Raw genomic sequence first — 288,358 nt, 5'->3', positions numbered from 1 at the left:
GTTTTTAGCTATAGGGTCACTATGAGTCGGAATCAACTCCACGGCCACAAGTTTGCTTTTGGTTTTTGCAAGCTTCCTGCCCAGAGATGTCTGGCTCTACACAGCTATAGGAAGATCCCTGTACAGGATCCTCCAAGGCTACCTCTGCACAGGGTACACTCGGGCCTCTGCTCTGCACACAGAAGTGCTACAGCTCTTCTAGCTTTGCTGGCAAGCTTCCTGCCCCAAAGCACTCAGCTCTTGCTCCATGGGCCAGGCAGGCTTACCACATCCGTTTCTACCATCTTCAGCATTCGCTGTTTCTTCTGGGTCTAGAAGTTTGTCTTAGTTTTCTAGTGCTGCTATAATAGAAATACCACAAATGGATGACTTTAGCAAAGAGAAATTTATTCTCTCACAGCGCAGGAGGCTTAGAAGTCTGAATTCTGGTTGCCAGCTCCAGAGGAAGGTTTTCCTCTCTGTTGGCTCTAGGGGAAGGTCCTTGTCATCAATCTTCCCTGGTCTAGGAGCTTCTCAGTGCAGGAAACACAGGTCCAAAGGGTGCGGTCTGCTCCCGGCTCTTGTTTCTTGGTAGTAGGAGGCCGCCTTGCCTCTCTGCTCACTTTTCTCTTGTATATCTCAAAAGAAATTGACTTAAGACAACCTAATCTCGTAGATAGAGTCCTGCCTCATTAACATAACTGCCACTAATCCCACCTCATTAACATCATAGAGGTAAAATTTACAACATATAGCAAAATCATATCAGATGACAAAATGGTAGACAATCGTAACAATACTGGAAATCATGGCCTAGCCAAATTGACTCATATTTTGGGGGGACACAATTAAATCCATGACAGAGGTTCTTGATCCAAAGGCTATGTTCTGCTCTAGACTCTTCTTCTTGATGGTAGTGAGGTCCCCCTGAACCTCTGGGATTAGCCCTTTTAAGCCTAGCAAGATGGCAAAACTGACTAATTCCCTTGGTAGACAACAGTCACCCTGTTTGCATAGTCATAGTAAAGTGTCCGATCACTGCAAGGGTTTTATACACCTTATTTACATAATCCCCACTGAACCGTAGCCATATTCTTTGCTACAGATTAGATTTTTTCCAAGATTTATGTTGTGCATGGGGTCACTATGAGTTGGAACAGACTCAACGGCACCTAACAACAACAACAACATCAGAATCATGGACTCATAGATAGATGTTCAATTGCTCTGCATTACCAATTCCTTTTATGGACAAACAAAACACCCAAAACAAAACAAAGCAAAACATTGTTTTCTTTCATAATTCTTTACTTTTATAGAACTCTTTTCTTCCTCCCTCCTTCCCTCCCTCCCTCCTTTCCTTCTTCCCTCCTTCCCTCCCTCCCTACCTTCTTTCTTCCTTTCTTGTTTTACTCTTTTATCCTGTCCTTATTTCTCTTGTCTATCTTTCAACTTTTTATTGAGATATGATCATTGTGTCAAGGGTCCCCAAGACTCCCCTCTGCCTCTAGGATTTGCTTAGAAGGACTTGCGGAATTCAGAAAAATCACCGTTATACTACAGATTTTATGACTGTGAAAAGGCAGATCAAAATCAGCAGAGGAAAAAGGTACATGGGGTAAAGTCTAGGAGAAACCAGGCAGAAGCTTCCAGGTGCCCCTCCCAGTGGATTCACATAGGTATGCACTTAATTCTCCCAGTAACAGTGTGGACAGCACATGAGAAGCTCTCTTGATCAGGTAAGCTCACCCAAGCCTTTGTGTCCAGAGATATTTTGAGGTCTGTCATGTATGCATGCATGACCTGTGTGACTGACGTCAGCTACTCAAATGCCAGCCCTTTCCAACCCTCCCCAGCAAAGACAGGTGGTCATCGTAAGTCACACTGTTAGGATAAACTTATCTGGTCAAACTGATACAGTGTGGCCAATGTGTCAGACAAAAAAACAGGCATATATGTTACTGTGCTCAAGACCTTAGCCACTAAAAAAAAAGCACTCTTATGAGGCAGAATATTCCAAGGGCTCAGAGGTCGTCTCACAGAAGCTGGCCAATGGCTAGCCCTGAAAATAGACCTTTCTTTGGCATATGCAAGGTTTTTGAGCAACGCAAGTCTGCTTAGTTAACTCTTTGCTGTCCTACTGTCATAGAGAAAGTTTCATAAAATACAGTAATTGTAAGCAAAGAGCTCAATACATTTTAAAATATTTTACAACTGTGCAATCGCCATCTGGATAAAGATAGAGGTTTATTTTAACCGACCTCAGAAGGTTCCTTTAGATATTCTCCCAGAAGTAAACGTTGCTCTGACCTCGACCACCATTGAGTAGTTTGACCTGTCACGTGAACAGAGTTATGCAGTATGTGCTCTTTTACACCTGACTTCCACTCAGCATAATGTCTGTGATATTCACTTATATTATTGCATATAAATATTAGCAAGTACAACCCAGCAATGTGGAATAGAGAAAATGTATCATACATTATCTTAGAAATTGAGATAATGGCGTTTATTCCAGGAATACAAGGTTGGTTTAACATTAAAATTTTTTTTTTAAGTATTTCACCACATTAGGGATATAAAGGGGAAAAAATCATATGAGTATTTAAATTCATATAAAAAATCATTTGATATACTTAAAAACTCACGATTCAAAAGAAGTTAATTTTAGTTGTTTTATTATTTGGTTTATTACTGTGTAGGTTTCCTTTATATGAATATACTACAATTTATTGACTTATGATCCTGTTTGAAATGTTTGGAATATTTTGAGTGTGAAGCTATTATAAATACAGCTTTTATGAACTTTTGTGTATATTCTTGAATTGACAGCAAAATGTATGTATATGCAGTTATTTCTCTTGAATATGTATCTAAGAGTAAAAATGCTCAGTCGTAGGCTTTGCTTTGACCATAGTAAATACTGCAATATGGATTTATAAAGTGGTTTTACCAAATGGATGCAATCATTCAAACTAAATAAAGTATGTAAAATTTTACAAATAGGCAAAAATTTATAACCCCCTACAAAATCAGTAATAAAAAGACATCTGAATGGTTCACCAAATCATGAAAGTTAAGGAGAATGTGTCTTATTTTTCATATTTAGATCAAAGTTCCATCTCTAATTGATTTTCTATATGGTACAATATAGAGGGTGTCATGGATTGAATTATATCCCCCCAAAAATATGTGTATCAACTTGGTTAGGCCATGATCCCCAGTGTTGTATGGTTGTCCTCCATTTTGTGATTGTAATTTTATGTTGAGAGGATTAGGGTGGGACTGCAACACCACTCTCACTCAGATCACCTCCCTGATCCAAGGTAAAGGGAGTTTCCCTGGGGTGTGGCCTGCACCACCTTTCATCTCTCAAGAGATGAAAGGGAAGCAAGCAGAGACTTGGGGACCTCATACCACCAAGAAAGCAGCACCAGGAGCAGAGCGGGTCCTTTGGACGTGGGGTCCCTGTGCCTGAGAAGCTCCTTGACCAGAGGAAGATTGAAGACGAGGCCCTTTCTCCAGAGCCAACAGAGAGAAAACATTCCCCTGAAGCCAATGCCCTGAATTTGGACTTGTAACCTACTAAGCTGTGAGCGAATAAATTTCTCTTTGTTAAAGCCATCCACTTGTGGTATTTCTGTTATGGCAGCATTAGACGATTAAGACAGGGGACAAAGTGCATTATTCTTTATTTTCATGCAGATATTTAATTGTTGCAGCATCAGCTACAAAGAGACTATCCGTATTTGGCTCTACTTTGGAACTCTCTCTTCTATTTTATTGATCATTTGTCCTGTCTCTAGGACACCAGTCTTTTCTATAAAACTTATTATGGTTTAATAATAAGTCTTGAAATTTAGTTGAAGAACAACTACAATTTTATTCTACCTCTTTAAGATAGTGTTGGGTATTCTAAGGTTTTTGCATTCTAACAGAATTTTTGAATAACATTTCAATTTCCAACACAAAGGGAAAAAGAAAATACCTTCTGGGAATTTGATTGGGGTTGCTTTGAATGTATAGATTGATTTCCGTTTTTTTGTTGTTGTTGTTGTTAGCCGCCATTGAGTCAGTCCCCAATTCATGGTGACCCCATGCACAGGAGAATGAAAGACTGCCCAGTTGTCTCTGTCCCCATGATAGATTTTGAAGTGGACTGCTGTGATTCATAGAGTTTACTTTGTTTGTTTTTTTTAAGTAATTTTTTTTGTGTGTGTGTTTTTGGTGAAAGTTTATGCTGCAAATTAGGTTCACATTTAACAATTTCTATAGAAATTATTCAGTGACATTAGTCACATTTTTCTCATTGTGTCAACATTCTCTTTAATTGTGTTCTGATTGTTCTGGCTTTAGTGCTCTAGTTTTCCTACCCTTTTATGTTTTCTTCTTTGCTTTTGAGTAATTGACTTTTTGGTCTCGTATAGATGTTTTTTTTAAAGGAACACCGTACTCATGGATAATCTTCTTATTTTGTGTGCCAGTCTGTTATTTCCCTAAAAGGTGATCTCAGGGGACAGCTTAGTTTCAAAGTTTAAAGAGTACCTCAGGGTGATAGTCTCAGGAAGTCCTCTAGTCTCAAATGGTCCAGTAAGTGTACTTTTTAAGAATTTGAGTTCTATTCTGTGTTTTTTCCCATTCTATCCAGGTCCATCTATCGTGGCCCTGATCAGAAGAGTTATAGTGGTAGCCCAGCACCACCTAGTTCTTATGGCGACCCATATGGTTTTCATTGGATGATTTGGGGAAGTAGATTGCCAGGTGTTTCTTCCTAGCCTATCTTACCCTAGAAGCTCCACTGAAACCTGTTCAGCATCATAGCAACACACAGGCCTCCAGTGACAGATGGGAGGTGGCTGCGCATGAGGTGCGTTGGCCAGAAATTAAAACTGAGTCTCCCTTATGGAAGGTGAGAATTCTTCCACTGAACCTACAAATATAAATAAAGTTTTTTTTTTTTTTTTAACATATATGGAAACCCTGGTGGCCTAGTGGTTAAGTGCTAAGGCTGATAACCAAGAGGTCGGCAGTTTGAATCTGTCAGGCACTCCTTGGAAACTCTATGGGGCAGTTCTACTCTGTCTTATAGGATCACTATGAGTCAGAATTGACTCAAAGGCAGTGGGTTTTTGGGTTTAATAATATATATAAATATCCATATAAACATATATAACATATTATATACACACACACATATATATACATACATACATACATATGTATATATATAAATATATATATTTAGTTAATAGCATTTGGGCAGAAGTAAGTATGTGCTAGCCTGGTACTAAGGCCTTAAGACACAGCACGTGTTTCTGTTTTCACTCTTGAGCCGCTCTTGTGATGCCTCCATGAGAAGGATGAGAAGAGCTTGCCCCAGACATGCACGGGTCTATGGTGAATGAAAGGGACAGGTAGTTCAAACAGAAATCCAGCATAAAAGCTTTATCCAAGACCAGCTGACCCTCAGCTGAGAGAGACAAATAAATGTTTGCTGGTGGAAGCCACAGAAATTTGGAATTTTTAAGACACCTTTTTTTTTTTTGGCAACGATCAGCAAATATCATGCGTACTTAAAACCAAGGAGAATTGCTTTTAAAGTGCCCAAGAGTTACCGAAGGAAAAGAAAACAAAGGACTCTAACTCACTAAAAAGGCAATTCACAAAAGAAGACTTGCTTGCCAGCTCCTTGAGTGAAAGTACTTTTGTGTCTCTTGCATAAGCCTCAGCAAAGTGTCAGGAACTGAGCAGGTGAGCATAAAGCCTTACTTGTCTCAGAAAGTCATATCAAGCAATGCCACTGGGATGAGGACACCTTAAAATCACAACTTGCCGAAGCAACAAAAAACAGTTGCTGTTGAGTCCATTCCAACTCATGGAGACCCCATGTGTGTCAGAGTAGAACTGTGCATAGAGTTTTCATTGCATGTTTTTTTGGAAGTAGATAGCCAATGGCTTTCTTCTGAGACACCTTGGGTGGATTCTAACTGCCAAGCTTTCCTTTGGCAGCTCAACACTTAACCATTTTCCACCACCCAGGAACTCCAGCAGAAGCAACAACAACAACAAAATTATAGTAACCATTCTTTCAATCAGCCCTTGCCTGTGAACTACAATTGCAAATTCACAAGTCAGCGTGGATTCTCAGCAGAAAGCTGGCTACTTCCTCTCTCTACCGTGGAGCTGCCCTCCAGATCCCTGTCAGTGGCTGTGGCTGTTCACCTGCAGTGACAGGCGTTTGAGAGGAGCAGTAACTAGAAATACTCGCTGCCACCTGGCACTGAATTCCCCCCAGGCTTTTCCTGTGTTGGAAATTTTCTGTAGGTCAGCAGATGTAGCCCTGCTCCTACTCCCAAGAAAGCAGTACTTGATTTCCTGAATGTCATTACCGTGGCAGAAAATCATAAACTGAGGATACACAGGTGTCTATCCTGCCCCCTAATGCAATGCAAAATTCTTCCCTACAGCATATTCTCAAATGCTTTGGCGCTGTCTAATTTTAAATGATTCTGCATTTTTTTTTCTTTTTTTTAGCACCTGGTATGGCACCCATCGATTTAGAGCTTGCAGCTTACTTATTTCTGATGTCTACTGGAGGACTTGATTCTTCCAAGTCTGAAAAAAGCAACTGCTAGTATTCAATGGGGATAGGCTCCCCTTCCTTTAAAAGGCCAGCTTCCTTTAAAAAGAAGAACTACGTATTGAAATAGTAATACATGAAATAATCAAAGGATAAATAAGGTATAGAAACTCTAATTGCAACTAGATTTCTGTCTCCATGACGATGCCATGTTCCAAGCTGTCTTGGAACTGTGGGCACATTCAAGGCCTTCCCTTAAATCCTTCCTGTTGCCCTTTCACCTAACAGATGGTCATAGGACTTTGCTATGTCATTCTCCCGTGATGAATACTTTGTTTCCTTGAAAAAAATAAAAACTGCTTAATTTCCGGGATCTGTTTTAGTTATCAATATATTTCTCACTTGCTTAGGGAAGTGTTGGGAAAATAACAGTCAATGCTGACTTGTGGCTATTGGATAGAAATAGTATAAGATCCAGGCAAATTACGTAAATGCAAGTCTGCTCAAAGTAATTCCAACATCAAAGTGTCCCTGCTTTTCATTTATAGCTCTAGGTTCTGTTGTTGTTGTTGTGTGCCCTTGAGTGGGTACTGACTCATAACAACCGTACAGGACAGAGCAGAACTATGGAAGGAGCCCTGGTGGCATAGTGGATAAACACTCAGCTGCTAACCAGGTTGGTGGTTCGAACCCTGGCTGTCATCTTTACTGGAGCAGACCCCCAGGTCTTTTCTCCTGAGGAACCTCTGGGTGGGTTCAAACGGCAGAGCTTTCAGTGAGCAGCTTAGTGCTTAATCATTGTTCCACCAGGACTACTTCCTCTAGGTTCTGGGGATAGAAAAATGTATCACTTGGCCTTCACCCTTACACTGTTCCCAACGCATCTCACCAAGAAGATGAAAAGTGGTCTGTAACACAGGAGATTATCAACAATTGAATAAAAGGCACTTGTTTTAAGAGATGAAAGTACCAATACGCCTGTGAACAACTAAGAGCAGGGGCTTCCAACCCAAGGACCTGAGGGAATAGTGCTAAGGCCACGATGGGGCAGGGGGTGGGGTTTTATGACTGTGACCATTCACAGGAAGGGTGACAACTAGTACATATGTAAATTAGCATTTATAACAACATGCTTGTCTGGGCGGTGCTTCTTTGCAAGATGATGTTTTTTTGGTTTTGTTTGGGGTTGCATATTTTTTTCTGTGTGGTGTACATTACCCTATCATCAGGGATGCACATACCATCAAGATCTTGAACATATATATTCTTTTTAACTTGTTAATTTAGAATTTTTTTGGAGAGAAGACTCACACATACTTTGAAAGAAGTCTTATCACAAAGTTACAGACATAGTTTATTTTTAAGAAAGTTTTGAAAATATTAGCTAAACAGATTGTGTGTGGACAATGGCATTTCAGTACAGTCATAAGCTTTTGAACTGGCTCCCACTAAACACTCAAGAGTCAGGGTGGTGGGTGCCCTGCTTGTCCCATGGTCCTTAACCACCAGCCTCCATCCATATGTTTGTTTGCCTTCTCCTGTCTGCCTTAGGACACAGTTTATTGTTTCTGCCCAGATCACTTCATCGATGTCTTCTCTACTCAGTCTCTCTGTGTTATAATAATTTGTTAATGTACTATTTTCCTCCATAGATTACAAATTCCTATTCTTCTGTCACTCAGAAAGCAGGTGGTCATCCTGAGCCCACTCTCTGTCCTGTCCCATTTTTATTGTCTTACACCCCTTCCCCCCAGCTTTGGAAACATGGCAGAGTGTTTACTAGTGTGGGAAACATCTGTCCTTCAATATTCCTAGAGATTGGCCCAAGATCTTGCAGTGGAGAAATAAAGAATTCCTTCAAACCAAAATGTGGGCATTTGTTTTCAGGTTAGCTTCATTTCTAAGAGAGGCAGCTACCCACAAACCTAAAACGAAATGATAGAAGGTTTGTTTTGTTTTGCTTTGCTTTGTTTTCTTCAACGGCCTCTGTTAAAGCTTTGAATACACACCATGTACATTTCTCATCAAGAGTTTGAAAAAGTCCATGTTGATGACTTCCAAATTCTAGCTGCTTTGAGTCCCTTTTGCTTTGTTCTTCGTAGTCTGAAATGTCTATCCCTAATGTGCATTGGAAGGAGCTCTGGTTGCTCAGTGGTTAAGCACTTGGCTGCTAACCGAAAGGTGAGTGGTTCGAACACACCAGCCACTCTGCAGGAGAAAGATGTGGCAGTGTTTCCAAAAAGATTACAGCCTTGGAAGCCCTATGAGGCAGCTCTACTCTGTTCTGCAGGGAAGTTATGAGTTGGAATCTACTTACCAGCAATGGGTAAATGTGCACTGGGGCAGAGCCTGGAAGAAATGGAGCAAACACAGCTCAGACCAGCCTGCCACACCATCATTGCCTTTCTGTGAAACTTCGCTAACAAAAATCCGTTAAAAGAGTCCACAAGAAGCAGACTGTACTCATGGACTGCAAGATACATAGAGTGAACTCAAAGATATTTCAAGATGTTCTTTGATTTTAAAATCCTCATAGCTGTGGAGATAGGACAATTGCTTAGGGCAAAATCCATAAACATGGTCATATAAACTATAGGAAAAATTAGCAAAGTGAAATTATAGAGTAAAGGGATGTGGAAAAAGAGATTCATTATGACTGACTTAGCTCACCAGGGAAAATTTTATGAAGGATGTATTCTTCTATCAGGGTCTGTGGCAGCACTGTCCAGCAGAAATATGATACAAACCTCGCATGTAGTTTACACGTGTAATTTTAATTTTTCTAAAGGCCACGTTAAAAATTAATAAGAAACAGACAAGATTAATTTTAATAATACATTTAATTTAACCAAATATATCCAAAATGCAATTTTGACATGTAATTGATTTTTAAAAAAGTGATATTTTACGTTCTTTTTTTCATCCTAAGACTTCCAAGCCCTATTGTGCAATTTATATATATTCAGCATATCTCAATTTAAACTGGCCATATTTATTGTAGCTTGCTGTTGCTGTTAGGTGCCCCTCAGCTGGTTCTGACTCATAGTGACCCTAGGAACAACAAAACAAAACATTATCCAGTCCTACACCATATCATAAATGGGCAGTTTAGATCTATACTAATAAAGAAATAGATTAGGAGTTGGGAGGGGCATAAGGAGAAAAGACAGAAGACATTTTGAATAGTAGAAAGGTGAATATGATACTGAATGGATTCTAAGATAACAATATAGGGGTGCAAAAGGCACACATAAAACATACTACAGTTAGACTTTTGGAAAAGACTATAAACTTTAGAATCTGATAGCTGTAGCTTCAAATATATGAATTAAATTGGTCATCAGTAACAAAGGCCTACAACTCTCAGGAGGCTAAAACAATGTCTATTTCTTGCTCATGTTTCTATCTCAACATGGGTCAAAGATAGAAGTGTGTGTGTGTAGGAGTGGAGGGCTGGTCTCTGTTCCATATCGGAATGAAAGTGATAGAGGCCACAACATCTCAAAAATGACTAGTTGCTGCAAGAAGAGAAAACCAGAGAATCTCTCAATGGAAATTAAAATTGGGGACAGAAGGTAACACATGTCACTTCCACTTGCTCCTCCTAATTGCAAGGATTGAGTAAGTGTGACTATCTCATGTGTTCTGAAACAGAGGACAACCCTGTATGGATTACGCCCGTGAGTCTCTCTCCCTACCAGAGTCTCAAACTTGTTTGTGATTCTAGGTAAGTTCCTCCATGTCATGGATTAAATTATGTGCTCTAAAAATACCTGTCATTTTGACTAGGTCATGAGTCCCAGTATTGTGTGATTATCCACCATTTTGTCATCTGATGTGATTTTCCTTTGTGTTATAAATCCTGTCTCTATGATTTTGATGAGGCAGGACTCAATATGCAAGATTGGATTGTGTATTGAGCCAATCTCTTTTAAGATATAAAAGAAAGAAGCAAGCAGAGGGGTATGAGGGGGGCCTCATACCACCAAGAAAGCAAGACCAGGAGCAGAGCACACCCTTTGGATCCAAGGTTCCTATGAAGAAAAGCTCCTAGACCACAAGAAGATTGATGACAAGGACCTTCTTCCCAAACTGACAGACAGAGAAAAACTTCCTCTGGAGCTGGCACCCTGAATTTGACCTTCTAGCCTATTAGACCATAAGAGAATAAATGCCTGTTTGTTAAAGTCATCTGCTTGTGGTATTTCTGTTATAGCAGCTCTAGATAACTAAAACATTTCATTTTCTTTTCCATAAAAACTAAGAAAACAATTGCCAAGTAGAATAAGTGTAGGCAAAGCACCTGGAATAGCATCTGATACGTAGTACTCAAATAGCTGGTAGCTACCAGTTTTATTCTATAATTCAGAGATTTCTTCAAAAAATAGAAACAAATGGTTCAAAATTAAACTAAAATGATATACTAAATAAGGTTATAAAAAGATTCTGGGTTAGTTTTTCAAAATATCTTCATCAAATCCTCTAAAGCAAATTAATTTTTATATAGAGTTTTAAATAACATGAAAGTTGTCATGGACTTTATACTGCATCTGGAGTACTTGCCACATTCTGCTTAGCTTGCCTGAAATCTCCAACAATAGATTATAAAATCTTCTGGGACAAATATAATGTCTTGTCTGTTATATTGACCTTTAGCTTGTAGAAATATTTCTTGCTTTATTGAATTAAAATACAATTTATACTGGCAATCATAAAATCATGTAATGTACCACCCATATAAAAATGAAGTTTATTGGACACCTTAACCAGGTATATTAGTATGTTTACTTAGAATATTTAGGGAGGCACATCAAACTACTTTGATGCAAATGATGAAAAATCGATAAAGCAAAGCACAGCAGGGTCATAGAGCCCAGCATGCTGACTGAAACTTGTGCTTTGACTAAAAATGCCAGTATAACTTGAAAAAATTGAAATGCAGAGGTCAGAATTAATTACTTCATTCTACTTCTGTAGTGGTCATGAAAATATATTCAGTTTTGTAAAAGATGTGAGAAGCTAGAGAAAGTTCAGATATGAGGTACAAATAAGATAAAAAAAGATTACCATGTCAAGGACTCTCAGAAACTAGGTAGTAGCATCTCCATCTGTCAACCAACCAACCACCCAATCAATAATCAATATTATATAATGTAGTAAAAAGGATTCATTCCTTTGAAATAATGAGCAATTTAGCCTGTGAACGCATTGCCATTGAGTCAATTCTCATTCATAGCGACCCTATAAGACAGAGTAGAACTACCCCATAGAGTTTCCAACTAGCACCTGGTAGATTCAAACTGACAACTTTTTGGTTAGCAGCTGTAGCTCTTAATGACTATACCAGCAGGGTTTCCTAGCCTGTGAAAAAAAAAAACTTTTTTTTTGAAGAGGAGGCTAAATGATTACTTATTAGACATCTACAGGAGAAAAACAGAATAAAAAAGAATGTAGAAGAAATGGTTGTTGATCACCTGTTTTGGAGAAAATTAACAAAATGAAATTATGGAGTAAGGGAATGTGAAAGAATAAAACCACTATTCCTGAAATTCAAAATGCAACTTTGATTTTTCACTCTTAATATAAGTTATTTCCTACCCTGATGATGGTTCTATTGTGGATCCATTTTAGTTAGAGCTTGATCAAATGTTGAGTCCTGGTTTGTGATTTCTTTTGGAGCGTCTTAGTGATTTTATAAGGGTTTACATTTTAAAGATGCTAGGTTATTTAAAAAACAGATTTTGTGGCCGAACTAAGACAAGCAGATGTACACCCAGATATAATTATGAAAATGATTCACAGAATTAAATGGGCCAACATGGTTCAATAGACAGATGCATCAAGCCAACCCTCTGCAGAAAAGACCCAAAAAGCTAAGTAAAAGAGATACAGACATCAACCCTGGAGCCGTAAGCATCAAATGAAAGGGTAAAGAACTACATCAAACACAGAATGGAACTAGAAACTGACAGAGAAGAGAGAATGAGGAGAGATATTGAGTGAAGGTCCCCTGCCAACTAATACAGCACAGAGTCGCCATCTTGGAACACAGCCACCAATGACCCTAGACAGGAAGTATGGAAAGGAAACTTCACGGAGCTCCAACAGGAGACAGAATGGCTGGTAACCAGAGAAGCACACTTTCCCATCCCTCACCCTCATACTTCATATGCCACCTCCACCTCTTCCTTATGGGCCATGCCATGTCACTTGGCTATAAAGCCACTGACCCACTGCTACCATAAGTCCACTGCACTCCCATTTATCAGCTTCTGCCATGTCATTTTTCTGTTTTTCCCTTTCTTTCTTTTCTTTTTCCCTCCCAGTTATCCCTCTATCTCACCTTCAGTCCTTCCTAGTGGGCTGTGTGGAGCCACTTGGCCAGAGAGCCAGCTACCCACTGCCACCCCAAGTCTGTCACACCCCCACCCACCGGCTCGTGCCAGGCCATTTTTTTTCTTTTTCTTTCTCCCTTCCACCTAGCCCTGTATGCCACCTCACCCCTTCCCACAAGCACTGCTGCAGCTGGAGAGACATCAGCTGCTGTTTCCCAAGGACTGCTGTGTCCCTATTCACCAGTTCCCACCACACCATTTAAATTTTTTTTTCATCATTTAAAAATGTTTTCCTTTCTTCCTGTTCTTTCTCCCTCCTTCCCGCACCTAGCTCTGTTCACCACCTCTACCTCTTCCCACCAGACTATGCAGAGCTACCTCGGCTACAGAGTAACTGCTCCACTGTCACCCTGGGTCCACCCCACCCCACCCACCATCTCCTGGCATGCCATTTTTTTCCTCTTTTCTTTTTCTCTCCTGTCTTACTTTTCCTTCTCACTCACACCTAGCCCTGTATGCCACCTCCATACCTTCTCACCAGGCTACTCTGCACTACCTCAGCTAGAAAGTCGCCAGCCCAGGTCCACCATGCCCGCAACCACCAGCTCTCACTGTGCTACCATGTTTTTTCTCTTTATTTTCTTTCACCCTTTCACCTAGCCCTGTAAGTCACCTCCCCTCCCTTCCCACCAGACCCTGGGTGCATCCCACACCCACTCACTGGCCCCTGCTATGCCACCATTTTTTTTCCTTCCTTACTTTTCTTTGTCCTTCTCACCTACCCTTCTAGGCCACACCCTCCCCTCGCTGCCAGCCCCTGATGTGCCACTGCATCTAAAGCATCCCTGGTGCTCAATACTGTTGCCGTACCAGGCCTACACCACCCCTCCCCTCCTGCCACTCAACCAGCTGCTGAATGGTGGGAAGATAGTCAGTACCACTCCCCAGCTAACATCCCTGTATATCTGTGGGGGCTGTGAATGCTCCCACACTGCTGGACCAACATCAGGAGGCATACAGTGCCCTCAACCACCTTACCAAACCCGTGTACAATGAAGTGGCTCATCCTGCCTATTGCTGCCTTGCCCACCCAGACAAGGTGGTGAAAGCTATCTTGTCCACAGATGAGCAAGCAGCAATACATGCCTGGCCCTCTTGCCCTGGTGTATTAAAACAAAACAAAAAAGTTGGGTGAAACAAATGAACATACAATCAATAAACAAAGAAAATAATACCTTAATGGCTTGGAGACAGCAGACAATATCAAAATACATAAAAAAGCAGGACAAGGTGGCTCCAGCAAGTTACCAAAATAAAGAATCAGATGACATTCTGGTAGAAGAAAAGACTGTAAAACTAGCTGATATGGAATTCAAAAGACTAATACTTAGAGCTCTCCAAGAGATTAGGAAAGAGATCAAGGAAAACAGACAAAACCAAGGGAAAAATAGACAAAATCAAAGAAAACACAGGCAAAACCAATGAAAAGATAGCAAAAATGAAGGAAAACACAGACAAAGCAATACAATAATTCAGGAAAATAACATAAGAACAAAAAGTCACAATAAATAAACAGAACTTTCAAATGGAGAGGAAGTCAAGGTGATATCAACTGATATAAGACTGGTTCAAATTTAGAAAGATTAGGGTAAATTTCATGGTAACCACAAAGAAAGTTAACAAACCTACTAAGTAAAATTAAAAAAAAGAAAAACATAAATACTCAGTAAAGGCAAAATTTATAATAACCCCCCCCAAAAAAATCCACAGACAAAAGAAACTCACCACAGTAAAGTAAGAGGAACAAAGAAAATATCAGCAACACACACACACACAAAGAAAAAAGCACAGCAATAAACTCATACCTATCAATAATCACACAGAATGTAAATGGCTTAAATGTACCCGTGAAGAGAAAGAGAGTGGCAGAACAGATTAATACAAACAAACAAAAACATGATCCATCAATATGCTGCCTACAAGAGACACACCTCAGACACAAACATATAAGTATATTAAAAATCAAAGGATGGACAAAATATATCAAGCAAACAGTAACCAAAAAGGAGGAGGAATGGCAATATTAACCTCAGATAAAAAAGACTTTAAGGCAAAATCAACCGTAAAAAACAAAGAAAGACATTATATATCGACTTGAGGTACAATCCACCAAGAAGACATAACTCTAATACTTATCTATGCTCCCAATGACAGTCTTCCAAAATACATAAAACAAACTCTAACAGCACTGAAAAGACAAACAGATCCACAATAATAATAGGAGACTTCAACACACCACTTTCAGGAAAAGACAGAACATCTAGAAAAAAAACTTAGCAAAGATACAGAAGATCTAAAGGCCAAAATCAACCAACTTGACCTCATAGACATATGTAGAAGACTCCACTCAACAGCAGAAAATTATACATTATTTTCAATGCTTGTGGAATATTCTCCAGAATAGACCACATATTAGGCCAAAAAGCAACCCTCTGTAAAATCCAAAACATAGAAACAATACAAAGCATTCTCTTTGATCACACCATAAAAATAGAAATCAATAACAGGAAGAGAAAGGAAAAAAAAATCAAATGCATGGAAACGGAATAACACCTTGCTCGAAAGCAAATGGGTAATTAAAAAAAAAAAAAGAGATTTAAAAAAAATTCTATAATCACATGAGAATGAAAACACATCATACAAAAACCATTGGGACACAGCAAAGGTACTGCTCAGAGGTCAATTTATAGAAATAAATGCACACATCAAAAAGAAGTACAGGTCAAAATTAAAATATTAGTCCTACAACACAAACAAATAGAAAGAGAGGGCCAAAAGAAGCCCACAAGAACCAGAAGAAAGGAGATAAAAGAGATAATAAATAAGATAAATAAATAAATATAATAATAAATTAGAGAACAGAAAAACAATGGAAAGAATCAAGATCAAAAGTTGGCTCTTTGAAAGGTTCAACAAAATAGACAAACTATTGGCCAAACTGACAAAAGAAAAACAGAAGAGGAAGCAACCCAAGTAAAAGTGAGATGTTGGACATTACAACAAACCCAACTGAAATAGAAAGGATCATAACAGGAATACTATGAAAAAATTGTACTCCAACAAATTTGAGAACCTAGGGGTAATGGACAAATTTCTAGAAACACACTAACTACCTAAACTAACACAAACTGAGATAGAAAATCTGAACAGAATCATAACAAGAGAAGAGATTGAAGAGGTAAAAAAAAAAAAAGCTAGCCTGGACAACTTCACTGGAGAATTTTACCAAACATCCAGAGAAGAGCTCACACCAGTGCTACTCAACTACTTCAGAGCATAGAAGAGGAAAGAATACTCCCAATTTTTTTCTATGAAGCCAGCATAACCCTGATTCCAAAGCCAGGAAAAGACACCACAAAAAAAAAGAAAAATAAAAGACCAATATCTCTCATGAACATAGTTGTAAAAATTCTCAACAAAATTCTAGCCAATAGAACTCAGCATCATATTAAAAATAGTAATAATAAAACTCAACCAAATGGGATTCATAATAGTTATGCAAGGATGGTTCAACATTAGAAAATCAGTGTAATCCACCACATAGAACAAAAGAAAAGAATCACATGATCATCTCATTCAATGCAGGAAAGGCATTTGATAAAGTCCAACACCCATTCCTGATTAAAAAAAAAAAAAAAAAAACTCTCAATATAAGAGGAATGGAAGGGAAATTCAACATAATAAATGGCATCTATACAAAACCAACAGCCAACATCATTCTCGATGGAAAGAGGCTGAAAACATGCCCTCTGAGAATGGGAACCAGACAAGGATGCCCTTTATCACTACTCCTATTTAACATTTTGCTGGAAGCCCTAGTTAGAGCAATAAGACAAGAAAATAAAGGGCACTCAAATTGGAAAGGCAGTAGTAAAACAATTCCTATTCAATCCTCTGTGTAATGAACTGCAAAGATTCCACAAGAAATCTACTGGAACTAATAGAAAGATTCAGCAGAGCAGCAGGACACAAAATCAATAAAAAAAAATCATGGATTTGTATACATCAACAAAGAGAATTTCAAAAAAGAAATGAAGAAAACAATAACTTTTATAACAGCTCCTAAAAAGAGAAAATACTTAGGAATAAATCTAACCAGGAACTTAAAAGACCTATAAAAGGAAAACTACAAAACACTATTGCCAGAAACCAAAAAGACACCTAAATAAATGGAAAAACACACAACATACCATGCTCATGGATAGGAAGATTAACACTGTGAAAATGTCAATTCCACCCAAAGCCATCTACAGATATAATTCAATCACTATCCAAATACCAACAGCTTTCTTTAATGAGATGGAAAAATTAATCACCAGCTTTATATGGAAAGAAAAGAGGCCACGGAAAAGCAATCATTACTGAAGAAAAAGAACAAAGTAGGAGACCTCACACTACCTGATTTCTGAACCTACTGTACAGCCATGGTAGTCAAAACAGCCTGGTACTGGTACAAAGACAGACACAAAGACCAATGGAATACAATCGAGAACCCCAACGTAAATCCATCTGCCTATGGTCAGCTGATTTTTGACAAAGATCCAAAGTGTATTAAATGGGGAAGAGACAGTCTTTTTAACAAAGGGCGCTGGCAAAACTGGATGTCCATCTGTAAAAGAATGAAACAGGATCCTTACTTCACACCACACACAAAAACTAATTTAAAAATATATCAAAGACCTAAACATAAAAAGCCTAACATTATAAAGATCATGGAAGAAAAAATAGGAATGATGCTAGGGACCCTAATACATGACATAAGTACAATACAAACCATAACTAACAATGCACAAGCACCAAAATATAAACTAGATAAGTGGGAGCTTCTAAAAATTGAACACACTCATGAAAAGAATTTACCAAAAGAGTAAAAAGAGAACCTATAGTCTGGGACGCCTACGTGCCTGTCAGTTTGTCATACTGTGGGAGAGGATATCCATACGCCTACAAGGAAGACAGAAGAAGAAGAGTTGACTCCTTTGAATTGTGGTGTTGGCGAAGAATATTGAATATACCATGGACTGCCAAAAGAACGAACAAATCTGTCTTGGAAGAAGTGCGGCCAGAAAGCTCCTTAGAAGCAAGGATGGCGAGACTGCGTCTTATATACTTTGGACATGTTGTAAACAGGGATCAGTCCCTGGAGAAGAACATCATGCTTGGCAGAGTACAGGGTCAGCGGAAAAGAGGAAGACCCTCAACGAGGTGGATTGACACAGTGGCTACAACAATGAGCTCAGGCATAACAACGATTGTTTAAGGATGGCACAGGACCGGGCGGTGTTTCTTTCTGTTGTGCATAGGGTCACTATCAGTCGGAACCAACTCGACGGAACCTAACAACAACAACAACACAAGGAAGACCAGTTAATATGATAATTATTCAAATTTATTCACCACCCACTAAGGCCAAAGATGAAGAAATAGAAGATTTTTATCAGCTGCTGCAGTCTGAAATTAACCGAATATGCAATCAGGATGCATTGATAATTACTGGTGATTGGAATGAGAAAGTTGGAAACAAAGAAGAAGAATCGGTAGTTGGAAAATATGGTTTTGGTGATAGAAACAACGCCGGAGATCGAATGATAGAATTTTGCAAGACCAACAAATTCTTCATTCCAAATACCTTTTTTTTTCACCAACATTAACGGCCACTATACGCACAGACCTCGCCAGATAGAACACACAGGAATCAAATTGACTACATCTGTGGAAAGAGATGATGAAAAAGCTCAATATCATCAGTCAGAACAAGGCCAGGGCCAACTGTGGAGCAGATCATCAATTGTTCATATGCAAGTTCAAGCTGAAACTGAAGAAAATCAGAGCAAGTCCATGAGAGCCAAAATATGACCCTGAGTATATCCCACCTGAGTTTCTAAACTCATCTCAAGAATAGATTTGACACAGTGAACACTAATGACCAAAAACCAGTCAAGTTGTGGAATGACATCAAGGACATCATACATGAAGAATGCAAGAGGTTGAAAAGAAAGAAAAGACCAAGATGGATGTCAGAGGAGACTCTGAAACTTGCTCTCCAACATCGAGGACCTGAAGCAAAAGGAAGAAATGATGAGGTGAAAGAACTGAACAGAAGATTTCAAAGGGTCGCTCGAGAAGACAAAGTAAAGTATGATAATGACATGTGCAAACAGCTGGAGATAGAAAACCAAAAGGGAAGAACACACTCAGCGTTTCTCAAGCTGAAAGAACTGAAGAAAAAATTCAAGCTTCAGGTTGCAATAGTGAAGGATTCTATGGGGAGAATATTAAATGACACAGGAAGCATCAAAAGGAGATGCAAGGACTACACAGAGTCATTATACCAGAAAGAATTAGTCTATGTTCGACCATTTCAAGAGGTAGCATATGATCAGGAACCGATGGTACTGAAGGAAGAAGTCCAAGTGCCACTGAAGGCACTGGCAAAAAACAAGTCTCCAGGAATTGACAGAAGATCAGTTGAAAGGTTTCAACAGACAGATGCAGTGCTGGAAGTGATCATTTGTCATGCCAAGAAATATGGAAGACAGCTTCCTGGCCAACTGACAGGAAGAGATCCATATTTATGCCTATTCCCAAGAAAGGTGATCCAACTGAATGAAGAAATTATAGAAAAATATCATTAATATCACATGCAAGCAAAAATTTTGCTGCAGATGATTCAAAACTGGCGCAGCCGTATATCGACAGGGAACTGCCAGAAATTCAGGGCAGATTCAGAAGAGGACCTGGAGTCAGGGATATCATTGCTGATGTCAGATGGATCCTGGCTGAAAGCAGAGAATATCAGAAGGATGTTTACCTGTGTTTTATTGACTATGCAAAGGTATTTGATTATGTGGATCATAACAAATTATGGATAACATTGGGAAGAATGGGAATTCCAGAACCTTTGTTTTCATGAGGAACCTGTACATAGAGCAAGAGGCAGTTGTTCAGCCAGAACAAGGGGATACTGAGTGGTTTAAAGTCAGGAAAGATATGCTTCACTGTTGTATCCTTTCACCATAACTATGCAATCTGTATGCTGAGCAAATAATCTGAGAAGCTGGACTATATGAAGAAGAACGGGGCATCAGGATTGGAGGAAGACTTATTAACAACCTGTGTTATGCAGATGGACACTACATTGCTTACTACATAGAAAAAATTGGAGTTGTCAAGGATTTCATTTTACTTGGATGCACAATCAACACTCATGGAAGCAGCAGTCAAGAAATCAAAAGATGCATTGCGTTGGGTAAATCTGCTGCAAAGGATTTCTTTAAAGTATTGAAAAGCGAAGAAGTCACCTTGAAGACTAAGGTGCGCCTGACCCAAGACATTGTCTTTTCAGTGGCTTCGTATGTATGTGAAAGCTGGACAATGAATAAGGAAGAACAAAGAAGAGTTGATGCCTTTGAATTGTGGTATTGGTGAAGAGTATTGAATATACCATGGACTGCCAAAAGAATGAACAAATCTGTCTTGGATGAAGTGCAACCAGAATGCTCCTTAGAAGCAAGGATGGAGAGGCTGCATCTTACATACTTTGAACATGTTTTCAGGAGGGTTCAGTCCCTGGAGTAGTACATCATGCTTGGTAAAGTACAGAGTCAGTGGAAAAGAGGAAGACCCTCAGAGAGATAGATTGACACAGTGGCTGCAACAATGGGCTCAAGCATAACAACAATTGCTAGGATGGTGCAGAGCCCGGCAGTGTTTCCTTTAGTTGTGCATAGGGTAGGTATGCTGACTCGATGGCACCTAACAACAATAACAGTCTGGGAAAAGTTTTTTTTTTGTGTGTGTGCATGACAGATCCAACAAGGTTTAATCTCTAAAATCTATAGAATATTTCAACACCTCAACAACAAGAAGACAAATAATCCAATTAAAAATGGACAAAAGATATGAACAGATACTTCACCAAAGACGACATGCAGGCAACTAACAGGCACACGAGGAAATGCTCAAGATTATTAGCTATTAGAGAAATGCAAGTCAAAACTACAATGAAATATCCACCATCCTACCCCTGCGTTACTGGCACTAGTCAAAAAAACAAAACAGAAAATAACAAATACTGGAAAGGTTTTTGGGAGATTGGAACTCTTATGCACTGCTGGTGGAATGTAAAATCATAAAACCACTATGGAAAATGATATGGCACCTTCTTAAAAAGCTAGAAATACATACACCAGAAGATCCAGTAATCCTTCTCCTAGAAATATATTCTGGAGAAATAAAAGCCATCACATGAATAGACATATGCACACTTATGTTCATTGCTGCATTATTCACAATAGCAAAAAGATGGATTCAACCTAAGGGTCCACCAACAGATGAATGGATAAACAAATTACGATGCATATACACAATGGAATACTATGCAATGATAAAGAACAATATTGAATCCTCAAAACATCTCACAACATGGATGAATCTGGAGGGCATTATGCTGAGTAAAGTAAGTCCATCACAAAAGGACAAATACTATGTGAGACCACTCTTCTAAAAACTCATTAAATGGTTTACACATAGAAAACAAACAAACAAAAAAATCTTTGATGGTTTCTGAGGAGAGGAGGGGTGGGAAGAGGAAATCACTAACTAGTTATTAGACAAGCGTTAACTTTGGTAAAGGGAAGATGACACTCAATATAGGGGAAGTCAGAACAACTTGACAAAGGCAAAGTCATAGAAGGTTCCTATATACATCCAAACAACTTGAGGGACTAAGTTACTGGGGCTGAGTGTTGAGGACCTTGGTTTCTGGGGACATGTTGGTTAATTGGTATAACACAGGTTATAAAGAAATTGTTCTATATCCTACTTTGGTGAGTAGCACCTGGGGTCTTCAAAGCTTGCGAGTGGCTATCTAAAATACATCTATTGGTCCCATTATGTTTGGAGTAAAGGAGAATGAAGAAAACCAAAGATACAAGAAAATATTAGTCCAAAGGATTAATGGACTACATGAATCATAGCCTCCACCAGCCTGATGCCAGAGGAAACAGATGGTGACCGGCTACCACCACCGACTGCTCTGACAGGGATCGCAATAGAGAGTCCCAGACAAAGCAGGAGAAAAATGTAGAACAAAATTCAAATTCACAAGAAAAGAAGAGAGTTAATGGTCTGTTAACCCTTGAGGAACCCTTGAGACTATGGCTCCCAGATATCTGCTAACTCAGAACTGAAGCCACTGTCAAGGCCCACCTTTCAGCCGAAGATTAGGCAAGCCAATACAACAAGCAATAATACACCTAAGGAATGTGCTTCTTAACTTATTCAAGAATAGGAGATCTAATGGGCAAAGGCAAAGATGAGAAGCCAGGAAGGGACAGGAAAACTGGATGAATGGACACGGAGAACCCAGGGTGGAAGGAGAAAGGGGGAGAGTGCTGACACATCGGGAGAAAAGCAACCAATGTCATAAAACAATTTATGTATAAATTTTTGAATGTGAAATTAATTTGCACTGTAAACTTTCACCTAAAAAAAAAAAATGTTTCACAGACTTGTGACTTCTCATAAAATAATTTCATTCTGGATAAAATATTTACAGTACGATTGCCTGCCATTTCAACTGCAGTTTTTCCGTGTGTGTATATGTGTGTGTGTGTGTATATATATATATGTATATATGTACATGTTGCATTTGCAGGTTCAACAGGTTCACAAAGGCAGGAGCAAATATGAGCTGCTCTCCAGCTACTTCAGTAAGTGCCTGTAGCAGGCAAATAGGATCACTAGTAGTTTTACCTTCAGCTCTGGGTCTCAAATATCTGTGTTCTTCACTTTTGCGATATTTCATTAATCTGCATGAGGCAAATGAAACTAAGGTGCAAGGATTCCAAAGAGCTAGAATAAAGGGGAATGACACAAACTTGCCTCACAGAGTGGATACGGAAAAAGCAGAAGAGTGTCCAGTGGGGTCAAAGTCATGGCAGAGAAGTTAACACCACACTTGAACGTCAACAGCCAAAGAGAAGAGAAGGGAGAATGACAGTGGAGCGGATAGTCAAAGAGTACAGCTATGGGCAGAAGGATATGCAAGGAAGGCATGGCCTGAGGTGAGCAGTCTCCACTGACAGTGCGCCTGTCCGTGTTAAACACTGACAACTTTAGTTTACATGGCACCAATACAGAATTTAGGGTGTAGATTGTTAACATGCTAGGCTAACCAAAAATTTTGAAGTTTACTTCAGAAGAAAGGCCTGGCAATCTACTTCCAAAAAGTCACTCACTGAAAGCCCTAGGGGGTACAGTTCTACTCTGAAACATGTGGCAGTGCCAAGCATCGGAATTGACTAGATAGCATTTCAAAAAAATTTTTTAATAGCAACCCAAAATGCATCCTTTCCAATAGTGGGTATCACAACTTTATTGCTGTTGTTGTTTATTTTTACAGCAAAACATTTCTGTCAAATCAAAGATTATGTCAAATCCCAATGTGGAAGTCCATAAAAATTGGACTATCTGGGTTGAAGTAGTGAGTCCTGGTGGCATAGTGGTTAAAGCACACGGCTGCTAATCAAAAGGTCAGCTGTTCCAACCAACCAGCCACTTTGTGGGAGAAAGATGTGGCAATCTGCTTCTGTGAAGATGTACAGCCTTGGAAACCATATGGGTAGTTCTGCTCTGTCCTATAGAGCTGCTATGAGTAGGAATCGACTAGACAGCAATGGGTTTGGTTTGGGTTTGGTTCGAAGCAGGAATAGTTTATTGATATTCTAACCCAATTCATACTTCTACATTGGGGTGAGTAGTTTATTATTGTTTTATATTTTGGATTATTATTGTTTTACATTTTGATCAAGGAAGAATTAATTATCTCTTTCACAAAAAAACTTGATTTAACTCATGTCAAATCTCTCCTTGATTGGAAATAGCATTAATTCCTCACGTTAACTTGTCTCCAACATTTTATTATTCTTTTTTTTTCCTGATGTACATTCTTCCATAATATCTCCAAAAGTCCCATTGTCATAAAAAACAAACTTAGGTATATTTTGAATAGGAATCCTCTTTCCAAAACTGTTAGTTCTGGGTGAAGAAGGTACTTCGTTTGAAGTTGCCTGCCTCCTGCCACTTCAAATATTAATCACCTTTCAAAAGACGCCCTCCAGGAATGTCATGGAGATGAACAGCTAGATGTAAAGAAAGCTTTCAGTACCCTTGGAATAACTGATAGACCTGATTTTCCTCATAGACTAACGACTCATTACCATTACAGATGTGAATAAATCATGAATTCTCCTTCTCTAGATGAAGGCTATTCCTATGCCTGCAGAGTCCATAATCAACATAGTTTCAGCGTAATATAGGCAAGAGGGAGAAAAAAAAAAAAAACACGCAAAAAATATACTGTTCTTGCTTCAATTAGCAGGATATTTAAAGTGCATGGTTGGAAGAATCTTTTTTTTTTTTTTGGCTTAAAATATCAATGTAATAGTTTCCGTCCTTCCATTTGTTTAGTGAGTTGCAACAGAAACTATTTGCAAAAAAATTATTGTTTATCTTCTGTGGGCTTGCAAAAGAGACATCGTAGTAGCTTCTGGGTGTGTTACAGAAATGTGCAGGAACTATAAAAAATAATTGAAACTTGCAAAGAGATTTTCAGAGTTTTATTCACTGCAGAATATTGCAACTGGGATCTTTGCTCTAACTGCATTTAAAGAAGTGGACACTTTTTCCAGAATTTCTCAAGGTCACCTTCAATTCCAAGGATCATTTGAACCACAAATCAAGGAAAAATAATGAGCTTTTAATGGTTTGTTTAGTCCAGTGGTTCTCTTTTTCTGGCTGCACAGTAGAATCACCTGGGGAGGCTTTAGGACTAGTGCTGCCTAGGCCCCACCAGCAGAGTCTGATTTAAGAAGGCACAGGCATCAGTATTTTTTAGAGCTACCCAGGTGATTCTAAGCATAGCCAGGATGAAGAGCCACCATGCTAGTCAATATCCCAAAAACTTTTACTCATTTCCTGCTAACAAAATTCAACCTAGAGTTGTTCTCATCGTTGTTAGGTCCCCTCGAGTTGGTTCCGACTCGCAGTGACACTATGCGCGATAGAAGGAAATACTGCCTGGTCCTGCACCATGCCTACAATGGTTGTTATGCTTGAGCCCATTGTTGCAGCCATTACGTCAATCCATTTTATCGAGGGCCTTCCTCTTCTTCGCTGACCCTTGTACTTTACCAAGCTTGATGTCCTTCTCCAAGGACTTATCTCCCCTGACAACATGTCCAAAGTATGTAAGACGCAGTCTCACCATCCTAGTTTCTAAGGAGAATTCTGGCTGTACTTCTTCCAAGACAGAATTGGCAGTCCATGGTATATTCAATATTCTTCGCCAACATCACAGTTCAAAAGTGTCAACTCTTCTTCGGTCTTCCTTACCCATTGTCCAGCTTTCACATGCAGATGATGCGATTGAAAATATCATGGCTTGAGTTAGGCGCAACTTAGTCTTCAATGTGACATCTTTGCTTTTCAACACTTTAAAGTGGTCCTTTGCAGCAGATTTGCCCAGTGCAATGCATCTTTTGATTTCTTGACTGCTGCTTCCATGGGTGTTGATTGTGGATCCAAGAAAAATGAAATCTTTGACTACTTCAATCTTTTCTCCATTTATCATGATGTTGCTCACTGGTCCAGTTGTGAGGATTTTTGTTTTCTTTATGTTGAGGTATAATCCATACTGAAGGCTGTGGTCTTTGATCTTCATCAGTAAGTGCTTTAAGTTCTTGTCACTTTCAGCAAGCGAGGTTGTGTCATCTGCATAACGCAGGTTGTTAATGAGTCTTCCTCCAATCTTGATGCCCCGCTCTTCTTTGTATGGTCCAGCTTCTCAGATTATTTGCTCAGCATACGGATTGAATAGGTATGGTGTCATGGATTGAATTTTGTCCCTCAAAAATGTGTGTATCAATTTGGCTGGGCCATGATTCCTGGTATTGTGTGATTTTCCTATATGTTATAAATCCTGCCTCTGTGATGTTAATGAGGGAGGATGGGCGGCAGTGGTGTTAGTGAGGCAGGACTGAACCTACAGGACTGGATTGTGTCTTGAGGCAATCTACTGAGCTATAAAAAATAGAAGCAAGCAGAGACACAGGGATACCTCACAGCACCAAGAAAGCAGCACCAGGAACATAGTGCATCCTTTGGACCCAGGGTCCCTGTACCTGAGAAGCTCCTCCAGCAGGGAAAGATTGATGACAAGGAACCTTTCTGCAGAGCCAACAGAGAGAGAAAGCCTTACCCTGGAGCTCACACCCTGAATTTGGACTTTTAACCTACTTTACTGTGAAGAAATAAATTTCTTTTTGTTAAAGCCATCCACCTGTGATATTCCTGTTATAGCAGCATTAGATAACTAAGACGTATGGTGAAAGGATACAACCCTGACCACAGCTTTCCTTCCTGGGAAGAAGGACCCCTGGAAGTCTACTCATGAAAAGAATTAGCCAGTGAAAATGATCTAGAGTACTTGTAGCCATATTGAGGCTAAATTAACAACAGTCCAAATACACATGAATTTAGTAAGGCTCAGAAAAAAAAGCTTTGGCTTTGTAGAGTGGTGGACCCTTCTTTTTGCCAGTCCCTGTGTCCACCAACCTAGGGTCAGAGGAAGATATTTTTGGACCCAGGGCAGAGTAGGTGGCACCCTTCAATATAATGTTGTAGTTGTTAGGTGCCCATGCTGTTTAATATAATAGAACCAGAAAAAATTAAAAAAGTCTACTTATTCATTTTCTTTACTGCAGATTGACAAATTGAGGAAAATAATGTAATAAAAAATATACCAGGAGTCTTGTCAATTAACTCTTTGTGGTAGCTCCTGCCACCTGGCAGACACTAAGGTTTGGTGATGCCTCAGCTTTTGTTCCAGCTGCTTTCAGGGCCCGTTGTAGGGCTCCCTCTTGTGAAGTAGCCTAGTAAGTTGTGTGGAGTCATTCTATCATATTGGTGAACTTTTTGTGTGAGATTAAAACAGTAATCAGTTTCTTAAATACAATATTTTTTTTTTTTCCTTACCGCAGGGTTTTACTCACCCTGCTTATGCCAGTGTGCCACTGTGCATAGTTTAGAACATCTATATAAACTCATGGAAACCCTGGTGGTATAGTGGTTAAGTGATACGGCTGCTAACCAAGAGGTCAGCAGTTTGAATCCACCAGATGCTCCTTGGAAACTCTGTGGGGCAGCCCTACTCTGTCCTATAGGGTCGCTATGAGTTGGAATCAACTCGATGGCACTGGGTTTGTTTTTTGGTTTTGTTATAGAAACTGATGTTAACTACTTGATATTTAGCTTGTTTTGTAATACTTCAGTCAAATTAATCTTTTGACATAGCAAATTTGGCACCCCTTTAAGGCTGGCACACCTGGTGGCTGCCAGTATAAACCTCCTTTAATATAGTGCTGCCCAACCTTCCTATCTGAAGCCACCACACCCTTCTACTTGCACATTAGAGATTACAAAAAATGCTGATCTGGGTAGAAAATATCTCCCATCAAGACTTACTCCCATCAAGGCATGAGATTTGTCTCATTGACATAGACCTAGTATACTACCTCTAAGTCTTGATATTGCTTTCTTGCTGTTATGTGCCCTCCAGTTGATTCTGACTCATGGCTGCTCTACATGACAGAATAGAACTGCCCTCATAAGTTTTCCTAGGCCGTAATCCTTACTGGAGCTGATTGCCTGGTCTTTTCTTCCGTGGAGCAGCTGGTGGGTTTGAACTGCCAACCTTTTGGTTAGTAGTAAAGTGCTTAACCTTGCACCACAAGGGCTCCTCAATATCCCTTTGTAGCCTCCAATATAATATCTTGGTGTTTTCACTTAACAGTCCAATACCCTTCCATACATCTAAGGCTGAATAACTGAGCCCCTGGCTCCTCACTTATCTCGTACTAACAGTCAACCAGTTGCTGTTAAGTTGGTCCAGACTCATGGCAGCCCCACGTGTATCAGAGCAGAATAGTGCTCCATAGGATTTTCAATGGCTGTTTCTTTTGGAAATAGATTGCCAGGTTTTTCTCCCGAGGTACCTCCTGGTGGATTCAAACTTCCAGTCTTTCAGTTAGACTTAGTGCATTAATCATTTGTACAACCCAGGGGCTCATATTAGTTCAAATAAACAATTCTTCATCTCATTGCCTTAGTCTCTAGTTTAAAAAAAAAAAAAAAAAAGACAAACCTTGTTGCCATAGAATCAATCCTGACTTACGGTGACCTCACGTGTGTCAGAGTAAAACTGTGTTCCCTAGAGTTTTTAATGGCTGACTTTTTCAGAGGTAAATTGCCAGGCCTTTCTTCTGAGGCAATTCTGGATGGACTCAAATGTTCTGGTTAGCAGCTGAGTGTGTTAACCATTTGCACTGTCCAAAGGAACTAGCCTCTAGTTGCTGTTGTTGTTAGGTGCCATCAAGTCAATTTTCAACTCATAATGACCTTATATGACAGAATAGACTATTCCATGGGTTTTCCAGGCTATAATCTTTATGGAAGCAGATCACTAGGTCTTTCTCCCATGGATCCCTATTTTGTGCTTTGTTAATGGATGGACGGATTACCCAGAACCGGTATCAGAGTGTCCACACGCCTCTGCATATTGCCTGCCGCACCAGCTCCTGCTGTTATGGTCCGCACCTGCTCTCCACCTGCCCAAAGGACACCTGAGCTAACAATACCTTTAGGACATTTACTTGAACTTCCAGACGCCTCTTAGCAGAGTTATTTATTTATTTTTTTCCCAATCGCAGCCTACGATTTACTGTCTTTGTTTCTTCCCACAGCAGTTTGTTTTGCTGAGATCCCATCTTAGCTTACCTGCTCCTTTATGAGGAATCTTAAATTCTATAATGTTGATTTTCAGGACCAGTAGTTATCCCTTGTATTTATTTTTTTTCTTTTTTTCACTTATGTTTACAAATCTATGTATTTATTTTGTCTAGTCTCTACTTGCTGTAGCTTGTAAGATGTACCGTATGTGTTGACAACCTGTAATTTTAGAATCTTAAGAAAAATGAAAGTTTCCAAACAAAAGAAAAAGCTTGACAAAGGCTACACCCTGGAGCTCGGAAAGGGTTTAGTCATTATATCTGAGCCTGGGCATTCCAGATGCCCTCCAGCAATTTGGGTTTTTTTCCCCTGTTTAAGCTTAATTGAATTTGCTAAATGTTTTGCTTCCAAATTATAAACTGGATCCAATTATTTAATATTTATGTCTTTGGACTGTGAAAGGAAAATTCAAGGAAAGCAAATAAAAAAATATGCACACTGGTATTTGGACCAGCTTCTTAATTTTGAGAGATACATTGTTTTGATACATTACAAAAATGAATTTGAGCTCACTTGTTCTTACAACAATGTTAAAATAAGAGCTTAGAGAAGATTTTCTATGGAATATTATCCTAATTGTTTATGTGCTTTTGCAACTAATACATAATAACCTTCCCTTAATATAAATCACATATCAAATTAAAAATAAACAGAATTAGCAGTATAAGTTAATAGACTTCAGTAAGGATGATGGTGATACCAACAGTGTAATGACGGCATGCCATCAAGTCTTCACTTTTAATTTGGCTTGTAACAGTTTATTTTATGATAATCTTTCCTCTCTTATTGCTACAGTTTAACATTCCACTATTTCTTCAAAATAATGCCAGAGTATTCAGGTTATAATAATGACAGACTGTGTTACATAAAGTTATGACTTGTAAATATATCTAAATCATAAATCCTTTATACCATGCAAAGGAGCCCTGGTAGTGCAATGGTTAAGTGCTTCGCTGCTAACCTAAAGGTCGGCAGTTCAAACACACCCTGCAGCACCATGGGAAAAAGACTTGCTGATCTGCTTCCATAAAGATTAAAAACCCAACCCACTGCCATTCAGTTGATTCTGACTCCTAGCAGCCCCATAGGGTTTCCAAGGCCATAAATCTCTACGGAATCAGACCATTACATCTTTCTCGGCAGAGCCACTAGTGGTTTTGAACCACCGACCTTTCTAACTGCTGTGCCACCAAGGCTCCTTTCCATAAAGATTACAGCCTAGAAAATAATATGAAGCTGTTCCAACTCTATCACATTGGGTCACTATGAGACAGAATCAACTTGACCGCCCTCAACAACAACATGTCATGCATAATATTACAGTGTCAAAATGATTCCATATAAGGCAAACAACACACACACAAAAATAAATAACAAGTTATGAATAGGGAGGAGGGAAGGTGTGAGTTTTCATTCGTCTCGAAGTGCAGGGAATTCATTTTTAATGTGATATATTGAACATATCCATCGGCTTCCACTGTCTCCTGAAAACTCACTAAAATGATAATAAAAGGTTCATAGATGGCTCAACACTCAAGGCCAAAATGAATAGAAGAGAAGGTGACAACAGATGAGAAATGCCAACCAAATTTGGAAGTTGTATTTAGAGTCCCAGTGGCACACTGGTTAAGAGCTTGCCTGCTAACCAAAAGGTCAGCAGTTCGAATCCACCAGCTGCTCCTTAGAAACCCTACGCGGCAGTTCTGCTCTGTCCTATAGGGTTGCTATGAGTTAGAATCAACTCGAGGGCAATAGGTTATTATTTAAAACATATTATCAATGCAACTAAACTCCGGAGCTGTGGAAAAGCCGAAAACTAAACACCTGCAGGCTGGTGTGGGTCAAGAAGCTGACATGGGATACTTCAGAATACTGGCTTAATGACCAGTACAACTGGCTGAAAGTCTGTATCCACTTGAATGGAGAGCTGACTGCCCTCCCCAAACTCTAAAAATGTGTCGGTTTGCTCTCTGCGGAGGTTGAGCCAGAGGGTATCTGAACGCAAGGACATCAGGGACAGATAAAGTAACTCTGATTCTTAATCAGCTTGACCCCAGTCACTTTCCCACATTCGACTCTTACAAAGCTGACAGAAAGGGTTATATTTTACTGGAAAGAGAAACAAAAAATATATTTCTCTCAAACAGCAAAAATCTGCAGCTACTGAAATTTGGATGTTCACCAACAAAGTGGTTGGGTTTCTCTGCTTGACCTACTATAGTAGGCAGGATAGTGGTCCCTAAAAATGTTCAGGTAGGCCCTGGGTGGCACAAGCAGTTAAGCACTTGGCTACCAACGGAAAGACTAGCAGTTCCAATCCACCCAGAATGGCCTCAGAAGAAAGACCTGGTGCTCTATTTCTCAAAGAGCTTAGGCACTGAAAATCCTATGGAATGCAGTTCAACTCTGAAGCCATGAGTTGGAACTGACTCTGTGGCAACTGTTTTTTTGTTTTTTTTTTTTAATGTGTTCAGGTAATAAGCCCCATATGTTACCTTGCATGGCAGAAGGATGAAGTTAATGACCTTGAGATGGGAAGATTATCCTGGTTCATCCAATGTAAATCACATGGGTTCTTAAAGTAGATAACCTCTCTGGGCTATAGTCAAAGGAAAATGTGACCATGGAAGAATGGTCACAATGATGCAGCGTGAGAAGAACTTGATCCACTGACATTGGCTTTGAAGATGGAAGAAAGAGGTGCAGGCCAAGGAATGTGGGCAGCCTACACAAGCTAAAAAAGGCAAGGCAAGGAATTCTTCCCTAGGGCCACCAGAAGAAAATGTAGCCTGCTGGCAAGTTGATTTTGCCCAGTAAGACCCATGACAGAGTTATAATCTACAAAACAAAAACAAACAAACAAACAAAAAAAACACTTGTTGCTTTGAGTCTGTTGCGACTCATAGTGACCCTATAGGACAGACTAGAATTGCCCCATGGGGTTTCAAGGGAGAGGCTGGTGGATTCATACTGCTGACCTTTTGTTTAGCAGCCGAGCTCTTAACCACTGCACCACTAGGACTCCTATAAATTTGTGTTGTTTAAGCCACTAAATTTGAGGTAATTTGTTATGGCAGCAATATAAAACTAATACATTTTTCTTCCATAAAACTTGTCACTCAACAAGCCCTGCCCATGCCCAGAGCTTTCAGTCTACTCTTAGCTCCTCGTATGACATTTGCATGGAAGTCCTGAATCACCAGCCATTTAAGGAAAATCTCTGACTTCATATAAAAGACAGAGATGAGAATAAGCAGGCAGAGGAAACAGAAACAGCACAAGAAGTAAAGCAAAACAGTCCAAAAAGAACAATAATTAATGCACTCAGGTAGGTAAGAGAAGATTTTGCATCCAAGTCACAAGAATTGAATGCTTAAGCAAAATAAAAGGAGCCAACAAAAGATCTCTTAGAAATTATTAATTGAGAAATACATGTGATAAAGTTGAGGAAATTTTTAGAAGACACAAGAAAGAGATCAAGAAATGAAAAACATTAGGAAAAAAAAAAAAAAACATTTGAGGATTCATCCAGGCTCTCCATATTGCTCCTAGCCATGATCTTACTCTGCAAGAGAAAACAGAGGGGAAGAAATTTTCAAAGAAATATTACATTAACAAAAAAAAGGAGCGTGAATTTCTAGATTAAAAGGGCCTATTAAGGAACCCACACAATGAATGAAAAAAGGACTACACCAAAGAGCACCATCAGAATATTTCCAATAATTGGGAATAAAAATATTTTAAGGATATCCGTGGGGAGAAGGGGAATCTCACACACAAATTCACACATATGGCATTGGATTTCTCAAGAGCAATACTAGAAGCTAGAAGATAAGGGAACACTGCCTTCAAAATTCGGAGGTTATATGATTTCCAAACTAACAGGTTATACTAAACTAAATTTTCAACCATGTTTTTTTTTTTTTTTATCCGAGTAAAATAAAAAAACACTTCGAGGCATACATAATTTTAAATTTTTCCCGTGTTCCCTTTCATAAGAAGCTACTACCAGATGTACTCTATGAAAATGATGGTTGACAATAGAGGCTTCTGGACAGAGCTAGAGAAAAATATAGAACAAAACCCTAACTCACAAAAAAAAAAAAAAAAAAAAAACAGGCTTACTGGCCTGACAGAGACTGGAGAAACTCTGAAAGCATGGCCCCTGGACACCCTTTCAGCTCAGTAATGAAGTCACTCCCAAGGTTCACATTTCAGCCAAATATTGAAAAAAAAAAAAAAAAAGACAGGTCCATAAAACAAAACAAGGCTAAAGGGACGCACCAGTCCAGAGGCAAGGACTAGAAGGCAGGAAGGGACGGGAAAGTTGGTAATAGGGAACCCAAAGTCAAGAAGGGAGAGTGTTGACATGTCGTGAGGTGGCTAATCAATGTCAAAACAATATGGTACTAGCTGTTTAATAAGAAACTAGTTTGTTCCATAGGCCTTTATCTAAAGTACAATAAAAAACCATCATGGGGAGGCCAAAAGACATGCAAGGGTGACAGCTATGTAGCAGACCTAGAAAGAAAATGGTCCAGATAGGAAAAGGCTCTAGAAGGAGTACAAAACAAACAAAACCCATCACAATTGCATTGACTCATAGAAACCCTATAGGACAGAGCAGAACTGCCTCATAGGGTTTCCAAGGAGTGACTGGTGGATTTGATCTGCTGACCTTTTTGGTTAGCAGCCAAGCTCTTAAGCAGTTCACTATAACCAAGAAAATAATGAAAGTGATAGATTATGTGATTTTTTTTAAATGTATTGAAAGGATATTTATACATCCCTCGCAGATATTTATAGTGGCAAAGAAAGAAGGAAGCAAATAATAAATAAGGTAATCAATTAGCTCCAGGGTCAACAAAATAATTGTTTGAAAAGCAAATACAGTCACACTGAATTGCATGACTTAGCTCTGAATAATATTTACATTATGTTAATAATGCAAACGCTATTGCTTTAATAAAAATACTGTGATATAATTATATAGGAAGCACAAGAGGAGGGGGAGAGGGTGTGATCTGGGTACATGTGGGCACACAGGCACACACATGGGCACACATGTTGACGAGCTGGTAGTGGATGGTAGGTTCCAAAATAAAAATCATGTCTTTTATAGTAGGAAATTAGTAGATGACATATTGAAAAATTAAAACATGGCAGAATAAGCCTGCTACTTAGAAATAATGTAACTCAATTTCAGAAATGAAAATAGCCCACCAAATTGAAAACGATTATCACTGAGTCATGAGAAGCAGGCGTAAGGAGTGTTGGACTGTAGCTTGCTTCTCTTTCCTAAGCCTAAGCCTAAGAATATTTGGAAGTACTTACTTTGTAAAACAAACTTTACCTATAAAAAGTGCTCTATGTGAAAGATGAGGTGAAGATAACCATAGAGATTCAGGCTATGACTTTCCATTGAAAAGCCGCTATAATATAGTATACTTTAATATTAAGTAGTTATAACTGAAATCCAAATTTAGCAACCAGAAACAGTTCTGTCTTGTGCACATAAGGTTATGGAATAATCAGATAGATAATATTAAGCCATTCCTTCTCACCTGCCAATGTAATTCACTGAGAGTCTTTGGATAATAAATTAATGTTGACTTTCAGATTTAATGAGTTCGTTACAATAGTCATTAATGTAACACTGAAATTCAGAGTGAAATATTAACTTGATTTAAGTAAGATATCTAAATCATACAATTAACCGACTGTTGCTCCAGAAGTACTCTCAGACAGACTGTGTGTTGTCATCTCCTCCATTGTAACACACCATTTGGATCCAAAGCAAAGTATCGTGCCATGGTTTATTGGCGTAACAGACATGGGGGTTTATTTTAACGTTTTAATATTTTAAAAACTTTGCAAGCAGCATTATCAAGATTGTATTCACGTATTACCTAAGGTGTATCACTACTTTTTTATACACAAACAAGCGAAATACCCCTGTTGCTGTCTAGTCGATTCTAACTCATGGTGACCCAATGTGTTATAGACTAGTACTGATCCATAGGGTTTTCTTGGCTGTAATCGCTATGGAAGCAAATCACCAGACCTTTCTTCCATGGCATCTCTGGCTGAGTTCGAACTGCCAACCTTTAGGTTAGTAACCAAGTGCAAACAGTCTATGTCACCCAGGGACTTTTTTCTATACATGCAGCCTGCTAATTTTGCGTAAGTAAATAGACACGACCCTTCAAGCCTGTATTTCACTGAGAACAGCATCCACAGATACTTCTAAATAAGAACTCCCTGACTACAAGTGTTTTGTCAACACAAACTGTGAGAAGTAACGTCTAAGAGAGGAGTTTAATAGTCACTGACATTCAGCATTCTGTCATGGGATTGCTACATCTGCATCCTGGAGGTTTTTGCAACATGTTTCAAGATTCTTCAGAGTCCATGAGCTGCTCTTTTCAGGTGACTCAAAAGATAATCATTTCTTGTTTAAGCCAGTAGTAGCATTTATGCAAGTACTGCCCCTGAACATTGACATTCACATAGTCTACCTCTAGGTTTGGTCCACAGAGTACTTGTTTCTAATTGTGTTATCCACTTCACAAGCACCAAAAAAAAAAAAAACCTTTGCAGTCAAGTAGATTACAACTCATAGTGACCCTATAGGACAGGGTAGAACTACCCCATAGTGTTTCCAAGGAGAGGATGCTGGATTTGAACTGCCCACCTTCCGGTTAGTGACCAAGCTCTTTAACCAGTGTGCCACCAGGTCTCCCATAAACACTGAAGGGGTTGTAACAAAGTGAGTCCTGAATGAGTTATTCTGCACATGTCTACTATGAGTTTTGTCTTTAGAAGGCACCTATCACCCCTGCCCACTGGCCACAAAGATCTGTTTGATATTTTCCAAAGTCAGCAAAGATTGATTGATTGATTTGTTTTTGTTTCTTTAAAAAGAAAACAGTCAACTAAGAGGCTCACCTTCTAAACCTGCCTTATGCAGGTCAAACATATAAACATGTTCAGGTAATAAGAAAATCAGTTGATTCCATAAAGAATTTTTGTGGTCAGTTAAATTATAGGTAGTACTGCACTCATAGGCACCATGATTGAATAACTTGATTTGTGTACTCCAGAACAGTCAGGTCTCTTCTTCAAGGTACAATCAGCAGGGTTTGAACCCAGATCAGCATGACACCAAATCCTTTAGAGTTATTTATGCCTTCATGTCGCCTTGGGGATGGCTCTGGTTTTAGTGAGGGAGTTTTTGGACATTACCCAGGCTTTCTCATGAGAAGAAATAAGATTAACAAATTCTCTACTGTATAAGTTCCCATCCAAGAGATTTTTTATCTATGCCAGGAAAAAAAAAAAAAAAAAAACCCAAGAAGAAGGAGCAGAAGAGGGAAATGGAAGTACTTTCTTCTACCCGTTGTGCACATAAATTTTTGTTGCCTGCTGCATTTAAAAGTTTATTTAAGAGACTAAAGAAAGGCTTCCTTTCAGTGTTTCAAGACAGCAAAAAAAAGTATAATTGAATGTCATCACTGTAGGTCATCTCTGTGCTGGAAAGATTACAAAGAGAAGGACAGGAAACACCCCCTTTTGAAGCAGTTACCACATAAAAAAAAAAAAAAAAATAGTAACCGTTAAACTTTAAACCTGACTTAAACAAACCTCTCTGTCAACCCCATTTGTGTTGGAAAAATTCCCAAAAAAGGCACTTGGAAAAAAATAAGTCTTTCAAATTTTCTGTATTTCTTAGTGTTCTGAAGTTTACATCTCACTGCTTTGAAAAAAGCAAGCAATTAATTAATAGGGAGATTGGCAAAAAGGACTGATCACTCCCTGATGCTGGCAAGGTCCCAAAACAACATAGAGTAGTTGTGTTAAGAATTACAGCAGGAGGCTGAGAAAATTAAGTTAGCTCAAGCCATTACAAGCTATTATAGCATAAGTGATGTGGGCCAAGTGTAGGATTCCCATTACGGCTGACACATAGGGCTGGGACAATCATGCCCCGCACAACAATGCCTGGCTGAGAGCCTGCGGGTGGGGGTAGAAATCCCCCCACCAGCACACTCAACTTTGTGCTCCAAAGCGAACTGCATCCTCTCAGAGTTTGGCGGGACTTTTGCTTCTTGGTCTCCTCAGAGAGGATGCCTTTTGGCAATGCACGTAAAGGCTCTGTATGTGTTAGCTATGGGTCCTACTCTGTATTCACAGGATCATGAAAATAAATAAGAAGCAGAGAGCGGAGAAAGTGCCAATGTGGCTACAAAGCTTTTGGGAGAAATTAGCAGTGGGGGAAGTTAAGAGGGAGGATCTTGGGAGAGAGATTGACTAGACTGGGAAAGTTTATGTAGGTATGTCACATAAAAAGGGTTTATGACAAAGCTAGGAAGCCTGTGTGGAAGTGCTGGTTCCGCTGTGCTGTCCTGCAGACTGACTGCGCTTCATGCCAGAGCCCAGATCCATTCCTCCTTCCTTGACAGCTATGCTTGCTTTAAACTACAATGTCCGTGACTTGTCTCAGGATTACTGGGCTATTTGACAGTTAAAATCAATTTCTGCAATTATGTCTGTTTTTTTTTTATGTGAAGGCAGGGGTGGTTCAGCAGTAGAATTCTCTCCCTCCATGTGGGAGACCTGGGTTTAATTTCTGATTAATGCTCCTCATGTGAAATCACCACCCATCAGTGCATAGTGGTTGAGAGCTCAGCTGCTAACCAGAAGGTCGGCAGTTCAAATCCAGCCACTCCTTGGAAACCCTATGAGGAAGTTCTACTCTGTCCCATAGGATTGCTATGCATCAGAATCGACTCGATGGCAACGAGTATGATGCTGAACAGGTTTCAGTGGAGCTTCCAGATGAAGGTGAACTAGGAAGAAAGGCCTGGTACTCTGCTTTTAAAAATCAGAATCCCAACAGCCTGATCTCCAACAGATTCTGAAGATGGTGCAGGAACGGGCAGTGTTTAGTTCCATTGTACATGTGGTCACCATGAGTCCAGGGTCAACTCAAAGGCAGCTAACAACAACATAACAGTGTATATGTGTATAAACATACGGGCATGAATGATGCACATCACACAAACATGCATGATGTATGTTCCTGTGTCCTAACTTGGATTTTTCTATATTAAAGTCTCCTTTTCATCTAAGCAGCAGAAGTGACGTTAGAGGAAACCATGCTATATTAATGTCCTTTCGGTGCTTCAGTAACAATTGTCCCTGGACCTAAAATTAACCAAATTGTAGTTTACAGTGGAAAATTATACAGCAAGCCTGCAATATATGGGTGTAGATGTATTGTTAACAAAATGTTCTATTAGAAGCGATTTTTGGAATGACAGATAATTCCCTGAAAATTAGACAGAAAACTTGGTTTATAAAATAAAATATGATATGTATCCTAATAAATATTCTACAATAATCTTCTGTGGGAATTCACAATAGGCAATTGCAATTACAGTAGACAAGAAAAGAACTAATACTTCAGCCAACAATTTAGATTGCTGGCCACATTTGAGTAAAGGTCAAATTTGGAGTCTCATGTAATCTATCAAGTTTATTTTTGTCGTGAATGATGTATTAAAAGAACAGTAAATTCAACATATATGAAGGATCAGGCTGAAGTGTGATTCAGTTCATCAGAAAACATTGCTCAGTCTTTGTAATTCTCTGAATATAGTTTAAATATGATCTTGAGAAGTGTATTTACTTTTTTTTTTGTACTGATTTACCACCTTATTTTAACTGTCAGGAAAACATGTTTACTTTTTTAACATGAGAAAGAAGAGTCTAAATATTCTAGCTATCTAAATTTGTTCTGTGAAAAATAATATGATTGATTTAAGATATCAATCTAGGAATATAAAGAATTGGGGAATTTTCTGGATGAACCAAACACATGTCTAAATATAGGAAATTATAGGCAATCAGGCGTAAGTAGATTCTGCTACAGTCATTCGTGAATGTTAAATGTCAACAGTGATGGATATTTATACAGAAAAGAGAGAAAAGGTGGAACAGTGGCATTATGGATCAAAGTTTTTCAAAATGACATTGATATGTTTTGTCAGAAAGGAGAAATAGTAAAATACTTTAGGAAAGATTAAAAAGTAAAAAAAAAAAAAATAGAAGGAATTTGTACCCCGTTCCACAGGCAACAGCCTGGAGGTCAGCACAGTTATTTATTCATGAGTGAGAATTATTTGTCAAGTATGTAGAGCATTGCTTTCCAACGAGGGTGCCAAGGGACCATGGGTGGCCCTGGAGGGAGTGGACTGTGTCCACAAAGTCAACAGTTGGTTGTTTCAGCTAATCATGTAAAACAGAAATGACTAATTCTTGACAATCCAGTAAACACACTTTCTATTCACAGCTATCCCTTGGGTTGAATCCAATTTGAAGGTGGATACAGTTTCACCTTTTATAATTAAACAAAAGCATTAGTAAATATATAAAATGTGAGGTTATAAATACTGTAGGCGAAAATGGTCAAAAATGCTAGGGGTGAAGTACCATGATGAAACTCATGACCTCAGAGCTCTATGCATAGTTCTTTGATGAAAAAGACAATCTTATTTCTAACAGTATTTACCTGAGCCCAGATCAGCAGAATGAAGGCAAACATGTAAAATGCATTTGACTTTTTGCCTATAGGCCTAAATAGAATTCTGTGACTCTAGGTAAGTTACCTGGTTGCATAGTGGTTAAATGCTACAGCTGCTGAACAAAAAGTCGGCAGTTCAAATCCATCAGGTGCTCCTTAGAAACTCTGTGGGGCAGTTCTACTCTGTCCTACAGTGCCACTGTACATTGGAATTGGCTTGACAGCAACAGGTTTTAGTAAGTGACAGCAGCTCTGATAGAGCTGTGGTTAAGAGCTCTGCTGCTAACAGAAAGGTTGGCGGTTCGAATTCAATAGCCCCACCACAGAAGATAGATGTGGCAGTCTGCTCCTGTAAAGATCACAGCCTTGGAAACCCTAGGGCTATTTTACTCTGTCCTCTGTAGGATCACTGTGAGTTGGAATCGACTCCATGGCAAAAAATTTAGTTTGGATTTTTAAGTAAGTTACACTAAGAAACATATTTAGGTGCCTAAGGATCTTACCATTTCTATCCATAATTCATGATGAATATTTAGTGCTTACTTTAAGCCAGATACTGTTCAACAAACTGTTTTAAAATCAATTAATCCTTACAATCCTATTGGATAAGAAGAAGAATTATATTTTTGCAAATGAAGAAATTCAAATTTAGTGAGTTTCAATTATTTCCCCCAAATTTCTCAGCAAACATGGAATTTAAATGCTGATTTGAGTTAAACAAAAGCCTGTGGTCTTCTATACTCTGGTGTACTACAGAAATAGTGCTAGTACCTTAACTTTTTAAAGATTAATTTAGGAGAAAGACTGCGGGTTGGGATTGGATACTGGTGTACAGCTACTCTAAAAGAAAAATTTTGTACTATGAACATAATAACTAAATTTAGACTTAACAAATTACAGAGTTTTAGAGAAGTATTATGGCTACAAAATTCAGATTCTTATGTTATATTTTGGTCTAAGAAGAAACTATGAGTATTTTTTAAAAAAATATACAAGGATGGCATATGCAATAGTAGAAAATTTCATTTTGTTGTTCTTGTTAGGTGCCATCGAGTCGGCTCTGACTCATAGTGACCCTGTAGGACAAAGTAGAACTTCCCCATAGGGTTTCCAAAGAGTGGCTGGTAGATTTGAACAGCCGACCTTTTGGTTAACATCTGAGCTCTTAACCACTGCTCCACCAGGGCTCCTTGGTACAATACAAAATAGAGTTGGACATTATTGGTCATTTTTATTCAGCTTATTTTGGTTAGAGGGCTTTGCTTCAATGTTGTCTTGTGTGCACTGACTTTAGATCTTCTGAGGCATAATACAGCCCAAGTGTCCTGTAATATTCAATAATAAAGTCATTCCATGCAGCAAAATTCCTTAGAGAAGACAGTGCATTTGCCCAAAAAGAGGACAGTAGTTCACTTGTCATCACATCAGGTAGTCCTTTCAACGGTAAAAGCAGCTATCACCTCTGTAGTTCACATCCCTCTTTGTGGCTCACCATTAAGATGACATCAAAGACCTATACATTATTTCTACATGATTCAGATAAGCCTATCAACTCATCCCATTTCCATTTTGCTCTAATAATAAAAAAAAAAAAAAATTTTTTTTTTTTTTTGAGTCGTATTTCCAGAGTCATCAAGGAAAATGCAAACTGGCTTTCTATGCTTACACAATTCATGGAGAGTACATTGTTGTGGGAGGCAGGCCAACTGAAAACACGAGTCTTTTAAACTCATTCCCACCAAGGCGGTGTCAGAAACAAGTCTTGTTGCAAAGGCAACAATGATAGAATCTCCTATCTTATGATGAGAACGTAGCAGTAACTTAAGGACACAGGTCAGTCCTCCAAATGCTTTGCTTTTGGCTTAAACATATATTATGACAGATTTAGACACCGACAAGATCCACAGGCTAGAAAACCATCATGTACGCGATCAGGTTTCATGGATCTCCAAGAAGCTTTAGAGTCTTTTATAACCAGGCAAAAGAAAGTGCTTCGTTATGTCCATTCTCTGGACCAGTCAGGGTAAGTCATTACGGCTGTGACAAGGACTTCTGAAAGTGAAGCTGCTTAAAGCTCGCAGAGCCTGCTGTGTGATCCATCACAATCAAAGCAGAGATCATCCAGCAACACTTTTAAGGCAAGTGCTGTCTGTCTGTTCGCCTAATATGCTCTTGTTCCTGAGACGTGCCAGGAAGTTTTGCCTGGTATTAAAAGCGGAACACATATTCCTGGCAACAAAATCCCCTGCGACACAAATCAATGGGAAAAGAGCATCCGCTGGTGCTTGGAAGCCTTCTTATTTACACCCATGACGTGGAGAAGAAATCATTTTTTAGCTTTTGAAATGGAGCCCTTCAAAAGTGTAAGTCATTTCTCCCTCAGCATGTATTCACTCTTAAGAGCACTTTGAGACCAGCACCCATGGCTATCACTAAGTGGCATGCCTGCCTCTCGGTGGAAACAGTATAGATTCCTTCTGTGAAAAATCTATTCCCAGGTTTACAATATCCAAAAACGTGTTGGTGGCTGGAAGAGAACGGACTTTATTATACAATGACAATCCTTACACTCTACCGATTCTGAAAGAGAGGCATGGCAGAGAAACAACATACGGATTTACTAGTAAAAACTCTGGCTGGGATGGTTCTAGCTGAGCTGCTGAATTCACGAGATATAACACTATCGATCATAAACAGTGAGCGTCTTATCTGTAAATAAGTTATTCTGTTCCTGTTCACCTGTATTTATCAATCAGTGAAAAGGCAATAAAACAGGGCAAGGAAGCAGATGTCAGTGCAAGAAAAAAAAAATGAGGTTTGAATAGGAAGGTTGAGATTTTAGGTATCGAAAATAAACATATATGTATATATATCTGAGTGTAAATCATGTAGATGCACTTTAGAAATCAATGTGACATTTGGAATACACTAATACAAACTGTAATGAGAAAATGAGTACTCTGAGGCCATGAGGTGGTTCTTTGTGAGGGGATTGAATTCTTTTATCGCACTGGAGCTTATGTCCAAGAAAAGAATCACGTGCTGATTGACCGGGGTTATGAATAGAATCACCCTGTGACTGGATTCCTCGTGTCCCCCATAAAACCAGTTGCTGTGAAGTCGACTTTGACTCATGGTAACTCCATGTGTGTCCGAATAGAACCGGTGTTCCATAGGGTTTTCGAAGTAGGTCAGCAGGCTTTCCTTCTAAGGCACCTCTGTGTGGACCGGAAGCTTCGACCCTTGGTTAGCAACAGATAATATTAGCCATTTGTACTACCCAGGGACTCCTATGTCCTCCATAATACGCTCTTATCTATTGCTTGTCATTTATGGCTAACCTCTGCTTCATGTCATTGGAGAGTTCCTCGCTCCCTTTTCCAACCCGCATTGATGCCCTTTCCCTCATTTTATGATTCATAATGTCTGTATCACAGAATTTAGTGTCTAATTATATATCACAAGGCATTGTATCTTTTTTTATTGTTTCTGTCTCTCCAAATAGATTACCCAGCATCTCAATGGCAGTGGCACAGTAGATGGTCATTGGAAATAGTAGATGTTCAATAAATACATGTTCATGGAATTGATTGACATTACATATTCTTTTAGGATTTGGATGTCTTTACATTCTTACATTTTAAACAAGGATAGCCTTTCCAGTATAACACTTGTGACCTGCTCCCTCTCATTCTAATGGGGTACCTATCATCACTCTCAGGGGGAGGCTCCTTTCCATCTCTTAAGTTTGGGGAGAACTCACTGCCATGTAATCTCCCCAAGGGAAAGGCCTCTGCTCATCCAGACCACAAGAATAGCAGCTGCCTTCTCTTGGGTAGAGTCCCTGGGCGATACAAACAGTTAACTTGTTTAGCTGCTTCCTAAAGGTTTGGAGGTTTAAGTCTACCCAGAGGCACCTCAGAAGAAAAGCCAGGTGATCTACTTCCAAAATATCAGCCATGAAAATCCTGTGGAGCACAGTTCTACTCTGACACACAGTGAGTTGCTGTGAATCAGAACTGGCTCGCAGCAACACGTGGCTTTCTCTTGGGTCCTAATCTTCCCGACAACCCTAAATTAGCACACAGATCTCTAATGAAGATGATTTCTTTCAGAATTCCGGTAAGTATTACAATGCAGGACAGCACTGGAGGTCTGGGAGTTGGAATTTAAACTATTTCATCATCTGTAACACACAAATCCAGGGGCAGGGGTTGGCGGATAAGATAAAATAGGAAAGGCAAGGCTTTACTCTTTGAAAGGTTTGAGGGTTTCTCATATAGCAGTTCCTCCCTTGCAACCCTAACCATTTTCTTAGTTCTTATTGAAGTTCTCCCATAGTTCCCTCTGTCTTTCTAGTTCTTCGTCACGCTGACTTTAGCCCCTCCATCTGTAGCTTCTCCAGAGCTGCTCATAGGATAGTGGAGAGTTTGTCTTGTCTTTCTTTCTGTATTGTAAAACACACTAGGTTTTACCCAGATGATAAAGGCTTTTTCCTCTTTCTGCTGGTCTTCTGCAGGCTCCTAAAAGGAAAGATTAAATTTTGTAAGTTTTGGTCCTACAATGCATAGAAAGCACTTGGAAGTTTGGCTCAAGTTTGGTCTCTTCACCAGAAATGGTTGTGACTAAGTATCTTCTGAATTACAGAAGGAAAACCATACATCACCATCAAGAGTGTGTTAACTTTCAAAAACTTCAGAGGCTACTTCACATGAGGAAAGTACATTCTTTCTTCTATCTTGCATTTGGCCCTTCTTTATTAGAAATAAAAAAAAAAGTATGTATCAATCCCCAAACCAATTTTGAAAACAAAGGAATCCAATATTAATTGAATATTAATTACTTCCATCTGAGCCATCTGAGGAAAATGTTATTATCTTGCCAATGTTTTTCACTAATTCTCAAGTTTCTTTGCTGGTAACAGTACAGAGTCCTGCTCAGTGCCAATATACCATGTTTAATACATCATTCTCCAAGTCAAGATTCCTCAGAGAATTTTTATTTCTCTAAGTAGCATCAGTCTCCTCATCTTGCTTTTCAATAGTGCCCATAAACTGGCTCCCAATTTACATTATCAGAATATTTCTCTCTAAAAACTTGGTAATATATCTCTTCACTTTCCCATGGATACATCGCATTTGTGCCTATTTCTGTGTTTTCACGCTTCTCTTCCTTCTTCATGGAATAATGCTATTCCGTATCTCCACTTAGAAAACCCTGGTGGCATAGTGGTTAAGAGCTCTGGCTGCTAATCAAAAGGTTGACAGTTCAAATCCACCAGGTTTACTCTGTCCTGTAGGGTCTCTATGAGTTGGAATCAACTCGAGGGCAATGAGTTTTTTTTTTTTTTTTTTGATATCTCCGCTTATCTAAAGCTTACTGCTTTTACAAAATCCACTTTATCCCACATCCACCATCAATATTGCAGAGTCTAAGGGGAAAAACCAGCATTTCAAACCCTACTGATCTCTAACTTTTCTAAAAGTGACTAACCTTGGCACCTCCATATATATACTGTTCTGCACTTTTGTTTAAGTATTGCCATTTCCCTTAAAAGTAGGGCTATTTTCTCTTCACTAATGAAGTGCTGGAAACCATGAGGACATAGTGGTTAAGTGCTACAGCTGCTAACCAAAAGGTCAGCAGTTCGAATCCACCAGGCGCTCCTTGAAAAATCTATGGGGCACTTCTATTCTGTCCTATAAGGTCACTATGAGTCAGAATCGACTCATTGGCAGTGGGTTTGGTTTTTTGCATTTTGGTAATGAAAAGTTTTGTTTTACTGAGTTTGTATCACCCCTTGTGTTTAACAGAATACTGAAAGCTCAATACTTGGATATGTTCAAAGCATGCTTAATAATGTAAAGAATCTATGCCTATTTAATTACTTCTTTTTTACTACCCTCCCTCACAAAAAATATATATGCATATATATTCATGCGTGTGTGTGTGTTTATATATACATATACATGTACATGTACATGTACATATACATATTTTGGTGTGTATGTGAATATATATGTGTATACATACATATACATACACTCATAGTTATGTACTTTGTGGAAGGTAGTGTGGCACTTCCTCAAAAAACTAAAAATAGAATTACCATATGACTCAAAAATTCCACTCTTGGGTATATACCAAAAAGACTTGAAAGCAGAGACTCAGATGTTTGTATACTGTTGTTCATTGCAGCACTATTCACAATAGCCAAATGGTGAAAACAAGCTAAATGCCCTTCAACAGACAAACGGATGAGCAAAATGTTGTACATACATACATTGGAATACTACTCAGCCAATAGGAGAAATGAAGACTTCATGCATATTACAATATGGGTGAAGGTTGAAGACATTATGCTCAGTGAAGTAAGTCAATCACAAAAAGACAAATATTGTATGATCTCACTTATGTAAAAAGACAAGAAGAGACAAATGCATAGAAACCAAAGTTCATCAGTGATTACCAGAGGCAGGAGGAAGGGGGAAAGCAGGGGTTATTGCTTATGGAGTACTAAGTTTTGGTTTATGGTGATGGAAAAATTTCATTGATTAAGGGTAGAGTTGCACAACTAATTAATGTAATTGCTGTCAATAAATTGCACACCTGTAAAAAGTGGAGTTGGCAAAAATTGTGTCATAGATATATTTACAACAATGACCACAAAAAAAAAAAAAAAAAATTGTAGCTGCTGAGGCTGCTTATGTACAATCAAATACCTCATGGGATTTGGTTCCTTGGTTTGGATGTTTAGGGTCATGGTTTCATGGGACATCCAGTTAATTGGCTTAATACCTGTTTAGTGCTTCTGCTCTACCTTCTAGTTTGTTGCATAGTGTCTGGGGTCTTAAAACCTTGCAAGCACCCATTCAAGGCACAACAACTGGTCTCTATTCACCTCGAGCAACAGAAGAAGAAGGAGTGTCAGGAATAGGAGAAGAAAATGAAAAGTTTTGTTAATTACCTCTATAAACAACTGTCACATTTTCAATGGGACCAGTAGATCTGAATGATGCTGGCTACCATTACTGAACATTTTATCAAAGATTCTGTACAGACTTTCTCATCAAAAGGGGGGAAATGCAGAAAAGAATTTAAACTTCTTGTGGAATTCAGATTTACTGGAAACATGGAGACTGGATGAACCCTGAAACTATTGCCCTGAGATAATATTTAAAACCTAAACCAAAAATATCTCCTGAAATCTTCTTAAAACCAAACAATGATTTAGCTTAATTAGTAAAGAGTGCCTGTCTTGACCATTATGCTCTTTTAAGGCCTACCTAAACAGGATCCAAGAGTTAATAGCAACTCGAAAGTTTAGATAGGAAACTAGGAGTCAGCGAGCTTATGTTAATGGGGGAGGAACAACTCAGGAAGGAGGGTGAGAACGGTTGCACACCTCAAAGAATGTACTCAAAGTCACTGAAGTATACAGGTAGAAATGTGAATTTGTTTATGATATAGCTATGTATATTCACAACAACAATAAAATAAAATAAATTATGAAAAAGATATAGATTTAATGCAGTCCTTACAACAATGCTGTGAGGTAAGTTCACCTTACAGATAGAGATATTAAAGTTCAGAAAAGTTAAATATCTTGTCAACAGTTGCTCAGCTATCAAATGTCAAAATCAGGATTTGAATCTAGATCAATACAACACCAGTGTTATTCTCCTTCCACTATGAGCGAGCAAGAATGAAAGAGGGAAGATAAGAGGAGAAAGGAGTGAGACAGAGATAGAGAGAGAGATGATAGAGATAGCACACCAGAGTGACAAATCAAGAGAATCTCCATACACTCCTTCATAATCTCTTGCTCCCAGCTGCCAGCTGTTGACCCTATTCTGTGAAAATAGATAAGATTCTAAAACTAGACCATGGCAATGCATTTCAAATCGGTTTACAGAGCCCGCATTCTGATAGTGCTGAGTGAAATCGTTGTTACCTGGTGAGAATCAACTTGTCATGATTAGTTCTGGAGAGCTGGCAAATTCAGATATGTTTTTCCTTACCCTATGTGAAAGAACAAAGAGGCATTTCACATGTGGAATTGGCATGCTGTTGTCCCCCGTGATATATAACCTCATTGGCAGGAATAAGGATGAGAAAAGATGGCTGTCCTCTATGCCTGGCTGGTTTAATGTGGCCAGACTCGATGTTTTATCACCACACAGAGAAGGTATCATCATCTAGGTATATAAGGATCACTCAGGTAAACTTCAGCCCAGTGAAGGCCAAGAGGCATGTGCATTCTATAAATCAATGAGTGAGCTTCTACCAGTCACTTAGCTTCTGCAATATGGTCCTTGGTAAGTTAAAAAAAAAAAAAAAAAAATTAAAAGCAATATACCTACATGAAATGAGACAGTTGACTGATGAAAGTGGCTCTAGTTCCCACCAATAAATTTTATCTTGAATGATTTAATAATGCTTTTTCCTTCCCCTGTGTATTTATTGACAGTTGCAGACAGCCCCTGCTCCTCTTATCATCAAAGCATTGAATATATTAAGAAACCTATCTCAGACCGACAGAGTTTCTAAAGGTTGAAAGAGGTCTATTTAAGAAAAAAAAAAAAAAAAAAATTCTTGAACTTAAGCTTCTGCTGTCAAAGCATTGATAACAAGTGGGAATGCGCCTCACTTGTATTTGCATAAGGACAGTCGTCGCTGTTATTCCAATAAAGAGCTGTGTATTTTAAATGGGAAATAGAGAATCAAGGAAACTGGGAAATAAGAGTCTCTATTCGATATATGTTTGGCTAAAGAATAAACAAACATTTTCTTTGTGTCCAGTGGACCAGCACTTGTTTAAAATTGTTTCTAAAGGGAAATGAAGTTAATAGCTACTTTTGTTTATGTACAAGTGCATTGTGTTTCTGCTCCTTTATATATCCCAAGGCTTCACAGCACTTCTTACAGAAGCACAGCTAAGTAAACAATGAGTAATAGTTAATCGAACATGGAAATTAAAACGAGAAATGAGCTAACAAACCATTCCCCCCTCAGTAAGCACAAGTTGATGTACCCAGTACTACTATTTAGTAGCTGGAAACCTTTTCAGGGGATTCTATTGTTGTCGTTTGTTTGGAGTAATTGTTTTGTAATTCCAATAGTAGTTAGTGGCGGGCATGTTTTCTGAAGACTCAATCTAAAGTGTCTCTACCCTGTTATCCACTACTTAGTAGCTTTTATGGGATTCAATCCTCCTGGATATACCCATTTGTATTCGTCTCTACCAAGGCTCTAAATATATGTATTATTTTGTTTTTGTTTATTTATAATGCATCTGTATCCTTTCTTCTTCTTATCTTGACTTCCCCGGTTTTCAAGGGCATGTCAGATTAGATTGATGAAATAGTGTGCCTACAAATGCTTAGAAATAAAACTTAAAAAAATAATTAAAACATGAATGGTAAAACTTTACAATTAATTTGAAATAATTATCTCAGGGTGAGTCTGGACTTCTGGCAACAAAACCCCCAAAACAAAAAATAAATATACAAGATGAAAACATAGATAAATTTGATTACAACAAAATTAAACATTTGCGCTCAGCAGAAAAAAAAAATATTTGGGGCAAAGATAACAGTGATAGTTTGAAAAGTTATTGTTGCAAGGTCTAATAATGACGAGGTGTTTGTATGTGGAATAAGTAATGAACTACCATATAGCAGCAAGAAAAAGACAGGAACCATGTTAGAAAAATAAGTAAAAGACATGAACATGCAATTCACAGAAGAGGAAACACAAAAAGCTGAAAATAATAAGCATATGGTAGACATGCTTGAACTCATTAAAAATTAAATCACTGAAAATTAAAACAACAATTTCACCTTACATCCATCAGTTTTGGCAAAACCTAGAAAGCTGGATTACTGCAAGTGTTGGTGAGGATGTGGGGGTATGAGAATGTGCACACACTGCTGCTGAGAGTGAACGCAGGTGTACCCATTCTGGAGAACAAATTGTTAATAATTTGTGTAAATAAGTACAACCTACGACCCAGTAATGCCACTACCAGTGGATTATCACCGAGATTTCTAATGGAAACGAACAAGGAAGGGTATTTACTACCACATTTTTATGGGTATGGAGCCCTTGTGGTACAGTGGTTAAGTGTTTGGCTGCTAACCAAAAGGTCCGTAGTTTGAATCCACCAGTCACCCCTTGGAAACGCTAGGGGGCAGTTCTACCCTGTCCGATTGGGTCCCTATGAGTCAGAATCCACTTGTTGGCAACAGGTTTAATCTTTAAGGATGCAAGCAGACTGCCACATCTTTCTCCCGTGGAGCAGCCTGTGAGTTTGAGCCACTGAACTTTTGTTTAGCAGTTGAGCACTTAACTGGGCCACCAGGGCTCCTTTACGTTTTACAAGAACATATAGAAAACTTACCATAGGATTCAGGGAGGAAGAAGCACATCAGTATTAAAGAAAAAAAAAAAAAATCATATAATATGAGCACAGGCCAGAGCTGAGGAGTGTACTCAACTTGAAAACTTCTGCATTAAAATAGAAAAGAAAGGAAGAGAATTTCCAAGAATTCTTGCTGCAGAGTTGAGTTTATACCTGTGAAAACTCCTTTCAGTAACATTTAAGCATTTTCTGGAATCAAACCATTATTTACAAAACGACTTAAAAGAATACGGTGACCACTATGAACTTCTGGCAAAGGGATAGTTTTGACAGTGTTTGGCGTCTTCAGTTTTCATTGTTGAAACTGCGGAGTAACTGCACGCACAGGCCTGGTGCTCTCTATCAACACGGAGGCTTTGTCTGATTGTGACAATAGGTTACAGGTGTTATCATTTTTGCCTTTTTTTTAATCTAAATCTTAGAGATAATTTTCTTCATTTCCTTTAGTCTTCCTTTTACTTTTATAATTCTGTTCAATTCACTCAAATCAGTTCAGAACTAATTTATTATTGTGGTATATTGTTACAGGCGAGTTGAGGATATGGGAAGGAATAAAACACAGCTTTTTTTTTTTTTTTTAAGCAATCTTGCCATTTAAGCCACCAAGGGTTAGTTCATTATACATCTTTTTCTTCCCACAAATTCCAAAACTCACTATAAGATAGATGGTGTCCAGCTACAACCGATGACTGCCCTGACAGGGAACACAACAGAGAACCCCTGAGGGAGCAGGAAAGCAGTGGGATGCAGACCCCAAATTCTCATAAAAAGACCAGACTTAATGGTCTGACTGAGACTAGAAGGACCCCAGTGGTCATGGCCCCCAGACCTTCTGTTGGCCCAGGACAGGAACCATTCCCGAAGCCAACTCTTCAGACATGGATTGGACTGGACAATGAATTGGAGAGGGATGCTGGTGAGGAGTGAGCTTCTTGGATCAGGTGAACACTTGAGACTATGTTGGCATCTCCTGCCTGGAGGGGCGATGAGAGGGTGGAGGGGGTTAGAAGCTGGTGAAATCGACACAAAAGGAGAGAGTGGAGGGAGAGAACGGGCTGTCTCATTAAAAAAAAAAAAAAAGGGAGAGTAATTGGGAGTGTGTAGCAAGGTGTATATGTGTTTTTGTGTGACAGACTGACTTGATTTGTAAACTTTCACTTAAAGCACAATAAAAATTATTTAAAAAAAAAAAGAAATCTGAAAGTTAGATTCCTTTAGTACATGTGCTTCTAACTTTTCTTCTTTCAGCTCTATCCTACAAATTACCATCAGAATATTTATCCTTAAAAACAAATCTGGGTCTTCCCAAATGCGTGCACTTTGAAAGGCTCTTCATTGCTTACAGATAAAAGACCACTCTGACTTCTGAAACTCTTTGCTCTAACGCATATAACCTTTGTCTTTGCTTCCAACCCCACAAAGGGCTCAAATTCAGAATCCTCAGAAAGGAGAAGTGTTCTTCACATCTTCCCTGTTGGTATTTCCTCTATTTTAATTATTCTCTGTCTGATAACTGAATGCCTACAGGTTTAAACTCAAATACTTGAACTTCTTCTTAGAAGGATTTTCTCAGTGAGAAATCATACCTTCTTACATTGTGTGGCCATTGGAATCTATTTATAATTCTGTTTTGTGCTATTTGCATGCATGTGCCTCTATTTTGGATTAGATACCAGTTCTTAAAGGCTGAAGATATGCTTTTATAATTTCTTAGCCATCCTCTTTCCCACGCATAGCTCTTAATCCGTTGCCTTGCATGTCATTAATACTCAATTTGTAGTGGCTGAGTTAAAATGACAGAAGTTTAAATAATGTTATATCATCTTAGCAATTGTTTCTGATCTATAGATTCTAAGTTCCTATTGCTCATACTCATTTATTCTTGAAAATTGATTTATTCAAACCTATTTTTTTTATATATAGATGTCTTCTGTGTGTGAAGTTTATTGGCTACTATGGTGAAAAGAAGGTAGATTTGTGGTACATTTGAAAAGATATTGACCATAATAGCTGTTATAGATCGAATTCTACTCCCTCCTCCCCAAATATGTGTTGAAATCCTCACCCTGTACCTATAAATATCCCATTTGGAAATAGGGCTTTTCTTTTGTTATGTTAATGATGTTATACCAGAATAGGCTGGGTCCTAAACCTAATCCTTTCTGAGTTTCAAAAAAAGCATAATAGACACAGAGGCACACGGTGGGAAGAGAAAGTCAGAAAACAGAGAGAGATGCATACACAAGACCAGGAACACCAAGGACTGCTGGCCACTTGAAACATAAATAGACAAGGAAAGATCTTCCCTGAGTTTGCACTTTCAGCCTGGTGAAAAAATAAATTTCTGTTCTTAAAGCCATCCACTTGTGGTATTTCTGTTATGGCAGCACTATATAACTAAGACCATAGCCATGGGTTTGAGTAAGGAAGGCACTGTGTGTAGGTATCTCCCTCACCAGAGGTAATAGCAACAACACTAGAAGTATCAGCATAGAAGGACCAAACACCCATTGGTCAACATCAGTCCTGAAAAATAGTAACAGATAATATTTATCTAGAGCTTTTTATACATCAGACATGTGTGTTCATAATTAAATCCTACTGAAACCCTATGAATTAGGTTACCATTATAATCATTCTTTCACAGATGACAAAACTAAGACGTAGAAAGTTTAAATAATGTTCCTGTGTCACACACACAATAAGTTTCAGAGCTAGGCTAGGAACCTAGGCAATATTATTTCAGTGACCATTCTCTTAACCTCTACACATATTGGTTCTCATGGTGCAACGCTGTTGTGCTGCTAGGTGCTGTTAAGTCAGTTCCAACTCACAGTGACCCTCTGTACAACAGAACAAAACACTGCCTGGTCCTGCACCATCCTCACAATCACTGCTTGAGCCAGTTGTTGCAGGCACTGTGTCAGTCCATACCACTGAGGGTCTTCCTCTTTTTCAGCATCCCCCTACTTTACCAAGCATGATGCCCTTCTCCAGGGACTGGTCCCTCCTAATAACATGTCCAAATTACATGACATGAGGTCTCTCCATCCTTGCTTCAAAGGAGAATTCTTGCTGTACTTCTTCCAAGGCAGATTTGTTTGTTCTTCTGGCAGTACATGGTATAGCCAATATTCTTCACAAATGACATAATTCAAAGCCATCAGTTCTTCAGTCTTCCTTATTCATTGTTCATCTTGTGCATATATATAAGGCAATTGAAAATACCATGGCTTTGGTCAGGCACACCTTAGTCCTTAAAGCTACATCTTTGTAAAGAGGTCTTTTGCAGCAGATTTGTCCAGTGCAATGCATCTTTTGATTTCTTGACTGCTGCTTCCGTGGGTGTTGATTGTGGATCCAAGTAAAATGAAGTCCTTGAAAACTTCAATCTTTTCTCCATTTATCATGATCTTGTTTATTGGTTCAGTTGTGAAGATTTTTGTTTTCTTTATGTTGAGGTGTAATCCATACTGAAGGATGTGGTTTTTGATCTTCATCATTAAGTGCTTCAAATCCTCTTCACTTTCAGCAAACAAGGTTGTGTCATCTGCATAATGCAGGTCGTTAATGAGTCTTCCTCCAATCCTGATGCTACCTTCTTCCTCATGTAGTCTAGCTCCTCAGATTATTTTCTCAGCCCACAGATTAAATAAATATGGTGAAATGACACAGCCCTGATACATACCTTTCCTGATTTTAAACTGCCCAGTATCCCCTGTTCTGTTTGAACTACTCTCTCTTTATCTATATACAGGTTCTACATGAGCACAATTAAGTGTCCTGGAATTCTCATTCTTTGCAGTGTTATCCATAACTTGTTACGATCCACACAGTCGAATGACTTTGCATAGTCAATAAAACACAGGCAAACATTTTTCTGATACTCTCTACTTTCAGCCAAGATCTATCTGACATCAGCAATGATATCTCTCATTCCATATCCTCTTCTGAATTTGGTTTTAACTTCCGGAAGTTCCCTGTCTACGTACTACTGTAACTGCTTTTGAATGATCTTCTGCAAAATTTTCCTTGTATGTGATATTAATGATATTGTTTGATAATTTCCACATTTGGTTGGATCACTTTTCTCTGGAATGGGCACAAATATGGATCTCTTCCAATTGGTTGGCTGTGTAGCTGTCTTCCAAATTTCTTGACATAGACAAGTGAGTGCCTACAGTGCTGCATCCTTTGTTGTAAGTCAATTGGTATTCCATCAATTCTTGGAGCCTTGTTTTTTGCCAGTGCCTTAAGTGTAGCTTGGACTTTCTATTCAGCACCATCAGTTCCTGATCATATGCTACCTCCTGAAATGGTTGAAAGTCCATCAATTCTTTTTGATATAGTGACTCTGTGTATTCCTTCCATCTTCTCTTGATGCTTCCTGTGTTTTTCAATATTTTCCACATAGAATCTTTCAATACTGCAACTCAAGGGTTGAATTTTTTCTTGAGTTCTTTTCAGCTTGAGAAATGTCAAGCGTGTTCTTCCTTTTTGATTTTCTAACTCCACATGTTTGCACGTCATTATAATACTTTGTCCTCTCCAGCCACCCTGTGAAATCTTCTGTTCAGTTCTTTTACTTCATCATTTCTTCTGTTGGCTTTAGCTACTAGACGTTCAAGAGCAGGTTTCAGAGTCTCTTCTGACATCCATTTTGATCTTTTCTTTCTTTTCTGTCTTTTTAATGATCTCTTGCTTTCTTCATATGTTATGTTCTTGATGTAATCCCACAGCTCTTCTGGTCTCTGGTCATTAGTGTTCAAGCATCAAATCTATTCTTGAGATGTTCTCTACATTCTGGTCCCATTTTGGCTCTCAAGGACTTGCTCTAATTTTTTTCATTTCTACTTGAACTTGCATATGAGCTTTTGTTGGTCTGTTTTGACTGATGATGTTGAACTTCTCCATTGTCTCTTTCCACATATGTAATCAATTTGATTCCCGTGAATTCCGTCTGGCAAGGTCCGTGTGTACAGTTGCCGTTCATCTTGTTGAAAAGGTATTTACAGTGAAGAAAGGGTTGATCTTGCAAAATTATATCGTGTGAATTCTGGCATCGTTTCTATCACCAAAGCCATATTTTCCAACTTCAAGTCTATCTTCTTTGTTTCCAGTGTTCACATTCCAATCACTAGTAATTATCAATGTATCTTGATTGCATATTTGATCAATTTCTAACTGCAGAAGTTGGTAGAAATTTTCAATTTCTTCATTTTTGGCATTAGTGGTTGGTGGATAAATTTGAATAATAGTCATATTAACTGGTCTTCCCTGTCAGTATATGGGTACTATCCTGTTATTGACAGTGTTGTACTTCAGGATAGATCTTGAAATGATCTTTCTGAGAATGAATGAGATGTCATTCATCTTCAATTCATCATTCAATATTATTTCAGTGTCCAGTCTCTTAACTTCTACACATATTGATTCTCATAATGCAGTATTTACTATAAACTTGATTCCCAAGATACAGGTTCAAAGTAATCACATTCTAGTGAGTGCTGTGAGACTCTTTCCCACCCTGAGAATACAGACATTTTTTGCACCCAGAGGGGAGCTGAGGAAGGAAGAGAGAGAGGAAAATGGGGCTATTTTGAAATAGGAAAAAAGCCCTGATTTGAAGGTTGAACTTTTAAAACACTGACTATGGACTCAAAAGAGACTGAGAACGTAAAAGAGAAGATTTAAAAAATTGAAAGGCTGTGGTATTGTTGGGCAACTTTAAGTTCTCCAGTCCCAATGCTGTCTCCCTAAATGGGGATGGAGGTTAATTGAGACAATGGCTCCAGTTATAGAAAACAAAAAACATCAATTTTTTGTACATCCGCTTGGTAGTATACAAAATATAAATCACACCACATTCTCCCTATATGGTAAGAGTAAAGGCACAGGTCACTTTTACTTGGGTAAGATTCTTACTCTACAAAGTTCTACTCTGTAGGAAATATCCAATTTATGCCTGGATTTATACCAAATAAACTTGATTTTAAGCCTTAAACTTCCTACGACTTCAGTACAAGGAGGCTTGAAGTCAAGTTGATTTCATAATCCCTGATCCACTACTCATGCGCACCATCCTCAATTCTCCTCTTGAGTGTTATTCTCTCTCTTTCACTGTTTCCAACATCTATTCATACTCATGATCCAAAAAAGGCAACCCCCATTTCCTCTTTTTCCAGGGTTACTAATATATTTCTTTGAAATATGGCCAGAAATGATAAATTGGTTGCCTACTGGCCAGGTAAGTCTTCTACCAGCATTTCAGAGTGGTGATTTTTTTTTTTTTTTAATTAATTGCCTAGTTAAAAATCTGGATTTTCCTGAAAAATTGATGAGTACAGTTACCATGGAGACCATTCCAATTCATGGCGACCCCATGTGTGTCAGAGTAGGTCTGTGCTCCATATGATTTTCAATGGCTAATTTTTCAGAAGTACATTGCCAGGTCTTTATTTCGAGATACTTGTGGTGAGTGGACTGGAGCCCTGGTGGTGCAGTGGTTCAGACCTATGTCTGCCAACCAAAATGTCATCAGTTCAAATCCACCAGCTGGTCCTTGGAAACCCTATGGGGCAGTTCTACCCTGTTCTATGGGGTCGCCATGAGCCAAAATCAACTTGATGGCAATGGGTGGTGGACTGGAACTTCCGACCTTTTGGCTAGCAGTCAATCACTTTAAAATCTCCCTAAACTGAGTTTACAATCCCTCATAATGACACTGGTTGGAGCAGAGAACTGCTGCTTCCTGTAGTTGGGCTATACAGGCTCAGTCTCCCTAATCATTACCACCAATGTTTCCCAAAACGTTAAACTAACAGGCATGGCCACTTACCATCACACTAGCACTGCTGTCTTCCTAGTGCAAGAAACACATTTTCCTATAGTCATGCCTCTGTCAAAATAAATATATACCAAAAAACCTAAATATTTCAAGAGAAATGGGAAAAAGTACACTTCTTAAAATAAAGTCTATTCCTGCATAGATACACATGCAATCAAATTGAGTCTATGTGGAAAAAATTAAACCCAGTCTGCTTTGTTCATTTAGGCAACTGCCTGCCTCTAAAAGTATTTGAATTTGTGACTTTTGATTTGTACTTTCACAAAAGCCAAAAAGAGAGGTTATTTTCAAGCACCTTTATCTTTAGGACCTGCAAACCCCTACGGCAAAGAAACACAAAGGCTCTCAGAACAGACAGGAAAATACAGAGAGCACAAAACACAGTGAACTCTCACCTTCTGATTCTTCCTCAGCAGGGAAAACAAAGCACAAATTAATATTCTAATAAATTAGCTTGGCACACAGTACCACCTGAGCACAGAATTTTCTGCTCATTTTCTCCACCTATGTGCTTATTTATGAATAATTTACCAAGAAGGCTCCATTAGTAGCTATCTTTCTGTTTTGTAAAGTTTTTAATAAAGTTAGGACATGCAAATTTTTATATTGATCTGTAGGACTTAAATCACCATATGGAAACTTTAGCATCTGAAAGTCAACTTGAAACATGTTTAAGTGAACTGAGATTCTTGGATGAAAGGGACAAATAAATACTGATCTTTCTGACATTAGCAGACACTTAGGTTTCTTTGGTGCTTTTGTAAAATGCGTCTTCTCCTTTTCCTTAATCTCTCTGGAATTCTGCTTGCAATCTGCCACTGACCTGTTTTGCAGTGTCATCTTAATTTACATTTGTTATTGCTGAAGGTGTTCTCCAGGAAGGAGTGATAAATCACACATATATCCTTTAATTTATCATCCTCATTACTCAACATGAATTTACTCACTCAATTTCCAATATATGGAATTTGTACTAATGTTTCTAATTCAGAACTGGCCAAATAGGCCATACTGGCCAAATAAGCCATAAAGCCATAGCATAATTTTATTTCTATGAAACACACATGAATTATCATAGGTACCTATCAGCCTCTTATTTTTTATTTTATTTTATTTTTTGAGGGAAAGTCATACTGCTTTGCATCACGCTTATTTGTAGAAAAGCTGCTTGGAAGGCCATGACACAACAGATAATCTCTTCTTCATCACTGAGGTGTTGTATTTTTGAAATCCTTCCTCAGCCTGTGACTCATCAAGGTACACACTTGAAAAGCAATGCATCATGATTCTGGGAGACTTGCAAAGAACAGACAGCCCTGTCCTACCTAGCCTCATCTTCTCGTTATTATACAGTGCCTAAGTATTCTAACTCATTCATTAGTGTTATGGATTGAATTGTGGCCCCCAAAAATATGTGTTGTAAATCCTAGCGCCTAACCTGTGGTGGAAACCCTGGTGGCATGGTGGTTACATGTTATGGCTGCTAACCAAAGGGTCAGCAGTTTGAATTTGCCAGGTGCTCCTCAGAAACTGTATGGGTCAGTTCTACTCAGTCCTATAGGGTCGCTATGATTTGGAGTTGACTCGATGGCAACAGGTTTGGTTTTTTTGTTTTTTTTAAATACCTGTGGTTATCATCCCACTGAAGAATGGGTTTTTGCTCTTATATTAAGGAGATAATAAGGTGAATTTGAACCCCAAACCTTTTGGTTAGTAGCCCAGAGCTTCACTGTTTACCCAGGGTCACATACAAAACCTGAATTTCCTCCCATTTGGTTTTAATTGAGATCTTTTAGCTCTAATTGTACAGCATTTATAATCAAGAGGTAAATTCAACCTGAAACACTGTATTTACACTGATCAACTGAAGATACGTTTCTTTGCTAATGTAAATTTTGAAATGCTACGCTTTCTTTAGTGTCTATTCCCAAGTGACAGTCACAATTTTGTACCTGTTATATAGGATGGGTGTAGAAGATATAGGATGTGTTATGGCAAGCTCATTATATTTAAGCTGTGTCTATCACTTACTTTAAATGCTAATTAGAAGCAACTAATAAAATTGTTTTCAGCTCTTTTAACCTTTAAATATCAGTGGATTTTAAATAATATTGTTTTTCTAAATTTCTTTAATTATATATCTAGTTGTTTTTCCTAAAACAAGCCAAAGTTTCTATAAACTATGAATGTTTTAATATGCAAAGCACTAATTAGTTTATACTATTTAAAATACAGAACTGTTTTAATAAAGACTGCATCACTACAAAGTATTGCATAAACTTTTTTTTCCTCAAAATGGTGTGAACATGGATAGATATCCTGATGAGCTTACCCATTTTGATGATCTTTGACATAGACTTGTGTACGATAAAGATTTAAATGGTAATGCATGATAAGAAGAATTTCTAGCTCTCAAAAACTGAAGACTCTTTGAATAAGAAATATGAAGGTTGAGAAAATTGTGTCTTTTTTTTTTTTTAAATAATGGCTTTTAATCTACTTCTCTCCAACCATCAGAAGGGCATTGTCGTGGATTAAATCATGTCCTCCAAAAAATGTATGTATCAGTTTGGCTGGGTCATGATTCCCAGTATTGTGTGGTTGTCCTCCATTTTGTGATTGTAATTTTAGGTTAAAGAGGATTACGGTGGGATTGTAACTACACCCTTACCGAGGTCACATCTCTGATACAATGTAAAGGGAGTTTCCTGGGGTGTGGCCTGTACCACCTTTTATCTCTCAAGAGATTGAAAGGAAAAGGAAGCAAGCAGAGAGTTGGGGACCTCATACCACCAGGAAAGCAGTGCCGGGAGCAGAGCGTTTCCTTTGGACCTGAGGTTCCTACGCTGAGATGCTCCTAGACCAAGGGAAGACTGATGACAAGGACCTTCCTCCAGAACCAGCAGAGAGAGAAAGCCTTCCCCTGGAGCCCTGGAGCTGGCACCCTGAATTTGGGCTTGAAGGCTACTAGACTGTGAGACAATAAATTAAATTTGTCTTTGTTAGAGCCATCCACTGTGGTACTTCTATTATAGCAGCACTAGATGACTCAGACAGGCATATCAAAACATTTATACAGAAGCTATTTCCAGCTTTTTACCATGTGTTCTTACACCTAAAATATACAAATGTGATAATCTTGTAAACAAATAAAATTATAGCATTACTGATAATGTGATTTTATATTGTTTAAACTAAACAAATGAGTTGTGATCCACAAAGACATTTGGTAACTATGTATTACATTTACCATAATTTTCTCCAGTTTTCTTCAGTCCTGTTCAAAATCTCCTCCCCACACCAGGTACACACACACACACACACACACACACACACACACTGAGATATCACCAGGAGCTAAAACAACTAAAAAAAAAAAAAACACATTCACACTCTCTTCAAATTATCACAGATACCAATTATCCAAAACCAAGCAAATTTAATCAAAGAAAATCTCCACCCACCGGTAAAATAAAAAAGAACTAAAAAATGACAAAAAAAAGTATGTTTTAAATGATGCAAAGTTTTATGCTAAAATGAATAAATAAAATTAAGTAGTGAAGTAGAAGTGCAACTAGGTAGAAAAGGTGTCATTCAGCCAATATGAACACTTGTTAGACTGTCATGTTCATAATTTTATTATTTTTATGCTGTGATTATCATTTTGTACTGTCATTTTTTTTTTTTTTTTTTTTTTTACTGTCATAGGAATAGAGTTGTATCATGGTTTACAACTAATGAAATTGGCTTTATAATCACCTCCCTGCCTTCTTGAAAGTTGGTGGAGAATTTGCTCTTTTACCTTCTGTCATGGATTGAATTATATTTCCCCAAAACTGTGTATATCAACTGGGTTAGGCTGTGATTCCCAGTATTGTGTAGTTGTCCTCCATTTTGTGATTGCAATTTTATGTTGAAAGGATTAGGGTGGGATTGTAACAACACTCTTACTGAGGTCACCTCCCTGAGCCAATGTAAAGGGAATTTCCCTGGGGTGTGGCCTGCACCACCTTTTATCCCTCAAGAGATAAAAGGAGAGGGAAGCAAGCAGAGAGCTGGGACCTCATACCACCAAGAAAGAAGCACCAGGAGCAGAGCGCTTCCTTTAGACCTGGGGTTCCTGCGCACAGAGAAGCTCCTAGTCTAGGGGAAGATTGATGAGAAAGACCTTCCTCCAGAGCCAACAGAGAGAGAAAGCCTTCCCCTGGAGCCGATACCCTGAATTTGGACTTTTAGCCTACTTTACTGTGAGAAAATAAACTTCTCTTTGTTAAAACCATCCACTTGTGGTATTTCTGTTACAACAGCACTAGATAACTGAGATACCTCCTCTCTCTGCCTCAAACACATATCCATTTCCAAAGTATTCTGAAAACATAGGGATGCTTTTACTTTTTATTTGCACTAATTCTTATTTTTAGTTTAGTTTAAAAAAGATAATCCTTCTGTAAGAGTAGGTAGGAGAGCTGTAGAGATAAAAAAAAGTCTCATTCTTCTGTCTCTGAAATATTAATGCAAACAAGTTTTTTATTGCACTATCTTGGAAAGAAATATTTGGATGTAAAATGTTAAACCAGAAATGATACAGTTTAGCATTTTGATCTTATTCCCCTCATGATGTCATTATTTTTTAGTTTAAGGTTTTAATTATATCTATGTTACATTTTTTTCAAATACTTTCAGATATATCAAAACCCAAGGAAATATACTTGGATACATTATATGTATAAATAAGTATACTTAGCAATTTTGGTTATATTACATATATTAAAGAAATATTGATTAAAATGAAATGTTAGTTTCAGACTCCATGTGAGCAAAAATGGAAATTTGTCACAGCTTTCTATTGTTAAGAGTGAGCAAGTTAAATTGATCTTATGTTAATTAAACCAGATTAGTGTATTATCAGTCTCAACAACAACCAAATTAATTAGGATCTATTAATAAACTATATGTAAAATTTTAGTTTCCATCTGTATGTAATTTTCCCTGGTCTGTTGACATATTCCTGAAAAGCCAGTTTGAGAGTTCCACCTTTCTTGGACTTATATCACTATTTAAAAAGTACACAGGTTTCACTTATATAGTTGCTTTCATTATGCATATTTAGGTACAGGTAGTGCCTGACTTAGGTATTCAAGTTATGACAAACCACACTTACAACCATCTGTGGAACAGCTCATAGATCACAAAGAAGGGGAACTGACAGATCAGGACTTAATGATTTTGAAGAGGAACAAAATGCTGAAGAAGAAAGAAATAATGAGGAAAAGGAAGGAGAGAAGTTGTCAAAAACTTTTACAGAGAAAGGATTAGCCTAAGTTTTTTTCTAAACTGAATCAAGAGCTTCAGTTGCTTGAAAACATGGACCCAACACTCATTGCTTTGCTCAAGTCGGTAGGCAAATTTGGGAAGCAGTGAGATGTTACCGTGAAATAGATGAAGAAAAAAAGAAAAGGACCATACAGACAACTGTCACCAATTTTCTGACTGGCAACGCTATCCCCATTCCCAGGTATAATCCAGACAATACAGAATTTTTCACAATTGGAGTTGTTACCACGACTGACAAAATGCCAACTTTGTACTACTCTTCATCAAAGGAGTAAATTTTTATGGTTTGTGTATTTTTTATGTATGTAAGTATGTATTAAAATATATCTGTAAGTATATATGTAATGTTTTAACTCCCAAAGATAAGAATAAAGTTTATAAAGATACTGATAATAAAAGGCAATAAAATGGAAAAAAAAAAAAAAGAGAGATATTTGACTTACGTCAGAACTGACTTATGACTTAGTCATTGGACCAGAACCCCGTTGTAAATCAGGGAATATCTGTATAGTAAGTATAGGGAAAATAACTGAATTTTTTAAATATTTTGAAGTTAATGGACTGAATGACAGTTATAAGAAAAAAACATATAGTTGCAGCACATGAAGAATTCTTATAAAATATCATCAGAGGCAACAAATTCTGGCTCCATAATAAGTCAGACTCATGGTATTACCAGATTATTGTCCTTACCTTTTTTTTTTTTTTTTTTTTTTTGCTATTTGAATCCACAAGATGTTTATTCCCAGGAAAACAAAGTTCAAATGATCCAAAAATGTCCACGGTTGAAGGAAGCTCAAGGTTATTATATCACTATCTTCTTGCCTATGCATTGACAGCAAACCCACTGCCACCACTCCAGGTGAAACGAAATAACATATCCTCAGGGTCTTATATGTTAGGCATTATGTCATCAATAGACAGTGAAACAATAAATTCTTACTCCTAGTGGCCTCTAAAAATCTTACTTACCCCTCAAAGTACTTGCAAGCTGTTTTGATTTTAATTTGGGGTTTGTTTTATTAATCTATAATTTATTGTTTTAATACTGTTTAATTAATCCTTGTTTTAGCCATCTTTGTAGATTCAAGAATATACAGTAACTATGCTATCATTTAGGAACTGTGTTTACACCTGATTTGGAGAAAGTCATTTGTCCCAGGTACTTCGACATTGTGATTCCTGGGGCAAACTTTAATAGACATGTCAAGCAAGGCTTGATTATAAAACAATCTGCAAGCCATTAGTTGTAGGTATATTAAACCAGTAGCAATCAATCCCAATGCCTGGGTCAACCAAATGAGCTAGAAAGAGTGAATTGCCTGAAACTGTGGATTATTGGAAATCTCACTGATAGGAAACGTCAGAGAAATGAATGCTCATCTTCTCAACATTTACCGGGGAAAAATCTCTCATTCTGATTCATTTTGCTCTTGTTTTGTAAAAGTGAATCAGCTGATTTTCTCCGAAATGCATTAAACCACTTTAGACAAAGTCACTGAAAAATATCAGCCAGTGTGTAATTTTTAAAAGCCAGGCAACTTATTTAACTAAGCGCTTCGCACCGTCCTAAATTAAAATCAAATTTGGGTCTTTCTATTATTTTTTGCCAAAATATTTTATTCATTAAGCCCACTTCTTGGTATCTCTCACTTTTTGCCTCCCAGCAGAACAGACTTTGCTCAGTGCTGCTTGTCCTGGCAACTGTAGTAGACCTGTCTCCATGGTGAATCTGCCGCTGGAGTAATAAAGACTAGTTAGGTCATGGGCTTGCTGACAGTTGGGGACACATGAGCTTGTTGCCCCAGGGTGCAAGGCAGAAGCATCTCTCTCTTCCTACCAGCTTCCATCCTAGCCACTCCAGGAAGACATATGTAACATATTTTTCATGATTCTCAAAAATAACATAAAAAGATAAGGTCATTTTTCTTTTATTTTCACATTCGCAGTCATTTATAAAGTCAATAGAAATATGTATGAAATTTTCAACAACACTTTATTAATATATATAAAGATGATGGGTAGTCAGTTCCTGGGTGTTGGGAACAGTTAAAGAAACTCAACAGCAACGGGTTTGGTTTTTGATTTTATATTGCCACATCAAGCCCCTGGGTAGGGCACACAGTTATCGAACCCTGCTACTAATCAAAAGGCTGGCAATTGAGTCCACCCAGAGACGCCTCTGAAGAGAGAGGCCTGGGGATCTACTTCTGAAAAATCAGTCATTGAAAACCCTGTGGACACACACAGGGTCCCCTGAGTCAGAATGGACTCTTGGAAACTGATATACAGGCAGTCCTTGGGTTACAAATGTCTGACTTATGTACAACCGTGTTGAGAACCAATCTCCGCGAGGTCTATGGGGGGGGGGGGGGAGGGCGGTGCTGACTTGGAAAAAAAAAAAAAAGGGAAGTGGGGCAGGGCCCTTCAAAATTCTCTAGCCTTCTTCCTCTCGATGGCCCCCTCCTGTTGACAAATCCAGAGCTGCAAGGCTCCTCCTATTGGATGTGCGGCCTCGTGTAGGCGGGCCACTCATTTCCCTGCCTGTTGATTGGCCAGGTCTGCAACGCAGCGGAGCAGCGGTCTTTGGGGCGCTGAAGGTAGGGCCACCCCTTTCCGAGCTTCGAGGGGGGCGGGTGCGTGTGAGTTCTCCACTCGCTGCTGCAGCCAGGCTGTTAGCAGCCTGTTGCAGGGGTCCGCCTGCCACCAGCGGCTGCCCAGGGACCCACTGCAGCACCTGTGCACTCGGGAGAAGCGTGGGACGTCTTGGCAGCCCAGGGCCCTAACACTGTACCTGTAGGTAGTGACAGGTCTCAGGCGCTGTGCTCTACAGGTTTTCACAGCACAGCCGGTTAGTGCACCACGCTGGGCACACGGTTGGGTCTCTGAGGCGCCCCCTTACCCAGCTCCGCCCCACCCGGTCCCTCCAGGGCCTCTGTGCTGTGCAGCCTGGGGCCATGGAAGCACCCCTCTGGGCTTCTGTTTCCCCTATCTTATACATGTGGGATTTCACTATTGCATTGGTTATTGGCCTTTTGGCAGCCAGAAGGGGGGAGGCAGTCTTAGATTCCTGAACTCTGTATGTCCATATGGTTCCCCGGGGGCGGGGGGAGACTTCGAACTCGGGTTTACCTGAGTATCCTCTTCCCAAACTTTGGGCCCTGGGCTCACTCTTAGCACGTCTTGAGCAGCACTTTCTCCCTTGCACCCTCTGAGGCAGGGGCCCTATAGTTGGTGTGTGGGGTTGACAGGTCTCCCGAAGAGATGATGGGGTAATGATCCATCGGTCCCCAGCTCCACCATCTTAACCACGCCCCCAATCCTCCTTGCTTCTGCTGCTCAGTAAAAACCTGCTGCCATCAGTGGATTTCGACTCACAGCGACCCTATACATACGACAGAGTAGAACTTCCCCATAGTGTTTCCAAGGAGCAGCTGGAGTATTCAAACTGCCTACCTTTTTCTGGTCAGCAGCCATCGCTCCTAAAGTGCCACCTGGGCTCCACTTCTGCGAGGAAGGTTCAAAACTGAGCAGAAATGCAGCCCCGTGGTACAAGGTAGGTTTGTTAGTGCAGAGTACAAAAAAGTATCTAATTGGTCTCAAAGATTTTACACAACAGAATCTTCTAAGTATTTTGGGTAAGGTTTGTCCAGTAGGTGTCTTTTCAACGGTGGAGAAGTTACATACAATGGTTCCTAATAACTAACAGTGCTACTTTGTGACTCACATCAAAACATTATTATTATTATTATTTCTGCATTATTATGTTTAAGATGTTTTAGTGTGTTGGGAAGTGTTTACTTTTTTATGCATAGAATGGTATACTATGTGCTATATACTAAGACAAACATTAGACTAATCGACGTTAGTTATGAACCATTCCTAATTGTTCTAACTTATGTACAAATACGATTTAAAGACACATTTAGGAACAAAACTTGTTTGTAATCTGAGGAGTGCCTGTATATTTCTATCTCTACATCTATATTTATATCTATATCTACATCTGCTTCTAAATTAGTGCATTTCTCAACAGATATGTACTTTTGAATATTTTTATGACCTCTGGCACTTCAGATAATTCTCCAAAAGCCTGAAAAGTTCAACTTTTCTTTCATGTGCAATTTAATAGGTGTCGCCATCTCAAGGCAGTTACTACGCATCTCCATCTCATGGTAACTTCTTAGCAACACTTATCATGGCATTCAATGAGACAAACCCTGAACAATTATAATAATAATAGTGATAGCAGTAATTTAACCAGTGTCCAAGTTGGAAAACAGATGACATCCTGAAAGGGATGTTTGAAGAGAATTTAATAAAAGAACTGATTGCAAAAGTGCGATCTGGGTTAAAGGAAGCCAACAAGTGATGGAGAAGCACTCTGGAGATAACCACAGTAGGAAAGCCGATAACTACCTCCCTCAGCCTTAAGGGGTTAGGGGAGCGGGGGTTTGCCAGAATCCACCAGAAGTCGAAACTGTGGAAGAGGGGCACCTGACAGGGCACCACAGTTCTCCTTTGCTACCAAAACACAGTCTCTGCCACCACTGTGGGCAGGAACCTAGGGGTATCAATACAGAGACCAATTTCTGTGTCCACATTCCCTTCTCCTGTTGATGCCTTCCACTGGTCAAAGCCAAGTTAAACCCAGATGAGAAGGAAACTGGGTGATAGTGTCCTTAAAGAACAAGACAGAGAACAACAAGTTTCTTCTACAGAGAGCATCTAGCAGGTGTGGTGAGCACTGCCCACCACATTTCGTATAAAAAACTAAATCCACTACCATTGAGTCAATTCCGACTCATAACGACCTGAGAGGACAGAGTAGAACTGCCTCTATAAGGTTTCCAAGGCTGTAAATCTTTATGAAAGCAGGCTGCTACATCTTTCTGCCTCAGAGCAGCTGGTGGGGTCGACCTTTCAGTTAGCAGCCAAGTGCTTAACCACTGCACCGCCAGGGTTCCTTATCTCGTGTATTTAAATATTACAACAATGTTTCATCATGTAGCTGGTGGAAAATTCAGATATCGACTCTAAGAACTCATAGCCAGTGAGTGGTAGAACTGGAATTAAGACTCATATTTGTCTAATTCTAACACTCATACTGCTTTTATTATGCTGTGCCCCACATCTCAAATTCTCCCTTTATAAACAAGCACACATGTATCCTCAGACCTCTCCCATAACGAGCTTACATTAAGAACATATCGAAATGTACTGGGAATTATTGACCACATTGGAACACTCTAGCCCACTCCCTTTCCACCGCCCGTCCTTTAGATTTATGTCAAATGTCAGGTTTCAGCTACTACTTAGAAAAATCTCAGCTCACTCGCCCTAAAAAGCTAAATTGTATGGTCCAAGATTTATGTATGTTTTGCCTGTCCTGTCTCATTGTTTAAAAATAATAGAATTATTATATTACAGGCATTAGTTCTGGGTTCTTCCCTTAGCCTCTAGGTGATTTTCAACTCTTCTCTACTCAAATATCATCTTAATATTTAACACCTGGCCTAGTTCAGCCCATTAGACTGAGAACTGTGTCTTCATCTTTGAAACCAAAGCAAGAAAGCCATTTTTAACTGCTTATATAACTGCTTAAAAAAAAAAAAAAAAGTTTTTTTTTATATATCTGTATTAGCACATAGGTAAAGGAGAATTTAAAACCTGTAGGTAGAGGTTCCTGGGTAGTGCAAACAATTTGCTGCGGACTAGTAACCTAAAGGCTGGCGATTCAAACTTGCCCAGTGGCACCACGGAAGAAAGGTCTGAAGAACTGCCTCCATAAAATTACAACCAAGAATAAGAAAATCCTATGGAGCAGTTTTATTTTGTGACACATGGGGTCACCAAGAGTTGAAATGGACTCAACAGCAACAGATTTGTTTTGTTTTTTGCCTTGGGTACAAATGGAAGACAAACCATGACATAATCAAATGGGGAATTAACATACCAATATTGCGTACTTATTTGTTCTGCAGAAAGAATCTGGAACTAGACGCAAGAAACCTGTACTCTCAAACTAAATATGTGACTAAATTACTAGACAAACTGGCTAATCATTTGATTTTGATGGACCTTTCTTTCCTCTGATGTTAAATTGTCATAATAACATTATAAACTCACGTGGAGTTTTATGAGGATAAAATAAAATTAGAGATGTAAATTGTTTGAAATATAAATGAACAACAATACTTTCAGGAATGATTCCTAAGGATTATTCATCAAATTATTCATTGCCCTATTCCCCTTTTGGACTGTTTATTCTTCTCTTGTCACTATACTTGCCTTATTTTTTTCTGAAGGTGTTGAATACTGAGCATTGAAAAAAAGAGAGAAGCAAAGATAGATGCAGATAGGTATGAGAAAGAGAAAGAAGAGGGATGGAGGGAAGAAGGGAGGGAGGAAGCAAGAGAGGGGTAAAGAAAGAGAGGGAGAAAAGGGTAATGGGAGAGAGAGAGAGTTATTTTTAGTTTCTAGTACATAGTACAAATTTATTACCTAATTTATTTATTATTGAAAATGTATTATTAAATTCAATGAGCAGAGCCCATACATTGTTATTGCTGGAGGCAACCATAAGTCACACTCTGACAGGCTACATGTATTTAATGCAACTATTTATTTTTTATACATGAGAAATGAATAATTTCTTTAGTAATTGCCAAATCGTAAGCTTTCTGAAATGCATGGCATCTTCTCAGGGTAATAATACATTTACCAAAATGTCATATGAATTTATGCATATTTCAAAGCAAATTCAGAGAAAATATGTATAACAGCTTCCTACTTCTTTTCCAGATAATGACATTGAGGGATAGCTTGCATTTTGCTGTATTATTTTTGTACATGTATTAAAAGTTTTAAATATTTTGCATATTTCAATAACATACTCAAACGTAAATCAGAGGCTAAATATATCTAGTTATAAGGCTAATATGCAACAATATAAACATTTTTGTTTTATTTTATTTTGAGAGGGTGGTAGGATAAGTCTATTCCTTTGGTTTCATAATTGCTTAAAAGGTATTTGAAAAAGCCAAGAGATCTTTCTTTAGGTCTCTAGTATAACTGTCTTTTTATGACACTCATCAATTGACACTTGATCAGAAAAATTAGCACTATGTTATCACTAAAAATCAGTAATCTAAAATCAATAGTGAAAAATCATTTTACGTTTTGGAATGCCAGTGTTTCTGGAGTGTAAAGTAAATAATTCAGTTTGAAGGTCCTGTTATTTTTCTCCATCATAACCTGAATTAGGAGGACTGGATGCCATATAATATAGCAAACACTGAGGGAAAAAAATCTGGTGACATAACTCTTTTGTCCTTGGTAATCTTTACTTCCATACTACAAATCCTCAAAATTCCTACCTCAAGGAATAAATCACTATTTCATCATTGGCATTTAGACAAGAGAACAGATTACTGTTTGGAGTAATATATTAAACGTAATCACCACTCGTTTGTCAGTTGGTCATACTGTGGAGGCTTGCATGTTGCTGTGATGCTGGAAGCTATGCCACTGGTATTTCAAAGACCAGCAGGGTTACCTATGGGACATGTTTCAGAGGAGCTTCCAGCCTAAGAGAGACTAGGAAAAGGGACCTGGTGATCTACTTCTAAAAAAAATTGCCAGTGAAAACTTTATGAATAGCAGCAGAACATTGTCTGATATAGTGCCAGAAGATGAGACCTTCAGGTTGGAATGCACTCAAAATATGATGGCAAAAGAGCTGCCTCCACAAAGTAGAGTCGACCTTAATGATGTGGATGGATTAAAGTTTTCAGAACCTTCATTTACAGTTGTGGCATGACTCAAAATGAAAAGAAACAGCTACAAACATCAGTAAGTAACTGGAATGTAAAACGTACAAAGTATGAATCTGGTAAAATTGGAAGTTGTCAAAAATGAAATGGAAATCTTAAAGATAGATATCCTAGGCATTTGTGAAGTAAAAGACCTGAACAGAAGATTTCTAAGAGTGGCTCAAGAAGACAAAATAGACTATTATAATGAAATGTGTAAAGACTTGGAGTTAGAAAGCCAAAAGAGAAAAATATGCTTGGCATTTCTCAAGCTGAAAGAACTGAAGAAAAAATTCAAGTCTTTAGTTGCAATATTGAAAGATTCTATGTTTCCACAAAAGCATGCAACACTGGAAGTGCTCGCCTGTCTATACCAAGAAATTTGGAAGACTGCCACCTAGCCAACCGACTGAAAAAGATCCATATTAGTACCCATTCCAAAGAAAGATGATCCAGCAGAATGTGGAAATTATCAAATAATATCATTAATATCACATGCAAGTAAAATTTTGCTGAAGATAATTAAAAATGGTTGCAGCAGTACATTAACAAGGAACTGCTAGAAATTCAAGCTGGATTCAGAAGAGGAGTTGGAATAAGGGATATCATTGCTGATGTCATATGGATCATTGCTGAAAACAGAGAATACCAGAAAGATGATTACCTGGGTTTTATTGACTATGCAAAGGCATTCAACTGTGTGGATCATAACGAATTACAGATAATGTTGTAAAGAATGAGAATTCCAGCGCACTTAATTGTGCTCATGCAGAGCCTGTACATAGACCAAGAGGCAGTTGTTTGAACAGAATAAAGGTATATTGTGTAGTTTAAAATCAGGGAAGGTGTGCATCAGGGCTGTATCATTTCATCATACTCATTCAATCAATCTGCATGCTGAGCACAAAATCTGAGAAGTTGGATTATATGAAGAACACAGCATTAGGCTTAGAGGAAGGTTCATTAACAACCTACCACATGCAGGTGACACAACTTGGCTTGCTGAAAGCAAAGAGGACTTGAAGCTCTTACTGACGAAGAGCATAGACTAACAACCTTCCTTATGGATTACACCTTGACATAAAAAAAACAAAAATCCTCACAACTGAACCAATAACCAAAATCATGATAAATGAGAAAAGATTGAAATTGTCAAGGAATTCATTTTACTTGGATCCACAGCTTTGTCTCACATACTTTGGACATGTTATCAAGAAGGACCAGTCCCTGGAGAAGTACATCATGCTTGAAAAAGTGTGGGGTCAGTGAAAAAGTGGAAGGTTCTCAATGAGATGGATTGACATAGTGGCTGGAACAATAGGCTCAAACATAGCAATGATTGTGAGGATGGAGCAGGACCAAGCAGTGTTTCTTTCTGTTGTACATAGGGTCGCTATGAGTCAGAACCAACTCGACAGCACCTAATAACAACAATGAACATAAATTTGAAATATCCTAAGAAGAGTACTTTATTTCCAAATTTGAATTTTCAAAAGAAGCTATAAATGTTCTGGCCCTTTTTTCTGAGTCATTTGGAACACTTGGGTGAGCTTCCCTGAACCTCCATCTTCGTATTCATTTTTATGCCTATCAATAGACCAGCATATCACATACTGTAGCTCTGACAATGAATTTAAATAAATTCTAATACATAGAATATTCTCCCCATCTCACTTTCCCCCCTTGTCATAAAATCTTATAGTCCATTGTTAATTTTTTGAAATTTTTAGTGGTTAAGAGTTTGGCTGCTTACCAAAAAGTTGGCAGTTCGAATCCACCAAGCACTCCTTGGAAAGTCTATGGAGCAGTTCTACTCTCCTATAGGGTCACTATGAGTCAGAATCTACTTGACAGCAATTTTTTTTTTTTTTTTTTAGGCATTACAAACTCATTTTCTTAACTATCTCTAAAACCTCTAGAAAGAATAATAATAACAAATGCATAATGGCTTACTTAGGTGGAATGTCAACTAGTCACGAATAAATAATTAAATTTCTTCTATATCCATTGTTTTCTTTACCTGATAAATGTACTATACACAAATGAAGATCTCAAAAATATTCATTGGTGTTTTGCAAATGTAAGATAGTTATTTTTCAGCAATGAGATGGTGGCTCTGTGTACAGGTCACGATAAATTGTTTTTCTAGCAGAAGCATTTGGCATTGGCAATGACTCAGAACTGGCTTTCCAGATCATTTAGTCATTCATTAATTTCATTGTGTATAATTGACACCTACTGTATACACCCACTAGGAGCTGGGGAAACAAACAGCATCTGCCCTTGGATGCATTTATAAACAACCAAGGGAATATACCCCCTTGACTAGAAGAAAAATAAGATATATTTCTGCATTGTAAGAGAGATATAGTAAACAGAGTATGGATAGTAAATACAGTATGGATAGTTAGATGATGAAAATATTAAATCCTACCAGGAAGATCAGAGAAGTCTAGAATTTGAAAAGGCAGAGATGGGGAAGGAGTAAAATACAGGCAGAAAGAAAAGATGTCTTAGGAGAAGAAGTAGAATGAGGAAAGCCAAAAGTTAAAAAGCCTATGGGGAAAGAGTGAAAGAACATAGAGAGGGATATAATTTTAATTTTTATCACTAATTACTTCTAAAAAAAAAAATTTTTTTTTTTTTTTTATGAACAGTGTGATAAACAAGATATGGCTTGAACGTGACCACCTAAAAAAGCTATGAAAGCTTTCCATCCTCCAGAGCTCAGGATGGCATGTTACTTTGTTTTGCATATCTGGAAGGTAAAATCAAGTACAATTCAATTAAACAAGTCTTCATTAGGAACTCACTGTGGGCACACTCTATTAGGGTTACAGAACACATAAGTAAAGGGAACAAGACTAACACAATGATAGCACCCATGCAAAGTTAAAAGAAAAAGAGAGACCAGTCAAGAGAGACTCCGTGATTACCCCTGGTCAAGTCTTCACCATCGCCTAGTCTAAAGAATTGGTAGTTAGTATCGTACACAATATAGTTATACCAATATATTACAGTAAATCCTGCAAAAGCCAGAACCTGAGTAAGGTGGAAACCTGTCAGAGAAGGAAAACTCAAATGTTTTCCACTAATAGAGAACAATAGAGAAGTGGTAAGACTGCACCCTATCAAAGGCAGAAAAAGTGCAAGACCAGCAAGAAAAAAAGGCAGTCTAGTTGAGTTCCAGCTCTCATAGGTCTCACTGTATTTTAGTATAGTAGAAGTACGTAATAAAGAGCCTAGGTGCTGCAGTGGTTAACTGCTCAGCTGCTAAATGAAAGGTTGGCGGTTGGAACTCACCAGCCACTCCACGGGAGAAAGATAGGGCAGTCTGCTTATGTAAAAGTTCCAAACAAAACCCAAACCCACTGCCGTAGGGTCAATTCCAACTCATATAGACAGCTTTGGAAATCCTGTGGGGCAGTTCTACTCTATCCTGTAGGGTAGCTATGAATCATAATGACTGCGTGCCAGTGCATGGTGGTAGTGCCCTGAAACAAGAAGTGCATACACAGTTATATGTGGGTCTAAGTACTTATGCTACTGTTTAACAAACACAGTTACACAGTTTAATTTTATCTCAACTAAAGTTATCTCAACTAAAGCTGTGAATTAACAGAAACTAAGTATTACAAAGGGAACATATCTGAAACAGCTTGGCTCTGTCAGCATTGGCTACTGCAGTGCTGATACTCGGGAGAGTTACCCAGCTAAGTGCTCCTTATTATCTATGTATTTCAAATTTTGCCGTGTAACAGATATACCTAGGACGCTTGCTAAAAATATAACTTCCTTCTCCCTGCCTCAAATTCTGGATTCTCATTCATCATGCCTTAGAGAGAGGAGTCCAAAAGATTCAGAAGTCCAGAGGTCCTGCAGGCCATAGTCTGAGAAACACAGCTTTATAAACTGTTTAGGCAGGCAATCTCCCATTATTGTGAAATGAACTGTCTATTCATCTAGAAAAACATGTGAAATGATTTATAAAAATGATAGCATTGAAATGCTAGCAATATATTTTTTTTTTAATCTGTTACACGTTAATTCTAAAATTACAAAAAGATCCGTCTCGTGTGTCAGTAATGATTGATAGGGAATGGCTATCTGGTGGAAAAAGATTCCTTGGGTGGTATAAATGGTAAATGTGCTCAGCTATAACTGAAGGGTTAGAGGTTGGAATGTACCCAGGGGCACCTCAGAAGAAAGGACTGGAAATCTTCTTTCAAAAGATCAGCCATTGAAAACTTAATAGAGCACAGTTCTACTTGGACACCTATGGGTGTCACCGTGACTCCATGGTAACGTTTTATCTGGAAATAAAAACCTCATGGCTGTTTAGCAGTGGTTGCAAGGGATGGCAGAAGAGGACATGGTGGGCCCAAAGTCCTGTAAGGCTTTCTCTCTAGGGACTTGTTTTGCATTGATTTGTCTGCTTTTAAACTATTTCTTCTCTTGGTTTCTGAGATTTGGCAATCATTTGTTCTTTATTTTCAAATTTTATATTTTCTTACTGTTTTTTTGGTGTTGTTCTTTCACCTTTGCCTAGAAACATGTGTACTCTTCACCAAGTAATACTGCGCTGAGCCTGAACATTCAGGTCCTCCCTGCTGGGGACCTGACATACGTCTTCAGGGCATCTCTCATCATATCCCACTAGCTGCCCTTGAGTCTGCTCTGACTCATGGTGCTGCCACATGCATCACAGTAGAGCTGTTTTCATGGCTGAATTGTCAGAAGGAGATTGTCAAGCCTTTCTTCTGAGGCACCTCTGGGTGGGCCTGAACCTCCAACATTTTGGTTAGCAGCTGAGCATGTTGCACCACCCAAGGACACCACCATATTCAATAGTCCCCTTTTCCCACAGCAACATTTTCTCCTTACTGCCTTCTGATACATCATAGCCATTCCTGTCACTTCTATGCCCCAGTCTACTTTTTCCCCTTTTCTCTCCCTATAATAATTCTAATTCTACCTCAAGACCCAGATCAGTGAGTCTTGTTTCCTCCAGATGGCTTGTACATTATTTAAGTTCAGGACAGTGTAACATGCATCTTACCTCCACTGTGCCAGCACAGTAGCAAGGAAACAAGTTCTCCGTAACTGAAAGGTAAAGTTAAGAAAAAAACTTTTTTTGTGATAATAACAGACTAAAATATGCATTCCGTTGTTGTTTCTTAGTTGAAAATAGCTTATATCAATGCTAGAATATGAATAAAAGTAAGTATCAAAAACTCAGCAAATAAACTCTTCCTCAATGTGAAACACTCCCATGCATCTGTCAGTTTATCATACTATGTGGGCTTGCATGTTGCCGTGATGCTGAAAGCAATGCCACCTGTTTTCAAATACCAGCAGGGTCACCAGTAGTGGACAGATTTCAGCTGAGCTTCCAGACTAAGACTAGGAAAAAGGACCTGGCAGTCTAGTTCTGAAAAGAATTATTCAGTGAAAACCTTATGAATAGCTCAGAACATTGTCAGATATAGTGCCAGAAGATGAGCCCCTCAGGTTTGAAGGCACTCAAAATATGACTGGGGAAGAGCTGCCTCCTCAAAGTAGAGATGAACTTAATGACATGGTTGGAGTCAAGCTTTCGGGACATTCATTTGCTAATGTGGCATGACTGAAAATAAGAGGAAACATTAATAGATGAAAATATCTATTAATAATCAGAACATGGAATGCACTAAGCATGAATCTAGCAAAACTAGAAATTGTCAAAAATGAAACAGAACACATAAACATTGGTATCTTAGGAACTAGTAAGCTAAAATGGAATGGTATTGGCCATTTTGAATCAGACAATTTTATGGTCTACTATGCCAGGAATAACAACTTGAAGAGGAATGCTGTTGCATTCATCATCAAAAAGAACATTTCAAGATCTATCCTGAAGTACTACCTGGTCAGTGATAGGGTCATATCCATATGCCTACAAGGAAGACCAGTTAATACTATTATTCAAATTTACACACCAACCACTAAGGTCCAAGATGAAGTAATTGAATATTTTTGCCAACTTCTGCAGTCTGAAGTTGCTTGAACATGCAATAGGATGCATTGATAATTACTAGTGATTGGAATGCAAAAACTGGAAAAAAAAAGAAGGATCAGTAGTTGGAAAATATGGCTTTGGTGATATAAACTATGCTGGAGATCACGTGATAGAAGTTTGCAAGACCAATGACTTCTTCATTGAAAATATCTTTTTTCAACACTGTAAATGGTGAGTATATACTCGGACCTTGCCAGATGAAATATACAGGAATCAAATTGATTACGTCTGTGGAAAGAGACAATGGAAAAGCTCAATATCATCAGTTAGAACAAGGCAAGGGGCAACTGTGGAACAGAACATCAATTGCTTATATGCAAGTTCAAGTTGAAGTTGAAGAAAATTAGAACAAATCCAGGAGAGCCAAAGTAGGACCTTGATTATATGCCACCTGAATTTAGAGACCATTTCAAGAATAGATTTGTCACATTGAATGCTAATGACCAAAGACCAGATAAGCTGTGGAATTACATCAAGGATATCATATATGAAGAAAGCAAGAATTCATTAAAAAGACAGGAAAGAAAGAAAAGACCAAAATTGATGTCAGAAGAGGCTCTGAATGTTGCTCTTGAACATCGAGTAGCTAAAGCCAAAGAAAGAAATGATGAATTAAAAGAGCTGAACAGTAGATTTCAGATTTCAAAGGGCAGCTAGAGAAGACAAAGTAAAGTATTATAATGACGTATGCAAAGACCTCCTGTTAGAAAAACAAAAGGGAAGAACATGCTCAACATTCCTTAAGCTGAAAGAACTGAAGAAAAAATTCAAGGCTTGAGTCGCAATACTGAAAGATTCTATGGGGAAAATATTAAACGATGCAGGAAGCATCAAAAGAAGATGGAAGGAATACAGAGAGTCACTATACCAAAAAGAACTGGTCTTCGTTCAACCATTTCAGGATGTAGCATAGGATCAGGAATCCATGGTACTTAAGTAAGAGGTCCAAGCTGTACTGAAGACATCCAACTGTGTGGATCATAATAAATTATGGATAACATTGTGAAAAATGGGAATTCCAGAACACTTAATTGTGCTCATGAGGAACCTGTACATAGATCAAGAGGCAATCGTTAGAACAGAAAAAGGCGATGCTGCATGGTTTAAAGAAAGGAAAGGTGTGAGTCAGGGCTGTATCCTTTCACTAAACTTATTCAATGTGTATGCTGAGCAACTAATCTCAGAAGCCAGCCTATGTGAAAAAGGACATCAGGATTGGAGAAAGACTCATTAACAACCCGCATTATGCAGAAGATACAACCTTGCTTGCCGAAAGTGAAGAGAACTTGAAGGGCTTACTGATGAAGATCAAAGACTATAGCCTTCAGTATGGAATACACCTCAACAAAAAGAAAACAAAAACCTCGCAACTGGAACAATGAGCAACATCATGATAAATGGAGAAAAATATTGAAGTTGTCAAGGATTTCATATTACTTGGATCCATAATCAACACCCGTGGAAGCAGCAGTCAAGGAATCAAAGATACATTGCATTGGACAAATCTGTCACAAAGACCTCTTTAAAGTGCTAAAAATCAAAGATGTCACCTTGAAGACTAAGGTGCTCCTGACTCAAGCCACGGTGTTTTCAAACGCCTCATATGCATGCTAAAGCCGGACAAGAAATAAGGAAGACTGAAGAAGAATTGAAGACTTTGAATTATGGTGTTGCTGAAGAATATTGAATATACGATGCACTGACAAAAGAAGGAACAAATCTGTCTTGGAGGAAGTACAGCCAGAATACTCCTTAGATCCAAGGATGGTGAGACTTTGTCTCACATACTTTTGACCTGTTATCAAGAGGGATCAGTCCCTGGAGAAGGATGTCATGTTTGGTAAAGTACAGGGTCATCGAAAGAGCAAGATCCTCAATGAGATGTATTGACACAGTGGCTGCAACAATGGGTTCAAGCATAAAAATGATTGTGAGGATGGCGCAGGACCAGACAGTGTTTCGTTCTGTGTACATAGTGTCACTATGAGTCGGAACTGACTTGATGGCACTTAACAACAACAACAACAATATGAAACAGTATTCAGTTCAGTATTATGTCTATCATAATATGAAATTATCCATTATATATTGCCTATGTGTATGTAGACATATACATTATACGCATACACACATACACATATGCACATGCACACACTACAATAGGCAATATTGGGTAAAAATTTGTATTTTAATAATATCAGCAATGTCATCCCTGCTTTTTCTAAAAACCAAAAAAACAAATCCACTGCCATACAGTTGATTCTGACTTAAAAGAATCCTGTGGGACAGAGTAGAACTGCCCTATAGGGTTTCCAAGGCTGTAAATCTTTATGGAAGCAAACTGCCACATCTTTCTCCTGAAGAGTGGCTGGTGACTTCAAACCTCCAACCTTTCACTACCAGGACTGCACCACCACTGTGCCACCAGGACTCACGTGGTGCTGAATGCTATTATATCTTTCAAGAGGATTAGAAAGAATGAAGAAAAGGAAAAAGAAAGGAGAGCAGGAAGAAGGAAGGAAGGAAGAAAAAAAAAGAAGGGAAGAAAGAAAATTTCTTGAAAGTTAATATTCCCTGGACCCCAAGATTAAATTCAGTACCTAGTTTATTTTAGAAGTTTAGTTGGGTGCCTGTAAAATCTATATGTTGTTTTTCCCTTTGGAGCACTTGCCAAAGAGTAAGAAAGATAAAGCTCTTACAAATATGAATAGTAAAAGCATGTATAACAAAAGAGCAAATAAGAAATTCTTTATTCTTCTGCCCACCTCCAACTTTAAGGACCCATTGGTGAGGACTATTCATTTTAATTTTTTACTTGTCTGTGAGGATGTGATATCCCTTTGCACAGTTCTCACTTTAGAAGCTCTGTCTCACTCTGACAGTTTTACAGTGTTTGTCTTTTCACTGTGTATGTTCACACCTGGTTTTTTTGTATCTCTGTATTTATCATTAAAAGACCTTTGTAATAGTCATTCAAACTTAATGAATCAAGTACTTGTGAAAATATGAATTTCTGAAGCACATTTAAAGAAGGCCAAACTTTGAAAGTCAAGAATGATAAGAAATGAGGATCAACTAAGTGCTACAGTCAATAACCCAGCTCACTCCTCACTGCTTCTGAATTTCAAATTAGAAGTGTTTCACTACACCTGAATTGCTGGAATTACTTGGGCTCAGATAAGTAATTCCAATAGATCAACCTTAGATATAATCTTCTAACTTTAAATTTAGGCTCACTGAAATGTCTACTCTCCTCAAAATATCATTTTACAGTTTGGCAACATTGTCCTTTGAGGATCTAAGGAACTTTAAGATGAGAAACGGATTACTGATGTGACATTGCATGCATAATATGAATTTGACTCATTTCTCAAAATTTTACATGTTTATGTAGTTACAGGGTTAAAATACAATTGAAGAGACTGTTCATTATTCTTATACCACTCTAAAGAGAAATGGTAGAAGCAGTTGTTTAGTGTTATGCTAAGAAACTATTTAGCATAGGTCACAGAATGAAATGATGAAACGTAAGCATTTACTGAGTCATCAAAAGAAAGGGAGAGATGGATCCATGAAGCAAGAGATCAAGGGAATAAAATTCAGGCCGAGGTAAACTCATTACTATCACGATTCCCCTTAAACCAGTATAACAAATGAAGTATCAATCAACTAGAGAGGATTTTATGTAATATCCAACAAGCTCATCTTTTCCACCCTCCAATGACTTGTCAAATTTGCATAAGTAGAAGTCATAATTAATGTAGAAAATAGAGTACATGACCATAGGTTTCCTTAGGGATCATATAATGTCAAAAATAGAGATGTTAGTTAACATTTCTAGACACACATGTAGTACCCTTGGGTAAAATGCAAAAGTGTGCAATGCAATGTAAATAAACATATGCAAGAACAAATCAAACAAAGGTAGGAATAAATGGATAAAAATGATCTGCAATTTTATAAAACCTATTTAGAAGTCTACCTGTATAATATTCAAATAAACAATAATCCTATTGTAAAAATGGTTAAAAATAGGACACTGTTATATGATCTAATTTACAGAGTTCAAATAAACAGCAGGATCTGGTCCTTAAGTAAAGGCTATTCAGTTTATACCTAAGTAAGGTAAAACCAAGGATTTTTCTTTGATGCTCCACAAATTTTTACTCATTCCTGGATCTTTGGGCACCCAGAACCCTTAGATTATACTGCAACCATTTAGCATTCTCATATCTACCCTTTCTCTCCACAGTGTTAAATGTAGCCTCAGTTTATCTTTAGCACATTAACACCCCATATCCTACTTTTCACGACACCATCCCACCTTCAAAATGGGACTCACCTCTTGGTTGTGTTTTTCCATCAAGGGTCTTTTTCTCTGCTAACTCAAGTATGTTTTTCTGAAATTTCATGCAAAGTAATGGTCAGTCATGGTTCACCCCATTTGAAAATATACTTGCATTGTAACATCAGCTAAATGTACATATTAATCTGTGGATTACAGACTATATTTCAGACACATTATTAAGATTTTGTATGCTAAAGTAAGAAAATAATTACTAATTCTACTCAAGGACATTTCAAATAAGAGGTAACATAGAATAAAGTTGAATGGCTTCAAACATCCTGCTTCAAAACTCTGAAATATAAATAATGTACATAGGCAAACCATTTGGGAAATTGCTAATAAAAATCCAAGAACACTGAGCTGATGAGAAAATCCATCTAGACGGTTGTAGTGCTGCTATAATAGAAATACCACAAGTGAATGGCTTTAATGAACAGATATTTATTTCCTCACAGTTTAGGAGGCTAGAAGTAGGAATTCAGGGTACTAGCTCCAGGGGAAGGCTTTCTTTCTGTCTGTTCCAGGGGAAGGTCCTTGTCATCAATCTTCCCCTGGATCTGGGAGTTTCTCAGCACAGAAACCCAGGGGCCTAAAGGATGTGCTTCTAGCTCTTTTTTCATGGTAGTAGAAGGTCCCTCTCTCTGCTCACTTCTCTCTCATTTTATTTCTTATAAGATAAAAGATGATGAAGGCCACACCCTAAGGAAACTCCTCTTATATTGGATCAGGGATGTAACCTGAGTAAGGGTGTTGCACCCGACCTTAACCTCCTGACAACTGTTTGGCTGATCACCTCAGATCACATCATGGGGGATTATTACACCACTACATAACTGCCAAACCACTGAGAAGGATGGCCCAGCCGAGTCGACACATATTTTTAGGGCACACAATTCAATCCATGACAGATGGTTTCAAAAAACCTCTGTTTACAAAATATGAAGTGAGTTTCCTAGGGATTCATTCAATAACTCATCATTTCATCTCTGTAATTCACAAATCTTTCATGAAAGTAACTTTTTTTTTAAAGTTATATTTATGTCTATGGAATTCTTCTCGGTCAATACCTAGTAATGAGTATTATCAGAGATCAGGTTATTTGGAAATTTACAGATTTTTTAAATGAGAAAAATTATCTTCAGAAATATTCTTTCCACAGTTAATCTTTACTTTGATCCCATAAACCCATTTAAAAAAAAAATTACTGTTGAGTCAATTCTGAGTCATAGTAGTCCTACAGGACACAGTAGAACTGCCCCATAGGGTTTCCAAGGAGCGCCTGGTGGATTCGAACTACCATCCTCTTGGTTCGCAGGTGAAGCTCTTAAGCACTATGCCACCAGGGTTGATTCTGTAGCTGTGGTCAAACCCAGCATCACTTAGAGATCTAAGATCTGCAATTCACTGCTACAGAGGTGAACAAATTGCAAAAGGGCAATTTAAAAGCAATGATAAAGCAAACAAAAAAAATGCTAATGAAATGATGTTTTTCCACTGTTAGATAAACCTTTTAAAATTCTTGAAAAATCTTATGGTTGGTTGTTAAATATTTTACTCATCTATGTTTTAGAATAGATGTTATGGTTTTACAGATTATCTTGTATAAGAAGTTTTCTGAACTATAATGAAAGGAGGCTGTTAGTAAGAAATTCAACAGAAATATTTATGAAATAAGAATTACTGGAAGAAGTATAAAAGGATTAGGAAAGAAATATAAAATAACACAGAAGTTTCAGAACATTAGTACGAAGGGGTAGGGCACACTTCTGTGCCTAAATTAAGACTTTTACATTTCTTTTTACTGCACCTTTGTTATATGGAGCCCTCTGATTCCCTAAACCTGTACAGATCTTAAAAACAAATGTCATGGATTGAATTGTGTCTCCCCAAAATATGCGTCAACTTGGTTAGGCTGTGATGCCCAGAATTGTGTGATTGTCTGCTATTTTGTCATCTGATGTGATTTTCCTATCTGTTGTAAATCCTATCTCAAAGATGTTGATAAGGCAGGATTATAGGCAGTTATGTCAATGAAGGAGGACTCAATCTATGAGATTAGTTTGTGTCTTAAACCAATCTCTTTTGAGATGTAGAAGAGGTAAGCAAGCAGAGAGATAGAGGGATTTCATACCACCAAGAAAGCGGCTCCCAGAGCAGAGCGTATCCTTTGGACCTGAGGTCCCTGCATTTGAGAAGCTCCTAGACCAGGGAAAGATTGATGAGAGGGACCTTCCTCCAGAGCTGAGAGAGAGCCTTCCTCTGGAGCTGGCACCCTGAATTTCGACTTCTAGTCTACTAGACTGTGAGAGAAGAAATTTCGCTTTGTTAAAGCCATCCACTTGTATTTCTGTTATAGCAGCACTAGATAAAAACAATTTTCAAAAGGTAATACAATAATCAAAATAGCTTGCTAATAGCTACATAGTTCTATCCAAATAACCAGAAATCCTATATAGAATGGAAATCTGTTGCCGTCAAGTTGATTCCGACTCATAGCGACCCTACAGGACAGAGAATAACCGCCCCATAGAGTTTCCAAGGAGCACCTGGTGGATTCGAACTGCCGACTTTTTGGTTAGCAGTTGTAGCATTTAACCACTATGCAACCAGGTTTCCACATATAAAATGTGAGGTATTTTAAATTCAGTGCTACTTTATATGAACGAAAATGCTTTCTTATTTTTGTTGGTTTGACTAAACATTGCATCATTTTTGTTTATACATAGTACATTTTCATCAGTCAATAAAATCTCATCTTTGATTAAAAAAAAAAAAAGAAATCCAGATGAAAACAGATAACCCTTTTGAGCTTTGTTGGCATAGGATTTGCTTATAAGAAAAAAGCCAGACCCTTTTAAATATTCTTAATAGCAGTAATCTCTTCAGAATTGGTGGTCATCGAATTTATGAAAGTGTATGCCATAAATATCACTAACTGGGAAACACTGTGTATTGAAATTGTTAATATTTAAATCAATAGTAGTAATATAAATGTTTTTATGATTAGAAAGTTTGATTCAAATTGTAGCTCCTGTATGATTCCTAATGAAAATTAAGTGTATAGCCTAACATAGATATATAGTGAATATTTTAAATATACATAGTCTTCAAATGAACATTGTAATTATCCTTTTCATAAGCAGGCAGGAAGGATGAAAGAATATGAGTCATTGCTTTTTTAATTTGTCATTAATAAGCATGCACTTTCTGTCATTTTAATGGAACCATGGAACGTACGATAAAATATCTTCCATTACATTTTGAAGTGGAAGTAAAATCTTCTCATTAGGAAAATCATGTTATAATGACTAGAGAACCACTGGGCGTACGTAACCTGTTGGGAACAAAGGCCATCCTTAATAGACACAAGGTTAGTACATTAATGACATGATGGCTTTTTTTGTCATGGATTTTTCGTTAAAGCCAATGTTGTCACATAAAAAAGGGCATTTCTTCAAGTCCTTCACTAACTTTGAGTATCAGAAGTTCTTGGAATAAAGGATTCCAGAAGGAAATAAGGATGATAATGACTGCATGAGCATCACTGTGTTATGATATAGGCGCCTTGATGGCCCAGTGGTTAAGAGCTTGGCTGCTAACCAAAAAGGTTGGCAGTTCAAATCCACCAGCTGCTCCTTGGAAACCCTATGGGGCAGTTCTACTCTCTCCTACAGGGTCACTATGAGTCAAAATCAACTCAATGGCCATGGGTTGTTTTTTAGTTTAGTTTAAATGTTATGTTATAGCTAAAAGGGATCTGAAGGATATTGTAGGACAATATTTTTCATAACAGACCATTTCCGTCCATGAAGGGACACTGGTATTTTTGAGGAAAGAAAAATTAAAAGTAACATAAAAAAAAAAAATTCTCTTACTTAAAAACATCTTGTTACCTGATACAGTGTCATTAAATATAAAGAAAGGCTCCTAAGCAGTTGCCCTGTTATTTACCATTGTCTCATGCATTTAATTTTTACCTACATCTATACAAATATTTTCTAACTTGTACATTCAGCTTAGAGTTAGCTCTTTTTCTTTCAACCTCACATTTCAAAACTCCTACTTTTCCATTTCTATGACCCTTTGACTTAGTCATCTAGTGCTGTTATAACAGAAATACCAGAAGTGGATGGCTTTAACAAAGAGAAATTTATTTCCTCGCAGTAAAGTAGGCTAAAAGTCCAAACTCAGGGCATCAACTCCAGGGAAAGTCTTTCTCTCTGTTGGACTTCTCATCAATCTTCCCCCAGACTAGGAGCTTCTCTGCACAGGGACCCTGGGTCCAAAGGACATGCTTTGCCCCGGCACAGCTTTCCTGGTGGTATGAGGTCACCTTGTCTCTCTGCTCGATTGATTTTTTTAAATATCTCAAGAGATTGCCTCAAGACACAATCCAATCTTGTAGATTGAGTCTTGCCTCACTAATACAACTGCCGCCCATCCTCCCTCATTAACATCATAGAGGCAGGATTTACAACATATAGGAAAATCACACAATACTGGGAATCGTGGCCTAGCCCAATTGATACACACATTTTTGGGGAGGACATAATTCAATCTATGACACCCTTGCCACCCCATATACAGACTGTCAAAAGCTTTGTTTCTTAATTCCTACCACCTTCAAACTCTGTGTCCTGACATCCCTATTTATGTTACTGCACTGCCGTACTCTCAGTCACTACTGTACAAACCCTGAGCTTCACCTTTCTTTCCCTTGTATCTCCTATAGCCAATCAGTAATTACAGTTTGTTTCTTCCATGGAGTTTTCTCTCACTGTTGTTCCTGTGTTTAAATGTTCATTGCCAAGATCATGATTACTACTGTATTTTTCAACTGTTGGGAGTCCCGCTGATGCAAACGGTCAAGCATTCAATTACTAACTGAAAGGATGATAGTTTGAACCCATCTAGAGTTTCCTCAGAAGAAAGGCCTGGTGGTCTGCTTCCAAAAGGTCATAGCCTTGAAAACCCTATGGAGCAGCCCTACTCTGCATACATGTGATTGCCACGAGCTGTAATCGACTTGACAGCAACCTTTTTTTATAATAGAACTATTACAGTAGTTTTCCAGTGGGCTCTGCTTCTTGTTTCCCGATACCTAATCTGGCATCCTGCAATTCGTCTTGGATAATACTACTACTAGGTAAATAGTCACAACACTCTATTGTCAACAAATTACAGCTCTGGCCCAAAAGTCTCAACTGCCTAGATCTTGAGCCTAGAGACTATAATATTGAATACTTTGAGTGTGTTCAGGATTCTACATGGTCCTTTTTCCTGTTCTCAACAAACACTAACAAGTCTACTCAAATTCTTCCAGTTTGATTTATGACATTCTAAGTCCTTTTTTCCCCTCTCCCTATCAAACCCTCCATATCTTTTAAACTCTCTATTAATCTTCCCATGTCCATTACAAATTACATTGACCATTTTAAATCTACAAATTCTCATTTATCCTTGTAGTGCCCAATTATTTCAATATTCACGTTTACTAACTCAGGTTCAAGAGCTCTGCATTCATGTTTACATTTTTATTTATCGCAATCATCAGCTTAAGATGGGAAGTGTATTTCATTTTTCATTTTATTCCCCATAACATCTAGTAGCATGATTTGGTTATTATAAACATTCAATTATTTATTTTTATTATTTTAACTTTCTGCTTCTAGATTATTAACATTATGAGAAGCTCTAGTTAAGAGAATTGAAATTCTACGAGAAGATATTAAACCAGAGACCCTGGGATGCCTGAATTCTTCCCAACCGATAACTTCTCCCTTTCTATAGAGTACTCCCATGTTTGAATAAAAATACCAATTTATTTATAGCTATAAAAGTGTCTCATATGGAGACCTCTTATAAAAGCCTAAGTTGTAGTATTTCAATGAGGCTTAAGTTATAAGTGAAAACTTCCACTCCCTTTTCCTTCTTCCAGATTTTATTATTTGCACCAGTATATTAAGAAAAAAACAGAATAGAAATCATGCTTCATGAAAGGCTTTCAGCCCATTTACCTTTTTAACTACACAGAACAACAATAGGCAGCCAACAGGGCTCCAAGGGCTTCCAAATCAATATATTTCTCTTATTATATTATTACTGAAAAATATACAAGAGAAAAAAACTGCAAAATAGAGGTACATCCACTAGGAACCACAATGCAATGAATGCCTTTAAAGTAGATCATTCAGATTAGCAACGAATCCCTGAGGTGGTGATGTGCTGTGGTGGGAGAAGACAGTCAGGAGGAGGGAGGCTGAAGAGTTAAGAGGACAATAGTGCATCGCTCCTTCTCAACACATATCTCATCTACACTGTCTTATTTTGTTACGCAGCCTTCGATAAAATAATTCATTGGCTATTGTTAAATAGGACACCAAACCAGTTGCCATTAGGTTGATTCCAACTCATGGCAACCCCAAAACCAATCCAAAACCCGTTGCTGTGGAGCCAATTCTAATTCATAGTGACCCTGAAGGACAGAGTGGAATTGCCCCATAGGGTTTCCAAGGAGTGCCTGTTGGCTTCCAAATGCCACCTTTTGGTTAGTTGCCGTAGCTTTTAACTGCTGTGCCTAGATTATGTAAATTTTATCTGTGTTTTAAATATTAAAATGTATATTTTATTTCAGACTTTTACATTTCTAAGTCAAGGTACCTCCTACATGTAATGTGTTTGCATGATTCTTATTTTTATTTCTAAATGTATGACTTTAAGCTGGCGGTGTACTATAAAATGGTCAATATTTTAGAATTAAGAAAATGCAATATTATTTTCTTGGTGTTGCATGTAGTTAACTTCCAGGCAGTGAAAGAGATAGAAGCTTAATCTGGATCTACATGTAATCTGTGGGAATTTAGATATATAGTTATTGAAAATTATTCTCAGTATTGGATTACCATTCCATTTGGTTAAGTACTCTGCTACTAGCTGAAAGGTTGGTGGTTTGAACCCACCTGGAAGCACATGGGAAGACAGGCCTGGCAATCTGCTTCAGAAAGGTCACAACCTTAAAAACTCTATAGAGCAATTCTACTCTGCACAGGTGGGGCCGCCATGAGTAAGAAACAACTTAACAACAGCTACAAGAACAACCCTTAGAACTACAGTAGATCTTATAAAAATGTATAACACAACTTCATCTCTCAGTTACGTAATGGTCTTTGTCCACATTTGGCTTCCCTTGAAAATGTATAGGGAACATTTTGCCTGCCATGTGGATGAACTAATTAAGGTAGAATATTAGCATCTTTGAATAGTTACGACTCTAAGGACTACTGGAATTAATAACGCAGCAAACGAGTGACTTGTCAGAGGAGGGGAGTAGAAGTAAGTTTTAAGGAGTCAGACTATCAAAGTTGAGAATGTGGAGCATGTGAATGCCCTTGGAGGTTCCTGCAAGAACATTGGTTAAAAATTAGTTTTTAAAAATTTTGTTTTCCCAATTCATGTAAAACCAGGGGCAGAGTCATCATAATTTGGGAAGCTGAAGGAATGTGTTAAAAAATTCTACTGTACCAGTTACCACTATAAAACAGATAATACATTTTAAAGGGAATTTTTAAAAGTGGTTCCTAAAAATGGTAGCTGAAGTTTGAATAAAAAGTGTTTTGAAACACTACAAAATTTCATAGCTTGCAAATAGGGAATTGCCATCAAGAACAAATGATCTCTTCCAACCCTAGAAAAATAAGAAAGGATTGTGTATACAGGCAAGTTCACACTAGGTTAAAATTTTCCATTGTAACTTAGTTGCAAGCCCATTGCTTCCAATCCATTTACCCACAAAAGATTGCCGAATTTAGCAAATAAAATACCTATTATATATAAATAAAATACAGGATGCCAAATTTGACTTTAATTTCATATTTGGGACATAACTCCTTGCCATTGAGTTGATTCCAACTCATGGCAACTACATCTGTTACAGGATAGAAGCGCTCCATTGTATTATCTTAACTGTAGTCTTTATGGAAGCAGATCACCATGACCTTCTTTGTGGCACCACTGGATAGGTTCAAACTGCCAATCTTTAGGTTAGTAGTCAAGCGCAAACTATTCGTACCACCCAGGGACCTATTTAGGACATACTTACATACAAAAAAACTTCATTTGTATGTCCTGTATTTTATCTGGCAATCCTACACGAAGGCCTTTCCTCCTTATAAAACAAAAAAACATATAAAAGACTTTCTTCAAAGTTTCAAGTAGCGCTAAAAGCAAAAAGAAATACACAAATGAGCCAAATTTCTCAGCAACCAGGATGAAAAACTAGCATGTTTAAAGCTTTTCTCATGCTTTCTACTAAAGAACCCAAAACGGCAGAGAAATTTCAACAACTCTAAATCTTCGGGAGGGTTCAGAGCTTTAAGTTGCCTATCTCATGTTAAAAAATTCTTTGAAGTCTCATACTTAAAATATAGAACATTACATCACATATACTGGTTTATGTTAGCATAAAGATAACGCTTTAAATTATTAATACCTGAATAAAACTAATAGCCCTGCCAGAAGCATCGTATTTATTCTGGAGCTTCACGTTCACCCTAGTACACCCACAGGGCCATCTACACCCCAAATAGTGAAGTGTGGTATAATCAGTTTAGTACAGGACTGGAATTCTGCCTAGAATGGCATCACCGTTCACTCAATTTCCCAAGCCAAAAATCTGGGAGCAAATTTTCATTATTCACTTTTCTGTACTTTCCATATTTCTATCCTTATTAAATATCTAAATTTGAGTGTATCAGCCATCTCCTTACATGCCCAGCAACTCATCAGTTCTTGTCTAGATATCTGCAAGAGCCGTTTTTCTTTTTTTCTTTAATGGCCTTCCTTTCTCAGAGCAGTTGAAGGTTTACAGAAACATTATTTACAATACGTAAGAGTTCCCTTTGCCAACCTGTACACTGTTTCCCCTATAATCAATATCTCACGTAAATGTGGTACATATGTTACAATTGATTTTGGTAGGCTATTACTAACTATAGTCCATAGTTTACATTATGGCTCACTGTGTTGTGCAGTCCTATGGGTTTCAGCAAATACATAATACATCCTACGGAAAAGTTTCATTGCACTAAAAATTTGCCCTCTGTACCACCTATTTTTCCCATTCCTCTCATCCCGATGCTCTATCCCAAACTCCTGGTAACTACTGATTTTTTTACTGCCTATAATTTTTTTTACAGTTTTGCTTTTTCCCAGAGCGTCATAAAGTTGGAATTATATAGTATGTAGTTTTTTTCAGAATGGCTGCTTTCACTTAACAACGTGCATTTAGGCCTCTTCCATGTCTTTTTTTTTTTTTAATAATTTTTATTGTACTTTAAGTGAAAGTTTACAAATCAAGTCAGTCTGTCACATATAAGCTTATATACACCTTACTACATACTCCCATTTACACTCCCCCTAATGAGTCAGCCTGCTCCCTCTGTCCAGTCTCTCCTTTCGTGACGATTTTGCCAGTTTCTAACCATCTCTACCCTCCCATCTCCCCTCCAGACAGGAGATGCCAACACAGTATCAAGTGTCCACCTGATCCAAGTAGCTCACTCTTCATCAGCATCTCCCTCCAACCCATTGTCCAGTCCCTTCCATGTATGATGAGTTGTCTTTGGGAACGGTTCCTGTCCTGGGCCAACAGAAGGTTTGGGGACCAAGACCACCGGAATTCTTCTAGTCTCAGTCAGACCATTAAGTCTGGTCTTTTTATGAGAATTTGGGGTCTGCACCCCACTGTTCTCCTGTTCCCTCAGGGGTTCTCTGTTGTGCTCCCTGTCAGGGCAGTCATCGGTTGTGGCCAGGCACCATTTAGTTCTTCTAGTCTCAGGATGATGTAAATCTCTGGTTCATGTGGCCCTTTCTGTCTCTTGGGCTCATAGTTATTGCGTGACCTTGGTGTTCTTCATTCTCCTTTGATCCAGGTGGATTGAGACCAATAGATGCATCTTAGATGGCCGCTTGTTAGCATTTAAGACCCCAGACGCCGCATTTCAAAGTAAAATGCAGAATGTTTTCATAATAGAATTTATTTTGCCAATTGACTTAGAAGTCCCCTTAAGCCATAGTCCCCAACCCCCCGCCCTTGCTCTGCTGACCTTCAAAGCATTCTGCTTATCCGGAAACTTCTTTGCTTTTGGTCCAGTCCAGTTGAGCTGACCTTCCCTGTATTGAGTATTGTCCTTCCCTTCACCTAAAGTAGTTCTTATCTACTAACTAATCAGTAAATAACCCTTTCCCACCCTCCCTCCTTCCCCCCTCAAGTAACCACAAAAGAATGTGTTCTTCTCAGTTTATACTATTTCTCAAGATCTTATAATAGTGGTCTTATACAATTTCTGTCCTTTTTGCATCAGACTAATTTCACTCAGCATAATGCCTTCCAGGTTCCTCTATGTTATGAAATGTTTCACGGATTCATCACTGTTCTTTATCGATGCGTAGTATTCCATTGTGTGAGTATACCATGATTTATTTAACCATTTATCCGTTGATGGACACCTTGGTTGCTTCCAGCTTTTTGCTATTGTAAACAGTGCTGCAATAAACATGGGTGTGCATACATCTGTTCGTGTAAAGGCTCTTATTTCACTAGGGTATATTCCAAGGAGTGGGATTTCTGGGTTGTATGGTAGTTCTATTTCTAACTGTTTAAGAAAACTCCAGAGAGATTTCCAAAGTGGTTGTACCATTTTACATTCCCACCAGCAGTGTATAAGAGTTCCAATCTCTCCGCAGCCTCTCCAACATTTATTATTTTGTGTTTTTTTGGATTAATGCCAGCATTGTTGGAGTGAGATGGAATCTCATCGTAGTTTTAATTTGCATTTCTCTAATTGCTAATGATCGAAAGCATTTTCTCATGTATCTGTTAGCTGCCTGAATATCTTCTTTAGTGAAGTGCGTGTTCATATCCTTTGCCCACTTTTTAATTGGGTTGTTTGTCTTTTTGTGGTTGAGTTTTAACAGAATCATATAGATTTTAGAGATCAGGTGCTGGTCAGAGATGTCATAGCTGAAAATTCTTTCCCAATCTGTAGGTGGTCTTTTTACTCTTTTGGTGAAATCTCTAGGTGAGCATAGGTGTTTGATTTTTAGGAGCTCCCAGTTATCTGGTTTCTCTTCATCATTTTTGGTAATGTTTTGTATTCTGTTTATGCCTTGTATTAGGGCTCCTAGGGTTGTCCCTATTTTTTCTTCCATGATCTTTATCGTTTTAGTCTTTATGTTTAGGTCTTTGATCCACTTGGAGTTAGTTTTTGTGCATGGTGTGAGGTATGGGTCCTGTTTCATTTTTTTGCAAATGGATATCTAGTTATGCCAGCACCATTTGTTAAAAAGGCTATCTTTTCCCCAATTAACTGACACTGGGCCTTTGTCAAATATCAGCTGCTCATATGTGGATGGATTTATATCTGGGTTCTCAATTCTGTTCCATTCATCTATGTGCCTGTTGTTGTACCAGTACCAGGCTGTTTTGACTACTGTGGCTGTATAATAGGTTCTAAAATCTGGTAGAGTGAGGCCTCCAACTTTCTTCTTCTTTTTTCAGTAATGCTTTACTTATCCGGGGCTTCTTTCCCTTCCATATGAAGTTGGTGATTTGTTTCTCCATCACATTAAAAAATGTCATTGGAATTTGGATCGAAGTGCATTGTATGTCTAGATGGCTTTTGGTAGAATAGATATTTTTATTACGTTATGTCTTCCTATCCATGAGCAAGGTATGTTTTTCCACTTAAGTAGGTCCCTTTTAGTTTCTTGCACTAGTACTTTGTAGTTTTCTTTGTGTAAGTCTTTTACATCTTTGGTAAGATTTATTCCTAAGTATTTTATCTTCTTGGGGGCTGCTGTGAAGGATATTGATTTGGTGATTTCCTCTTCGATGTTCTTTTTGTTGATGTAGAGGAGTTCAAGTGATTTTTCGATGTTTATCTTATAACCTGAGATTCTGCCAAACTCTTCTATTAGCTTCAGTAGTTTTCTGGAGGATTCCTTAGGGTTTTCTGTGTATAAGATCATGTCATCTGCAAATAGAGGTAATTTTACTTCTTCCTTCCAATCCAAATGCCCTTTATTTCTTTGTCTGGTCTAATTGCTCTGGCTAGGACCTCTAGCACAATGTTGAATAAGAGCGGTGATAAAGGGCATCCTTGTCGGGCATCCTTGTCTGGTTCCTGTTCTGGAGGGAAATGCTTTCAGGCTTTCTCCATTTATAGTGATGTTGGCTGTTGGCTTTGCATAGATGCCCTATATTATGTTGAGGAATTTTCCTTCAATTCCTATTTTGCTGAGAGTTTTTATCATGAATGGGTGTTGGACTTTGTCAAATGCCTTTGCTGCATCAATTGATAAGATCATGTGGTTTTTGTCTTTTGTTTTATTTATATGGTAGATTACATTAAAGGTTTTTCTAATATTAAACCAACTTTGTTGCATAAAAATTTTTTTTTTTTTTTTGCATAGCTGGTAGAAATCCCACTTGGTTGTGGTGGATTATTTTTTTGATATGTTGTTGAATTCTATTGGCTAGAATTTTGTTGAGGATTTTTGCATCTATGTTCATGAGGGATACAGGTCTGTAATTTTCTTTTTTTGTGGTGTCTTTACCTGGTTTTGGTATCAGGGATATGGTGGCTTCATAGAATGAGTTGGGTAGTATTCCTTCATTTTCTATGCTTTGAAATACCTTTAGTAGTAATGGTGTTAACTCTTTGAAAGTTTGGTAGAACTCTGCAGTGAAGCCGTCCGGGCCAGGGCTTTTTTTTGTTCGGAGTTTTTTGATTACCGTTTCAATTTCTTTTTTTGTTATGGGTCTACTTAGTTGTTCTACTTCTGATTGTGTTAGTTTAGGTAGGTAGTGTTTTTCTAGGAATTCATCCATTTCTTCTAGGTTTGCAAATTTGTTAGAGTACAATTTTTCATAATAATCTGATATGATTCTTTTAATTTCAGTTGGGTCTGTTGTGATGTGGCCCATCTCGTTTCTTATTCGGGTTATTTGTTGCCTTTCCTGTATTTCTTTACTCAGTCTGGCCAATGGTTTATCAATTTTGTTAATTTTTTCAAAGAACCAGCTTTTGGCTTTGTTAATTCTTTCAATTGTTTTTCTGTTCTCTAATTTATTTAGTTCAGCTCTAATTTTTATTATTTGCTTTCTTCTCGTGCCTGATGGATTCTTTTGTTTCTTCCTTTCTATTTGTTCAAGTTGTAGGGACAGTTCTCTGCTTTTGGCTCTTTCTTCTTTTTGTATGTGTGTATTTATTGTTATAAATTGACCTCTGAGCACTGCTTTTGCTGTGTTCCAGAGGTTTAGACAGGAAGTGTTTTCATTCTTGTTGCATTCTATGAATTTCTTTATTCCCTCCTTAACGTCTTCTATAACCCAGTCTTTTTTTTCAGCAGGGTATTGTTCAGTTTCCAAGTATTTGATTTCTTTTCCCTAATTTTTCTGTTATTGATTTCCACTTTTATGGCCTTGTGGTCTGAGAAGATGCTTTGTAATATTTTGATGTTTTGGGTTCTGCAAAGGTTTGCTTTATGACCTACTATGTGGTCTATTCTAGAGAAGGTTCCATGTGTGCTGGAAAAAAAAGTATACTTTGCAGCTGTTGGGTGGAGTGTTCTGTATAAGTCTATGAGGTCAAGTTGGTTGATTGTAGCAATCAGGTCTTCCGTGTCTCTATTGAGCTTCTTACTGGAAGTCCTCTCCTTCTCCGAAAGTGGTGTGTTGAAGTCTCCTACCATAATTGTGGAGGTGTCTATCTCACTTTTCAGTTCTGTTAAAGTTTGTTTTACGTATCTTGCAGCCCTGTCATTGGGTGCATAAATATTTAATATGGTTATATCTTCCTGGTGAATAGTCCCTTTAATCATTATGTAGTGTCCTTCTTTATCCTTTGTGGTGGATTTAACTTTAAAGTCTATTTTGTCAGAAATTAACATTGCTACTCCTGCTCTTTTTTGCTTGTTGTTCACTTGATATATTTTTTTCCATCCTTTGAGTTTTAGTTTGTTTGTGTCTCTAAGTCTAAGGTGTGTCTCCTGTAGGCAGCATATAGACAGGTCGTGTTTCTTTATCCAGCCTGAGACTCTGTCTCTTTATTGGTACATTTAGTCCATTTACATTCAGAATAATTATAGGTAAGTATGTGTTTAGTGCTGTCATTTTGATGCCTTTTTGTGTGTGTCGTTGACAGTTTCATTTTTCCACTTACTTTTCGTGGCTGAGATGTTTTTCTTTGCAAATTGTGTGTTCCTCATTTTCATAGTAGTTGAATTTATGTTTGCTGAGTCATTATGTTTTTCTTGGTTTTTATTTTGAGTTATGGAATTGTTATACCTCTTTGTGATTACCTTAATATTTACCCCTATTTTTCTAAGTAAAAACCTAACTTGTATTGTCCTATATCGCCTTGTTACCAGGCAGTTCTATGCCTCCTCTCTTTAGTCCCTCTTTTTGATTATTGTGATCTTTTACATAATGACTTCAATGATTCCCTGTTTTGAACTTTTTTTTCTTTTTAAAATTAATCTTAATTTGTTTTTGTGATTTCCCTATCTGAGTTGATATCAGGATGTTCTGTTCTGTGACCTTGTGTTGTGTTGGTATCTGATATTATTGATTTTTTGACCAAACATTTTCCTTTAGTATTTCTTGTAGCTTTGGTTTGGTTTTTGCAAATTCTCTAAGCTTGTGTTTATCTGTAAACGTTTTAATTTCACCTTCTTATTTGAGAGAAAATTTTGCTGGATATATGATCCTTGGCTGGCAGTTTTTCTTTTTCAGTGCTCTATATATGTCATCCCATTGCCTTCTTGACTGCGTGGTTTCTGCTGAGTAGTCTGAACTTATTCTTATTGATTCTCCTTTGTAGGAGACCTTTCTTTTATCCCTGTCTGCTTTTAAAATTTTCTCTTTATGTTTGGTTTTGGCAAGTTTGTTGATAATATGTCTTGGTGATTTTCTTTTTGGATCAATCTTACATGGGGTTCAATGAGCATCATGGATAGATATCCTTTTGTCTTTCATGATGTCAGGGAAGTTTCCTGCCAACAGATCCTCAACTGTTCTCTCTGTATTTTCTGTTATCCCTCCCTGTTCTGGACTCCAATCACACGGCAGTTATTCTTCTTGATAGAGTCCCACATGATTCTTAGGGTTTCTTCATTTTTTTAAATTCTTTTATCTGATTTTTCTTCAACCATATTGGTGTTAATTGCTTATCCTCCATCTCCCCCACTCTGCATTCCAATTGCTCGATTCTGCTCCTCTGACTTCCTATTGAGTTGTCTAATTCTGTAATTTTACTGTTAATCTTTTGGATTTCTGATTGCTGTCTCTCTATGGATTCTTGCAGCTTATTAATTTTTCCACTATGTTCTTGAATCATCTTTTTGATTTCTTCAACTGCTTTATCAGTGTGTTCCTTGGCTTTTTCTGTAGATTGCCTCATTTCATTTCTGAGGTCACCCCTGAAGTCTTGAAACATTCTGTAAATTAGTTTTTTATATTTTGCATCTGGCAAGTCCAGGATTGTATCTTCGTTTGGGAAAGATTTTGATTCTTTAGTTTGGGGAGTTGTAGAAGCAATCATGGTCTGCTTCTTTATGTTGCTTAATATCAACTGCTGTCTCCGAGCCATCTACAAGATATTGTAATGGTTTATTTTATATTTGCTCACTGAGTCTTATCTTGTTTTGTTTTCTTTCAATATACGTAGATGGGCTAGTAGATTGCGCTGTCTTGATTGCTGTAGCCTTTGAATCACTTATGTCCTATTACCAGGTGGTTTGGGCTGTTACCAGTTATATAAGCCTAGGAGTCCGTTCATTATTCTTGAGTAGAATCTGATTTTGGGTCACCAAGTGCATGGTGTAGACTGTCACCTATTCACTTAGAGGAGTAGTGGTGATAGTTATGTGCACCAGATTCTAGTAGCAGCAGGGGCTCACACTCTGGGGGGGCAGGATGCTGACAGGCTTCCCTCAATTGCCAGTGAGGTAGGTGTGTCTCTATTCCTAAAGCACTTTGATGGGTGGGCTCTGCAGCTGTACCTTAGGCACCCAATGCATGTACCTCTACAGATTGGTAGGTGTCACTATCCTCAGACCCCTATGGCAGGAGGCTAAGTAGTTTGGGTGGACCTTCAGCCCTCAGTTCCCTGTTGTGGGTCAGTGAGGGCTCTTTTTGAGATATCAAACCTGGGAAACTTGTCTTTCCAATAATCCGATGAAACAATTACAGTCAGATCACTATCAGAATTACCTTTGCATTATAATAGCCACCTTGTTGCCTGTAGGGATGAAAGTCCAGGACTGTGGATCTCATATGCTTGGCTGGAGCTGGTTCTGTATTTTTAGTCCAATTTCGGAAGTCAGGGAAGGATTTTTGGTCCCTGGGTTTTTTGTAGCTGCTTCTCTTAGGCCAGGAGAATGGGTTAGGAAAAGACAAAAACAAAACCACAGAGCACTTCACTCTCTGGCCAAGGAAATTCCAATGTTAATGAAGCTGCCTGGGAAGGGGAGGGGAGTGATCAGATAGATAAAAAAAAAAAAACCGATCAGATAGATAGGAGAGGGTAAAAAAAAAAAAGTAGCACCCAGGAATATAGACAAAGTAACTTATCTTGCTTGGTGATGACTGTTTTATCTGAGAGTCCCAAGGGGTGTGTAGCCTGTGTGCGTTGGCTGGGTCGAGACTGCCGCCGAGGGTCAGACCCACGTCCTGTGCTTGTGCTGTCTCCTCTGCTCCCAATCCAAAGCACAGCTCCAAGGTTCCCTGGCTGGGACGCTACACTCCAGGCTCCAAAACCAGTCACTGTCTACCGGTGACTTCTCCTCCTGTCAGCCGCGTCGCTGTGCTGCCTGCGTGCTCTGACTGGACTTCCCCCGAGGTCACTTCTGGGGGCTAGGGCTGCATCCCGTGTTTGCGCCATCTTAGGATGCCGTGCTCAGCTCCTCTGCACCCAGTCCAAAGCCCAGCGTCAAGGTTTTCTGACTGGGACGCTGGCTCCAGGCTCCGAAAACAGTCACTGCTTCCCCGTGTTGCTCGTTCTCTCGTTAGCCACATCAGTGTGCAGCCTGCTTGCACTGGCTGAGTCTCTGTCACTCAGGTCAACTCTTTAGATCTGTGTTTGATGGTCAGGGTTCGTAGATTGTCATGTATGTGATCAATTCACTTGTTTTTCCAAGTCTTTGTTGCAAGAGGGATCCGAGGTAACTTCTACCTAGTCAGCCTTCTTGCCCCACCTTCCCTCCTTGTCTTTTAATAGCTCGATAGTTTTTTTTTTTTTATAATTGATAGATACTCCACTGTATGGTTGTACCATGGTTTGTTTATCCATTCACTTACTGAAGAACATCTGGGTTGTTTATTGGTTTTTTGGCAACTATGACTAAGGCAGTTATAAACATTCATGTGCAAGTTTTTATGTGGATGTACTTTTTCAACTTATTTGAATAACTACCTAGAAGCGTGACTGTTGGATCATATGGAAGTCTGTGTTTAGCTTTGTAGAAAACTACTAGACTGTCTTCTAAAGTGGCTGTACCATTTTGCATCTCTATCAGTAATGAGTGAGAGTCACTGTTTCTCTACATCCTCGCCAGAATTTGTTTTCAATGTTTTGGGTTTTAGTCATTCTAATAAATGTGAAGTGGTATCGCATCATTGGTTTAATTTGCAATTCCCTAATAGTGCATGATGCTAAGCATCTTTTCATATACTTTTTTTGCCATCTTTATATCTTCTTTGATGAGATGCCTATTCAGATTTTCTGCTCATTTTGCAATAGAGTTGTTTGTTTTCTTACTATTGAGCTCTTCCTATATTTTGAATACAAGTCCTTTATCAGATATGTGTTTTGCAAATATGTTTTCCAAGTCTGTGGCTTGTCTTTTCATGCTCTTAACAAAAACCTCTTAATGATCATTCTCTTTGCAGTCGCTTCCTACTTCAATCAAATCTCCATGGTGCAATGAAGAATATTTTTCTAAACAGAAAATATTACTTAATACTTTAATGACTGTCCTTTCTCTTCGAGATTAAGTTCAAATAGTTTAGCTACCCCTTTGTTGAATAGACAAGACCCTTTGTAACTTTAGTTCCCAGGAGCTGTTTTCCTCACATCTCACTTTCATTTACTTTCACTTGTCTCTCAACCTGTCTTCCCTGCATGAACGCGTTGCTGGATCCCATCAGATTGACTTAAGTTTGCCTCTTCTGTTTCCCCATTGGTCCTTGTAAGTAACCTCTTTTGGTGCTCTTCTCATCTGTTCTGCATTGTGATCATCGCTCAAATGACAGTCACCCCATTATACCCAAAGACCTTGAAAGCAGAATTTGACTCTTATCTCAATTTATACATAGTACAGTGCCTGGATCATTGTAACCACCCAGAAATACATGCTGAATGAAGACATACATGATCAGCTCACATTCTAATTCCAGATCTGGTAATAATTGATTTATCAACTTGGGGGAAACATTCGATGTTTCAGGATCTTTGTTTCTGAACTATAAAATGGGGGAGAGAGGTGAAGGTAGTCCATGAAGTCTTCCTTTCTGTACTATTTTTGGCTACATTTAGATTTGCTCTTCCTATCCTTTTTCTAACACATCAAATTTTTCTGAAAATATAAATTTAATTGAGCATTATATTTATTGTACATTTGCTACCCCTGTGGCAGTTCCAAAACTACAATGGGAAGGTATCAATGACATATCACCTCTCAGGTTGTATAATGATCAGGGACAAGGATCATTTATCAGGCTTCAACTAGACCTTAAATTATGAGGAAAATGAACTGAGAGTCACCTCTGCTGATTTCATTTAAATGAAGTCCTATCCTTGCACAGCAGGCATTTCAGCTCATACTCCCCACTGGCAACTATATCATATTAAAGGACAACTGAATGAGTCATGAATGGTGAAAATAGGGTTACAAATAATAGGATACCTGAAGGCAAAGTATGATGTTCATTATTTTGTTTAGGTAAACAAAAGCAGTTGCATACATTGATTTATTTTAATTTGATAAATATATACATGTATATTTATCACACATTTTCCACACATCAGGGACTATAACCTAAATAGTTTATGTCACAGAATGGATATATGTAGCCACAAAACAGACTATGTCAATGCAACATAGGGCTTATATGACATCTTGCGCTTACTCATCCAGCAGCACTGAACAGAGAAAGGAACTCATGTCATTTACTCCATAGAATATTGCATATTTATAGAGGCCCAACTATGCGTTATATACTAAATATACTAGATATGCTACAAAAAATAGGTTCCATCTCAGATCTTAAGGGTTGACAATCTAGTGTGATCAATGATGTTGTTGTTGTTAATTGCCATTGAGTGAATTCCAACTCAAGGTGACCCTATGTGTGCAGAGTAGAACTGCTCTGTAAGATTTTCAAGGTTGTGAACTTTCTGAAGCAGTTCGCCAGGTCTGTCTCTCAAGGTGCCTTTAGGTGGGTCAAACGTCCAACCTTTCCACTGGTAGTCGAACATTTAACTGTTGGTGCCACCCAGGAACACCAGTGGGATCAAGAAATAGAGCACTAATAATTGTAGATGCTGTGAATGAGTTATATATTCCCACTGTAAAAATGTAAGAACAATATTTTAGAATGACATCTAGTGTTTTAATGATAATATTTGACTGAAGTTTTGTAAGGGTTTTCAAGAATAGGAAAATGGAACAAAAAAGAGAATTCCAAATGCTTTAGAGCCTTTATAGGATCCTGGTCCTTTTGAGAATCTGGTGAAGACCATGAACTTTGCAGAAAAATGCAGAGTGAATAAATAAACACATTTTTGCACTCAATTTCTACTCTGCACTGGGGAAGTAGATATACTCAATGACCTGGTTTAACAGAGTAAGCAGTACTATAACAGAAGCAGGTCTCTGTAGACTTAAATTTTCTGAATGAAATAGAATAAAAACAGTTATGACTGATGCTGACTCCAGAGAACTTGGGGGAATGAGTATATAAGATTGACTTTGGGTTAAACTAATTCATGCTAATTAATGAAATGGGAATAATAGAGTAGTTGCTTTTAAAAAACCAAAAATTACATGTACTTTATTAATTTACAAAAAGAGTAATTATTTTTGTGGGCTCTATGGTTGACCATTGTAACTCTTATGCCACTTTACAAAAAGACTAAAAAAGTGAAATAGGTTAACCTACAATCCCAATTATAAGGGAGTCATATTCCCATAGCAACTCTTATAATAAGCATTGGTATGCTTTAGATGGTGTGATGCTATTCCTTAAATAAATACTCAATGCTAATTAAGGCTGCTTAATAATTCTGAAAAGTCACTTGAAGATGTCTACCTGCCTGCCGCTACCTTTCACTAGAATGTCGAGGCTCAAGTTCTAGATAACACAAAACGTCTTTGTGAATTCTAAGACCATAGATACATTTCGTTGTTAGGTGCAGTCAAGTGGGTAACTACTCATAGCGACCCTATGTACAACAGAACAAAACACTACCCAGTCCTGTGCCATCCTCACAATCATTGTTATGCTTGAGCCCATTGTTGCTATCACTGTGTCAATCCATTTCATTGAGGGTCTTCCTATTTTTTTTTTTTTTTTTTGCTGGCCCTCTACTTTACCAGGCATGATGTCCTTCTCTAGAGCCTGGTTCCTCCTTGATAACACGTCCAAAGTATGTGAAATCCAGTCTTGCCATCCTTGCTTCCAAGGAGTCTTCTGGCTGTTCTTCTTCCAAGACAGGTTTGTTTATTCTTCTGGCAGATAAAACCTATAATTGATTCATTTGAGCTCTGTAGTCAATATCTTCTGGTAGATTATGAGTCCTTTAGAGTATGAACTAAGTCTTATTCATCTGTGTAACTTCAGCCACAGTAGTTATCAAGAAAGTAAGCATTCGACATTGGTTTGGTGAATCAAAACACAATTTAACTTACGTCTTTCCTACCCAAATGTGAGCGTATTATCAGTAGCTATTAAAGATATTTATTCTTCCTTACTAAGTTCTAAATAGATCTACTAGAGATGGAGCCACGCTTATCTCACTTACCATTGAAAACTCAACATTGGTCATGGTGCCTGGTACATTGCAGGTGATCAATAAATAACTGGCTAAATGTGACTATTGAACAATTTAATTCAAAGGAGCATGAAGAATATATAAGAAATACATTACTCCAAGCAAACATTTTATTTTTAAATGCTGTAAATAAGAGGGAGGCTTTTCTCTCAATCCAGAGTTCTACAGCCACTTATTTATCCAGCAGGCTGGGTATAGGGGATACAGGAAAACCATACACAGTCCTTACATAACAGCTATTACAGTGCATCAGGGAAGGAAGAAAACTAACTAAAATATAAACTCTCAGAACTATGAGGGAAGAGAAGTGCAAGGCCATATGCAAACACATAGACCAAGCAAATGTCATAGTCTAGGAATTAAGAAAGGCCATCTAGAGGAACTGATGTACAGAATGAGAACTGAAGGGTCAGTGAATGAAACTGTGAAAGGGGCATGAGAAGAAGGTGGACAGCATTCTGGGAGAATAGTTTTTATGAAGGGCCAGAAGTGAAAAAGAAGAAAATTCCAGAAAATAAGTGAGTATATGGAACCAGTGTTCACTGCCACCCACACACACTGGGCCCTTTCAAGTACAGCATACTCTCCTAATGATCATGAAGATGGAACCGGATCAGGCAACATTTTGTCGTATTATACATAAGGTCACCATGAGTGGAGCCGACTCAATGACAACTAACAATACTTTAGTATCTCTCGTCTTAAAAATAAAACAAAATAAAATTAACAACCACCTCTTGTTGCATATACATGCAATGGGATACTATGCAGCTATAAAGAATGATGACTTCATGAAACATCTTGTAACATGGATGACTCTGGAGGACATTATCCTGGGTGAAATAAATCAAACAAAAAATGACAAATACTTTATGATCCCACTTTTATAAAAAGATAGAAATAGGCAGACATAGAGAAATCAACATTCCTTGGTGTTTACCAGGGATGAAAGGGAAAGAGAAAGAGAATCACTCTTTAGACAGTAAAAAAAAAAAAAAAAAAACCAGTAGATGCTCGTAATTTTTAGTGATGGGAAAGGCAACACTGAATATGGGTGAAGTGTGTACAACTTGACCAAAGTAAATGATGACACTAAGAAGTACACAAGAATAAAGACGTTATTGGAAAATGGTAAGACTGACTGACTAATGACAGACGCTGTCCAGCAAATTCTGACTCAGCGACCCTCTATAACAGAGTAGGACTGCCCCATAGCGTTTCCAAGGAACAGCTGGTGGATTCGAACTGCCAAACTTTTGATTAGCAGCTGAACTTCTAACCACTGCGCCACCAGGGCTCTGTGATAAATGCTATAATATATACAATTTTGCAACAACAACAGTAATAAAAAATATGTGAGTGGTTACATAGGTAAATATGTATGCATGCATGTATATAGGAAGTTATAAGTGTTATATATGTGTGAATGCATAGGTGTATCTATAGGCATATATACATACGTGTTTGTGTTTGCTGCACATATCATAGGAGGTATAGTCACAGATACTTCCCAGACATAACCAACTAACATGCAGGATTGGTCTACTGAGTTTGAAGGCTTAGGATTGCAGACTCATGGGACAACTCGGTCAATTGGCACAATGTAGTCCATAAAAGTTTATGTTCCACATCCTAATTTGGTAAGTAGCTTCTGTGGTCTTAAAAGCTTGCTAGTGACCATGTAAGATACAACTATTGCTGTCTACTTGCCTGAAACAAAAAAGAAAGACGGAAACCCAAGACTCAAAGCAGAAACTAGTCTACAGGATTAATTGCCTACACAAATCACAGCCTCGTCTATCCTGAGACCAGAAGAACTAGATGTTGCCGGCCTACCACTACTGACCATTCTGACCAGGAACACAATAGATGGTCCCAGACAGAATGGTAGAAAATTGCAGAACAAAACTCCAATTCTTAAAAAAAGGCTATGCTTACTGGGTCAGTGAGACTAGAGGAACCCCTGAGACTGTTGTCCTGAGATATCCTTTAAACTTTGAACCAAAACTACTACTGGAGATCATTTTCAGCTGAATTCAGCTAAGTAATAGATTGGCTCATAAACCATAGCACCCATGAGCATTGTACTCCTTGAAATAATACATATATATATATATATACACACACACATATATATATATATGAGATTAATCAGTCAAAATTTACCCTAAAACAAAGATGAGAAGGTTTGGGATGGGGGGCAGAGAAGCTAGATTAATGGAAATGGAACAACTAGAGTGGAAATAATGTGAGAATGTTAGCACAATGTAGAAAATGTAACCAGTGTCACTGAATATATATAAAAAAAAAAATTTTTTTTTGAATATATATAGAAATTGTTAAATGGGAACCTAATCTTCTGTGTAAACTTTTACCAAAAAACACAATAAAATATTTATAAACAAAACAACAAAAAGAAACCCACCTCTTGAGCAACACCCTCCCCCACCTTTCACTCTCAGTTCCTTCTAGTTTTTGCCCAAACGTCACTTTATTAGGGAGGCCCTTCCTGACTTTCTCTCCCTGTCTGTTCTGTTCCTTTTCTTTTCCCACAGCTTTTATCACCAAGTTATCTATTATGCTCGCAATTTTACTACAGTAAAACAAAAGCTCTTTGAAGGCGGAAATGTCTGTCTGTACTGCACTGGACTGGCTGAATGAAGGAATGAATTTAGGGCAAAGAGTGCAGTCCTTTCGTTCTTCTCAACTCTTTCAATCCACAGATCAGCCCTCTAGATGTTGTAAAAATGCAACTTTTTTCAGCTCATTCACTTATTTCAGTTGGCCTGCCTTCTCATTGCATGAAAGATAAAGTCAACATAGCTTGGAATAAAAAAAGACTAAAATCTGGCACCAGGTTCCCCTCTAAATCTTCAGCTCTCTGGCACCAAGGACATAGGCTTTTTTCAGTTCCTTGAATAAATCTTAACTTATTAAAAAAAATATATATATATATATTTTTATTCCCTCCTAATGGCCCCATGACCTGCTCTTGCCTTTTCTAGAGCACTCCTCTTCCCATAGTGGTGAGTTCACTCCTCCAGATAGAGTTAGCTCACACTTCAGAGGTCCACTGAGGATGTACGAAAAGAAGGGCCACAGTTTAGAGCACGTTGGTGGACACAATTATTAGGTGTTTTTAATTTTTTTTCTAAAGAGACTGTGCACTCAAAAGAGCAATGTTTGAGAGTTCCTGATTCTGCACAACATTCCAAATATTTATGTGGATAAACATTTTTTATTATTTACACTTCACTTTCCTGATTACTAAAAGTTTTTCACATGATATAAACTGACTATTCATATCCTTTGACCATTTTAAAATTTTCTTTTTCTTACTGATACTAGGCATTTCTCTTTTCTTGCTATGAGAAATGCCTAGTATCAGTAAGAAGAAGAAAATTTTAAAATGGACAAAGAATATGAATAGTCAGTTTATATCATGTGAAAAACTTCTAGTAATCAGGAAAGTTGGAATCAACTCGACGGCAGTGGGTCACTAGCCATTTAAAATATATTTGAATGTGAATTGATTTGGGCCTTATACTTTGAGAATATCTTTTTCTATTAAGTAGATTCTCTGTGTATTTGGTTTACCTTTTTTAATACAGAAATTTTAATTTAATACATTTAATTTCTTTTCTTTTGGGATATATATATATATATATATGGAAACCCTGGTGGCGTAGTGTTTAAGTGGTTAAGTGCTATGACTGCTAACCTAAAGGTAGGCAGTTCAAATCCACCAGGTACTTCTTGGAAACTCTATGGGGCAGTTCTACTCTGTCCTATAGGGTCGCTATGAGTCGGAATCCACTCGGCGGCAACGGGTATATATATATATATATTTTTTTTAATAGAAGAATAATGCTTTCTATCTGTATTGAGGAATTTGACTTGACTCCATTGTTCGATGTTTGCCTGCTGACAGGCTTTCAAGCCTCACTCCTTCTGCCCCACAACTGAGCAAGCTGTTAAGAAAGCCTAGGTGCTCCCTCCTTTGGTGCTGACAGGAAGTGCAAACCACTCACACCCCAGTATGCAGGCATGGAATCTCACCCCAGCCTTATCCCTTAACAACAATAAAAACCCAGACCAGGCTCCTTTCCTTCCTATCTCAACCTATTTCTTACCTGCTTGAGAAAGCTGCCCTGCTCTCCTCAGGAATCTGTTATGTAAGTAATAATGGTTTTCATGAAGTCCCTGGCTGATACAAATGGCTAACAAGTGGGCTGCTTGCTACCTGACAGTTTGGAGGTTGAAGAACACCTAGAGGTGCCTCAAAAGACAGGCCTGGAGATCTACTTGTGAAAAATCAGCCATTGAAAATCCTGTGGAGCACAATTCTACTCTGACACATATAGGGTCACCACCCCTGAAATGGAATTGACTAGACAGCAACTGGTTAACCCATTTCCTACCATCTTCGTGTATTTGTGGCGTCATCTACAGCTGAACCAGATTTTGTGTGAAGGTCCAGGTACCTCTGCCGGGGACACTAACATTATTTCTGGGTTATGACAGAAATTCTGTTTTATATATTCATTAAGATTTTATAATTTTTTGCTTTGAATCCTTAATTTTTTTCATTTAAATGTCTTATTTTCTACATGAATTACATCGTTGTACCTTCGTATGTTCTTTACCATCGTGTCTTATTTTACTATTGGAGTCCTTTCATATTTTATTATGTTAAACATAGAGAAAAATGTTACTATATTGTTTTATCCTCTCTATAAAATTTGAATTAGCATGGTGACATACGATCATTTGCAAAACAAGATGAATTTCAATCATGTCTTGTGGAGTTTTATATCATGCTTTCAATTCACCAACCCAAAAGGCCCACTGATTGCCACATTCTAATGTAATTAAACTGTGCCCTGTACTATCAGTCAGAGGGAGGGAACCAGACTGACATCAGGAGCAGTTAGCGAGATTCAGTAAAAAGCTCGATGCCTAGAAACTTAAGATGATAGTTCTCATTTGAAGGCTACTGATCCTGGATGTAATTCTTATAATCTTAATGACCCCTAATTCTTTGCAATCTGAGAAAGTTAAAATAAAGGGGAAAAAAATCACAAACACTTAGATGTAGAGAATAGATAAAGAGTGACGGAGGTGCTGACCAAGCTGAACATTTATTTATGATCACCAGTAAAAGACGTATGACTTTGGCTAAGGGGCTATAGTGTTTATCCTATAGAGGAAGAATATTGTTGAAAATTTTTGGTGATGTGAATGCCACAGTCAAGTTTATATTTGAGAAAGTTAATACAGATTTCAATAAACCAGGCAGTGTTTTGCTGTGTTGTACATAGTGTCACTGTGAGTCAAAACCAACTCGACAGCAGCTAACAATGACAACAAATGAAAATGTGGAAATTATTTAGGATTTGATTTTAATAGCATATTTTATCACATTTATCTATCTTCGTCAGTTTACTGTGAACTTCTCAAGACAGAGTCATTGTTCTGTATGTATATATATATGTATAAAACCAAAACCCAGTGCTGTCAAGTTGATTTCGGCTCATAGCGACCTCATAGGACAGAGTAGAAATGCCCCATAGAGTTTCCAAGGAGCACCTGGCAGATTCGAACTGCTGACCTCTATGGTTGGAAGTCATAATACTTAATCACTACGCCACCAGGGTTTCCATATATATATGACCTTAATAAACATAAGACAATTATGTTTATTACAATATAATGTCAAGGTATGGCATTGGCATCAAGATGAGTAAATAGAGCCTGGGAATAGATCTACAAATACAGAGTTAATTGGGTTTTAAGAAAGGTGCAACAGCAATTAATGTAGGAGAGATAACTATTCTTTAAACTGTAGTTGAGTTGAATCAGAGAGAGAAATGAATTGTTTTAGACCCCAATATGTTTAAAAAACGGAATCAAGATTCCATAAGATTCCTGTCTGCCTTGAGCATTGTGTTCTTTTAAAGAACTCTCTGTATGAGACCAAATTGACAAAGGAAACTCTAAAGGTTATATAGAAAGCTTAGGAGACAGTGAATTTATGTGATTAGTGAAGGAATGATTTGGAAAAGAGGGTGAGAATAGTTGTAGAACTTGAAGAATCTAATCAATGTTGCTGAATTATACATGTAGAAATTCTTGAATTTGTGTATGTTTTGCTGCCTATAGTTTCAACAACAAAAAATAAATTATTTAAAAAATAAATAAAATGGTGGAAATCCAACAACTAAACACTGTAAATTTCCAATTTCACGCATTTGCTTCATGTATAACTTTTAATATTAAAATATAAAATTTAATAAAAAGGTATGTTAAATATTTGAACTAGATATAGATTTTTCTATAAAAAAATATAAGGTTTGAATAAGCATTGTGTTCTATTATTAGAACATTAAACCCCCAACAATAAATAATAACATGTTACATGTCCTGATTATAATTCTATAGGTACAGTGAACTACTGGTTCTACTAATAAGACATAAGAAAATTGTTTTTATTAAAATATAATATCAAAGTGTGGCATCGACACAAAGATAATAAATAAAACAATAAACTGGAATAAAGATTCCTGGAAATAGGCCCACAAATATAAAGTCAACAGGATTTTGAGAAAGGTACAAAGACTATTCAATGTAGAAGAAATAGTAGTTTCCACAAATGATGACAGACTATTATTGGATATCCATATGTGAAATATGTACCTTGACCCATACTTTGGAATGAAAGTTATCTCAAAATGGATCATAGACCTAAGGTTAAATTTAAAACTTCAAAATTTCTAGAAGAAAAGAGAAAAAAAAGAACATCTCTGTGATATTACATTGGAAAATATTTTTTAGACACAACACTAAAACCATAACCCATAAAAGAAATACATTAATTAGGCTTCATCAAATAAAGATCTTCTCCTTTTTTAAAAACACTGTTAAAAGAATGATAAGACAAGTCACAGACTGGTAGAAAATATTTACAAATCAATATCTGATAAATGGCTTGTATCCAGAATATATAAAGAGCTCTGAACATTCAAAGAAAGAAAACAAATAATTGAACTAAAAGGACAAATTATTTTAATAAACACTGTACCAGAAAAGATGTTTGGATAAAGTATAAGTGCTTAAAAAGATGCTCAACATCATTTTTAATTAGAAAAATATGAATTAAACCACAAAGAGCTAACACTGTATATGCATTAAAATGTTAAAATGTTAAAATGAAAAATTGCGACCTAACCATTGTTGGTGAGAATCTTGAGGAACTTGAACACTCCACACTGCTGCTAGGAATTTAAAAATGGTACCACCACTTTGGAAAACTTTTTTTTTTTTTTGGAAGTTTCAAAAATGTTAAACATACACTTGTCAGGTGACCCAGCTATTCCCATCTTATTAGGCATTTATTCCAGAGAAATGAAGACATAAATACACAAATATTTAGAGCAGATTTATGTGTAAAGATCCAATTCTGGAAACAGCTCAGATATTCATTAACAGATGAATAGATTTAAAAAAAATAAAAAACAGTTTCTATATCCATGCAATAGAATCCTCCACAGCAATTAAATGGCCTGTTTGTACACACAGGGCATGGATAAAACTCTAATAATTATGCTACAGGAAAGAAGCAATATGATTAAAAACACATAATATATAATGATATTTTTATAAAACTTTAGGAAACTCAAAATAATCATAATGACAGAAAACTGACCAATGTTTTTCTGGAGAAGGCAAAGGAACCATCAAGAAGAGGTGAGAGGGAGGCACAGTGGTTAAGTGCTCAGCGGCTAACTCAAAAATCAGCTGTTCGAACCCACCAGCCTCTGGGAGAAAGATGTGGCTGTCTGCTTCTGTAAAGATTACAGCCTTGGAAACCCTATGGGGCAGTTCCGCTCCACCCTATTGGGTCCCTTTGAGTTGGAATTGACTTGACAGCAATGAGTTGTGTTTTGTTTACTTTTTTCATGTGAAAACTTTTGGGACTGTTGTACATATTCACTATCTTGATTGTAGTATATACATATTTCAGCACTTACCAAATTTTAAACCTTAAAAATGTGAAGTATGTCAATTATACTCAATAAATCTTTTTCTTCTTTTTAAAGGTCTGCACTATAACATGAAAAAAACCAAAATCAAACCCGTTGCCGTGGAGTCAATTTCGAATCATAGTGACCCTATGACATCAAGTAACATTAAAGGTTAACTGATGGGGCGCGGACTATATAAGATGAGCCTGGAGCATCTTGAAGTACTCAAAACCAACCAACAAACAAAAACGAGTGGTGAGAGTACGCCAAAGTGACACAGAGCCAACAGAAAAAGCTCCCAATGGCCTAAGCTGAAATAATTTGGATAAATAATAAATGTAGAAGTATTGGATTATAAAGCCAAATTATAAGATATATATCCATGAGTTCATACTGATATAAATAAATAATTGGGGGAAAAGAGAAAAACTTCCTCTGCAGAAAAATTCAAAACTACTTATGTAGCTTGTCCTCCCTCAAGGAGGTGAAACATAAATCCTTACTCCTTAAATGTGGACTGTACATAGTGACTTCCTTCCAAAGAGTACAGTATGAAAAAGAAGGAAAAGAGTAACTTCACAGTGGAGAAGCCTGACAAACACTACCTTGGCCAGGTGATGGAGATTAACATCAACAATGATAAGTTATGTTGATATTGGGTGCTCTGGATATGATGTGGTGTGAAAAGGCCAGAGCCCTAATTTTTTCCTCTGTGGTCTTGCTTTCAAAATCTTGTAACCTGTGACTAATTATAACTAAAATTATAACTAAAGCATGAGGCAAATATCAGTGGAGGAACTTTTCTCAAAATACCTGACCATTACTCCTCAAAATAGTCAAGGTCATCTAAAAGAAGGTAAGCCTGAGAAATTCTCAAGCCAAGAACCAAAAAACGAAACCCACTGCCATCAAGTAAATTGCGACTCCCATAGCGACCCTATAAAAAAAAAAGCGACCCTATAAAAAAAATTAAAAAAGACCCTATAGGAGACCTAAAATCACATGATGACTAACCGTAACGTGGTGTCTTGAGTGGGATCCTGGAACAAAGGAAAGGACATTGGGTGAAAACTAAGAATGCCATTTTCCCATTCTTGCCTATTCTGTAATATTCCTTGGACTTAGGCTCTAGCAACATTCTTGTCCGCTTCCCACTTTTGCCCTTCTTGAGCATACACTGAATAAAACTTCCTTTTTGCTTTGCTAAACTTTATGATGTTTTTTCCCCTACAACAGATACTGGGTGTGGGGTATATGGGACTCTGTACTACCATCACGAGGTTCTTTTTTAAAACTAAACTTAAATCTAAATCTAAAACAGTTCTAAAATGAAAATTTTATTAAAAAAATAAGTTAACTAAAATACTTAGAAGAAAGGACAGAGCACAAACTTTGTTCTCCATTGCTTCTGCCCCTTATATCTTTCATTTCCCCAACTGCCTAAGGGCTCAAACTGTAACCGAACAAGGGTTCTTGTCCTGTCCTGTTAGCCAGTTGAGAAATAAGACAGATGCCACACCACCAGTTGCAAGGGAAACAGAAAGTGGCCAGGCGCTCCATGTCTGAGTGGGTTGGGGAGATTTTTATTTCCAGTGGCATCTGGGGGTTGGGTTTGGTGCCTGGAACTCTCTGCCCTTAGCCCTCCCGTGTCAGCACTTGGAGGTCTGGATGTTGAATCATACCAGCGATGTTCAGGTCCAAGGACAGACCGAGGACACTGCTCTTCAGATGCTGCGCATGCGCCAGAATCTTGGTTCACTCAGGATTCTGGCACCACACTCAGGCTGTGGTGAGGGCCGCAGCGTGGTCGGGCCAAATGGCAGTTAGAAGCTGTGGCTTGGCGGGCTGCGAGGGGGGCGGGAAACCGCAGCGGAGGAAGGGGAGTCTCGGCGGAGGCTTCAGAGCCAGTGAGTAAGCAAGTAGTTCTCAGTGAAGCATTCATTATAACTATTTTTTGTTTTGTTTTATTTTTTTGATGGCTTCTCTTGAAGAGAAACACAGACACTAAACTTGAATATGGGGGGAAAAAAGTTCAGCAGTAAAAATGTGGATGTTGTTTATCTAATTGTCTTAGAAGGCCCATGGTACAGTGGCTCTAAATCCAAATGCTATAGGTTTGAATCCCAGTCTTGGCGTCAGTGTAACTTTGGCAGAGTGGTTAAGAGCTTGGCTATTAACCAAGAGGTCAGGAGTTCAAACCCCCACCAGCTCCACAGGAGAAAGAGATTACAGCCTTGGAAACACTATGGGGGCAGTTCAACACTTTTCTATAGGGCCCTTATGAGTCAGAATCATCTTAATGGAAACAAATTTAAACATCTGTGGGAACAATAAAAGTATCTACCTCATCGAATGTAAGCTTTAAAAGGCTTAATTTCTGCAAAATATTTACAACTCTATAAAGTTACTCGTTACTACTTCATCCCCTGGCTAATCCATAGTGTGATAAAATTCTAATGCAGCTACAAGTTCTATACTGTTTTTCCTTTTAGCATTTATAATGTTAACCCTCTTTATACAGTTACATCCCAATTATTTTTGCTTGGAAACAAAGTGGGTTGTGTCTGGAGACTGAATTCAAGCTTCATGTTAATTATCTGAAATCCAATTTGTTGTCTACATCCCTTTAGAAATGTGAGCTATGTAGTATGCAATATTCATAATATGGCTAGATACCTCGTATGAGAATAATTTAATTGTCAGCACCGCTCAACCATTGTTTAATGAATTCCTAACAATTTGAAAGTCAAGCTGTTGGAAGGTCATTATTAAATTTCATATTTGCTCTGCAGTTTTCTTCACCATTGCTTCATCTATTTAGGATTATGATAACATTAACTTTTGAATTCCATTAAAAAATGGGGCTTTTTTGCATAATGCAAAATTTAAACTTCGTATCTACTTGGAAAATAGGGGAGATTCATTTTTAGGCAGGCTTCCAATTAAGCCAAAGGATGATGATCACAAAAGTCTGTACAATAAAACATAGATTCATAAAACTAAAGGAATGATTGCTCGCCAATTTACACAGTAGCAAAAATAAAGAATATTATGGTAGACTCAGGAGGAAAAGTCAGGTAACTACAGAAAAAATAACCTTATCTTATAAGTAGCCTAATAAATTGCAATCACTACTGTCTCAAAAAGCAAATTGCATAAAGGCAAGTTTTATTTATAGTATTGATCACGCCACAAAGCATAATGGACTGAGTATTACTATGTAAGTTTGTTGTAATATCTCCGGAAGCACAGGGGAAAAGAGCATGCTTTTAGGTTCATATCAAAATCAAATAATCAGGATAAATTTAGGATAAAAACTGATGAATGCAATGACTGATTAATGCAATAATGCAAAGATAAATAAATAAAGGAAGGAAGAATAGGTATAGAACACATATTCCAAGTTTTCCATATTATAAATTGTGGCTCATATAACATAGTGAATGCAAGCATTTTCTTTTGCATTTGGGCATTTTTAGGATTTCCAAACTGTTCGTAAAATAACCTGTACATAATACTTAACCATGGCTGAGAAAGCTGACCTGGCAGGTTGTCAAATTGACCTGTGTTATATATATGTACACACACCCTCTCAGGGGTTTAATGTGTTCTTCTGGAAAATAAGAAATAAAATGCAAACTCATTCCCAAAATTTTGTGGAGGCATTACTAATGAATGAAACTGCTTAGCATGCTGCAACTATTAAAAAATGTTAAACTGAATGTCAGATATCAGTTGGGTTCCTTCCTGAGTGAACATAATCTGGGATACTTAAGAAAACACATCCATTAAGTGTGAATTTGATGAAGGCTTCAGTAAACTTTTTGTGGCACTGAATGAAGGTTTGTAATTATCAAGAGGATTGGTATTACTTAGTGTTTTCATTTCAAGACTCAGTATAGATTCCCTGCCCTGATATTCAATACCGACTACAGGTAGTCTCTGAATAACAATGGGGTTCCATACCAAGGCCTCCGGTTGTAAATTGGTTCTTACATAAGTCAAATACCACATTTTTTCTTTAGTTTTCATAATTGTTGCTTTTTATTATCAGTATCTTTATAAATCCAACCTTTATTCCTCTTTGGGGGTTGGCAAATTACATATAAACTTACAGATATATTTTAATGCATGCATACATATTACCATAAGATGTACCAAAAAAAAAAAAAAAAAAACCAAGGTCATAAGTGTGGTTCATTGTAACTCAAATGCGCTGTAAGTCAAGACTACCTGAAGTCCTGAACCCTAATTCATTATATAAATATTATCTGTCAAGCAATGAGCAGCAATATACCACAGCGGACAGAGAGTGCACTTTGGAGTCAAAGAGTCACATCTGAATTCTCACTTTAATATAACTCTGAGGGTTTAAAATCACTCAGTGTCTCAGATTTTAACGTCCCATCTATAAATAAGGTGTTCTGATTACTCAGTGTGATAGCTTTTTTGTGTGTGTGTGCATGGTAACCCTTCCTGTATTCTGTACATTATAGATCCCTTCCTCCTGGACTTGGGATGGTCAGGTGACATAAGTGAGGATCATCAACCCACTCCCCTAGTCCAAACCCCCAAGAGCAGTTGCTACCAGTGCTTGAGGTCATAAGTAAATCTGGACCAGGCACAGTCCCTCATCTGTTTTATTCAGACTAGGTGGCACAAACAGTTAAGCTCTTAACTACTAACTGGAAGGTTGGTAGATCAAATACACCCAGAGACACCTCAGAAGAAAGGCCTGACAATTTGCATCTGAAACTTCACGGCCATGAAAATCCTACGGAGCATAGTCCTACTCTGTAACACACAGGATCACCCCGAGTCGCAGTTGACTCATAGTAACTGGTTTTCACTGTTCTTGTTGTTTTATTCGAACTAGAGATCAAGGAGCCCAGCATCCTTTTCTTTTGGTCAGAGGTCTATGAGACAGTGAGCCCAGAGATAGCTACAGACTTGCCACCTTTGGATGAAGCACATTTACAATAGCACAAAACAAAGGTTGCTTCCATCCTTGACCTTCCCATGGCTTCAAAAGGCGTCAAATATGCCCCCTTTTAAAATCAAGCCACTTAGAGATGTGTTAAAACCAAAACCAAATCCATCGCTGTTGAGATGATTCTGACTCATGGCGACCCTGTAGGAACAGCTGGTGGATTCGAACTGCCGATCTTTTGGTTAGAAACTGAGCTCTGAACCACTGTGCCACCAGCCACCAGTAACTAAAGATTTCCACCAATAGTCCTCAGGGGTTGCTTTTGGAAATGACAAAGTGCATGTAATGTATTATATATGAAGAAGATTATTAGTTAAAGCCATTTTTATTATCATGATTTATTTCCTCACTCATTTTACATATAAACAATCTTATTTATAATTTGGATCAGTCTGGGGCTCAGAGGCAAAAGTAAAATTGTTTTTGTTTTTTATAATTCAGCCATGATTCAATACCACAATTAATATGGCTTATATGCCCATCATTACTACTACTATCACTGGCCCATCTATTATTATTACTTTGACTGCTACTACATCAGTCAACATTTGCTGATTAATGGTGTAGTGGTTAAGTGGTATGGGTGCTAACAAAAAGGTTGGCAGTTCAAATCCACTAGGTGCTCCTTGGATATTCTATGGGGCAGTTCTACTCTGTCCTATAGGGCGGCTATGAGTTGGATTTGACTGGTTGGCAGCTGATTTGGTTTTGGGTTTTGGCACTATGGTTAATGGTGTTCCATCTCATTTAATCATCACAGTAATTATTATTACTGTAATTTTACTATTATTCCATTTATTTTGGAGAATAGAACATTAAAGAGGTTAAGGAGCGTAAACTGAATCCATGTCTAAACCTGAGTACCCAATCATTAAGTCATGCTTAGTGACATTCATACAATTCAGACAAAAAGTGGATATTTGCTTGAATGATCCAGAAAATTTCCTTATTTCTCCGGGTCTTGCTGTGAGTATAAATGTACCATGAGTCCAAGTGGCGGGGACACTGAATATCTCAAAATGAAACCAAGAGAAAAATCTCCAAAGCTATACCATGAGTGCCAACCCTGTTTGATCACAATTCTGTGAGATGACAAGCAAATCATACTTCACTGTATTGATTCGACTTTAATACATCTTACAATATATTCATCATTTGGTAGATAATAATTTTTTATTTAGAATTTTTAAAATAAAGAATAGTGATTCAAAGTGTTTCATTGTTTTTTGTGTGTATATTGCTATTGTTGTTTTTACACCCAAAGTCCTGAGAGAATTTGTCACAAGCAATATATTGAATAAATGCATCTGCAAGAAAAAATGGAAGTTGTCATAAACCCAGGTGATATTGGAAAAAATAAAATTATTCTTAAACTGAATGGAAGTGTAGAATATTGCTAAAAAGGGAGATACAATTTCCAAAGAACCAAAAAAAAAAAAAACCTGTTGCCTCCATCCCAACTCATAGTGACCCTGTCAGACAGAGTAGAACTGCCCTATAAAGTATCCAGTGAACGCCTGGTGGATTTGGACTGCCAACTTTTTGGTTAGCAGCCGTAACACTTAACCACTACATCACCAGGGTTTCCAGTTTCCAAAAAAAACCCAGAAAATGCCAAGTTAGTGAGTTGTTCCCTTTATCTATCCTGTATCCAAGCTTTAAAGTTTCTTTACCTGGCCTTAGTCCTACGTTGGTCACATCTTCTGAAACTAAATCTCTTAGTCGTTTCTGGGTCATCTTCGGTGTCCTTTTCTTTATGTTAAGTTACTTAAAAAAAGAAAAATGTTACAAGTATCTTCTGGGAAAACTACATTCTTCTTCCTTTTCAGCTGTCAAAATGATTTAAATTGTGACCTCTCTATCATTGGACAGTGGCCACTTTGCTTCTAAATGATTTTTTTCTTTCTGCTTCTCCTTTGTCTTTGTTCCCTAAATGTGCCTTCTAAAGCAGTACCTTTCAGTTGTTCAAATTGGTCCATTTCTTGAATTATTTTTTCCCTTTCCGAGTCTCATTTAATGTTTCTTTAATGGTTCTTTAGTGTCAGAAGTACTGCAAAAAGGTATGTCTTGCATTTATGTCCTCACTAATGCACGTAATCTTGAATATTTAATAGTAGAATTCTTTGAAAAGGATGCAGTTTTATCTAATTGCAGGCTCATTTTCTTGTCCTTCTTGTTGGATATGCCCTTTAAAATTTCAATTGGTATTTTTTTATCTTAATTTTGCCTTCATATTATAAAAATAACTTAGAGGAAACATCTTATTCTGAATGCCAAGCATAATTTTATTTTCAATAAATAGTAAATATGGATGACAAGAAAAGAGAAACAAAAAACTAACATTTATTGAGTGGCTTTTTTTTCCAGGCACTATGCTAGTTATTACCTCCTTTAACACTTATCACACTTCATGCAGTTTTGAGAATGCTCAGCAAAGGAAAAGGAATAGGATTATTTTTATTTATCAATTTTTTACTTCACTATAAAGCTATAAGCCAAGCTTTTGCAAATTTCTACATGTTAAAGTATTGAAAACCCGTTAAAGAGCTAAATATAAAAAAAAAAATTGTAAAGGATTTATGGCGCAGTGGATCACTTTCATGTAGCCCTCTCATGGTGGACTTATAACTTCCACCAAATGATTGGGTGAGACAGTGTTACTAAGGTCTATAGAACCCTAATGAAGGGATTGATCAGTTTTGCCAGCCCACTGGGCTTAAAATATGCCATCCCAGAGATGGCAAGGGGAGAATCTCGCTGCCACCAAGGAAGAAGAGCCAAGAGCAGAGCCAATCCTTTGGACCTAGGATCCCTGTGCTGAGAAGCTCCTGGAAACTGGAGCCCAAGAGCTGTAACACTGAAGACGGTGAGAAGTGGTGGTAGAGACACAGCATCAGGAGAGACCAGGGGAGAGGGCGAGTTGGATTTCTCAGGCTGGGGAGCAAGAAAGCTGAGTGCCTTCAGGCAGGAGGCTTGCTGGCAGAGTTGGGTGCCTCAGGGCACTTCCTGGAGCTAGGTTTGGTGACACTCAGAGCTAGAGCTGAGCGTCTTCAGACCAAGGCTTACTGGCAGAGTGGGGATGCCTTTGGGCACTTATTGGGAGAGCTAAAGTGCTTTTAACACTTGCCTGAGCTGAGCAGAGGCCAAGAGGCCAGAGAAAGGTGAGTCTGTGGGCACAACTGAGAAGAGGCTATACTGATGGAAGAACTGTACCTAGTATTCCTGAACCTGAGTTGTAACCTGTTACTTCCCTAATAAGCCAGATAACTGTGAGTATGGTCTGTGAGTTCTGTGTGGCTGTTGCAATGAATTATCAAACCCAACAGAGAAGTAGAGAATGCCGTGGGAGGAACAGCTGGTATTAGAATTGCTAAAGATGGCAGAGAGAGGGAGCGTGTCAGACCTCCACCTCATAGGAACCAGCCTTGGGCTGTTGATCTTGATTCTCCTTTCTCCTTGTGAAGTTAGAGGAAGTCAGATGATGCTCCATGCCATTTTTACAGGATTCATTGCCAATAGTATTATATGAAATGAAAATCATTGTTTCCTCATGTAATTTTATTTTTAAATAATTTTATTTGTGATTTTTTTCCCCTAAGTAGGCCAGTCAGGTGGTGAGTTCTGACTAGAAGATATTACCCATGAATCACTAGGCTTAAAGTAGCACTTTATCCCAAATATACCCAGAAAGCATGTGTGTCCCTATTTCTACTATTTTGTCCAGATCCTCCTCAACTATCCACTGGTCAAGTTTTCATTTTTTGTAAAGATCTCGACTTCATAGTCTCCTTCAATCTAGCTGCTTTTTCTTTCCACCCTTACTTAGGCAGTTTCTCTGTAACATCGGTAAGAATATAAATGCAAGATATTTCTAAGTCTAGTTTCTATATATATTTCCAAATACATCTTTAGACTCTTAACACAAAAGACAATACCTTACCCACTGTGCCTGTGATTTATCAAACATCCCTGTTACAAGGAGGCAGGGCTTCTGGGATGGAAATGTCAGGACTTGGCCAAATCCTCTATACCATCGCAAGCAACAATCTGAAAATGAAATTAAGAAAAACAATTTTGTTCACAATAGCACCAAACAGAATAAAACACTTAAGAATGAATTTAACCAAAAGAGTTCAAGACCTATTCTCTGAAAACTACAAAATGTTGCTGAGAGAAATTTAAGAAGATCTAAAATAAATGTGGGGAGATATTCCATGTTCATACATTGGAAGGCTCAATGTTGTTAATATGGCAATTCTCCACAGTTTTATCTAGAGGCCAACATAATCCCTATCAAAATTCCAGCTAGTTTTTTGCGGAAATTGACAAGTTTATCCAAAAATATAAATGAGAATGAAAGAACCAACAATGGCCTTTTTTTTTTTTTTTTTAAGAACGATGGCAAAGCTTACAACAAATCTATAGCAAGTATGAAATTGTGGTATTGGCATAGGATAGATAGATAAATGAAATAGAATTGAGAGTTCAGAAATAAACTCTAACATTTATGTCCAATTGATTTTTGGCAGTGGTGCTAAGTCAGTTCAGTGGGGAAAAGTATAGTTTTTTTTTTTAAGCAAGGTGGTCTAATTTCCATATAGTTGTGTCTCAGGGAATAGGGAGGCCAGAGGAGAGGGAGAAAGACAGGGGAATGGCCTGTTGGTGGAACACTCAGAACACACACAACATTTATCGATTAAGCTTACCATCATAGGTGGGCATAGTTCATACTGCTCCAAAACAATTACAATAGTAGTATCAAAGATCCCTGATCACGAATAACCATAACAGATATAATGAAAAATTGGAAATATTGCAAGAATTAACAAAATGTGATACAGAGACATGAAGTGAGTGCATGCTATTGGAAATATTGTGCCAATAGACTTGTTAGACTCAGGGTGGTCACAAACCTTCAATTTGTAAAAACATGGTATCTGTGAAGTACAAATAAAGTAAAAAACATAATAAAACAAGGTATGCCTGTATAGTAGAAAAGTTTTGTAAAATTATTTTAGGCCAAGTGTTCTTAGATACAAAACCAAAAAATGGTGCATAAAGAAAAATTAATAGATTGAACTTCATAAAAAAAGCAAATCAGACCAAAACAACAACAACAAAATTTGGTGCTTTCAGAAGAAACTTTAATGGAAATAAGCAGACAAGCCACAGACTTGGAGAAAATGTTTGTGAAGCACATATCCGATAAAAGATGTGTAGTCACCATATATATGTATATGCGTATGCACACACATATATATTGCAATTTAATAAGAAGACAAATCTTAAAAAAAGGGCAAAGACTTGAATAGACATTTCTCCAAAGAATGTATGTTGTTGTTGTTGTTAGGTGCCATCAAGTTGATTCTGAATCATAGTGACTCTGAGTATAACAGAATGAAACACTGCCCAGTCCTACACAATCCTCACAATCATTGCAATACTTGAGGCCATCATAACAGCCACCGTGTCAGTCCATCCTGTTGAGGATCTTCCTCTCTTTCACTGACACTTTACCAAGCCTGATGCCCTTTGCCGGGGACTGATCCTTCCTGATAACATGTCCAAAGTACATGAGACAAAGTCGTGCCATCTTCTTCTAAGGAGCATTCTGGCTGTACTTCTTCCAAGACAGATTTGTTCCTTCTTCTGGCAGTCTATGGTACATTGGATATTCTTTGCAAACACCGTAATTCAAAAGCATCTATTCTTCTTTGGTCTTCCTTATTCATTGTCCAGCTTTCACATGTGTATGAGGTAATTGAAATAGCATGACTTGAGTCAGGTACAACTTAGTACTCAAAGTGACATTTGTGCTTTTTAACACTTTAAAGAGGTCTTCTGCAGCAGATTTGCCCAATGCAATATGTCGTTTGATTTCTTGACTGCTGCTTCCATGGATGTTGATTATGGATGCAAGTAAAATAAAATTCTTGACAACTTCAATCTTTTCTCCTCTTATCATGATGTTGCTTATTGGTCCAGTTGTGAGGATTCTTGTTTTCTTTGTGTTGAGGTATAATCCATACTGAAGCCTGTAGTCTTTGATCTTCATCAGTAGGTGCTTCAAGTCCACTTCACTTTCAGCAAGCAAGCTTGTGTCACCTGACATCACAAGTTGTTAATGATTTTTCCTTCAATCCTGATGCTGAGTTTTCCTTCATAAAGTCCGGCTTTTCAGATTATTTGCTCAGCATACAGAATGAATAAATGTGGTGAAAAGACAGAACCCTGAGTACCTATTTCATGATTTTAAACCACGCGGTGTCCCCTTTTTCTGTTCGAACAACTGCCTCTTAGTCTAACTAAGGTTCCTCATGAGCATAGTTAAGTGTTCTGGAATACCCATTCTTTACAATGTTATCCATGATTTGTTATGATCTGCAAAGTCAAATGCCTTGGTATTCTCTGTTTTCAGCCAAGATCCATCTGACATCACCAATGATATCATTCGTTCCACATCCTCTTCTGAATCTGGCTTGAATTTCTGGCAGTATTTTGTCAATGTAGTTGCAACCATTTTTTAATTATCTTTGGCAACATTTTACTTGCATGTGATAGTACTGACGTTGTTAGATAATTTACACATTATGTTGGGTCACATTTCTTTGAAATGGGCACAAATACGAATCTCTTCCACTCTTTCAAATTTCTTGGCAAAATGAATTAATACTTCTAGTGCTCCATCCATTTGTTGAAACATCCCCATTGATATTCCATCAATTCCTAGAGCCTTGTTTTTTGCAAATGCCTTTTTTGCAGCTTGGGATTCTACCTTCAATACCATTGGTTCTCTATGATATGCCATCTCCTGAAATGGTTGAACATTGACCAATTCTTTTTGGTACGTCTCTGTGTATCCCTCCTATCTTTTTTTGATGCTTCCTAAGTCATTCAATTTTTTTTGTCCATAGAATCCTTCAGTATTGCAACTTGAGGCTTGATTTTTTTTTTTTTTTCAGTTCTTTCTGCTTGAGAAATGTTGAGCTTGTTCTTCTCTTTTGGTTTTCTATATCCAGGTCTTTGCACATTTCATTATAATACTTTACTTTCTTTTCTCAAGTTGCCCCTTTGAATCTTCTGTTCGGCTCTTTTACTTCATCATTTCTTCCATTTGCTTTAGCTGCTGTACATTCAAAAGCAAGTTTCAGAGTCTTCTGACATCCAATTTGGTCTTTTCTTTCTTACCTGTCTTTTTAATGACATTTTCCTTTCTTAATGTATAATGTCATCGATGTCATCTCACATCTCCTGTGGTCCTCCAGCATTAATGTTCAATGTATCAAATCTATTCTTGATATTGTCTTTAAATTTAGGTGGGATATACTCAAGGTCGTACTTTGAGTCAGTGGGCCTATTTTAACTTTCTTTTTCTTCAACTTGAACTTGCATATAAGCAATTAATGATCTTTTCCACAGCTGGTTTATGGCCTTTTTTGACTGATGATATTGAGCTTATTCATTGTCTCTTTCCACAGATGCAGTCAATTTGTTTCCTGTGTATTCCATCCAGTGAGTTCCATGTGTATGGTTGCCCTGTTTATGTTGTTGAAGAAAGATATTTGCAATGAAGAAGTTGTTGGTCTTGCAAAATTTGGTCATGTGATCTCTGTTATTATTTCTTTCACTAAGGTATCAAAGGGTATAGAGGAATGGCTAAAAAGCACACAAAAAGATGCTCAACATCAACAGTCATTAGAAAAACACAAATTAAAACCACTTAATGCTCTCTAGAATGCCTTTAATTCAAAAGACAGACAATAAATAGTTTAGGCAAGGATGTGTAGAAAACAGAATCTTTGTATCTTACTTGTTAGAATGCAAAATAGTACAGCCACTTTGACATTTGGACCATTTCTTGAAAAGTTAAATGGAAACATACCTTAAAAGATTTGGACCATTTCTTGAAAAGTTAAATGGAAACATACCTTATGACCTGGCAATTCCACTCGTAGGCATCTGCCCAAAAGATGTTAAAACATAAATTCACACAAAGACATGTACTCAAATGTTTGTAGCAGCTTTTTTCATGTTTGGCAAAAATTCATAACAGTCCAATTCTGGTGAATGAATGAAATTTGGTATATCCATATAGAAGCCTTGGTGGCACAGTGGTTAAGAGCTTGGCTGCTAGCCAAAAGGTTGACAATTTGAATCCACCAGCCACTCCTTGGAAACTCTATGGGGGCAGTTCTATAGGCTCACTATGAGTTGGCATAGACTTAAAGGCAATGGCGTTTATAGCCATATGAGAGAATACTACGCAGACATATAAAGTGACATAATCCTGACTCGTGCTACAAGATGGGTGGGCCTCTAAAACGTTATGCTTGCTGAATGAAGTCAGATGCAAAATATTACATATCCTGTAACTTAATTCATATTACATATAAGAAAAGTCAATTTTTATCAAGACAGAAAGCACATTAGTCTCTATATCTAAGAGGCTGGTTTGGATATGAGGATTGGCTGAAATAGCCACAGAGGGTTCTTTTTTTTTTTTTTGAGTAGGGTGATGAAAATGTTCTAAAACTACATTATTGTTGCACAACTCTACAAATTTACTAACAGTTTGTTCTGGACATCTATTGTTGTTTAGGTGAAAGTTTACAGAGCAAATTAGTTTCCAGTTCAACAATTTATACACAGCTTGTTTCAGGAAGCTGATTTCCAATCCCCGAATACGTTAGCACTCTCTCCCCTTCTTACTTGAGTTCCCCGTGTCCATTTCCTGGCTTTCCTGTCCCTACTGTCCTTCAGAACTTTTCTTTGGGCAAATACTGCTATTTAGGTCTTATATAGTTGATTTTTCTGAGTATACATTCCTCACTGATGTTATTGTTCATTTTATAGGCCTGTCTATTGTATGGCTATAGCGTGATCTCTGGGAGTGATTTCAGTCCCAAGTTGGAAGGATGTCTAAAGGCCATAGTCTTGTGGATTCTACTAGTCTATATCAGACCAGTAAGTTTAGCCTTATTTATGACTTTGAATTTTGTTCTACATTTCTCTTTCACTCTATCCATGACCTGGAAACCCTGGTGGTGTAGTGGTTAAGAGCTATGGCTGCTAACCAAAAGGCTGGCAGTTCAAATCCACCAGGCACTGCTTGGAAACACTATGGGACAGTTCTATTCTGTCCTATAGGGTCACTATAATGCAGAATCGACTGGACGGCAATGTTTTTTTTTTTTTTTTCCATCCACGACCTACTATTGTGATTCCGGTCACAGAAGTTAGTAGTGGTAGCCGGGTACCACCTAGTTCTGATCTCAGGCTAGTGGAGGCTATGGTTCATATGGTCCATTAGCCCTTTGGACTAATTGTTTTCTTGAGCCTTCAGTTTTCTTCAGTCTTCTTTGCTTCGGATGGGAAGAGACCAATTGTTGTAGCTTAGATGTCCACTTGCAAGCTTTTAAGACCCCAGTTGCTATTCACCAAGGTAGGATATAGAAAATTGTCTATATAGATTATAATATGCCAGTTGACCTAAATGTCCCCTGAGATTATGGCCCCTAGCCCTTAAACCCGTATCTCAGTCCCGGGAGCTGTATGTTTATGGCTAAGAAATTTTCATGACTGTGTTCCCTGTGCACACTACATACATAGTGTATTTGCAGCATGTACACATACATAAGTACGTGGGTGTACTTTCATATGCACCTCCCACCCCCGTTCAGTTTACATATCTACCTATGTATCCACTGATACATTATTTTTTCTTACTGCTGTTGTTGAAGGATTGTATATGTATTCATATTTACCCTTGTTGCCTTTTGCTTTTGTGTACCTTTCGGTGTCTTCCTTTACGTTGATTATGTTATACTGACTCCCTCCATATTGTATATTATCTCTCCCTTCACCAAAGTTAGTATGTGTCTCCTATCCAATTATTAGTTTTCCCTCCTCCACCTCCCATCCCTGGTAACCACCAAAGAATGTTTCTGTCTGTGTGAAAACCCTTTATTGGCTTTATATAATAGCAGTCTCATACAATATTTGTCCTTCTGTGATTGACTTATTTCAATCAGCATAATGTCCTCCAGGTTCACCCATGTTGTGCAGGTAGGTTCATGGATTTGTCATTATTCTTTAAGTTGTGTAGTATTCCATTATGTGTATGTACCACAGTTGCTTTATCCATTCATTCATTGATGGACACTTAGGCTGTTTCCATCTTTTTGCTACTGTAAATAATGCTGCAGTGAATGTGAGTGTCCATATGTCTGTTCATGTCACAGTTCTTAATTTCTCTAGGATATACACCTGGGAGTGGGATTACAGGACCTATGGTATTTCTATTCCTAGCTTTTGGAGGGAGTACCATATTGTTTTCCATAGTGGTTTTACCATTTTACATTCCCACCAGCAGTGTATGAGAGTTCCAATTTCCCCACAGCCTCTCCAGCATTTCTTGTATTCTATTTTTATTTTATTTTATTTTTGATCTCTGCCATTATTGCTGATGTAAGAAGATATCTCATTATAATTTTGATTTGTGCCTCTCTTTTTTTTAAGTGTAATGGCTAATGATTGTGAGCATCTCTTCATGTATTTGTTGGTTGCCTGGGTGTCTTCTTTGGTGAAGTTTCTGTTCATGTCCTTTGCCCATTCTTTTAATTGGATTGTCTGTCTTTTGTTTTTGAGTTATTGGAGTTTTCTGTACATTTTAGAGATTAGACCCTTGTCAGATATGTCATAACCAAAATTTTTCCCAGCTTACAGGCTCTCTTCTCACTCTTTTGAAAAAGTCTTTTGATGGAGGCCCCAATCATCTAGTTTATATTTTGCCATATGTACTTTTTAGTTATGTTTGATAGTCTATTTATGCCATAAATTAGGGCTCTTTGGTTTGTCCTTATTTTTTCTTCTATGGTCTTTATGGCTTTAGGTTTTACATTTAGGTATTTGGTCCATCTTAAGTTAGTTTTTTGTGTATGGCATTAGGTATGGATCTTGTTTCATTTTCCAACAAATGGATATCTAGTTTTGACAGTACCATTTGTTAAAGAGACTATTTCTTCCCCGTTTAATAGATTTTGACTCTTTGTCAAAGATTAACTGTCCATAGGTGGATAGATTTATTTCTGTGTTCTCAATTCCATTCCATTCGTCTATGTGTCTATTGTTGTGGCAGTACCCAGCCTTTTGGATTACCATGGCTGTATAGTAGGTTCTAAGATTGGGGAGTATAAGAACAAAGTGAACTTTGTTTTTATTCTTCAGTAATTCTTCATTTATCTGGGGTCTCTTTCCTTTTCATATAAAGTCAGTGATTAGTTTTTCCATCTCATTAAAGAATGTTTTTGGAATTTGGATCAGGATTGGATTATATCTGTAGATAGCTTCGAGTAGTATTGTCATTTTCACAAAGTTAATTCTTCTTATCCGTGAGCACAGTATGTTATTCCATTTATGAAGGTTTCTTTTGGTTTCTTGCAGTGGTGTTCTGTAGTTCTCTCTTATAAGTCTTTTATGTCCCTAAAAAAAAAAAAATTTTTTTTTTTTTCCCTAGTTAGGTTTATTTCAAATTATTTTATCTTTTCTGGGGTATCGCTTTCCCAATTTACTTTTCGGAGTTCTCTTGATTAGTGTAGAGGAATCTGACTGATTTTTGTATGTTATATCTTGTACCCTGCTACTTAGCTAAATCCTTCTATTAGGTCCAATAGCTCTTTTGTAGAGTCCCTGGGATTTTCTCTGTGTAGGCCATGTTATCGGCAAATAGGGATATTTTCACTTCTTCCTTGTCAGTTTAGATGCTTTTATTTCCCTGTTTTGCCTTATTGCTCTAGCTATGACTTCCAGTACAATACTGAAAGGAAACAGTGCTAAAGGGCTTCTGTCTTAGTCATCTAGAGCTGGTACAACAGAAATACCACAAGTCGAGGTTTTTAACAAAGAGGAATTTATTTTTTCACAGTAAAGTAGGCAAGAAGTCCAAATTCAGGGTGTCGGCTCCAGGTTTTCTTTCTTTGTCAGCTCTGGAGGAAGGTCTCTCTCATCAATATTCCCATTGACTAGGAGCTTCTCAGTGCAGGAACCCCAGGTCCAAAGGATGCACTATGCTCTTGGCGCTGCTTTCTTGGTGGTATGAAGTTCTCCATTCTCTGTTCGCTTCCCTTTCCTTTTATCTCTTGTAAGATAAAAGTTGGTGCAGGCCACACCGTAGGGAAACTCCCTTACATTGGTTCAAGGATGCAACCTCAGCAAGGGTGTTACATTTTACCCTAATCCTCCTTAACCTAATCTTGCCTTATTAACCACAGACAGAGATTAGGATTTACAACACATAGGAAAATCACATCAGATGACAAAATGTTGGACAATCACACAATACTGGGAATTGTGGCCTAACCAAGTTGACACATATTTTGGGGAGACAAAGCTCAATCCATAACAGCGTCCTTGTCTAAATCTTATTCTCAAGGAGAATACATTCAGTCTTTCTTCACTGACAATAATGTTGGCTATTGGTTTTGTATATATGCCCTTAATCATGTCTAGGAATTTCCCTTCTATTCCTATTTCGCTGAGAGGTTTTTTCTTTTTTTTCCAGGAATGGGTGTTGAACTTTATCAAATGCTTTTCAGCATGGATTGAGATGATCACGTGATTCTTTTCCTTTGTTTTATTTATGTGGTGAATTACATTGATTGATTTTCTAATGTTAAACCATCCTTGCATAACTGGTATGAACCTCACTTGGTCATGGTGTATTATTTTTTTGATATGCTGTTGAATTCTGTTGGCTTAGATTTTGTTGAGAATTTTGTGTCACTTTTCATGAGGGATATTGGTCTATAATTTTCTTTTTCAGTCGTTCCTTTGCCTGGCTATGGTATCAGGGTTCTGGCTTCATGGAACGAATTTAGGAGTATTCATTTCTTTTCTATGTTCTGGAATAGTTTGAGTAGGTTTGGTGTCGACTCTTCTTTGAATCTTTGGTAGAATTCTCCACTGAAGCTGTCTGGGCTGGGGCTTTTTTTGGGTGGCAGGGGGTTATATGTTCTTAAATTTCTTCTCTTGTTATAGGTCTGTTTAAATTTTCTACTTCAGTTTGTGTTATTTCAGGTAGGTAGTATGTTTCTAGAAATTTGTCCTTTTTTTCTAGGTTTTCTAATTTGTTGGAGTACAGTTTTTCTTAGTATTCTATTGGTTCCGTTGTAATGTCATTCCTTACATTTGTTATTTTCTTTGTTTGCATCTGCTCATTCTTTTTGTCAGTTTGGCAGGTGCTTTGTCTTTTTTTATTGATTCTCTCAAAGAACCTATTTCTGGTCTTGTTGATTCTTTCTATTTTTCTGTTTTCTGTTTCACTTATTTCTGCTCTAATCTTTGTTGGTTCCATTTTCTGGTGACTGTGGGCTTCTTTTGCTGCTCATTTTCTTTTTCTTTGAGTTGTGAAGTTAAGCATTTGATTTTGACCCTTTCTGCATTTTTTTAAATAATTTTTATTGCCCTTTAAGTGAAAGTTTACAAATCAAGTCAGTCTGTCACATATAAGCTTATATACACCTTACTTCATAGTCCCAGTTACTCTCCCCCAATGAGTCAGCCTTCTCCCTTCTTCCGGTCTCTCCTTTCATGAAGATTTTGCCAGTTTCTAACCCTCTCTACCCTCCCATCTCCCCTCCAGACAGGAGATGCCAACACAGTCTCAAGTGTCCACCTGATACAAGTAGCTCACTCTTCATCAGCATCTCCCTCCAACCCATTGTCCAGTCCCTTCCATGTCTGATAAGTTATCTTTGGGAATGGTTCCTGTCCTGGGCCAACAGAAGGTTTGGGGACCATGACTGCTGGGATTCTTCTAGGCTCAGTTAGACCATGCAGTCTGGTCTTTTTATGCAAATTTGGGGTCTGCACCCCACTGTTCTCCTGTTCCCTCAGGGGTTCTCTGTTGTGCTCCCTGTCAGGGCAGTCATCGGTTGTGGTCGGGCACCATCGTGTTCTTCTGGTCTCAGGATGATGTAAGTCTCTAGTTCATGTGGCCCTTTCTGTCACTTGGGCTCATAGATATCCTGTGACCTTGGTGTTCTTCATTCTCCTTTGATCCAGGTGGATTGAGACCAATTGATGCATCTTAGATAGCCGCTTGTTAGCATTTAAGACCCCAGATGCCACATTTCAAAGTGGGATGCAGAATGTTTTTGTAATAGAATTATTTTGCCAATTGACTTAGAAATCCCCTTAAGCCATAGTCCCCAAACCCCTGCCCTTGCTCCGCTGACCTTCGAAGCATTCAGTTTATCCCAGAAACTTCCTTGCTTTTGGTCCAGTCCAGTTGAGCTGACCTTTCCTGTATTGAGTATTGTCCTTCCCTTCATTTTCACCTAAAGTAGCTCTTATCTACTAACTAATCAGTAAATAACCCTCTCCCACCCTCCCTCACTCCCCCCCCATAACCACAAACGAATGTGTTCTTCTCAGTTTATACTATTTCTCAAGATCTTATAATAGTGGTCTTATACAATATTTGTCCTTTTGCCTCTGACTAATTTCACTCAGCATAATGTCTTCCAGGTTCCTCCATGTTATGAAATGTTTCACAGATTCGTCACTGTTCTTTAGCGATGCGTAGTATTCCATTGTGTGAATATACCACAATTTATTTAACCATTCATCCGTTGATGGACACCTTGGTTGCTTCCAGTTTTTGCTACTGTAAACAGAGCTGCAATAAACCTGGGTGTGCATATATCTGTTCGTGTAAAGGCTCTTATTTCTCTAGGGTATATTCCAAGGAGTGGGATTTCTGGGTTGTATGGTAGTTCTATTTCTAACTTTTTAAGAAAGCGCCAGATAGATTTCCAAAGTGGTTGTACCGTTTTACATTCCCACAAGCAGTGTATAAGAGTTCCAATCTCTCTGCAGCCTCTCCAACATTTATTATTTTGTGTTTTTTGGATTAATGCCAGCATTGTTGGAGTGAGATGGAATCTCATCGTAGTTTTAATTTGCATTTCTCTAATGGCTAATGATTGAGAGCATTTTCTCATGTATCTGTTAGCTGCCCAAATATCTTCTTTAGTGAAGTGCGTGTTCATGTCCTTTGCCCAACTTTTGGTTGGGTTGTTTGTCTTTTTTGTGGTTGAGTTTTAACAGAATCATATAGATTTTAGAAATCAGGCACTGGTCGGAGATGTCATAGCTGAAATTTTTTTCCCAATCTGTAGATGGTCTTTTTACTCTTTTGGTGAAGTCTTTAGATGAGCATAGGTGTTTGATTTTTAGGAGCTCCCAGTTGTCTGGTTTCTCTTCGTAATTTTTGGTAAGGTTTTGTATTCTGTTTATGCCTTGTATTAGGGCTCCTAACGTTGTCCCTATTTTTTCTTCCATGATCTTTATTGTTTTAGTCTTTAGGTCTTTGATTCACTAGGAGTTAGTTTTTGTGCATGGTGTGAGGTATGGGTCCTGTTTCACTTTTCTGCAAATGGATATCCAGTTATGCCGGCACCATTTGTTAAAAAGACTATCTTTTCCCCAATTAACTGACACTGGGCCTTTGTCAAATATCAGCTGCTCATATGTGGATGGATTTATATCTGGGTTCTCAATTCTGTTCCGTTGGTCTATGTGCCTGTTGTTGTACCAGTACCAGGCTGTTTTGACTCCTGTGGCTGTATAATAGGTTCTAAAATCTGGTAGAGTGAGGCCTCCAACTTTCTTCTTCTTTTTCAGTAATGCTTTGCTTATCCGGGGCTTCTTTCCCTTCCATATGAAGTTGGTGATTTGTTTCTCCATCACATTAAAAAATGTCATTGGAATTTGGATCAGAAGTGCATTGTGTGTTTAGATGGCTTTGGTAGAATAGACATTTTTACTATGTTCAGTCTTCCTATCCATGAGCAAGGTATGTTTTTCCACTTAAGTAGGTCCTTTTTAGTTTCTTGCACTAGTACTTTGTAGATTTCTTTGTATAGGTCTTTTACATCTTTGGTAAGATTTATTCCTAAGTATTTTATCTTCTTGGGGGCTACTGTGAATGGTATTGATTTGGAGATTTCCTCTTTGATGTTCTTTTTGTTGATGTAGAGGAATCCAAGTGTTTTTTGTGTGTTTATCTTATAACCTGAGACTGTGCCAAACTCTTCTATTAGTTTCAGTAGTTTTCTGGAGGATTCCTTAGGGTTTTCTGTGTATCAGATCATGTCATCTGCAAATAGAGATAATTTTACTTCCTCCTTGCCAATCCGGATGCTCTTTATTTCTTTGTCTGGTCTAATTGCTCTGGCTAGGACCTCTAGCACAATGTTGAATAAGAGCGGTGATAAAGGGCATTCTTGTATGGTTCCCGTTCTCAAGGGAAATGCTCTCAGGTTCTCTCCATTTAGAGTGATATTGGCTGTTGGCTTTGTATAGATGCCCTTTATTGTGTCGAGGAATTTTCCTTCAATTCCTATTTTGCTGAGAGTTTCTATCATGAATGGGTGTTGGACTATGTCAAATGCCTTTTCTGCATCAATTGATAAGATCATGTGGTTTCTGTCTTTTGTTTTATTTATATGGTAGATTACATTATTGGTTTTTCTAATATTAAACCAGCCTTGCATAGCTGGTAGAAATCCCACTTCGTCATGGTGGATTATTTTTTGATATGTTGTTGAATTCTATTGGCTAGAATTTTGTTGAGGATTTTTGCATCTATGTTCATGAGGGATACAGGTCTGTAATTTTCTTTTTTTGTGGTGTCTTTTTTTTTTTTTTTTTTTTTACCTGGTTTCGGTATCAGGGATACGGTGGCTTCATAGAATGAGTTACGTAGTATTCCGTCATTTTCTATGCTTTGAAATACCTTTAGTAGTAGTGGTGTTAACTCTTCTCTGAAAGTTTGGTAGAACTCTGCAGTGAAGCCATCCGGGCCAGGGTTTTTTTTGTTCGGAGTCTTTTGATTACCTTTTCAATCTCTTTTTTTGTTATGGGTCTATTTGGTTGTTCTGCTTCTGATTGTGTTAGTTTAGGTAGGTAGTGTTTTTCTAGGAATTCATCCATTTCTTCTAGGTTTGCAAATTTGTTAGAGTACAATTTTTCATAATAATCTGATATGATTTTTTTAATTTCAGTTGGGTCTGTTGTGATGTGGCCCTCCTCGTTTCTTATTCGGGTTATTTGTTTCCTTTCCTGTATTTCTTTAGTCAATCTGGCCAATGGTTTATCAATTTTTTTAGTTTTTTCAAAGAACCAGCTTTTGGCTTTGTTAATTCTTTCAATTTTTTTTTTTTTGTTCTCTAATTCATTTAGTTCAGCTCTAATTTTTATTATTTGCTTTCTTCTGGTGCCTGATGGATTCTTTTGTTGCTCACTATTTGTTCAAGTTGTAGGGACAGTTCTCTGATTTTGGCTGTTTCTTCTTTATGTATGTCTGCATTTTTTTATATAAATTGACCTCTGAGCACTGCTTTTGCTGTGTCCCAGAAGTTTTGATAGGTAGTGTTTTCATTGTCATTGCATTCTGTGAATTTCTTTATTCCCTCCTTAATGTCTTCTATAACCCAGTCTGTTTTCAGCAGGGTATTGTTTTGTTTCCAAGTATTTGATTTCTTTTCCCTGTTTTTTCTGTTATTGATTTCCACTTTTATGGCCTTGTGGTCTGAGAGGATGCTTTGTAATATTTCGATGTTTTGGATTCTGTAAAGGTTTGTTTTATGACCTAATATTTGGTCTATTCTAGAGAATGTTCCATGTGTGCTAGAAAAAAAAGTATACTTTGCAGCTGTTGGGTGGAGTGTTCTGTATAAGTCTATGAGGTCAAGTTGGTTGATTGTAGTAATTAGGTCTTCCGTGTCTCTATTGAGCTTCTTACCGGATGTCCTGTCCTTCTCTGAAAGTGGTGTGTTGAAGTCTCCTGCTGTAATTGTGGAAGTGTCTATCTCACTTTTCAGTTCTATTAAATTTTGTTTTATGTATCTTGCAGCCCTGTCATTGGGTGCATAAGTATTTAATATGGTTATATCTTCCTAGTCAATTGTCCCTTTAATCATTATATAGTGTCCTTCTTTATCCTTTGTGGTGGATTTAACTTTAAAGTCTATTTTGTCAGAAATTAATATTGCTACTCCTCTTCTTTTTTGCTTGTTGTTTGCTTGATATATTTTTTTGCATCCTTTGAGTTTTAGTTTGTTTGTGTCTCTAAGTCTAAGGTGTGTCTCCTGTAGGCAGCATATAGACGGATCGTCTTTCTTTATCCAGTCTGAGACTCTCTGTCTCTTTATTGGTGCATTTAGTCCATTTACATTCAACGTAATTATAGGTAAGCATGTGTTTAGTGTTGTCATTTTGATGCCTTTTTGTGTGTGTTGTTGACCATTTCATTTTTCCACTTACGTTTTGTTCTGAGACATTTTTCATTGTAAATTGTATGTTCCTCATTTTCATAGTAGTTGAATTTATGTTTGCTGATTCGTTACGTTTTTCTTGGTTTTTATTTTGAGTTATGGAATTGTTATACCTCTTTGTGGTTACCTTAATATTTACCCCTATTTTTCTAAGTAAAAACCTAACTTGTATCGTCCTATATCGCCTTGTTTCCAGGCAGTTCTATGCCTCCTCTATTTAGTGCCTCTTTTTGATTATTGTGATCTTTTACATATTGACTTCAATGATTCCCTGTTTTGAGCATTTTTTTCTTTTTAAAATTAATCTTAATTTGTTTTTGTGATTTCCCTATTTGAGTTGATATCAGGATGTTCTGTTCTTTGACCTTGTGTTGTGCTGGTATCTGATATTATTGATTTTCTGACCAAATAATTTTCTTTAGTATTTCTTGTAGCTTTGGTTTGGTTTTTGCAGATTCTCTAAGCTTGTGTTTATCTGTAAATGTTTTAATTTCACCTTCATATTTGAGAGAGAGTTTTGCTGGATATATGATCCTTGGCTGGCAGTTTTTCTCCTTCATTGCTCTATATATGTCATCCCATTGCCTTCTTGACTGCATGGTTTCTGCTGAGTAGTCTGAACATATTCTTATTGATTCTCCTTTGTAGGAGACCTTTCTTTTCTCCCTGGCTGCTTTTAAAATTTTCTCTTTTTGTTTGGTTTTGGCAAGTTTGGTGATAATATGTCTTGGTGATTTTCTTTTTGGATCAATCTTATATGGGGTCCAATGAGCATCTTGGATAGATATACTTTTGTGTTTCATGATGTCAGGGAAGTTTCCTGCCAACAGATCTTCAACTATTCTCTCTGTATTTTCCGTTATCCCTCCCTACTCTGGGACTTCAGTCACACACAAGTTATTCTTCTTGATAGAGTCCCACATGATTCTTAGGGTTTCTTCATTTTTTTTTTAATTCTTTTATCTGAGTTTTTTTCAGCTATATTGGTGTCAACTCCCTTTTCCTCCAGGTCCCCCACTCTGCATTCCAATTGCTCGAGTCTGCTCCTCTGACTTCCTATTGCGTTGTCTAATTCTGTAATTTTACTGTTAATCTTTTGGATTTCTGAATCCTGTCTTTCTATGGATTCTTGCAGCTTATTTATTTTTCTACTATGTTCTTGAATAATCTTTTTGATTTCTTCAACTGCTTTATCAGTGTGTTCCTTGGCTTTTTCTGTAGATTGCCTTATTTCATTTGTGAGGTCATCCCTGATGTCTTGAAGCATTCTGTAAATTAGTTTTTTATATTCTGCATTTGGCAATTCCAGGATCATATCTTCATTTGGGAAAGATTTTGATTCTTTAGTTTGGGGAGTTGTAGAAGCAATCATGGTCTGCTTCTTTATGTGGTTTGATATCGACTGCTGTCTCTGAGCCATCTAGAAGATATTGTAGTGATTTATTTTATATATGCTCACTGAGTCTTGTTTTGTTTTCTTTCAATATACGTAGATGGGCTACTAGATTGTGCTGTCTTGATTGTTGTAGCCCTTGAGTCACTTATGTCCTATTACCAGCTGGTTTGGCTGTTACCAGATATATAAGCCTAAGAGTCTGTTCACTATTCTTGAGTAGAATCTGATTTTATGTCACCAAGTGCGTGGTGTAGACTGTCACTTATTCACTTAGAGGAGTAGTGATGATAGTTGTGTGCACCAGGTTCTAGTAGCAGCAGGGGGTCACACTCCAGGGGGGTCAGGATTATGACAGGCTTCCCCCCAGTGCCACTGAGGTAGGTGTGTCTCTATTCCTAAAGCACTTTGGTGGTTGGGCTCTTCAGCTGTACTTTAGGCCCCCAATGCAAGTACTTCTACAGATTGGTAGATGTCACCCTCCTTAGACCCCTAAGGCAGGAGGCTAGGTGGTCTGGGGGGAGCTTCAGCCCTCAGTTCCCTGTAGTGGGTCAGTGAGGGCTCTGTTGAATAAGCAGAGATATCAGACCTGGAAAAATTGTCTTTCCAGTAATCTGCTAAAACAATTACAGTCAGATCCCTATCAGAATTGCCTTTGCATTATAATAGCCACCTTGTTGCCTGTAGGGATGAAAGCCCAAGAGTGTGGATCTCATATGCTTGGCTGGAGCTGGTTCTGTAATTTTAGTCCAATTAGGGAAGGATTTTGGTCCCTGGATTTTTTGTAGCTGCTTCTCTCAGGCCAGGAGAATGAGTTAGAAAAGACCAAAAAAAAAAAAAAAAAAAAAACTGCAGAGCACTTCACTCTCTGCCTCAGGAAATTCCAATGTTAATGAAGCCACCTGGGAAGGGAAGGGGAGGTATCAGATAAATAGGAGAGAGTAGCACCCCGGAATATAGACAAAGTTACTTATCTTGTTTGGTGATGATCTGAGATTCCCGAGGGGTGTGTAGCCGATGTGCGTTGTCTGGGTCGAGATTGCCCCCGAGGGTCAGGTCCGTGTCCTGTGCTTGTGCTGTCTCAGATGCCGTGGTCAGTTCCTCTGCTCCCAGTCCAAAGCCCAGCGCCAAGGTTCCCCGGCTGGAACACCGCACTCCAGGCTCCAAAATCAGTCACTGCCTCCCGGTGACTTCTCCTCCTGTCAGCCGCGCCGCTGCGCTGCCTGTGTGCACTGGCTAGGCTTCCCCCGAGGTCACTTCTGGGGGCTAGGGCTGCGTCCCGAGTTTGTGCCGTCTCAGGATGCCGTGCTCAGCTCCCCTGCGCCCAGTCCAAAGCCCGGCGCCAAGGTTTTCTGACTGGGACGCTGGCTCTAGCCTCCGAAAGCAGTCGTTGCTTCCCCGTGGTTGTTCGTTCTCAGTCCCTGTCACTCAGGTCAACTCTTTAGATCTGTGTTTGATGGTCAGGGTTCGTAGATTGTCACCTATGTGATTGATTCACTTGTTTTTCCAAGTGTTTGTTGCAAGAGGGATCCGAGGTTGCTTCTACCTAGTCAGCCATCTTGGCCCCCCGTCCCTTTCTTCATTTTTGACAGTAGCGTTTATTGTTATGAATTCTCTTCTGAGCACTGCTTTTGCTGAGTGCAGCAGGTTTCAGTATGTTGTGTTTTCATTCTCATTTGATTCTAGAAATTTTTTATTTCATTTTTAATTTCTTCTACTACCCAGCGGTCTTTGAACAAAGCGTTATTCCATGTATTTGACTTTTTTTCCCTCTGTTCTTCCTATTACTGATCTCTGCAGCATTGGGTGACGTTCATTGGAGTAGAACGTATACTGTGCTGCTTTGGGTGAAATGTTCTGTATATGTCTATGAGGTCAAGTTGGCTAATTGTGTTTTTTAGACATTCTGTATCTTTGTTTAGTTTTCTATTTGTTCTGTATTTCATCAAAAGTAGTTTGTTAAAGTCACCTAATATTCTTGTGGAACTGTCAATTTCTTTTCAGTGCCATTGGAGTTTGTTTTTTGTATTTTGGAGCTCTGTCATTGGGTGTGTAGATATCTTTTATGGTTATGTCTATGGTTATGGTGGATTGCCTCTTTAATCATTATATGATACTCCTCCTTATCTCTTATCATGGATTTTGATTTAAAGTCTATTTTATCAGAGAGTAATATTGCCATCCTTCCTCTTTTTTGGTTACTGTTTGCATGATATATTTTTTCCATCCTTTGATTTTTAACCCATTTATATCTTTGTGTCTGAAGTGTGTCTCCTGTAGGCAACATATTGGCTGGTCATTTTTTTTTTTTTTTAATTCTTTTATCCATTCTACTGCTCTCTGTCTCTGGTACATTTAAACCATTTACATTCAGTGTGATTACTGATAGGTATGAATTCACTATTGTCATTGTGTTATACTTTTTGTTGTGGTGTTGCACTTTTCTTTGTTGCATTTAATTTTCTGTGCTGAGTTATTTTCCTTTATGTATTTTCTTTTAATTTCCTTTGTTGTTGATTTTGTGTTTACTGAATTTTTATAGCTTTCTTCTTTATTCTGGTGAGTAAGTTTATTAACTTTCTTTGTGGTTACTCTGGCATTTATCTTTATCTTCCTGTTTCAAATAGACTGTTATTCCTTGTTAGCGCCATAACTTCCTCTCCATACAGAAGTTCTACATCTACACCATTTATTCCCCCCACCACCTTTTTTTTTTTTTTTAATTGCCATTGCTTACTGATTGACATCTCTGGTTTTTTGTTTTTGGTTGAGTACTTTTATATTACTTTTGAGATTGCTCTGTCTGGGTTGGCATCTTGGTAGTGCTGTTGTGTGGCTTACTACCAGGTTTATGCTGTAGGTTCTCTATCCAAAGAACTCCCTTTAGTATTTCTTTTAAGGATGATCTGGTTTTTACAAATTCCCTTAATTTCTGGTTATCTGAGAAAGCCCTAATTTTGCAATTGTATTTGAGAGATAATTTTGCAGGGTGTATGATTCTTGGTTGGCAATTCTTTTCTTTCAGGATTTTATATATGTTGTCCCATTGCCTTCTTGCCTGCATGGTTTCTGCCGAGAAATCAGAGCTTACTCTTATTGGAGCCCCTTTGTAGGTGATTTTTTTTTTTTCCCCAATCTGCTCTCAGAATTATCTCTTAACCTTTGAACTTGGGAAGTTAGATTATGATATGTCTTGGTGACTTTCTTTTGGGGTCTATCCTGTATGAAGTTTGTTGAGGTTCTTGAATAGAAATCTGCTCATCTTTCATAATATTGGGGAAGTTTTGTTCCAGCAGCAGATCTTCAAAAATTCACTCTATGCTTTTTTTTTCCTCTTCTTGTTCTGGGATTCTAATCACACATAAATTATTTCTCTTCATAGTGTCCCACATAACTCTTAGACTTTCTTCATTTCTTTTTCATTCTTTTTTTCTCATTGTTCTCAAATAAATTGGTACTAAGAAATTTGTCTTCTATTTTGCTAATTATTTCTTCCGTTATTACAATTCTACTTCTGTGTCCTTCAATTTATTTTTCTGTTTCTGATATTTTATTGTTGATAGTCTGGATTTCTGGTTGCTGTTTTTGTATGATTTCTATTTGTCTTTTTAATTTCTCATTTTATTTTTGCATTGTTTTCCTGAATTCTGCTAGGGTTTTGTCTATGTTTTCGTTGATCTCTTTGAGGACCTATATATAGGCCTTTTCAGTTCCTTATCAGCCTGTTTCATTACCATTTCTTCTTAGGAAAGTTTTCTGCCTCTTTATTTTGGTCACTTAGTTAAGCCATCATCTTTTGTTTTTGTGCTGTCTCTGGGGCATTAAGGTGTCATTTTATTTATTTATGATTTTTTGTTTGGTTTGGTTTTTTTATATCAAAGTGGACATTCTCTCTGGCTGTGGAGGGGTGGGGTGGGTGGCTGGGGGTTGCACAGGTGCTGTCTTCAGTGAAGGAGGGGTAAAGCAGGCTGCCGGGTTGGGTGAGTATAGGCACTGTCTCCAGCTAGGTAGGGGCAGAGTGGGTGGCTAGGGAGTAGGGGAGAGCAAAATAAAAAAAGAAAAGAAATAAAAGGAAATGGAGTTCATCTATTACTCTGCTTTCAGTACCCACCCTACTGGTCAGGTATCACTGCTGGAGGGTCACCCTGCTTCTGGGTTCTGATTTCCTCCCTGCTCTGTGTACACCAGGGTCCCTGAAGCTTTTGTCCTCCTTCCTGTACTTTCCCTCCTTAGCTCCAGTTCATGTCCTGCTCACCTTGCTTCATTCTGGGTATGTCTCTGAAATATCTCTGTCTTCTACTGGGAGTTCAGTGATGTTGTCTTCCTATGCTCCTCACCCAGGGTTGCTGCTGATTTTGATTTAAAATGGCCCCGCTGTGCTGGAGTAGCTGGCAGGACCCTTTTGATCCATATCTCTCCCTGTTTGCTGCTGTCATTCAGTTTCTTTTTCCAGTCAGTGCTTGATTTAATTCTATATCCTTTTATTTGATGCTCAGGGTTCCAGGTTTGTCATCTGTATTTGATACACTTTGCTTCTAGGATCTTTGCTGTAGAGGGAGAGTGTGGTATGTCTACGTAGGTCACCATCTTGAATTAATCTTCAAAAAGTATACACTTTAAATAGATGAATTTTATGGTATATGTATTAGTTTTCTTTGGTGCTACAACAAATCAAAAACTTAGTCTCCTAAAAGAATATAAGTTTATTCTCTTGCAGTTCTCTGGTACAGGTATCACGAAGCTAAAATCAAGGCGACGTTAAATAACTAAGAGCTTTCCAAGATTCTTAGGCTGAATATGCCAGAGCCACCCTTAATGCCTTTTCTTTCCTCAGCCCCTTTGGATAATTCTTCAGCGAGTCCTGACAGCTCTATCTGGAAACACATAATAAAAATGACTGTTTCTCAGCACTTTTACCTGAAATACTCTATTCCAAATTCTTGTTCTGCTCCACTATCTGCTTTAAAGTTCTCTCTGCTTCTGTGCTTGCTCTCTACTACCCTTCTCCAGTCTATTTTTTCATTTAGTAGTCAGAATGATCACTTAAAATCATAATTAATTAGAATGTTTAATAATAGCTAAGATTCACTGAGTCTTTATATACCAGTGCTCTTGTAAATGCTTCACAGGGATTAACTCGTCTTCCTTTCACGATAACCCTATGAAGTGTGTATTATTGTTTTCTCCATTTTTATAGGTTAGAAATTAAAGCAGTGATAGAGAATTTGGATTATCCAAGAGTAGACATCTAGCAAATCCAGTAGCCAGAATTTGAACACAGTTCATTTATTCCAAAGCCCACAATGCTCCTAACCACTACACTATAGAGTGAATTTATTATTTTACAAGAATAATTAAATGTTAAATTCAACTTTGTTGACTTTAAGTTTTGTCAGAGCTACCAAATGTCAAAAAAACTGCCACCATCTCCTGATTCCCTTCTCAAAGTATGTACTTAGAAGACTAAGGAAAGCAAATATGGTATCAGTATCATTAGCCTTACAGAGAGTATTCTGCTTGTTGGGAGAGGTATCAAGTTTCCCAAAGAGATAATGAGAGACTCCAAGATAATCACAGAGGTTGCATGCTAAAAAAAATGACCAGTTGCTGTTGAGTTAACTCTGATTCATGATAACCCAATGTGTGTGAGAGTAGAATTGTGCTCCATAGGATTTTCAATGGCTGATTTTTGGAAGTAGATCACTAGGCCTTTCTTCTGAGGTGCCTCTGGATACACTTGAACCTCCAACCTTTCAGTTAACAGTCAACCGCATTAACTGTTTACACTGCTTAGGAACAACAAAAGATGAGATTGGCCTTATCTTCCCTGGTAGAAAATCTGTTTATGCAATGAGCTTGCTGATCTTTCTCAGAAGGTTAAAAAATAAACAAACTAGGGAGATATTTGGCTAGCAGTCTAGGAGCCAATATTCCTTCTGTTTGGCATGGCAAAAATGTGTCAATTTCCTACTGGTGGCAAGCACAACACAGATGGTACTGAATCTGATCCATCTTGCAGGTCCTCATCTGAAAGGTAATCCCACTTATCAGGAGGACCACAACAACAAGAGACTGACAGCTAGACTGCCAGAATGGGTGGTAAAAATAGGCTGAGAGAAAGTCAAAACTCCCAGGTCAGAGACCTGGGCAGTGGAGAGAACATGTAAGGCCTCCAAAGGACTAACACACACAGCATGCAGGAGCCAGTAGGCCAGTGCCAGCCACGACAGGGCTGATGGTCAGCAGTGCCAGCCAGAAGAGCAGTGAGAATCCAGAAAACTAAACCAAACCAGTTTCCATCAAATTGATTTCCAACTCATGGAGTCCCTGACTGGCATAAATGGTTAAACGCTCAACTACTAACTGAAATGAAGGCCATTTGAACACACCCAGAGTCATCTTTGAAGAAAGACCTGGAGATCTTCTCCAAAAAATCACAGCCTTGAAAACCCCATGGAGTGCAGTTATACTCTGCAACATATGGTGTCACCCAAGAGCTGAGAAGGAGAGGCCTAGAACCCAAGTGCAACATTTTTTTTTTCCGTTGTCTTCCACCACCCTACTCCTAACATTGTTGATAAACTACATCCTGCCATATGGTAGAACTTTGAAACATGGAATCAAAATATGGGACTGGAAGTCTTAAGGTGAGCTGGGCACATTTTAATAAAATGTGAACAGAAAGACATCTCTTAGGAATAAAAACGGGTAGATTTTCCCAGGACAAGTCTTAACATAGTGCCTGATTTTTAAAAATTATGTTTATTTCCTTATGATTTAAGATTTCTTAATTAACTGCTTATAATGGCCTCAAAGACCTAGGAGATCAGATTCCCTCCTGATCACTTCAACCTCATCATTCCTGTTCTCCTCTCAGTATACTCCAGGCAAAAGTAAACTATGTGCAACCTCAGGACCTCTACCCAGACTGTCTACAGGGATTGCTCATATTGATCTTTCATGACTCAAATGTCACATATTCCAATAGGCCTTCTTGAGCATACTATCTAAAAGTTGTCCCACCTTGGACTCAACTATCATATAGCTTTATTAATCACCCTACCCTGACTTATTTTATTCATTGTGTCTCCAATTATAAAACTTTCAAAATCTAAGAACTCTATCATATTTGTTAGGGGCTCTATGCAGGCATCCAAAATGACTCCAGTTAGAAGGTTGGGCTAGAAACTTGAAAAGAAAAGGCTGGGATTAGCCTTTTTCTCCCAGAGGTCATCTTGTTTTAGAAAGACTCCAGTATGGAAACCGTACTTTTTAAGAGCTGTGCCCAGTATCAGCATAATTTTTCCAGGTTCTTATAATCACTGCATAAGAGTCTCATAATTTGGCACTGGGGTCTTGTTGTGGACCTGTACAATCTACTTTTTCCGTCCCAGTTTCCAATTCCATTTCTCTGCGATTTAGCACATGTGATAAATAGAAGACCTACTCCCAGAAAAAGGGAGATGTAATGTTTTTGTTGCTTTTGACTAGGGGTAAATTGTGACTATGTCATTGAAATATTCTGTGACAAAATGCCTGTCCCATTATTGGATACGGCCTGACTGAAAATAACTACTCTTATAGTCATTTTCCCATGTGTTGGAAGTCAAAATTAAGAAAGGTGATTGAAAAAAAAATGTGCACAACAATTCTCAATTAGATCTTATGTGAATGGTCTAATCAATTAATTCCTCCATTCAAGCTATCTACTTTTAGAAATAAGCTGTTTTTATTCTCATTTGAAGAAGAACAAATGTAACTTTTGAAACACCTCCACTGTTTTATTTTATTAAACAAAATGGTGATGAATGTGGCAGGGAGTCTCTTTAAAGATTCACTCCTCACTGCAAGTTCCAGCAAACACTGTAAATGTGACTTAACATTCTGGAGACCACACTGTCTTTCACGGATAGTGGATATACCGAGTTAAACAGCATGAATCTGCTAGAGGCAAGCCATATTTCTATCAAGTAAGAGGACAGAATCAGTATTCTGTCGGCCAAGTGAATACCAGGAAAACAGGCCCTGTTGTGCATATCCAATTCCTGGCAAACATGCTCTTTATAACCTGATCATTTAACACATCTCTATCTAAAAACCAATCATTCTCTTTGAAAACTGAAGAGCCATGCTTAGTCTCCCGATTCTGTTTAGTTAGAAAATTGAATTGATTTAGGTTTTAATTTTCCACTTGTCATTAGGGGTTTAGTACCAAAATCAGAAATGAATAATACTATGGAAGTTGTAACTGTTACAGCATTTGTAATATCCAGTAGGAAGAGTTAACATAAGAATGATAGGCAAATAGTTAATTATTGAAAACAAAATTCGATATAAATATCAAGTCAGGTACCTCTCTTTGAGGCTTTTAGCCATATTTTACTTAATGATACTTAGAGCTGAACATGAAAAGAAATGAAATCATCATGATGGTTTATATTTCATGGTTAGATTTAGAAGCTGTCATCAGAATTATCTTTTCCATCCTTAGTGTCAACTTGGAGAATATTATTATCACTCTATTTATAAATGAGGAAACTAAACTCAGTGTGACTTACCCAAAATCCCATACCTGATGATGATAATAATGAACTCAGGTCATCTTGTCTACTATCAGAAATTATTCCCACTGCATAATAATGGTATTTGTAATTTCTGCATGTTATTTCCAATTATAAATTTAACATAAACATGAATAGATTGAATGGGTTGTAAAGATGAGATGCATAGGATATTAAGTAACATCGTTAGGATAAAACATTTTCTTGTATCTTCCAGGATATGTTTAAACTACCTTAAAAAAAATGCCATTGAGTCAATTCCAACTCACCACAATCACATGCGTTATAGAGAATTGCTCCAAAGAGTTTTCTTGGCTGTAATCTTTATGGAAGCAGATCATTAGGCCTTTGTTCCTTGGTGCCACTGAGTGGATTCAAACTGCCAACCTTTATGTTAGTAGTCAAGGTCAAACTATTTGAGCAAACCAGGGACATAATACAGTTACATAATTCTAATTAGGAACTTTTCTTTTACTGTTTTTCCAAATATTTATCAGTTTCCTAATAGGTACTGGGCATTGAGTGAATGCTGTTGTCATTAGATGCCATCGAGTTCCTTCAGATGCATAGCGACCCTTTGTACAACAGAACAAAACACTGCCAAGATCTGTGCCATCCTCACAATCATTGTTATGCTTGAGTCCATTGTTGTAGTCACTGTGTCAATGCATATAGTTGAGGGTCTTCCTCTTTTTTCAGTGACCCTCTACTTTACCAAGCATGATGTTCTACTCCAGGGACTGATCCCTCCTGATAACATAAACAAAGTATGTGAGACAAAGCCTCATCATCCTTGCTTCTAAGGAGCATTCATTCTGACTGTACTTCTTCCAATACAAATTTGTTCTTCTGGCAGTCCGTGGTATAGTCAATATTCTTCACCAACACCATAATTCAAAGGCATCGATTCTTCGGACTTTCTTATTCATTGTCCAGCTTTCACATGCATATGCTGCAATTGAAAACACCATGGCTTGGGTAGGGTGCACCTTAGTCTTCAAGGAGACATTTTTGCTTTTTAACACTTTAAAGAGATCTTTTGCAGCAGATTTGCCCAGTGCTGCTTCCACAGGTGTTGATTGTGGATTCAAGTAAAATGAAATCTTGACAACTTGAATCTTTTCTCTGTTTATCATGCTATTGCTTATCTGTCCAGTTGTGAGAAAGAGAATTTTTGTTGTCTTTATGTTGAGGTGTAGCCCATACTGAAGGCTGTAGTCTTATCTTCATCAGTAAGTGGTTCAAGTTCTCTTCACTTTCAGCAAGCAAAGTTGTGTCATCTGCATAACGCAGGTTGTTAATGAGTCTTCTGCCAAAGCTGACATCTTGTTCTTCTTCATATAGTCAAGCTTCTGGGATTATCTGCTCAGCATACAGATTGAATAAATGTGGTGAAATGTTACAACACCAACACACACCTTTCCTGACTTTAAACCACAAAGTGTCCCATTGTTCTGTCCGAACAATTGCCTCCTATTGTTCTATGTACAGGCTCCTCATGAGCACAATTAAGTGTTCTGGAGTTCCAATTTTTTGCAATATTATCCATAATTTGTTATGATCCATAGAGTTGGATACCTTTCCATAGTCAATAAAACACAGGTAAAGATCTTTCTGACATTCTCTGCTTTCAGCCATGATCCATCTGACATCAGCAATGATATCCCTTGGTTCACGTCCTTTTCTGAATTCAGCTTGAATTTCTGGCAGTTCTCTGTAGATGTACAGCTGTAGCTGCTGTTGAATGATCATCACCAAAATTTTATGTGTGTTTGATATTAACGATATTGTCAGATAATTTCCACATTAACTAGGTTCACCTTTCTTTGGAATAGGCATAAATATGGATCTCTTCCAGTCGGCTGGCCAGGTAGCTGTCTTCCAAATCTCTTGGCACAGATGAGTGAGCATTTCCAGTGCTGCATCCATTTATTGAAACATGTCAATTGGTATTCAGCCAATTCCTGGAGACTTATTTTTTGCCAGTGCTTTCATTGCAGCTTGGACCTCTTCCTTTAGTGCCTTTAGTTCCTGATCATATGCTCCCTCCTGAAATGTTTGACCGTTGACCAATTCATTTTGGTTTAGTGACTCTGCATCTCTTCCATCTCTTTTGAATGCTTCCTACATTGTTTAATTCCCTGTAGAACCCTTCATTATTGCAACTCCAGGCTTGAATTTTTTCTTTGGTTCTTTCAACTTGGGAAATGATGAGCGTGTTCTTCCCTTTTGGTTTTCTAACACCGGGTCGTTGCCCATGTCATTATAATACTTTACTTTGTCTTCCCTAGCTGCGCTTTGAAATCTTCTGTTAAGCTCTTTTACTTCATTATTTCTTGCTTTAGCTACTCGATGCTCAATAGCAAGTTTCAGAGTCTCTTCTGATATCCATTTTGGTCTTTTCTTCCTTTGCTGTCTTTTTAATGATTTCTTGCTTTCTTCATGTAGGATGTCCTTGATGTCATCCCACAACTTGTCTAGTCTTTGGTCATTAGTGCTCAACATGTCACATCTATTCTTGAGATAGTCTCTAAATTCAGGTGAGATAAACTGAAGGTCATATTTTGGCTCTCATGGGCTTGTTCCAATTTTCTTCAGCTTCAACTTGCACTTGTATATGAGCAGTTGATGGTCTGTTCTCCACATGCCTGTCAGTTTGTCATACTGTGGTGACTTGCACATTGCTGTGATGCTGAAAGGTATGCCGTCAGTAATCAAATACCAGTAGGGTCATCCATGATAGACAGGTCCTGCTGAACTTCCAGACTAAGACAGTCTGTAAGAAGGACATGGCAATCTTCTTCTGAAAAACGTCAGCCAGTGAAAACCTTATGAATAGCAGTGGAACATTGATACAGTGGTGCCCAAGATCAGCCCCTTGTGTTGGGAGTCATTAAAATATCACTAAGGAAGAGATGCTTCCTCAAATTAGAGTAGACCTCAATGATGTGGATGGAGTCAAGCTTTCGGGTCCTTCAATTGCTTATGTGACATGGCTCAAAATGAGAATAAACAGCTGCAAACATCCATTAAAAATAGGAATGTGGAATGTACTCAGTATGAATCTAGGAAAATCGGAAATAATAAAAAATGAAATGGAATGCCTAAACATTGATATCCTGGACATTAGTGAGGTGAAATGGACTGATATTGGCCATTTTCAGTGGGACAATCATATGGTCTACTATGCCGGGAATTGAAGAGGAATAGTGTTTCATTCATCGTCAAAAAAAAAAAAAAAAATTCAAGATTTATCCTGAAGTACAATGCTGCCAGTGATAGGATAATGCCCATAGGCCTACAAGGAAGACCAGTTAAGATGGCTGTTATTCAAATTTATGCACCAACCACTAAGAGCAAAGATGAGGAATTTAAAGACTTTTACCAGCGTCTTCAGTGTGAAACTGATTGAACATTCAATCAGGATGCATTGATAATTACTGGTGATTGGAATGCAAAAGTTGGGAACAAAGAAGAAGGACCAGTAGTGGGAAAATATGGCCTTGGTGATAGAAATGATGCCGGAGATTGCATGGTAGAATTTTGCAAGACCAATGACTCCTTCATTGCAAATGCCTTTATTCAACAATGTGAATGGCAACTATACAGGTAGACCTCGCTGGATGGAGACAGAGATTCAAATCAACTATATCCGTGGAAAGAGATGATGGAAAAGTTGGTAGTGGTTACTAAGATGAAGAAAAGCATTTCTGTTCTCCAGGAACTCATACTGTAATGAAAAGAAAAGCATAACCACTTAGAATTCAATATGATAATTGTCATTATAGTGATAAGCATAGGGAATTATTCATGTGGATGGGCTTGTGATAACCCTCTTGGAAAGTTCAGGGAAAACGCCACTGAATGATGAGATTTCAACAAAGTATGTTAAATTAGGGAGTAAAGTTATGTTTGGAATGCAAGAGAAAGTGGCAAGCAGAAAGAACACTATTTGTGGAAACATGGGTCTATACAGAACCATAAAGTATTAAGGCCTCATAGAAGTATCTTGTCTGGGGAATCCCAAGCCCTTTACAAGAAGCTAACATTTTCCAAGTGCTTTTATTAAAAATGTATTCGTCATTTAAAAATGAACCACTTATAGTTATTTTTTTTATTTAATTAATTTACAAGAAGAGAACTAGTAATGGTAAAGTTCTGCATTCCTTATACTATAATTGGAAATCCTCAAAGACCAACTTAAATTATTAATGCTTAATTATACAGACTATACAGAGTATCATGGAAAAGGAAAGTATATTTAAGTTTCTGACATACTCATTAATTTCACCACTAACATATAATTTTTCCAAGCAGTCTCTATAGGGGTGGCAATATTCAACAATAAAACCATCAAATTATTTAATGTAGTTTTCTGGATTTATGGAAATGACATACTCGTTTAGAACTTCTGACACATGTTAAAATGTTTGTTTACTGTTACTCTTCTTTCTATCTTTGAGAATCTTTCCTAATTTTCATTTCTTTATCAGAATCCATTATCTATCACTGTTAGGTACACACACCCCATACCTCATTATTTTTCTTTGTAATTTCATACATTATCAAGTATGGAAGATTGTGTGACGCCCACCAATGCTACACAGAGACATGAGTCTTAAAGCGTACAGAATTTGTGATTGTCAATTAATTGGTTAGAAATCCAGGTACTAAATCTTCTCTAGGGATCAAGTTCAAAACCAAAGGAATGGATAAGACTTCACGTAAGAAGAGATGTGCCAGAAAAGAGAGAGTTGAACCTGATGTGGGGAGCTGATTTTGGAATGAGATAAATGAATTAATGGACTGCGAAAACGGTAAAGGGTATATTTTGCTGAAATTCTGTAAAATGAATATGAACCACTTTTCCTTTCAGTCTTTAAAATCCAGTGCACCTTCTCTGTGATATTCTGCCATTATTCTCCTTTCTACCCTTACTCCTAGAAACATATTAGAGCTTATTTTCACAAGCAGAAATAGATGAAATCTGGCCTATTGACTGGAGGAATAAAGTTTTATTGGAATAAAATCATGCCTATTAGTTTAATTATTGTCTATGGCTGTTTTTGTGCTACATAGACAGAGTTGAATAATTGTAACAGATATAACATTTGCCCACAAAGCATAAAATATTTACTCTCTGGCATTTAGAGAAAAAGTTTGCCTGCTCTAAAGAACTCATAGATAATTCTGATATAATTTTTTTTATCATTTTCTTTTCATGTGTTCCATATCTATCTGATAAAATTGTTGGACTTATAAGCAGTTGTCACATATTGTACTATTTGGTATTCTTGAACAATGCCAAATAAAGTAGGCTTTATTATAAATATTCAATTTCTAGGAGGTTAAGAATTATAAATTTTCCCTGGGTGGCACAAATGATTAAGCACTCAGCTACTAACCGAGATGTTAGCAGTTCAATTCCACCCAGAGGTGCTTTTGAAGAAAGTCCTGGTAATCTGCTTCCAAAAGGCCACAACCTTGAAAATCCTATGGAGCAGTTCTACCCTGCAACACATAGGGTCACCAGGAATCAGAATCAGCTTGATGGCAACTTCTTCTTCTTCTTTTTTTAGGAGTTATATACATCTTATTCATTGTTGGGTCCACAGTTAAGCACATATAGATATTCAACAAAAAAGTAAGTAAATGAATGTATGGCAGTTATTGATTCCAGGGTTTGGGGGATATGTGAAATACTTTGACTCTAAGGGACATATGCAGATACATTGAGTCAAATCCAGTCACATATGCTGTGCATTAATGTATATAAGGCACAATCAAGTAGTTAGCTCTGAACGTGGAGTCAAGGAATTGGTCATACAGCCAGTAAGTTGTGACCTAATATCTTTGATGATAACTGTATCCACATGAATGGGCATTCACGTATAGTATATTTTCTCTTAACAATAAACATTCTTCAGTATATTTTTCTATTAACATAGTGTTTATTCTTTCAGACAACAATTTCAAGTCTTACCACCAACATAAGACTAATTTAATCTCCAAAAATATACAAACCTGGTCAGGAGGGAACTTAATTGTTAGAAAGTTAGTGCAGGTTAAAAAAAAAAAGTAATTGTTCTTTCATTTTTTATTATCTTACTTTAGTTCATGTCATACTTTTTCTCATGCTGATTTACAGTGTCTGAAAAAGAATTTAAAAAACATTCTGAAGGCTGGGAATGTGGAACGCCGCTGATTTTATACAGGAGAAATCAAATATTTATCTATCTGTTGACTGTTTAAGAGAGTGCTGTCAAAATAAGAGTCAGTCCTGCATTCTAGGAAAGAACTTGGGAATTAGGTCTCTCTGTTTCCTTGACTTTCTGATATTTGAAAAAAAAAAATCACTTTTGTTCTAAAAGTTATAGGCCAAGGTGGGTTCTTTCCTGCTATTGTTTTGTACAGGTCTACAAGGAGATAAGGAGCCCTGATGGAACGATGGCTAAACTCTCTGTGGTTGGAACCCACCTACCTGATCTGTGGGAGAAAAGACCTGCCCCCATAATGATTAAACTCATTGCCATCAATGAGTTCAGGTTCATAGTGGCCCTCTAGGACAGAGTAGAACTGCCCCATAGGGTTTCTAAGGCAGTAAATCTTTAAAGAAACAGACTCCCACTGAGCAGCTGGTGGTTTCAAACCTCTGGCCTTTTAGTTAGCAGCCAAGTGCTTACCACTGCACCACCAGGGCTCTTTCAGTAGTGACCAATGCCTACGAAACCCTATGGGACAGTTCTACTCGGTCATATAAGGTCACTATGAGTTGAAAATTGGGAGGGCACTCAACAACAACAACAAGATAGCACCACAATGCTTCAGTGGGTTGGATAGCAGCCTTGTAGCGAAGCTCCTACCATCCGCACTCCTTTTTCCATCCCCAAGTGCGTTTGGCTTCATTTTATCCCTAAGCAGCTGTTTCAGCATTCTGCTGTCATCCATCCTCCACATGTATCCAGCCCAGTGGAGCTACATTAAATGGAGCAGGGCTTTTCTGCAGGGCGGTTGGCTGCTTTCCAGGACTTCATTATGAGTGAGCCTTCCTTACCACTCATGTTTCATAAGCTCTTGGGTGACACAGTATCAAGTTTTCAAGAAGCTCGATAGAAAGTTGTAGGAAGCCCACGTTTCACTGCCTACACAATGTAGACCTCAAGATTGATTGGTGACATGCTTGTGCCCTGCACAGAGGAAACATGGGTGCAGATTCCCTCGTATTTCAAAATCCTGTACACTAAGATAACTTGGCAAAAGTAATGGAAATGCACCAATTTAGCAGAAGTAAAATACCTCATCACGATCCTGAATAATATTATGTTAAATTATTTTAACACTGAGGGCAGGGGTGGATTATCCATTAGGCATCCTGCTTACTTTGTCTACCAGATCACCTGTAGTGCACAATTTCACATGGGTTTCACCACATTGTTGGCCTGGTGAAACCTATGTGAAATCATTCACTATAGAGTAGTAAGTAAGCACAAGTAAGCCCATGCTAACCTTGCCTAGTGGGTCATTTACCCCTACCAGGGATTGTAAATTTGAAGAGAGCGTTGATAGGAAGGTGCAATGGAGTTGGGAGAGAGAAAGATTCCAGCCATACCTAGAAGCAGAATTTTGATGTGGTGAAAAAAGTGAAATTTTTCACTACATGATCTGGTAAGCAAGGTAAGCACAGTGCTTACCTTGCCTATTGAATAATCCACACCTGTTTGAGGGTTTACTTTCTTTAAGAACGTACGACTATTAGCACTGACTCTCCATGGCAACCAAATTCATACTTCCCAATTCTGTATTATAACAAATGAGAAATATGCATTTTACTAGTACAGTGACTTAATCCTATACAAAAGTTTAAACTCTTCAGCAAATTAGGTAAAAATTTGGCACAATATCAAACCAAACATAAATATATTCTGAATACATTTTCCATTTTTTCCCACAAGTAAAATAAGGATCAAATAAGCAGAAATAGAAGTTTTGAAATACCTTCTTTCTCTAAAATTCAGAAAAAGTAAATAAAGATGCACACATGAAGATTGTCATTTAATTTCATAATCTAGCATTACCAAGTAGTCACCTCATAGGTCGTGTTCTCAATCAAACCAACTCTGTTGCCATCAAGTCGATTCTGGCTTATGGTGACCCTGTAGGACAGAGTAGAACTGCCCCATAGGCTGCCCCAGAGGCTTTCCAAGGCTGTAATCTTTATGGAAGCAGACTGCCACATCTTTCTCCCACAAAGCAGGCTGGTGGGTTCTAACCACTGACCTTTGGGTTAGCATCTGAGCACTTAACCACTGTGTAACCAGGGCAACAGAAATTGAATAACGATGAGTATGAGAAATATTTTGGCATTAGCTACTCTAACGTTCTCACATTTCAAATGGGGAAAATGTTAAACACTGTATTCGATGTCACACATACCCATATCTGGTTTGCAGCAGCCTTGGGGTACAACCCTTCTCATTCTATACTACCTCTGAGGAGATAGAGTCTTTATGTATTCAGAACTGAAAAATCTTCAATTCCACCCCTTATTACTGTACTTTCCCCTAAGAATAAAACAAACAAATGAAAAACAACGTATCTTTTTCTTTCTCCTCACAGTGCAACATTTCTGCCTCCCTTTACATAAACTACAGGAAAGGGCCCATGAATTTTTGTTTCCATAGTGCTTGGCTAGATCACACAGTGAACACTAACATTTGTTGACCGAGCCCCAGAAGTCTCCACCTGGCTTCTTGCTTCCCTTCAAAAGACACACAGAGCAAGTGTAGTAAGGGACCATAGAGTAAAAAGAAAGAAAGAAAAAAAGCACATTACAAGGGGCAAAAAATAAGTAGGTTTTAAATACAGCTCTTTATTAGCCATATGATTCGTAAACACCTGGACAATCATATGGATCATCTAGGAAATCAATCCAGCTCATCTATGAAAGTAGGAATGACAGCACTTATCTCACAGGGCTACTCATTTCATGAAACAATTCATTCGCCTAGTCAACAAGTATTTATCAAGCAAATGTTGTGTTAGGGATTGTTTTAGGTGCAGAGGCTTTATTTCGAAGGGAACAAAACAAGAAAACATTTCTGCTCTCATGGAGCTTTTATTTCGATGGGTAAGTCAGGAAGCAATTATAATAAATATATAAATGACACAGTGTGCTAGGATGCAGTTGCTGTTATGGATAATATAAGAGTAAGGAGAATGGAATGTGTTGAGGAAGAAGGGGTAAGCAGGATAGAGTAGTCAAAGCTGGCCTCAGTGAGAACTTGGCATTCTAAACAAGCAGGAGGTGACAGAGCTAGCCACGTGAATATCTGGAAAATGGTACGTCGCTATGAGTTGGAATCAACTCACAGCAATAGGTTTCAGCAACGGGTAGGAAGAGGCATTTGAGGCCAAGACCTTTTTAAAAGGCAGGAATGTTCCTACCCTACCTAAGGACTAGCAAGGATGCCAGTGTGGTAGGAATGGAGTGACAGGGAGACTACAAGAGAAGCAGAGACACAATGATGGCTAGATCATTAAGAGTCTTTAAGATAATTGTTAAGCCACTGGTTTTGCACTGAGCAAAATAGGAGCTAGAGAAAGGGTTTGATTAGGGAAATAACATGATCTGACTCATGTTTTAAAAGTTTCTCTGTGGTTTCTGTGTAGAAAATAGGGCAAAGAATGAGTGAGTTAGAAGCAGGGAGACAAGTTAGGAGATTACTGAGGTAATTCAGGAGAGGTCTCAAAAATAAGATCAAAGAAAAGGCATTAATGAGAAGGCTTTGACTACACATTTTTTGAAGGTAGAACCCGCAGGATTTCCTAACAGATTGGATGGGAGTGTAAAAGAGAGAAGTGAGTTATGGCACCAAGTGTTTTGGTCTGGCGAAGGAGAAGAGCAGCAGTAATTAGGATCAGATTCTGATAGTGGATCTGGCTGCAGAGGTGGTGAATTTTAGGGGTTCACTTTGTACGTTTGCATTTTGGATGCCTATCAGACAACCAAGAGGAGACGCCAAGCTGGCATTGAATGTAGGATTCTGAAATTCAGAAGAGGGATAGAGGCTGGAGATATCATTTGGAGAGTCATCTGTATACACATGATATTTGAAGCCAGAAAACTAGAAAACAGTACCTAAGGATAGGAATGGAGATTGCAAAGAGAAAAAAAAAAAGAAAACAAGAACTGAGCCTTGGGTTTGACAACATAGGGAAGTTTTGGAACACAGGGAATTTTGGGAAAACAGGAGAAACCATCAAAAGAGAATGAGAGGAAGACTAGTGAGAGAATAGAAACCAACAATATACTGTCCTCTGAGTCAAATGAACAAAGTTTTTCAAGAATGAACTGATCTATCGTGCAAAGACAAGTGATAGATCAAGATAAGAACTGTGAATTGACTATTAAATTTAACAATGTGGAGTTAAATTTTAAATTTAAAAGAGAAATTTAAATGGAATGGCTGAGTCTAAAGCCAGAATGGAGTAGGTTCAAGAGAGAATGGGGGATGAGGAAACAATGAGTGTGAGTCTTTCTAGGAGTTCTACTGTAAAGGAGGGCAGAGAAATGGGATGACATCCAGAGGGGAAATTGTGGTAAAAAGAGATTTTGTTTGTTTGTTTTCAGATAAGAAAACAACAGCATTTTCAGTGTCGATGGGGATAATAAAATGCCAAGCAACAATGTGTGAGGGAAAGAGAAAAATGATCAGAGTGGTGTCCTCAGATAGACAAGAGATGATGAGATATACAATTGGAAAGATTGGCCTTAGGTAGGAGCGTGAGCAGTCATTCTATAAACGCAGAAGAAAAGGCAGAGGGTATGGGGGACAAATAGAATAGATGAGTAGATGCAGTCGTAGGGATTTGTGGACATTCCTTTTTGTTTGTGTCCATTGTGTGAAAAAGTAATCAAGGTCTTCAGCTGAAAGTGAAAATGGGACATGAGAAGTTGAAGTTTGTTGAGAGAAATGTAAAATATAGTGATCTAGTAATATGGAAAGTTAGCAAATTAGTGAAACCAGGGTGATTACTGGGCAACCTAAGTAAGATTAAGGTTTAAGACCATAAACTGTGACCTGAAACAAGGTAGTTGTGGAATTTTCTGTAGCCTTCTCAAGCTTTCCAGGTGTAGGCAAAGAGTATATGAAAAATTTAATTTAACTAAAGTTGGGATTTTGTCAAGTGGCAATGATAAAGCAAGACGGTGGCGAGGGACTGAGAGTATTTGTCAAGAAGTGATTATCATGATTGACCCTGGAATTTAATCTGGATAATAAAAGAAGTGGTTAAGTGCTACTGCTGCTAACCAAAGGGTCGGCAGTTCAGATCCGCCAGGCGCTCCTTGGAAACTCTACTCTGTCCTATAGGGTCGCTATGAGTCGGAATCGACTCTATGGCACCGGGTTTGGTTTGATTGGTTTTAATAAAAGAAGAGAATGAGGGATCGTGAAAATTGATAGGAACAGTGCAGTGCAATTAATTGCTTTTGTGCGTGGCCTTTCTAACCATGGTCTTATAACTCCCACACAGGTGATTGGGCAGGACTTTGTGATCGAATAATTGTGGCCTACCAAGGGGATTGGTCAGTTATGCCTTAAAAGAGAGCCAATTCCAGAGCAGAGAGGAGGAGCCTACCACCACCAAGGAAGGAGAGACCAGCAGGAGAGACCCAGCAGCAGGAGACGACGGAGTGGGCTTTCCGGCTCACAGAGAGAGAAAGCTGAGTGCCTTTGGGCAGAGATTGAGGGCCAAGGAGAGATGTACCCGAGAACATGGTTGGGAAGAGGCTGTTCTGATGGAATAACTATACCTTGAGTGTTCCTGAGCCTGAACTGTAACTGTTACTTCCCTAATAAACCTCATAATTTTAAGTATGGTCTGTGAGTTCTGTGTGGCCACGACAATAAATCAAACCCAGCAGATAACTGTAGCGGAGAACAGACTCTCTAAAAACAATATTAGGCCAATTACTGGACAGTCCCACTAAACCATGACCTTAAACTTTTGAAATTAAAGAACTAATGCCAGGAGGTATTTGGTTGTACCTACATAGTTTCCACAACTATAGTTGCTTTTTGTTTTGGTTGCTGTTGTAAAATTACATGTAACGTAACATTGATATTTTACCCTGTTTCTCGTATACAACTTAGTGATATCAGTTACATTAGTCAAGTTGTGTAATCACTACTCTTAATCCATGCCAATATTCTCATCATTATAAACCAAAACTCTCTCTCCCGCTCCTGCCCAAGGTAACCACTAGTAACTATTGGTCTCTATATATTTACTTATTCTTGTCATTTCATGTAAATGAGGTCTTACAGTATTATTCTGATTGACATATTTCACTTAGTATAATGTTTTTTAGGTTCATTCATGTTGTAATATGTGTCAGAACTTCATTTCTCTTAATGGCTGAGAAGTATTTCATTGTATGTATGTGCCACATTTTGTATATTCATCCGTCTGTTGATGGAAACTTAGATTTTTTTCTACCTTTTGCTCTTATGAATAGTGCTACAATGAACATAGGTGTGCACAGGTCTGTGTCACTGCTTTAATGTCCACAGGTTACATTCCTAGGAGTGGAATTGCTAGATCATGTGGTAGTTCTAGTTTAAATTTTTTGAGGAATTGTCATACTATTTTCCACAGCCGTTTTAATGTGGTAGTTCTAGTTTAAATTTTTTGAGGAATTGTCATACTATTTTCCACAGCCGTTTTAATGTGGTAGTTCTAGTTTAAATTTTTTGAGGAATTGTCATACTATTTTCCACAGCCGTTTTAATATTTTTCATTCCCACCAGCAGTGAATTCCGAACTCCTCACATTCTCTCAAACATTCGTTATTTTCTGTGTTTTTCTTTTTTAATCATTGCCAATTTAGTAGGGGTGAGGTGGTACCCCATTGTAGTTTTGATTTGCACCCCTTTAATGACTAGTAGGACAGCCTGGTGTGTAGTGTTTAAGAGCTACAGCTGCTAACCAAAAGGTCTGCAGTTTGAATCCACCAGGCGCTCCTTGGAAACTCGATGGGGAAGTTTTACTTTGTCCTATAGGGTCGTTATGAGTTGGAATCGACTCGACAGCAACAGGTTTAGTTTTTTTTTTTTTTTTGGTTTGATGGCTAATGATAGTGATCATATTTTCATGTGTTTATTGGTCTCTTGAATGTCTACTTTGATGAAGTGTCTGTTTATGTGCTTTGCCCATTTTTGAATTGGGTTATTTGTCCTTTTTTTGTTAAGCTGTAGAGGTTTTACACATCTTTTGGATGTTAAACCCTTATCAGGTATTTCCCAAAGATTTTTCCCAGTTTGTAGGTTATCTTTTTACTCTTTTAATAAAGTCCTTTGATGAAGATAAATATTTGACTTTCATGAGGTCCCAATGATCTATTTTGTCTTCTGCTGTTTATGTATTAGTTGTTGTATATGATAATTTATCTTAAAAAAAAAAAAAAAGCTAGGTCCCATAGCTTTGCCCCTATATTTCCTCCAAGGAACTTTATAGTTTTAGATTTAACATTTAGGCTCTTGATCCATTTTGAATTAGTTTTTGTGTATGTCTGAAATATGGATCTTGCTTCATTTTTTTCCATGTAGATATCCAATTTTGCCAGCACCATTTGTTGAAGAGACCATTCCTTTCTCACTGGATATACTTAACATCCTTGTCAAAAATCAGTTGACCATGGATGTACAAATCTATTTCTGGGATCTCAGCCCTATTACATTGGTCTATGTATCTAGCATTAAACCAGTACCAGGCTGTTTTGATTTCTGTATCTGTGCAATATTCTTTGAAATTGGGAAGTGTGAAGCTTCCTACTTTGTTATTCATCTTTCAAATTGCTTTGACTATTCAGGATATTTTGTCTTTCCATATGAAGTTGAGAATTAGTTTTTCCATTTCTGTAAAAATTGCCCTTGGAATTTTGATCAGGATTGCCTTGAATCTGTAGATTGCCATGGGTAGTATTACATTTTCACAATATTAAAACTTCCAATCAAGGAGCTGGAAATCTCTTTCATTTATTTATGTCCGTCTTAGTCTCTTGCAGCAGTGTTTCAGAGTTTTCATTGTATAAGTCCTTTGCATCCCTGGTTAGGTTTATTCCTAGGTATTTTATTCTTTCAGCTGCTATTTTAAATGGAATTGTTTTCTTTATTTCCTTTTCAGCTTTCTCTTTGTTGCTGTATAGAAACCTAGCCGATTTTTGTGTGTGTATTGATCTTGTACCCTGCAACATTGCTGAATTCTTCTATTAGTTCTAGCAGCATTTTTGTGGATTCTTGGCATTTTCTCTCTACCAAATCATGTCATCTGCAAATAGAGATAGTTTTGCTTCTTCTTTACCAATGTAGCTACGTTTTGTTTCATTTTCTTTCCTTATTTCTCTGGCTAGATCTTCCAGTAGTATATTGAGTAGAATTGGTTACAGCAGCCATCCTTGTTTCATTCCCTTTTTCAAGCGGAAGGTTTTCTGTCTTTCTCCACTGAATATAAGGTTGGCTGTTGCTTTTTCATTAAAAAAAAAAAAAAAAAAAGATGCCCTTAAACAGGTTGAGGAATTCCCCTTCTATTTCTATCTTGTTGAAAGTTTTTATCACTAAAGAGTGTTGGAGTTTATCAATGCTTTTTCTGTGTTGAATCATCCTTGCATTCCTGCAATAAATTCCACTTGGTCATGGTGTCTAATTTTTTTAATACGTTGTTGGTTTCTGTTTACTAGTATTTTGTTGAGAATTTATTCATCTACATTAATGAGGGATATAGGTGTGTCATTTTCTTTTCTTTTGATGTCTTTTTCTGGCTTTTGCATCAGGACAATGCCGACTTCATGAGTTAGCAATATTCCTTCTTCTTCTATATTTTGCACTAGTTATAGCAGATTGATGCCAGTTCTTCTCTGAACATTTGGTGATATTTCCCAGTGAAGCTGACAGGTCCAAGGTGTTTTGTTGTTGTTATTGTTTGGAGGTTTTAAACTTTGCCGTATTTACACTGTTACTTAGATATTCCTTACAAAAGCAGAACTTGTCCAAACTGATGAATTCTGTGATTTTTGCTTTACTTGATTTTGTTTCACTTGAACATTATTGCAATTCTGTAGGATTTAAAAATGCCATCTCTTTATATTTAATTAATATTCCTCTAATTTTTACTGTGTTTAAACATGTTTTCTTATGGTACCTGATAATTAATTTTCCTCTTCTGCCAAATGATTTTATTTTCTTTATGATATGAGTGTTATATGTGAAGTATTTATTTTAACGTAGAACAATTTACCATTTTTTTCATTTATGGTTAATTTTTTCATACCTAACCAAATGTTATATTCAATGTTATAATTTAATGAAATGTTTAAAGTTTTACCTTTCATACTTATGTATTTAATATACCTGCAATTTATTTTTGTGTATATTATAAGGTAAAGATGATCTTTTTTTTTTTTTTTTTCTCATGGGTAACTGATTTTCTAAGCACTAATTAATAAACAGAAAATCACTTTATTTCTATTCCCTAGGTATGGAGTCCCTGGGTGGTGCACGCAGTTAAGCACTTAACTACTAGCCTTGAGGATGTTGGTTTGAACCCACCCAGAAGCACCTCAGAAGACAAGCCTATACTTCCAAAATGTCACAGACTTGAAAACTCTAGGGAGCAGTTCTACTCTGCACACATGGGTTGCCATGAGTCAAAAATGACTCGATGGACACTAACAACACAACAACAGTACCTGTGTATCTCTCTCAATATCTTTATCAATACCATGACATTATAATTGAAATTGTTTTGTAATGATTAGTTATATGTTAGAGCAAGATTACTTGTTCTTATTCCTTGAGAGTGCCTTAGCTGTTCTTCATCTGTATGTTTCCATAAAAAGTTTACATACCACTTTACAAGTTTCACACACACACAAAAAAAAACTGTTATTGGAATTTTCCCTTAAATTGTCTTAGATACATTTATTAATTTGGGGAATATAAACTTCTTTACATAATGAGCCTTCCTATCCTTGCACATGGCATACCTCTCCACTTATTAACATTTTCTTTTATGTCTTTTTATCGATTTCTGTATTTTTCCATTAATTTCTTGTACCTCTTAATTAGTTACATGCTTTGGTGCAATATTAATTTTTAGGACTTTTAAAAGTAATCTTATTTTTTCTCACTCAGTTTTTTGGGATAGAGAAATACAGTTGACTGTTGATTTATTTTGTAATTGAACATATATTGCTAATTGTAGAAGCTCAAAGGACAAATAATCTACAGATTATAAAATTTTGCGTTCTACTATTCTAATTCTTTGTTTTTTTTCTTATATTGTTTGATGGTAATGTATAACGATATAAAATAATTTTTCATGGTAGACATTGTAGCTTAGTTCTTTTTTTCATTTTTCTTTTTTTATTGTACTTTAGGTGAAGTTTTTTTTTTTTTTTTTTTTAGGTGAAGGTTTACAGAACAAGCTAGTTTCTCATCAGACAGTACACGCATTGTTCTACAATATTGGTTAACAACCCCACAACATGTCAACACTCTCCCTTCTCAACTCTGGGTTCCCTATTACCAGCTTTCCTATTCCCTCCTACCTTCCAGTCCCTGCCCCAGGGCTGGTGCCCGTTTAGTCTTGTTTTGTTCCATGGGCCTGTTCGATCTTTGGCTGAACGGTGAACCTCGGGAGTAACCTCATTATTGAGCTGAAAGGATGTCCAGGGGCCATACTCTCAGGGTTTCTCCAGTCTTTGTCAGGCCAGAGAGTATGGCCTTTCTTTTTGAGTTAGAATTCTGTTCTACATTGTTCTCCAGCTCTGTCCGGGACCATAGTTATTATTTTTAAAGGTGATACTTGTAATGTTTTACCATTAATATGTTTTCATTTTAGGCTTTTTTAGTAGATAGTATATAAGTTTAAGGAAATTACCTTTAATTTTTCATTTGCAAATAATTTTTATTAGAAATTGAATTTCATTGAATGTCTTTTCTGGATATGTTTTAAATTTCTTCTTTAATAATTAATATGATTATTTCCATTAATAGATTTTATAATGTTAAACCAACTTTACATTTCTTGAATAAACTTGGTTAAGCTGAATAATGCCCTTTTTTATTTATGCTTATTATCTATTGCTGAATGTAATATTCCACTGGGTATAGTTTTCCCTTATGTCTTTATTTGTTTTTTGTTAACAAAGTTACAATAATTTTATAAATTGAGTTGGAGAGGGTTCTTTTTTAATCTCTGGAAGCATTCATATAATATGAAGTGATTGTTTCCTTGAGTATTTGTTGAGAAAAATAAAAGAGAAACAGTAATAGACTCTGGGAAGCTTGTTTTCTTTCTGGGAAAAAAAAAATATTTATTCTCATTAATCGTTGTAGGACTGCAGATTTTATGCTAGTAGTGAATTAATTTTAATAATATATATTTTTTGAATTAGTTTGTTTTTTCAGAATTTGTTGAAATAACATTTCATGTTATTTTTAATTCTCTATACTCTTTAATATTTAACAACTTAAATTTAATATTTAATAATTTTAAAGGGTTGCTATGGGTTGGAAATGACTCAGCAGCAATGGGGTTGTTTTTAAATACTCTTTAAAAACTGCTGTGTATGGAGTCATGTGCAGCCTTTCACTTCTAATATATATTATACTTGCACCTGCTTTCTTTTCTCAATCCTCTCTCAGTTATGACAGAGACTAGTTAATGTCCTAACATTTAAAGGGATCAGTTTGAAGCCTTGATGATTCTGTTTTATCTTTGTATTTATTTCATTGTTTTCTAATATTTTGATATTAGTTTTTTAATTCCAATTCATTTGGTGGTTAATCTGCTTTTCCTTTTCTAACATTTCGTTGGGTGGTTATATCATTAATTTTTATCCTTTATTCTTTTCTTCCATTAGCATTTAAAGCTAAACATTTTCTTCTAAATGTCATTTTCACTGCATCCCACATTCCATTATGTAGCACTATCATTACTATTCCATTTTATTTATTTTATATTTTATTAAAATATTTGACCCATGAGTTATCTAAATAACTCATTTTAATATATATATGCATATTTTGGAAACCCTAGTGGCGTAGTGGTTAAGAGCTATGGCTGCTAACCAAAAGGTCAGCAGTTCAAATCCACCAGGCACTCTTTGGAAACCCTATGGGGCAGTTCTACTCTGTCCTACAGAGTCGTTATAAGTCAGAATCCACTCGAAGCAATGGGTTTTTTAATGTATAATTTAATTCACAAATGCAAGAATATTTTTCCCTTTTATTATTTTTTTAAAATAATTTATAGTTTATGTATTGGCCAGGAAGGTATTCTAAATGATACAGATTTATTTAATAATATTGAGAAGTACATTATACCTTAATTTCCTGTCAATATTAATAAATGTTCTGTTAAGAAGTATCATAGTTGCATTAATCTACATAAGTCTAATGAATGAATCTAAAGCCTCTTTGTTCTTAAGCATACTATGAAAATCCATACTATGAAAATTTTACTATGAAAAAGTATATTAAGTAAATACGCTATGTAAAATACCTCCTGCTCTGATGATAGATAGGTAATTATTTCACTGTGGTTAAACCAATTTTTCCTTAATATTTTTGAAGCTATTTAATTAGATACATACATATGATATATTTTCTGTTAAATTGAAAAGTCTACCATATTTTTCTCTAGTGATTATTCTTCTTTTTCACTATATTTTTTATATGTTTTTTAATATGGGTATAGGACACTGGGTGGTGCTACAGCTGCTAACCAAAATGTTGGTAGTTCAGATCCACCAACTGCTCTTTGGAAACCCTATGGGGCATTTCTACTCTGTCTCTAGGAGTCAGAATCAACTTGATGACAACGGACTTTGGGTTTTTAATATGGGTATACATGCTAAAGTTTTTTAACTTTGTACTTTCAAACTCCCTTTTTTTTTTTTTTTTAATACATGATAGAGTTTTTTAACTGTCTTTGTACTTTCAAACTCTCTGTGGTCCTAAGCCTTAGGTTGTTTCTTGTGTTTAGTATACAATAAAATTTGATTTTTATCCACTCTGATAAACTTTGTCTTTTAATCTGAGAGTGCAGTGTGTATAATTTTATTTTGACAACTGGTATATTTGGATTTTTATTCTACCACCTTATTTTAAGCTTCTTATTTGTTCCGTATTTCCTATTCCACTTAGCATAATATATATATATTTTTGGTTATATTTCATCTCATTCTTTTGATTTTTTCTACCAATTTAGAAGTTTACACTGCTTTTTTACTTTTTTATTAATTATTCCCTAAAATTTAAATTAGATTTAACTTAATTCTCAGAGTTAAGCAATGGGAATTTGTTCCTCTAGATAAGTATAGGACTTGAAATACGTATAAACAATCCTTTCTGATTTTTGTGTTATTGCAGTTTGGTAACTTAGCCTTATCTTTTTCTAAACCCAGAAAATAAAATTATTTTAATTTGATACCAAAAATTTTGTTTTCTTACAGTCTATTTTTGCATCTTAGACTTTCATTCTGGAATCAATTTCTTACTCTAAATTATATATTTTTGAAGCTCCTTTAGAGAAGGTCTCTTTTTGATAAATTCAGTTTTTATTTGTCTGAAAATGTCTTCATTATTCCTTCATTTTTGAAAAAAAAATCCTGTCTGTATATAATTCTAGCTTGGTAGCTATTTGCTCTTGGCCCTTAGAACCTATTACCACACTATCTTCTGGCTTCCAATCTATTGTTGAGACACCAGTAGTCAGCAAACTTCCTTTTCTTGATCGTTGGTTTTTTTGTTTGTTTGTTTGTTTCATTGACAGCTTTTCATATATTCCCTTATAGTTTAGGTTTCTAAAGTGTTTAGTAGTTTCATTATAAGGATAGGTGTGCATTTCTCTTTAGTCTGTTTAGTATCTGTCATACTCCTTAATTTGAGGATTTATGATTTTCATCAATTCTGGAAAAACCTTAGACAATATTTCTTGAAATTTAATTTGTCACTCTATTTCTTCCTTCTGAAACATTAACTGGACAAATTTTATCCTCCATATTTCTAAACCATTTTCATAGTCCTCAACTTGTTAATTTGGTGACATTTTCTTCCCCTTATTCTGTCTTCAATTTTTCCTGTTCTTTATTCTTATATATATATATTATTCTTTTATATATATATAATGTTAAATTTGATTTATTGTCAAATTTGTCTGGCTTTTTTTTTTTTTGAATAATTTTTATTGTGCTTTAAGTGAAAGTTTACAAATCAAGTCACTCTCTCACACAAAAACCCATATACACCTTGCTACACACTCCCAATTACACTCCCCCTAATGAGACAACACGCTCTCTCCCTCCACTCTCTGTTTTCGTGTCCATTTCGCCAGCTTCTAAACCCCTCTACCTTCTCATCTCCCCTCCAGGCAGGAGATGCCAACATAGTCTCGAGTGTCCACCTGATTCAAGAAGCTCAGTCCTCACCAGCATCCCTCTCCAACCCATTGTCCAGTCCAATCCATGTCTGGAGAGTTGGCTTTGGGAATGGTTGCTGTCCCGCCAACAGAAGGTCTGGGGGCCATAACCACCAGGGTCCTTCTAGTTCTCAGTCAGACCATTAAGTCTGGTCTTATGAGAATTTGGAGTCTGCATCCCACTGCTCTCCTGCTCCCTCAGGGTTTCTCTGTTGTGTTCCCTGTCAGGGCAGTCATCGGTTCTAGCTGGGCACCACCTAGTTATTCTGGCCTCAGGATGATGTAGTCTCTGGTTCATGTGGCCCTTTCTGTCTCTTGGGCTCGTAATCACCTTGTGTCCTTCGTGTTCTTCATTCTCCTTTGATCCAGGTGGGTTGAGACCAATTAATGCATCTTAGATGGCTACTTGCTAGCGTTTAAGACCCCAGATGCCACTCTTCAAAGTGGGATGCAGAATGTTTTCTTAATAGATTTTATTATGCCAATTGACTTAGATGTCCCCTGAAACCTTGGTCCCCAGACCCCTGCCCCTGCTACGCTGGCCTTCGAAGCATTCAGTTGATTCAGGAAACTTCTTTGCTTTTGGGTTAGTCCAATTGTGCTGACCTCCCCTGTATTGTGTGCTGTCTTTCCTTTCACCTAAAGTAGTTCTCATCTACTATCTAATTAGTGAATGCCCCTGTCTCACCCTCCCTCCCTCCCCCTTCTCGTAACCACGAAAGAATGTTTTCTTCTCAGTTTAAACTATTTCTCAAGTTCCTGTAATAGTGGTCTTATACAATATTTGTCCTTATGCAACTGACTAATTTCATTCAGCATAATGCCTTCCAGGTTCCTCCATGTTATGAAATGTTTCACAGATTCCTCACTGTTCTTTATTGATGTGTAGTATTCCATTGTGTGAAAATACCATAATTTATTTATCCATTCATCCATTGATGGGCTTCTTGGTTGCTTTCTGTTTTTGCTATTGTAAACAGTGCTGCAATAAACATGGGTGTGCATATATCTGTTTGTGTAAAGGCTCTTATTTCTCTAGGATATATTCCAAGGAGTGGGCTTGCTGGATCGTACGGTAGTTCTATTTCTAGCTTTTTAAGGAAGTGCCAAATCGATTTCCAAACTGGTTGTACCATTTGACATTCCCACCACCAGTATAGAAGTGTTCCAATCTCTCCACAGCCTCTCCAGCATTTATTATTTTGTGTTTTTTGGATTAATGCCAGCCTTGTTAGAGTGAGATGAAATCTCATTGTAGTTTTGATCTGCATTTCTCTAACGGCTAACGATCGTGAACATTTCCTCATATATCTGTTAGCTACCTGAATGTCTTCTCCCGTGAAGTGTCTATTCATATCTTTTGCCCATTTTTTAATTAGATTATTTGTCTTTTTGCAAATGAGTTTTTGCAGTATCATGTAGGTTTTAGAGATCAGGCGCTGGTCAGAAACGTCATAGCTACAAACTTTTCCTGAGTCTGTAGGTAGTCTTTTTACTCTTGGTGAAGTCTTTGGATGAGCATAGGTGTTTGATTTTTAGGAGCTCCCAGTTATCTAGTTTTTCTTCTACATTCTTTATAATGTTTTCTATACTGTTTATGCCATGTATTAGGTCTCCTAATGTTGTCCCTATTTTTTCTTCCATGATCTTTATTGTTTTAGATTTTATATTTAGGTCTTTGATCCATTTTGAGTTAGTTTTTGTGCATGGAGTAAGGTATGGGTCTTGTTTCGTTTTTTTGCAGATGGATATCCAGTTATGCGAGCACCATTTGTTAAAAAGGCTGTCTTTTCCCCATTTAACTGTTTTGGGGCCTTTGTCAAATATCAACTGTTCATATGTGGATGGATTTATGTCTGGATTCTCAATTCTGTTCCATTGGTCCAAGTATCTGCTGTTTTACCAGTACCAGGCTGTTTTGACTACTGTGGCGGTATAATAGATTCCCAAATCAGGTAAAGTAAGGTCTCCCACTTTGGTCTTCTTTTTCAGTAATGTCTTACTGGGGCCTCTTTCCCTTCCATACGAAGTTGGTGATTTGTTTCTCCATCTCATTAAAGAATGTCGTTGGGATTTGAATCGGAATTGCGTTAAATGTATAGATCTCTTTCGGCAGAAGAGACATTTTCATAATGTTAAGTCTTCCTATCCACGAGCAAGGTATGTTCTTCCACTTATTTACGTCTCTTTTGGCTTCTTGCTGAAGTGTACTGAAATTTTCTTTGTATAAGTCTTTTAAATCTGTGTTAAGATTTATTCCTACGTGTAAATGGCATTGATTTGGTGATTCCCTCTTCAGTGTTCTTTCTGTTGGTGTAGAGGACTACGACTGATTTTTGTCTTGTATCCTGATACTCTGCTGAACTCTTCTATTAGTTCCAGTAGTTTTCTGGAGGATTCCTTAGGGTTTTCTGTGTATAAGATCATGTCATCTGCAAATAGAGATACTTTTACTTCTTCCTTGTCAATCTGGATGTCCTTTATTTCTTTATCTAGCCTATTTGCTCTGGCTAGGACTTCCAGCACAATGTTGAATAAGAGTGGTGATAAAGGGCATCCTTGTCTGGTTCCCTATATCAATGGGAATGTTTTCAGGATCTCTCCATTTAGGGTGATGTTCGCTGTTGGCTTTGTATAAATGCCCTTCATTATATTGAAGAATTTTCCTTCTATTCCAATTTTGATGAGAGTTTTTATCATGAATGAGTGTTGAGCTTTGTCTAATGCCTTTTCTGCATCAATTGATAAAATCCTGTGATTCTTGTCTTTTGTTTTATTTATGTGGTACATAACATTAATTGTTTTTCTAATGTTGAACCATCCCTGCATACCTGGTATGAATCCCACTTGATCATCGTGAATTATTTTTTTGATATGTTGTTGAATTCTATTGGCTAGAATTTTGTTGAGGATTTTTGCATCTACATTCATGAGGGATATAGGTATATAATTTTCTTTTCTTGTGGTGTCTTTACCTGGTTTTGGTATCAGGGATATGCTGGCTTCATAGAATGAGTTTGGTAGTATCCCATCCTTTTCTATGCTCTGAAATACCTTTAGTAGTAGTGGTGTTAACTCTTCTCTGAAAGTTTGGTAGAACTCTGCAGTGAAGTCATCTGGACCAGGGTTTTTTTTTGTTGTTGTTGTTGGGAGTTTTTTTTTTATTACCTTTTCAATCTCTTCTTTTGTGGTGGGTCTATTTAGTTGTTTTACCTCTGTTTGTGTTAGTTTAGGTATGTAGTGTGTTTCTAGGAATTCATCCATTTCTTCTAGGTTTTCAAATTTGTTTGAGTATGGTTTTTCATAGTAATCTGATATGATTCTTTTAATTTCAGTTGGGTCTGTTGTAATATCGCCCATCTCATTTCTTATTTGGGTTATTTGCTTCCTCTCCTGTTTTTCTTTTGTCAGTTTGGCCAGCGGTTCATCAGTTTCGTTGATTTTTTCAAAAAAACAGCTTTTGATCTTGTTAATTCTTTCAATTGTTTTTCTGTTTTCTATTTCATTTAGTTCAGCTCTAATTTTTATTATTTGTTTTCTTCTGGTGCCTATGGGTTTCTTTTGTTGCTCTCTATTTGTTCAAGTTGTAGGGATAATATTTGATTTTGGCCCTTTCTTCTTTTTGGATGTGTGCATTTATGGATATAAATTGGCCTCTGAGCACTGCTTTTGCTGTGTCCCAAAGGTTCTGATAGGAAGTGTTTTCATTCTCATTGGATTCTATGAATTTCTTTATTCCATCCTTAATGTCTTCTCTAATCCAGTCTTTTTTGAGCAGGGTATTGTTCAGTTTCCAAGTGTTCGATTTCTTTCCCCGTTATTGATTTCCACTTTTATGGCCTTATGGTCAGAGAAGGTGCTTTGGAATATCTCAATGTTTTGGATTCTGCTAAGGCTTGCTTTATGACTTAATATGGGGTCTATTCTAGAGAATGTTCCATGTACACTACAAAAGAAAGTATACTTGGTTGCTGTTGGGTGAAGTGTTCTGTATATGTCTACGAGGTCAGGTTGGTTGATTGTGGCATTTAGATCTTCTGTGTCTTTATTGAACTTCTTTCTGGATATCCTGTCCTTCACTGAAAGTGGTGTGTTGAAGTCTCCTGCTATTATTGTGGAGCTATCTCACTTTTCAGTGCTGATAGGGTTTGTTTTATGTATCTTGCAGTCCTGTCATTGGGTGCACAAATATTTAATATGGTTATATCTTCTTGGTATATTGTCCCCTTAATCATTATATAGTGTCCTTCCTTATCCTTTATGATGGATTTAACTTTAAAGTCTATTTTGTCAGAAGAGAATATTACCACTCCTGCTCTATGTTGATTGTTGTTTGCTTGATATATTTTTTTCCATCCTTTGAGTTTTAGTTTGTTTGTGTCTCTAAGTCTAAGGTGTGTCTCTTGTTGGCAGCGTATAGACGGATCTTGTTTTTTAATCCATTCTGCCACTCTCTGTCTCTTTATTGGTGGATTTAGTCTATTTACATTCAGAGTAATTATGGATAGGTATGAATTTAGTGCTATCATTTTGATGTCTTTTTTTGTGTGTGTTGTTGACAGTTTCTTTTTCCCACTTGATTTTATGTGCTTAGTAGATTTTCTTTATATATTGTCCTTTCCTCATATTTGTTGTTGTTGATTTTGTTTCTGCTAAGTCTGTATTTTTCCCTTCTATTTTATTTTCATGACTAGGATAGTTTGTGGTTACCTTATGATTTACCCCTATTTTTCTAAATTTAAGACTAACTTTTATTCCTTTGTATTGCCATAGCTTCCTCTCCATATGGAAGGTGTATGATTACATTTCTTAGTCCCTCTTTATTATTTTAATATTGTCTTTTATATAATAACATTGCTGTTACCCTGTTTTGGGTTTGTTTTTTTTTTTTATAATCTTGCTTTGCTTTTTGGATTTCCCTGTCTGGGTTGAGTTCTGGTTGCTCTCCCCAGTGTTCTAGTCTTGGGTTGATACCTGATATTATCGATTTTCTAACCAAAGAACTCCTTTTGTTATTTCTTGTAGTTTTGGGTTTGTTTGGTTTTTATGAATTCCCTCAACTTGTGTTTATCTGGAAAGGTCTTAATTTCACCTTCATATTTAAGAGGAGTTTTGATGGATATATGATTCTTGGCAGGCAATTTTTTTCTTTCAATTTTTTAAAATATATCTTCCCATTGCCTTCTTGCATGCATGGTTTCTGCCGAGTAGTCTGAGCTTAGTCTTATTGGCTCTCGTTTGTAGATGACTTTTCATTTATCCCTCGCTGCTCTTATAATTCTCTCTTAATCTTCGGTTTTGGCAAGCTTGATTATAATATGTCTTGTTGACTTTCTTTTAAGATCTATCTTATGTGGAGTTCGATGAGCATCTTGGATAGATATCTTCTCATCTTTCACAATACCAGGGAAGTTTTCTGTCAACAAATCTTGAACAATTTTCTCTGTATTTTCTGTTATCCCTCCCTGTTCTGGTACTCCAATCACTCAGAGGTTATTTCTCTTGATAAAGTCCCACATGATTCTTAAAGTTTCTTCATTTTTTAAAATCCTTTTATCTGATTTTTCTTCAAATATATTAGTGCCAAGTGATTTATCTTCGAGTTCAGAAATTCTAGCTTCTACTTGCTCGATTCTTCTCCTCTGACTTTCTGTTCAGTTGTCTACTCCTGTAATTTTATTGTTAATCTTCTGAATTTCTGATTGCTGTCTGTCCATGAATTTTTCCAGCTTATTTAACTTTTCATTATGTTCCTGAATAATCTTTCTAATTTCTTCATTTGCTTTATCTGTGTGTTCCTTGGCTTGTTCTGCATATTGCCTCATTTCCTCCCTGATGTCTTGAAGGGTTCTGTATATTAAACTTTTGTATTCTGCATCTGGTAATTCCAGGAATGCATTTTCATCTAGAAGATCCCTGGATTCTTTGTTTTGAGAGCCTGTTGAGGTGATCCTGGTCTGTTTCTTTATGTGACTTGATATTGACTGTTGCTTCTGAGCCATCTATAAGTTATTATATTTACTTTATGCTTGCTTACTGTGTCATAGCTGTTTGCTTTGTTTTGTTTTTGTATACCCCTATGGGTTGCTTGAGTGAGCTAGCTTGATTATTTTTACCTTTGGAGCCCTGGTGTCCTGTCCCCAGCTGGCTAGAGCTGTTATCAGGTATATCAGTCTAGAAGTCCATTCAGTTTTCTTGTATGAATTCAGCTCAGGTTTCCAGGTAGCTGTTATCAAGTGTGTGGTACAGGCTCTGTCCTACAGTCTTAGAGGGGCAGGGGTGATTGGTGTATATACCGGTATTTGATTGCACCAGGGGGTCACACTCTGAACAAGGCAGGGGGCTGAGAACTGACGCCCCAAGTGTCTCTGAGGAAAATGCATCTCTGTTCCCTACAGCATGCTGGTGGGTGGGTTCTGCAGAGGAACCATGGGCACCCAAAGTTTTTGGTTGTAAAGACTGGGAGGTACCAGTTATCTTTGGACCTCTGTCACAGGTGGCTGGGTGACCTGAGTGGAGCTACCAGTCCTTAGGTTCCTGATGTGGGTAGGTGAGGACCTTGTTTAATAGGCAAAGCAATGTCAAATGTCAAGCACCCACATCTCCATTGCACAGCTGAAATGGTTGGAGTTTACCAACAAGGGCCTATTCTCCTGAAATAGGCCCACACAGGTCCATGCAGAAGGGAAAGGTGCTCAAGGTCCACGGATGGTTTATGCCTGGACAGGAGCCGCTTCTGTCCTGAGCTCCCCCAGTTAATGAAGCTAGCAAATTGTCTTTTCCCCCCAGTTGCAAATTTTTTCCTTCCCCAAGGCCGGGACGATGGCTCTAGGTGCTTACCAGGGTCTATCTCAGGCCCAGGATTCAGCTGCTGAAGCCGGCTTGGGGATGGAGGGCGCAGTAAAACATACGGAAGTACTTAGCTTTTGCTGAGAATGCCGTTCTCCTCAGGTTCCGGAGGTGTGAGTAGGCTGTGTGGCTGGCTGCTTCTCCCTGAGGAAACTGCGGCCGAACACTAGTACCAGCCCTCCGCCATTGCCACCACTGCTCTGGGAATGGTGCCTGAGGGCTCCCCGTGATCCAGGTCTGGTAACTCCTCTCCAATTCTGAAAGGACTCTTCCTCCCCCTGCCCCTTGGTTCATTGTCTAAGCTTGCATTTGATGCTCAGGGCTTCCAGCTTGTCACAAATACACTCACTTCACTTGCTTTTTGAGGTCTTTGTTGTAAAGAGGGCTCGAGGGAAATGTCTGTCTATTCTGCCATCTTGGCTCCGCCTCCTGTATGGCTATTTTTAGTAGTCACTTCTTCTTTCATCCTATTTTTGTTATTTGTTTTTAAATGTAGAAAAGATAACTTATTTTACATTATGTAAGTGATACTTCTAATATATGAAGCACTTGTAAGTTTGATTATTCTCTTTATTTTTTTCTACCAAACTGTAGGTAGGAAGGCATCCTACTTCCCTGGTGTATTTTGTCATTTTTATAGTAAGCTCATTTTTCAAAAGGAAATAAAACTGTCAAGTTATGTTAATGAATTATAAAATATTGACTTGAGGTTTTACAGGCCATAGAGGTAAAATGAATTAAAGAAAACATGAGGACCAGGTTTAGGCTATGAATATTTACATTTTACTGTTAGACGTTTTTATTAAATGGGAAGGAATTTTTTGAGTAGTCTATTGACCTTATTGCTCAATAATGAAGTCCACTTAGCCTTAAGTAGGTATGACAAATCATATCAGATTATGTAATCTGAAAATACTGGCACATAAAACATGTGATATTTATATATGCAGATATTGTTGTTAGTTGCCTTCCAGTTGGTTTCCACTGATAGTGACCCTGTGCAAAACAGGATGAAACACTGCCCAGTCCTGTTCCATCCACACAATCTTTGCTATGTTTGAGTTCGTGGTTGTAGCCACTGTGTCAAGTCATCTCACTGAGGGTCTTGCTTTTTTAGCTTACTGTCATGATTGAATTTTGTCCCCTAAAAATATGTGTCAACTTGGTCAGGCCTTGATTCTCAGTATTGTATGGTTGTCCTCCATTTTGTCATTTTAATTTTATGTTAAACAGGATCAGGATGGGATTGTTAAAGAGGATTAGGATGGGATTGTAACACCCTTACTAAGGTCACATACCTGATCCCATGTAAAGGGAGTTTCCCTGGAGTGTGCCTGTACCACCTTTTATCTTACAAGAGATAAAAGGAAAGGGAAGAAAACAGAGAGAGGGCGACCTCATACCACAAAGAAAGCAGCACTGGCAACACATCGTGTCATTTGGACCCTGGGCTCCCTGTGCCTGAGAAGCTCCTAGTTGAAGGGAAGATTGATGACAAGGATCTTCCTCCAGAGCTGATAGAGAGAGAAAGCCTTCCCCTGGAGTAGGGTTCAGCAGACCTTCCAGACTAAGACAGGCTATGAAGAAGGACATGGCAGTCTACTCCTGAAAAAACTGGCAAGTGAAAATCTTACAAATAGCAATGGACCATTGTCTGATATGTTGCCAAAAAAAGGAGCTCCTCAGGTTGGAAGGTGTTCAAAATATGATGGGAAAGAGCTGCTTCGTTAAAGTAGAGTCCACCTTAATGGGGTCACACATTTGGGATCTTCATTTGCTGAAGTGGCACGACTCAAAATGAGAAGAAACTGTTGCAAACTTCCATTAATAATTGGAATGTGGAATGTATGAAGTATGAAACTAGGAAAATTAGAAATCATCAAAAATGAAATGGAATGCTTAAACGTTGATATCCTATGCACTAGTGAACTAAAATGGACTGGTATGATCATTTTGAATCAGACGATCATATGGTTTTCTATTCAGGGAATGACAAATTGAAAAGGAATGGCATCACATTCATTGTCAAAAAGGACATTTCAAGATCTACCCTGAATTGCACCTCTGTCAGTGATAGGACAATATCCGTACTCCTACAAGGAAGACCAGCCAATACGATTATTATTCAAATTTACAAACCAACCCCTAATACCAAAGATGAGGAAGTTGAAGATGTTTACCAACTTTTACAGTCTGAAATTGACCAAATATGCAGCCAAGACACATTGACAATTACTGGTGGTTAGAGTACGAAAGTTGGAAACGAAGTAGTATTGATAGTTGGAAAATATGGTGTTGGTTATAGAAATGACTCCAGAGAATTGGGCAAGACCAATGAGTTCTTCACTGCAAATATCTTTTTTCACCACCATAAATGGACCTGTATGGTATACACAGGAATCAAATCAACTACATCTGTGAAAAGAGACAATGGAGAAGCTCAATATCATCAGTCAGAACAAGGCCAGGGGCCCACTGTGGAACAGACCATCAATTGCTTGTATACAAATTCAAGTTGAATTTGAAGAAAATTAGAAGTGCATGAGAGACAAGGTAAAACCTTAAGTATACTGAATTTAGAGACCATCCCAAGAATAAGTTTGATGCATTGAACACTAGTTACCAAAGGCCAGACAAGTTGTAGAATGACATCAAGGATACCATATTTAAAAAAGCAAGAGATCACTAAAAAGACAGGAAAAAAAGAAAAGACCAAACAGGATGTCAGAACAGACTCTTTAACTTGCTCTTGAAAGTAGAGTAGTTAAGGCAGAAGTAAGCAATTATGAAGTAAAACAGCTAAACGGAAGATTTCAAAGGGCAGCTCAAGAAAACAAAGTAAAGTATCAAAATAAAATGTGAAAAGACCTGGAGTTAGGAAACCAAAAGGTAAGAACACACTTGATATTTCTCAAGTTGAAAGAACTAAAGAAAAAATTCATGTCTCAACTTGCAATTTTGAAGGGTTTTATGGGAAAAATATTAAACGATGTAGGAAGCAACAAAAGAAGATGGAAGAAATACACAGAGTCACTGTACCAATAAGAATTGGTTGATGTTCAACCATTTCAGGAGGTATCATATAATCAAGAGCCGATGGTACTGAAGGAAGAAGTCCAAGCTGCACAGAAGGCATTGGCGAAAAACAAGGCTCCAGGAATTGATGTAATACCGATTGAAATGGAATACCGATTGAGGTGCTTTAACAAACAGATGCAGTGCTGAAGGGGCTCACTTATCTATGCCAAGAAATTTGGAAGACAGCTACCTGGTCAACAAACAGGAAGAAATCTGTTATTTGTACCCATTCCAAAGAAAGATGATTGAAAAATATGCTGAAATTATCAAACAGTATCATTAGTATTACATGTAAGTAAAATTTTGCTGAAGATCATTCAAAAACAGTTGCAGTAGTACATCTACATGAAACTGGCAGAATTTCAAGCCAGATTCAGAGAAGGATGTGGAAAGGAGGATATTATTGCTGAAAGCAGAGAATATCAAAAAGATGTTTACTTGCGTTTTACTGACTATGAAAAGGCATTCGACTGTGTAGATCATAACAAATTATGGATAACATTGCAAAGAATAGGAATTCCAGAACACATAATTGTGCTCACAAGAAACCTGTACATAGAACAAGAGGAAGTCATTTGAGTAAAACAAGGGGATAGTGCATGGTTTAATGTCAAGAAAGATGTGTTTCGGTGTTGTATCATTTCGCCATATTTATTCAGTCAGTATGTGAAGAAAATAATCCAAGAAGCTGGACTATATGAAGAAGAACAGTACATCAGGATTGGAGAAAGACTCATTAACAACCTGCGATATCCAGATTACAGAACCTTGCCTGCTGAAAGTTAAAAGGATTTGAAGCACTTAACTGATGAAGATAAAAGACTACAGAATTCACTCTGAATTACAGCACAAATAAAGAAATGAAAATCCTCACAATTGGACAAATAAGCAACGTCATGATAAATGGAGAAAAATTTGAAGTTTTCAAGAATTTCATTTTACTGGATCACAGTCAACACCCATGGAAGCAGCAGTCATGAAATCAAATGACACATTACTTTGGGCAAATCTGCTGCAAAAGACTTCTTTAAAGTGTTGAAAAGAAAATATGTCATTTTAAGGAGTAAGGTGTGCCTTACCCAAGCCACAGTGTTTTCAATTGCCTTTTATGCATGTGAAAGCTAGGCAATGAATTAGGAAGACTGAAGAATTGATGCCTTTGAATTATGCTGTTGGCAAAGATTACTGAATATACTATGACTGCCAGAAGAATGAACAAATCTGTCCTGGAAGAAGTACAGCCAGAATGGTCTTTAGAAGCAAGAATGGGGAGACTGTGTCTCACATACATTAGACATGTTAACTGGAGGGACAAGGCCCTGGAGAAGAACATCATGCTTGATGTAGAGGATCAGTGAAAAATTAGAAAGACCCTCAATGAGATGGAGTGACACCATGGCTACAATGATGGGCTCAAGCATAACAATGATTGTGAGGATCATGCAGGACTGGGCAGTGGTTTGTTCTGTTTTAAGCAGGGTCACTATGAGTCAGGACTGACTAGATGGCACCTAATAACAATAACGTATATATTTCTTATATAAAAACAAAGGTCACTGGGTGGTGTGAAGGGTATGTGCTAGATTATTAACCTAAAGGTTGCCAATTTGAATCCACTTCGTGGTGCTGGGGAAGAAAGTCCTGGTGATCTGCTTCCATAAATATTACAGCTAAGAAAACCGGATGGAGCATTTCTACTCTGTAACACATGGAGTTGCCATGAGTCAGAATCAACTCGACAGCAACAGGTTTGTTTTTATATATAAATAATAATCTAGATAACATATTGGAAGAAAATAAACCATTTACAACAGCAAAACAGAGTAAAATGAACTACCCAACCATAATCCTAACATGCAATGTAGAAGATCTAAATGAAGATCCAATAGGACACTTAAAAAAATACTTGCATAAAAAGGTATATATTGTTCTTGACCGATTATTATCAGAAAGATATCAGTTTTCTACAAGGTAATCATAAATTTATTGTAGCACCAATAAAAAATCTCAAAAGAATTTTTATTTCTAACCAATTAAGTTCACTACAGGATTTATTTGGCATAAAAATCTTGCAAGAATTGCCAGGAAAATCCTACAGAAGAAGGATAATGGGTAGGAACTAGCTCTGTAAGATATTAAAACATTTATATAGCTTCAGAAATTAAAGTAACTAGGTACTTAAGAAATAGAGAAAGACCAGAAATAGACATCCAAGTAAAAATCTAAATTATAATAAATATGACATTACAATTCCAGAAGAAATAATTCTTTCTTGAATAAGTAGAAATGGGAAAATTGCCAACCGTCTAGGGAAAAATACATGTAAATTTAGGATTCTACATCACTCCTTAGAACAAAATAATTTCAGATGAATAAAATAATTAAGCAGAAAAAAATGAAATCATAAAAATTATCATAATAAAATTGGAAAGTACGTCTTCATGATGTTAGAGTGAACAAGTCTTTTCTAAGCATAATGCTACATTAAGAAGTCAAAATAAAATACAGATAATCTGACTACACACAATTTAAAAATTCATGGGTAAAAAGTATGCTTATCCAAATTAAAAGTCAGTGACATAACTAGTAATGGTATCTGTACATTTTAGAGGTAAAAAGTTTATTTCTAAATCTATAGTAAGCAATTACAGATCAATAAAAACGTGAAAGTATTTATTAAAGATGAGCAAAGGACATAAAAAGATATTTCATAGGAAAATAATTTCATACGAAAATACTGTTTAAGCATTTGTTAACTCTAATAGAATTAATTCAAAATGAAAGTATGAGACACCATTTTTCAATTATCAGCATTGCAAAGTGTGAAAGGTTGGATAATACACGTTGCTGACGATGGAGTAGTGGGGGAGAAATGTTCACATTCCATGCTGTGACAATGAAAATTGATAAAAACCTATATGCAAAGAAATCTTTTTTTTTTTTTAAATCTCTGCTGATGTGTTATTGAATGTTTCTCCCTAATGATTCTGCTTCACAAGGTCTGTGTTTCCTAAGAGTAGGCAAGTTTGCACACCTAAACTAGATAACTACCAGCCCTTACAAAGCCAAAGCTATGTGGGCTTATGCTTCTCATAATATAAACTATTTCAGCTCAGTTTTAATATTCAGTGTTGCCCCCACTTGCCTGATCATAAGAACAATTTGGGGAATATGCTCAGTTTTTAAATAGCTTGGAATGTGTTGCTGTTGAGCCAGTTCCAATTCATAGCGACCCTACAGTGATCCTATAGGAGGGAATAGAACTGCCCCACAGTTTCCAAGGAACGGCTGGTGGATTTGAACTGCTGGTCTTTTGGTTAGAAGCCAAGTTTTTAACAACTGCACCACCTATTATTATGACATCGTTTTGCTTCTACAAAATTCTGGTTGAGATTTTTAAAACATAATCATATTTAAGCATTTTTATTGGCTCTCAATTTCATTGACATATCAAGTAGATCTGCAACTAAAAAAGACTGCTGCTTTTATACAAGTTACAACCCCTCCCACCCCCTTCCCCCCACACACTAAAACATTACAAAAGGAAGATCCCCTTCCTCTAGGTTGTGGATTTGAGCCTCTACTCTTCCTTTGGTCAAGTATGTCTTTGCAACATGTTGTTATTAGCTGCCTAGAGTTACTTCTGACTCATGACCATCAAGATGGTTTTGGTTTGATAAACTAGTATATACACATATAATGGATTATTATATCGGCCATTAAAAATGAGATGTATGGGGGTGGGGCTGTGATGGCAGGGTAGTCAGACACTTCTGGTGATCCCTCTTACAACAAAGACCTGAAACAAGTGAAACAATTATATTTATGACAAGCTAGGAGCCCTGAACATCAAAAGCAAAATCAGAAAACGGACTGAGTGGCAGGGGAAGGGAGAGATGGTTCAGAAGCAGAGAGCAGTTGCTGGACCTGAATCACCAGGAACCCTCAGGCACCATTCTTTAGAGTGACTGCGGCAGGCTGGTGGTAGCATTCTGCTGCAGTTTCCTCAGGGAGAAACAGCCAACCACACAGCCTATTCATACCTCCAGAACCAGAGAAGAACAGGGCTCTCGGCAAAAGTTAATTGCTTGCATGTATTTTACTGTGCCCCAGCCTCCAAGCAGGCTTCAGTGGCGGTTGATTTCCCTGGGCCTGAGATTGGTTCTGCTGAGCAAGCTGAGCCATTCTCCTGGCCTTGGAGAAGGAATAAATTCACAAATGGGGAAAATATAATCTGCCAGCTCCACTCAGCTGTGCGGTGGAGAGGTAGTACTTTGATATTTGGCACAGCTTTGCCTATTAAACAGGGTCCTTACTTACTTTTTTTTTTTTTTTACTTACTAGCCTAAGGACTGGTGGCTATACTCAGGTCACCCAGCCACCCATGACAGAGATCCAAGGATAACTGGAAGTTCCCAGCCCTTACAATCAAAAGCATTGGGTGCCCATGGTCCATCTGCAGAACCTACCCACCAGTGTGCTCTAGAGAACTGGGACATGTTTTCCTCACAGATACTCAGGGGATGGTTGTCTGCCCCTGCCTTGCTCACAGTGTGCCCCCCTGCTGCAACCAGATACCTGTACCTACACCAATCATCCCTGCCCCTCTAAGACTGTAGGATGGAGCCTGTACCACACACTAGATGGCCTACTACCTGGACAACCTGAGCTGAATTTATACAAGAAAAGTGAATGGACTCCTAAGCTCTTATACCTGATAACAGCTCTAGCCATCTGTTTCAAAGGCAAAAATAATCAAGCTATGTCACTCAAGCAACCCACTTGGGCATATCAAAACAAAACAAAGCAAGAAGCTAGAATACAGGAAGTAAACATAAAATAAACTAATACAATAACTTTCAGAAGGCTTGGAGACAATAGTCAATATAAAATCACATAAAGAAGCAGATGCTGATCACTTCAACAAGCACTCAAAACAAAGAAACAAGGGATCTTCTGGATGAAGGCAACTTCATGGAATAAACAGATGTAGAATACAAAAGATTAATATACAGAACTCTTCAAGACATCAGGAATGAGATCAAGAAGGAGATCAGGCAATACACAGAACAAGCCAATGAACACACAGATAAAGCAACTGAAGAAATTAAAAAGGTTATTCAAGAACATGATTAAAAATTTAATACTCGACAAGAATCCAAAGAGAGACTGCAATCAGATATTCAGAACATTAACAATACAATTAATTATAGAATTAGACAACTCAATAGAAAGTCAGAGGAGCAGAATTGTGGACATGGAAGGCAGAATTAGTGAGATTGAAGATAAAACACTTGGCACCAATATATTTGAAGAAAAATCAGATAAAAGAATTAAAAAAAATGAAGAAACCTAAGGATCGTGTGGGACTCTATCAAGAGAAATAACCTACAAGTGATTGGAGTACCAGAACAGGGAGGGATAACAGAAAATACAGAGAGAATTGTTGAAGATTTGTTGGCAGAAAACTTCCCTGATATTGTGAAAGTTGAGAATATATCTATCCAAGATCATCAAACTCCACATAAGGTAGATGTTAAAAGAAAGTCACCAAGACATATTATAATCAAACTTGACAAAACCAAAGATAAAGAGAGAATTTTAAGAGCTACTAGGGATAAACGAAAAGTCACCTACAAAGGAGAGTAAGAATAAGCTCAGGCTACTTGACAGAAACCATGCAGGACAGAAGTCAATAGGAAGATGTATATAAAGAATTCAAGGGAAAAAATTGCCAGCCAAGAATCAAATACACAGCAAAACTGTCTCTGAAATATGAAGGCAAAATTAGGGCATTTCAAGATAAACAGAAATTTAGAGAATTCACAAAAACCAACCAAAACTAAAAGAAATACTAAAAAGGAGTTCTCGGGTTAGAAAATCAATAATATCAGATATCAACTCAAGACTAGAACACAGGACAGAGCAACTAGATGTCAGCCCAGATAGGGAAATCACAAAAATAAATCAAGATAAAAAAATGCTCAAAATATGGAAACAGCTATGCATTATGTAAAACAAGACAACATTAAAAAAATAAAGAGGGACTAAGAAATGTAGTCATAGATCTTTTGTATGGAGAGGAAGACAAGGTGATAAAAAGAAATAAAAGTTAGGCTTACACTTAGAAAAATAGTGGTAAATATTAAGGTAACCACAAAGGAGACTAACAATCTTACTCATCAAAATAAAATACAAGAAAAAAATAGAGACTCAGCAGAAACAAAATCAACAACAACAAATAAGATGAAAAGACAATATATAAGATAAACCACTCAGCACAAAAAATTAAGTGGAAAAAATAAACTGTCAGCAACACACAAAAAAAGACATCAAACTGACAGCACTAAACACATACCTATCCAAAATTGCACTGAATGTAAATGGACTAAATGCACCAATAAAGAGACAGAGAGTGGCAGAATGGATTAAAAAACATGATCCGTCTATATGCTGCCAACAAGAGACGTATCTTAGACTTAGAGACAGAAACAAACTAAAACTCAAAGGAATGAAAAAATGTATCAAGCAAACAGCAGTCAAAAAAGAGCAGGAGGGGTGATATTAATTTCTGACAAAATAAACTTTAAAGTTAAATTCACCACAAAGGATAAGGAAAGACACTATATAATGATTAAAGGGACAATATACCAGGAGGGTATAACCATATTAAATTTTATGCACCCAATGAGAGGGCTGCAAGGTACATACCACAAACTCTATCACCATTGAAAAGTGGGATAGACAGCTCCACAATAATAGTAGGAGACTTCAACACACCATTTTGGTGAAGGACAGAACATCCAGAAAGAAGCTCAATAAAGACACAGAAGATCTAAACACTACATTCAACCAACTTGACCTCATAGACATATACAGAATATTCCACTGAACAGCAGCCAAGCATACTTTCTTTTCTAGTGCACACGGAACATTGCCTAGGATAGACCACATATTAGGTCATAAAGCAAGCCTTTTGCAGAATCCAAAACATCAAAATATTACAAAGCATCTTGACTGACCGTAAGGCCATAAAAGTAGAAAACAATAACAGAAAAAGCAGGGAAAAGGAACCAAGCACTTGGAAACTGAACAATACCCTGCTCAAAAATGACTGGATTATAGAAGGCATTAAGGATGGAATAAAGAAATTCATAGAATCCGATGAGAATGAAAACACTTCCTATCAGAACCTTTGGGGCACAGTGAAAACAGTGCTCAGAGGTCAATTTATATCAATAAATGTACACATACAAAAAGAAGAAAGGGTCAAAATCAAAGAATTATCATTACAACTTGAAAAAAAAAAGAGAGCAACAAAAGAAAACTTCAGGCATCAGAAGAAAGCAAATAATAAAAATTAGAGCAGAATAAAATGAAATAGAGAAGAGAAAAACAATTCAAAGAATTAACAAGAACAAAAGTTGGTTCTTTGAAAATATTAACAAAATTGATAAACCATTGGGCAAACTGACAAAAGAAAAACAGGAGAGGAAGCAAATAACCTGAATAAGAAATGATATTGGTAATATCACAACAGACACAAGTGAAATTAAAAGAATCATACTAAATTACTAGGAAAAAGTGTACTCTAAAAAATTTGAAAACCTAGAAGAAATGGAAGAATTCCTAGAAATACACTACCTACCTAAACTAACACAAACAGAGGTAGAACAACTAAATAAACCCATAACAAAAGAAGAGATTGAAAAGGTAATCAAAAAAACACCACCACCAACAACAAAAAAAGCCCTGGCCTGGGCTGGGTTCACTGGAGAGTTCTCCCAACTTTCAGAGAAGAGTTGACACCACTACTACTAAAGGTATTTCAGAGCATGGAAAAGGACAGAATACTCCCAAACTCATTCTATGAAGCCAGCATATCCCTGATACCAAAACCATAAAAAAACACCAAAAAAAAAAGTAAAGAAAAGAAAATTACAGACCTATAACCCCCATGAACTTAGACGCAATAATCCTCAACAAAATTCTAGGCGATAGAACAAAATTCTAGCCAAGAGAATTCAACAACTTATCAAAACAGTAATTCAACATGACCAAGTAGGATTTATACGAGGTATGCAGGTATGGTTCAACATTAGAAAAACAATTAATGTAATCCATCATGTAAATAAAACAAAAGACAAGAACCACATGATCTTATCAATTGTTGCAGAAAATACATTTGAAAAGTTCAACACCCGTTCGTGATAAAAAAAAAACTCTCAGCAAAATAGGAATAGAAGGAAATTCCTCAACATAATAAAGTGCATTTATACAAAGCGTTTAAATGGAGAGAGTCTGAAAGCATTCCCCTTGAGATCAGGAACCAGACAAGGATGCCTTTTCTCACCCTCTTATTGAACATTGTGCTGGAGGTCCAAGCCAGAGCAATTACACTATACAAAGAAACAAATGGCATGCAGATTGGTAAGGAAGAAGTAAAAGTATCTCTATTTGCAGATAACATGATCTTATACACAGAAAACGCTAGAGTATCTTCAAGAAAACTACTGAAACTAATAGAAGAGTTCAGTAGAGGGTCAGGATACAAGATAAACAAGATTCCTCTACACCAACAAAGAGGAAATCACCAAATCAATACCATTTGAAGTAGCCCCCAAGAAGCTAAAATACTTAGGAATAAATCTTACCAGAGATGTAAAAGACCTATACAAAGAAAACTACAAGACACTGCTGCAAGAAACCAAAAGAGACCTATATAAGTGAAAAAACATACCTTGCTCATGGATAGAAAGACAACATTGCAAAAATGTCTATTCTACCAAAAGCGATCTATAGATACAGTACAATTCCAATTCAAATTCCAAAAACATTTTTTAATGAGATGGAGAAACAAATCACCAACTTAATATGGAAGGGAATGAGGCCCCACATAAGTAAAAAACCAAAAACCCAAACCCAGTGCCGAGGAGTCGATTCCGACTCATAGAGAACTTATAGGGCAGAGTAGAACCGCCCCATAGAATTTCCAAGGAGCACCTGGCGGATTCGGACTGCCGACTCTTTGTTTAGCAGCTGTAGCACTTAACCACTACGCCACCAAGGTTCCCGGATAAGTAAATCATTACTGAAAAAGAAGAACAAAGTGGGAGGCCTCACACTGCCTGATTTTAGAACCTATTATATGCCACAGTAGTCAAAACAGCCTGATACAACAACAGATACCCAGACCAATGGAACAGAATTGAGAATCCAGATATGAACCTATCTACTTTTACATATGCGCAAAGCCCCAAAGTCTGTTAAATGGGGAAAAGACAGTTTCTATAACAAATGGTGCTGGCATAACAGGATATCCATCTGAAAAAAAAAGAAAGAAGACCCATACCTCACACCATGCACAAAAACTAACTCAAAGTGGATCAAAGACCTAAATATAAAATCCAAAACAATAAACGTCATGGAAGAAAAAATAGGGAGAACACTAGGAGCCCTAATACATGGCATAAACAGTATACAAAACTTTGCTAAGAATGTACAACCACCAGAAGAGAAATTAGAGCTCCTAAAAATCAAACACCTATGCTCATCCAAAGACTTCACCAAAAGACTAAAAAGATTACCTACAGATTGGGAAAACGTTTTTAGCTATGAAATTTCCGATCGGCCTCTAATCTCTAAAATCCACATGATACTGCAAAAACTCAACTACAAAAAGACAACCCAATTAAAAAATGGGCAAAGGGTATGAACTGGCACTTCACTAAAGAAGACATTCAGGTAGCTAACAGATACATGAGGAAATTCTCAGAATCACTAAACATTAGAAAAATGCTAATCAAAACTACAATGAGATTCCATCTCATTTCAACAAGGCTGGCATTAATCCAAAAAACACAAAGTAAATGTTGGAGAGGTTGTGGACAGACTGGAACACTTCTACGCTGCTGGAAGAGGAAGTCGATTTGGCACTTCCTTAAAAAGCTAGAAATAGAACTACCATAAAAAAAAAAAAAAATGATCCAGCAATCCCACTCCTTGGAATATATCCTAGAGAAATAAGAGCCTTTACACGAACAGATATATGCACACCCATGTTCACTGCAGCACTGTCTACAATAGCAAAAACATGAAAGCAACCACGGTGCCCATTGACGGATGAATGGATAAATAAATTATGGTATATTCACACAATGGAATACTACTCATTAATAAAGAATAATGATGAATCCGAGAAACATTTCATAACATGGAGGAATCTGGAAGGCATTATTGTGAGTGAAATTAGTCAGCTGCAAAAGGACAAATATTGCATGAGACCACTATTATAAGAACTCAAGAAATAGTTTTTAACAGAGAAGAAAATATTCTTTGATGCTTAGGAGAGTGGGGAGGGAGAGAGGGAGAGGGGTATTTACTAATTATAGATAGTAAAAAAAAAATTAATTAGATAGTAGACATGAACTATTTTAAGTGAAGGGAAAGACAACACACAATACATGAGAGGTCAGCACAACTGGACTAAGCCAAAAGCAAAGAAGTTTCCTGAGTAAACTGAGCGCTTTGAATGCCAGCGTAGCAGGGCTGGGGGTTTGGGGACCATGGTTTCAGGGGACATCTAAGTCAATTGGCATAATAAAATCTATTAAGAAAACATTCTGCATCTGACTTTGGAGACTGGCGTCTGGGGTCTTAAACGCTAGCAAGTGGTCATCTAAAATTCATCAATTGGTATCAACCCACCTGGACCAAAGGAGAATGAAGAACACCAGGGGCACAAGGTAATCATGAGCTCAAAAGACAGAAAGGGCCAGATTAACCAGAGACTACATCATCCTGAGACCAGAAGAACTAGATGGTGCCTGGCTACAACCGATGACTGCCCTGACAGGGAACACAACAGAGAACCCCTGAGGAAGCAGGAAAGCAGTGGGATGCAGACCACAGATTCTTGTAGAAAGACCAGACTTGATGGCCTGAGAGGAGAAGGACCCCATAGGTCATGGTCCCCAGACCTTCTGTTAGCCCTAGACAGGAACCATTCCCAAAGCCAACTCTTCAGACAGGGATTGGACTGGACTATTGGATAGAAAATGATATTGGTGAGGAGTGAGTTTCTTGGATCAAGTAGACACATGAGACTATGTGGGCAGCTCCTGTCTGGAGGGGAGATGAGAGGGCAGAAGGGGTCAGAAGCTGACTGAATGGACACAAAAATAGAGTGGAGAGAAAGAGCATGCTGTCTCCTTAGGGGCAGAGCAACTGGGAGTATATAGCAAGGTGTATACAAATTTTCATATGAGAGACTGACGATTTGTAAACTTTCACTTAAAGCACAATAAAAATTAAATTAAAAAATGACACGTATATAAACTGATATCAGTGTCTTCTAAGACACATTATTTATGAAAAAACCAGGTTGCAAATTACGTATCTGCTATGATGTTGTTGTTGCATACCATCATGTCAATTCTGACTCATACTGACCCTATAAAATTGCTATGTATTATGATACCATTTAGGTATTCATAAATATTATCTGCTGGTAATAATGGACATTTCTGTCAAAAGATTGGAGATACTGAGAGAGAGACATCAAAGGGAGACACTTTCTCCATTAACCTTTTATATTATTTTTCACTATGTATGTTTTTCTTATGTCTATTGCCTAGTAATAAAAAAAAAGAAGTACAAGTAAGTGTAGGTTCTTAATGATGGAAAAAGCACTATATAGAAGCAATTGTATTATTTATGCCCTCGGACTTCACTGAGTGGTTTTTAAACCTTGAAGCATGAATGGTATCTCTTTATGAATGAGTTTCATCGAAGAGATTAGTTTCCTGTCATTTCCCTGAAAGTACAGGTAAAATGGTTTGTGCTGAGAGGAACAGAGCATTCTATGTCCATAAATGGTTGTTTTAATTAAAAAATAAATGGAAGCGTTACTACTTTTCCACTTCTATTTATGTCTTCTCAGTAATATGGGCAGAAATTATATTTCATTTATTTGGTGCATATGGATAACATTGTGAAGAATAGAAATTTCAGGACACTTGTGCTTGTGAGAAACCTGTACATAGAACAGTAGGCAGTTGTTTGAAAAGAACAAGGGGATTCTATGGTTTAAAGTCAGGAAAGGTGTGCATCAGTGTTGCATCCTTTCACCATAGTTATTTAATCTGTATGCTGAGCAAATAATTTGAGATGAACTATATGAAGAAGAATGCGGCATCAGGGTTGGAGGAAGACTCATTAACAACCAGCGTTATGCACAGGACAGAACGTTGCTTGCTGAAAGTGAAGAGGACTTGAAGTACTTACTGATGAGAATCAAAGACTACAGCCTTCAGTATGGATTAAATATCAACATATAGAAAACAAAAATCCTCACAACTAGACCTATAGGTAATGTAGTGACAAATGGAGAAAAGATTGAAGTTGTCAAGGAATTCATTTTACTTGGCTCTATAATCAACACCCATGGAAGCAGCAGTCAGGAAATCAAACAACAGATTGCATTGAGCAAATCTGCTGCAAAAGATCTCTTTAAAGTGTTAAAAAGCAAACATGTCAACATGAAGACTAAGTTGCGCCTGACCCCTAGCTATGGTGTTTTCAGTTACCTCATATGCAAGCAAAAGCTAGACAATGAAGAAGAATTGATACCTTTGAATTATGGTATCCTAATTTGAAGAAAATTGAATATACCATTGATTGCCAGAAGAACAAACAAATCTGTCTTGGAAGAAGTACGGCCAGAGTGCTCATTGGCTGTGATGAAGTCGAGACTTCATCCATACTTTGGACACGCTACTTGGAGGTATCAGTCCTTGGAGAAGGACATAATGCTCGGCAGAGTAGAAGGTCTGCAAAAAAGAGGAAGACCCTCAACGAGATGGATTGACACAGTGGCTGCAACAATGGGCTGAAGCATAACAAGGATTGTAAGAATGGCACAGTACCGGCTAGCGTTCCATTTCATTGTACATAGGGTCGCTATGAGTCGGAACTGACTGGATGGCACCTAACAACAACATAAGTTGGAAACAACTCAATGGCATCTAACAACAACAACAGTGCATATGAACTTAGAGATTGTATAAGCCAGTTACTGTTCTAAGAACTTAAGATCCATCAATGAAATAAAACAGGGCTCTATCTGTGACTTGCATCGGGGAGGAGCTATAATCAGCTTTCCCAAATGGTCACATAGAGCTGGTGCCAGAACCATGATGCTCAACATTCTAACCTTGGATGATTACGTGAAGTACTTGGAATGATATCCTTGAAAATGTGGATGCATAATTTATTGGCCAAACACTTGGTGGTGAAAATAGATTGACTGAAAGATAGCATCCAGAAATGTATTTTACCTGACCACATTTGATGCACAATACATGATGTCAATAAGTAGAAGTCAAAACCATTTTTCAAAGTAAAACCTAGTTGTTTCAAATAATTATAATTTATATCTGCATAGGATTTTACAACTTTGGAATATTTTCACATTACTTTTGTTTGACTTTTAAAAGTCAATCAAAGGAAAGACGTATTTCTTGTCCATTTTACAGATGGGCATATGAGTCTCATAAAATCCATTGCCATTGAGTTGATTCTGACTCATGGTGAGCTCACGTTTTACAGAGCAGAACTGCTCCATTGGGTTTCTTGGCTGTAATCTTTACAGAAGCAGATTTCCAGGCCTTTATTCTGTAGTGAGTCTGCTTGGGTTTGAACTGCCAACCTTTAGGTTAGTAGCTGAGTGCAAACTGTTTGTGCCACCCTAGGGCCTATATAAGTCTCATAAAGGTTGTGAATTTTCAAAATTACTTGACTGTTGAGTGGCAGGTCTCGAACTAGTTTTCCAATTTTTTAAATTTTAGTTCAGTTTTGGCAAATACCACTTCTTAGGAAATACAGAAAATGTCTTACAATGGTTTGATACAGGGGAAATTCATAGGGCCATAAACTTTCACTGACAGTGCAAAGATGAGGTACAGCGCTAGTCCATGTTAACACACAGAAGGGCAATTAAAAAAAATAGATATGCACATAATGCTATTGAGAATACCGAAGTCTAAAGATGAAAATATTACATTTACATAACAATAAAAAGATTAGTCTCCCACATTTTCATATGTTCACTCTCTCTGGGAATGGAAGATTGTATAATGTTGGCTTCCATCTCTTTTAATGTTTGTTTATTTGTTTGTTTTTATAGAATCATAACTCTAAGCATCTTAATGAGTAACATAATCTTCACTTAGGATAATCTTTCAAAAACTGTATCAAGTGCACAAAATCACTTATGCTTTCTTGGAGACTGTATCAAAATTGACTTGGTGAATATAACCCACTGCAAACTAGTGAAGTATTTAGAAATGCTTAATCATTAAGTATAAAATCCTCTGAAAAATACTCTTAAAATACAATGGAACTATGACCACGTGTGACTATCATCACAAATCCATTTGCGAATCAGACATCTTGTGTTCCCAACACTATTCCATAGTAGTGACGATGAAAGTATCATCTTGGAAAAGCTGACAAAACAACAACGTGACGTCAGTGTCAGACACATCTGAAGTCACAATCACACTGTCTGAATCCTGTACATCCTCACTGATTGATGACCAAAGTAGGGCCTGAGCTATACAAAACCTGGTGTTTTTTATTATAGTTGTCATACTCTCTGTCCTGATCATTCCTTACATGTATTTCCTGCATTTAGAAACATCATTTAGATGCGCACATTTGGGGTGATTACAAGTAATTCTCTGATTAATCCACACAATGGAGAATGAGCACTCAGTATGCTGTTGCAGAGGAAATTGGTAGTTTGGTGATAGAATTTTTCCCTTCCGTGGAGGAGACCAGAAAATGCACCTCACACTTACCCATCTGTCAGTGGTGGTTTGCCTGTTGCTATGATGCCAAACAGGTTTCAGTGGATCCTCTAGACTAAGGCAGATTAGGAGGAAAGACCTAAGGGTATTAGGCAGCACTTTGTTCCATTGTACGTGGGGTACCATGAGTCAGGGTACACTCAGTGACAGCTAACAACAAAAGCATATTGTTGTAAAGAGACACTTGACCAAAGAAAAATGTGGAGGTCAGATCCATAACCCAGAGGTAGAGGCTCTTCTTTTTGTAACTTATTAGTAAAAGAGGGGTTGCAATTTGTTTAAAAGCAGCAGTATCTTTTAGTTGCAGGTCTCATTGATGTGTTAGTGAAGTTGAGAGCTTAGATGTGGTTGTTTTAAAAATCCCAAGCAGACTTTTGCAGAAGCAAAACAATATCATCAAAAAAAAAAAAAAATCACTTGAAGTTTAGTAAAAATTGAACACATTCCCCAGGTGGTTCTTATGATCAGGCAAGTGAGGGGAACACTAAATATTAAAATCGAGCTGAAATATTAATATTATATTATCTCCTAGAAGCATAGGTGTACACAGTGTTGGCTTTGTAAGGGTGAACAGATGTCCAGTTTAAGTGTGCAAACATGAGTAATCATAGGAAATACACATACTTCATAAACTAGAATTATTATGGAGAAACAGGCAATAACAAACCAACAAAGATTTTAAAAAAGCGTAAGATATGCCTACTGTGCTATTTTTTCCCTAATGGGGAAAAGTAGTAACCTAATAGAGTAATGACATCTGTACCAAAGCCTTCAGTATGTAAATTAAGACTGAGAAATATTGAAGAACTAAGAAGTGTAACGTAAGAAAACATCAATATGATGAATCGATACAGTAGCCACAATAATGGACATAAATATCCCAAGATCATGAAAATGGCACAAGACTGTTTTGTTCTATTGTGCATAAGATCACCACGAGTCAGAGCTAACTCAGTGACAGTTAACAACAACAGAAGATAGAAGATAATAGAGAACATGCTCAAGGAAGTGGATATGATATGATGAAAAGGGCACATTCCTGGAATTCTGGGGAATACGTTAAGGTCTAGTCTCTGCCAATAACAACGTGCCTGGGAGGTCTCTGACTGCCTAGGCTTGGGTGCCTTCACTCTACCAGAGGGGAGATAGATTTGACAACTTTTAAAGATATTTCCAAACCCTAGATATCTATGACTTGATGAAATTGGCAATTATCACAACAGAGGTGACACTACTGGCTGCCTCAAAATGTTAAGAGAGCAGAGTTAAGCAGCCATTATGCCGGAGGAGACAGAATTTGTCTTTCCCTGAATAAGACCCTTCCCTGTATAGCAAAAGCTCATGGGGGAATAAGCTACGTTTACAGTGCATGTAAGTACTTAAGACAGAAATAGCATAGTTTTGAGAGTCAGAGAGGCCTGAGTTCAAATTTGACTGTCCCATTTACCTATTGGTTGGTGAAGGATGAGATATTTAACTTTTCAGAGCCCCAATTTCCTCATGGGTAATAGAGTCCCTCGGTGCTACAATGGTTAACATGCTCGCCTGGTAACCAAACAGTTGGAGATTCAAGTTCCCCGAAAGGTGTCTAAGAAGAAAGGCCTGGAGCTCTATTTCTGAAAAATCAGCCATTGGGAAACCCTATGGAGTACAGCTCTACTCTGACACACGGGGTCACCATGAGTCAGAACTGACTCCACAGCAACTCGTTTGGTTTTTGATTTAAAATGAGTATAACACCTCAGTTTGCAGAGCTTGACTGGGCAGGGTTGACCAACATATGCTTTTCCAGGCTACTCCGTTAGAAAACAAGCTTCTTGAGGGCAAGGGCTAATATAAGAATCGTTGAAGCCCGAACTCACATTACTAAGTAATTGACAAGTTCTAGCTGCTTCGTAAGTGTTATGGTCATTGAATAATCAATTATATAGTTAGTGACAAGTGACCCAAGAATAGACTTGAGTCTGGGCTGCTTTCTAAGAACCACTGATGCAATTAGAATCTTTTCGGGATGGTGTACCAACCATATCGGTCAGCTTCTGCATGATACTTAAAATCATGACAATACTTTGAGGATTACAGGGATCACCTTGATACTAAAGTGAGGTTTAAATTATATTCAGGTGTTCTGTTCAGAGCCAAGGGAAAAGTCTGTTTTAAAGAGATGTCCTTTTTAAAGCACAAGGACAAAAACTTGTGTCTAAGGTACTAACCCTTAGCTATTCTGAAAATTCGACTCTCTCATTTTCTCTTTAGCTGAAGATTCCTAATAAAGAGACTTGTATTTCTACAACACAGAACATTGAATAAAATATAACTGATAAGTAACAAACCTCCCAGAAGTAGAAAATAGACATAATACTCATGAATTTATTAATTATCCTTTTATGCTTAGATAGCCGTTAAGTAAAACACATACAGGCTACTATCCATTGATAGTTGGTCTACTCATATGCGAGTCAAATATGTCATGCATTAACACATTATAAATATGTTAGCCTATTAACGTGCAAATATAAGGTGTACTTAAAGATAAATTGATATAATGTAATTCATCCATTAGTAATAATTCATGAAACATACATTTTGAATATATTGGTGGGATGATTAAATTGAACAGACTTTTTTGTATATAATTTTGTAAATGTGAATTTGTGTTTCAGTTGTTCTACTTATTTCAAGGCAGATGTAATTTGAATACCCTAAAATAAATTTTGTTTCCTAGGATATTGACCAGAAACCCTGGTGGCATAGTGGTTAAGAGCTACAGCTGCTAACCAAGAGGTCAGCAGTTTGAATCCACCAGGTGCTCCTTGGAAACTCTATGGGGCAGTCCTACTCTGTCCTATAGGGTTGCTATGAGTCGGAATCAACTTGACAACAATGGGGTTTAAGGATATTGACACCTTAATTGATTTTAATTGCCTAGAGTTGTTCACACAAATTGTTTAGAAAATAGAAGATTTTTGGCAGACATTGGTTAGGCAAACAATTAATAAATGTATGATTTTTCAACAGTTTTTAAAGATGCTTTATGTTTTAATAATTGAAATTTAGTCATTTCCTCTTTAGGGTTTTACATATAGTATGATAAATTTTACATTTCTTATACCTAGTAAATAATATAATTTCATTTTCCTACATTAGTAATATCTATGTTTTATTTTGAAAATGATATAATTTCCCAGAAAGAAGAAATTAAAAGCTCCAATAATAGCTGGTCTATTAAATCTCTTGTGAAATTCTCATAAATTGCCCCACTCCTTGTATTGAGGAAAGGCTGAGTCAACCTGTCCATATGGACATGAAAACTTATAGCAATGATTACTTCAAGCATAAGAAGATTTGAGGCAGTGCTATGTATGATTTCCAGCAGATATTAACTTTCCAATATATGACTTCCATAATTTTTAACATGATTTACAAATGTGATCTGCCTTTAAATCCTAAATACAATTTTGTGTAGCATTCATCACTTCTTTATCCCAAGCATTAACATTTCAAACAGCAAACTTCTCTGTAATATTATTGATGCAATTAACCATATGAAAGAATAGCATATTACTTTAGTCCATATACAGAAATGAATTTGAGATAAGTCACAGACATAAACATAGAAACATAAAATCTAGAATAAAACAGAGAAACGTATCTTCATGATTTGTGGTCAACCATGGATTTCTTAGGCCAAAACCATAAAATAGTTAATTCTAAATAAAGCAGTGAATTGGCTTTAGCAAAATTAATCACTTCTTCTCATTGAACACACCATTAAGAACATGAATTGGCAAGACACAAATTAAGAGAGTGTTTGCAACCTGAGAAAACAATTGTATCCAAAGTATATAAAGAGCTTCTACAATGCAATAATAAAAAGACAAACCATTTAAAAATAGACAAATGAGTTGAAATTAATTAAGAAAATACATGAATGTTTCATACATGAAAAGATGCTCAACATTATTTGTAATTAGGAAAATGCAAATTAAAATCACAATGAGATGACATTTTTCAACTGCTAGAATAGTTAAAATCAAAAGACTCACAATGCTGATATGTACCATTAAAGCAAGGGGAGCTCTTACGCACTGCAGATGGGAGTGTGAATGACAGGATAACTTGAGAGAACTGTTTGGTATTTTCTTATAATAAATATGCTCCTACCCTACAACCCAATATTTTCATTTGTAGATATTTAACATATGTCCACACACACACACACACAAAAAAAGAATTCATAGACCACAGTTACGGCAACCTTATTCATAACTGTTCTAATCTGGAAATAATCCAAATAGCCATCAATAGTATAACTGATAAATGCATTGTAATATATTGATACAATGGAAGGCCAGCAATAAATTGGAGTGAACTAATAATATGTTCGACAATATGGGTAAATCTCTAAAACATTTTATAGTGTGAAAGAAACAAAGTCCAAAATAATACAATCTTTATGACTCAATTTATATCAAGAACAAGAATAAAAATAAGTAAAACTAATATATAATAATGAAATCAAAAAGCGGTTACTTCTGTGGGAAGCATATTTGAGAGTGGCATAAGAAGACGTTAAATAGTGATACATATTCTGTGTCTTGGTTTTGAGTGACAGTTTCATGGAGATATACAATTGTGAAATCTCGTCGAACTGAACATTAAGGAAATTGTGACCAAGAAACTAATGTGTACAAATATTGGATTTTTCTAATTTAAACAAATTATGCTATTATCCTAAATTAGTATTTGCAGTACAAAAATTTAGTTGCATTCCACCTCAGTGAAATTTTTAGGGGTCCAGTGGTGTGGAGCATGTTGAGTTATTCCTTCTTAAGTGAAGGGTAAATTATTGCATCTGGCCCCTCCCACAACTAAAAAGGAGGCACAATGCCTAGAGGGCCTCTTTGGATTTTGGAGGTAACATATCCCTCATTTGGGTGTGCTACTCCCACCTATGTATCAAGTGACTTGAAAAGCTGCTAGTTATAAATGGGGCCCAGACCAAGAGAAGGCTCTGCAACAGGTTCAGGCTGCTGTATGAGTGGCTCTGTCACTTGGTCCATATGATCTAGCTGATTCAATGTTGCTCAAAGTGTCAGTGGCAGATAGAGATGCTGTTTGGTGTCTTTGGCAGGTCCCTATTGGTGAATCACAGTGCAGACCCTTAGGATTTTAGAACAAAGCCCTGCCATCCTCTGCAGGTAACTACTCTCCTTTTTAGAAACGGCTTTTGGCTCATTACTGGCCCTTAGTAGAGGCTGAATACTTAATCATGGGACAAGTCACCATGTGACCTGAGCTACGCATCATGAACTGGGTGTTGTCTGACCCACAGACTCATAAAGTTGGACATGCACAGCAGCACACAAGTGGTATATATTAAATATGGGCCTGAGCAGGACCTGAAGGCACAAGTAAGTTGCATGTGGATGTGGCATGGCCCAAATGCATGTCATCTCCACTCCTGTCACATTACCTCTCATCTCCCAGTCTGAACCTATATCCTCTTGGGGAGTTCCTTATGATCAGTTGACTGAGGAAGAGAAAACTCATGCCTGATTTATAGATGGTTCTGAGCAATATGCAGGCACCACACGAAAATGTACTGCAGCCCCTTCCTGGGATATCTCTGAAGAACAGTGATGAAGGAAAATCCTCCCAAAGGGCAGAAATTAGAGCAGTGTTCCTGGTTCTCCACTTTGCTTGGAAGGAGAAATGGCCAGGTGTGTGATTGTCTACTGATTCATGGCCTTTGGCCAATAGTTTGGCTGGATGATAAGGGACTTGGAAGGAACATGAGTGAAAAATTGGAAACAAAGAGGTATGGGGAAGAGGAATGTGGATAGACCTCTTCAAATGGACCAACAAAGTGAAAATACTTGTGTCTCGTGTGAATGCTCACCAAAGGACGACCTAAGCAGAGGAAGATTTTAACAATCAAGTGGATAGGATGATGTGTTCTGTGGAAACCAGTCATCCTCTTTCTGTAGCCACTCCCATCATTGCCCAAGGAGCACATGAACAAAATGGCCATAGTGGCAAGGATGGAGGTTACGCATAGGCCCAGCAACATGGACTTCCACTCACCAAGTCTGACTTGGTTACAACCACTGCTGAGTGCCCAATCTGCCAGCAGCAGAGGCCAACGCTGAGTTCAATTCCTCAAGGTGATCAGCCAGCAACCTAGTAACAGGTTAATTACACTTGACCATTTCCATCATGGGAACGGTAGCATTTTGTTTGTAATGGAATAGACACTCTGGATATGGATATGGATATGCCTTCCCTGCACACAATGGTTCTGCCAAAACTACCATCCATGGACATACAGAATGGCTGACCCCCCCATCATGGTATCCCACACAGCATTACTTCAAATCAAAGAACTCACTTCATAGCAAATGAAGTGCAGCAATGGGCCCATGCTCATGGAATCCACTAGTCTTGTCATGTTCCCCATTATCCTGAAGCCGTTGGCTTGATAGAACAATGGAATGGCCTTCTAAAGACATAATTATGGTGCAAGCTAGGTGGCAATACCTTGAAGTGTTGAGGCAATGCTCTCCAAGAGGCTATTAAAGTTCTAAATGGGTGCCAATAGATAGTGCTGTTTCTCTCATATCCAGGATTCATGGGTCCAGGAATCAAGGGGTGGAAATGGGAGTGGCACCACTATTACCCCTAGAGACCTACTCACAAGATTTTGCTTCCTGTCCCTGTGACCCTAAGCTGACAGGTCTAGAGGACTTAGTTCCAAAGGGAAGGATGCTCCCTTCTGGAGACAAATCAGTGATTCCACTGAACTGGAAGTCAAGAATGTCACCTGGCTGCTTTGGTCTCCTTAAGCCTCTGGATCAACAGGCAAACAAGGGAGTTACCATATTGGCTGGTGTGTTTGATCCTGATTACCAAGAGAAAATCAGATTTATATTCCATAAGGAAGGCAAAGAAGAGTATACTTTGGGGCATCTCTTAGTGTACTGCCATGCCCTATAATTAAAGTCAATGGAAAACTACAGCAACCTAATTCCAACATGACTACTAAAGGCCCAAACCCTTCAGGAATGAAGTTTTGGGTCATCCTGCCAAGCAAAGAACCATGACCAGCTGAGGTGCTTGCTGAAGGCAAAGGGAATAAGTATATGTGCATGAACTATTTTTGTTTTCTTCACTTATAAAATACAAGATGTAAATAGGGCTAGTGTGTTTTCAGTTGCGTGTGTGTTAGTTGTATCATGTTAGGTGCAAGTAAACTGTCTTTATTCAGAGATTATGTATGGTTAAAGGAGATAGGTACAGGTGACAAGTTGACAACGGGTGGACTATGATTGTTAAGGTTATGTGTCAGCTTGGCTGGGCCATGATACTCAGTGGTTGGGCAGTTATGATGTAGTATGGCAGTCGTATAATGATGTAATCATTTCTATGATGAGATCTGATATAATGTGATTACCTTCATGGTAGGGTTGGCAGTGAATAGTCAATCAGCTGAAAGGGAGTTTCCTTGGGGTTATGGCTTGCATCCAATATAGGTGGACTTTCTGGCAAGGCTTGGAGGCTTTTGCTCACTCTGGATCCTGCAGCTGGCTCCTGTTCATCTGACTTCTAGTTCTTGGGACTTGAGCTAGCAGCTCACTCACTGATCTTGGGGTTTGTCAGCCTCCAGGGTCTGGATTTGGGGTTCATCATCCCCTGTGGCTACATGAGTTGGGAGAAGCCTTCACCTTGACTTATGGACTTGGGATTTTCCATTGACTACAACCATGTGAGCCATTTCCTTGATATAAATCTCTCTCTCTCGTGCACATGCTCTTTCTCTCTCTGCGTATATATGGAAACCCTGATGTCATAGTGGTTAAAAGCTGTGGCTGTTAACCAAAAGGTCAGCAGTTTAAACCCACCAGGCACTCCTTGGAAATCCTGTGGGGGCAGTTGTATTCTGTTCTAAAGGGTCACTATGAGTTGGAATAGACTCAACGGCAACGGGTTTATATACTTCACTGGTCTTGCTTCTCTAGAGAACCCAGTCTAATTTACATGAAAATGCATTTTTTTCCTTGGAAAATTGAAATAAATCCAGACTGAAACATCACAAACTCTAAATTAGTGAATCTGGCTCAACTTTTAGATGAGAATTAGTAACTAGGAGCAGATTTTCTGTTTTCTACACTTTGCAAAGTAAATAATCAGTTTATTAATTTCCATGTTAGTCAGATTCCTAAATGTCCATTTAATGTGTCTCATTATTTAATTAAAGAAATTCTCAAGTATTTCTTTATTAGTACATGTGCTAATATGTATTGCATCAATTAATATAATCATTACCACAATACAATGCCATGCCAAGTTTTTGGAAAACATGTTTGTCAATAACAAGAGAGAATATTATGAAAGGTTCTTGCCAGCAAGCACCAATGTAGAAATAAAAACTGCAGCTTTTATGACTAACATATACTAGTAATGTGTTTAATTTTTCCTTTGTCAAAATGCTATGTATCTTCTTCTAATACACGTTTTTCTCACACTCTACAGGTCAGAAACATGACTTACAGTATAATTTTGTTTTTCCAACACACACACACACGATTTACTTTTTCTTTGGCCTAATTTGGGTCTCAATAATGTCTTAATTATTGGTGGGAAAATGTCTTTCTTAACTCAGATAATACTATCGAAATGTGACCTTAACTGTCTTCATTCTGCACACCACTCATATTTACTACTTAATAAATATTGATTGAGCCCTGCCCATGACTTCAGGTTGTTGTTGGTACTTTCCATCAAGTCATTTCCAACTCATGTGGACTCTATGTACAACAGAAAGAAACACTGCCTGGTCCTGCACCATCCTCACAATTGTTGTTATGCTTGAGCCCCTTGTTGCAGTCACTTTACTAATCCATCTCATTGTGGGTCTTCCTCTTTTGTTGCTGGACTTTTCCTTTACCAAGCATGATGACTTTCTCCAGGTACTGGTCCTCCTGATAAATGTCCAAAGTACATGAATTCAAGTCTCACCGTGCTTGCTTCTAAGGAGCATTCTGGCTATACTTCTTCCAAAACACATTTGTTCATTCTGGCATTTCGTGGTATATTTAATATTCCTCACCAACACCATAATTCAAAGGCATCAATTCTTCTTCAGTATTCCTTAGTCATTGTCCAGCTTTCACAAGCATATAAGGTAACATACCATGAAAATACCATGGCTTGGGTTAGGCATATCTTAGTCCCCAAAGTGACATCTTTGCTTTTAACACTTTACAGAGGTCTTTTGCCCCAGATTTGCCTGATGCAATACTTTGTTTGATTTCTTGACTGCTGCTTCCATGGGCTTTGATTGTGGATCCAAGTAAAATGAAATCCTTGAAAACAACTTTTTCTTCAGGTTGTTGTTGTTATTGTTAGGTGCCGTCAAGTCAGTCCCTACTCATAGTGACCCTATACACAACAGAATGAAACACTGCCTAGTACTGCACCATCCTCACAATTATTGCTATGCTTGAGCCCATTGTTTCAACCACTGTGTCAATCCATCTCATTGAGCATCTTCCTCTTTTCTGCTAACCCTGTACTTTACCAAGCATGATGTCCTTATCCAGGGACTGATCCCTCCTGACAACATGTCCAAAGTATATAAAACACAGTCTCACCATCCTTGCTTCTAATGAGCATTCTGGTTGTACTTCCTCCAAGACAGATTTGTTTGTTCTTTTGGCAGTCCATAGTATATTCAGTGTTCTTTGCCAACACCACAATTCAAAGGCGTCAGTTCTTCTTCGGTCTTATTCATTGTCCAACTTTCACATGCATACTATGTGATTGAAAATACCATGGCTTGGGTCAGATGCCCCTTAGTCTTCAAGGTGACTTCTTTGCTTTTCGACACTTTAAAGAGGTCCTTTGCAGCACGTTTGCCCAAAGCAATGCATCTTTTGATTTCTCGACTGCTGTTTTTTTGCTTCCTTGGGTGTTGACTGTAAATCCAAGTAAAATGAAATCCTTGAGAACTTCAATCTTTTCTCTGTTTATCATGATGTGGATCATTGGTCCAGTTGTGAGGATTTTTGTTTTCTTTACGTTGAGGTGCAATCTGTACTGAAGGCTGTGGTCTTTGATCTTCATTAGTAAGTGCTTCGAGTCCTCTTCACTTTCAGCAAGTAAGGTTGTATCATTTGCATAAGGCAGGTTGTTAATAAGTCTTCCTCCAATCCTGATGCACATTCTTCTTCGTATAGTCTAGTTTCGTGGATTATTTGCTCAACATACTGATTGAATAGGTATGGTGAAAGGATACAACCCTGACACACAGATTTCCTGACTTTAAACCAATCAGTACCCCCTTGTTCTGTCTGAATAACTGCCTCTTGATCTATGTGTGCAGGTTCCTCAAGAGCACAATTAAGTGTTCTGAAATTCCCATTCTCCCCAATGTTATACATAATTTGTTATGATCCACACAGTTGAATGTCTTTGCATAGTCAATAAAACACAGGTAAACATGTTTCTGGTATTCTCTGCTTTCAGGCGGAATCCATCTGACATCTGCAATAATATCCCTGGTTCCACATCCTCTTGTGAATCCAGCCCTCAATTTCTGGCAGTTCCTTGTCCATGTACTGCTGCAAGGCACTTTTGAATGATCTTCAGCAAAATTATGCTTGTGTATGATATTAATGATATTGTTCGATAATTTCCACATTAAGTTGGATCACCTTTCTTGGGAATAGTCATAAATATGGATCTCTTGCAGTTGGTTGGCCAGGAAGCTGTCTTCCATATTTCTTGGCATAGACGAGCGAGCACTTCCAGCGCTGCATCCATTTTTTGAAACATCTCAATTGATATTCCATAAATTCATTGAGCCTTGTTTTTTCGCAATGCCTTCAGTGCAGTTTGGACTTCTTCAGTACAATCGGTTACTGATTGTATGCTACCTCTTGAAATGGTTGAACGTTGACCAATTATTTTTTGTATAATGAGTCTGTGTATTACTTCCATCTTCTTTTGATGCATCCTGTGTCATTTAACATTTTCCCCATTGAATCCTTCACTATTGCAACTCGAGGCTTGAATTTTTTTTTTTTCCAGTTCTTTCAGCTTGAGAAATGCCAGGAGTGTTCTTTTCCTTTTGGTTTTCTATTTCCAGCTCTTTGCACATGTCATTATAATACTTTACTTTTTCTTCTCGAGCTGCCCTTTAAAATCTTCTGTTCGCTTCTTTTACTTCATCATTTCTTCCTTTTGCTTTAGCTGCTCAGCTTTTGAGAGCAAATTTCAGAGTCTCCTTTGGCATCCATCTTGGTTTTTTCTTTCTTTCCTGTTTTTTCAATGACGTACTGCTTTCTTCATGCATGATGTCCTTGATGACATTCTACAACTAGTCTGGTCTTCGGTCATTAGTGTTCAATGTGTCAAATCTCTTCTTGAGATGGTCTCTAAATTCAGGTGGGTTATGCTCAAGGACGTGTTTTGGCTCTCATGGACTTGCTCTGATTTTCCTCAGTTTCAGCTTGAACTTGTATATGAGCAATTGATGATCTGTTCCACAGTTGGCCCCCAGCCTTGTTCTGACTGATGATATTGAGCTTTTACATCGTCTCTTCCCATAGATGTAGTCGATTTGATTCCTGTGTATTCCATCTGGAAAGGTCTATGTGTATAGTTGCCATTTATGTTGGTGAAAAAAGGTATTTGCCATGAAGAATTTGTTGGTCTTGCAAAATTGTCATTCAATCTCTGGCATTGTTTCTATCACCAAGACCATATTTTCCAAAGACCGATTCTTCTTCTTTGTTTCTGACTTTTGCATTCCAATCACCAGTAATTATCAATGCATCCTGATTGCAATGTTCAATCAATTTCAGACTGTAAAAAAAAAAAAAAAGCTGACAAAAATCTTCAAAGTCTTCATCTTTGGCCTTAGTGGTTGGTGTGTTAATTTGAATAATAGTCATATTAACTGGTCTTCCTTATAGACATATGGATATTATCCTATCACTGACAGCATTGTGCTTAAGGACAGATCTTGAAATGTTCTTTGATGATGAATGCAACACTATTCCTCTTCAAGCTGTCATTCCTGGCGTAGTAGACTATATGATTTTCTGATTCAAAATGGCCAATACCAGTCCATTTGAGCTTACTAGTGCCTAGGATATCAATGTTTATGTGTTTCATTTCATTTTTGATGATTTCCAATTTTCCTGGATTCCTACTTCGTACATTCCAAGTTCTGATTGTTAATGGATGTTTGCAGCTGTTTCTTCTCATTTTGAGTGGTGCCACATCAGCAAACACAGGTCCTGAAAGCTTTACTCCATCCACGTCATTAAGGTTGACTCTACTTTGAGGAGGCAGCTCTTCCCGGTTGTATTTTGAGTGCCTTCCAACCTGGGGGCTCATCTTCCAGCACTATATCAGACAATGTCCTGCTGCTATTCATAAGGTTTTCACTGGCTAATGCTTTTCAGAAGAAGACTGTCGGGTCCTTCTTCCTAGTCTGTCTTAGACTGGAAGCTCAGATGAAGCCTGTCCTTAATGAGTGATCCTGCTGGTATCTAAATAGCTTCCAGCATCAAAGCAGCATACAGGCCCCCATGGTATGACAAACTGACAGACACTTGGGGGTTAGGGCAATAAAATAGAAAAATAAATTTGTCATGGAATGCATATAAAATTAATCATTTACATAAATAAACTTATTTGCTAAAGAAATGCTAACTAAATGGGGCTAAAAATAGGAAATAGAGTTGTTCAAAGGATAAATCACTTTTGTCCAGTGAGCAGGGTCACCAGGATATAACAAAACCAAACTCACTGTCATCAAGTCTATTTTGACTCATAGTTGCCTCAGGTGTTCCAGAATAGAACTTTTCCATATGGTTTTCTTGGGTATGATCTTTACAAAACGGATCATCAGACCTTTCTTGCATGAGACCACAGGGGGTTTGAACCATCATCGTTTAAGTTAGAAGTTGAGGGTAAACTCTTTGTACCAGCTAAGGATCTTCACAGGGATATAGAGAAAGTCTTACACTCTTACTAAAACTATCCTTTGCAATGATGCCTAACAAAATTTGTGCTCTGTGTATTTGTCTTGCATAGGAGTTGATACATTTCTTTGTAAGATTTTTATTTTAAAAATGCTCATAACTATATTTTGGGTGAGGGAACTCAAAGAACTGAGAAGAATGTATTCACTTAAAATCACTTTAAATATGCCAAATAAAACACAGAGAGTCATTCTAGAAGATCCCTAGCTTCCTTACATACCCAAATGCATCACTTTGGGAAATTATTAGAACCTTATGTGGGGTGGTTCTACTCTGTCACATGGGGTTACTATGAGTCAAAAATCTACTACATGGCACTTAACAACAGCAACAACTTGAAATCTAATAGGAAAAACCATCAATTTCCAGTGTAGCATTACTTTGTGTTTTCTTTCTTAGCTCCCAGATCTAATTACTCCTCAGCTGATAATTTGAATCCAAATTTTAGCTTAAATATTTTACATTTTTTTTTTGATTACTCTCAAAACTTTTAGATATGAACATCCTTCCTCATCTAGTTAAAAAGACTTTTAAAATAAGGACCAAGTCTCATTCATTTGTAATTCCCCAGAAGAAAAGAAAAATGACACCTGCTTTGCCCTCAATATAGTGTTTCATTTTCTTAATTAATAAATTTGTATGGATGTCAGGGAGAGTGGGCTTCTCCTCACTCTGATAAGCACCTTAATTTTTTTTTAACAACAAAGAAAAATCTGGACTATCAACCATCTTTTCATAACTAATGTTTAACCATTTTTTAAAACAATGTTGAAGTCTTTTTAACAGAAACAAATGTTTTATTCCTACATCATCCATTGTCTCTTCTTCATGTGGAGTATACTCCCCTAAAACCACTAAGATGCTTTGATTTCTCCAAAACATTCAGATCTTCCTTTGTTGTTTAAACAAGGATGAAATTGAATATAAGTTTTAAGGTACGTTTCCTGCCCCAGGAATTCCTAGGTGGCACAAAGAGTTAAGCACTCAACTACTATCCAAAAAGTTGGTGGTTTGAACCCACCCAGAGGTGCCTCAGAAGAAAGAAATGGTGATCTACTTCCAAAAGGTCACAACCACTGAAAAGCCTATGGAGCAAAATTCAACTCTGTCACACATGGGGTGGTCATGAGTTGGAACTGACGGCATGATAACTGGTTTCTCTGTCTGAGCTATAATTTTTTTTTTCCTTAAAATAGTCAAGGCAGACTATATATAAATATTGAGACATTTTCTTTGGCACTCTTCAAGTAGTCCTACTTCATTGTAAGCAAAATTAAACAAGTGATGTCATTTCAGTCCTATAGCTTTGACCTACTAGATTTGTAATCCTCAGCCCATGGGCCATCTTTCAAGGAAATTTTGATGTCTCAGAGAGTTATGTTATCTCATCATTTTCCTCAGTACTAATTTTTATCATAAGAAGCATGTGTTTCACTAATCTCCTCTTGACAGATTCTGTGCATCTGACTTGCCTTTGCGGATGCTATTTGCTTATTGCTTATAAAGTATGACAATATCCAAACAGTTCTTCCATCTTCCCAATTAAAAATAAAAGCCACCTTACTTTTAATACCTTGCTGTCTTCCTAAGGGAAATGTATGTTGTCTTTAAATTGAAACTTCCTAGGATGCTTGGATAGACATTAGTGAAAACTGCACAGAATTCTGTATTATGAAGACTGTGTATTATGACAAATCTCCAGCTGGGTTGTTTTTCCTTTTAAATCAGTTAAATACAGCCGCCTTTGTGTTCCTGACTTTTTGAGTCTTCAAAGAGTATAATTTGGAGTTTCAGATAAGCTTTTAATGTGTTTAATTTAGTTAGTAATCTAAATTTCTGTTGGATTCTTCAAAAACAGTGCAATGATGGGGGTCATTGAAGAAAGCTACATTTAGCCTCCATCTAAGAGATTTGAAGAAATTGCTAGAAAATTAATACCTAGGTTAATAACTATGTTGTGGCCATATGCACAATATCTACTAATGTAATTTGACAACTTTTTCCTGTTTGTGTGATTACTTGTAACTTACATAGCAATGTATTCAAAGTACAAGTAGATATTTCATGGAGAAGGAATCAAAATTCATGAACTGTATGTCTGGAATCCCTTATTTTTAGTTGAAATTAGACAATGCTACAGTTGGTTCATTTTTTTTTTTTAATCGTTGCTGATGATGCATTGCACAGTTTTTTGGTGAACATTCAGGGATAGGAAAATAAGAAAATGAGAGGAATAAGATAAAATATTTTATGTATACATATGTATTTAATATTTTTCAATATTAGTTTAACATGCATATATTTTCATGCTAGTTAAACCTACTAATGAAACAAAGTTTCTCCCTTCACAATCATTTTACATTTCAAGATAAATATAGCATTACTGAAAAGTCTCGTTAAATCTAGATATACTATTTTAAGTAACACTTTATTTTTCAAACTTTAAAATTAATTTTGTTATGTCTCCACAATCATATACCTGTGTTCTATACTCTTAAATATTATTTATTGAGACTATTTAGCTTCAAAGAACACTTTACCCCAATGGGAGAAAGCATGATCTTAAGATTCAAGTAGCTGTAGGCTCAGGTTTTGACTCTGACTCTTCCTAGCTGAATGTAACTTAATTTCTCTAAACCTAAGAATTCATCATTTGTAAAACTTGAAGTTTTAGATTACATCGTACTTATACCGTATTAAGTGACTATTGTATCTGTACTTCACTAGCAAATAGAAAAGAGACAGTTTGTTACCAGAACCCCTTGCTCCATCATGTATTAAACACATGGTCTCTGGCCTGTTTCCTCATCTGTAAAATTGAAATCAAACCTTTACTCGCAGAGCATTAGAGAGAATAGATGTTCAGTAGAGGAAACTGATTTTATAACTCAGAAATTGTGTAATGTTCCTTAACCATAATAATCTTTGAACTCCAGGAACTCAAAGACTCTGATCAACTTATATAGGAATTAGTTATAACTCTTTGCATTGAAACTAATAATTTCACTCAGCTACTTTTATCCTTCCAATTAGCCAATGAACTTGATGAGAGTGCCCACATGAGGGTACAGTCTTTGCATTATAGCAAGATTTCTCATAATGTTGAGCCCAGAACACAGTTTGAGTAGGAGTTCAATAAACTACTTTTATTTACTAATTGATACAGTCCTGATAAATACAATTTAAACCTTAAAATGCGTGAATTTAATTGATTTGAGGAATATGTAAAATGTTCACACAGTGGAAAATTTAAAAATATAAAAGGGTATAACCACCCAAAAAAGCAAACCGTCAATTCAATTCCAACTCATTGTGACCCTATAGGACAGAGTAGAACTGCCCCTCGGGGTTTCCAAGGTTGTAATCTTTAGGGAAACAGACCGCCACATCTTTCTCCTACAGAGCTGCTGGTGTGTTCAAATACCGACCTTTCGATTAGCAGCCAAGCGCTTGATCACTACGCCACCATGGCTTCTCAATAATTTATAAATATACATCGAAAAATTTTCCTCACATTGCCCCCTCATCCACTCAGTTTTCCAGATCATGTTGTTGTTTTTAGGCATTCAATTATCAGCTCTGACTCACAGTGACCTTATGTATAGTGCTACGCCATCCTCACAATCATTGCTATATTTGAGTTCATTGTTGCAGTCACTGTGTGAATCCATCTCCTATTAGTTCCTGGTGCATGTTTTTTTTTCTTTTTTTTTTTTCAGAGATATGTGCGTACACTTTCCTCTTTAAATATATTATCCTACATACTCCTTGTTACTTTGTTATGTTAATTAATAGTATATCTTGGAGATCTTTACATATTAGCACATGAAGAAGCAATCTCTTTGTTTTCTACGTGTTTTCCCAATTTGTGATTGACCCATAATTGATTTAACCAGTTCTCTATTTATATATATTTAGGTAGTTTCTAATATTTTGCTCTAGCAACAATGATTCAATGACTAATCTTGTATATATAGCATTTTGAAAGTGTCTGAGTATATCCGTAGGATAATTTCTTACAAGTAGAATTTCTGGGTCAGTTTTGATAGATATTTCCAATTGAACTTCCAGAAGAATTGTCCTAATTTGTACTCAGCCATTATGATTATGATGACATTAAATCAAATGTTACAAAGATAGATTAATGATAAGTTTTTAAATATTATGAAACACTATAAAGTTAATTGTGAAGCTGGAGTAAGCTAATCTTACCAAGAATAATTTCATATAATGTTAATATAGATACAGGAGAATTCAGAGAGAGTACTTAGACCTTTCTGTTCATTTTGTTGAATTCTATAAATTTTCCTATAGCAAAAATCAAGAATGTGATTGAGTTTCCAAGTCTTGGTCTCTCAATGCTTGAGATGTGAGTGAATAAATACAGTAATAGATTTATCAAGGTAAGGTGGATAAAGGTAACAGAATAAATTGCTGTGAACAGTAGATTTGTTCATTATTCTGTTAAAATTGCAGCTTTATCAAGTTGTATAGTTTCCTGCAAGGAAAGTATTTGTCTAGAAAGAAATATTTTTTTCCTCTAAATGAAGCTGACAAGAAAAATGCATATATTTTAAATATAGCAAAATCACATTTCCAGTTAATTTTAGCTAGAGTGTGAAGAAAACACTTCAAGAAGTTAAGCTCATACCGTCTTCATTCTGATGACATACTCGACCATTTTGTGTGGTCCTGTGGTTTTTGTCATGACAAGGGATTCTTTTTTTTCCTTGCCATCACTATTTCTGACACAAGAACAAGACATCAGAATTTTAATATCATGTATATATTTTCGATAATTCTGGCTAAGCTAAATTGCCAGCAGGCTACATGACTGTAATTCTCTCTTTGAAGCCTCACAGCTGCAAGGTTTCTTGTTCATGACAAGTTTCACGAACATATTTCTCTTTGTTGGAGCTTCTTCTAGACTGGCTAGCTACTTGTGGAAAGTTTTATGAATTCTAAAAGAAATCATTTAAAGGCTTTTACACTTTGTAACTTTCCACTCTGGTGAATTATATGTATCAAGTCTTTTGTCACTTACTTATGCCGGGCTCTTCAAATTCTAGAGAGCTTCTCATTAGCAGACGTATTAGTTATAGTATTTACTTCTATCAGGTTGAATAATAATACTTTTTAATATCTCCAGCACTATGTATTTTATGAAATTAATTATTTTGATTATTGACTTTTTATCTAAAGTTTTTGGAAGTGTTTCATTGTTCCTAACTTGTAGAGAGATACACATTTCATCACTTAATAAAAAAAAAAAAAAGCAGTAAGTAAATTGGAATATTTATTTTGTGCTTTATGTACCAAGTTGTTGTCCTCTCTGTCTTGCTTTGACATTTTCCTGATCATTTCTAAGAAAAAAAAAAATTAGGGATTTTTTTTTGTGTGTGTGTGTGTTTCTGAATCACAGGGGAGAAAAATATCTGCTAAGCTCACTCTCTCAAACCCTAGTTTATAAGAATTTTAAGCAACAATTGGCATTTCCTCAGAACATCAAAATGGGTTTTCTCTTTATATGAAGAGAAGATAATTCTTCCTTCTTAGCTTCTCTCATTTGCTCTGACATATATTCCTGGATTCCAGACACACGTTGCTCCCTTCTGCCCAAGCACTCTTTGCCTCAGGAATAGATTTACCTCCTTTTTTTCTATTTTGTCTGCCTTCTTAAGACTTGTTGGAAACTTTCAGAGCTCTGGATACAAGTTTGCTCACATCTCATATTAATCTTGAGAATATTTTTCCTCATTTTAAAAATGCAGTGTTACTATCCGTTTTTTTATCGGGAATATCACAAAAGATACATCAAGAAGTATTGAGCACATAATAAATCTTTTGCCATTGAGCTGATTCTGACTCATAGTGACCCTGTAGGATAGTGTAGAACTGCCCCATAGGGTTTACAAGGAGCAGATGGTGGATTTGAACTGCCAATCTGTTGGTTAGGTGCCAATCCCTTAACCAGGGCTCTGAGCACATAATAGGCATTTATAAAATACTGTCTTCCTCTAACAAAATCAATTAAATCCAGACATAATATGAGTCACTACATCCAGATCATGTTTGTGCTTATTTTCTAGTCAAAACAGAGTTGCCAGTAATTGACCGAGGGCTAAAGCCAACCTTTCTAGACTGAGTGGTTATATGACATCTTTCCTGCTGAAGCAATCAGTAGCCTTGACGCAGGGAGCTTGACATATAACAGAAGCTGGAAATCCAGAAAATGCCCTCCCATTTGGAAAACGAGGGTCAAAGTGTTGCAGGACTCTTATTATAAGGAAATTTCTTCCATTGGCCGTCTGGGGAATACAGGGGATTTTCTTGGGGAATGAGGTTAACTCTGATCTTTATTGATTTTCTCTTCTAAAGTCTTCACTGCTTGTGTGATACACAGCTTCCCTAAAGATTCAGAATGGTAATGTAATAAGGACACATAAGGTATTGGTAAAGATAATTATCCAAATAAAAAATTTGAAAAGCTAAAATGATTACAGAGCTTGCAAAACATGAGATAATACCCTTCTTATTTGTTGGGAAAGGTCCAATTTTTCTGCCTCTGATAATGTATAATTTTATAAATTATATGTTCATTGAAATATAATAAGACAACAATATATAAATAAATAATAAATATCAATAGTAAAATTATGGTTATATGATAAAAATGATTCTTGTATTTTCCCCCATGAGCAGGACTAAGTGTAGTGTGCTTATTTACTGGATTTGGGATGAAGGAATGAGAATAATGACAGGCATTAGATCAAATAGGGGTTGACCTCATTTGGAATGGTCATAAACCCTTCTTGACCTTTCATCATGTGTTAAGCACTGTGCTGAAAATGTTTCTTAGTTAGAGAGCTTCATTTAATTCTTTCAACACAGTTATGAAGTAGGTATAATTCTCTACTTACAGTAAAAACATTAAGTAAATTTTTCAGATCTCACAGTAAATAACTTTCAAGGATTGTATTTTAACTAAAATTGGTTTGATTCTAAAGCCAGAGAGCTTAACCACTCCAAACATGGTCATTGTGCATTTATTTGAGCCAAGGTGACAAGTCTCCAATCCACAGGCCACATAAGAAACTACTTCATTGGCTTTGGACTTGGCATCACAATTTAAAAACCTCAATAAGTTTACCTCCTTTCTTTCAAGAGTGACTAGCCACAGCCTGCTCCCTTTTCCCCTTCAGAGCTTAAGCTACTGGTCAACATTCAGCATATCTCTCTCTCTCTCTCTCTCCCCCAAAGAGTGAGGAATGAATACAAATCTTGGCTTCCCATTTTTAATAGTCACTTACTTTTATGTAAAAAAAAAAAAAAAAAAAACTGGAAAGCAACTTTTTTCCAATCCTATTCATTCTTTGGGTTATCATTCAAAGGTCACCTTTTCCATGAAGACTTCTCTGACTTATACCATTAGAAATAATTACTCATTGTTTTGTATGCTTCCATACTTCATTTATAACTCTTAGGGTGTAAATGCTCTGGCCGTCCCATCATATGGGGGCAGAATATGAAGGTACTGAGAGCGTCTTATTCATGTGTAACAAGACAGGTGAAGAACTGTTTGAGGACATTCCTATCACTTTCCCACTCCATAAACCCAGCTCTGCAAGCTACTGAAGAGTTGAGAAAGACGTTATTAAATTCACAAAAGGCCAAAATGAAAGAAGTGAACTTTGGCAAACTCAAGACCAAAGAAGTCAAACTGATATGCAGGCCATAACCAAAGACAGAAAAGAGCCCTGGTAGTGCAATGGCTAAGTACTTGACTGCTTAACCATCAGTGACCTGCAGGAGAAAAGACCTAGTGATCTGCTCCCATAAAGATTGTTGTTACAGTTGTTTGGTGCCAGTGGGTTGGTTCTGACTCATACCAAGATATGTACAAAAGAATAAAACACTGTCTGGCCTTGTGCCATCCTCACAATTGTTGCTATGTTTGAGCCCATCATTGCAGCCACTGTATCAATCCATCTTGTTGAGGGTCTTCCTCTTTTTCACTTACCTCTACTTTACCAAGCATGATGTTCTTCTCCAGGGACTGATCCCTTCTGATAACATGCCCAAAGTAAGTGAGATGAAGTCTAGCTATCCTCACTTCTAAGGAGCATTCTAGCTCTACTTTTTCCAGCCTGGGAAACTCGGTGGGGCAGTTCTATTGTGTCATATAGGGTCCCTCTGAATCAGAATCAACTTGCTGGCACACACAACAACAACAACCAGAGATGGGTGTCAGAATTTGCTGCGGGAAAAAAATTCCCTGCTCTTGAAATTTGCTCTATTGTTTTCCCAGAAACCTGTGAATGGACCCTTTAAGAGAATTGCTTGAAGATTTGAAAACCCCTCATGCAGGAAAACTTAGACACTTGTTCCCTTATTGGATTTCTGCTGTGCAATTAGAGTTCCCCACTCAATCTAGGTGCTAAGTGTGAGATAGGGCACTGGATAAAGATGGTGTGAGGTCAGGCCAGGGGGAGTGAAGGTAAAGAATACTCCTTGGGGGTTACAGGTTTTAAGAGAGGAGATAGATGAGATTGGGAGTTGTGGGCTTGCTCGGATCTTCTCATCAGAGGCCCTCAGTTCAATGAAGTACTCAGAACCAAATGGGAGTCAGGACCATTAATGCTTAAGAAAATTGATTGAGATTTTGTTCTTAGTCAGTAGGGCCTGGTGTGGCCTCCACTAAACTACAACATACCTTTTGCAAATGAACTAGGTCAACAGTGGTGACCAGCAAGCTGAGACAGCCATCTCATTTCCAAGTAACATGGTTTTGCTCATGTAAGGAAACAGCTATTACAACCTAGAACTACTAAAAAAAAAAAAAAAAAGTTATTTTCAAGTAGATTCTAATTCGTGGTGACTCCACTGTGCTCCATAAGATTTTCAATGGCTGTGATCTTTTAGAAGTAGATTGCCAGGCCTTTTTTCCAAGGTATCTGTCATGGATTGAATTGGGTCCCTCCAAAAATATGCATCAACTTGGTTAGGCCATGATTCCCAGTATTGTGTGGTTGTCCTCCATTTTGTGATTATAATTTTATGTTGAGAGAATTAGGCTAGGATTGTAACACCAATGAAAAAGGGGAATTGGAAGACAATTCTTCAACAAAAACAGCAACTGATTCATCCAGCCCTTCACCTAGGAAGGATGCATTCTTAGCTGGATTCTTGAACATATGTATTGAAGATGCTTTATAAAATTTTTAATAAGTGATTTTACAATGGTACATGTTTATTGTAATGGAAAGCAGCAAACGTACACAAATCCTATGTGAGTTGAGACAAAACGTTCATCTAGTTGTTTTTTTTTTTTTTTTAAAGTATTGATATTGGCTGATCTGGTGAAATAATGTACCTTGAAATCAAATTCCTTAATTCTGAGTGTATTGTTAAAAAAAAAAAATTCCATACGTTGAAGCCTTGCTTGAGTTTATTTCTTCATCTATGAAACAAACACAACATCGTTCTTTTCACCAGAGTACTGTGAAGAATCACTAATAAAAATGATTGCATCAAATGTTTGCTAAAACAGAAAAAAAAAAAAAGCTATCTAAATGCTTAATAAGACCGAGGATCATAAACACAGAGCCAGACGTGAATTCATAGCAAAGAGCAATACATTTGAAAAAAATAAATGGCACACTCCCCACACAGAAATCAGAGAACCTCTTAGTTCTTAGCCGGCTTTTAATATTTTTAACAGAAATTTTCCCTGGGGGCAAGAGATTGATATTGATTCCTCTCAGAAGATAATTCCATCTATATAAAAAGGATTTCATCTCCTATGACCACTGGTCACTTACTAGTGGAAGCCAGAATAAAAAATCAGAACTACTGAATTAGATTCCAACCACTAACTTGCAAACATATTACATTGTCCAATGTGGGCTCACGCTCTCTGCCATATGCATGATTTCCAAGATTTTGCCATTGCTGTATTCAAAGAATAAAATGGAAATTCCCATTTTAACCATAGAAGCCAGTTATGTGTAAAAATATGAGTTGTTGTTAGAAGTCAGAGATGGCTTGTGTTGGCGTACTATCCTAAATCTCTTCTTTCAGTTGCCGTCCAGTCAATTTTAACTCATGGTGACCCCTGTGTGTCAGAATAAAACTATGCTCCATAGGGTTTTCAACGGCAGATTTTTCAAAAAGAAGGCCTTTCTCCTGAGGCATTTTTGGGTAGTCTCGAACTTCCAGCCTTTTGGTTAGCAGCCAAGTGCTTTAACCATTTGCACCACCCAGGGACTCTCTCCTAAGTTAACCTCCTTAATTTCCTTTTCATTTTTTAATTTAATTTTGGAAAAAAAATATAACTTCTCTATAACTGAGTTACCACCAACATTATTTGTGACTTAGAGGAATTTGCATTCAGTCAACCTGTGTGCCACAAGATAGGGGTCACTCCATGCCAACTGATGGCATGAAGACTTTCACACGTTTGTACACTGAAGGGACCAGAACTGGAGAGAAGTAACTGTCTACATTATATGTGACATTCTAAAGATTCAATTTTTTTTTTTTTAACATATATACTCTGTTCACTTTACATTGACAGAAATTTAGACATTTGTATAGACTTGTATTATGAGGAGTCTATGAAGAAGTGTTGAGGTTGTCTGTTCTGGCGGGAGAATCCAGGAAGGAATGCACCATGGTACTTAGCACTTAGCACCTCAAACAGTCCTCTGAGGAAATCTTCACAAGGATGTAATTTTGATGCCACAGAAAAAATGAGCTCAGTATTCCTGTATTTACCTTGTACCTTTTTGTCTGAGGATTTCAAGTAACTTTACAAACCTCTGCACTGTAATTCTTCCACTGGCACTGCGATATAAGGGGGTGAAACTTCTATCTTCCATAGAATGTTAAAAAAAAAAAGAAGAAGAAGATACAGAAAAGTTTTCTTTAAAGAATCTTTTCTAGGAATGGCCGAACCTATTCAAAAATAGCTTCGCTGACAGCTTTACCCATTTTCAGAACTGAACTTAAACTGTGTCTTCTCCCTTTCTCTTTTAAGACCCTGAAATAATTGGAAGAATAATTTTATTATACCATCCATCTGGAGAAAGAAGGCTGGGATACTATGAGACTGGCCATTCTTTCTTGTGGGGTATTTCTGGCTGTGACTTAGGGTGGGATCTTTGATATGTCAGGAGAAAGACGGTCTTCGTTAGATCACCATCCCATTTGCACAGGCACCAGAGGAGCTCAAAGGGGAAAGATCAGCATCTGAGCAGTAAGCCATAAAATGTCTCTCTTTTGACTTTTGGTCCTCACTAATTCTTATACCAGCTATTTTTTACCCTCTTTGTTAATATATTTTAGTCTATTTTTTACTTTTATCTTTTTTACTGCTTTCTTTACTCTGTGTTCTTAGTCTTCTAACCACACTCCCAGTACCATTTGCCCCTTTATAACAGTAATTAGCCATGCTTATGCAGGATGGTTCCCGTAGAAGCCCTGCGTACCTCATGGAAGCCATTTTGTTAAACCTGGCAACTTCCCTGCTGGATGAGCACATAGCATCCTATAAGCTCCCTGGCTTATTAGACAGGAGACCGAGAGGTCCAGAAATCTTTCTATATTCAATATACGATTGCTGGTTTACTGTGCAAAAGTATCACATCATAAACAAATCCAAAGTTTAAACAGTATGACTTTATTAGTTACATTAAGTTACGTTGTAATAAATATGTCATTCATTTGAACAGAACTTCACCACCTCTTGCCTGTGTTAATTAGAAATATAGGCTTCTGTCCATTAATCATCACCTAAGAACAAGAGTATAATTTCTGTTTAAATTAGTCTCTTTTACTCAGCTTTGCTTGCTGTAGGTAGCTATAAGTGATATAAGTGGATGTGAATCAAAATTTAACATCCTATCAACAAATTTATGTGCAGGTGTGTATGATTACCCTTCCAGTATTTAGAGTTAAATAATAAGTTCTTACAATGGTATGTATTTTAGGTGTTTAAGATTCTTTGGTATTGTTTCTGGGTAATAATGACTTAGATCTGATCATTTATAGAAAGTTGGCACTTGAGAAAAAAAAAGATAAAAGAGTGATTGGCTAAAAGTCATATAGTTCATATTCAAATGTCAAAGGTAGCAATAAAGATATCTTGAGAATCGATAGTGTATGTAAAGCTGTATTTAATACCTTTCTCTTAATGATTTGTCTTTTGGCATTTCTACCAATGTGATGCATATTCTAAATGCCCCCATCATCCCTGGCCCAGGAGGTTAAGCATAGTGATGAGGAGAACAGCCTTTGAGGCCTCACAGATCAGCATTTGAATCTAGCTTGACCCCAACTTGTTACAGATTACGGGTCACCTTTCTGAGCCTCAGCTTCCTTATAGGTAAAAATCTGTTGAATGAAATAAAAACAGAGAAGCACATTCATTCTTGTACAAATCAAACATGTGTAAAGGGATTAGCATGGCTCAGGTATCTAGTTCGTATTCAATAAATGATAGTAAATAATAGTAACAATAATGTCTCCTATTCTTTTAGTTAATAAGCCTCAGTTTCAGGCTTGTGCTTTGCTTCCACAGATATCGTCTCAGGCTTTGCCCCAACATTGCATGGATCTAGTCCATTGAAATTTTCTGCAACTTAATCTTATTCATATGGAATGAGACATTCAGCATCTTTGATGGACACTGTTGGCTAGTCTGATAATCTTTGTAAACCCACTAGTAATTCAAAACCAAGTAAGACTTCCAGGCCTTTCCTTTTGACAGTTTATCAGTGGGTATGTATTTTAAGAGCGGTACTCTGAAGGCCATAACAAGGAATTGTGGAATTTATTGTTGAAAAGAACCTTGGTTTTTGTCCAGTAAAAATGATATTTTTAGTAATGAAAAATAAATCTCAAATACTTTTCAAGGTCATATATGTAGTATAGCAGTCTGTGTCTACGTGGGACCCAGAAACCACATGAATTATTTTAACAGATGTGGCCTTATATCAGTTATCAGAGACATATGTGTGTGTGTACTAGGTGCTCTACTACTAGATGAAAAGCTGGCTGTTTGAACATCACACCCAAAGACACGTTGGGAGACAGGCCTGGTGATCTGTTCCTGAAAGGTCACTGTCTTGAAAATCCTGTGGAGCAGTTCTGCTCTGAACACATGGGGCTGCCATGAGTCAGAATTGACTTGATAGCAACTGTCTTAGTTACCTTGTGCTGCTATAACAGAAATACCACAAGTGGATGGCTTTAACAAACAGAAGTTTATTCTCTCACAGTTTAAGGGGCTAGAAGTCTCAATTCAGGGTGCCAGCTCCAGGGGAAGACTTTTTCTCTCTGTCGGCTGTGGGGGAGAGTCCATATCATCAATCTTCCCCCAGTCTAGGAACTTCTCAGGTGCAGGGACCCCAGGTCAAAAGGATGTACTCTGCTCCTGGTGCTGCTTTCTTGGTGGTGTGAGGTCCCCATGTCTCTCTGCTCACTTCTGTCTTTTATATCTCAAAAGAGATTGGCTTAAAACACAACCTAATCTTGTAGATTGAGTCTCGCCCCATTAACGTAACTACCACTAATCCCACTTCATTAACATCATAGAAGGTAGGATTTACAACACATAGGAAAATCACATCAGATGACAAAATGGTGGACAATCACACAATACTGGGAATCATGGCCTAGCCAAGTTGACAGATATTTTGGGGGGGACACGATTCAGTCCATGACAGCAACCAACAAAAATTATATATATATATATATATATATATTTAACTAGGTACTGATGAACCGAAGAGTTAAAAAGAGAGCAAGCTATCACAGAAGAGGGGGAGGGGGCAACTTCCACCCCTGGGGGAGAAAAGAAGTTGAAATTATTGGCACAAGTTTCAAGGAAGGATTTCTTAGAGCTAAAACTCATACTACTGAGGAGAGGCTGTTGCTTTTCTTGCGCTGATGTCTCTGAGCTTGGAAGAGGGGCCACATAGAGCCAGACTGGCTGGCTTGTCCTGGTATCTCTAAAGGGGTGCAATACAGTTGGTTCTGTGAGTGTTGGAAAAACTGCAAACTGGATTCAGCTCCTGTTAATTGTAGTGATTTGCTACTGCTAAGTGAAGATGCATTACTAGAATAACACTGACAGAAAGAGAAAGCAAACACAAAAGAGCAAGTCCTTTTTTCCTCCTCAATCTTCTAGTTTCCTTTTCACAAGTCATGTTGGAAGAGATTTATCAGAAGCTGCATTGGTGATTCAGTGGTAGAATTCTTGTCTTCCATGTGGGATACCTGAGTTCAATTCCCAGGCAATACACCTCTTGTGCTCAGCTGCCACCCGACTGCCCGTAGAGGCTTACATATTGCTATGACGCTGAATAGCTTTCAGCAAAGCTTCCAGGCTAAGATGGATTAGAAAGAAAGGCCTGGTGATCTACTATCAAAAATCAGCCTGTGAAAATACTATGGATCACAATGGTTCAACCCACAACCAATCATGGAGATGGCACAGGACCAGATAGCATTTTCTTATACTGTACATGGGTACACCATAAGTCAGGGACTGGCTGGATGGCAGCTAACAACAATAACACAATTTAAGCTAATTGGCAAAGCAGAAATGTGGTTGCTATTTCCATCCCAAACATTACAGATCATTGAAGGTTAGAAACTGAGAGGCAAAACTTTACTAGCTGGAACAATTAATTAGTGGAAGAGTCAAGTATACTACCAAACCAGATCGAATAACTGGAATGGTGGATGATGGAGTGAGATGAATGACAAGTTTATCTCCAACTGTAATTAATCTCTCTGTGCCATCTGTTGTGTATGAGCAATCACACAGTATTTTCCCTTCTTCTTCCATCCTGCCTTTCACATTTATGGCCTTCTCCTTCCCATATCATTTATAAATTAGCTCGTACATTGATACTCTCATTTGACCAACTACCTGTCATGAAAAGATTTCCAAACTAAATCTCTCCTCCTATGGCCATTTTAAAAACCAAGAGGGAAATTCCTAGAGGTTGAAGTTGAGACTTTAAGTAGTTCTCACCCCAGTTGGAAGAGATTAGCCTTGGGTTCAGAACAACACCCATGATTCCACGGTCTCAAGACAATGTCCTGCTATTAGAGAAATTCTCCATTCGGGGATTTTTCTTCAGTTCTGTAATCTACGTCTTTCCTCAGGTTTCTCTCAGCCTGATCTCCCTCCAGTATCATTCTCTGTTTGTCTGGCTCTCAGGCTTCTCGGCACTCAGTTCGATGGACTATCACTGCAACTCTTGATCTCCTCTCTAGCTCCCAGCAAAGATTCACATGGTCGTAAAGAGTCTGTGACCAGCTGATTAATACCACAGTACTCATAGTAACCATGCTCCAGCACATTTGATTAGGTTACGCTTCAGTAATAACCTATCACACTAGTCTTGTCTCCAGTCTCAGTCCATCCTAATATAGCTTTCATAGACAGAAGGGTAATGGTTAAGAGTATGGCTTTAGAACTAGGACACCTGGGTTTGAATCCTAGTTCTTCCACTTACTGTGTAACCTTGTACAACTCTATGTGCTTCAATTTCCTTATCTATAAAATACGCTACTCAGGGGTTTGTTGCGATGAATAAACTCATTAATACATGCCAAGTGCTTAGAACAGTGACAAGCACACAATAGACACTTAAGAAATATTAGCTATCATTTTCCCAGCACCACAATTATTTTCTGAAATTATAGGTCTAACTCTACCACTCATAGTTTACAACAAGTTTAATGGCTCTCAGATCCCTTAAGAATAAAATGCAAATTTTCTAACTGTGATCTAGCCCATATCAATTATTTAACGTAGGCTGGAAATGGATGACTTTTGTTTTCAAACTAACCTAGCGGGTGAACATTTTGGCATTATCACTTACTAGCTATCTGACCTCCTGAAAGTAGTTTAGTTTCCTTAATGTTTTGTTGCTTTCCATGCTTAAATTGTTGTTTACCATGGAGGTAATATCCAGCCTGTATGCTTGTTTCTTCAGACTAAGGACAGTGTAGAAGTTAATGATTGTGCCAGGACTGAGACTCAGACAGACCAGTGGATAGAGTTACACATTGCTTATTTCTTAGAAGCCCCCTTTGTACTCCGAACAAACTAACCTCTTATATGTAACACAAAGTTTTAGTATTTAAAAAAAAAGTCATAGATGGCATAATTTCACAGAAATGTTATCCAGCCATAAATTTTGATTTACACATAGTTCAAGAGCACAGTGCAAAAGAATATGAACATGTCCTTATTAACAGATCTTTCGAAAGAACAGGAATCCCTGGGTTGTGCAAACAATTAGGATAATGTAGTTGGCTGCTCTCTGAAAGGCTGGCGGTTCAAGTCCACCCAGAGGTGCCTCAGAATAAAGGCGTAGTGATCTTCTTCTGAAAAGGGTCACAAAAACCTTATGGAGCACAGTTGTACTCTGACACACACAGGGTTACCAGGAGTCAGAATCAGCTTGATGACAACTGGTTCAGATCCAAAGAACAAGGGATTCCTGAAGGAAGCCAGATGAATGGAAAGCATATGGAGCCCTCAAGAGAGAAAATGATACGGGAAGATGTCTAGAGGACAGGGTCAGACTAATTGGTAGAACCTAGTGTGATTAACAGCTAGCTTTAAGGGGTGTCTTTGGCTACTCAAACCCAGGCTCCATCTGGATCATTCCCTTCTTCCACTCCCTGCATCAGTTAACTCCCTTCTGCTCTGGGAACCTCTTCTAAAGGGCCTATCACAAGAAGCAGGAAGTTCTTTCCTTCTGACCAGAGAAAGGGATGCAGGCAGAGGCTTAGTAAGCAAAAGAGCAGGATGATGGTAATTATATTTGCAATAAATCCTTACAAAATGACCTAGTAGTTAAATATGAAAGTGTCTCTGGAGATTCCCTGGGGCATCTGGGAAAGTGAATCCTGGGGAAAAAAATGAATCTCCTGAGAAGATGGTGTTTTGATTATTATTTTCAAAACTATATTTGCACACACCAGCAATCAGTCCCGGAATGTACCAAATAACTATAGTAAAACTTTGCATAATATCTGGCACATTGCAAATGATCTATACACCTCATTCTAGAAAAGCCTTTGTTGTTTTTATGTGCCATCGAGTCGGTTCCGACTCATAACTACCCTATGTAACACAGAACGAAACACTTCCCAGTCCTGAGCCATCCTCACGATCGTTGTAATGCTTAAACCCATTGTTGCAGCCACTGTGTCAGTCCACCCAGTTGAGGGCTTTCTTCTTTTTTTCACTGACCCTCTAGTTTACCAAGAATGATGTCCTTCTCCAGGGACTGATACCTCCTGACAGCGTGTCCAAAGTATGTGAGACTGTATAGTCTTGCCATTCTTGTTTCTGAGAAGTATCCTGGTTGTGCTTCTTTCAAGACGGATTTGTTCATTCTTTTGGCAGTTCATGGTATATTCAATGTTCTTCGCCAACACCACAATTCAAAGGAGCAGATTTTTTGGTCTTCCTTATTCATCCTCCAGCTTTCACATGCATAGGAGGTGACTGAAAACACCATGCCTTGGGTCAGGTACACCTTAGTCTTCAAGGTGACATCTTTGCTTTTAAACACTTTAAAGAGGTCTTTGGAAACCCTGGTGGCATAGTGGTTAAGTGCTACAGCTGCTAACCAAGAGATCAGCAGTTCAAATCTGCCAGGCAGTCCTTGGAAACTCTATGGGGCAGTTCTACTTTTTCCTATGGGGTCGCTATGAGTTGGAGTCGACAACGCCAGTGTGTTTGGTTTGTTTTTTTGGAAAGAGATCTTTTGCAGCGGGTTTGCCAATGCAAATGTGTCTTTTGGTTTCTTGACTGCTGCTTCCATGAGTGTTGAGTGTGGATCCAAGTAAGATAAAACCCTTGACAGCTTCAGTCTTTGCCCCGTTTATCATAATGTTGTTTGATAGTACAATTGTGAGCATTTTTTTTTTTTTTATGTTGAGGTGTAATCCATACTGAAGGCTGTGGTCTTTAATCTTCATCAGTATGTTCTTCAAGTTCTCTTCACTGTCAGCAAAAAAGGTTGTACCATCTGCATATTGCAGGTTGTTAATGAGTTTTCCTCCAATCCTGATGCCACGTTCTTCTTCATATAGTCCACCTTCTCAAATTATTGGCTCAGCATAGAGATTGAATAGGTGTGGTGAAAGAATACAACCCTGACTCACACCTTTCCTGATTCTTAACTATGCATTATCCCCTTGTTCTGTTCGAACAACTGCCTCTTGATCTATGTACAGGTTCCTCATGAGCACAATTTAGTGTTCTGGGATTCCCATTCTTTGTAACGTTGTCAATAATTTCTTATGATCCACACAGTCCAATGTCTTTGCATAGCCAATAAAACACATAGTAAACATCTTTCTGGTATTCTCTGCTTTCAGCCAGGATCCATCTGACATCAGCAATGATATCCCTGGTTCCACGTCCTCTTCTGAATCTGGCTTGAATTTCTGGCAATTCCCCGTTGATATATTGCTGCAGCCACTTTTCAGCAAAATTTTACTTGTGTGTAATATTGATGATATTGTTCAATAATTTCCGTATTCAGTGGGATCACCTTTCTTAGGAACAGGCATAAATATGGAACTCTTCCAGTCAGTTGGCCAGGTAGCTATCCTCCAAATCTCTTGGCATAAATGAGTGAGTACTTCCAGTGCTGCATCCATTTGTTGAAACATCTCAGTTGTTATTCCGTCAATTCCTGAAGCCTTGTTTTTCGTCAATTCCTTCAGCGTAGCTTGGACTTCTTCCTTCAGTACCATTGGTTCCTGCTTATATGGTACTTCCTGAAATGGTTGAACTTCAACCAATTCTTTTTGGTATAGTGACTCTGTGTATTCCTTTCATATTTTTTTGATGCTTTTGGAGTCATTGAATATTGGAAACCCATTTAATATTTTTTTTTCATAGAATCCTCCAATATCGCAACTCCAGGCTTGAATTTTTTCTTCAGTTCTTTCAGCTTCATAAATGCAGAGCATGTTCTTCCCTTTTGGTTTTCCATCTCCAGGCCTTTGCACATGTAATTATCATACTTTACTTTTTCTTCTCAAGGCACCCTTTGGAACTCTTTTACTTCATCATTTCTTCCTTTTGCTTTAGCTACTGGACCTTCAAGAGCAAGTTTCATAGTCTATTCTGACATCCATTTTGGTCTTTTCTTTCTTTCCTGTCTTTTTTTTTTAATTGAACTTTGGATGAAGGTTTACAGAACAGAACAAACGAATTTCTCTTCAAATAGTTAGAACACACATTGTTGTATGACATTGGTTAACAACCCCATGGCATGTTAACACTCTTCCTTCTCAGCCCTGGGTTCCCTATTACCAGCTTTCCTGTTCCCTCCTAACTTCCAGTCCCTGCCCCAGGGCTAGTGCCCCTTTAGCTTCATTTTGTTCCACAGGCCTGTTCTGTCTTTGGTTGAAGGGTCACCCTCAGGAGTGGCGTTATTACTGAGATGAAAGCATGTCCGGAGACCATACTTTCAGGGTTTCTCCAGTTTCTCAGGCCAACAAGCCTGGTCTTTATTTTTGAGTTAGAATTTTATTCTACATTTTTTCTCCAGCTCTGTCCAGGATCTTCTATTGTGATCTCTGTCAGAGCAGCCAGTGGTTGTAGTCAGGCACCATCTAGTTGTACTAGACTCAGTCTGGTCAAGGCAATGGTAGATGTGGTCCATTAGTCCTTTGGACTAATCTTTCCCTTGTGTCTTTAGTTTTCTTCTTTCTTCTTTGCTCCCGAATGGTTGCGACCAGTGAAGTATCCTAGATGGCTGTTTACAGGCTTTTAAGACCCCAGATGCTACTCACCAATGTAGAATGTAGAACATTTTCTTTATAAACTCTGTTATGCCAGTTGAGCTAGATGTTCCCTGAGACCATGGTACCAACAACCTTCAACCCCGCAATTCGGTTCCTCAGTGAGTTTGAATGTGTCTATGGAGCTACCATGTCCTTGCCTTGTACAGGTTGTGCTGGCTTCCCCATTATTGTGTACTGTCTTACCCTTCACCAAAGTTACCACTTATCTATTGTCTATTAAGTGTTTTTTAATGACCTCTTGTTTTCTTCATGTATGACGTCCTTGATGAGATTCAACAACACAGCTGGTCTTCAGTCATTAATGTTCAACACGTCAAATCTATTCTTGAGATGGTCTCTAAGCTTATGTGGGATATACTCAAGGTTGTACTTTGGCTCTTGTTGACTTGTTCTAATTTTCTTCATTCTCAACTTCAACTTGAATATGAGCAATTTATGGTCTGTTCTTCATTCAGCCCCTGGACTTATTCTGATGTAATATATCGAGTTTTTTTTTTTTTTATCATCTCTTCCCACAGATGTAGTCGATTTGATTCCTTTGTATTCCATCTGGTGAGGTAGGTCCGTGTGTATAGTCACCGCTTATGTTAATGAAAAAAGTATTTGCAATGAAGAAGTTCTTGGTCTTGCAAAATTCTGCCATGAGATCTCCAGCACTGTTTCTGTCAACAGGCCATATTTTCCAACTACCCATCCTCCCTTCTTTGTTTCCAACTTTCACATTCCAAGCTCCAGTAATTATCAATGCATCCTGGTTGCATATTCGATCAAATTCAGACTGCAGAAGTTGGTAACGACAGCACTGGGTTCGGTTGGAAGTTGGGAAAAATCTTCAATTTCTTCATCTTTGCCCTTAGTGGTTAGTACATACATTTGAATAATAGTTATTTTAACTGATCTTCCTTGTAGGTGTATGGATCTAATCCTATCATGGACAGCACTGTACTTCAGGATAGCTCTTGAAATATTCTTTTTTGACAATGAATGCAACACCATTCCCCTTCAAGTTGTCATTCCCAGCATAGTATACCATATGATTGTTTGAATCAAAATGGCCAATACCAGTCCATATCAGCTGACTAATGCCTAGGATATCAATGTTTACACATTCCATTTCATTTTTGATGATTTCCAATTTTCCTAGATTCATGCTTTGTACATCCCACTTTCCTATATTAATGGCTGTTTGCAGCTGTTTCTTCTCAATTTAGGTCATGCCACATCAGCAGATGAAGGTCCCAAAAGCTTTACTCCATCCACGTCATTAAGGTTGACTCTACTTTGAGGAGGCAGCTCTTCCCTGGTCATCTTTTGAGTGCCTTCCAACCTGAGGAGCTCATCTTCCAGCACTATATCAAACACTGTTCCACTGCTATTCGTAAGGTTTTCATTCACTAAAACTTTCAGAAGTAGACAGCCAAGTTCTTCTACCTAGTCTGTCTTAGTCTAGAAGCTAAGCTGAAACCTGTCCACCATGTGTGACCCTGCTGATATTTGAATACTGGTGACATAGCTCCAACATCACAGCAACATGCAAGCTCCCACAGTATGACAAACTGACAGATACATGGGGGAGGAAAAGCCTTAGTAATCATCAATTTCCATTCAAAGTGGTCAATTCCTTATCTGTGTTCTTTCACTAAAATTGTTTCCGTGTTTCTAGAATACTCTTACTCAACATTCTACATGCTTATTTTAAGAGGAAGTTCAGTTCCAGGGATGGCCCACCCTTTGAGATCGACTTCAAATGTACTATCTTCTATATCTTTGCTGCTCAAAGTTTGGTCCTTATAAAAGCAACATTAGCATTACTTGAAAGTTGTTATAAATGTAGATTCTAGGGTTCTACATAAGACCAAAAAAAAAAAAAAAGTTGTTGAAGACTCGATTCCAACTCATAGTGACTCTCCAGGATGGAGTAGAACTGTGCCATAGAGTTTCCAAGGCTAAAAGCTTTACAAAAGAGCAGCTGGTTGGTTCCATCTTCCATGTTTCTGTTAGCAGCTGAGTGCTTAACAACTGCGCCAGCAGAGATCCTCAAGCAAGAACTATTAAAATAGTATCTGCACTTCAACATAATTCCCAGGTAATTGTGATTACTCTCATGAATATTTGAGAAGCCCAGATCTACATTGCTTTGCCCAATCTGTGCAGGTCTTACGCTGTTGTTGTTAGCGGCAGGGGAGTTGACCCCTGACACATGGCGGCCCCATGCAGAATAGAATGAAATGTTGCCTGTTTCCATACCATCTCCATAATCAGTTGTAGATCAGTGTGTTGTGATCCACTGGTTTTCACTGGCTGCTTTTGGGAAGTAGGCCTTTCTCCCTAGGCTGTCATTGTCTGGAAGCTCTCCTGAAGCCTGTTCTGTATGGTGGAGGCACACAGTTCTCAATGACAGATGGGTTGTGGCTGTGCATGAGGTGCATTGGCCCCAAATCAAACAGGATCTTCCACGTGTAAGGCAAAAGAATTCTACCACTGCCCCGTTGTAGGTCTCATAACAAAAACCAAAAACCATACGAGTAAAGTCAAGCCAATTCCAACTCATAGCACCCCCATGTGTTCAGAATAAAATAGTGCCTCCACCGGGTTTTCAATTGTTGTGCTCTTTTGGAAGTAGATCACCAGGCACCTCTGGGTGGATTCCATCTACCAACTTTTTGGTTAGAAGCGAAGTGCTTAACTCTTTTCACTGCCACATAACCTAATAAATTGTGGCTTACTTGAGGAGTGCCTATGTGTCTTTGAAAGACTCTACCGTCTGATGCTTATATGTAAACCAGTACCCAAACCTTGCCATGGAGTCAGTTCCAATTCATGGTGATCCCATGTGTGTCAGAGTAGAACTGTGCTCCATAGTGTTGTCATGGCTGTGACCTTTGGGAAACAGATGTCCAGGCCTTTCTTCTGATGTGTCTGCGGGTGGGTTTGAACCTCCAATTTTTTGTTTAGTAGCCTGGCACTTAATCAATTGAACCACTCAGGGACTCCTCTCTTTCTATATAAACCAAACTTGTTGCCATTGAGTTGATTCTGTCTCATAGTGAGCCGATAGAACAGAATAGAACTGCCCCACAGGGTTTCCAAGGAGTGGCTGGTAGATTCGAACTACTGACCTTTTGACTAACAGTTGAACTGTTAATCACTACACCACCAGGGCTGTGCTTTCTATATAGCACATATTTAAAAACATTTGTTAAATTGAATTTAAGACATCTGTTTCACCCATGTGAAAAAGTAATCATTGTGGCATCTTTATAAAGTGGATCATTTTACCTAGACAGTGATATTATAGATCAAATGCTGTGATCAGAAAACTAAAAAGGAAAAAGAAAAACTAGAAGCTGTCAGTGTTCTCTCCTTCCCTTTCCAATAAAGAAAATTTTATATTCTTTTCTCCTAGAAACAATATGTTCATCATATTTGTCTCTCGATGAGAAATCAAAGACTGATAGACTTTCTCATGTTAATCTACTTGCTTAGACAAGATTCACCAAATGGTATAACATGTCATATTTGACATTTGGCTATATCTTAAATATGAAAGTTATATTTCAAATTATATTTGCACAGAATTTTTTTATTCTTTTTTGTTTGTATTTCTAGAGCTTTTTTTTTTTTAACAAGCTCAGGACTGCATACATTCTCTTTTAGCTCATGTCCATTCTTAGCCTGGGTGTACAATTATGGCTGGGATGCAAAAAACAGGAACACAGCAATCCTTACACTATTTTTAATAGGAAAACCTGTTGACATTTCCACTGAAATGATCTGTCTTGCAAAGTTCTAATCATAATCGTAATGGCTCTGAAGTGGAGAAATTTGAGTTGTTTCTCTCAAAAGTGTTGAGCTCTCTCTCCTCCTAACTCCATCAGCATCTCAGTGAGAGTTTCTTCAGAAGTGGTGTTCTGAAGATCAAAATGGGGATTTGCCTGACTGACACAGCACATAGTGGTACAAACACAGCATCACCCCACCTGTATGTGATTCTGGAATACTGTGGTGTTCACAACCCAGGAAACCTTTACAGGCAAGGGGAAGAGTTGTTAGATTTCCCTTGACACCATGAGTGTTTTATAAGCTTATTCTCTGGCGAAATTTTAGTCGATTTTCTGCTGATACTGTATTCATTTTAACCTCTTTACTGTTATACAAAACAAAGGAAATAGGCATTAACACTTCAAAATACTATTCATTTTTCATTCTGTAAAAGACAAGCTTACATAAAGGTTTCTATAAAATTTTCAAGCACTAAAACAAGAAATGTGGAATTAAAACAAAAAGCACTTTCATTTTAAGGAAAAAAGGATAATAAGCCGTGTTATCATAAGAAAAGCAATTCAGTTCTGATCTGCATTGGGAACATCCACTTGTTGGTTCACGAAATATTTATTGAGACAACACTATGTGCTACCCACAAAGGGCGTATTTGTGAATCAAACAAGTTCAAAATATAGATCTTATATTCTAGTGAATACACAAACAATACTTAAGTTAAAAAAAAAAAAACCTATAATGTAAATATGATAAATGAACGAAGTGAACAAACAAGGGGCAGTAAGGGGAACCACAGAGCAGTTAGGGAAGAATTTTCTGAGGAGGTCACATTTAAGCTGAAAGCTTAAGATGGAGACAGTTTGGGAATTTTCAAGAAGCTGAAGGAAAGTCAACATGGCTTGTGAAAGAGAATGAAAGGAGATGAAGGGTAGAGTGGGCCATGAACTAGATTATCCAGGGCCTTGCAGAGCATGGTAGTTTGAATTTTATCTGATGTACAATTTGGAGGTGTCAAAGAATTTTAAGCAGGAGAGTAAAATGATAGAATTTATATTTCAAAAATACTTCTTTGGGTGCTGAGTACATATTGCACTGGAGTGGGACAAGAATAGACAGCTGTTTCCAGGTGGTGTAAAGGGTTTGTGCTCCACTACTAACTGAAAGGTTGGTGGTTCAAACTCACACAGAGGCACCTGGGAAGAAAGGCCTGACTATCTGCTTCTGAAAGATTACAGCCTTGAAAACTCTACAGAACAGTTCTACTCCACAACTCTTGCGGTTGCCAGGAGTCAGAATCTACTTGACAGCAACTTGCTTTTTTTTTTTTTTTGTATCAAGAATGAAAAGCAAATAAAAAGATATTTTACCTGTTTGCCCAAGAAAAAATAGTGGCTCAGATCAAGGTTTTGGCAGTAATGATAGAGAGGAATAGATAGATATGAGACATATTTTGGAGGGATGAGCCATTAGACTCATTGGTTGGTTAGATACAGGAAGTAAATTAGCTTTAACAAATGTGATCACCAGATTTACCTTTTCTTTATTTTAATGGTATGTGATGGTTTTGGCATGGAATTCAATAAAGAATAAATTCTATCTGCTTGCCAACAAAATTTGGCTATTTGCTACTTGGCTTTTTGAATTTTAGCTGTTAAATGTTTTTATATGCAAACAATAGAGACTGACTATTTAAGAAAACAAAGAATTAATTAGAAAGAGTCCTTACAACTGCAGAGGTACAGTGAACTGAGTTTGAAAGAGTCCTGGAAGTTTCAGAAATTATCAGAGCGGGAAAAATTGACCACTCACATGAGTACCATGGTTAGAATAAAACCCAATCACTTTTTCCACCTTTGCATATGTTAGCTCAAGATTCAGTGTCCCCAGGAGAAACAGTCAGATTATACATTCCCTTGCAATATGGGCATTTTGAGAGAAAGACCTTGTCAAAAGAAACTGCCAAGGAAATTTTCAACTGCGTGGTGAGAGGCAATATGCCTTGAATCACAGTCTAACCAAACCATCCCTGCATGGAAAGGACCAAAAGATGGACGCTGGGAAACCACTAGTTAGAAAATGTCCACGTGACTATATTTTGTAGCTTCAATTTTCAATCTTGTTCTTAAAGATATTTATTTTATTTCGTCCATGGAATGAGATCTAGAAGACCATATTCCATAGAAGATAACATGGAGTAATTTAGAATACCTTGAAAAGTGTACTGTAGTTGGTGAAATTTATCCACAAGCCATGAGAATACCACCTTCCAGGGTTTACCTGTGGTCAGTGTTTGCTTCAGATTCGGTTGGCTGTGGATGGTTACTCAGTAAATCCCTTCTTCACTAGGGAGTTAATTGCTTAAATTACTTTTATTTTGCTCCATTATCTTACATTTCTTTGACTAGTCCAATTGCTTTATTAAGGAAAAAAATAATGATGTGGATAAAAAAAACTATGGTACGTACACACAATGGAATACTACGCAACGGTAGGGAACAATGATGAATCTGCGAAACATCTCACAACATGGAGAATCTGGAGCGGATTAAGCTGAGTGAAGTAAGTCAATCACAAAAGGACAAATACTGTATGAGACCATTATTATAAAAACACACGAAAATGTTACCACAGAGAAAGAAACTGTCTTTGATAGTTATGAGGGAGGGGAGGGGTGAGGAGGGAAATACACTAACTAGACAGTAAGTAAGTGGTAACTTACAGTACACAATACAATAAGTTAGAATTTACAGTAAATTATAAGTTTAAATAGATAAAAAGAAAAAAATACAATGAACCTACCTGACTTTTTTATCACCAGATAAATTTTAGAATGTTTCTGTAAATACTGAGATAATAATATTGTTATGTAAAAAAACTAACGCATTTTAATTAAAATAAATAATTAGGCAGTACTTTATTACTATGCCTGCCCTTAAAGATATGTCCAGGATAACTATTTGCAAGTCGAAAATAAATAAATAAATAAAACACCAAACCTGTTGCTGTCAAGGTGATTCTGACTCATAGCTACCATATGACCCAGAAAACCCAGTGCCGTAGAGTCGATTCCGACTCATAGCAACCCCATATAGGATAGAGTAAAACTGCCCCAGAGAGTTTCCAAGGAGTGCCTCGTGGATTAGAACTGCCGAACACTTGGTTAGCAGCCATAGCGCTTAACCACTATGCTACCAGGGTTTCCATTTGCAAGTGAGCATTGAATAAAAAGAAATCATTTACTTGTCATTATTGGATAACCCTATCAATGCAAAGTTGTTCTCCTTACTGCATGGTAAATCAAGGCACATTGTTTCTTAACCCTGATATTCTGGACGGAGCATATTACAAAGCATCACAGACCCACAAAGTATTTTAACCAAATCTGGTAATTTAAGTGTAAAACCAAACCAAGCCCATTGTTGTTGAGTCAATGCTGGCTAATTGTGACTTCATATATTACAGAGTAAAACAGCTCCGTAGGGTTTTCTTGGTTCTAATCTTTATGGAAACAGATATCCAGGTTTTTCTTCTGCTGCACCATTCGGTGGATTCGAGAGCTGACCTTTTTATTAGTAGCTGAAGGCAACCTGCTTGCTCCACTCAGGGACCAATCTAAGTAAAGCGTATGGAGCACAGTGGTTAAGAGCTATGGCTGCTAACCAAAAGGTCTGTGGGGCAGTTCTACTTTGTCCTGTAGGGACACTATGATTTGGAATCTACTTGACAGCAATGGATAATGGGTTTATACAATAATTAGACAAACTTGTAGAAGTATCCTGAAAGACAACAGTATTAAAACATTATTGTTTAGGCAATATTGCATGTGAGCTAAAAGTCTTGGTTTTGGATTCAAATGTGGGTTCAGATCTTATTCTTCCGTTTATTAGTTGTATAATATTAAACAATATTAAACTTAATCTCTCTAAATCACACTCTTCTCATGTAAGGTGAACATAAACATATACAGTATGGCTTTTTTTCCTGATGAAATTATAATTGTAGATATATTGTAACCCATTGTTGTCAAGTCAATTCTGACTCATAGCCACCCTATAGGACGGAACAGAACTGCCCCATAGGGTTTCCAAGGCTTTAAATCTTTATAGAAGCAACTGCCACATCTTTCTCCTGCGGAGTGGCTGGTGGGTTTGAACCATCAGCCTTTCGGTTAACAGCTGAGCACTTTATCCACAGAGCCACCAGGACTCACACACAGATATACCACAAGTACCCAGTACTCAGCTATTATTATTGCTGTTGTCGTTGTTATATATAAAAGAACATGACAGGACTATGGCTACCCTGAAGACAACATGTGAAATAAAGCAAAGAGAGGCAGCCAAAACTCAAGGAGAATCATAAACCGCAGCGTCGTCCTTTCTCAGAAAATTCTTGGGCTTGTCAGTTAGTAACTGAGCTTTCATATTACTTGACAAAGTTCGTATAATTCTATCATATTAACCTTCTTCTTTCAGTCAAAATTATTGAGGCAGGTGGTAGGATTGCTGCCCACGGGAAGCTATCAGCATAGGGTTGGGCTGCTCGTTACCAAAGGCATCTGAGGAGAATATACAAGTGGGGATTTTCTCCCCCTGGTGAATTTAACAGCATGAAATCTCAGTCTTTCCTGCCATTTCCAACTTCTTTAAAAATAAAATAAAATTGTAGACTGCCTTTTTTAATGAGAGTACAGAATGCTGTCCATATCCTAGAGTAATCCTTTTCATGCAGGAATACTGGGTATAATTTTCTCCGTAAATGGAAAAAATTAATCTTATCTCCGGCATATCCCTCCTCTGTGTTATGCAGGTTTAGCCAGGCTAAAGCTGTTGACAGAAAATTCTCCACTCGGATGAGAAGCAAAGATGAGAAGAGGTATTGCAATGGTGATGGAAAAGCTTTATATAATGAGACAAATCCCAGCACCTCCAGGGAACCCATTCTGCATGGAAACTATTTCATGTTTCTTTCATTATAGGAATGATACACTGTCTATTAAAAGTACAGAAGCGAGATTGTTCAGACACTTATTTTAATAGAGCGACTCGCCTAGGATCGTCGTTTGGTTTTGCAAACACCAGCATGCAAGTCTATTTGTCTACAGCACCACGCTTCAAACAAGTCCAATCTATCGTAGTAGGGTGATGTTAGCACCTCTTATTATATAAACCTGTCAGGGCACTACAACATAAACAACACATTCTGCCCAGCTGCAAAACACTTATCCGAGGAGCCCATTTAGTTTCATAAACTTTTTCTAATCTCTGACACCTTAAACAAACTATGACAGGCATTTATATTGTATGCCAAACAAAAGGAATAGCTCACTACATAAAATGTATCTACTGCCTACCATCAAAAGAATAGGATACACGATAAATCTCTGATGAGGGAAAAAAAAAAACTAGCAGGAATAATAATAATTCCATAAAATATTCATTTTCCTCTTTATACCATCAAAGCAGGATATAATTTAGCTCAGACTCGGAAATCTGTTTCAACTTTGTTTTGTGTAATTGTTTTCCCACTGGTAGATCTAGTGCTTTCTTTTGCTGCCGTAGTTGTTATGGTATGTTTTCCTGTGCTGATCCATATGACAGGATGCTATTTAAATTTATGTATTATATGGAGCCCTGGAGGTGCAGTGATTAAGGACTCAATTGCTAACCAAGAGTTCAGCAGTTCCAATCCACCAGCCTCTCATTGGAAATGCTAGGGGGCAATTCTACTCTGTCCCATAGGGTCCTTATGAGTCAGAATCAACTCGAAAGCAACTTTTTTTTTTTTTTTTGTATGGATAAGGAGCTCTGGTGGTGCAGTGATTACGTACTTGGCTGCTAACCAAAAAGTTGGAAGTTGGAACCCATCAGTGGCTCTATGGGAAAAGGTTATGGCAGTCAGCTCCAGTAAAACTTATAGCCTTGGAAACCCATGGGGCAGCCCTGCCCCTTCCTGTAGGGTCTTTATGAGTTGGAATTGACTCCACATCAAAGGGTGTTACATGGCTAAATATATGCATCTATTCTAGCAATGAGTTTGTTTTTTTTTTTTTTTCTGTGACTATAAAGGTGTAAATAAAGATATGCATTCACTAGGAAATTACAGGCAGCTTTCTCCAGCCAAAGTGTGCTTGTGTGTAAAATGCAGTGAAGAAAACTGTTCTGGGCTTACGTATCTATTTTTTGTAGAGTAATTACTCTTCTTTAAACTGAACTTCCTAACTGAAATATACCCTAAAGCAATTCTGCATCATAGCCCTATGCTTTATAGCACTGGTCCCAATTTCTTCCAACTATACCATTTTACTATTTTTTTTTTTTTATACCATTTAGAAGGCTCCCCAAGTGTTGACGAGATGAATTACAGCTGTTCACAGAGGAGAGCAGGCTTATATGAAGAGAGACAATGATACTTTCAAGGGACTAAGATTTGAAATATTGATTCAGTCACATTAATTGAATCTTTGCCTTGAGAAGTGATTACAAAAATGTTGCTCCAATATTAATTTGTATCTGCTTTGGATAAGATTAACATTAATTTCTTCAGTCCCTATTACTCTTTTATTATTCATTAGCATCTCTCTTTGCATGTGTGAGAGACCTTGATGAAGCATGTTTATTCATAGACTAACCTTTTTAAATAATTCTAACAGCTCTCTAACAGTAACCTTCCCATCGAGCTGAGTGTCTTGTCTTTGTTTCATTATTCAGTGCTTGCACTCTCTCCTCCACTTGAGATGCCAAACATGAATCACTCTCCTTTTCCTATTGCTCCTTCCTCCCACTAAAATGTCCTCTGCAACCCGATCCCACAGGAGAGCTCTGTTCACAAAACACAGCAGCAAAATTGTCTCCTGGTGGGATCGGCGACGGTATAATTGCCACACTTCTCTACTGCAATTATTGATTTATATTTTCTGTAGCTCATTACATATTTGTGACCATGTTTTAGTTCATTGTTCATTTACCTTTTATCAGAATATTTCATTTGCGCTTGCCTTTGATAAGAGCTCTGGAGGTGACATTTTATCTTTTCTTTGTGTATGGAAGCTCTCGGGCTTTTTTTTTTTTTTCTTTCAGGCAGACAAAATGGACAAAGCCGTGAAAACGAGAGGGAGAAAACCAGAGGAAGAAAAGTAGAATCCCTCAACTAATTATATTTTTCTACAAGCTGTGACATTGGTATCTTTACCTAAGCCTCACAAGGCTGTATGAATAGTTGAAAATAAGCAAATACATTTTTCTATCAAATACAGATCTAATGTTCAATGCCTACCTTAAAATAAAACTTAGGGCTACCTTTCACGTGAAATTGCATGTTTCTTCTTTCTGAGCTTGAGTTAAATTTTTTTACTGTGGAACAACATATATGTTTGGCTATTTCTGGTTTTTGAATATTCTTTTTATGACACTGAAGAGATGCTTCGTGTAAAAGCTGTTCAGGAAAATAAACTCTATTGTTATTTTACTCGTTTCGAGAGGGGAAGTTACATATATTCCTATATTCCTTCAAATAAATATTTTTCTCTCATGGCTTCTTGCATTTTGTCACAACGCATAAATGAAAAAAGTCAGTTGAAAAGAGATGGCAAACACCTTAATTGTTGGCATTTGACAGATAACAGAAATTACGTGACATTATTATTTTCTTCATTAATGAATTGAGTACAAATCTATTTGAAAACCTTTTACTTTTTAACTTCTAATGTGTTTGGATTATACTGGGTAGTTGGCTATTATTTATCTGTTAAGATTTTTTTTTTAATCGGTTGAGAACTAAAACCTCTGCTGCCAAACTCACGCAGTAAGAGGGGTGTGTGTCAAATACAATTTAATTTCACCAAACTGTTTACAATACAAAGAAAGCCTCTTAAAGATACCACCTGAGGCTACAGTGAACAAGAGGTCCTGAGTTGATACAGGGTTCAAAATCGAATAGTCTGGATGCCTTTTACAATTCATTTTAACAAAATTTAATTCAAATTAATTAAATTCGCTCTTGACCTCATGTCCTTCCCGAAGTAATAACATAAAATGTTACAGGCTGCCACCTGAAGAACATATGCCTTAGCACACAAATCAGGAAAACGAACTTTTGCAAAGTGATCTCCAGTGGATCTAGGAACATATTGTGCCAGGCCAAGTACATAGGGCAAAACAGAACAAACCAATAAGGAAATGTCACCCCTTTACTGGGAAGAGAGCAAAGGGCCCCATCTAATGACCCTGGTGAAGCAGAAGCTTTCATTAGGAATTTGATGTCTTTGTTTGACAGAAACAAAGTGATGGGGCTCTAAACATACCAAGAGGCTTTGTCTGCAAAAGGCAAGAGAAAATCCCAATTAAATGAGGAGACCTTAGATAAACGGGATGAGCTCAAATTTCAAGATTACAAAGGACTCGCGTAGTGGAATGGAGGAGTGAATGGTCAAAAATCTAGAAAGGTTATTGTCAGTATCTCTCTAACTCAAATCACAACCTCAGTGTAGAAATTTTAGGTCAATGTTCTGTATAATCCAAAAGGATCAAACTGTTTACAGAAAAGGATACTTTCCTTGAGAGAAAACCTTAAGATGAGCACTTGGTATGTAAAGGAGATACAATGGCAGGTACTCAGATTGCGGAGGTGACAATTTGACTGGTTTCTTCCTCTCCCTTCCTCTCTGGGGACACTTGAGGACCCTCACTAAGCTTCTTGGTTGAAAGTGGAAGAATTTGAAACCACTGATAGAAAAACTCTGGTGTTACAAAACCTCAATTCCAGTTGAGGTTTCTATCACTCAAGAGCTGTTTTTATCCTGACAACTGAGTTCCTCCTTGAAAATACAGACTAGATAGCTTCTTTGCTTTATTACTTTTACTATGTTTTTAGGACTAGAGTAATACATGTATATTATATAGATAGCTAAAATTACAGACAGATAAGCTGGAAGAAAAACAATAAAATTAAAACTATCATATTACCATCAGTAATGAGTAATAATGGATTATTTAATGAATAGTCTTCCAAAAGTTTTTATGTCTTTTTGAAATATTTTTATCATACTCTGTGGGTATATGTGTGTGTGTGTGTTTGTGTGTATATGTATTTGTTGTTGTTCTTAAGTTCCACTGAGTTGGTTCCAACTCATAGCAACTCTATGTACAACAAAAGGGAACACTGCTGCCTGGTTCTGCACCATCCTTGCAGTCATCACTATGTTTGAGCCCATTGTTGTACCCACTGTGTCAATCCACCTCAGTGAGGATATACTCTCACTGAGGAGCTATATATCCCCTGCTTTATATGATTCTATAATAAGTTGAGAGGAGGTGGTCCTTCAGATGGCCACAGTAGCTATAGCTACTCCCTATCCCTCCTCCCCCTGTTAGCACCTTCAGGCTTTGGAACAAACCATTACACCTTCCCAGCAGGGCTAAAATGACACAAGTCAGGGCTGGCGCCCACATGGCCGATTATCCCCATTCATGAGTTATTAGGAGGAAAAATGTGCATTGCAATTCCTGAAGTACACAGCCTGGCGGGAAAGATCTTCAGGGCCCTTTGCCCACTGTGCATAATGGGGGCATACATGGGAGTTTCCCATCTTCCTCAGCAGCAGGGCAAGAGGGGTGGTGATAGCCTTTTGTCACGGAACTTTTCCTGTTGTGTACTGTGTGTTGTCCGTGAGTATCTAAAATGGCTTTTGCTATTGTCAGCACTGTGTATGCTTCTGTTGTGTGCAACTTGATCAGGATAAATGGACATAATATCATGAAGTGGTTGGTGCCACTGGGTGGAATTCTCATCCCAGTATTCTGGTGGGAACTTGGGATCTGGAGACAGCCTTTAGGGCAACCTGCCTGTGTAGCTCACTAAGTCCAGGGTGACACAGTGTGTGGACATGTGTGTAGAGAGGTAGACAGATACAGATATGGGTGTGTATGTATAACTGTATGTGTATGTCCGTGTGACAGTGTGGCTGCCACAATGGGTTCAAACATAGCAACTATTGTGAGGCTGACATAGGACTGGGCAGTGTTTTGCTCTGTTGTGCATAGGGTCGCTATGAGTCATAACAGATGTGATGGCACCTAACAAGATTCTCTTAACAGTACAGCATGTTTTTATTCCAGGTTCGCAATATATTTAATATCTGATGTCACAAGAAACACTTCCTACTTGCCTTTGTTTTCATATTTTTTCAGCTATTCTACAACTTTAATTTTTCTGGGTAAGGCTTAAAATTAATTTTCACATTTATTCAAAAACATGTATTTGAAATCCAGAAAGACACTGGTATTTTGGTTGACATAACAGTAAACTGAAAGATCTATTTGTAGAAACTTAGCTCTTTAATAGCTCTTTACATCATTAAAATTGCTCATCCAAGATACATGGATTGACTCCATATGTATACATTTTTTATAACTTTCAGCATACTTTTATACATTGGTTGTTTTACATATAAAACCTACAGCAGTATTTATTACTTGTGAAATACATGTTTAGGTGTATTATATTTTTTGTTCTCATTGGTGAATATGACCTTTCTCCAATTGTGATTTTTAACTGATCTTTTCTAAAATTATAGAAAAGATATTTAGTTTTATATATTGACCCTGTAGCTGGCTATTTTAATAAACTTATTGGTTCAAAAGTTTTTCAAGTGATAAAATTAGATTTTCTTTTTCTTTAGTAAGGCAGTCTTATCAATTTAAAAATGATAATTTTATTTCTTCCTTTCTGTCTTAGTTTCCTAATGCTGCTGAAACAGAAATACCACAAGTATGTGGCTTTGTAGAACAGAAATTTATTTCCTCAGAGTTCTGGAAGTTAAAAGCTCAAATCAGGGTCTTGACTGTGTTGATTCCTTCCTTGTAGGTAGTGCTGGCATGTCTCCCCCAACACCCCCATATGTTCATATCTCTGTGTTTAATCTGCTCTTTTTATAGCTCAGAAATGGTTTAAGTTTAGAACCCTACCTGTTGGAATATGGGCTAATTAACATAGAAATGAAAACCCTATTTCCAAACAGAATTATATACACAGGTATAAGGGTTAGGATTTCAACACACATTTTTGGGGGGTTGGGGGGTGGGGGGCACAATTTAATCCATAATACTTTCTAATACTTCCTTATTATCTCCTTTATTCCTCCCTCCCTTTTTTCCTCCCTCCCTCCCTTTCTTCCTTTCTTCCACTCTGTCTTCCTCCCTTTCTTCCATCCTTTCTTTCTTCTTTCCTTCCTTCCCTCCTACCTTCCTTCCTTTATTTTCTTTCCTTCCTTCCTTTTTTTTTTTTTTTAATTCATGAGGAGTTACATTGAAGGATGTGGAAAGTTAAACATTCCATGTGATTATGAACATCTTGTCTTATTTCTGGCTTTGGTTGACATCCCTTGAGTCTTAAATTTTTGATAATGATATCCTGTAGTGTTTTACAAGATTTTAATATTCACACTGCTCAAAAAGTGCCTCTTGCTCAAATTACTCTGGCAATGCTTGGTTATTAAGCAAAGTGAAAAAGGTAATTTCACTACAGGGCTTTTCAGGTCCTTCAAAACACACATACACACACATACTCTGTGAATAAGTATGAGATATTTCTCATATTTATTTGAACCTAGAATTCTATTTTTCTTTCTTCAATAAATCACTTATTTATATCTTCTGAAAGTAGTTTTCTATAGACCTCAGTTTGGTAAATTTTGCTTTTACAATTACTTATTAAATATAGTATTGATAATTGGCTTCAAATTTTTAATATTCTCATATTAATGATGCCTTCTTCTCCTCATTAACCCATTGCTGTCAAGTCAATTCTAACTCATAGTGACCCTATATGATGGGCTAAAACTGCCCCGTAGGGTTTCCAAGGAGCAGAGTGGTGGATTTGAACTGCTAACCTCTTGGTTAGCAGTTGAGCTCATAGCCACTATGCCACCAGGGCTCCATTGATTACTAAATACCCAAAAAAGGAATAAGTTTAATCAAATCCAATTTTATATGACTTAATGATTTACATTAATAGATTACATTACATTGGTAGATTTCCTAAGGTTGAACTATCCTACCATCTACGTAATGTTGTTGTTAGGTGCCATTGAGTTGATTTTTTGACTTATGATCAACTCCGTGCCCGATAGTGTTTTCTAGGCTGTAATCTTCATGGAAGCAGATTGCCAGGTCTTTCTCTCACAGAGCCTCTGTGTTGGCTCAAACCACCAACCTTTTGGTTAACAGCCAGATCTTTAACCATTGTGCCACCAGGGCTCCTCACCTAATCCAAATAAGGGTTTCCTTACACTTGTAAAGGAGATTTTTTTCTGAAGACTTACACATATATAGATACAGTAATTTTTCTCAGGTTTTTTTTTTTATATATAATTGTAGTGCTGCTTCCCTTTAAAAAAATGAGGGATATTGAAAAATTGTGTATCTTCTTTGCTCTCTGACTATACTTAGGTTTTATGAATGGTTACTGCTTGACTGCTAGCCAGAAGGTTGGAGGTTCAAGCCCATGCAGAGGTGCCTTGAAAGACAGACTCCGTGATTTGTTTCTGAAAAGTCACAGCCTTGAAATTCCCATGTAATACAGTTCTATACTGAACAGACACGGGGTTGCCATGAGTTGGAATCTACTCCAAGGCAACTAATAAAAACAGCAACAATTTCTTGAGTTTTTTAATAGAATTCAGCCATGAAGGAAATGACCATGATTCTATTTAGAGATAATTCTTCTCATTTATTTTTTTTACCAAGTTTTCCATGGGTGGATGTCTATGCCCATTATCTACTTGTTGAATTACTTTTGGTAATTTATGTTTTCTTAAGATACGTCTTAATGTATCAGCATAGCATTACCCAATGTGGTATTTTACAATTTTTTAAGTATCTGCATCCGTGGGTATATGATTATTCTCATTCCCCATGTTAGAAATTTTTTCACATTTATTTTTGTTTCATTATGTTGGCCACAGAATACTACTGATCTGTTCAAAGAACTAGCTTTTTAATTTTCTTATTAGTTATAATTTATTAATGTATTTGCCTTACCTTATTAATTTTTTACTCATATTTCTATGACTTTATTACTTTTGTTTTAAAGATGGCTCCTGAATGCTTATTTTATTTTTATTTTTCCGAATTTATTACTAAGAACTTTTAGAGAAGAGTATTTTCTTTAAATGATAGCTTTGTATGCTTCTAAAAAGTTGTGATACATTATGTTCTCAAATGTAGGATTTCTAATTTTTAAACAGACATTTAAATTAACCATTTGTTTATTTTATTGTTTTACTTTTGTTTAGAGAACAAATTTTGAACAGAATTCATGTTAAAATTTATACATTTGAGATACTTATTGATTTATTTTGTTCCTACATAATCAATTTTTGTAAATATTTCAAGGATTATAATAATTTATATGACATTTCTGATTGTGCTATAAATTCTATGACAGGTAGAAATAAATTATATTTATATATCTACTAATTTAGCTCCCACACCAAGCTTAATACTTGCATAAGGTTATTGTATGAAATGGTTCTTTTCTAAATAAATTTTTAATTCTATTATCCTGATCCACCATTGTCTTAGGCTGGATTCTCTAGAGAAGCAAAACCAGTGAAGTATATACATATAGACACAGGGAGAGAGAGAGGGAGAGAGAGAGAAAGAGAGATTTATCTCAAGGATATGGCTTATGCAATTGTAGAAGCTGGCAAACACCAATCCCGTAAGTCAAGTGTCAGGTTGGAGGCTTCTTTTGACTCACGTAGCTCCCAAGATCAGTAGGTCAGCTGGCAGGCTGCTAGCTCACACTGCAGAGACCAAAAAATTCCAAGATTGGCAGGAAATATGGCAGGCCACTGGCTCAGGTCCCAGGAACCAGAGGTCAGATTACAACAAGCTGGATGCAGGATCCAGAGAAAGCAACAGCCAGTGAGCTTTGTCAGAACATCCATGTATTTTAGATGCAGGCCACCCCTTCCCCCCACCCCAAAGAAACTGCCTTTGCAACTTATGGGTTGATCATATCAGATCACATCATGGAGGTAATTACATTATATCACAAAATAGAGGATAACTAACTCATTATATAATTGGGAAACTCCATCATTATATAACTTCTAAACTGCTGAGAATCATGGCCCAGCCAAGTTGACACACAACCCTAATCATTGCAGACATTGTCAACTTGGCACCTGTACAAAACTACTTAAACTGTATATAATCTTTAAATAAAGACAATTGTAAACATACTTGTACCTAACATAATACAAGTAACTTTTGTACAACCAAAAACACACTAGCCCCATTTTCATCTTTTCTTTTTTTTTTTTAACAAGGAAGAAAACAAAAATACTTGATGTACACATGCAAGGAAGAAATACTCACGAAGATTACAGTCTTAGTTTCTGCAACTGGTCACATAGTCATAACTGGTATTTAAAACTACCTTCTTCCACCACTCATTCTGTATTTCCTTTGCCATCAGCAAACACCTCGACTGGTCATAGTTCTTGGCCTAGTAGGGTGACCCAAACCTTCATTCTTGAAGCATCTAGGCCATTGGTAGTCATGTCGGAATTGGGTTGCCGTAGTTTTCCATTGACTTTAATCACAGGGCATGCTAGTACTAAGAGACGTCCTAAAGGATCTCTTGTATTCCAGACATACTCCTCTTTACCTCCATTATGTAATATCAATCTGACTTCTACTTTGATAAGCAAGATCATTCATACCAGCCAGTACAGTAACTCCCTTCTTTGCCTATTGACCCAGAGGCACCAGATGCTCAAAATGGCCAGGTGGCATTTTTAACTTCTAGTTCAAAGGAATCATTGTCGTGTTTCCTGGTGGGACAATTCCTCCTTTTGGAACTAAAATCTCTAGACCCACAGAGCATAGGGTTGCAGGGACAGGAAACAAAAATTTTGAGAGTGGATCACTAGGAGTAATAGTGAGTGATGCCACTCCCATTTCTACCCCTTGATTCCTGGGCCAAAGAATCCTGGATATGGGAGAAGCAGCACCATATATTGGATGCTGGTTTAGAGCATATGCAGCTTCCTGGAGAACATTGCCCCAACCCTGCAATACATTGCTACTTAGCTGAAACCATAGTTTTGTCTTTAGAAGGCTGTTCCGTCTAACAAGCCAGCTGCTTCAGGATGATGGAGAACATGGTAAGACCATTGAATTCCATGATCATTAGCCCATTGCTGCACTTCATTTGCTGTGTGTGAAGAGAGTCCCTTAATCCAATGTGATGTTATGTGGGATGCCATCATGGTGGATAATGCATCCTGTAAGTCCAGGGATGGTAGTTTTGGAAGAAGCATTGCATGCAAAGAAGGCAAATCTGTATCCAGAGTAAGTGTCTATTCCAGTGAGATTATAATGACGGCCTTTCAGTAATGGAAGTGATCCAGTGTAATCAACCTGTTACCAGGTTGCTTGCTGATCATGTCAAGGAAAGGTACCATATCAGGGACCCAGTATGGTCTCTGCTATTAGCAGATTGGGTGCTTAGCAGTGGCTGTTGCTAAATCAGTGTGGTGAATGGAAGTCCATGTAGTAGAGTTCATGCATAACCTCAATACCTGCCATCATGAGTACTTTGTTCATGAGCCCACTGGGAAATGACAGGAGTGGCTAGGGAAAAAGGGTGACTGGATTCCAAAAATTGTGTCAGCCTAGCCACTGGACTGTTAAAATCTTCTCTGCCGAGGTCACCTTTGGTGAGGAGTCACATGAGGCACAAATATCTTCACTTTGTTGGCCCATACAGAGAGGTCTATTCACATACCCCTTTCCCATATTTCCCTGTCTCCAATTTTCCAATCAAGTTCCTTTCAAGTCCCTGACCATCCAGCCAAACCATTAGCCACAGCTGATGAATCGGTATACAATCACACATCTGGCCAACTCTCCTTTCAAGAGAAGTGAACAAACTAGGTGCACTGCTGGAAGTTCTGCCCATTGGGAGGATTTTCCTTCACCACTATCCTTTAATGACATCCCAGAAAAGTGCTGTGGTGCTGCCACTGTCCAGTGACTCCCGCAGTTGTAGAGGCTGGCAAGTCCCAAGTCCATGGGTCAGGAGTCAGGCTGGATGCTTCTCCTGACTCATATAGCTTCATGGGTCAACGAACCCAAGATTGGCAGGTAATATGGCAGGCCACTGACTCAAATCCCAAGACCCAGGGGTCAGATTATGATGAGCTAGGTGCAGGGTCCACAATGAACAAAAGCCAGTGAACTTTGCCAGAATGTCCATATATATTGGATGCAGGCTACACCTTCAAGTAAACTCTCCTTACAACTTATTGGCTGATCACATCAGATCACATGGAGTTGATTACATTATATTACAATATGGAGGATAAACACATCCTTACATAACTGCCAAACCACTGAGAATCATGTTGATACATAACCTTAACCACCCAACCATATTTCTGCATTTCATTAATGACATTAGGTATTTGATAATATGTTTTCTGAAATTCTGAAATCAACTTTGCATTTCTGAAATAAAATCACATTGGTTGTGAGAAAAAGATTAAATATTACAATATTACATTCTGTCTCTACCATTTTTCTTTCTTTTGCCCTACATTTCTATGAATTTATATTTTTTATGATTTGCTTAATGGAATTTAATTCCAAAGGCTCATGACACTTATACCTTCATTGTGAATTTTCCATTTTATTCATATATGATGTCTTTTGTTTTGAAAATTTAATCAAATTGTGTCTAATGTAAATAATGTGACATGATTTTTTTTGCTTCATATATCTTCCTTGACTGTTACGATTTTTAAAATAGAAGATGTATTTTATTTATTACAAAATGACTCTTGAAAAAAAGATACATATAATTGCCAGACATTATTTTTCCAGTCAGCAAGAAAAATATCTGCCTATATAATATGCAGAAATTGGTGATATCTGCCAATTTTTACCTAAAAAACTGAGTGTAATTTCATATGGTTTAACCTAATAGACTTGTGAAAAAATTTCAAAGTTGGGTGTGGGGCAGAGATTAGGGAAAGGGCTGGAAAACATAGACCGAGTTAGGACATGTTTATATTAAATCACCTATTGGCCATTTTGGACAAATAGAAAAAAAAAAAAAAATCAAGCAGTAATTTAATACAGGCTTCCCAAGTTATCCAAAAATAGAGTGTTCCTATGAAACATTTCCTAAGCCAAAATGGCATAAATGAAGAAGCAGTTACCATTAATTTATATGGGAAAAATTTTTGAGAATTCCCAGACTCAAAAAATAACCAGCCAAATCATACCAACTTACATATAAAACCTAAAATAACACTAATCTATAGTGTCCACAGACAAAATGCAAAGCTATGGTGGTTTGTTGCTGAGGTACTGAGTGTAGTTCCCTGGGAAGAACATTAACAATGCCATTCTTGCTTCTGGGGGTGTGTGCTCCCTCTTTTAAAGTCCTCTGCAAAACAAAAGCTGAACGCCAGCTTTGCTTTTGGTCTTTTATTGTAAAAGTGAAAAAACTCTTCGGATTACTTTCCATTAGCAAAAACAAGTACTAATGTAGGTCTTTCATAAAAGCAAAGTGGAGTAAAGGGAGCTTTGAAAAAGTGGTGGATACCCATAAGGATGGAAACCCTGGTGGTGTAGTGGTTAAGTGCTGCGACTGTTAACCAAGAGGCAGGCAGTTTGAATCTGCCAGGTGCTCCTTGGAAACTCTATGGGGCAGTTCTACTCTACCCTATAGGATCTCTATGAGTCGGAATCAACTCGACGACAGCGGGTTTGGTTTGGTTTTTTGGACCCATAAGGAGTGAAATAAAATCATTTGGGCTTCAAAGGAAAATTAAAAAATATATATGGTACTACCAAAGACTATCAAATATAACATGTTTAATTCAACTGTGTTACTGTCTTCTACTGGTATGTTTGGACAGAACTGAAAACTATTCTCCAAGTAAGTTCTCATGCTGTAACCTATGCAGTTCTCCCCATACCTTCTGTTCACAACCACACCTCAACCATCTTTGAATTCTAGATGTAGAAATTTAGGTTGAAATCGCTACGTTGTTTTCAAGCACCCAGAGTTGCTGATCAAAAGTCCAATGCCATTGTGATTATTATTGTGGAAACAAAATCAGTGTTGTTAGTTTTTCTTTTTTTTTTTTTTCCCCAATACTCTAGTGTCTTCTAACCCCTCTCCCCACTCTGAAATTTCATAATGATATGTCTTGAAGTAGGTGTTTTTTTATTCCTATGCTGGGTACTTACTGAGTCCTTTCAATCTTTTTTATTAATTTTTATTGTGCTTTAAGTGAAAGTTTACAAATCAAGCCAATCTCTCATACAAAAATTTATATACACCTTACTATATACTCTTAACTGCTCTCCACCTAGTGAGATGGCCCACTTTTTCCCTTCACTCTCTCTTTTGGTGTGTCCATTCCACCAGCTTCTGACCCCCTCTGCCCTCTCATCTCCCCTTCTACATAATCTCAAGTGTCTACTTGATCCAAGAAGCTCATTCTTCACCAGCATCTTTTTCTATCCCATTGTCCAGTCCAATCCCTGTCTGAAGAGTTGGCTTTGGGCATGGTTCCTGTCTTGGGCTAACAGAGGGTCTGGGGGCCATGACCACTGGGGTCCTTCTGGACTCAGTCAGACCATTAAGTCTGGTCTCTTTATGAGAATTTGGGGTCTGCATCCCACTGCTCCCCTGCTCCCTCAGGGGTTCTCTGTTGTGCTCCCTGTCAGGTTAGTCACCGGTTGTAGCCAGGCACCATCTAGTTCTTCTGGTCTCAGGCTGATGTAGTCTTTGGTTTATGTGGCCCTTTCTGTCTCTTGGGCTTATAATTACCTTGTGTCCTTGGTGTTCTTCAGTCTCCTTTGGTCCAGGTGGGTTAAGGCCAATTGATGCATCTTAGATGGCCACTTGCTAGCATTTAAGACCCCAGATGCTGCTCTCCAAAGTGGGATGCAGGATGTTTTCTTAATAGATTTTATTATGCCAATTGACTTAGACATCCCCTGAAACCATGGTCCCCAAACCCAGCCCCTGCTACACTGGCCTTCGAAGCACTCAGTTTATTCAGGAAATTTCTGTGCTTTTGGTTCAGTCCAGTTGTGCTGACCTCTCCTGTACTGTGTGTTGTGTTTTCCTTCACCTAAAGTAGTTCTTATCTACTATCTAATTATTGAATACTCTGTTCCCTCTCTCCCCTCTCTTGTAACCATCAAAGAATATTTCTTCTCTGTTTAAACTATTTCTTGAGTTCTTACAAAAAGTGGTCTTATACAATATTTGTCCTTTTGCAACTGATTAATTTCACTCAGCATAATGCCTTCCAGATTCCTCCATGTTATGAAATATTTCACAGATTCATCACTGTGCTTTATCGATGTGTAGTATTCCATTGTGTGAATATACCATAATTTATTTATCCATTCATCCATTGATGGGCACCTTGGTTGCTTCCATCTTTTTTTTTATTGTAAACAGTGCTGCAATGCACATGGGTGTGCATATATCTGTTCATGTAAAGGCTCTTATTCCTCTAGGATATATTCCAAGGAGTGGGATTGCTGGATCATATGGTAGTTCTATTTCTAGCTTTTTAAGGAAATGCCAAATTGATTTCCAAAGTGGTTGCACAATTTGACATTCCCACCAGCAGTGTATAAGTGTTCCAGTCTCTCTACAACCTCTCCAACATTTATTATTTTGTGTTTTTTGGATTAATGCCAGCCTTGTTGGGTGAGATGAAATCTCATTGTAGTTTTTGTTTTCATTTCTCTAATGGTTAATGATCATGAGCATTTCCTCATGTATCTGTTAGCTACCTGAATGTCTTCTTTAGTGAAGCGTCTGTTCATATCGAGTCCTCTCAATCTTGACACTCATGAACTTCAGTTCTAGGAAATCTTTAATTGTTTCTTTAATATTTTTTTTCCCACAAATCTTCACTGTTCTCCCTTTCAGAAACCCATAATATTGTGATGCTGGCTTTTATGGACTAACTCCTTTATTATATTTTCTTTAGTATTTCCTCTCACTTTCTTTTTGAACTACTTCCTGCTCCACAAGCTTTTACTAAATACGTGCATATTATATGGGCCTGTGTATAACTATTGTTTTTCTGCTTTTTATTTTAATCTTGGAGAGTTTTTTCTTGTTTTCTGAGTATTTTATTTTTATAAACACAACCTATGTTTGTTTTATTGGTGTTATATGTTCTCTTACAGCTCTGAGGATATTACTTTTTATTGATTTTTGAAGCTATGTTTAAGACTCTGACTTTAATGTTAGAGCCTTTCTCCAACTGTCTGGAGACCCTTGGTAGTTTGAATGAAGCATTGAAAAGTTGGTTGTAGGTTTCTCTGCCCAGGCAGGTGAAAAGCTTTACTGTAAGAGGATAGAGTTACTACTAAATTTCTTTGGTGAACTTTCAATGTTTGTGTGTGTATGTGTGAATTCATTTTTCTAGGGAGAACATTTCCAATGCCCAGAGACAATGAGGAATGGGAAGGAGGCAATAATAATCTTGGCTACTAAGATTATGGAAGCCCTGGTGGCATAGTGTTTAAGTGCTATGGCTGCTAATCAAAAGGTCAGCAGTTCGAATCCACCAGGAGCTCCTTGGAAACTCTATAGGGCATTTCTACTCTGTCCTAACGGGTCCCTATGAGTTGAAATCAACTCAATGGCAATGGGTATTGTATATTGTATGTATTTACCAAGATTATAGAGGTCAAGGTAGAAAAGTTGCTCCCAGATCTTATCGTTCAGTGTTTATATTTTTCCTTAATCCCTCAATTTAGCTTTCTTTTCCTGCAAAGTCTGTAACTAATCATCCCTTTGCTTTCTAACAACTGAAATTTTGTCACTCTTGTTTCCTCTCCTGAGCTTTTTGTTCTTGTGAGTTTATTATATATACAGTCTGATGGCACCATAGTTAAGAGCTCAGCTGTAACCGAAAGGTTAGCAGTTCGAATCCACCAGCCACTCCTTGGAAACCCCACGGGGCAGTTCTGTTCTGTCCTATAGGGTTGCTATGAGTCAGCGTCGACTCAATTTTTGTTTGTTTTGTCTTATAGTCTTTTAAGAGTGGAGATAAATGTGATCAATCCACCGCTTGACTCAAAGCCCTCTATCTGCTTTTACTTTTAAACTTTCATTTCCACTGTAAAATTTTAAAACTGTATATTTAAACTGAAGATTCTGACTTTTAACATGATTATTTATTTCATTTCATGAACTGTGAATATAACATACTTGGCTGTACTCCTGCCATCTTGTTTTACTTTTTTTTTTAAGTTTATCTCTATGTTTTCTTTTGTTCGGTTTCTTGCTACCTGGATTATACCTTCAAAACTTTTTGTGTCCTCTAGTACTTTGCAAATGATTCCATTTTTAACTTCATTAATATTTATAACTACTGTTTTCAAAAGCAACCATTTCATTAATTTTCAGATCCATGAGAAAACCAGTATTCGGTTTAGTCCCACCTTTTATACACAGGAGATTGAGCACGGTTTTATTTCCCTCCACTGCCTTCCTCTCCTCACATTGGTCATTATTTGTGTTAGTCCTGAGTGATTATTAAATCAATGTAACAATAATTCTTCATGCTTAGGAATGCTTTTTAAACTTTGTTTTTCTTCTCATAAGCAAATTTTGAGTAATTGTTTCAACATCTTTATTTTATAAAGATTTAATTCTCAGTGACAGTCTCTTAAAGCCATCACTTCCCTAGTCTTGACAAGTTAATTGTGTTTCGTCTTTCACTCACATAGTGTTATGTTTTATGAAATGTTTCAGATGCATATTGGATAATATAATTTCTAGTATATTTGAGAAAACTATTTTCTTGCTTTCATATATCAGTTACACTTGGTGTTAAATTCCTGACTTGGTTCTTTTGCTCCATTATCTTCAGGTCTTATTTTGGCAGAGAAGAAATCATAGCTTATAGCCAGTTGGGTTTTTCTATTTTATAATCTGTCTTGATTTTCTTATAGCTTTTACTTTTAACCCTGGAGATACTTGTGTATGTATGTGTAGGTTGCAGTGGTTAAAGTGCTCAGCTGCTAACTGAGAGGTGGTTGGTTCAAACCCACCAGTGGCTCCGCAGGAGAAAAGACCTGGCAATCTGCTCCTGTAAAGATTAACCTGTTGCCATAGAGTCGCTTTCGACTCATAGTGAACCTACAGAACAGGGTAGAACTGCTCTAAAAGGTTTCCAAGGCTGTAATCTTTATGAAGGCAAACTACCACATGTTTCCCCAGTGGAGCGGCTAGTGAGTTTGAAGCAGCCAACTGCTTAACCATTGCACCACCAGGGCTCCCCCTCTGTAAATACTGCAGCCTAGGAAACACTATGGGGCAGTTCTACTCTGTCCCATAGGATCAATTTGAGTTGGAACTGACTCGACAGCATACAAAAACAACATATGCGAGTTGGGTGATTTTTTGTTTAAACCAAAAACCAAACCCACTGCTGTTGAGTTGATTCCGACTCATATCGACCTTATAGGACAGAGTAGAACTCTCCCATAGAGTTTCCACGGAGCAACTGGTGGATTTGAACTGCTGACCTTTTGGTTAGCAGCTGTAGCTCTTAACCACTAAGCCACCAGGACTTTTTGATTAGTATGTTTAAATTGTTGTTGTTGTTGTTGGGATGTACCTTAGTTACTTAGTGCTGCTATAACAGAAATACCACAAGTGGATGGTTTTAACCAATAGAAATTTATTTTCTCACAGTTTATGAGTCTAGGAGTCTGAATTCAGAGCATCAGTTCTAGAGAAATGCTTTCTTTCTGTCAGCTCTGGGGGAGGTCCTTGTCTCTTCAGCTTCCTGGTTCCTTGGAGATCTCCATGTGTCTTGGCATCTATCTTACCCCATCTCTCTCTGCTCTCCTGTTTAATCTTTTATATATCTCAAAAGAAATTGACTCAAGATCCACTCTACACTAATCCTGACTCATTAACATAACAAAGGCAACCCATTCTCAAATGGGACTATAACCACAGGTATAGAGGTTAGAATTTACAACACATATTTTTGGCGGACATAATTCAATCCATGACAGGGTATGTCTACTAGTGATTTTATTTTCAAGTAATGTGCAGAAATGCTTAACAATTTATAATTGACTTCATCAGCCCCGGAGAGCTTTTATGTTTGTATGTACATAAATATATATTTTGTTGCTGCCGTTGTGGCTGTAATCTACTCTTTCCTTCAAGAATTTCAACCATCTGGCCCCTATTCTTGCTCTTTCAACTCTATTATTTCTTTCATATATTCTGTATTTTGTCCTTGGGAGAACTTGTCACTTTTGAGTAATGTGTCACTTGTCAGTAATAGTCCTGCTCTGTATTACAGATAGTGTGGTCTTTAATTTTGCTACTGTGCTTTCATTTTTCTTAAAGTCCTTTATTTTTTATTTTATCCGTTTCTCTTTATCATTCTTTCTCTCTCTTTTTCTTTTTTGTAGTTTGTTTTTTAATCTCTGTCTTTTTTAGTTTCATCTTTTGATTCAGAGAGGGCACATCTTCCCGGGCTATTTTGAGAATAGCAAAGAATTTGCTACTCTTTGTGCAATATTACAACTACTTTTACCATTCCTTTTTTCTGCACTCAGCCATAATTATACATGCTCTTCCTTCCTGTCCTATGATTGCTCTTCTTAATCATCAAATTTTCAATAATCTATCATATACCCATTATGTTGCTTTTTCTTATCTCTCCTCATTCTTGAAAGAAATATCAATAGAGACATATTATTTGTGAAAAAAATGAATAAGCTACTTTCCTTTGTCCTAGTCTTTGCTCACTTCTTGAGGGAAGAAGGCTAAAATTCTTCTCCTATCTACAGCTTGAAGTCTTGATAGATATTTGTAACTCCTAACACAATTCCCTGTGTCTCACAGGTAGAGAATTTCTGAAGTGAATTATTGTTTTGAAATCAGCCCTACATGTGACATAGACATACTTGGATAACTGTACCTCTTTCTTTTATCCCACACAAAATTACTGAGAACTTACTATGCAGAGAAAATGCATTAAATGCTAACAATGAAAGACTTTACTTCCCATTCAAAGTGGATGATGCATAGTATTGAAGAGGCAGTTATCATGCCATAGGGTCATGGTAATGTGTAATTAAAGGGTTTGTGAGAGAATGTGGAAAGAGCACTTACTATCATCTGAGGGTGACCAAAAAAAGCTGAGGCATAGGGTAGTGCTCCACAAAGTGGGTGGCTTTAAGGAATCAAAACCAAACCCATTGCTGCCGAGTGGATTCTGACTCATAACAGGAATTTATCATCTCAAAGTTCTGGTGACTGGTAGTCTGAATAAAGGGTGTAAGCAGGGTCTATTCAGAGGGTCTAAGGAAATAGCTTTTCCTGTTTCTCAGATTCTGGTAGCCTCAGGTGTCCCTTAGCTTGCAGATATATTTTCTCATGGCCATTGTCCCTCTTTTCCTATCTCTGTGTCTCTTCTCTTTTATAGACACCATTCAAATTGGATTAGGGCCAACAGAACTCCAGTATGACCTCATGTTAACTTAATTGATACAATTCTCAAAGACCCTATTTCCAATCAAGTTCATATTCATAGTTACCCAAAGTTAGGATGTGAACATAAATTTTGGGAGGATACAATTTAATCAAAGGAACCATGGTGGTACAATGGTTAAAGTACTCAACTGCTAGCCAAAAGTGGTGGAACAGTCTACTTTACCCTATATGGTCACTATTAGTCATAACTGACCCAAAGGCACACAGCAACAGCATTATTTAATCCATAACAAGGATGAATAGAGCTAATTGTTAACAAGGTAAAAGACGATGGAGAATAAAATTTCAGCAAAAAGAATAGCAGGTGCAAAAGTTCAAAACAAATACCAAGCATGAAGCATCATGTGAAAAAAAAAAGTACTTTGATATTTTTGGAAAACCGAATGTTGAGTGTTTTTGTGTGTGTGAGGTAAGATTGAAGAGCTAAGCAACTAGCTGATGATGAAGGACCTTGTAAGCCATGTTAAGGGGCTTGGTTGTCATCTGGAGAATAATATTGAGGCACTGAAAATTTAATCAGGAATGTGCTGTGGTAAACTGCATTTTATAAAGATCTTTCTTCAGAGTGACGAACTAATTAGAGAGGAGCTAGACTGGAAACTGGGATATCAGTTAAAAGAGTTATTATTGTAGAATAGATGCAATGTAGCTTATGAAGTGAGAATGAAGAGATGTGGGTAGGTTTATCAGATATTTAGGAGTTAGAATTGACATGACTTGGTAATTGATCAGATGAGGGAAAGTGGATGAGAGAGAAGCCAATGATTGTGGTCTCTGGCTAGGACAACTGGGTCATTGATAATGTTACTACCCTTAGCAATATTGAAAATAGAAGGAAACTTTCTTTAGTCTGTATGTGTGTTATGGGGTGCAGTGGTATACAGAGAGAAGAGTGAATTGTGTGAAAAGAGAATTAATATAAAAATATTACATTAAAAATAGCAATGAATTTCAGCTACAGTATGATTTTGCCAAATCAGCTTGACCATGGGGAAATCAAATCCTATCATATTTTCTCCCTCTCTTCCCTCCGCCCTTTAATGATACTGCTAAACACACAGATATTTGGAGAAAAAATGCATAACATTATATTCTTTACTTTTTAACGAGGCTTTTGGCTGCTTTGTGTAGAGTAAATCACCAATAGATATTTTAAAATTCAAGTGATGTGCAATAGTTCTGCGATCCTAGTTTCACAAAACACTAGGGCCTTAGCATGTTGTGCAAATTGAGTGTCAGAAACATATTTTGACCAAAAACTCCATTGTTTTGCTTCCCCTTTGTCTTAGGTTTCCATAGAACTGGCAGGTTCTCTTTCTCACAGAGTATGGGTTCAATCCCTATTCCTGTCTCTCTCTTTTTCTTCCACCTGAAACTTACCTTATTCATTTTTTTTTTCTTTCAATTTTTGTTCCATCGTCTATGTGTGATTGAACAAATCCTATCTTCCTGGTCTTCATTATTTGTTTTTCTCTGTGGTCACATCTGAAGAGGCATTGATTTATGCCAACCTTTCACACACTGTTTCCTCTTAGTGCAATTTTGGGGGCCTGACTTTTTTTTTTAAGCACCAAACACATTTTTGGAGTAAGCTCATTAACTTTTTTGGTAATACAATTCACTTAAAATCTTAAAACATTTCTGCTTTATTTGTTTCTGGTCAAAGTCTTATGCCAATAAACAAACTGAAAGTCCTTTCCTAGACATAGTTCTTAAGCCAAATTTATCTTTTTACTACACCCCTCCATACCCTCCTCTCTCTCAACTTAATTTAGACTATCTAAAATAATAGATGAGAATTTCACGTCCTTAATCTGATTTTTGCCACAGGCTGAGTAGTTTTGTTCAACTGGGAAGTTTTATCTGGTTCTTGTCTCTAAGGCTTATTAAAATCTTGCCTCTTATTTTACGGGGTCTTTTTTTTTGTTTTTAGCAATCTGGAAACCCTGGTGGCGTAGTGCTTAAGTGCTAAGGCTGCTAACCAAAGGGTTGGCATTTCGAATCCTCCAGGTGTTCCTCAGAAACTCTATGGGGTAGTTCTACTCTGTCCTATAGGGTCGCTATGAGTCGGAATGGACTAGAGGGCACTGGGTTATTGTGGGTTTGTTATTATTAGCGGCCCTAGTGGCACAGTGGTTAAGAGCTCAGCTGCTAACCAAAAGGTCAGCAGTTCCGATCCACCAGCTGCTCCTTGGAAACCCTGTGGGGGTAGTTCTACTCCTCCCTATAGGGATGCTATGAGTCAGAATCAACTTGATGTTAACTGGTGTGGTTTATTAGCAGTTAGTTTTTCTTACTTTTTGAGACACAGATTCTGAATTTTCTATATTTCTTTTCATTTCTACTTGCAAAATGGCCAACTCTTTCTTGAGTTTATCTTTTTCTTGCAATATTTTGCAAAAAGCAAAAGTGAAAGTCAACTCTTCAATCACTCTTTTCAATCACCACTCCTAGATCTACTACCTCATAATTACTTGATCTGTCTTCCAAGTATCAAAGTAAGAGCTTCACCAAATGTCTTGACAGACACTCCACCATTTCAGACTCTAATATCAGTTTCCTTGTCACCTTCTGCTTGACCACTAAAGAATGCCATACAACTTAGGTTTTGCCTGCCCCATTCCAGCATACAAATAGTTATACTAATGATAGCTGTGTAAAGAGACCCAAAATCTCTCTCTCTTTTTTTTTTTTTTTTTGCTATAGACTTTTAGTTCTCATTCATATGAAGTTCCAAGTAGATTTTCCTGATTGACTCAAAACTGTTTCTCAAACGACAATTCTGGGATTCATGTTCCTCCATCTTGTGTCTTTACCATCTTTGATTTGTGGCTTCCATAATCACCATATTATTTGCCTCAAGCTTGTGAAGTGGGGAAAGAATATGGGAAATTTTGCACAAGAGGATTTTATGTGCCGAGCATGGAGATGGTGCAAATCATCTCAGTTCACATTTTGTTGGCTAGAACTCAGTCATATGGCCACACCTACAGGCAAAGGAGGCTGGAAAATGTGGCTTTGTGTGTACCCAGGAAAAAGAAAAAATGTATTTGGTAAGTAATGTACTAAGTCTCTGCCATACTAAGTACCATGGTAACCTTCCTCAGCGTTTGTTCCACCTCTCTTACAATAAGAGCAGAAGTGGAGTTTTGAGTCACCAAAATGGATCACTGCTGCCCCTTTGTGGCTCCTTGAGACCATTAACACTTCTGGTCAGACTATTCTGCAACCTCATTTAGGAATTAGAGCTTCTGGCTCAGACACCTCAGGAGGCCAATCAAAGCCTTGTCAGCTATAGCAGCAAGAAACCAGTTAGAAACAGAAACACACACACACTTGTTCTAAAGTTTGCTTCTCAGTTTCCACTGGGCAGCCCTCAAAGATTTAACACTTCAGGCAGAGGGAGAAACTGGATTAAGGCAACTAAAAAACAGGTATGCGTTTTCTGTAGCGAAGGAGAAATTCTGGCTGAGTAGGAGAATTGATAAGGCATGCAAGGCAGCAGCTAAAGTCAGATAGAGATAAGTCAAATGATATGAGACAAGTTGCCCTAACATGAATTTCAGGATCAGAGGCATTTTTAATCCAGCAACCTGGGGCTTTCTAATCAACCTACTCACATTTCCTAGGAGGCCGATGATACGCAGGGTTTTGGTAATTATCAAAGCCTTATCATGGTAAAACAAAAAGTCTGCCAGAGACAGGTGGCTGGTCACTTAGACTTTTGAGCACGTCTTTATTCTGGAAAAAGAAGAAAAAAATTGAAACCCGGTTTTGTCCACTGCTGTGGCAATGAGAATCACAGTGTGTGTTAAGATACAAGATTTCCAGTGGCAGTTTGGCCAGGAGGTCCTGGTGGGCTTTCCTGACTAAGTGTCTCTACTGGAGAGTTACTGCTTTCAGTGACCACTGTTCTTTAAAAAAAAAAAAAATACTGTGTTTTCGAGTCTTACCTTCCCTGAGGTATGATCATCCATTTTTGAAGGTTGAAAATCACTCCCAGAATTTTTGTTTTATACACATTCTCTTTCAGCCACCATTGAATTGCAGACAGTTTGCAGGAATAAAAGTCAATCAAGTTCACACTAATATGATTTAATGATTTCTAATCAGTTTAAATAATTCTCTCAATCAAAAACTGAAAAGTCAGCTTTTCCCCCATAAGCTCTGTATTACTGTAACTGAAACTTGGCTATTGCTACATTTATGCTGATAAAATATTTGACTGTATTGCCTCTCTAATGGATTTAGAACATCCTAGAGCCTGGACCAGGAGTCCCTGGGTGGCACAAACAGTTAAGTAATCAACTGCTAACAGTTTGAACCCACCCAGAGGCACCTTCAAAGAAGGGCTTAGTGATCTAATTCTGAAAAGTCACAGACATGAAAACCCTATGGTGCAGTTCTACTCTGACACACAAGGGGTCATTATGAGTTGATGGCAACTAGTTAGAGCCTAGACCTGAAGTCAAATGCAGACAGTTTTAAAGGACTCAGCTATAGGCAATTTGATTATTCTCGCTGTTTAATTTTAAGTTCTACATAGTCATTGGAATTGTTCATCTCACAATCAGTCATAAACAGAGGTTAAAAAATGGGAGGACGGGTCTTCACCAAACTGGTTGCATTGAAAAGATTTGATTGGGCCTTAACTTTGTTTCGAGGGCAATTCTGACAGCATTACTCACCCAGGAGACATTTAATGGTGATGATGTTGATGGCCATAATTGGAAAAGTAAAAAAATAACAAACAGAATCCAAGTTTCCAATCAGGCTAACGCTGTTCTGCCTTCTAAACCAGGAATATAATTTTTCTTTTCTCTGAAATTTGCTTTCGCCCTGAAGTCAAGATGCTACAGAATTAGCATAACTATCAACACTATTCAGTACTTACTCACAGAACGATTTTAGATGCATTTGTAAGTTAAAATGAATTTCCAACATGCTGAGCCATGTGATCTGTCATATTAGTCTAGATGTCAGGTGCCTAAACTTTCTCTGTGTAAAAACCTTCACAGAGTTTTTGCTGAAGAAGTCATAAAGGCATATGTGGGAGACAATTGTTATTGAAGTTAGTGAATTTTAACTATTGGGAGCTTCTTTTGAATAAAAACACCTATACCAATTAGTTGGTATTTTGTATCAAAGTGATTATTTCCAAACCTCATTTTCTCTAATCAAATCATTGTTTGTTATGGAAAGATGGTAAGCTGTCAAATGAGGCGAATGTCTCTTCCTAATCCTGACTTATTAGTATAATTTTTCCCTTCAAGAGAGACAGCAAAAATATCCACCACAGCTATAATTGACTATGAAATGAGGCAGTCGCCTCTGGCAACTGAGGTGAAATAGGTTGGCTGTTGAATTGTAAAGATCCTACTTTTCATTGTTAGCTCTTGTCCCTACCACTTACCCTCATCTGCACCGGAGAGGTTAATCAACAGTTCCATAATACGAACTTCTGGGTACTCCGGACCTGTTTGTAAGCTCAGTTTCCTACTGATTAACCTGTGTGAACCTGGAAAATAACTTCGCGCCTCTGAGCATCAGTTTCCTCATCTGCAAATCACAGGTGACACCACTGTTTTCATTGGACTGAAGATAGAGAATTAAAAATGGTGCATGTAATATGCTTGGCAGGAAATAGGTACCAACTAAATGGCAGTAATTATGATGAAGCATTGCTCTATGCTGAGAAATAACAATTTACCAAATTTAAATTTCATGACAAAAGAACTTCACCCTACTTCCCAGGCCATGGCCATGTTTATTCTATGGTCCAAATATTAAACGTCAGTTTTAAGCTGGAGTAAAATTTTATAGCCAGCAATCAACTCTAGAAAATGGAGGTTGATAATGAAAGTGCTGACAAATCTTTTGATGTTTTCAGGGATGTAATGGGCTTCTTAAGGAACTGGAGTTGCAAGGTAAGCTGTTTACCCTTTGCTCCGAAGGAGGCAATTATGTAGGCCTGTTGGAGAAGTTTATAATATGATTAAATAGTCAACATTAAATCAAATGGCAATTGTATACCCCGGAGGCAGTTTACCTTTAGAGTACCTCTGAGTTACTGAATTGTATTTTCAAATGGCATTGTATTGGACGATGCGGAAGGAAAAGCCAATGGTTTTTAGGATGGTATTAAAATGAAACTATGTTGGTGGGGGGAGACTTCAAAAAAAAAAAATCCTAATTTTAGCGTTTACTAAATAGGAAAAGTAGCCTCTCTTTGCATTTTTTAAATCTTCACAAAACATAACTAAATTCTAGATAATGGGACTAGACAATCTACTCACGTGCTTGCTCATATAAATTTGCATCAGATTTATACTTGATATACTGCAAAGCAATTTGTGCTGGCACATGTAGCTAATAAGGTTATACTTTAAATCTGTGTAATAATACAATTTGCAATTTGTTTCTAATATACTAGATATTAGTATTTTTACAGATATTAAGTTACGTTAAATATATTGTAGAGAAAGTTTCTGTATATTAACCTTAGAAGACAAAATGCTGATAAGTAAGCTAATTTCTACAGAATGTGATTTCTATCCTTAAGCTTTGTAATGCTTTATTTATGCTCAATGCATCTGAAAGGAATAAAAATCTACAGTCTTTTATCTTCTGGTATCCATTTAACATCAGTAGTAACCTCCTCATCAGTAGATTTACACAGAAAAGTTTTTTTAAAAAAAGTACAAGGGAAAATGCATTCTACTTAGAAACATATGCTCAAACAATATAATTATATGGAAAGATAAAAATCGTATGCTAAACCTCAAGTTGTCTATTACTAACTGGAAGTAAATAAAGATTAAAAAAAAAAAACACAATGGAGGAAACCCTTCAAATACTAAGAAAAAAGTTGATAATTCTGATTATGATGACCCAATTGGTTTTAAAAAATAATTCTAAGAAGGATAAGATGATGTTTCTTTAATAGGCAATATAAAATAGTGGTTAAAAGTATGGATTCTAGAGCTAGACTTCCTGGGTTCAAATCTCTGCTTTGTCATGTGTCATGGATTGACTGTTTCCCCTAAAATATGTGTCAACTTCTTTAGAGCATGATTCCCAGTATTTTGTGTGATTGCCTTCCATTTTGTGATTTTCCTATGTTCTATAAATCATAATCTCTGCCTGTGGCTAAAGGGGATTAGGGTGGGATGTAACACCCTGGCTCAGGTCACATCCTTTATCCAATGTAAAGGGTAGTTTCCCTGGGGTGTGTCCTGCACCACCTTTTGTCTTAGAAGAGATAAAAGGAAAAGGAGGCAAGCAGACAATGGGGGACCTCATACCACCAAGAAAGGAGTACTGGGAGCAGAACACGTCCTTTGGACCTGAGGTTCCTGCATGGAGAAGCTCCTAGTCCAGGGGAAGATTGATGACAAGGATGTTCCTCCAGAGCCGACAGAGAAAGCCTTCCCCTGGAGCTGACTCCTTGAATTTGGACTTCTGGCCTACTAAATTGTAAGAAAATAAATTTTGCTTTGTTAAAGCCGCCCGCTTGTGGTATTTCTATTATAGCAGCACTAGATAACTAAGACAGTCATGATTACCTTTGTGATTTTGGATAAGTTAATTAAACTTCCCAAACACAGAAGATCACTGCTGAAGAACGGCTGGTTAAATGGTTAAAAAGCTTGACAACATCTTAATCTTTGATTGACAGGCTAATGATTTTACACTTAGAATCATAAGCAGTGGGCATTCAACTCTTTCCATTGACTAGGGGAGTGCCATCCAAGAAGTGTGCTTTAGAAAGATGGGTTTTTTGGTGTATTAGAAAGGAAGAAACGGAGGTAAACTTAGGCTGGGGTGGAGGCCTCGCTCATAGAACACTTGTGAACTGTAGAAGTCTTCTCTAAATGGTAGTAGGAATGAAGCCAGAGTTGACAGAGAGAGGGAGAGAGAGAGAGAATATACCACCAGCAAAACCTAGTCACTGGTTCTGTGGGAAGAGAATTGGAATCTCAAGGTTGGGTTCTCTGAGAGATGCTAGTGGCCTTGAGAGGAGAGGAAGACAAATAGCAGAACATGGTATTGGATCATGTTTCTGACTTAAACTAAATAAACGTGGCCTGGCTTCAAGCGTAGCCCTTCTCTTGCCCTACCTCAATCTGGCAGCAAAACTCAGCACGTGTCTTCATGCCTCAGATAAAAATCTACCCCACCAGGGTTAGTCCAACCTGGGTTTCATGTCTCCAAAATCCCCTTCAGACATCTCTTCATCAGTTTTTCCTCTCTACCTCTAGCTTCCAAGACCTCTCCTCTTCCTTCCCTACTCTCTTACCTCCTCACACCAAAAGAAACTTGTAGTGGACAAGGAGCAGGTTAAAACAAATGTTATAGATCTCATTATTTTTATTTGTTTTTCTGTGTTGTCTTATCTGGACAGGAGTGAACAAGGATATACTATTATTTGGAACAAAAAAGTAAAGAGGAAATGAAATGGAAATAAAAAATAATATTTTGAGAGAGCCCTGTTCAGACCACATTCTAATTGTTTATTCTTTATCATCTTATTTAGAAATATGAAGGCAAACCTCTGGGAGTGCAGAAGAAAGGATATGCTGTGGAGCTAAGATGGAAAAGGACAGGAAGCTAGAGACAGTGAGGAGAGAGGTTAAATACTGAATCGGGGTACTCATTGCTACCCATCATGTAACTTGGTGAGTTTAGGGAAAGGGATAGGGAACTCAGGGGTTAATCAAGATTATCAATTACCTCATTTTATCCAGGACATTACCAGCCATTGCCAAAATGGTAGAAGCAGTTCCATTACGTAACAGCATTTTTATGTGCATTATTTCTGTTGAACACAGCCAGCCAAGGGTGAAACTCTGCAGCCGCATCGATTCTTTATTTTGTAAAGGCTAAGGTGCATTGAGTAATGCATTACACATTTGGCACTAAGCTGCTTTTGTTGCCAATAAACAATATGAAGCCAAAGTGCAAAAACAAGCATTTTAAAGCAGAAAGGCAAGAGGAAGTCACTGGATCAAAAATCTTTACATAGAGAAGTTAAAGAAACACCAAAGCTCTTGCACCCCTAGATGTTTAACATTTAATTGGAGGATTCGAGTCTTCCTAAATTGGGGAAATCATTTGATAAAGAGCACTGCAGCTAGGATCCATGAGACATGTCTAAATGACAAAGCTGTCTGCAGCTTTGTCATACAATGAGATGATGTCTAAATGACAAAGCTGTCTGCAAATGTCTCCTTCACTTTTGTGCAAGATATTTTTAGGGGTGAAGCTCCATGACACAGTAATGACAGCTGATATCTTGGTTCTGTTTAGTGCATGAGTCCTTAGAATGCTGATACCAAATCCATTTTAATGCTTAATAAAATGCAGCATTTAAAAAAGGGCAGAATGGTGCAAAATGTGTGCATTGCTTTCTGCCATGTGTGTGGTCTCTAAGAAAAAAAGGAGAAGTTGAAAAATAACCATGAACAGAATTTTCAACTTTAACACTGGCATAAAAAAAAAGCCTTTAAATTTTAATTAATTTTTTAAATCATAATTGTATACTGACATCCTGAAAAGGCTTAGATCCATAGAGAAAAGGACCATGACATTCATCACTCATTCAAAGGGAGTTCAAACAATGCCGTATTTCCTGAGTGGTAGAGAAAGGGATTTGAATGAGAAGGAGTGTAGTGTTCTATCTGGTGAGAGGACTGCTATGACAAATGTCACTGGCAGTTGCAGAAATAACAGCTAAAGTTTTAGCAGCCTTTGGAAGCAAGGAGGGCTGACTTCGCTTGGTTACGCTTGCTCTTTGCAAGAGAACCCACCAAATTCCTCTGCTGAAATTCCTCCTCGCCTCTTCCTCTTGTCCTGTCCGAAGGGGAAAAGGTGGCAAGAGGACAAACAAAAAGTTTGGCTCCTACCTGGGGATGTGGACCAGAAAGAATATAAACTCTCTTCCAACTATGTAGTTACATAATTCAAATGTTCTCTTATGCTAATGTACTAGAGTAAGGAGGCAAATTATCTTATGCAGAAAGGAGGAGTTAACAAATAATTTATTGGCATCCTGGAATAACTATTGTGCATTTCCTATTCTGCCAAATGAATCGCTGCTGCGACGGGTATGTATGTTTCTAGCATACTAAATAGACATGTAAAATGCATTTTACCAATGGCAGTTAAGGATAGTCGGCATAATACTATTTTTCAGCTAAAATTGAATCCACTGGGCCTGTCTGAAAACTACCGTTCACAACGTTGTTTCTATCGGAAAATGTTTTTTGCATTGCAACTAATTGATTTGCAGATGAGCTTTTTAGTACATTCATAAATGGGGCCCCAGTTGGATAGAATAGAACAAAGTAGTTGTAAAAGCCTGTAAAAAAAACAGCTGCCATTGAGTTGATTCTGACTCATGGCAACCTCATGTGTGTCAAAGTAGAATTTTTCTCCACAGGGTTTTCAATGGATGGTTTTGCGGAAGTAGAGCACCAGGCCTTTCTTCCAAGGTACCTCTGGGTAGACTCAAACCTCCAACCTTTTGGTTAGCAGCTGAATGCCTTAATGGTTTGCACCACCCATGGTCTGGTAATAGCCTATAGGAAGATACTATTACTCAAATACATTAGAGGTCAAGGGCAAAGTTCGTCTATAGACAACCTTCCAAAATAGCCCAGCATGTGCTTAGTCATTTTTTACAGGCCATGTTAGCTATCCTTAGGTTTATCCATATCAAGGCTTCTTTCAAGTGCTTATTGATACTCTTATCTGGTCTTCTTAATTAAGCACTCTATTGACAAAACCTCGATCTTTATTTAATCTAGCTTAGCAGAAGTTTGAAGCACTGCTTCAATTACTCATGAAGCTCAGCCAAAGCATGATATTAGAAACCTTATGGTGACAAGTCAACTAAGTTAATATCCTGGCATTCATAATATGCCAGATACTATGCTAACCACTTAAGGAAGATCGTCTCTTCAATCCCTTTAATAAAACTATAAAATGAGTATTATTTTTATCCCCATTTAACAGACATGGAAATAGAAGCCAAAGTCTACTCAGCTAGTAGGTTGTAGAACCAAGATTCAGATCCAGGCATTTTATTCCCAGAGCCTGCTCTTAATTACTCGACTGCATTGCTAGCTGGTTTATATCATTCTGAGAGGTAATGTGTTTATTGCCATCAAATGGATTTTGAAGAAAAGTTGAGCAGTCAGCCTGGAAAATCAAAAATTACCATCATATCTTTCCCCAGTGATGATAAAGTATTTTTCAAGGATTGGTGCCTTTAACACATTTTGTGATCTTTCATTCCATCCAGAAAAGAGTTCTACACCCTTTAGGGACTTAATAAGCATTGACTGACTTGTAAGTAACACATATGTATTATAGCAGCTTTCTAAGAGAGATCTTTTCTATCAAAATAGTTAACGACTCAACAAAAGAGTTGCACACATTTTTCATTCTCATAGTGTGTGGTTATTTATCCACAATACTTTATCTCAGACCACTTGCTGGGTTGCTGCCTAAGACATTCAACATGTACATTAGATATACCTTTTAAGATTAGTTTACAGATGACATATACATTTGAAAAAAATGTGCATTGATTATTGGCTAAAATATAGTTCTAGTTCCACATGAACTAACTTAAAGAAAACAAATATATATATATACATCTATATGAACTAATTTAAAGAAAACTAATATATATTTTATATATATATATATATTTTAGCTAAGCGTTGTTCTAAGTTCTTTACACTCACCATCTCATTTAATTTTACTATGGGGATAAGAACTACTTATATTCCACTTGACCGGTGAGGAAACTGAGATTTGGGGAAACTAATAAACTTGTCCTTTGTCAGGCAGCTAGCTAATGGTTGAGCTGGAAATTAAAACTAAGGATGTTGGCTTCAGAGCCTGAGGTCTTAAACTTTGTCCAATACTGGCTCTCTGCAGTTGTAAATCATAAATTATATTTTCTTTGATGTCTAATTTCTTTGAAGCCTTTCTCCTTTTGGGCCTGCATACTAACCAGCTGGACTACATGTTTGGTGACTGTAAATTAGGCGAAATGCTCAGATGTTCATCAATATAGTCTGTTTCTTTTTAAAATAAAATTGGAATATAATCTCATTTTTATAACACTCTTCAGTTCATTTTGATCCTAAAGATCCTGTGATGAAGAATGTAAGGTTTTCGTAGTGGTTTGGCATGGTTCCTTTTCTGGATGAGCTAATTTTCTATGTCTATGTTCCTCAATAAGAAGAGTAGGAGGGGGAGACAGATAGATACAAAAATCTCATAAGAAGCATTTTTAAACCTTAGAGCTGACATTCTTACATCCCTCCATCCCTCTCATTGAGAGTCTTTTATACTCATCTCCAGTTTTATAACAATCATAATATACGTGTTATTGTTGTTAAGTACAGCCCAGTTGGTTCTCAGTGACACTATTTACAACAGAATGAAACACTGCCCAGTCATCCTAGCAAATTGTTACTATGTTTGATCCCATTGTTGTAGCCACCTTGTCAATCCACCTCATTGAGGGTCTTCCACTTTTTCACTGATCCTCTACTTTTACCAAGCATGATATCCTTCTCCAGAGACTCGTGCCTCGTGATAATGCATCCAATGTACCTGAGACGAAGTCTATCCTTACCTCCAAGGAGCACTCTGGCTGTACTTCTTCCAAGATGGACTTTTTTGTTCTTCTGGCAGTCCATTATACATATATATATGTATATTTCATATATATATATATTTTGTTTTTGAACCAGAAGGAGCAAAGTGTTTAAAAGTTGCTCTCTCTCCCTCTTCCTCCTTACCTCCTTGGATTGTTTCTCCTTAGCAACTGGTTAGGTAATATGGTCTAGGAATTTCTCCTATTTCCTTTAATAGGACAAGTACAAACACAGTGATGTTCAGGGAAAAGGAATTCAAGAACAATCTATGTAAACCTGAGCTAACGGCATTAGGCATCTTTGAAATTCATGCATTGTTCCACCTACATTGCCAAGGACATAATTCACATTGGTATTTGGAGTGATAGGTCAAAACAAAGCAATTTTCCTGTAGTGGTGCACTCCGTATCTATTTCTGCTGGGAACTAGAGAAAGAATGTCCATATCTAGTCAGAGGTATGGGGCCATGGCCATATCTCTTTCCATCCAAAAAATGACTAAGAGTTATAATGCTTTGGATTTTTTAGGCATGTATAATTTGTGGAACAATGTTATTAAAATGTCCCCATTGGACTGTCATAACAATCCCCCAAAGTGGAGAATTTCTATTTCCCCATGGGGGAGAAAATGACCCTCTCTGGGGAATATAGGATATTGGCTAAAACGCAATATATACTAAGCAGAGAGGTGTGGACTGAATAATCTGCGTAAGTCATCGAGCTGTGCTGGCTGATCTATCTGAGTGCCGTTGCTGTGCATGGAGATTGAAAACAGAGGCAAGAACTTCACTAAGCAAGCAAGCTATAAAACTGGATGATAGAGGAACAATCCTCAGGGGTCGTTACGGTGTACCAATTAACACAACCAAAGCAAGATGCAAATCAAATGGGGAAATCTGCTAGTATTGAATTAATAACACCGTACATGAAAATAGAATGTCAACTGTATGTCCCAGGCCTTCAGCGTTTAGTTTGCTTTGGATTCAGAAGCAGGTGTTAAATGCAGACCTGGATTCTGTTAGGAGGGTTATGGTCTCCATGATCCGCAGGCCTGCAAAGTCATCCTATGAAAGCTGTTCAGCAAATACCTAATTACAGCTTGACATGCCCACAAGACCGTGATAAAATCAATACATTTTCTTCATAGAAAACCTGTTTCCATTGGAGGCTGCATTCCATTTTTCCTCTTTTTTTTTTTAATTTAAAAAGCAAACAGATTTTCTATTTGAATGTTGAATGGGAAAGGCCTGAAAATTTACTGCATCTCCCGGGCTAACTGTTGAAAGTTCTTTGTACTTAATTTTGCTTTGATGAACAAGTTTTAGTCAATAAAACTTCATAGCCAAAACAACTGAATATTATCTAAAGTACCCATGATTTTACAAGCAAATAAAAGCCAAAAGAAAAGAAATAGGCTTTAATATAATTATACCTGCATGTGGAATCAACAGTATCATTGAGAATTTCAGTGGTTACAGAAGCGATTTCAGTTCTGTGTCCTAAAGCCCTCTGCACTTGCTTTAAAAGGCAAAGATAAAATAATTTTTACTTCAAAATATGTGATGCATTCTTCTTTCATACTTTAATAAGGATACATAACCAAGAGTGCAAAAAACAAAACAAAACAAAACACAGCCATTTTACAAATTTTTTTTAATTTAAAGATATAGTCTTAATAGCACATAATAAGAATGTAGTTTGAAAAATACCATTTCTGGGTGAAATATGCTTCCTATTGGAACAGATTGACATAAAAATGCATGCATGCTATAAAAGAACAAAGGCAAACTGTTTTCTAAAACATTAACGTTTTTACATTCACACATTTGGATATTGGTGAAAATAAACATTTAAAATAATCTAACAAGCTGTCCAAATCCTGCAGAGTCCTTTTGTATTCCATCAAAAGGACAGATGCAACACTGGAAAGTGAAAAGAAAAAAAAAAAAAAACCATTGCTGTGGGTCGATTCTAACTCCTAGTGACCCTGTAGGACAGAGCAGAACTACCCCACAGAGTTTCCAAAGCTGTAATCTTTATGAAAGCAGACTACCACATCTTTCTCCTGAGGAGTGGCTGGTGGGCTTGAACCACTGATCTTTCAGTTATCAGCCAAGCCCATAACCACTGCACTGCCAGGACTCCTTGCAGAGCAAACAATGTCCTTTGGTACTCACAAATATGGTGTCGCCAGGATTTGCATGAACTTTCTCATTGCTTCAACCAAAAGTAAAATGAAATAAGTAGCTGTTTTTAATTTAACAATACGTGTCATCATGCCGCTTTATATCTGTTTGTTTCTGTCAACCTATCAGTTAAATGTAATCAATTTCAATTTGGCTGTCAAAACACTTAAACTTAGAAATTAGTTGAAAACTTAAAAATTGCCAAAATGGCACATCATCAATTTCATTACGTACCTATAAGACACCAGAGTAAGCATTCTCTAAAAAAAAAAAAAAAAAAAACACTTTCAGTTCGATTTAATAGGTACAACTTACTTTCCCATTTAAACGTAGGTTTAGCTAATTCACCAGTATTTGATGCTCAAAATTAAATTACAGTAGGATTCATTTTCCTATCAACTTTGTGATTCTCCAACCTCCCTCTCTTGCACCCCCTTGGTCCCCACAACCCCAGAGTAAGATGTTCCCCAAGACCATGGTCCTCACAGTCCTCAGCCCAGTAATTTGGTCCCTCAGGGAGTTTGGATGTGTCTATGGAGCTTCCAGTATTGTATACTGTCTTACCCTTCACCAAAGTTACCACTTATCTATTGTCTATTTAGTGTTTTTCACTCCTACCCCTCCCCTCCCTCACAGCCATCGTGAGTTTTTACAGTAGTGAGCTCATATAAGATCGATCTGTTCTCTCCATATTGAAGATTATCTTCCTTATTCATATGTCTTAATACCCTGACATTTGACATCATTAATACTAAACCTGTATGGACTTCACAGAATTAAAAAAAAAAAAAGAAATCTAGCATGAATTGAAAACCTGCACTCAAGTACCAATTTGCAATCACTGAGTTTCTTAGACAAGATAACTTACCGCCAGCAATTTGCAGAGCAAAATCACCCAGCTTATTAAATGTTAGAATCATCTTTCCTGGTGCAGACAAAATGGATTACTTCTCCACCCTCAACCTAATTTTTTCTTTGATTTATTGAGGTACAATCTAAATACAGTAAATTCTGCCCTAAAAAGGTATGCTATGTTGTTGTGTGCTGCCCAATCAATTCTGACTCATAGTAACCCCGTGGGAGAACAGCCCCTTAGAGTTTCCTAGGCTGTAATCTTTATGGAAGCAGACTGCCAGATCTTTTTCTTCCTCGGAGTAGCTGGTGGGTTTGAACCACCAACCCTTTGGTTAGCAGCCGTATGCTTCACCATTGGGCTGCAATGGCTCCTTTAAAAAGGTATACAGTTCTACACATTTTGGCAAAATTACACAGTCCTGAATCGAAAGGTCAGCAGTTCAAATCTACCAGGCGCTCCTTGGAAACTCTATGGGGCAGTTCTACTCTGTCCTATAGGGTTGCTCTGAGCCGGAATCGACTCGGCGGCAGTGGGTTTGGTTTTTGGGGGGTTTGGTAGCTAACACCACAATTAAGGAATGGCATATTTCCATCATCTCACAAATTTTCCTCGTATCTCATTACAGTCCCCACCCTAGAAAGCACTGATCAAGTTTCTATTCCTGTAGTTTTGTGTTTTCTAGAATGTCAAATAAATGGAATCCTAAAATATATAGCCCTTTTTGTCTGGTTCTTTCATTAAGCATGATGCTTTTGAAATTCATCCACGTTGTCACTTACATCAGTAGCTTCCTCTTCCTTACTGCCGTGTCGTAGTACGTTCATCCATTCCCCAGTTGCTGGGCATTCTGGCTGTTTACAGCTCTTGATCATTAGGAACAATTTGCTGTAAAGTTTCTCTGCATGTTTTTGCATGGACACATGTCTTCCTTTCACTTCGGCAATTGCCTAGGAGTGGGATCGCTTGTTCCTATCTTAAGGGTTGTTTAACTTTATGAGCAGCTGGCAAACTGCTTTCCAAAGTCACTGTCCCAGTTTGCATTTCCACCAGCAATGCAGGAGAGCTCCAACTGTTCTACATCCTTGCCAGAATTTGATATTTCGTGTTTTGTTTTTTTTATGGGAGACCTAATTGCTAGGTAGTAATTTTTTTTTTTGTCTCATGGTGGTTTTATCTTGTATTTCCCTAATTACTTATGATGTTGAGTATTCTTTTATGTGCTTATTTGCCACTCGTATCTCTTCTTTGATGTCTGCTAAAATATTTTGCTGATTTTTTTTTTAATTGGGCATTTTGTCTTACTTAATTTTATGTTCTCTTTACGTATTTTGGCTCTTTCCATATTCTGGAGTGGGATTTTTTTTTTTTTTTTCTAGCTTACCACATCCTATGTGGAAGCGAAAGTCCTTTGTTTTCTTGTGAAGATAATGAATATACTATTTGCAGATGATTTCTGCGCAAAACTCAAGATTTTTCTTTTAGCCATTTATGACCATCTTAATTACTTACCATATGCTAGTTTGGTACTTATGCTTTTATCTAAGGATGAATAAATATGAACACACACAACCACTTTTGTTTAAGAAACTGTCTGAAAATATGAGCAAGAAAAGTAAGTAAAATAAACAATATTGTTTTACTTGTTTCTCTTTAGAAGTTTGAGTCATCTTTTCCTTTAACTGCAAATCCCTCCATGATGGTTGAAGCGAAAGGAAAATCAAACTTAATAGTGACATAATTCTCAAGGGGGCACATCATTTCGTAAAAGCTAAAGCCCAATTATCACAGTATCTGGGCTGTCAAATCTACCTCTGAATCACATCCAGTTCCATTTAAACTGGCTTGTTCCATTAATTGTACTTGCTGAATTTATTTCAATTGAGGAAACCACTCTCAAAAATTCCCAGAAGATGCTTGCTTAGCTTTTTCAAGAAAGAGTCTGAATCAAGCTGAGTTATTTGTAAAAGAAGGAAATTACACATTGGGTTATATTTCTCCATGCGAAGATCAAGTAGAAAACACGTAGGACTACTCTAAAACACTACTCTAACGGTACAACACATAGAACAACTCTAATGATACAACACTCTGGAACACTTTAGAACAGCAAACTTCATAGCCTAGGATAAAGATGCATGTCATTGAAAAACCCATTTCATATTTTATTAAGCCTCCTTTTTCTGAAATATTAAAAAAAAAAGAGGATATATGCCAAGACTTGGGATGGGATGAATAGGAGTAAACTTATATAGCTATTATTTCCTTTACTTAATCAGGCTTCAAAAATAGTAAAGTGTATTCTATACAGATATTTCAAAACTTCTACTTACAAATTCCACCAAAAGTCTGTTCAACAGTCTCATATGTTCCAAGTGATCTATATTACAGGATCAGAACCAGGAATGTGACTTGGCAAGTAGAAAGTCACGAAATGGAATCAGTCTAATATGATAAAGGAATATGGTTATTTGGGTATGGGGAAGGTGAGTGACAGTGTTTTAATGTTATGCCTTCAACTCAGATGAGAACAAGAGCTGGGAGTTTGAGAAGTGACAGGTGTGAATGAATTCTCTCTCATCTGACATATGGGAAATGGTGGTTATGGCATCTGCAGGTGTGTCTGGCATATGTGTATGGGAAAATGGGTAGATGTTAGACCCACTATTTCCTTCACATCAGGCAATGACTCATCCCTTATGAAAAACAAATTTGAAAGTGAGAGGAGTGGAGCAGAAGATTCTTCACCTTCTAACTCCCTTCCCATGTTCTTCTCAATTCCCTACTTCAAGGATCTCTATGACACCTGGTGGAATCAGAAAGTTTGTCAAAAGTTTTCCAGCATGAAATTGAATACAACTATTTGAAGATGTTTTAAAGTCACTAGAGAAGAAAAACAAAAATTCTCCAGGACCTGTCACTAATATTCATTGCTTTATTTATATTATTTAGCTTTATGTGAGGCCACCTTATATACTGGCCCATTAAGAGTAAGTTCAAGAAGGTTACATCGCATGCTGAATTCCCTCCACAGCCAGCCTACACAATGATTTCAGATTTTCAGGCAAACTTGGTACTTGACAAAGAAAGGGACCTGTTTGTCTTGGTCTCAACTCCTCTTTTTTGCTGAACCGTAGCAAACAAACAAACAAATAACAAATTACCCAGAAAATATTCAGGGCATAAACTCCATCAATGGAAGCACTGCCTTCTGAACTTGAACATTTGGGTATCTCTCTGCATGTTTCTCTTCTTTATTTAAAGCTTGTTCGTAAGAAGTGGTTTTGCATAACTGTGAAGAGAATATGAGCATATAGTCCCAGGGCTGTATCCTAGTGAATATAGGATGGATGCCTTCCTCATAAAGGCAGCCCCTCCATGTATGGCCATATTTCTGATGTGGATCTTTAAGCTCCCAACTCCTAACACAGATAAAAGGAGGATCTGGGAATGTGGGGCGGGGGGTTATTTTGCACTAAGTTCTGTGTAGAGACAATTTGTAAAATGTTAACCTTTTCTCCTTTATCTGCTGTGTTTGTGTTTACTCTTTTTTTTCCCTTACACTTAAAAAACAAAAACAAACAAAACCAGGTGCCAGATTCCTTCAAAAGGAAGATATGCAATATGTTGAAAAACAAAAAAATGAAAATGATGAGTCTGGTTTCACGTCTCAAAAACCAAATGAGTAGGTAGTACCAGAGCATTGCGTGAAATCGTGCACAGTGCTCCAGTTTCTGAGCTGCCACGCAGAGAGGATCAGGGAACATTTTGAAAGAGAACCATGGTCTGTGGTTTTTGCAGCACTAGAATACAAGTGGATGATCATGGCCCCTGCAGACTTGTGTGAACAGGTAGTTCACGTACTCCTTGCCTTCCACAATTCTTTGACCCTATTTAATCCCCTGGAAATGAGGTGCAATCTTTTGAAAATGGAGAACCCAAACAGTCTGAGATCTAGCTATTATTAACCTTACGTATTAGGGCTTCAAATTAGAAGCTAAATGTAAAGGCTATTTTAGTACATTTTTGTTTATAGACTGAGATTCATACTTGTTACACTAAGCTATATTTGATAACTAGCTTGTGTACATAACTAGAAACTCCCTCCTTGAGGGGTAACTGTGCATAGTGGGTCTAATGTCTTCGCCTAAGCATGAGCTGGTAAATAATCAGTTAAATTAATGTTAGCATCTATACTCATTTCTCAATATTTTCTCATATATGATGTTTCACCACCTCTAAACCCAAACAAAAATATATAGAGGAGAAATGCCCCATAGGGTTTCCAAGGAGCAGCTCATGGATTCGAACTGCTAACTTTTTGGTTAGCAGCTGAGCTCTTAACCACTGTACCACCAGGAATCCAAATAATTAAATTAATGTCAGCTTCTAATTTTTTTTTCTATACTCACTTCTCAATATTTCCTGAAATATGATACTTAAATCCCTCTAATACCAAATAAAGATATATAGTTTATCACCATAAAAGACAGAAAACAAAGTGCGTCTGGTAATGAGGCATTAGTTGGGATCAAGCAGATACATGAAAAATGTCTAAGTCCAAACATCATAGCATAGTTGAAGAAAAAAGGTAATATTTTGGCTCTAGTATTATCCCTCCAAAACTAAACTAATTGTTAATTGGAGTCCCTTGGTGGTGCAAACAGCTAATATGCTAAATTGTTAGCCTAAAGGTTAGAGGTTGGAGCCTACACAGAGATACCTGGGGATCTACTTTTGAAAAATCAGCCATTGAAAACGCCATGGAGCAGAGCTCTACTCTGACATGTGTGGGGTCACCATGAGTCAGAATTGAATTGATAGCAATTGGGTTTTGGTAATCATTAATTGAGCATTTACTAGGTTCCAGGCACTGTGCTAGGTAGGAGCCCTGGTGGTCCTAGTGGTGCTGTGGTTAAGCGTTCAGCTGCTAATCAAAAGGTGGGTAGTTCTAAACCACCATCCAGGTAAGAAAGATGCAGTACTCTGCTTTCGTAAAAATTTACAGCCTTGGAAACCCAATGGAACAGTCCTACCCTGTACTATAGGGTAGCTATGAGTTGGAATCAAATGGTTAGCAGTGGGCAGGCACTGTGTTAAGTGTTTACATACATTATCTTATTTAAACCTTGCAATCACAGAATCACCAGACCTCATGCTTCTCAATACTCCTCCCTATTATTGCTAAACACTGACAAGCCTGAAAATCAGCTTTCCAGAGGAAGGAATCAACTCAAATTGCCTCAAATATAATTAAGTATTCATTTTGAAATAGTACATGTTAGCGCTGCCAAATACGTAGATGTTATTTTGTGTCCTGGGCTTCTGCGTTCCTCTGGATTCTTTGTCAATGAAATACTGGCATAAAGGGAAGATTCGCTGTTGTTTTTTTTTTTTTACTTTAGTGAATGCACAAATGAATAATTATCTAGAGGATGTAATACCTCGCTCGCACACTACTATAGGGTCGCTATGAGTCGGAATCGACTTGACAGCAGTGGGTTTATGCTTACATACTAATGAAAGAGAACACTCACTTCCTGAATTTTACGTGGCATGCTAGTTAGATCCTCTAAGCAGTGGGCAGGTAAAAGAGAGTGAGCAGTCGGTATTACACCTCCAGTTGTGGTGGAAACGTATCTGGGAAGGGACGTTTCATCTGGACTGTCATGACTGTCATTTTGATATGTGAAGAGCAGTTCTTCACAGTTATCAGAGTGAAAATTCCATCTGCTGCTTGCTATATACAGACTCTGAGCAGAAGCCACAGACCTTTAAAAATGCTTATTTGTTACAAGAAAATACAATACATTTTCAGAATCCTCCAATATTGAAGCAGGAAAGATGATAGAAAACTCTATGCCAGTAAGATCCAGTAGAGATTACAAACATTATACAGAAGAGAAAATAAAATCAACCTGAATACCCCTATGGAGTCAACTGCCTCATGATTTAGTTTTGAAACACCAGTTAGGTTTTTGGTTATCTTTTCTTTATTGTCTCTGATATAATTTCAAAGTCAGGCAGATAATTGGAGAGTGGGAGAGGAGAAGACACATATGTGGCAATGACACATGGAAATGGGCAGGCAGGGGACGGCATGAACAAATCCAAATTTGATTCTAAAAAAAAAAAAAAGTAATGACAATTTATTAAATAAAAGGCAGGTATACAGACCTCTAGCCTCTGAAATTTCTAAGCAGCTGTTAAAGCATTTGAGAGGTGGGTTGTGGGTTGTTTCTTCAGAAAAGACATTTTTAATCCTCTCTGTCTGACATCTGTAAAATGCACGCTAAACAGTCCTGATTTTTTTAGAGAACATTTTAATCATCACAAATTCTCCCCAAAATGCTTGTTTATTCACTTCCTAGGATCTCTGGTAGCACATGGCTAAGCACTCAGCAGCTAACTGGAAGGTTGGTGGTTCAAAGCCATCAGCTGCTATGCAGAAGAAAGATGTGGCAGTCTGCTTCCATAAAGATTACAGCCTAGAAACCCTATGGGGCAGTTCTCCTCTGGCCTATAGGATCACTATGAGTTGGAGTGGCCTTCACAGCAGAGGGTTTGGTTTCAGTATTCACTTTCTAAATATGTAATACAACGCAAACACAGACCAGAATACCTTGTGAATGATTGCCTGTTATTTTTTAACTAGCTTTACTATTCAGATGTTCATGATACTTGATGCCAATGTGGAGTAGAAAAAATTGATTAAAAAATACTATGAACATAATGCTTATTTATATGTATTTAGATGTCAACTATCATCACCCATTATTTTTCGATTGATTCCCTCTTACCTTTGTCCATAAGGCTTATGAACTTCAAGAAATTTCCAGGAGAGAAACCTTCTCTTACAGGCCCATACTTGTTTTTGTTGTTCCTTTCTATTTTTTGTTTCTAAGCAGGTTTTTTACTAGCCCCAAAGTTGTGCATTGTTGGAATATTTTCATACTATCCTAGAGCTAGTCAATTGTAAACAAGTCTACTCTATGAAAAAACTACCTAAGAATTGCAAGTCAACATCTTAGACTACCAGAAGGAACTGAACTGGCTGAAGATACATTTTACAATGATGCAACTCAATTCTGAACTCAATTATTCAAATAAAAGTAATGATAAATAATATTTTCTATAATTTTATGAAGTCAATTTTAGACCTTGAAGAAAACCGAAATTAACAATTCACCGAAGTTTGCAGAGCTTGCTTTGCTTTTTTAGGGGATTCATATGTATTTCAGTCTGCTACCATTTTGTCCGGACATTTTCTCATAATTTAAGTGTCCACCAATAAGTAAAATTCAAGTGATTTAACCCACAGGCTTTCAAACATTTTTTATAAAAGATGAGAGAGTAATTATCTTCAGCTTTGAGGCCAGACAGTATCTATCACACCTATTCAACTCTGCCATTGATGTAGCTCCCAAGCAGTCACAGTATGTTGTTTACAGTAAGTAAACAAATAGGCCTGACTATGTTGCAGTCAACCTTTGTTTACAAACATAGACGGTGGACTGGATTTGGCCTTTGGACCATAGCTTGCCAGAGTTTTATAACAGAATGGCTAAAATTTAATCATTCCCTTGTAAAAATCAGAAATTCTTGCATGATTTTTTTATGAAACCAACTGTTTTATTTCAGACATTTTTAGAGTATTACAACTAGCCTTTTACCACATTACCCACAAATCTAATTTTTTTTTTATGTACTTAATGGCTTAGTATAGTTGTATATAAAATGATTATAAAAAACGGGAAATTTTATTTCTTACATGCTTTACATGTCTTTTTTTTTTTTTATTGTTTCAGATTTCTAAATTACTTACTGCTATTTTTTTTATCTGACAGAACAGGTCGGTTTTCTTTTACCTTCCAGTGATTTCCTTGGTCAAGAAACAGCTTGCTACAAAGCTCTGAGGGATTGAACCCACTCTGGGTCTTTAAAACCTTCCTGCAAAGCGGCTTCATTCATGTAAATTATTAAAATGATGCAAACCCAACAAGCTACTCAAGCAAGCATCATATTTGGTGAAGGCATAATATTGAGGTTAATTTACAAAATAAAGCATAAAAAACATTTTTGGAAAAAAGCATGCTTAATCCTTTACATGCAGTTTTAAGGCCTCTTCATTCTTATGCACAGTAGCACACTACCAACACCATGTCAGCCTTAACATTTCTGCCTACCTCTCTTGATAGCACCAGGAGGTAGAGGGCCCTTTTATGCATTTTCTGCTGCCTAAACAGCCTGCTTAGAACCTTTTACTACAGTTAGCTAAGAGCGTTTCCATTGCTTAGGGGACACCTGAATTACTGCAGCCTGTTTCTGTCCTTATGTAGACTGTGACAGTGTTTTCTTTATTATCTTGTTACCGTTTAAAGTGTACTTTGCCCACTTAAATGAGCAGAAACCCATTTTCTCCTTTCACTAACAGTAGCAAAATTGATCTATTAAAACTTGACAAACTGTAAAAAAGGATGGGCTACCATTTAGCTTGAACTAAGAAAGGCCCACTTTTCACAACTGATTTAGACTGCCTTCCATCCGCTGCATTCCGTGGACGCAGTATGCTGCCGGCAAACAAAGAAACATTGAAGACCACTTCATGTATTCCATTTATTGTGAAACACATTCTGTATTCAAACCCTAAAGCACCTCCCAGAACGTTAAATCTACCTGGCATCAAGCAGTCCATGCCTTGATGATTAACTACAAGTCTAATAGGAAAGAGAAACAACCCATTGCAGTTGCCGGGCAGGGAAGCATCCATTTCCTTAAACATAGAGGAATTACAGAATCCTATTCACCAAAGGTGTGTAGGTTTATGTTACCAGCATCTGCTGTGAATCACAAGAAGTTATTATTTTCATTCTACAGCACCAATGAGTGTTTATGGAAATAACTGTACACTATACAATTTTGATGGCACAGAGAGAAAAATAGTTATTTGGAATGCAATTTGGACTGCAATATTTCTTTTTTGTTGCCTTTCACTTGGCAGCTTTTCCTACTCAGATATTATCATCAATATGCCATACATAAACTTACATTCATCACTGGTACTTAGGCTTATTAACTAAACAGCAATTATATTGTCATAGGAGGATTATGGGAATGCACACAACTTGTGTGGCATGTTTCCTTCTTTACAGCACAATGGGTTTTTGTTGTTGTTAACAACAAGCCATAATGTAAATAATCTGGCTAAAAGCATAAGAAGTGTCGATGAAGACAAAAGCAGTATTTATGGATATGCTCCATTATAGATAATCTTTTATAAAATTTGGCAACTCAGCATTTTCTAACGTAAAGTTATACTGAACACAAACTGCATAGAAGATTCATTTATAGTAAGCAATTTTACATATCATTTTTAGTGCCACATATATATGAAGAAGAACACAGCATCAGGATGGCAGGAAGGCTCATTAACAACTTGCAATATGTGGATGACACAACTTTGCTTGCCAAAAATGAAGATGACCTGATTCACTTACTGATGAATGGTGAAAGAGTACAGAATTTGATATGGATTACTCCCGAATTTAAAGAAAATGAAAATCCTCACAACTTGACCAATAAGCAATGTCATAAAAATTGGACCAAAATTCAAGTTGTCAAGCTGTTCATTCTACTTAAATCAACAACCAATGGCCTTGGAAGCAGCAGTCAAGAAATCAAAGGACACATCGCATTGGGCAAATCTGCTACAATAGGTCTTTTTAAAGTTCTACAAAGCAAAGACGTCACTTTAATGACTAAGGTGCTCCTGACCAAAGCCATGGCCTTTTCAATCACCTAATATGCATTGGAAAGCTGGGAAATGAAACAAGAAGGCAGAAGAACTGATGCATTTGAATTGGGATAGTGGAGAAAAATACTGGCTATACCATGCACTGCAAGAAGAATAAACAAGTCAGGCTTAGAAGAAATACAACTAGAATGGTCCATATTAGAAGCTAGGGTAGCTAAACTTCATCTCACTTACTTTTCATGTCATCAGAAAAGATCAGTCTCTAGAAACGGAAATCATGTTTGGTAAAGTAGAGCGTCAGCTAAAATGAAGGAAACCCTCAATGAGATAGATTGACACCATAGCACTAAAGATGAGCTCAAACATATCAAAGATCATGAAGATGGCACAGGACCAGGCAATGTTTTGTTTCGCTGTGCATGGGTTGCCATGAGTAGGAGCCTACTCGCCAGCAACTAACAACATTTATTCAAAATCACGATGATTACTTACACTCTGTCTCTATATCGCAGTGATTTTTAGGTGATTTTTAGAGGTATCGGTTCCCACTGAAATAATGACTTCCCTTCAGAAGCAAGTGGTAACTTGTTGCACATTTTAAGCAGACAGGGGATGATACACTTGACTGTGACAGCCCTTCATCTCCCTGTGAGAGGCTTTTCCAGGAGGGAGCCTGCCTTCTGGATCCCAGATCAGCTGAAAACAAAGACAAGCAACTTCTCAAGCATCATACCCCCGCCACAGCAGGCTTGTGGACCATGTGATGAGTCCTTAATGCTTTCTTAGCAAGGTTCAGTACATGGAACAGAGGAAAGCCCATTCTTTTATCCCAAATGCCTACAGACTGAGTCTGGATGTAATAGCCCTGTCCACTACCTGCATATTTAATTCAGTGGGTTGGTTATCAGCCATGACTATAACATTCTTCGTAGTTTCAGCTTCATAGAGGGTTCATTAAAATGGACTACCTGGGGTTCACACATGCTAGTAGTGCTAAAAGTGGCCAGAATTTTCTTTTTTTTTTTTCATTTTAAGGGTAGAATTGAATGGAAGAGCCTGACAGCTATTTTATATAAGAGTAGAAAACTGGTTTTCTGGTGAAAAATGTACTGTCCCTAATCGGGTAGCTCAGTGATTAAGAACTCGACTCCTCAACAAAAGGTTGGCAGTTTGAATCCACCAACTACTCCTTGGAAAACCTGTGGGGCAATTCTGCTGTATCCTTTAGGATTGCTGTGAGTTGGGGTCGACCTGAGGAAACGAGTTTGTTTGTTTGTTTTGTTTTGTTTTTAATGATAGAGAAGGAGCCCTGGTGGTGCAGTGGTTAAGTGCTTGGCTGCTAACCGAGAGATCAGCAGTTCAAACCTACCAACTACTCTATAGGAGAAAAATGTGGCAATCTGCTTCAGTAGAGATTACAGCCTTGTAAACATCTGAGGCAGTTCTACTCTCTCCTACAGGATCACTGTGAGTTGGAACTCACTCTACAGCAATGGGTTTGGTTTGGAATTTGATAAAAAACCTTCTACCAAATGCTTGTAACTATGTGGTCAGAAGATAAGAAACCAATTTCCTTGAGAAGAAACAAAACAAAACAAAAAGGTGGTATAGTGGTTAAGAGTTTGGCTGCTAACCAAGAGGCTGGCAGTCGAATCCACCAGGCACTCCTTGGAAACCATATGGAGCAGTTAGTCCTACTCTGTCCTACAGGGCCTCTATGAGTTGGAATTGACTTGATGGCAACAGGTGTAGTACTATACCTGTAAACCCTTTTGCCATCTATACCTGTACTGGAAGCCCTGGTGGTGTAGTGGTTAAGTGCTACAGATGCTAACCAAAAGGCCGGCAGTTCGAATCCACCAGGCACTCCTTGGAAACTCTATGGGCAGTTCTACTCTGTCCTATACTGTCGATATGCATCAGAATGGCCTTGACAGCAACAGGTAAGTGGTAGAACTATACTTGTAAATAGTAATGATAATATTTGGAGTAATTCAAGTGATATTCAATACTTTCACTTGAATTGACCAGGCTTATGAACAAAATTGTGTCTCTGTTGTAATTTGCATATATTAACAGAGCTTTTGTATTCGCTGTTTAATGGCTCCATAAAACAACGTGATGTGACTCAAATTGGGATTGGAAATCAGGACTGGCCAGTAAGAAAGCCCTGGGGTTCTATTCAACTCCCGGCAATGACTCCAGGTAAGTGTGGATGAGCTGCCTCACCTGGCATTGGTCTTGCTAGGTAATGTGGGAATCGTCAGGTCTGCCCTCTGGTACCTCCAAGTGATGAGAATTTAAGTCCATTACTTTTAACGAATCTCAGAAGTCTTTAAAGGGAGAAAACAGGCCTATATAAAAGAATAATTACTCTAATTTTTCTTTCTGTATTTAAAAAAATTATAATGCAAACTTGCACTTTATTTTAAAAATGTGTCGCTGCTGTGTGGTCCAGATGTTCGGTTGACATTCCCACGATTAGCAAGAAGTGATTCATTCTCTACATGTGATATTACAATTTTCAATCTATTTACTCCTGTAAGACTGCAAAATCCTGCTGACTTTTCACACTTTTTGAATAGAAAACGGCATTTACATGAAAAATAAAACTATCACATTTTTTAAGAAGAAAATTAGTATATTGATTCAGATTATATGTTCCCTGGAATGACTTTTCTCTGATTTAAGGCTGGTTTTCTTCTTTAGCTTACAATTAATAGGTTTTTTTTTTTTATATATATATATATTTATATTTAAAGAAGCTATTTGGAAGTTTTTTTTGTTTTTTTTTTAACAACCATAGATTGCTTTGATTATTGAGCATTATACATTTTTCTCCTAACAAATATTATCTAGTTTTATCTTATTCTCTGTAGAGACTTCTACTCCTGAATATTTTTTCCTGTCTTAAATATCTATATCTTGAGTGGTATTTAATTAATGATTACGTGGAGGTAGTGACTTTCTTCCAAGAGGTCAATGCATTTGAAAGCTGAATTATTGGATTGATCTTACACATGTACAACTTATTAATGGTCATATACATTTGAGTCCTAACCTAAGGCTTAGAACTATTATTGTCCCAGTTTTACAGAGGAGGAAACTGAGGCAGACAGAGGGTAAGTAAGCTGCCCAAGGCAATAGTGCTTGTAATTAGAAGAAGGCAAATGAAGGCCATAGGGTTCCACAGTCCATGCTCTCACCCCTCCCCTGTATTGTCTCCCTGGATAATTAGCCTAAGAAAATAGAAGAATAGAGGTAGCATTTACCAAGATTGGGAAAGTACAAGAGGAGAAGACTAGCCAGGGGTGGGATACAGGGGATAAATGGAGGAAAGCAATGTTTATATTTGGATATGTTAGGTTAATATATATGTGTGTGTCTGTATGTGTATACATGCTGTTGTTCTTGTTATGTGCCAGCGAGTTGGTTCCAGCTCATAGCAATCCTATGTACAACAGACAGAAACCCTGCCAAGTCCCGTGCCCTCCTCAAAATGGTTGCTGTGCTCGCGTCCATTGTTGCAGCTGCTGTGTCAGCCCATTTCGTTGAAAGTTTTCCTCTTTTTTGCTGACCCTCTGCTTTACCAAGCATGATGTCTTTCTCAGAGATTGTTCCCTCCTGATAATATGTCCAAAGTACGTGAGTTGAAGTCTCAACATCCTTGCTTCTAAGGAGCATACTGGGTGTGCTCACTCCAAGACAGATTTGTTCTTACTTCTTGAAGTTTGCGGTATATTCAATATTCTTTGCCAACACCGTAATTCAAAGGCGTCAATTCTTCTTTGGTCTTTCTTATTCATGAGGCGATTGAAAATATCATTAGTCCTCAAAGTGACATCTTTGCTTTTTAACACTTTAAAGACATTTTTTTTGCGGCAGATTCATGCAATGCAATATGTTGTTTGATTTCTTGACTGCTGCTTCCATGGGTATTGACTGTGAAACCAAATAAAATGAATTCCTTGACAACTTCAGTTTTTTTTTTCTTTTATCATGATGTTACTTATTGGTCCAATTGTGAGGATTTTTGTTTTCTTTATGTTGAGGTGTAATCTATACTGAAGGCTCTAGTCTTTGATCTTCATCAGTAAGTGCTTCAGGTCCTCTTTACTTTCAGCAAGCAAGGTTGTGCCATCTGCATACTTCAGGCTGTTAACGAGTCTTCCTCCAATCCTGATGCCACATTCTTCTTCATATAGTCCAGCTTCTTGGATTATTTGCTCAGCATACAGATCGAGTAGGTATGGTGAAAGGATACAACACTGATATACATGCACACTTTTCCTGATTTTAAACCATGACTGAACCCCTTGTTCTGTTCGAATGACTGCCTCTTGGTCAATGTACAGGTTCTGCATGAGCACAGCTAAGTGTATTCTAGAATTCCCATTCTTTGCAATGTTATCCATAATTTGTTATGATCCACACAGTTGAATTCCTCTGCATAGTTAATAAAACACAGATAATATCTTTCTGGTATACTTTTCTTCAAGCCAAGATCCATCTGACATCAGCAGTGATATCCCTTGTCCCAAGTCCTCTTCTGAATCCAGCTTGAATTTCGGGCAGTTCCCAGTCAATGTAGTGCTGCGAGCATTTTTGAATTCTCTTTAGCAAAATTTTACTTGTGTGTGACATTAATGATATTTTTTGATAATTTCCCCATTATGTTGGATCACTTTTCTTTGGAATGGACATGAATATGAATTTCTTCCAGTCAGTTGACCAGGTAACTTTCTTCCAAATTCCTTAGCATAGACAAGTGAGCTCTTCCAGCATTGCATAGTTTGTTGAAACTTTTCAGTTGGCATTCCCTCAATTCCTGGGCCTTGTTTTTTGCCAATGCCTTCAGTGCAATTTGGACTTCTTCTTTCAATACCATCAGTTCTTGATCATATGTTACCTCCTGAAATGGCTGAACAACGACCAATTCTTTTTGGTACAGTGACTCTGTGTATTTCCTCCATCTTTTTTTGATGCTTCTTGCATTGTTCAATATTTTGCCCATAGAATCCTTCAATATTGCAAATTGGGGGCTGAATTTTTTTGTTTAGTTCTTTCATCTTGAGAAATGCCAAGTGTGTTTTTCCCTTTTGGTTTTCTATCTCCAACTCTTCGCACATGTCATTGTAATACTTTACTGTTTCTTCTCAAACTGCCCTTCGAAATCTTTTGTTTTGTTTTGTACTCCATCCTTTCTTCCATTCGCTTTAGCTACTCTATTTTCAAGAGCAGGTTTCAGAGTCTCTTATGACATTCAATTTGGGCATTTCTTTCTTTGCCGTCTTTTTAATGACCTTTTGCTTTCTTCATGCACGACGTCCTTGATGTCATTTTACAACTTATGTGAACTTCAGTCATTAGTGTTCAGTGAGTCAAGACCCACTGAGATGGTCTCTAAATTCAGTTGGAATACACTTGAGGCCATACTTTAGCTCTCGTGGACTTGTTTTAATTTTCCTCAGCTTCAACTTACATATGAACAATTGATGGTCTGCACAAGAGTTTTAACTTCATTGACAGGAAAGACAATATGCAATAAGGGGGAGATCAGCACACTTTGACTAAGGCACCGTCATAGAAGTTAGAAGTTTCCTAAGACACATCCAAATACCTTGAAGGACCAAGTATCTGGACCTAAGGGCTGGGGACCGTGGTCTCAAGGGACATGTAGGTCAATTGGCATAATATTGTTCATAAAGAAAATATTCTAAATCCTGCTTTGGTGAGTAGCATCTGGGGTCTTAAAGGCTTTTGAGCAGTCATCTAAAATGCGTCTGTTGGCCTCATCCTGTCCAGAGCAAAGGAAAATGAGGAAAACCAAAGACACAAGGAAAATATTAGTCCAAAGGATTAATCAACCACATGAACCACAGCCTCCACCAGCAGGATCCCAGAAGAAGTGATAGTACCTGGCTACCACCACCAACTGCTCTGACAGGGATCACAATAGAGGGTCCTGGATAGAGTGGGATTAAAATGTAGAACAAAATTCAAATTCACATACACACACACACACAAAAAAACAGACTTACTGGTCTGACGGAGACTGGAGGAACCCTGAGACCATGAACTCTAGACACCCTGCTAACTTGGAACTGAAGCCACTCCCAAAGTCTACCTTTCAATCAAAGATTAGACAGGCCTATAAAACAAACAATATCATGAGTGAGCAACATGCTTCTTAGTTCAATGAAGTATACGAGACCAAATGGACAACACCTGCCCAAAAGCAAAGACAAGAAAGGGACAGCAGACTTGGAAGAATGGACACGGAGAACTCAGGGTGTAAAGGGAAAGGGGAGTATGCTGACACAATGTGGAGATTGCAACCAGTGTCACAAAACAATCTGTGTATAAATTTTTGAATGAGAAACTAATTTGCACTGTAAACTTTAACCTAAAACACAGTAATATTTTTTAAAAAAGATCTATGTGTATACATATACTTATATATATTTTAATTCCAAATAATTTCATTAATTTTTTTTAATTAAATTTACTGGATGTTAGCTAAACTGTGGTCTAGACCATTGTTATGATTGTCTCCCTGTAAAACCAAATCTCTTTGGAAACTTATAAGTATCTGTTAGTATAAAGGACTAAATATTATTTAGCACTCCCATGTGCCAGAAATTGTATTGTGGACACTACACATGTTCTCGTTTGGACTTTATAATATCCCTTAGTAGCAATAGACAAATCATATTTTTACAGCTATCTGATTTATAGATAAATAAATGAGGCGACACATTAAAAAGTGATTCCAAGCACATGGTAGGCTTTGAATAAATGTTAGTTTCCTTTCCTTTTTGGGTGTATTACCCATCATAAAAATGATTTAGCTTATCAAGAATATATCAATATAACCAAGCCATAATAGATATAAATTTATCTTCAGGTGCTAGATTGATAACAATGTGTGTATCTGCATGTGTTTATGAGCATCAGGCTTCTTAGTTATAATCAGTGATTCAATTTGAATGGTAGAGTTAGAAAAGGAGTTTATTAAAAGGATATAGTCTAGATCCATGAGTCAATGGCATATCTATGCACTAAGACTCAACTTACAAAACCTTGTGTAGAATTCATCTAGCGAGGAAACTGCTTCCACCCTCAGTACCAATCACCAGGTGCTATGGCTTTCCCCAATGCCATGCCATGTCATTCGTGCAGATTTAATTACTGCTGATTGCCACTTTTTTTTTTTTTTTGCCACTAGGAGGAGAGTTCCACAGGCCCCTTTTCCAGGTGTTATTAGTTCTGGGTCAAAGTCAGCATAAACATCATTGATTGGCAGAGCTTAAGTCATGTCTCTGAGTTTGTTATAAAGAGATCTGAGAAAGCAGGAATTTGTTAAGTCCTCTCCAAGGGAATGGGCTTTGTCTCCTACTAAGGTGAAGATGCTGAAATAGTCCCAAATAGACAAGGGAGACTCAGATGTTTCATGGCCAAAAGGAATGAAAATCTCTGACATGCTGTGACATAGACTGTCTTATTTGTCTGTTTATCCCAACTTGTAACCAAATACACACAAAACATTGTTTTTGTTAGTAGCCCTTGTGTCAGTTCCGACTAATGGTGAACCCACGTGTGCAGAGTAGAACTGCTTCATGCGGTTTTCAAGGCTATGACATTTCTGAAGCAGATTGCCAGATCTGCCTTCTGACGTACCTCTTGGATGGGTTCAAAACTCCAACCTTTCTACTAGTAGTCCAGTGCTTAACCATTGTGCACAAAACATAATACACACTTAATTTTGTAAAAACAAATAACGAGAAACATGAATAATAATCACACCAATTATTTAATTTTTTAATTATTTATTCAAACTTTAACCAAGTGTCTCACAATTTTGGAGTCATGCCAAATTTCATAGCTGGACTCATATGGGCTCAGTAGTTTGGCTGTTTGAGCTAATGTTGGGCAGACACTTAGATTGAGACGTATATTTAAAAAGGGCAAGTCTTTACTCATTTGATGACTAATTGTAGCAAATTTATTTGAAATATATTATTCCCTGGCCCCTCAAGCAATACTTTCTCATTTGGATTCATTGTGAGGGAGATAAGGCTAAAAAGCAAAATCAGTGTAACACCATTCACTTGGGGTAGAAAGTAATTAATAAATAGATCTGGGAAAACGTTTTGGCCACTCTGAAGAACTAACCAATTAACTGGGCACCTCACTCATGGTCTCTGAACGTCATTCATTCATTATTCAGCATACTTTTATTTAGAAACTAGTGCAATACACCAGGCAGGCTGTTGGAGCTATGAAAGCAAAACAGTGTCACATTCCCACCTTAAAGGAAGAAAAAGTAGAGAGAATCTACTTCCAAATAAATCCTATTGAAGTTCTAAAATGTTGAACCAATCAGGATGTTATTTTTGCCCAAATCATCATGTATGTTTCTGTGTCACTCCATATGTAATTGTCAAGTACAGTTCGTGTCTCAGCACTCTTTGCCATATCCTCTCTTTGGCCTTTCCTTCCATATGCTTGTCTCTCTCCTGCCCATGGTTTTCTATTTCTGTCTCCCTTAAAAAAAAAAAAAAAAAGATACCACTTTGCCTGCTGTGCACTAAACTGAATAGGGAAATGATATCCATCAACTTTATCTCTTGCCACCATTCTTCCTGGTAATATATAGCATGCTGCTAATTTTCAGGTGATTAAAATGCCCTTGCCACTAACTGTGGATATATGGATATAATCTTTTCCTTTGTATGGTTTTCACAGGTTTTGTGGAACTCTCAAACGACGATGGCAAGTAAAAGGAAAGAAAATCTAATACATACCTTGTCTTTTTGTCTCCTAGAGGACAGAAGTTTAGAGCATTTATCCACTGGTCCAAAGACCCCTTTGGGTGAAGGTTGCCCTCAACAGCATTAATGCCCCTTCCAAGTAGACCCGGACCAAGGAATCTCTAAGGAAAAAACATAAACAGACTGACTGCCCTGCTTGAGAAAATACGCCATCGCATCTGTACAAGGTAAGTCTGCCTTCACGTGGAGCTATCCACTACGGTAACATCTGAAACCAGGGGTGGGCAGCTGGGAGTTCACGTGCAGTATTACTGTATACATGAAGCAGCAGCCAATTCTATACTTTCTCTGCCGATAGATATCCAGCCAAAAGTTGGTTCCTCCAACCCTTGCTCCTTGCTAGCTAAATAGCAATTGGTAGTACAATTGTATTACAGGCTTGGACTGACCGCTGAGGTAAGAATAGTTACCATCTTGTGTGATAGTTCTCAAGCTCTGAAAAACTGTAAACTCGATCCAAACAAAGGCAACACTGCAGTCGTCAGGGTCAGGGATTTACAGACATCCGCTTTCTTACTGTCTTACCATAAGAGCTCTGAACTATTTATGTTTTTCCCTGCATTCCAAGGACCAGAAGCTACACCATCACCAACTAAGTGGTATAAAAAGAGTGTGGTGCAATTTAGGATCTTACTACCACTTTTGATCCATACCTTACTTATCTATATAACACCTTTAAGTAAAAGTTCAAGGGACTAAAATCTCAAGTGTCTTTAGGGCCAGACAGATCTTGTAAATGAGTGAGATAAACCAGGCAGATACTATGCCAAACTGGGCAATACGTTCCCACCCTAGGGGCCAGCAGCTTCTTGGCTTAACCAAATGTTGCCACATGAAAATAAAGGACCAGTGTACGTTGGCTAGTGGCTTTCCCAAGATAAAAATGTTTAAATGAATATTTATAAGATATTCATGTGAAAGGAGCCCTAGGTGATATGGTTAAGCGTTCACCTGCTAACAAAAAAGTCGGCAGTTTGAATCCACCAGCTGTTCATTGGAAACCTATGAGGCAGTTCTACTCCGTCCTATAGAGTCGGAATTGGCTCGGCGGCAGTGGGTTTTTTTTTTTTTTTGGCTTTTATTTATGTGAAAATGTATCAATTTTAAAATTTAAAAATGTTTTTAAATGTTGCTAAATTTTTCCTAACTTTTAAATATGTTGCCAAATAAATATTTAAAAAAATGTTTTAAATGTGCAAAGCAAAACACAGGTGAATGCCAGATTTCTAACTGCTGATTACAAATACATTGAGTCCCTCTTGTTCAAGTGACAGGTAATTGAGATTACTATTCTTGTCTCTTCTTATCCACAAAGGGGGGTGAGTGAGGGCAGACTATCAAAATTTCAACCTAATGCCTTAAATCCTTGAATAGATATACCCTCAATGACTACATTTGAAATTTATAATACATCTTTCACTGCTGGTTTAGATGTGAGGCATTTATCTTTAAATAAACTTAGCACCAGCCTTCTCTCCCCTTCCTTTTGGATTTATTGGTTATATCCTCTGAAAACCCACCAAAGGCCATAGGATCCTTCCCTTGAATTGGTTCATTTTAGATGGCATGCCCTTGGTAAACTCAACTGCCCTAAGTAACATTTTTCCTCCTTTCTCTGCTCTCATTCACTACCTAAAAACCCCTCTAGTCAATTCTGACCCATAGAGACCCTGTAGGACAGAGTAGAACTGTCCCATAGGGATTCTAAGGAAACACTATGGGACAGTTTTATGGAACCATACTTCTTTCTGGAACAGTCTTTATGGAACCATGCTTCTTTCTCCCATGGAGCAGCTGGTGCGTATGAATCACTTACATTTTTGTTAGCAGCTGAATGTTTAACCACTGTGCCACCAGGGCTCCTCACCAAAAATATGAACACTCTAAATGGCTGAGAGCAGAACTGAGTTCCTTCAGAAATGGATTTGACAGGTTGTTCCTAATGAGATGCCCAGGGAGGCATACCTGCGAAGAGAAAGATAAATGCCAAATTCAGAAAGAATGAGTACAGCTGATTAAGGCAGTCAGGTGGCTAATTTTTTTTTTTTTTTTTTATGGAGACCAGAAAACAGAAGCAGTTCTGAGTTGAGTGGAGAGTGTGAGGGGAGCTTTAGCAGTGACACCAGACTCCATAAGGTGTTTACTGCTGGGTAGTTCAACCTTTTTAGGTGCTCAGACATTACATTGGCTGGGTCTTCTGCCAGTTTCTTACTAGTAGTTCCTTATGTCCTGATAAGGAATTGTCTTATCTCATGCCTGTGAAATAAAATCAATGTTCATTATCCCATCTATCCCACAATGTGAGGTCAAATTCATCTTCATCAATGCAACATGGATTTCACTGCTTTCCAAATCTAAAAGCGATCATCTGGCCTTCCTTGGGCCATGCAATGTTCCTATAGGCATTTATGTAATGCTCTTTTTGTTGTGTTCTCTGCATAGGTGGTTTAGGATTAGGCTTTTCCAAAGAACAGATATGTGTCAAGGTATAAACTGTGATAAAATTAAGCAAGCTTGTCAGTACATTTTCTTTTCACATAGTGTGAACAGTCAGCACTTAATAAGTGCTTACTGAAGTGAATTTAGAAATAAGATATGGTCTTGATGTTGCCCACAGTGTGACCCTATACCCCAGTGTCATCCCTGTAACTACAGGTATAAATCACAAGTACTGGCTGTTGACGGTAAGACTATTACTGCACCGCTCAGTGTCCAAATGAATCAAGACTGGGACAGTTTGTTTGATCTCCATAGCCTCCTAGAAGGAAGCTATAGTCACAATAAAATACCTTCGGTTTTCTCTTCACTCAGGTGAACATTTTAGCTATTAAAAGATCGAGTTTTTCTTTAAAAAAAAAAGCCATGGACTTCATTCTTCTCATGCCCTACAGCAGAATAGGAAAATGCTTGACCATTCCAACAAGTTTGAAACTCCCAAACTGGTATTGGCAACCTCGACACAGGAGTTCAGGCTGGAGTTCTTACTCATCAGCTACACTGACTAATGGCCAAATTCTACATGTGCTTATTGAAATACAATTAAGTCTCAAGAGTTATATTTTTTCTCTTCTACCTTGTAGATAATTATAACAGTGTGCTCACTTCTTCATCATTACATATGACCCCTTGAAACATGAATCTATATCTGCCATTATCACTTACTAGTGGTGTGATATATGAGTAATATCATGATAAACAGAGAAAAGATTGAAGTTGTCAAGGATTTCATTTTATTTAAATCTGCAATCAACACTCATGGAAGCATCAATCAAGAAATCAAAGGACATATTACATAGAGCAAATCTGCTACAAAAGACCTATTTAAAGTGTTCAAAAGCAAAGACGCCACTTTAAGGGCTAAGGTGTGCCTGACCCAAGCCATGGTGTTTTCAATTGCCTCATATGCATGAGAAAGCTAAACAATAAGGAAGACCAAAGAAGAACTGATGCTTTTGAACTATGATGTTGGCAAAGAATATTGAATATACCACGGGCTGCCAAAAAATGAACAAATCTGTCTTGGAAAAAGTACAGGCAGAATATTCTTTAGAAGCAAAGACGGCAAAACTTTGTCTCACATACTTTGGACATATTATCAGAAGGGATCAGTCCCGGGGAGGTGGAGCCAAGATGGCAAAATAGATGGACGCTTATGGCAAGCCTTCTTTACAACAAAGATATCCTGAAAAAAACAATTCAAATGAGTATAATTATGACAAGCTAGGCGTCCTGAGCATCAAAGGCAAGTTTAGAAAATAAACTGAGGGGCAGGGGGAGGAAAACATGGTTCAGAAGCAGACAGGAGTTACCGGACCTGAATTGCAGGGAGCCCTCAGGCACCGTTCCTGGAGCAGCTGTGGCAGGCTGGTACTAGCGTTCGGCTGCAGTTTCCTCAGGGAGAGGCAGCCAGCCACACAGCCTACTCACACCTCCAGAACCAGAGAAGAGCGGTGCTTTTTTACTGCACACACCCCCCTCCACGCCCCCAAGCTGGCTTTAGAGGCTGAATTCCCTGGGCCTGAGATAGGCCCTGCTGAGCACCTAGAGCCATCCTCCCGGCCTTGGAGAAGGAAAAAATTTACAATTGGGGGAAAAGATAATTTGTCAGCTCCACTAAATGGGGGAGCTCAGGACAGATGGGGCTCCTATCCAGGCATAAAAGGTCCAGGGACTTTAAGTAACTTTCCCCTCTGCATGGACCTGTGTGGGCCTATTTCAGGAGAATAGGCCACTGTTGGCAAACTTCAATAGTTTCAGCTGTGTAGTGGAGAGGTGGGTGTTTGATGTTTGACGTTGCTTTGCCTATTAAACAGGGTCCTCATCTACCCACATCAGGGACCTAAGGACTGGTAGATTCAGTCAGATCACCTAGCCACCCACAACAGGGGTCCAAGGATAACTGGTACCCCCCAGTCCTTACAACCAAAAATATTTGGTGCCCATGGACTGTCTACAGAACCTACCCCCCTGTACATATGCTCTAGGGACCATGGACATGCTTTCCACAGAGACACATGGGGGACGATTCTCAGCACCCTGCCTTGTTCAAAGTGTAACCCCTCCTACAACCAGATATCGGTACCTACACCAATCACCTCTGCCCCTCTAAGACTGTAGGACAGAGCCTGTACCACACACTTAATGATCAGCTACCTGGACACCTGAGCTGAATTCATACAAGAAAAGTGAATGGACTTCTAGACTGGTATACCTGATAACAACCCTAGCCATCTGGGCACAGGATGTCAGAGCTCCAAAGGTGAAAATCATCAAGATAGCTCACTCAAGCAACCCATTTGGGCATATCAAAACAAAACAAAGAAAGAAGCTATGAAACAGTAAGCAAACATAAAATAAGCTAATACA

The sequence above is a fragment of the Elephas maximus genome, chromosome 14 (genome assembly GCF_024166365.1).
Source record: "Elephas maximus indicus isolate mEleMax1 chromosome 14, mEleMax1 primary haplotype, whole genome shotgun sequence".
In the NCBI taxonomy this organism is placed as follows: Eukaryota; Metazoa; Chordata; class Mammalia; order Proboscidea; family Elephantidae; genus Elephas; species Elephas maximus.
This window is presented reverse-complemented; position numbering follows the sequence as displayed.